Source organism: Mesoplodon densirostris, chromosome 14 (assembly GCF_025265405.1).
Source record: "Mesoplodon densirostris isolate mMesDen1 chromosome 14, mMesDen1 primary haplotype, whole genome shotgun sequence".
NCBI classification, from domain to species: domain Eukaryota; kingdom Metazoa; phylum Chordata; class Mammalia; order Artiodactyla; family Ziphiidae; genus Mesoplodon; species Mesoplodon densirostris.
In genome coordinates this window covers 74,725,657-75,014,014 of record NC_082674.1, presented here as the reverse complement: position 1 = coordinate 75,014,014, position 288,358 = coordinate 74,725,657, and the positions used below count along the sequence as shown (strand labels likewise).

Here is a 288,358-nt window from a genome sequence, read left to right as displayed (position 1 = left end):
CTGTGGCTTTGGCCACCCGAAGCCTCCTTGATGGGTCCCCAGTGGCTGGACCACAGGGACTTCTGCTCTCCGCGCCCTCCCTGGTGGGGCTGTTTGCACTCTGCTGACCCCCTGAGCCAGCCTCTGGTCCCTGGGAAGACACCAGGTGTGTGTATCGGGGTCAGTTCCGGTCGGGTAGCTGCGAGCTGCAGGTGGGGCCTGGGTGTCACCTTTATGGAAGTGCTGGTGACTTTCTCCCACACTGAGGAGCTTGGAGGCCGCATGCGTCTCACGGGACTCACTGCGACACAGCCGGGAGGGAAGCCTTGTGTGCAGGTCGGGGCCTGGCTGAGCCCACTAGCGCTCAGGGGGCTGCGGGGGTCCTTGGGGTGGCGTCCAGCATTACTTCCCGCGCCCGTTTCAACCTCTCTTCCCGGCTGTGTCTTCCCCACTCTCTCTCCCTCTCTGCTCCGTCTCTATTTCTCTGTGATAGTCTTAAGTCCCTTAAGAAGAAAGCGCCTTCTCCCCTCTGCCTCTTTCTGTGTCTCTCTCTGTCTCCTTGTCTCTGCCCCTATCTCTCTATCCACTGTTGTCTCTGTTGCCCCTTTTGACCCCATCCTTCGGCTTCTCAACCCTGAGGGTCTCTCCCCTCTCCTCCTCCCTGAGTTCTGTTTCTTCTGACCCCAGTGCCCCGAGAGGGAGAAGGAGGCTGCTGCCCCGGGAAGGGGCAGGGGACAGGCCAGGGCCAGGTGCCCAGCACAGCTGCCCCGTGGAGCATCAGACCCCAGTGCTGAGCTCCATTTTGGAAGGGTCTCTCTCACAGCCGTCTGGTCCTCATGGCCACCTGCTCCCCGTGGGCCACCTCTTCCCCTCTTGCCCTTTCTCATCACCAGACTCTGACCTCCTTCCTGTTTCTTTGTTTCTTCTGTGGGTGTCACCGCCCCCGCCCCAACCGCCAGTCCTCTGGCCCATGGCCCTGCTGCCTACATGCTGCAGCTGCTGGTTGTGCCTGTTGTTTGCCAGCCACGGCCTTCTTGATGCTAATTGAGCGCCAATCCTAGGCCACGTGCACCTCCGCAAAGGCTGTGTTATCTTTGGTCCTTATATTATTTTTGTCTGGGCAGGGGGTGCGCTTGGGGACTCGGAAGACAGCGCTTCGGGCGCCAGGGAGTGTCTGGCCTCTGTGTGGCTCTAGGGGTAGGTGTTCTTGGTCTTGTCAGTAGAAGTGGGTGAGGCTTGTTACCGGGGAGTCGGGCTTTGCCGTGGGGGTCTGACTGTCGTGGGTAAGCAGTTGCTGTAAAGATCTGGGGTAGCTGCGCTGGTACAAGGCTCTGGCTGCTGGGCCTGTGTGGGGTGTTCCATGCCCTGGTGCCATGTGTTGTTCCTGAGCTGGGCTGTTGGGGGGTCAGTGGTTATCCTTGGCTTGGGGAGTCTGACTGCTGGGGTGCCTTGTTCCCCACAGTTGACAGGCGAGGTGTGGGACACCTGCTGGGGAGTTCCAGCTGCTGACTTAGTGGTGAGTATGTGTTGCAGGTGGTCAGTGCTGACAGGCCTCGGGCAGTTGTGTGCAGGAGTCTGGGTGTCGTGTGGGGCGTGTCTTGGGGGTGTGGTTAGTGGAGATCAGCTCCCGGCCTCTTTCCTTCTTCCTGTGTCTTTTGTCCTCTGTCCACATCTCTCTGTTTCCATCTCGCTCTCTCCATCTGCACTTCTCACTTACACACACACGTGTTGAGCACTTACTGTATGTGTGTATCTGTTGTAGCAGGTCTCTGGGGGCTCTGGGCCCTGCTCACAGGGGAAGAGGTGGGACCCCCTCCCCAGAAGACTGGTCCTGGGGCTGGAATCGTTGGTTCAAATGGGTCAAAAGGGTTGGATGCTGTGTCAGAGGCCCCTTGATCAGGCTCCTTCCCTTGAACTGTAAGCCCCAGTCTGAGTGGGCTTGGAGAGGCCTTGGATTTCTGGGGTCAGGGGGGTCTGAGCCACAGACTTTCGGCAGGTGCAGGGATTTTCCCCTAGGGACAGAAGAGTTGTGGGCATCAGGAGAGAAAACAGGCATGCTGATACCTGGTGGGGAGAGTGTTCCAGGTGGCGGGAAGAGCTCGTGCAAAGGCCCTGAGGCACAACAAGGAGGCCAGTGCTGCTGGGCAGAGTGAGCAAGGGTCAGGCGGGTGGGGTGAGGCCAGAGTGTGCAGGGTTTTGGCTTCAGTCCAAGTGACGTGTGCACCTCTGGGTCTGGGCACACACAAGTCTCTGAGCACAGACTAGCCCAGGCTCCACACATGGCCCCTGTGTGAGGCCTGCTGTCCTGGTGCATGTACTATTGGTTGAGCCCTGGTGGGACTCATTCTAAGGCTTTCCTGTACCAGGAGCCTTTTCATAGTGAGAGTCACGGCCCCCGAGGGCTTCTGAGGAATGGACTGGGCTACCCAAAGCTGTGGGAACAGCCCCTGTGGCCCCACCCACCCCCAATCTCCCCCTGGGCAGCCTTCTGTATAAGAGGAGGGAACACAAGGCACTCGGAGTATCTCGGGGCAGAGGGCGCTGGACAAAGGCCTGGAAGGAGGACTGGCTTTGGTCTAGGCTCCCTGGGTATGAAGCACAGGGGCTGAGGGAAGCAGTTTCTGACATCTCCTTGCATAACTTCCTGTGATGAGCAGCTCATTACCTACCAAGGCAGCCCAGGCTGGTTCGTGAACTAGAATTCTTAGAATGTTCTTTCAAATGCTGACCACAACCTGGACCTCCACTGCTCTCTCCATGGTCCCAAGGCCACCCAGAACTCACGTCTTTCTCCACATATTTCACTCCTCCAATATTTATCATGTGCCTCGTCTGGAGATGTGTGTCATGGGTACACAGACCCCGAGTAATTGCTGTGGTGATGGTGGAAGGCCATGGGACCCTGGTGGTCCAGAAGTGGCTCCTGACCTAGATGAGAGAGGGTCAATCTGGTGGTCTTCCTCTCAGAAGTGACATCTAAGCTGAGTCCCCCGTAAGATGAGTGAGATTTGGCCATGGAAGAGGTGAGGAAAGAGTGTTCCAGGCCCAAGCAGCAGCACACGGTGGGGAGAGAATATCCTTTTGGAAACCAAAAGAGGTTTTGAGTGGCTGGAACACTGTGTTTGCGGGGTGCTGCTGAGGCCAGCAAAGGGATCACAGGAACCCCGGAGCAGTGACCCTGTGGGAGAAAAGTTGCCTTTTCTTTTGTATTTCCTGGTTGCTCTACAAGGACGCAGCTTATTCCCCCACCCTCCCATGGCTGCAGTCTTCCTAGCATGGGTTTTATAACTTTTTCCTCTACTTTAAAATTGAAGTGTAGTTGATGTACAATATTATACAAGTTACAGGTGTACAATATAGTGATTCACAATTTTTAAAGGTTATACTCCATTTATAAAATATTGGCTATATTCCCTGTGTTGTACAATATATCCTTGTAGGTTTTTCTTTGAATTATATTTATTTTTTTATACATCAGGTTCTTGTTAGTCATCAATTTTATACACATCAGTGTATACATATCAATTCCCATCTCTCAATTCTTCACACACCCCCGACCCCCCTGCTGCTTTCCCCCCTTGGTGTCCATATGTTTGTCCTCTACATCTGTGTCTCTATTTCTGCCCTGCAAACTGGTTCATCATTTCTCTAGGTTCCACATATATGCGTTAATATACGATATTTGTTTTCCGCTTTCTGACTCACTTCACTCTGTATGACAGTCTCTACATTCATCCACGTCTCAACAAATGACCCAATTTCGTTCCTTTTCATGGCTGAGTAATATTCCATTGTGTATATGTACCACATCTTCTTTATCCTTTCGTCTGTCAATGGGCATTTAGTTGCTTCCGTGACCTGGCTATTGTAACTAGTGCTGCAATGAACACTGGAGTGCATGTGTCTTTTTTGAATTATGGTTTTCTCTGGGTATAAGCCCAGCAGTGGGATTCCTGGGTCATATGGTAATTCTATTTTTAATTTTTTAAGGAACCTCCATACTGTTCTCCATAGTGGCTGTATCACTTTATATTCCCACCAACAGTGCAAGAGGGTTCCCTTTTCTCCACACCCTCTCCAGCATTTGTTGTTTGTAGATTTTCTGATGATGCCCATTCTAACTGGTGTGAGGTGATACCTCATTGTAGTTTTCATATGCATTTCTCTAATAATTAGCGATGTTGAGCAGCTTTTCATGTGCTTCTTGGCCATCTGTATGTCTTCTTTGGAGAAGTGTCTGTTTTGGTCTTCTGCCTGTTTTTGGATTGGGTTGTTTGTTTTTTAATATTGAGCTGCATGAGCTGTTTGTATATTTTGGAGATTAATCCTTTGTCCATTCATTTGTTTGCAAATATTTTCTCCCATTTTGAGGGTTATCTTTTTGTCTTGTTTATGGTTCCCTTTGCTGTGCAAAAGCTTTGAACTTTCCTTAGGTCCCATTTGTTTATTTTTGTTTTAATTTCCATTACTCTAGGAGGTGGATCAAAAAATCTTGCTGTGATTTATGTCAAACAGTGTTCTTCCTATGTTTTCCTCTAAGAGTTTTATAGTGTCCGGTTTTCCATTTAGGTCTCTAATCCATTTTGAGTTTATTTTTGTGTATGGTGTTAGGGAGTGTTCTGATTTCATTCTTTTACATGTAGCTGTCCAGTTTTCCCAGCACCACTTATTGAAGAGACTGTCTTTTCATCATTGTATATACTTGCCTCCTTTGTCATAGATTAGTTGACCATAGGTGCATGGGTTTATCTCTGGGCTTTATATCCTGTTCCATTGGTCTATATTTCTGTTTTTGTGCCAGCACCATATTGTTTTGATGACTGTAGCTTTGTAGTATTTTCTGAAGTCAGGGAGTGTGATTCCTCCAGCTCCGTTTTTTTCCCTCAAGACTGCTTTGGGTATTCAGGGTCTTTTGTGTCTCCATATATATATTAAGATTTTTTTTCTAGTTCCATAAAAAATGCCATTGGTAATTTGATAGGGGTTGCATTGAATCTGTAGATTGCTTTAGGTAGTATAGTCATTTTCACAATATTGATTCTTCCAATCCAAGAACATGGTATATCTCTCCATCCATTGGTATCATCTTTACTTTCTTTCATCAGTGTCTTAGAGTTTTCTGCATACAGGTCTTTTGTCTCCCTAGGTAGTTTTATTTCTAGGTATTTTATTCTTTTTGTTGCCATGGTAAATGGGAGTGTTTCCTTCATTTCTCTTTCATATTTTTCATCATTAGTGTGTAGGAATGCAAGAGTTTTCTGTGCATTAATTTTGTATCCTGCAACTTTACCAAATTCATTGATTAGCTCTAGTAGATTTCTGGTGGCATCTTTAGGATTTTCTACATATAGTATCATGCCATCTGCAAACAGTGACAGTTTTACTTCTTCTTTTCCAATTTGTATTCCTTTTATTTCTTTTTCTTTTCTGATTGCCGTGGTTAGGCTTTCCAGAATTATGTTGAATGGGAGTGGCGAGAGTGGCCATCCTTGTGTTGTTCCTGATCTTAGTGGAAATGCTTTCAGTTTTTCACCATTGAGAATGATGTTTGCTGTGGGTTTGTTGTATACGGCCTTTATTATGTTGAGGTCAGTTCCCTCTATGCCCACTTTCTGGAGAGTTTTTATCATAAATGGTGTTGAATTCTGTCAAAAGCTTTTTCTGCATCTATTGAGATGATCATATGGTTTTTCTTCTTCAGTTTGTTAATATGACATAATATGACATTCAATTTGTTAATATGACATATATCACATTGATTGATTTGCGTATATTGAAGAATTCTTGCATCCCTGGTATAAATCCCACTTGATCATTATGTGTGATCCTTTTAATGTGTTGTTGGATTGTGTTTGCTAGTATTTTGTTGAGGATTTTTGCCTCTATATTCATCAGGGATATTGGTCTGTTATTTTCTTTTCTTGTAGTATCTTTGTCTGGTTTTGGTATCAGAGTGATGGTGGCCTCATAGAATGATCCTGAGAGTGTTCCTTCCTCTGCAATTTTTTGGAAGAGTTTGAGAAGGATGGGTGTTAGCTCTTCTGTAAATGTTTGATAGAGTTCACCTGTGAAGCCATCTGGTCCTGGACTTTTGTTTGCTGGAAGATTTTTAATCACAGTTTGAATTTCATTACTTGTTATTGGTGTGTTCATATTTTCTATTTCTTCCTTCTTCAGTCTTGGAAGGTTACACCTTTTTAAGAATTTGTCCATTTCTTCCAGGTTGTCCATTTTATTGGCATAGAGTTTCTTGTAGTCGTCTCTTAGGATGCTTTGTATTTCTGCGATGTCTGTTGTAACTTCTCCTTTTTCATTTCTAATTTTATTGGTTTGAGTCCTCTCCCTCTTTTTCTTGATGAATCTGGCTAATGGTTTATCAATTTTGTTTATCTTCTCAAAGAACCAGCTTTTAGCTTTATTGATCTTTGCTATTGTTTTCTTTGTTTCTATTGCATTTATTTCTGCTCTGGTCTTTATGATTTCTTTCCTTCTGCTACCTTTGGGTTTTGTTTGTTCTTCCTTCTCCAGTTCCTTCAGGTGTATGGTTAGATTGTTTACTTCAGATTTTTCTTGTTTCTTGAGGTAGGCTTGTACAGGTATAAACTTCGCTCTTAGAACTGCTTTTGTTGTATCCCATAGGTTTTGGATAGCTTGTTTTCATTGTCATTTGTATTAAGGTGTTTTTTGATTTCCTCTTTGATTTCTTCAGTGATCTCTTGGTTATTTAGTAACGTATTGTTTAGCCTCCATGTGTTTGTGTTTTTTACATATTTTTCCCTGTAATTCATTTGTAATCTCATAGTGTTGTGGTCAGAAAAGCTGCTTGATATGATTTCAATTTTCTTAAATTTACTGAGGCTTGATTTGTGACCCAAGATGTGATCTATCCTGGAGAATGTTCTGTGTGCACTTGAGAATAAAGCGTAATCTGCTGTTTTTAGATGGAATGTCCTATAAATATCAGTTAAATCTATCTGGTCTGTTGTGTCATTTAAAGCTGCTGTTTCCTTATTTATTTTCATGTTGGGTCATTTGTCCATTGGCATAAGTGAGGTGTTGAAGTCCCCCACTATTATTGTGTTACTGTCAATTTCCTCTTTTATAGCTGTTAGCAGTTGCCTTATGTATGGAGGTGCTCCTATGTTGGGTGCATATATATTTTTAATTGTTCTATCTTCTTCTTGGATTACTTCCTTGATCATTATGTAGTGTCCTTCCTTGTCTCTTGTAACATTCTTTATTTTAAAGTCTATTTTATCTGATATGAGTATTGCTACTCCAGCTTTCTTTTGATTTCCATGTGCATGCAATATCTTTTTCCATCCCCTCATTTCAGTCTGTATGTGTCCCTAGGTCTGAAGTGGGTCTCTTGTAGAGAGCATATATACTGGGTCTTGTTTCTGTATCCATTCAGCAAGGCTGTGTCTTTTACATGGAGCATTTAATCCATTCCCGTTTAAGGTAATTATCGATATGTATGTTCCTATGACCATTTTCTTAATTGTTTTGGGTTTGTTTTTGTAGGTCCTTTTCTTCTCTTGTGTTTCCCACTTAGAGAAGTTCCTTTAGCCTTTGTTGTAGAGCTGTTTTGGTGGTGCTGAATTCTCTTAGCTTTTGCTTGTTCGTAAAGCTTTTGATTTCTTTGTAGTATCTGAATGAGATCCTTGCTGGGTAGAGTAATCATGGTTGTAGCTTCTTCCCTTTCATCACTTTCAGTATATCATGCCACTCCCTTCTGGCCTGTAGAGTTTCTGCTGAGAAATCAGCTGTTAACTTTATGGGAGTTCCCTTTTATGTTATTTGTCATTTTTTCCTTGCTGCTTTCAATAATTTTTCTTTGTCTTTAATTTTTGCCAACTTGAGTACTATGTGTCTCACCCTGTTTCTCCTTAGGTTTATCCTGCATGGGACTCTCTGTGCTTCCTGGACTTGGGTGGCTATTTCCTTTCCCATATTAGGGAGGTTTTCAACTATAATCTCTTCAAATATTTTTTCGGGTCCTTTCTCCCTCTCTTCTCCTTCTGGGACCCCTATAATGCGAATGTTGTTGCGTTTAATGTTGTGCCAGAGGTCTCAGGCTGTCTTCACTTCTTTTCATTCTTTTTTCTTTATTCTGTTCCGCAGCAGTGAATTCCACCATTCTGTCTTCCAGGTCCCTTCTCCGTTCTTCTGCCTCAGTTATTCTGATATTGATTCCTTCTAGTGTAGTTGTCTTTTCAGTTATTGTATTGTTCATCTCTGTTTGCTTGTTCTTTAATTCTTCTAGGTCTTTGTTAAACATTTCTTCCATCTTCTCGATCTCTGTGTCCATTCGTTTTCCGAAGTCCTGGATCATCTTCACTATCCTTATTCTGAATTCTTTTTCTGGAAAGTTGCCTATCTCCCTTTCATTTAATTGTTTTTCTAGGATTTTATCTTGTTCCGTCATCTGGTACATAGCCCTCTGCCTTTTCATCTTGTCTATGTTTCTGTGAATGTGGTTTTTGTTTCACTGGCTGCACAATTGTAGTTTTTCTTGCTTCTCCTGTCTGCCCTCTGGTGGATGAGGCCTCTAAGAGGCTTGTGCAAGCTTCCTGATGGGAGGGACTGGTGGTGGGTAGAGTTGGGTGTTGCTCTGGTGGGCAGAGCTCAGTAAAACTTTAATCTGCTTGACTGCTGAGTGGTGGGGCTGGGTTCCCTCCCTGTTGGTTGTTTGGCCTGAGGAATCCCAACACTGGAGCCTACCCGGGCTGTGTGGTGGGGCTCATGGCAGACTCCGGGAGGGCTCACGCCAAGGAATACTTCCCAGAACTTCCGCTGCCATTGTCCTTCTCCCTTGGTGAGCCACAGCCACCCCCCGCCTCTGCAGGAGACACTCCAACACTAGCAGGTAGGTCTGCTTGAGTCTTCTATGGGGTCACTGCTCCTTCCCCCTGGGTCCTGATGTGCACACTACTTTGTGTGTGCCCTCCAAGTGTGGAGTCTCTGTTTCCCCCAGTCCTGTTGAAGTCCTGCAATCAAATCCCGCTAGCCTTCAAAATCTGATTCTCTAGGAATTCCTCCTCCCGTTGCTGGACCCCCAGGTTGGGAAGCCTGACGTGGGGCTCAGAACCTTCACTCCAGTTGGAGGACTTCTGTGGTATGAGTGTTCGCCAGTCTGTGAGTCACCCACCCAGCAGTTATGGGATTTGATTTTACTGTGATTGCGCCCCTCCTACCATCTCCCTGTGGCTTCTCCTATGTCTTTGGATGTGGGGTATCTTTTTTGGTGAGTTCCAGTGTCTTCCTGCCGATGATTGTTCAGCAGTTAGTTGTGATTCTGGTGTTCTTGCAAGAGGGAGTCTGTATAGCTTATTTTATATATAGTATTTGTACCTCTTACTCCCACCCCCATCCTGCCCCTCCCCTCTCCCCTCTCCCCACTGGTAACCTCTAACTTGTTCTCTATATCTGTGAGTCTGCTTCTTTTTTCTTATATTCACTAGTTTGTTGTATTTTTTAATTTCCACATATAAATGACATTGTACACTATTTGTCTTTCTCTGCCTGACAGTTCACTTAGCATAATGCCCGCCAGGTCCATCCATGTTGCTGCAAATGGCAAGATTTCATTCTTTTTTTCTGTGACTTAATGGGATTCCATTGTGTGTGTATATGTATATATTCCATCTTCTTTATCCATTCATCTGTTGATGGATACTTAGGTTGATTCCATTCCATATCTTGGTAATTATAAATAATGCTGCTATGAACATTGGGGTACATTATCTTTTTGAAATGGTGTTTTTGTTTTTGTTTTTCAGATATATGCCCAGGAGTGGAATTGCTGGGTCATATGGTAGTTCTATTTTTAGTTTTCTGAGAAACCTCCATACTGTTCTCCATAGTGATGGCACCAATTTACATTTCATCAACCGTGTATGTGTTTGGAGAGTTTCGTTTCTGCACATCTTCACCAGTGTTTGTTATTTGTGTTCTTTTGATGATACCATTCTGACAGGTGTGAGGTGATATCTCATTGTGGTTTCGATTTGTATTTCCCTGATGATTAGCAACGTTGAGCAGATTTTCACGTGCCCATTGGCCATCTGTATTTCCTCTTTAGAAAAATATTTATTCAGCTCTTCTGCCCATTTTAAAATCAGGTTCTTTTTTTGATGTTGAGTTGTTTGAGCTATTTATATATGTTGGATATTAATCCCTTATTGGTCATAGAGTTTGCAAATATTGTCTTCCATTCAGTGGGTTGTCTTTTCTTTTTGTCAATGGTTTCCTTTGCTATGCAAAAGATTTTAAGCAAAACCGATAATGAGAACCTTGCAGCAGTGACCCTCCTGTGACACAAGTGGCCTTTTGTATTTCTGGTTGCTCTTCCAGGAAGCAACTTATCCCCTTCCCCACCACCCCCCACCCCTTCTTCTTCCCATGGCTGCATCCTTCCTAGCATGGGTTTTATAATTTTAAAACCTTTTCAAACTTCAGGTGGGGAAGATTATGTCTTATTGTGTAAATGAAGACAAATTAACATTTCTTTTGTAAGTGGCATGGTCAGACAATGCTTTCAGATATGCCTGTGAGTATTGTTAGGCCTCATACCCACCAGAAAATGTGCATCATCTCAGGAGCGAAAGAAAAGCTCCGTGCTCTGGCCAAGTGGGTGGGGAACTGATGTGGCCGTCTCCCTGCTCTCTTTTGATTCATATTTTTTTCTTCTTGTTTTATATCCCTTTGCAGTTTTAAATTTCCCTCTTTTGTGTGCAAAGACTAACGCATCCCACCCAAAGACTCACCCAATTCATGGCCTTTCCAGCCCTCGGTACCTTTATTCCCCCTGCATCTATGCTCAACCCTCCAACAGACTGACCCCACAATGCTCCACTGGTCCAGCACCCCAGCACCCTATCTGCGGACACCCACTGCTCCAGCATCTAAAACCTCAGTCTCCCACCAGCCAATACTCAAATAATCCTGCAACAGCCAGACAAGTCAGTACTGTTACCCAAACTATGATACCAATACTCAGGACATGCGATAATACTCCACTATATAATTCCTGTTTCCCATCAGCCAACATTCAACACCTAATTACCCATTCAGGCCAACACCAAAGCACCCAGATACTCAATGCCCACCACCTCTGTCTGCTCGAAGCCCGGTGCTTGAACACGCCAACTCCTAACACCATCAATATCTCCCCTTCCCATCACACAACAGGCAACCTGCACCCAAACAAGCTATTACCCTACACTAATCCTGCAATGCACGGGCATTCCAATACTTGATAACTTTCCTGCCCCAGCATCCATTATTCCACTGGCCAACACCTTTCGCACGGACGCACAAACACACAAGCACTCCAATAAATACACACCCTACTTATGATAAATGAATAAGAAATGATCAGCCCATCCCTTCTCCACCATGTATTAACTCAACCTCTATCAAGAAACAATACACCAACACCCCAATACCCAAAGAGGCTAGCATCTAACACCCCAATGCAGTACATGGATATTCCACACGCATCCCATTAATACCCTGACTCTCCACTAGCTACACCCATCCCCCACACAGCAGTGTTCCTCTCCTTGGCGGGCAGCATACTTGCATCCGTGTGAGCCCGCACCCAGCACCCAAATGCCCTGGCCAAATACACATGCTCAGTACATCAGCGTTCAACATCCCAGCTCCCCGTGGTCAACAGCTGTCACCCCTACACTCAGGGAGCACCCTTCCCTAAGTCTTGGCCAGTCAGCACTCAGTATATGGTTCCCCTCCATCCTGGATGTCAGCTCTTCAACTAGGCGATACGGCAACCCCGGAATTGCAGTCCTCTCACACAGGAGACCCCTCTATTACCCGATACCCGCCCCCCACCCCAGCCCCACTGCTTTCTGAGCCCCATGCATGTCCACCCACCAGCTGAAGTTGGGTTCCGGGGGTGTGGTCAGCAGTCTAGATCTCCCCGACCCCTCACAGGTGGGAGGACCGTCCAGAGTTCCTGACCATGGAGCTGCACATTCGCACCTACTACTACGGCTTGGCAAGCAAGGCCGCGGACCCTGCTGTGTGCGGAAAGGGGGCTGAGGCTGTGTGTGTCTCAGCTCCAGCCTGCCGGCCCCTACGCCCCAGCTTTTCCTCCTGTGTCCTCAGCTCCCTCCCAGGACCTCCGGTCTGGCTGGGCCAAGCTCAGTTTCTCTCCCCCACCTGCTGGGCTGTGAGAACTGGGACAGCTCAGGCCTCCGGTGCACACTGGTCAAGTATTCCCTGCCTGGTCACCTGGCCCCTCTGGCTGGGGTGGAGGCTGAGACCCAGGCAAGGTGGTCCTGGGCTGGAATCTACTGGGAGGCCCTGAGCTGAGGGGGCATTGCTTACAGCAAGGACCTCCTTCCTCTGGGCCCAGAAGGGCGGACTCTCAGAGTTCTCAGGTGGCAAGTCCCCAATCATTGGAATAAACGCATCTTCTCTCTCGTGTGAGATCCCTCATCTTTCCGGGGTGAGGGCGGGGGGACCAGGAAAGGGGCTGGGTCATCGGAAGGGGTCCACGAGAAGTGCCTGATGGTGCAACGCACACGGGCGTTCCAATATTTGATACAGCTTTTCTCATGTGGGCCTGGTGCCTGGCTTTCCCGCCCTTGTGCCCTGGGGACATCTTTACCAGCGTGAGGGGCTGCAGCAGGTGAGCGTGGGGACTTAGGGGCCGCGTGCCTGCTGGCCACTCAGCTCCTGGAGCCTCACGGCCGGCGTGAGACAGGTGCTGCCCGTGTTCGCGGCGTGTTTTCAGCCGCAGCCCGTGCATTTTACAGTCTCTTCAGGAGATTCTATCATTCGGGCCCTTCTCAGCTGCCTCCCCTTCCTCCCTGGGACCAGACAGTCTCAGCTGGGAATCCTTATCCCCTGATGCCCCGAGAGCCGGCTCAGTCCCGCTCAGGAGAAGACCCGGCTCCAAGCGTGTTCCGCGTCAGTGTCCCCACATGAAGAACTGGGGTGTTGGAGCACAGGTCGGGTGAAGTGGAGCCAGGCCCCTGCATTTCTTTTCCGGACTTGCTCCCCCGTGTTCGGCTGCAGTTGACCCCCATGCCCTGCAATGCCTCCTCCTCTGGGCCCGGCCCCGAAGAGCCGCGGGCTCCAGGGCGGCCATGCAACGCACTCAGCGCCAATGAGAGGCAAGGAGATTTTCTGCGGCTTCTGAGAAGGTAGATTTTCTTTCTTTTTGTTTGTGGAGCTCTAGAAAGCCTGGGGCTGTTCTGTGGCACTGTGGGGTGGGGTGTGGGGACTGGGGCTTGAGGCCCAGGCTGGTGACGCCCGAGAGGAGACCCCAGAACCTTGGTGATGTGAGTGCGTTGTCGAAACCAGGAAATTGACATTGGGGTTATTAACCTAGGTATGGACCTCGCTCTGATTTTACCGCTTACGGATTTTAATAGTTCATGTGTAGGTTTCATGTTAGCGTATTCTTTAATGAACTTTGTATTCTACCTGGAAAGTAGTTCAGAGAGCCCCCAGTTATAGAGTCAACTCCAGACACAAGAAGACTCTCAGCTCTGTGTTTGTTTGGAGACTAAAGCTGTAATGATTTGGAATTGTTTGAGGGTCTCCAAGCCCTGCCAGACGATATCTTCCTGCATTTAGATTCGAAACAGACAAGCAGAGCACAGCGATTGTAAAGATTAAGACACAAACTCAGTTCCTTCCATTTTGTCATTCTCTGCAGCCACTGGAAGATTCTGTGTTTAAAATGTAAAACAGTGAAGTTTGCAAGCCATGCTATATATTTTGAGTTGGTAAATGCACATATTAGTTCATAAGCTAACTGTATTACTGACTTTGAATAGCACCATTAAAATGCAAAAATTGTTTTTTAACTAATTGTTTTAAAACTAATGATCAAACCAAGAAAAATTACATCAATGGTACAATTTCGTGGCTTCCGAAATTGTGCTGTTTGCAGATATTTCAGTTTAATTAAATCCACGTGTTAGTTACTGGATAATTATTTACATTGTTACATAAAGTATTATGTCAGAAGGGAAATACATTTTCGGTGTCTGCATTTCTTTTGTGGTCATCATTATTATTTGTTTCATGTTATGATTATTGCTGAAGATAACGTTATTTTATGGGGAGGAGGTGTTAAATGTGATCCGTTCTGGGGGTCAAATACATTGAGAACGCTATGTGCTCGCAATAAATGACTGTTGAATGAACCAATGAAGGAGGGTGTAGTTCTCGATAGGTACCACCAGGTGGCAGTGTTCCCTAAGTCAAGACCGCTCAGCTGCTCCAACCTGGCTCTGGCCTCCTGCCCCACTTTGGCCATCTTCTGCCTGGAGCAGGACCCCAGGCTCTTCCCTGGTCTCACAGGCCCCTAGTCCCGTCCCCTGCAATCCGTTCCCTCCAGCACCGCTTGAAGGGTCTTTTCTACTAGCAGCTCTGACCAGTTCCCTCCATCCTCTTCCAGGGTTCCCCAAATATATTCATGCTGACTCTCACCTCTGGGCTTTTGCATCTACTGTTCCCTCTGCCTGGAATTATTTTCATCCCCATTTGACTAATGTCCACAAGGAAAACTTATCCTTAAAGTATGAGTAAGTTACTGGCGGAAGTTTCTTAATCTCTCTGTGCCTCAGTTTCTTTAGGTGGTTTGTCCAGAAAGAGAAGGTAAATCCAGGTCAAGGAGTTAGAAAACCTGCAGGGGAGTGTCCTGGGATGTAAAGAGAGAAAGGTCTCCCCTTCCTCCTGCCCTCCAAGGGTAGGGGGCTGTGGCTTTGGCCACCCGAAGCCTCCTTGATGGGTCCCCAGTGGCTGGACCACAGGGACTTCTGCTCTCCGCGCCCTCCCTGGTGGGGCTGTTTGCACTCTGCTGACCCCCTGAGCCAGCCTCTGGTCCCTGGGAAGACACCAGGTGTGTGTGTCGGGGGGTGAGTGCCGGCCGGGAAGCTACGAGCTGCAGGTGGGGCCTGGGTGTCACCTTTATGGAAGTGATGGTGACTTTCTCCCACACTGAGGAGCTTGGAGGCCGCATGCGTCTCACGGGACTCACTGCGACACAGCCGGGAGGGAAGCCTTGTGTGCAGGTCGGGGCCTGGCTGAGCCCAGTGGCCTTCAGGGGCCTGCGGGGGTCCTTGGGGTGGCGTCCAGCATTACTTCCCGCGCCCGTTTCAGCCTCTCTTCCCGGCTGTGTCTTCCCCACTCTCTCTCCCTCTCTGCTCCGTCTCTATTTCTCTGTGATAGTCTTAAGTCCCTTAAGAAGAAAGCGCCTTCTCCCCTCTGCCTCTTTCTGTGTCTCTCTCTGTCTCCTTGTCTCTGCCCCTATCTCTCTATCCACTGTTGTCTCTGTTGCCCCTTTTGACCCCATCCTTCGGCTTCTCAACCCTGAGGGTCTCTCCCCTCTCCTCCTCCCTGAGTTCTGTTTCTTCTGACCCCAGTGCCCCGAGAGGGAGAAGGAGGCTGCTGCCCCGGGAAGGGGCAGGGGACAGGCCAGGGCCAGGTGCCCAGCACAGCTGCCCCGTGGAGCATCAGACCCCAGTGCTGAGCTCCATTTTGGAAGGGTCTCTCTCACAGCCGTCTGGTCCTCATGGCCACCTGCTCCCCGTGGGCCACCTCTTCCCCTCTTGCCCTTTCTCATCACCAGACTCTGACCTCCTTCCTGTTTCTTTGTTTCTTCTGTGGGTGTCACCGCCCCCGCCCCAACCGCCAGTCCTCTGGCCCATGGCCCTGCTGCCTACATGCTGCAGCTGCTGGTTGTGCCTGTTGTTTGCCAGCCACGGCCTTCTTGATGCTAATTGAGCGCCAATCCTAGGCCACGTGCACCTCCGCAAAGGCTGTGTTATCTTTGGTCCTTATATTATTTTTGTCTGGGCAGGGGGTGCGCTTGGGGACTCGGAAGACAGCGCTTCGGGCGCCAGGGAGTGTCTGGCCTCTGTGTGGCTCTAGGGGTAGGTGTTCTTGGTCTTGTCGGTAGAGGTGGGTGGGGCTTGTTACCGGGGAGTCCGGCTTTGCCGTGGGGGTCTGACTGTCGTGGGTAAGCAGTTGCTGTAAAGATCTGGGGTAGCTGCGCTGGTACAAGGCTCTGGCTGCTGGGCCTGTGTGGGGTGTTCCATGCCCTGGTGCCATGTGTTGTTCCTGAGCTGGGCTGTTGAGGGGTCAGTGGTTGTCCTTGGCTTGGGGAGTCTGACTGCTGGGGTGCCTTGTTCCCCACAGTTGACAGCTGAGGTCTGGGACGGCTGCTGGGGAGTTTCAGCTGCTGACTTAGTGGTGAGTATGTGTTGCAGGTGGTCAGTGCTGACAGGCCTCGGGCAGTTGTCTGCTGGAGTCTGGGTGTTGTGGGGGGTGTGTCTTGGGGGTGTGGTTAGTGGAGATCAGCTGCCCGCATCTTTCCTTCTTCCTGTGTCTTTTGTCCTCTGTCCACATCTCTCTGTTTCCATCTCGCTCTCTCCATGTGCACTTCTCACTTCGACGCACACGTGTTGAGCACTTACTGTATGTGTATATCAGCTGTAGCAGGTCTCTGGGGGCTCTGGGCCCTGCTCACAGGGGAAGAGGTGGGACCCCCTCCCATGAAGACTGGCCCTGGGGCTGGAATCGTTGGTTCAAGTGGGGCAAAAGGGCTGGATGCTGTGTCAGGCCCCTTGATTAGGCTCCTTCCCTTGAACTGTAAGCCCCAGTCTGAGGGGGCTTGGACAGGCCTTGGATTTGTGGGGTCAGGGGGGTCTCAGCCACAGACTTTGGGCAGTTGCAGGGACTTTCCCCTAGGGACAGAAGAGTTGTGGGGATCAGGAGAGAAAACAGGCATGCTGATACCTGGTGGGGAGAGTGTTCCAGGTGGCGGGAAGAGCTCGTGCAAAGGCCCTGAGGCACAACAAGGAGGCCAGTGCAGCTGGGCAGGGTGAGCAAGGGTCAGGCGGGAGGGGTGGGGCCACAATGTACAGGGTTTTGGCTTCAGTCCAAGTGAGGTGTGCACCTCTGGGGCTGGGCACACACAAGGCTCTGAGCACAGACTAGCCCAGGCTCCACACATGGCCCCTGTGTGAGGCCTAGTGTCCTGGCGGTTGTAGTGTTTGTTGAGCCCAGGTGGGACTCATTCTAAGGCTTTCATGTACCAGGAGCCTTTTCAGAGTGAGAGTCACAGCCCCCGAGGGCTTCTGAGGAATGGACTGGGCTACCCATAGCTGTGGGAACAGCCCCTGTGGCCCCCCCTGCCACCCACCCAATCTCCCCTGGGCAGCCTAACGAGCAAGAGGAGGGAATACAATGCACAGGGAATAGCTTGGGGCAGAGGGCGCTAGACAAAGGCCTGGAAGGAGGACTGGCTTTGGCCTAGGCTCCCTGGGTATGAAACACAGGGGCTGAGGGAAGCAGCTTCTGACATCTCCTTCTGTAACTTCTCGTGATGAGCAGCTCATTACCTACCAAGGCAGCCCAGGGTGGTTCGTGAACTAGAATTCTTAGAATGTTCTTTCAAATGCTGACCATAACCTGGACCTCCACCCCTCTCTCCGTGGTCCCGAGGCCAGCCTGAACTCAACTCTTTCTCCACATATTTCACTCCTCCAATATTTATCACGTGCCTATTCTGGAGATGTGTGTCATGGGTACACAGACCCATAGTAAGTGCTGTGGTGACGGTGGAAGGCCTTGGGGCCCTTGTGGTCCAGAAGTGGCTCCTGACCTAGCTGAGAGGGGGTCGATCTGGTGATCTTCCTGTCGGAAGTAACGTCTAAGCTGAGTCCCCTGTAGGATGAGTGAGATTTGGCCATGGAAGAGGTGAGGAAAGAGTGTTCCAGGCACAAGCCGCAGCACATGGAGGGGAGAGAACATCCTTTTGGAAACCAGAAGAGGTTTTGAATGGCTGGAACACTGTGTTTGCGGGCTGCTGCTGAGGCCAGCAAATGGATCACAGGAACCCCGGAGCAGTGACCCTGTGGGAGAAAAGTGGCCTTTTTTTTTTTTGTATTTCCAGGTTGCTCTATAAGGAAGTAATTTATTCCCCCACCCTCCCATAGCTGCAGCCTTCCTAGCATGGCTTTTATAACTTTTTCCTCTTCTTTAAAATTGAAGTGTAGTTGATGTACCATATTATATAAGTTACAGGTGTACAATATAGTGATTCACAATTTTTAAAGGTTATACTCCATTGATAAAATATTAGCTATAGTCCCTGTGTTGTACAATATATCCTTGTAGCTTTTTTTTGAATTTTTGAATTTTTTTAATATTTTTTTTATGCAGCAGGTTCTTATTAGTCATCAATTTAATACACATCAGTGTATACATGTCAATCACAATTTCCCAATTCATCACACACACACACACACACACACACACACACACAGAGACCACCGCTTTCCCCCCTTGGTGTCCATACGTTGGTCCTCTATATCTGTGTCTCTATTTCTGCCCTGCAAACCGGTTCATCTGTACCATTTCTCTAGGTTCCACATATATGCGTTAATACACGATGTTTGTTTTTCTCTTTCTTACTTCACTCTGTATGACAGTCTCTACATTCATCCACGTCTCAACAAATGACCCAATTTCTTTCCTTTTTTATGGCTGAGTAATATTCCATTGTATATATGTACCACATCTTCTTTATCCATTTGTCTGTCAGTGGGCATTTAGGTTGTTTCCATGAGCTGGCTATTGTAAATAGTGCTGCAGTGAGCACTAGAGTGCATGTGTCTTTTTTGAATTATGTTTTTCTCTGGATATATGCCCAGCAGTGGGATTCCTGGGTCATATGGTAATTCTATTTTTAATTTTTTAAGGAACCTCCATACTGTTCTCCATAGTGGCTGTATCACTTTATATTCCCACCAACAGTGCAAGAGGGTTCCCTTTTCTCCACACCCTTTCCAGCATTTGTTGTTTGTAGATTTTCTGATGATGCCCATTCTAACTAGTGTGGGGTGATACCTCATTGTAGTTTTCATTTGCATTTCTCTAGTAATTAGTGATGTTGAGCAGCTTTTCATGTGCTTCTTGGCCATCTGTATGTCTTCTTTGGAGAAATGTCTATTTAGGTCTTCTGCCCATTTTTGGATTGGGTTGTTTGTTTTTTTTAATATTGAGCTGCATGAGCTGTTTATATATTTTGGAGAGTAATCCTTTGTCCGTTGATTTGTTTGCAAATATTTTCTCCCATTTTGAGGGTTGTCTTATCAACTTGTTTATGGTTTCCTTTCCTGTGCAAAAGCTTTGAAGTTTCATTAGGTCCCATTTGTTTACTTTTGTTTTAATTTCCATTACTCTAGGAGGTGGATCAAAACAATCTTGCTGTGATTTATGTCAAAGAGTTTTCTTCCTATATTTTCCTCTTTGGGTTTTATAGTGTCCGGTTTTACAGTTAGGTCTCTAATCCATTTTGAGTTTATTTTTGTGTATGGTCTTAGGGAGTGTTCTGATTTCATTCTTTTACCTGTAGCTAGCTGTCCAGTTTTCCCAGCACCACTTATTGAAGAGACTGTCTTTTTGCCATTGTATATCCTTGCATCCTTTGTTATACATTAGTTGACCATAGGTGAGTGGGTTTATCTCTAGGCTTTATATCCTGTTCCATTGGTCCATATTTCTGTTTTTGTGCCAGCACCATATTGTTTTGATTACTGTAGCTTTGTAGTATACTCTGAAGTCAGGGAGTGTGATTCCTCCAGCTCCGTTTTTTTCCCTCAAGTCTGCTTTGGCTATTCGGGGTCTTTTGTGTCTCCATACAAATATTAAGATTTTTTGTTCTAGTTCCATAAAAAATGCCATTGGTAATTTGATAGGGATTGCATTAAATATGTAGATTGCTTTGGGTAGTATAGTCATTTTCACAATATTGATTCTTCCAATCCAAGAACATGGTATTTCTCTCCATCCATTGGTATCATCTTTAATTTCTTTCATCAGTGTCTTATATATAGTTTGCTGCATACAGATCTTTTATCTCCCTAGGTAGATTTATTCCTAGGTTTTTAATTCTTTTTGCTGCCATGGTAAATGGAAGTGTTTCCTTCATTTCTCTTTCATATTTTTCATCATTAGTGTGTAGGAATGCAAGAGTTTTCTGTGCATTAATTTTGTATCCTGCAATTTTACCAAATTCATTGATTAGCTCTAGTAGTTTTCTGGTGGCATCTTTAGGATTTTCTATGTATAGTATCATGTCATCTGCAAACAGTGACAGTTTTACTTCTTCTTTTCCAATTTGTATTCCTTTTATTTCTTTTTCTTTTCTGATTGCCGTGGCTAGGCCTTCCAAAAATATGTTGAATGAGAGTGGTGAGAGTGGACATCCTTGTGTTGTTCCTGATCTTAGTGGAAATGTTTTCAGTTTTTCACCATTGAGAATGATGTTTGCTGTGGGTTTGTTGTATACGGCCTTTATTATGTTGAGGTAGGTTCCTTCTATGCCCATTTTCTGGAGAGTTTTTATCATAAATGGTGTTGAATTTTGTCAAAAGCTTTTTCTGCATCTATTGAGATGATCATATGGTTTTTCTTCTTCAGTTTGTTAATATGACATAATATGACATTCAATTTGTTAATATGACATATATCACATTGATTGATTTGCGTATATTGAAGAATTCTTGCATCCCTGGTATAAATCCCACTTGATCATTATGTGTGATCCTTTTAATGTGTTGTTGGATTGTGTTTGCTAGTATTTTGTTGAGGATTTTTGCCTCTATATTCATCAGGGATATTGGTCTGTTATTTTCTTTTCTTGTAGTATCTTTGTCTGGTTTTGGTATCAGAGTGATGGTGGCCTCATAGAATGAGCCTGAGAGTGTTCCTTCCTCTGCAATTTTTTGGAAGAGTTTGAGAAGGATGGGTGTTAGCTCTTCTGTAAATGTTTGATAGAGTTCACCTGTGAAGCCATCTGGTCCTGGACTTTTGTTTGCTGGAAGATTTTTAATCACAGTTTGAATTTCATTACTTGTTATTGGTGTGTTCATATTTTCTATTTCTTCCTGCTTCAGTCTTCACCTTTCTAAGAATTTGTCCATTTCTTCCAGGTTGTCCATTTTATTGGCATAGAGTTTCTTGTAGTATTTTCTTAGGATGCTTTGTATTTCTGTGGTGTCTGTTGTAACTTCTCCTTTTTCATTTCTAATTTTATTTATTTGAGTCCTCTCCCTCTTTTTCTTGATGAATCTGGTTAATGGTTTATCAATTTTGTTTATCTTCTCAAAGAACCAGCTTTTAGCTTTATTGATCTTTGCTATTGTTTTCTTTGTTTCTATTTCATTTATTTCTGCTCTGATCTTTATGATTTCTTTCCTTCTGCTACCTTTGGGTTTTGTTTGTTCTTCCTTCTCCAGTTCCTTCAGGTGTACGGTTAGATTGTTTATTTGAGATTTTTCTTGTTTCTTGAGGTAGGCTTTGATAGCTATAAACTTCGCTCTTAGAACTGCTTTTGTTGTATCCCATAGGTTTTGGATCGTCTTGTTTTCATTGGCATTTGTCTTAAGGTGTTTTTTGATTTCCTCTTTGATTTCTTCAGTGATCTCCTGGTTATTAAGTAACGTATTGTTTAGCCTCCATGTGTTTGTGTTTTTTACATATTTTTCCCTGTAATTCATTTGTAATCTCATAGTGTTGTGGTCAGAAAAGATGCTTGATATGATTTCAATTTTCTTAAATTTACTGAGGCTTGATTTGTGACCCAAGATGTGATCTATCCTGGAGAATGTTCTGTGTGCACTTGAGAATAAAGCGTAATCTGCTGTTTTTAGATGGAATGTCCTATAAATATCAGTTAAATCTATCTGGTCTGTTGTGTCATTTAAAGCTGCTGTTTCCTTATTTATTTTCATGTTGGGTCATTTGTCCATTGGCATAAGTGAGGTGTTGAAGTCCCCCACTATTATTGTGTTACTGTCAATTTCCTCTTTTATAGCTGTTAGCAGTTGCCTTATGTATGGGGTGCTCCTATGTTGGGTGCATATATATTTTTAATTGTTCTATCTTCTTCTTGGATTACTTCCTTGATCATTATGTAGTGTCCTTCCTTGTCTCTTGTAACATTCTTTATTTTAAAGTCTATTTTATCTGATATGAGTATTGCTACTCCAGCTTTCTTTTGATTTCCATGTGCATGCAATATCTTTTTCCATCCCCTCACTTTCAGTCTGTATGTGTCCCTAGGTCTGAAGTGGGTCTCTTGTAGAGAGCATATATACTGGGTCTTGTTTCTGTATCCATTCAGCAAGGCTGTGTCTTTTACATGGAGCATTTAATCCATTCCCGTTTAAGGTAATTATCGATATGTATGTTCCTATGACCATTTTCTTAATTGTTTTGGGTTTGTTTTTGTAGGTCCTTTTCTTCTCTTGTGTTTCCCACTTAGAGAAGTTCCTTTAGCCTTTGTTGTAGAGCTGTTTTGGTGGTGCTGAATTCTCTTAGCTTTTGCTTGTTCGTAAAGCTTTTGATTTCTTTGTAGTATCTGAATGAGATCCTTGCTGGGTAGAGTAATCATGGTTGTAGCTTCTTCCCTTTCATCACTTTCAGTATATCATGCCACTCCCTTCTGGCTTGTAGAGTTTTTGCTGAGAAATCAGCTGTTAACTTTATGGGAGTTCCCTTTTATGTTATTTGTCATTTTTCCCTTGCCGCTTTCAATAATTTTTCTTTGTCTTTAATTTTTGCCAACTTGAGTACTATGTGTCTCACCCTGTTTCTCCTTAGGTTTATCCTGCATGGGACTCTGTGCTTCCTGGACTTGGGTGGCTATTTCCTTTCCCATATTAGGGAGGTTTTCAACTATAGTCTCTTCACATATTTTTTCGGGTCCTTTCTCCCTCTCTTCTCTTTCTGGGACCCCTATAATGCGAATGTTGTTGCGTTTAAATGTTGTGCCAGAGGTCTCTTAGGCTGTCTTCACTTCTTTTCATTCTTTTTTCTTTATTCTGTTCCGCAGCAGTGAATTCCACCATTCTGTCTTCCAGGTCCCTTCTCTGTTCTTCTGCCTCAGTTATTCTGATATTGATTCCTTCTAGTGTAGTTGTCTTTTCAGTTATTGTATTGTTCATCTCTGTTTGCTTGTTCTTTAATTCTTCTAGGTCTTTGTTAAACATTTCTTCCATCTTCTCGATCTCTGTGTCCATTCGTTTTCCGAAGTCCTGGATCATCTTCACTATCCTTATTCTGAATTCTTTTTCTGGAAAGTTGCCTATCTCCCTTTCATTTAATTGTTTTTCTAGGATTTTATCTTGTTCCGTCATCTGGTACATAGCCCTCTGCCTTTTCATCTTGTCTATGTTTCTGTGAATGTGGTTTTTGTTTCACTGGCTGCACAATTGTAGTTTTTCTTGCTTCTCCTGTCTGCCCTCTGGTGGATGAGGCCTCTAAGAGGCTTGTGCAAGCTTCCTGATGGGAGGGACTGGTGGTGGGTAGAGTTGGGTGTTGCTCTGGTGGGCAGAGCTCAGTAAAACTTTAATCTGCTTGACTGCTGATTGGTGGGGCTGGGTTCCCTCCCTGTTGGTTGTTTGGCCTGAGGAATCCCAACACTGGAGCCTACCCGGGCTGTGTGGTGGGGCTCATGGCAGACTCCGGGAGGGCTCACGCCAAGGAATACTTCCCAGAACTTCCGCTGCCATTGTCCTTCTCCCTTGGTGAGCCACAGCCACCCCCCGCCTCTGCAGGAGACACTCCAACACTAGCAGGTAGGTCTGCTTGAGTCTTCTATGGGGTCACTGCTCCTTCCCCCTGGGTCCTGATGTGCACACTACTTTGTGTGTGCCCTCCAAGTGTGGAGTCTCTGTTTCCCCCAGTCCTGTTGAAGTCCTGCAATCAAATCCCGCTAGCCTTCAAAATCTGATTCTCTAGGAATTCCTCCTCCCGTTGCTGGACCCCCAGGTTGGGAAGCCTGACGTGGGGCTCAGAACCTTCACTCCAGTTGGAGGACTTCTGTGGTATGAGTGTTCGCCAGTCTGTGAGTCACCCACCCAGCAGTTATGGGATTTGATTTTACTGTGATTGCGCCCCTCCTACCATCTCCTTGTGGCTTCTCCTATGTCTTTGGATGTGGGGTATCTTTTTTGGTGAGTTCCAGTGTCTTCCTGCCGATGATTGTTCAGCAGTTAGTTGTGATTCTGGTGTTCTTACAAGAGGGAGTCTGTAGCTTATTTTATATATAGTATTTGTACCTCTTACTCCCCTCCCCCATCCTCCCCCTCCCCTTCCCCCTCCCCCCTTGTAACCTCTAGCTTGTTCTCTATATCTGTGAGTCTGCTTCCTTTTTGTTATATTCACTAGTTTGTTGTATTTTTTAGATTCAACATATAAGTGACATTGTACAGTATTTGTCTTTCTCTGACCGTTCACTTAGCATAATGCCTGCCAAGGCCATCCATGTTGCTGCAAGTGGCAAGATTTCATTCTTTTTTTCTGTGACTTAATGGTATTCCATTGTGTGTGTGTGTGTATATATATATATATATATATATATATATATATATATATATATCCCATCTTCTTTATCCATTCATCTGTTGATGGATACTTAGGTTGATTCCATTCCATATCTTGGTAATTATAAATAATGCTGCTATGAACATTGGGGTACATTATCTTTTTGAAATGGTGTTTTTGTTTTTGTTTTTCAGATATATACCCAGGAGAGGAATTGCTTTGTCATATGGTAGTTCTATTTTTAGTTTTCTGAGAAACCTCCATGCTGTTCTACATAGTGATGGCACCAATTTACATTTCATCAACCGTGTATGTGTAGGAGAGTTTCCCTTCTCCACATCTTCACCAATGTTTGTTATTTGTGTTCTTTTGATGATACCATTCTGACTGGTGTGAGGTGATATCTCATTGTGGTTTTGATTTGCATTTCCCTGATGATTAGCGATGTTGAGCAGATTTTCACGTGCCCATTGGCCATCTGTATTTCCTCTTTAGAAAAATATGTATTCAGCTCTTCTGCCGATTTTAAAATCAGGTTGTTTTTTTTGATGTTGAGTTGTTTGAACTATTTATATATGTTGGATATTAATCCCTTATTGGTCATAGAGTTTGCAAATATTGTCTTCCTTTCAGTAGGTTGTCTTTTCTTTTTGTCAATGGTTTTCTTTGCTATGCAAAAGTTTTTAAGCAAAACCGATAATGAGAACCTTGGAGCAGTGACCCTCCTGGGACACAATTGGTCTTTTGTATTTCTAGTTGCTCTTCCAGGAAGCAACTTATCCCCTTTCTTCCCCCCACCCCTTGTTCTTCCCATGGAGGCATCCTTCCCGGCATGGGCTTTTTAATTTAAAAAATCTTTTCAAATTTCAGGTGGGGAACATTATGTCTTATTTTGTAAATGAAGAGAAATTAACATTTCTTTTGTAAGTGGCAGGGTCAGACAATGTTTTCAGATATGCTTGTGAGTATTGTGAGGCCTCATACCACCAGAAAATGTGCATCATCTCAGGAGTGAAAGAAAAGCTCCGCGCTCTGGCCATGTGGGTGGGGAAATGATGTGGCCGTCTCCCTGCTCTCTTTAGATTCATATTTTTTTCTTCTCTTTTTATATCCCTTTGCAGTTTTAAATTTCTCTCTTCTGTGGGCGAAGACTAACTCATCCCACCCAAAGACTTACCCAATTCATGGCCTTTCCAGCCCTCGGTACCTTTATTCCCCCTGCATCTATGCTCAACCCTCCAACAGACTGACCCCACAATGCTCCACTGGTCCAGCACCCCAGCACCCTATCTGCGGACACCCACTGCTCCAGCATCTAAAACCTCAGTCTCCCACCAGCCAATACTCAAATGATCCTGCAACACTCAGACAAGTCAGTACTGTTACCCAAACTATGATACCAATACTCAGGGCATGCGATAATACTCCATTATATAATTCCTGTTTCCCATCTGCCAACATTCAACACCTAATTACCCATTCAGGCCAACACCAAAGCACCCAGATACTCAATGCCCACCACCTCTGTCTGCTCGAAGCCCGGTGCTTGAACACGCCAACTCCTAACACCATCAATATCTCCCCTTCCCATCACACAACAGGCAACCTGCACCCAAACAAGCTATTACCCTACACTAATCCTGGAATGCACGGGCATTCCAATACCTGATACCTTTCCTGCCCCAGCATCCATTATTCCACTGGCCAACACCTTTCACACGGACACCCAAACACTCAAGCACTCCAATAAAAACACACCCTGCTTATGATAAATGAATAAGAAATGATCAGCCCATCCCTTCTCCACCAGGTATCAACCTCTATCAGGAAACAATACACCAACACCCCAATACCCAAAGAGGCTAGCATCTAACACCCCAACGCAGTACATGGATATTCCACACGCATCCCATTAATACCCTGACTCTCCACTAGCTGAACCCATCCCCCACACGGCAGTGTTCCTCTCCTTCGCGGGCAGCATACTTGCATCCGTGTGAGCCCGCACCCAGCACCCAAATACCCTGGCCAAATACACATGCTCAGTACATCAGCGTTCAACATCCCAGCTCCCCGTGGTCAACAGCTGTCACCCCTACACTCAGGGAGCTCCCTTCCCTAAGTCTTGGCCAGTCAGCACTCAGTATATGGTTCCCCTCCATCCTGGATGTCAGCTCTTCAACTAGGCGATACGGCAACCCCGGAATTGCAGTCCTCTCACACCCAGGAGACCCCTCTAATACCCGATACCCGCCCCCCACCCCCCAGCCTCACAGCTTTCTGAGCCCCATGCATGTCCACCCACCAGCTGAAGTTGGGTTCTGGGGGTGTGGTCAGCAGTCTGGATCTCCCCGACCCCTCACAGGTGGGAGGACCGTCCAGACTTCCTGACCGTGGAGCAGCGCATGCGCACCTAGTACTACAGCTTGGCAAGCAAGGCCGCGGACCCTGCCGCGTGCGGAAAGTGGGCCGAGGCTGTGTGTGTCTGAGCTCCAGCCTGCCGGCCCCTACGCCTCAGCTTTTCCTCCTGTGTCCTCAGCTCAATCCCAGGACCTCCATTCTGGCTGAGCCCAGCTCAGTTTCTCTCCCCACTACCAGCTGGGCTGTGAGAACGGGGACAGCTCAGGCCTCCGGCCCACACTGGTCCAGTATTCCCTGCCCGGTCACCTGGCCCCTCTGGCTGGGGTAGGAGGCCGAGACCCAGGCATGGTGGTCCTGGGCTGGAATCTACTGGGAGGCCCTGAGCTGAGGTGGTGTTGCTTACAGCAAGGACCCTCCTTCCTCTGGGCCCAGCAGGGCGGACTCTCAGAGTTCTCAGGTGGCAATTCCCCAATCATTGGAATAGACGCATCTTCTCTCTCGTGTGAGATCCCTCATCTTTCCGGGGTTAGGGCGGGGGGACCAGGAAAGGGGCTGGGTCATCGGAAGGGGTCCATGAGAAGTGCCTGATGGTGCAACGCACACGGGTATTGCAATATTTGATACAGCTTTTCTCATGTGGGCCTGGGGGCTGGCTTTCCCGCCCTTGTGCCCTGGGGACATCTTTACCAGCGTGAGGGGCTGCAGCAGGTGAGCGTGGGGACTTAAGGGGCCGTGTGCCTGCTGGCCACTCAGCTCCCCGAGCCTCACGGATGGCGTGAGACAGGTGCTGCCCGTGTTCGCGGCGTGTTTTCATCACCTGCAGAGAGTGTAATACACGCTGATCCCGCCGCAGCCCGTGCATTTTACAGTCTCTTCAGGAGATTCTATCATTCGGGCCCTTCTCAGCTGCCTCCACTTCCTCCCTGGGACCAGACAGTCTCAGCTGGGAATCCTTATCACCTGATGCCCCGAGAGACCGCTCAGGAGAAGACCCGGCTCCAAGCGTGTTCCGCGTCAGTGTCCCCACATGAAGAACTGGGGTGTTGGAGCACAAGTCGGGTGAAGTGGAGCCAGGCCCCTGCATTTCTTTTCCGGACCTGCTCCCCCTTGCTCGGCTGCAGTTGGCCCCCATGCCCTGCAACGCCTCCTCCTCTTGGCCTGGCCCCGAAGAGCCGCGGGCTCCAGGGCGGCCATGCAACCCACTCAGCGCCAGGGACAGGCAAGGAGATTTTCTGCGGCTTCTGAGAAGGTAGATTTTCTTTCTTTTTGTTTGTGGAGCTCTAGAAAGCCTGGGGCTGTTCTGTGGCACTGTGGGGTGGGGTGTGGGGACGGGGGCTTGAGGCCCAGGCTGGTGACGCCCGAAAGGAGACCCCAGAACCTTGGTGATGTGAGTGCGTTGTCGAAATCAGGAAATTGACATTTCGGTTATTAGGTACAGACCTTGCTGTGATTTTACCGCTTTCGGAGTTTTAACAATTCATGTGTAAGTTTCATGTTAGCGTATTCTTCAATGAACTTTGTATTCTACCTGGAAAGTAGTTCAGAGAGCCCCTAGTAATAGAGTCAACTCCAGACACACGAAGACTCTCAGCTCTGTGTTTCTTTAGAGACTAAATCTGTAATGATTTGGAATTGTTTGAGGGTCTCCAAGCCCTGCCAGAAGATATCTTCCTGCATTTAGATTCGAAACAGATAAGCAGAGCACAGTGATGGTAAAGATTAAGACACAAACTCAGTTCCTTCCATTTTGTTATTCTCTGCAGCCACTTGAAGATTTTGTGTTTAAAATGTAAAACAGTGAAGTTTGCAAGCCATGCTATATATTTTGAGTTGGTAAATGCACATATTAGTTTATAAGCTAACTGTATTACTGACTTTGAATAGCACCATTAAAATGCAAAATTGTTTTTTAACTAATTGTTTTAAAACTAGTGAACAAAGCAAGAAAAATTACATCAATGGTACAATTTCGTGGCTTCCGAAATTGTACTGTTTTCAGATATTTCAGTTTTATTAAATCCACGTGTTACTTACTGGATAATTATTTATCTTGTTACATAAAGCATTATGTCAGAAGGGAAATACATTTTCGGTGTCTGCATTTCTTTTGTGGTCATCATTATTATTTGTTGCATGTTATGATTATTGCCAAAGATAACGTTATTTTATGGGGAGGAGGTGTTAAATGTGATCCGTTCTGTGGGTCAAATACATTGAGAACGCTATGTGCTCGCAATAAATGACTGTTGAATGAACCAATGAAGGAGGGTGTAGTTCTCCATAGGTACCACCTGGTGGCGGTGTTCCCTAAGTCAAGACCGCTCAGCTGCTCCAACCTGGCTCTGGCCTCCTGCCCCACTTTGGCCATCTTCTGCCTGGAGCAGGACCCCAGGCTCTTCCCCGGTCTCACAGGCCCCTAGTCCCGTCCCCTGCAATCCATTCCCTCCAGAACCGCTTGAAGGGTCTTTTCTACTAGCAGCTCTGACCAGTTCCCTCCATCCTCTTCCAGGGTTCCCCAAACATATTCATGCTGACTCTCACCTCTGGGCCTTTGCATCTACTGTTCCCTCTGCCTGGAATTATTTTCATCCCCATTTGACTAATCTCCACAAGGAAAACATATCCTTAAAGTATGAGTAAGTTACTGGGGGAAGTTTCTTAATCTCTCTGTGCCTCAGTTTCTTTAGGTGGTTTGTCCAGAAAGAGAAGGTAAATCCAGGTCAAGGAGTTAGAAAACCTGCAGGGGAGTGTCCTGGGATGTAAAGAGAGAAAGGCCTCCCCTTCCTCCTGCCCTCCAGGGGTAGGGGGCTGTGGCTTTGGCCACCCGAAGCCTCCTTGATGGGTCCCCAGTGGCTGGACCACAGGGACTTCTGCTCTCCGCGCCCTCCCTGGTGGGGCTGTTTGCACTCTGCTGACCCCCTGAGCCAGCCTCTGGTCCCTGGGAAGACACCAGGTGTGTGTGTCGGGGGGTGAGTGCCGGCCGGGAAGCTACGAGCTGCAGGTGTGGCCTGGGTGTCAACTTTATGGAATTGATGGTGACTTTCTCCCACACTGAGGAGCTTGGAGGCCGCATGCGTCTCACGGGACTCACTGCGACACAGCCGGGAGGGAAGGCTTGTGTGCACGTAGGGGACTGGCTGAGCCCAGTGGCCTTCAGGGGCCTGCGGGGGTCCTTGGGGTGGCGTCCAGCATTACTTGCCCCGCCTGTTTCAGCCTCTCTTCCCGGCTGTGTCTTCCCCACTCTCTCTCCCTCTCTGCTCCATCTCTATTTCTCTGTGATAGTCTTAAGTCCCTTAAGAAGAAAGCGCCTTCTCCCCTCTGCCTCCTTCTGTGTCTCTCTCTGTCTCCTTGTCTCTGCCCCTATCTCTCTATCCACTGTTGTCTCTGTGGCCCCTTTTGACCCCATCCTTCGGCTTCTCAACCCTGAGGGTCTCTCCCCTCTCCTGCTCCCTGGGCTCTGCTTCTTCTGACCCCAGTGCCCCGAGAGGGAGAAGGAGGCTGCTGCCCAGGGAAGGGGCAGGGGACAGGCCAGGGCCAGGTGCCCAGCACAGCTGCCCCGTGGAGCATCAGACCCCAGTGCTGAGCTCCATTTTGGAAGGGTCTCTCTCACAACCGTCTGGTCCTCATGGCCACCTGCTCCCCGTGGGCCACCTGTTCCCTTCTTGCCCTTTCTCATCACCAGACTCTGACCTCCTTCCTGTTTCTTTGTTTCTTCTGTGGGTGTCACCGCCCTCCCCCCACTCCCACCTGCCAGTCCTCTGGCCCATGGCCCGGCTGTCTACATGCTGCAGGTGCTGGTAGTGCCTGTTGTTCGCCAGCCACGGCCTTCTTGATGCTAATTGAGTGCCAGTCCTAGGCCACGTGCACCTCCGCAAAGGCTCTGTTATCTTTGGTCCTTATATTATTGTTGGCTGGGCAGGGGGTCCACTTGCGACCTCGGAAGACAGCGCTTCGGAGGCAAGGGAGTGTCCGACCACTGTGTGGCTCTAGGGGTAGGTGTTCTTGGGCTTGGCGGTAGAGGTGGGTGAGGCTTGTTACCAGGGAGTCCGGCTTTGCCGTGGGGGTCTGACTGTCGTGGGTAAGCAGTTGCTGTAAAGATCTGGGGTAGCTGCGCTGGTACAAGGCTCTGGCTGTTGGGCCTGTGTGGGGTATTCCATGCCCTGGTGCCGTGTGTTGTTCCTGAGCTGGGCTGTTGGTGGGTCAGTGGTTGTCCTTGGCTTGGGGAGTCTGACTGCTGGGGTGCCTTGTTCCCCACAGTTGACAGCTGAGGTCTGGGACGGCTGCTGGGGAGTTCCAGCTGCTGACTTAGTGGTGAGTATGTGTTGCAGGTGGTCACTGCTGACATACCTCGGGCAGTTGTGTGCTGGAGTCTGGGTGTCGTGTGGGGCGTGTCTTGGGAGTGTGGTTAGTGGAGATCCGCTCCCCGCATCTTTTCTTCTTCCTGTGTCTTTTGCTCTCTGTCCACATCTCTCTGTTTCCAACTTTCTCTCCATCTGCACTTCTCACTTCCACGCACACGTGTTGAGCACTTACTGTATGTGTATATCAGCTGTAGCAGGTCTCTGGGGGCTCTGGGCCCTGCTCACAGGGGAGCAGGTGGGACCCCCTCCCCTGAAGAGTGGCCCTGGGGCTGGAATCGTTGTTTCCAGTGGGACAAAAGGGCTGGATGCTGTGTCAGAGGCCCCTTGATCAGGCTCCTTCCCTTGAAATGTAAGCCCCAGTCTGAGGGGGCTTGGACAGGCCTTGGATTTGTGGGGTCTGGGGGGTCTCAGCTACAGAGTTTGGGCAGGTGCAGGGACATTACCCTAGGGACAGAAGAGTTGTGGGCATCAGGAGAGAAAACAGGCATGCTGTTACCTGGTGGGGAGAGTGTTCCAGGTGGCGGGAAGAGCTCGTGCAAAGGCCCTGAGGCACAACAAGGAGGCCAGTGCAGCTAGGCAGGGTGAGCAAGGGCCAGGCGGGAGGGGTGGGGCCAGAGTGTGCAGGGTTTTGGCTTCAGTCCAAGTGAGGTGTGCACCTCTGGGGCTGGGCACACACAAGGCTCTGAGCACAGACTAGCCCAGGCTCCACACATGGCCCCTGTGTGAGGCCTAGTGTCCTGGTGGATGTAGTGTTGGTTGAGCCCAGGTGAGACTCATTCTAAGGCTTTCCTGTACCAGGAGCCTTTTCCCAGTGACCGTCACGGCCCCCGAGTGCTTTTGAGGAATGGACTGGGCTACCCAAAGCTGTGGGAACAGCCCCTGTGGCCCCACCCACCCCCAATCTCCCCCTGGGCAGCCTTCCGTGCAAGAGGAGGGAACACAAGGCACTCGGAGTAGCTTGGGGCAGAGGGCACTGGACAAAGGCCTGGAAGGAGGACTGGCTTTGGCCTAGGCTCCCTGGGTGTGAAGCACAGGGGCTGATGGAAGCAGTTTCTGACATCTCCTTGCATAACTTCCTGTGATGAGCACCTCATTACCTACCAAGGCAGCCCAGGCTGGTTCGTGAACTAGAATTCTTAGAATGTTCTTTCAAATGCTGACCACAATCTGGACCTCCACTGCTCTCTCCATGGTCCCGAGGCCACCTGGAACTCACCTCTTTCTCCACATATTTCAGTCCTCCAATATTTATCATGTGCCTCGTCTGGAGATGTGTATCATGGGTACACAGACCCCGAGTAATGGCTGTGGTGATTGTGGAGGGCCATGGGGCCCTTGTGGTCCAGAAGTGGCTCCTGACCTAGCTGAGAGGGGGTCAATCTGGTGGTCTTCCTCTCAGAAGTAACATCTAAGTTGAGTCCCCCGTAGGATGAGTGAGATTTGGCCATGGAAGATGTGAGGAAAGAGTGTTCCAGGCACAAACATCAGCACATCGAGGGCAGAGAACATCCTTTTGGAAACCAGAAGAGGCTTTGAGTGGCTGGAACACTGTGTTTGCGGGGTGCTGCTGAGGCCAGCAAAGGGATCACAGGACCCCCGAAGCAGTGACCCTGTGGGAGACAAGTGGTCTTTTCTTTTGTATTTCCTGGTTGCTCTACAAGGAAGCAACTTATTCCCCCACCCTCCCAAGGCTGCAGCCTTCCTAGCATGGGTTTTATAACTTTTTCCTCTTCTTCAAAATTGAAGTGTAGGTGATGTACAATATTATACAAGTTACAGGTGTACAATATAGTGATTTACAATTTTTAAAAGTTATACTCCATTTATAAAATATTGGCTATATTCCCTGTGTTGTACAATATATCCTTGTAGGTTTTTCTTTGAATTTTTGAATTATATTTTATTTTTTTATACAGCAGGTTCTTATTAGTCATCAATTTTATACACATCAATGTATACACATCAATCCCAATCTCTCAATTCATCACACACCCCCTCCCCCCTGCCGCTTTCCCCCCTTGGTGTCCATACGTTTGTCCTCTACATCTGTGTTTCTATTTCTGCCCTGCAAACCGTTTCATATGTACCATTTCTCTAGGTTCCACATATATGGGTTAATACACGATGTTTGTTTTCCTCTTTCTGACTTACTTCACTCTGTATGACAGTCTCTACATTCATCCACGTCTCAACAAATGACCCAATTTCTTTCATTTTTATGGCTGAGTAATATTCCATTGTATATATGTACCACATCTTCTTTATCCTTTCGTCTGTCAATGGGCATTTAGGTTGCTTCCATGACCTGGCTATTGTAACTAGTGCTGCAATGAACACTGGAGTGCATGTGTCTTTTTTGAATTATGTTTTTTTCTGGGTATATGCCCAGCAGTGGGATTCCTGGGTCATATGGTAATTCTATTTTTAATTATTTAAGGAAGCTCCATACTGTTCTCCATAGTGGCTGTATCAGTTTACATTCCCACCAACAGTGCTAGAGGGTTTCCTTTTCTCCACACCGTCTCTAGCATTTGTTGTTTGTAGATTTTCTGATGATGCCCATTTTAGCTGGTGTGAGGTGATACCTCATTGTAGTTTGCATTTCTCTAATAATTAGTGACGTTGAGCAGCTTTTCATGTGCTTCTTGGCCATCTGTATGTCTTCTTTGGAGAAATGTCTATTTAGGTCTTCTGCCCATTTTTGGATTAGGTTGTTTGTTTTTTTAATATTGAGCTGCATGAGCTGTTTGTATATTTTGGAGATTAATCCTTTGTCAGTTGATTCGTTTGCAAATATTTTCTCCCATTTTGAGGGTTATCTTTTCATCTTGTTTATGGTTTCCTTTGCTGTGCAAAAGCTTTGAACTTTCATTAGCTCCCATTTGTTTATTTTTGTTTTAATTTCCATTACTCTAGGAGTTGGATCAAAAAAATCTTGCTGTGATTTATGTCAAAGAGTGTTCTTCCTATGTTTTCCTCTAAGAGTTTTATAGTGTACGGTTTTACATTTAGGTCTCTAATTCATTTTGAGTTTATTTTTGTGTATGGTGTTAGGGAGTGTTCTGATTTCATTCTTTTCCATGTACCTGTCCAGTTTTCCCAGCACCACTTATTGAAGAGACTGTCTTTTTGCCACTGTATATCCTTGCCTCCTTTGTCATAGATTAGTTGACCATAGGTGCATGTGTTTATCTCTGGGCTTTATATCCTGTTCCATTGGTCTATATTTCTGTTTTTGTGCCAGTACCATATTGTTTTGATTACTGTAGCTTTGTAGTATAGTCTGAAGTCAGGGAGTGTGATTCCTCCAGCTCCGTTTTTTTCCCTTAAGACTGCTGTGGCTATTCGGGGTCTTTTGTGTCTCCATAGAAATATTAAGATTTTTTGTTCTAGTTCCATAAAAAATGCCATTGATAATTTGATAGGGATTGCATTGAATCTGTAGATTGCTTTGGGTAGTATAGTTATTTTTACAATATTGATTCTTCCAATCCAAGCACATGGTATATCTCTCCATCTGTAGGTATCATCTTTAATTTCTTTCATCAGTGTCTTATAGTTTTCTGCATACAGGTCTTTTGTGTCCCTAGGTAGATTTATTCCTAGGTAACTTATTCTCTTTGTTGCCATGGTAAATGGGAGTGTTTCCTTGATTTCTCTTTCAGATGTTTCATCATTAGTGTGTAGGAATGCAAGAGTTTTCTGTGCATTAATTTTGTATCCTGCAACTTTACCAAATTCATTGATTAGCTCTAGTAGTTTTCTGGTAGCATCTTTAGAATTTTCTACGTATAGTATCATGTCATCTGCAAACAGTGACAGCTTTACTTCTTCTTTTCCCATTTGGATTCCTTTTATTTCTTTTCCTTTTCTGATTGCTGTGGCTAAAACTTCCAAAACTATGTTGAATAAGAGTGGTGAGAGTGGGCAACCTTGTCTTGTTCCTGATCTTAGTGGAAATGGTTTCAGTTTTTCACCATTGAGAATGATGTTTGCTGTGGGTTTGTCATATATGGCCTTTATTATGTTGAGGAAAGTTCCCTCTATGCCTACTTTCTGCAGGGTTTTTATCTAAAATTTTTTATGATTATTTTTTATTGTAGTATAGTTGATTTACAATGTTGTATTAATTTCTGCTGTACAGCAAAGTGACTCAGATATATCCATATATATATATTCTTTTCCATTATAGTTTATCATAGGATATTGAATACAGTTCCCCGTGCTATACAGTAGAACCTTGTTGTCCATCCATTCTATATGTAATAGTTTGCATTTACCAACCCCAAACTCTCAGTCCATCCCTCTGCACCCCTCCCTCCCTTTGGCAACCTCAAGTGTATTCTCTATGTCTGTGAGTCTGTTTCTGCTTCACAGATGGGTTCATTTGTGTCATATTTTAGATTCCACATATAAATGATATCATGTGGTATTTTTCTTTTGAAGAGGCAATTCTATTGGTTGCTTTTCTAGGCTTTACTTAACCAACTCCTCTTCAGACATTAAGATTCTGTTTAATTTAATTCAAGTTCCAGAGGAGAGGGCTGCTAACTCTCCACCTTGAAGAGAAACCTATTGTCTCACCCCACCCAGTCAAGGAATAGAAGCCCTCTCTCTCAACTAGAAAGGGGCTATGGAGTTCAGTCCTTACACCAGCCTTCCACTTCAGGGAGAGGTAAGAGAAACAAGAAAGAGAGAGGAAAACAGAACATCAATTCTCCTCAGAGAACCTAACTCCTGAGTCCAGCCTTGGTTCTAGTTCCCTCTCTATCATCAAAATCTGATGTGACCTTGTTAAATTCCTTCCCAGCTCTGGGTCCGTTTCCCCATCTATTGAGTTTTTAATTCTATCAATTATACTCTTTATATCTAACTCTGAGCTCTTTTATATCTGCCTGTTTCTGTTTCACAGTCTCCTGTTCTTGTTTTATGTCAGTTTTTCCTTCCTTTATCTCTTTGAGTGATTTAAATATATTTGATGTGAAGCCCTCTTTAGATTGTTCTTTTTCTCTGTTTCCTCAGATGTAAATTCTTCTAGTTGAGGAGTTTGTGGGAACTCCATGAAGTGGTTGTGAATCCATCATCACTTCTGGGTATTTCTCCCATGTGCACCTGGGCAGGACTATATAAGAGCATGTGTTCTTGACCTCATATATTAGGTGCTCCTGAGCTGGTCCCAGGCCCCCATGGGTGGGTGAGGGCCTCAACCCTTGTCATTGGGCACCTCTGCTATGGTTTCTTGTTCGTGTTAGTGTTTTCCTGTTATTTCTAAGTGTTTGGAGTGGAATGGGTAGTTTTCGGTGTGTACCTGGTTGGCTATTTTGAATGAAAGTTCAGTTGTATCATCTGTAAACATTTCACAGATGAGGAAATGGAAGCTCAGAGAGGTAGCCTGACTTGCTCAAGTACACACAGCTAGAAAAGAGAATTATAATCTGGTTAAGCCCTCTGCATCTGGCAGCCTGGGTACTAATCTCGGCTCTGATTCATTGCTGACTCTGTGTTCTTTAGACACTTTTTTTCCTCTGTGAGCTGAAGAGGCTGACCTCTACCCTTCATCATGCAGAACAAACTCAAAACTGTGTCCTTGGCAGAAGTGAAAAAAACTGACAAGGTTTAACCTGGTTTATTAGAAAAGGTGTGAGTTCTGGAGCCTGGTTTTATGACCTCAGGTAGGTCACTTAGCCTCTTGTAGTGTCAGTTTTCTCATGTATAAAATGGGGATAATAATCACACTTACCTTTCTGGGTGGTGATGAGTGTGAAATGAGAAAATGCATGAGTTTGGCACATAGTAGGTGCTTAATAAATATTCCTTCCTTCCTTCCATGGAGGAAAGCAGACTGGGGGTAGGGGAGTGGAGGACTGGGACAGATAATCCATCAAATCCCTCAGGGTTTTGGGAGCCAGAGCCAGAGAGGTTCTCCAAAGACAGAACAGAAAATATCAGGGAAGGTCCAGGGAAGGCAGATTTTAGCTCCATTTTAGGAAAATGATGAGAACTTACCCAATCTGGAAGGAGTTGATTTTAGTGGAAATGAGTTCCCCATCGCTCAAGGTGGGCAGAGAGTCCAGAAATAAACCCATACATCTATGGCCAATTGATTTTTTTAAATTGAAGTATGGTTGATTTACAATAGTGTGTTAGTTTCAGATGTATAGCAAAGTGATTTATTTATATATATGTGTGTGTGTATATATATGTATATATTTCTCTTCTTTTTATTCTTTCCCATTATAGGTTATTACAAGATATTGAATATAGTTCCTTATGCTATATAGTAAATCCTTGTTTGTCTATTTTATATATGGTAGTGTGTATCTGTTAATTCCATACTCCTAATTTATCCCTCCCCCCTTCCACTTTGGTAACCATAAGTTTGTTTTCTATGTCTGTGAGTCTGTTTCTGTTTTGTAAATAAGTTCATTTGTACTATTTTTTAGATTCCACATAGAAGTGATATCATATAATATTTGTCTCTGTATGATTTACTTCACTTACTATGACAATCTTTAGGTCCATCCATGTTGCTGCAAATGACATTATTTCACTTTTTCATGGCCGAGTAGTATTCCAGTGTGTGTGTTTTTATGTATGTGTGTGTGTGTATACACACCACATCTTCTTTATTCATTCATCTGTTGATGGACACTTAGGTTGCTTCCATGTCTTGGCTATTGTAAATAGTGCTGCTGTGAACATTGGGGTGCATGTATCTTTTTGAATTCAAGTTTTTGTCTTTTCTGGATATATGCCCAGGAGTGGGATTGCTGGATCATATGGTAACTCCAGTTTTAGTTCTCTAAGGAAACTCCATACTGTTTTCCATAGTGGCTGCACCAATTTACATTCCCACCAACAGTGTAGGGGGGTTCTCTTTTCTTCACACCCTCTCCAGCATTTATTATTTGTAGATTTTTTGATGATGGCCATCCTGATTGGTATGAGGTGATACCTCATTGTAGTTTCGATTTGCATTTCTCTAATAATTAGTGATGTTGAGCATCTTTTCATGTGCCTGTTGGCCATCTGTATGTCTTAGTTGGAGGAATGTCTGTCTTCTGCCCATTTTTTGACTGGGTTGTTTGTTTTTTTGATATTGAGTTGTATGGGATGTTTGTGTATTTTGGAAATTAAGCCCTTGTCAATTGTATCCTTGGCAAATATTTTCTTCCAGTCTCTAGGTTGTCTTTTCATGTTGTTTATGGTTTTCTTTGCTGTGCAAAAGCTTATGAGTTTGATTCAGGTGTCATTTATTTTTGCCTTTATTTCTTTTGCCTTGGTAGACTAACCTAAGAAAATATTGCTATGATCTATGTTAGAGAATATTTTGCCTATTATCTCTTCTAGGAGTTTTATGGTGTCCCACCTTTTATTTAAGTCTTTAAGCCATTTTGAGTTTATTTTTGTGTATGGTGTGAGGGAGTGTTCTAATTTCATTGATTTTTATGTCCAACTTTCCCAATACCAATTGCTGAAGAGACTGTCTTTTCTATATTGTATATTCTTGCCTCCTTTGTTGAAGATTAATTGACTATAGGGGTGTGGGTTTATTTCTAGGCTCTCTATTCTGTCCCATTGATCTATATGTCTGGTTTTTGTGCCAATACCACACTGTTTTGATTACTGTAGCTTTGTGGTATCATCTGTATGGACAATTGATTTTTGAAAAGGGTGCTAAGTGCATTTATTGGGAGAGAGAATAGTCTCTTCAACAAATGGTGCTGGGACAACTGGATAAACCATGCAGAAGAGTGAAGTAAGATCTTTACTTCACACCATATACAAAAATTAACTGAAAGTGGGCCAAACACCTAAATACAAGAGTTAAATCATAAAATTCTTAAGAGAAAACATAGGGGTAAATCTCCATGACCTTGGATTTGGTAGTGGATTCTTAGATACGATGCTAAAATTATAAGAACAAAAGAAAAATAAATAAACTGGTCTTCATCAGAATCAAGAAGTTTTGTGCATCAAAGGACATTATCATGAAAGTGGAAAAACAACCCACAGAATGGAAAGTAATATTTACAAATCATATATCTGATAAGGATTTAAAATCCAGAATATATAAAGAACATCTACAATTTGACAACAAAAAGACAATTAACCCACTTAAAAACTGGACAAAGGACTTGAATAGACTTTTCTCCAAGGAAGATATAAAAATAGCCACTCCAAAGAAGATATAAAAGTAGCCAGTAAATATGTGAAAAGATGCTCAACATCATTAGTCATAAGGGAGATGTAAATCAGAACCACAATGAGATACCATTTTATATCTACTAAAATGGCTAGAATAAAAACATTTAAAAATGAAAAACCAGAAAATAACAAGTGTTGGTGAGAATGTAGAAAAATTGGAACCCTCATATATTACTGGTGGGAATGTAAAATGGTGCAGTACTATGAAAAATTATTTGGTGGTTCCTCACAAAGCTAAACATAGAATTACCAAATGATCCATAAATTCCACTTCTGGGTATATATCATAAAGAATTGAAAGCAGGGACTCAAGCAGATACTTGTACACTAAAGTTCATAGCAGTATTATTCACAATAGCCAAGAGGTAGAAACAACCCAAATGTCTATCAACGGATGAATGGATAAACAATATGTAGTGTATACATATCATGGACTATTTCTTAGCCATATAAAGGAATGAAGTCTTGGTACATGCTACTACATGGATAAAGCATTATGCTAAGTGAAATAAGCCAGACACAAAAGAACAAATATTGTTTGATTCCACTTATGTGAAATATCTAGAATGGGCAAATTGAGAGAGATAGAAAGTAGATTAGATATCACCAGGGGTTCAGGGGAGTGGGGAACAGAAACTCTATGTAAGTCCAATGAGGATCAAGATAAAGCAGAATGTTTCCTGTTGGAGTACTTCTAATGACGTCTATCCTTGCCACAGTTGTGTTTATGAGACCTGTGTTGTTAGGTTTCAGTTTGAGCAAAGAAGTGAATAGAACATTCAGAGGAGGTTAAGGGCATGAGGGTGTTGTTGATGATGGACCAAAATGGAGGTGCCCTGGTAGCTGGAGCGAGGCAAAGTATGGGGTCAGATTAAGTCAGTGGCTTCCACATTTATTATTATTATTTTTTTACATCTTTATTGGAGTATTATTGCTTTACAATGGTGTGTTAGTTTCTGCTTTATAACAAAGTGAATCAGTTATACATATACATATGTTCCCATATCTCTTCCCTCTTGCGTCTCCCTGCCTCCCACCCTCCCTATCCCACCCCTCTAGGCGGTCACAAACCATGGAGTTGATCTCCCTGTGCTATGCGGCTGCTTCCCACTAGCTATCTATTTTATGTTTGGTAGTGTATATATGTCCATGCCACTCTCTCACTTTGTCACAGCTTACCCTTCCCCCTCCCCATATCCTCAAGTCCATTCTCTAGTAGGTCTGTGTCTTTATTCCCATCTTAGCCCTAGGTTCTTCATGACATTTTTTTTTCTTAGATTCCATATATATGTGTTAGCCTATGGTATTTGTCTTTCTCTTTCTGACTTACTTCACTCTGTATGACAGACTCTAGGTCCATCCACCTCACTACAAATAACTCAATTTCATTTCTTTTTATGGCTGAGTAATATTCCATTGTATATATGTGCCACATCTTCTTTATCCATTCATCCGATAATGGACACTTTGGTTGCTTCCATCTCCTGGCTATTGTAAATAGAGCTGCAATGAACATTTTGGTACATGACTCTTTTTGAATTATGATTTTCTCAGGGTATATGCCCAGTAGTGGGATTGCTGGGTCATATGGTAGTTCTGTTTGTAGTTTTTAAAGGAACTTCCATACTGTTCTCCATAGTGACTGTACCAATTCACATTCCCACCAGCAGTGCAAGAGTGTTCCTTTTCTCCACACCCTCTCCAGCATTTATTGTTTCTAGATTTTTTGATGATGGCCATTCTAACCGGTGTGAGATGATATCTCATTGTAATTTTGATTTCCATTTCTCTAATGATTAATGATGTTGAGCATTCTTTCATGTGTTTGTTGGCAATCTGTATATCTTCTGTGGAGAAATGTCTATTTAGGTCTTCTGCCCATTTTTGGATTGGGTTGTTTGTTTTTTTGTTATTGAGCTGCATGAGCTGCTTGTAAATTTTGGAGATTAATCCTTTGTCAGTTGCTTCACTTGCAAATATTTTCTCCCATTCTGAAGGTTATCTTTTGGTCTTGTTTATGGTTTCCTTTGCTGTGCAAAAGCTTTGAAGTTTAATTATGTCCCATTTGTTTATTTTTGTTTTTATTTCCATTTTTCTAGGAGGTGGGTCAAAAAGGATCTTGCTGTGATTTATGTCATAGAGTGTTCTGCCTATGTTTTCCTCTAAGAGTTTGATAGTTTCTGGCCTTACATTTAGGTCTTTAATCCATTTTGAGCTTATTTTTGTGTATGGTGTTGGGGATTGTTCTAATCTCATACTTTTACATGTACCTGTCCAGTTTTCCCAGCACCACTTATTGAAGAGGCTGTCCTTTCTCCACTGTACATTCCTGCCTCCTTTATCAAAGATAAGGTGACCATATGTGCATGGGTTTATCTCTGGGCTTTCTATCCTGTTCCACTGATCTATATTTCTGTTTTTGTGCTAGTACCATACTGTCTTTTTTTTTTGTTGTTGTTGTTTTTTTTGTGGTATGCGGGCCTCTCACTGTTGTGGCCTCCCCCGTTGCGGAGCACAGGCTCCGGACGCGCAGGCTCCGGACGCGCAGGCTCAGCGGCCATGGCTCACGGGCCCAGCCGCTCCGCGGCATATGGGATCCTCCCAGACCGGGGCACGAACCCGTATCCCCTGCATCGGCAGGCGGACTCTCAACCACTTGCGCCACCAGGGAGGCCCCCATACTGTCTTGATTACTGTAGCTTTGTAGTATAGTCTGAAGTCAGGGAGCCTGATTCCTCCAGCTCTGTTTTTCATTCTCAAGATTGCTTTGGCTATTTGGGGTCTTTTGTGTTTCCATACAAATTGTGAAATTTTTTTGTTCTAGTTCTGTGGAAAAATGACTTACACTATGCAATACAATTTTCAGCATGACTCAGTAAACACATATTTTATAAAAAGTCAGTGGTAAAGTAGGGGGACTGAAAAGGGTATTGAAGAATCAGAAGTTAGTGGCTTCTAGGAGATTCCTAGAAATCCTCAGTTTAAGATTTCCATAAGGAATGGATGTCCAATAGCCAGGAAAAAATGATGTATATTATTGATCTGGGAAACATGAATCTAAGGATCAGTACTTTCAAATCGAACTGTTCTGGTAGTTGTTAACAGTATCAGAGATCATGTGGAGGTGGGTGACTTTTAAATGTAGTTTATATCTGTTGAGATAAAGCTGGGGGTAGTATCTGAGTTCCTTGTAGTAACTAATCGTATCTGTTTATAATAAGGCAGGATCTAAGGTTGTGGATGAAATTTCCAAACCCTATTACTAATTAATAAGGAGATGGGGAGAAAGCAATACTAAGGAAATAATTCTTATGATGTTGATGATGGAACTTAAACTCAATACTGTCACGTCACAGAAGGTAATTTGCTGTTTTGGTAACGGTATTTGTAATTAACAACTAAAAACTCAGCCCACTTGGAAAGTTTAAAGCAGGTTTTATGTGATCAAAAAGAAGCTCGGGGGCTTCCCTGGTGACGCAGTGGTTGGGAGTCTGCCTGCCGATGCAGGGGGCACGGGTTCGTGTCCCGGTCCAGGAGGATCCTGCGTGCTGTGGAGTGGCTGGGCCTGTGGGCCATGGCTGCTGGGACCGCGCGTCCAGAGCCTGTGCTCCGCAGCGGGAGAGGCCACAACAGTGAGAGGCCTGCGTACCGCAAAAAAAAAAAAAAAAAAAAAAAGGCTCTTTTTGTTGTTGTTGTTTTTTAATATGTCATAGCTATTTCTTCTTCCTTTCCCTAATTTATTTACATTTGCTTTTCTTATTGTTTGGAATTCCCTGTGGTAAGGAGGTAAGTGGGATGCACTCAGAATACAAGCTGTGAATTATCTGGTCTTTCTTCTCCCTGGCCAAGGGCTGGTCTTCTGAACTGCAGGTGTGTTATTGTCTATGAAGCAGAAATATCAGGATCTTTTAAAATTAATGATTATACTGGATTGACCCCTTTGTGTCCATAGCACTCTAGGTTGTATGTGTCACACAGAAGGTATTCTGGGGTCTTATGGGTCTTAGTATTTCTTTCTCCCCAAAATAATAAGCTGGACTTCATTAAAATTAGAAAACTTCTGCTCTGTGAAAGACAATGTCAAGAGAATGAGAAGACAAGCCACAGGCTGGGAGAGATTATGTGTAAAAGACACATCTGATAAAGGCCTGTTATCTAAATTATACAAAGAATTTTAAAAATTCAACAATAAGAAAATGAACAACTGGATTAAAAAATGAGCCAAAGACCTTAACAGATACTTTATCAAAGAAGATATACAAATGGTATATATAGCATATGAAAAGATGCTCCACATAATATATCATCAGGGAAAAAATGCAAATTAAAACAACAATGAGGGACTTCCTTGGTGGTCCAGTGGTCCGCGCTTCCACTGCAGGGGGTATGGGTTTGATTCCTGGTTGTGGAACTGAGATCCTGCATGCCACACAGCATGGTCAAAAAATAAATAAAAATTTGAAAAAACAAAAAATTAAAATAAAATAAAAACAACAATGCGATACCACTACACACCTATCAGAATGACCAAAATCTGGAACACTGACAACACTAAATGCTGGTGAAGATGTGGAGCAACAGGAACACTCATTCATTGCTGGTGGGAATGCAAAATGGTACAATCACTTGGGAAGACAGTTTGGTGGTTTTGTACAAGACTAAACATACTCTTACCATACCATCCTGCAGTCACACTTCTTGGTATTTACCTATAAGAGTTGAAAACTTATGTCCATACAAAAACCTGCACATGGATGTTGATAGCAGCTTTATTCATAATTGCCAAAACTTGGAAGCAACCAATATGTCCTTCAGTAGGTGAATGGATAAACCGTGGTACATCCAGACATTGGAATATTATTCAGTGCTAAAAAGAAGTGAACTATCAAGACATGAAAAGACATTGAGGAGCTTTGGGAATTCCCTGGCAGTCCAGTGGTTAGGACTCTGTGCTTTCACTGCTGAGAGTTCGGGTTCAATCCTTGATCTGGGAACTAAGATCCTGCAAGCCGTGCAGCATGACCAAAAAAAAAAAAGCCATAGAGGAGCCTTAAATGTATATTATTAAGTGAAAGAAACCAATCTAAAATGGTTACATACTGTATGATTCCAACATCTGGAAAATGCAAAACTATGGAGAGTAAGAATTTTACCCAGGGGGTAGGGGATGGGGAGGGATGAATAGGTGGAGCACAGAAGATCTTTAGGGCAGTGAAAATACTCTTTGGTATTATAATGATGAATACATGTCATTATACATTTGTCCAAACTCATAGAATGTACAACAGCAAGAGTAAACCCTAATGTAAACTATGGACTTAGATTATGACGTCTCAATGCAAGTTTTAATTAATTAATTAATTAATTAATTAAGGTTATTTATTTATTTAGGCTGTATTAGGTCTTTGCTGCTGCATGCAGGCTTTCTCTAGTTGTGGTGGGCAGGGGCTACTCTTTGTTGTGATACACGGGCTTCTCATTGTCGTGGCTTCTCTTGTTGCAGAGCACGGGCTCTAGGTGCACAGGCTTCAGTAGTTGTGGCACGTGGGCTCAGTAGTTGTGGCACATGGGCTTAGTTGCTCTGCGGCATGTGGGATCTTCCTGGACCAGGGCTTGAACCCCTATTGCCTGCATTGGCAGGTGGAATCTTAACCACTGCACCACCAGGGAAGCCCTCAATGCAAGTTTATAAATTGTAACAAATGTACTACTTTGGTGGGGGATGTTGATAATGGGGGAGACTATGCATGTGTGGGCAGGGGTTATACAGAAAATCTCTATACCTTCCCCTTGATTTTGTTGTGAATCTAAAATTGCCCTAAAAATAAAATCTTAATAAACAAACAAACAAACCCTAGAGGCAACATCAAACTTAATGTTGAGAAACTGGATGCTTTCCCCCTAAGATGGGGAACAAGACAAGGAAGTCCTCTCTCATCTTTCATATTCCTGTTATACTGGAAGCCCTAATTAGTGTAACAAGACAAAGAAAGGAAATTTTAAAATATACATATTTTGTTTCTTCACAGACGACATGATTCCCTACGCAGAAAATCCCAAAGAATCAACCAAAAAACCACCCCCCATCCCCAACTCTTGGTACTAATAAGAAGGTATAGCAAATTTTCAGGATACAAGATTAATATACAAAAGTGAATTGATTTCCTATATAGCAGCAATAAACACTTGGAATTTGAAATTAAAAAACAATGTCACTTATAATAGCACACAAAATTTAAAATGTAATAAAATATGTATAATATCTATATGAGGAAAACTACAAAACTCTGATAGAATAAATCAAAGAAGATCTAAATAAATAGATATTCCTTGTTCATTGGAAGATATTCCTTGTTCATTGGAAGATGCAGTATTGTTAAGATGCCATATGTCTGTCAATTTATCTATATATCCAACACAATCCCAATCAAAACTCCAATAAGCTGTTTTGTAGCTATGATTCTAAAGTCTATGTGGAGGGCTTGCCTGGTGGTGCAGTGGTTAAGAATCTGCCTGCCAATGCAGGGGACACAGGTTCAAGCCCTGGTCCGGGAAGATCCCACATGCCACTGAGCAACTAAGCCCGTGAGCCACAACTACTGAGCCCACATGCCGCATCTACTGAAGCCCGCGTGCTCTAGAGCCCATGCTCCGCAACAAGAGAAGCTACCGCAATGAGAAGCCCACACACTGCAACGAGGACCCAACACAGCAAAAAATAATAAATAAATAAAAATAAATAAATTAAAAAGAATAAAATAAAGTCTATATGGAAGGGCAAAAGACCTAGAGTAATCAAAATAATACTGAATAAAAAGAACAAAGTTGGAGGACTCACAATACCCAGTTTTAAGACTAACTAGAAAGCTATAATAATTAAGACAGCATGGTGTTAAAAGAATAGGTGCATAAATTAATGGAACAGAATTGAGAGCTGAGAAGTAGATACACACAAATACAGGCAAATGATCTTTCACAAAGAAGCAAAGACTGACAATTCCATGGTGGGTAATGATGGTCTTTTCTTTTTTTTCTTCCAGTTTTATTGAGAAATATTTGACATATAGCACTATATAAGTTTAAGAGGTACACCATAATGAATTGACTTACATACATCATGATATAATTATCACAATAAGTTTGTTGAACATCCATCATCTCATAGATATACAATTAAAGAAATAGAAAAGAATTTTTTTCCTGTGACTAGAACTGTTAGGATTTACTCTTAACTTTCACAGATAACATACAGCAGTGTTAATTATATTTATCATGTTTTACATTACATCTGTAGTACTTACTTATCTTGAAACTGGAAGTTTGTACACTTTGACTGCTTTCATCCAATTTCCCTCCCCTACCCCAACCTCTGGTAAGTGTAAATCTGATCTCTTTTGCTATGAGTTTGTTTTTGAGGTATAATTAACCTACAATACTATGTTATTACAACATAGTGATTCAGTATTTCTGTACATTTCAAAATGATCACCATGATAAGTCTAGTTACCATTTGATACCATACTAAGATATTACATAGTTATTGCCTATTTCTTCTTTTGTTCTCATCACTTGTGATTTGATGAGTCTTTAATGTTATGTTTGGATTCCTTTCTCTTTTCTGTGTGTTTATCTATTATAGATTTTTGGTTTGAGGTTTATATATAGCAATCTACATATATATGGGACTTTTTTTTTTTTTTTTTTTTTTTGCAGTACGTCGGCCTCTCACTGTTGTGGCCTCTCCCGTTGCGGGGCACAGGCTCCGGATGCACAGGCTCAGCAGCCATGGCTCACGGACCCAGCCGCTCCGCGGCATGTGGGATCTTCCCGGACCAGGGCACGAACCCGTGTCCCCTGCATCGGCAGGTGGACCCTCAACCACTGCGCCACCAGGGAAGCCCTATATGGGATTATTTTAAGTTGATGACCTCTAAGTTCAAAAGCATTTTAACAACACTGCATTTTTAATCCCCCCTCCTGTTTACTATTTTTGACATCACATTTTACATCTTATTGTTTTGTGTGTCCCTTAAATACTTACTGTGGATATAGACGATTTTACTACTTTTGTCTTTTAACCTTCCTACTAGCATTCTGTGTGGTTGATTCACTGCCTTTATTGTATATTTGCCTTTGCCAATGAGATATTTTTCTTTCATACTTTTCATATTTCTTGTTGTGGCCTTTTCTTTTTCATTTAGAGAAGTTCCTTAACATTTCTTTTAAAGCTGGCTTGGTGGTGCTGAACTCTTTTAGCTTTAGCTTGTCTGTAAAACTTTTGATCTCTCCATCAAATCAGAATGAAAACCTTGCCAGGCAGAGTATTCTTGGTTGTAGGTTTTTCCCTTTCATGACTTTAAACCCTGCCACTCTCTTCTGGCCTGCAGGGTTTCTGCTGAAAAGTCAGTTGGTAGACTTATGGGAGTTCCCTTGTATGGAACTTGTTGCTTTTCCCTTGCTGATGTTAATATTCACCCTTTATTTTAAATTTTTACCATTTCAATTACTCTGTTTCTTGGTCCTCTTTGGGTTCATCCTTTCTGGGACTCTCTGTGCTTCCTGGAACTTGTTGCTTTTCCCTTGCTGATGTTAATATTCACCCTTTATTTTAAATTTTTACCATTTCAATTACTCTGTTTCTTGGTCCTCTTTGGGTTCATCCTTTCTGGGACTCTCTGTGCTTCCTGGACCTGGATGTCTGTTTCCTTTCCCAGGTTAGGGATGTTTGTATGATATCTTCAAATATATTCCCTGCCTTTCTTTCTTTCTTCTTCTTCTGGGACCCCTGTAATGCAAATGTTAGCATGCTTGACGTTGTCACAGAGGTCTCTTAAACTGTCCTCATTTCTTTTTTTTTTTTTTTTTTTTTTGCTGTACGTGGGCCTCTCACTGTTGTGGCCTCTCCCATTGCGGAGCACATTCTCCGGACGCGCAGGCTCAGCGGCCATGGTTCACGGGCCCAGCTGCTCCATGGCACGTGCGATCCTCCTGGACCGGGGCACAAACCCATGTCCCCTGCATCGGCAGGCGGACTCTCAACCACTGTGCCACCAGGGAAGCCTTCTTTTTTTTTTAAATTAAATTAAATTTTTTTATACAGCAGTTTCTTATTATCTGTTTTCTACACATTGGCGTATATATCTCAATCCCAATCTCCCAGCTCATTTCTTTTTATTATTATTTCTTTTTTCTGTTCAGCAGCAATGATTGCCACTACTCTTAACTTCCAGCTCACTGATCCGTTCCTTTGTATCATCTCATCTACTGTTGATTCCTTCTAGAGAATCTTTCATTTCTGTTATTTATTCTTTATCTCTGTTTGGCTCTTCTTTATATTTTCTAACTCTTTATTAAAAACTTCTAACTTCTCACTCTGTTCATCCAACCTTCTCTCAAGTTCTTCAACATTTTTATGATTATTACCTTGAACTCTGTATTGGATAGATTGCTTATTTCTACTTCACTTATTTCTTCTGGGGTTTTATCTTGTTCCTTTATTTGGAACATGTTTCTCTGTCACCTCATTTTGCCTAGGTTGCTGTTTTTATTTTTATGTATCTGGTAGGTTGGTTACATTTTCCAGCCTTGGAGAAGTGGGCTTTTGTAGGAGACATCCTATACCTCCCAGTGGTGCTTGCCCCTCTCTTCAGTAGAGCTATATGCTCTAGGGGTGCCCCCTATGGGGACCACATGAGTCCTTCTCTTGTGGCCAGCCGACAACTGTGGGTGGTCTGGTAGGCATGGCCAGCCCCCAGTCTGATTGGTTGCCAGGCCCTGCCTTGTGTGGAGGCCTCTGGTGGGCAGGGCCAGGTCACAAGGTGGCTGGTTGTGAAGCTTGAGGTGTCCAGCGGCTCGTGCCAGCCCAGTGGTGGGCAGAGCCAGGTTCTGGGGTGGGTGGTTGCAGGCCAGGAGTCCCGGATCTAGTGTCCACCTGCTGGTGAGTGGGCCAGTTCCTGACATGGCTGGCTGTGGCGTCAGATGTGTCCCAAAGCTGGTGTTGGCCCACTGGTGAGTGGGACTGAATCCTGGGGTGGCTAGCTGAGGGGGTCCATGGTGTCTCAGAGCAGGTGTCAGCTTGCTGGTAGACAGAACTAGGCCCTGGGGTCTCTGGCTGCAGAGACCCAATTTCGTTCCTTTTTATGGCTGAGTAATATTCCATTGTATATATGTACCACATCTTCTTTATCCATTCATCTATTATTGGACATTTAGGTTGTTTCCATGCCCTGGCTATTGTAAATAGTGCTGCACTGAACATTGGGGTACATGTGTCCTTTTGCATTATGGTATTCTCTGGGTATATGCACAGTAGTGGGATTGCTGGGTCATATGGTAGTTCTATTTTTAGTTTTTTGAGGAACCTCCATATTGTTCTCCATAGTGGCTGCACCAATTTACATTACCACCAACAGTTCAAGAGGGTTCCCATTTCTCCACACCCTCTCCAGCATTTATTGTTTGTACATTTTTTGATGATGGCCATTCTGACTGGTATGAGGTGATACCTCATTGTAGTTTTGATTTGCATTTCTCTAATAATTAGTGATGTTGAGCATCTTTTCATGTGCCTCTTGGCCATCTGTGTGTCTTCTTTGGAGAAATGTCTATTTAGGTCTTCTGCCTATTTTTTAATTGGGTTTTTTGGTTTTTTTGATATTGAGCTCCATGAGCTGTTGGTATATTTTGGAGCTTAATCCTTTGTCAGTTGCTTCATTTGCAAATATTTTCTCCCATTCCAAGGGTTGTCTTTTCGTCTTGTTTATGGTTTCCTTTGCTGTGCAAAAGCTTTGAAGTTTCATTAGGTCCCATTTCTTTTGTTTTGTTTTTATTTTCATTACTCTAGGAGGTGGGTCAAAAAAGATCTTGCTGTGGTTTCTGTCAAAGAGTATTTTTCCTATTTTTGCTTATAAGAGTTTTATAGTGTCCAGTCTTACATTTAGGTCTTTGATCCATTTGGAGTTAATTTTTGTGTATGGTGTTAGGGAGTGTTCTAATTTCATTCTTTTCCATGTAGCTGTCCAGTTTTCCCAGCACCACTTATTGAAGGGGCTGTCTTTTCTCCATTGTATGTTCTTGCCTCATTTGTCATAAATTAGGGGCCCATATGTGCATGGGTTTATCTCTGGGCATTCTATCCTGTACCACTGATCTATATTTCTGTTTTTGTGCCAGTACCATACTGTCTTGATTACTGTAGCTTTGTAGTATAGTGTCAAGTCAGGGAGCCTGATTCCTCCAGCTCCGTTTTTCTTTCTCAAGATTGCTTTGGCTATTCGGGGTTTTTTGTGTTTCCATACGAATAGTGAAATTTTTTGTTCTAGTTCTGTGAAAAATGCCATTGGTAGTTTGATAAGGATCGCATTGAATCTGTAGATTGCTTTGGGTAGTATAGTCATTTTCACAATATTGATTATTCCAATCCAAGAACATGGTATATTTCTCCATCTGTTTATGTCATCTTTGATTCCTTTCATCAATGTTTTATAGTTTTCTGAGTACAGGTCTTTTGCCTCCTTAGGGAGGTTTATTCCTAGGTATTTTATTCTTTTTGCAATGGCAAATGGGATTGTTTCCTTAAATTCTCCTTCTGATTTTTTGTTGTTAGTGTATAGGAATGCCAGAGATTTCTGTGCATTAATTTCGTATCATGCAACTTTTCCAAATTCATTGATTAGTTCTAGTAGTTTTCTAGTGGCAGCTTTAGTATTTTCTATCTATAGTATTGTCATCTACAAACAGTGACACTTTTACATCTTCTTTTCCAATTTGTATTCCTTTTATTTCTTTTTCTTTTCTGATTGCCGTGGCTAGGCCTTCCAAAACTATGTTGAATGAGAGTGGCGAGAGTGGGCATTCTTGTCTTGTTCCTGATCTTAGTGGAAATGCTTTCAGTTTTTCACCCTTGAGAATGATGTTTGCTATGGGGTTTGTCGTATATGGCCTTTATTATGTTGAGGTAGGTTCCCTCTATGCCCACTCTCTGGAGAGTTTTATCATAAATGGGTGTTGAATTTTGTCAAAAGCTTTTTCTGCATCTATTGAGATGATCTTATGGTTTTTATTCCTTAATTTGTTTATATGGTGTATCACATTGATTGATTTGCATATATTGAAGAATCTTTGCATTCCTGGGATAAATCCCACTTGATCATGGTGTATGATCCTTTTAATGTGCTGTTGTATTCTGTTTGCTAGTATTTTGTTCAGGATTTTTGCATCTATGTTCATCAGTGATATTGGTCTATAATTTTCTTATTTTGTGAAAACGATGTCTGGTTTTGGTATCAGGGTGATCATGGCTCCGTAGAATGAATTTGGGAGTGTTTCTCCCTCCACAATTTTTTGGAAGGGTTTGAGAAGGATTGGTGTTAGTTCTTCTCTAAATGTTTGATAGAATTCACCTGTGAAGCCATCTGGTCCTGGACTTTTGTTTGTTGGAAGATTTTTAATTACAGTTTCAATTTCATTACTTGTGGTGGGTCTGTTTATATTTTCTAATTCTTCCTGGTTCAGTCTTGGAAAATTGTACCTTCTTTCTTTTTAGAATTCTTTTACTTTTGTTTTATTCTATATTTTGACAGTTTCAATGTGCATTTTATAAAACATTGGCTATATTCCACATGTTGTATAATATATCCTTGTAGCTTATTTTATACGTAATAATTTGTACCTCTTAATCCCCTACCCCTATATAGCCTGTCCTCCCTTCCCTCTCCCAGTGGTAACCACTAGGTTGTTCTCTGTATCTGTGAGTCTGCTTCTTTTTTTGTTATATTCACTAATTGGTTGTATTTTTTAGATTCCACATATAAGTGATCATACATTATTTATCTTTCTTTTTCTGACATATTTCACTTAGTGTAATACCCTCCATGGCTATCTCTGTTGCTGCAAATGGCAAAATTTCATTCTATTTATGGCTTAGTGGTATTCCATTATATATATAAATCTCACATCTTTAAAAAAGAACCTAGACACACCTTACACCTTTCACAAAAATTAAGTCAAAATAGATGATAGACTTAAATGTAAGACACAAAGCTATAAAACTTCTAGAGGGAAACATAGAAAATCTAGATAACTTTGCATTTGATAAGGAGTTAAATTTTTTTATCATGGTAAAATGTAAATAACATAAGAATTATCATTTAAGCCATTTTAAAGTGTACAGTTCTGTGCCATTAAGCACATGCATATTGTTTTGTAACTATCACTACCACACATCTCCAGAACTTTTTCATCTTCCCACACTGAAACTCTGTACCCAAATAAACAGTAACTCTCCATTACTCCCTAACCCCAGCCTCTGGCATCATTATCGTACTTTGTCTCTATGAATTTGCCTGTTACAGATATTTCATATAATTGGAATAATATAATATCTTTCCTTCTGGTTTATTTCACTTAGCATTCTGTCTTCGGGCTTTATCCACGTTGTAACATATGTCAGAAGGTCCTTCCTTTTCAAGGCTGAATAATATTCCTTTGCATGTACAAACCACATTTTGCTTATCCATTCATCTGTTGATGGGCACTTAGATTGCTTCTACCTTCTGGTTGTTGTGATTAATGCTACAGTGAACATGGGTGCAAAACTATCTGTTTGAGTCTCTGCTTTCAGTTCTTTTGGGTGTATACCCAGAGTGGAGTGGTTGGATCATGTGCTGATTTTATGTTTAGTTTTGGAGGAACCACCAAATTGTTTTCCACAGCAGCCATACCACTTTACATCCCACTAGCAACACAAAAGTTCCCAATTTCTCCACATCCTTATTAACGCTTGCTATTTATCTTTTCTTTTCTTTTCCTTTATTTTTGTTTATCACAGCCATCCTAATGGATGCAAAGTTGTGTCTCCTTGTGGTTTTGATTTGCATTTCCCTAATGACTAAGATATTAAGGATCTTCTTATGTGCTTATTGGTCGTTTGCATATCTTCAGAGAAATGTTTATTGAAATATCTTGCCTATTTTAAAATCAGTTGTGTGTGTGTGTGTGTGTGTGTGTGTTGTTTTTGTTCCTGAGTTGTGGTAGTTTTTTGTATAATCTAGATATTAATCCCTGATTTGGAAATATATTCTTCTCCTCCATAGATTGCCTTTCACTCTGTTATTAGTGTCCTTTGATGTACAAAAGGGTTTTAATTTTTTTTTAAAGATTTATTATTTATTTATTTTATTTATTTTTGGCTGCGTAGGGTCTTAGTTGCGGCATGCGGGCTCTTTGTTGTGGTGCATGGGCTTCTCTCTAGTGGTGGTGTGTGGGTTTTCTCTTCTCTAGTTGTGGCATACAGGCTCCAGGGCGCGTGGGCTCTGTAGTTTTGGCACGCAGGCTCTCTAGTTGAGGTGCGTGAGCTTAGTAGTAGCTGTGGCCCGTGGGCTTGGTTGCTCTGCGGCATGTGGGATCTTAGTTCCCTGACCAGGGATTGAACCCGTGTCCCCTGCATTGTAAGGTGGATTCTTTACCACTGGACCACTAGGGAAGTCCCCAAAGGGTTTTAATTTTGATGAAGTCCATTTATCTTTTCTTTTATTGCCTTTACTTTTAGTATCATATTCCAAATATTATTACAGAATCCAGTGTCCTGAAGATTTTCCTCTTGGTTTTCTTCTAAGAGTTTTATAGTTTAATCTCTTATATTTAGGTTTTTGATCCATTTTTATTAATTTTTGTATATGGTATAAGATAAAGGCCCACCTTTATTCTTTTTTTCTTTTACTTTTTAAAAAAATAGATCTTTATTGGAGTATAATTGCTTCACAATACTGTGTTAGTTTCTATTGCACAACAAAGTGAATCAGCCATATGCATGCACATGTCACCATATCCCCTCTTGAGCCTCCCTCCCGTCCTCTCTATCCCACCCCTGTAGGTCATCACAAAGCACTGAGCTGATCACCCTGTGCTACACTGCTGCTTCCCACCAGCCAACTATTTTACATTCAGTAGTGTATATATGTCGATGCTACTCTCACTTCGTCCCAGCTTCGCCCTCCCACCCCATGTCCTCAAGTCCATTCTCTATGTCTACCTCTGTATTCCTGCCCTGCAACTAGGTTCATCAGTACCATTTTTTTTTTAAGATTCCATATATATGCGTTAGCATACGGTATTTGTTTTTCCCTTTCTGACTTACTTCACTCTGTATGACAGACTCTAGGTCCATCCACCTCACTACAAATAACTCAATTTCGTTTCTTTTTATGGCTGAGTAATATTCCATTGTATATATTGCCAATCTTCTTTATCCATTCATCTGTCGATGGACATTTAGGTTGGTTCCATGTCCTGGCTATTGTAAATTAGTGCTGCAATGAACACTGGGGTACATGTCTCTTTTTGAATTATGGTTTTCTCAGGGTATATGCCCAGTAGTGGGATTGCTGGGGCATATGATAATTCTATTTTTAGTTTTTTAAGGAACCTCCATTCTGTTCTCCATAGTGGCTGTATCAATTTACATTCCCACCAGCAGTGCAAGAGGGTTCCCTTTTCACCACAGCCTTTCCAGCATTTATTGTTTCTAGATTTTTTGATAATGGCCATTCTGACTGGTGTGAGGTGATACCTCATTGTAGTTTTGATTTGCATTTCTCTAACAATTAGTGATGTTGAGCATCTCTCCATGTGCCTTTTGGCCATCTGTATGTCTTCCTTGGTAAAATGTCTATTTAGGTCTTCTGCCAATTTTTTAACTGGATTGTTCTTTTGATATTGAGCTCCATGAGCAGTTTGTATATTTTGGAGATTAATCCTTTGTCTGTTGTTTCATTTGCAAATATTTTCTCCCATTCAGAGAGTTGTCTTGTTTATGGCTTCCTTTGCTGTGCAAAAGCTTTTAAGTTTAATTATGTCCTGTTTGTTTATTTTTGTTTTTATTTCTGTTACTCTAGGAGGTGGCTCAAAAAAGATCTTGCTGTGATTTATGTCAAAGTGTGTTTTTCCTATGTTTTCCTCTAAGAGTTTTATGCTGTCTGGTCTTACATTTAAGTCTTTAATCCATTTAGAGTTTATTTTTGTGCATGGTGTTAGATAGTGTTCTAATTTCATTCTTTTACATGTAGCTGTCCAGTTTTCCCAACACCACTTATTGAAGAGGCTGTCTTTTCTCCATTGTATGTTCTTGCCTCATTTGTCATAAATTAGGGGCCCATATGTGCATGGGTTTATCTCTGGGCATTCTGTCCTCTACCTCTGTTTTTGTGCCAGTACCATACTGTCTTGATTACTGTAGCTTTGTGGTATAGTTTGAAGTCAGGGAGCCTGATTCCTCCAACTCCGTTTTTCTTTCTCAGGATTGCTTTGGCTGTTCGGGGTCTTTTGTGTTTCCATACGCATTGAAAATTTTTTTGTTCAAATTCTGTGAAGAATGCCATTGGTAGTTTTATAGGGATTGCACTGAATGTATAGATTGCTTTGGGTAGTATAGTCATTTTCACAATATTGATTCTTCCAATCCAAGAACATGGTATATTTCTCCATCTGTTTATGTCATCTTTGATATCTTTCATCAGTGTTTTATAGTTTTCTGTGTACAAGTTTTTCGCCTCCTTAAGCAGGTTTATTCCTAGGTATTTTATTCTTTTTGTTGCAGTGGTAAATGGGAGGGTTTCCTTAATTTCTCCCGATTTTTCATTGTTGGTGTATTGGCATGCCAGAGATTTCTGTGCATTAATTCTGTATCATGCAACTTTACCAAATTCATTGATTAGTTCTAGTAGCTTTCTAATGTCAGCTTTAGCATTTTCTATGTGTAGTATCATGTTATTGGCAAATATTGACAGTTTTACTTCTTCTTTTCCAATTTGTATTCCTTTTATTTCTTTTTCTTCTCTGATTGCCGTGGCTAGGACTTCCAAAACTGTGTTGAATGAGAGTGGTGAGAGTGCATATCCTTGTCTTCTTCCTGATCTTAGTGGAAATGCTTTCAGTTTTTCACCATTGATTATGATGCTTGCTGTGGGTTTGTCATATATGGCCTTTAGTATGTTGAGGTAGGTTCCCTCTATGCCCATTTTCTGGAGAGTTTTTTCATAAATGGGTGTTGAATTTTGTCAAAAGCTTTTTCTGCATCTATTGAGATGATCATAAGGTTTTTATTCTTTGTTAATATGGTGTATCACATTGATTGATTTGCGTATATTGAAGAATCCTTGCATCCCTGGGATAAATCCCACTCGATCATGGTGTACGATCCTTTTAATATGCTGTTGCATTCTGTTTGCTAGTATTTTGTCCAGGATTTTTGCATCTATGTTCATCAGGGATATCGGTCTGTAATTTTCTTTTTTTGTGATATCTTTGTCTGGTTTTGGTATCAAGGTGATCGTGGCTTCATAGAATGAATTTGGGAGTGTTTATCCCTCTGCAATTTTTTGGAAGAATTTGAGAAGGATCAGTGTTAGCTCTTCTCTAAATGTTTGATGGAATTTGCCTGTGAAGCCATCTGGTACTGGACTTTTGTTTGTTGGAAGATTTTTAGTTAGAGTTTCAATTTCATTACTTGTGATCTGTTTTATATTTTCTAATAATTCCTGGTTCAGTCTTGGAAAATTGTACCTTTCCAAGAATGTGTCCATTTCTTCATGCTTGTCCATTTTATTGGTATATAGTTGTTTGTAGTAGTCTTTTATAATCCTTTGTATTTCTGCAGTTGTGGTTTCTCCTGTTTCATTTCTAATCTTATTGATTTTTGTCCTCTCCCATTTTTCCTTGATGAGTCTGGGTAAGGGTTTATCAATTTTGTTTATCTTCTCAAAGAACCAGCTTTTAGTTTTATTGATCTTTGCTATTATTTTCTTCATTTCTATTTCATTTATTTCTGCTCTGATCCTTATGATTTCTTTCCTTCTACTGACTTTGGGTTTTCTTTGTTCTCCTTTGTCAAGTTGTTTTAAGTGTAGGGTTCAATTCTTTATTTGAGATTTTTCTTTTTTCTTGAGGTGAGATTGAATTGTTAAAAAATTCCCTGAACTGCTTTTGCTGAGTCCCATAGGTTCTAGGACATCGTGTTTTCGTTGTCATTTGTTTCTATGTATTTTTAAATTTCTTCTTTAATTTCTGCAGTGATCTGTTGGTTATTTAGTAGTGCACTGTTAAGCCTCCATATATTTGTGTTTTTTACAGTTTTTTTCCTGTAATTGATTTCTAATCTCATAGCGTTGTGGTCAGAAAAGATGCTTGATATGGCTTTAATTTTCTTTAATTTTTTGAGGCTTGATTTGTGACCCATGATGTGATCTATCCTGGAGAATGTTCCATGTACATTTGAGGAGAAAGTGTATTCTGCCAGTTTTGGGTGGAATGTTCTATAAATATCAATTAGATCTATCTGGTCTATTGTGTCATTTAAAGCTTGTGTTTCCATATTTATTTTCTGTTTGGATGACCTGTCCATTGGTGTATGTGGGGTGTTAAAATCCCCTACTATTAATGTGTTACTGTCGATTTCTCCTTTCATGGTTGTTAGCATTTGACTTATGTATTGAGGTGCTCCTATGTTGGGTGCAAAAACATTTATAATTGTTATATCTTCATCTTGGATTGATCCCTTGATCATTATGTAGTGTCCCTCCTTATCTTTTGTAACAGCCTTTATTTTAAAGTCTATTTTATCTGATATGAGTATTGCTACTCCAGCTTTTTTTTGATTTCCATTTGCATGGAATATCTTTTTCTGTCCGTTCACTTTCAGTCTGTATGTGTCCCTAGGTCTGAAGTGGGTCTCTTGTAGGCAGCATATATATGGGTCTTGTTTTTGTATCCATTCAGCCAGTCTGTGTCTTTTGGTTGGGGCATTTAGTCCATTTACATTCAAGGTTATTATCAATATGTATGTTCCTATTACCATTTTCTTAATTGTTTTGGGTTTGTTTTTGTGGGTCTTTTTCTTCTCTTTGTTTCCTACTTAGAGAAGTTTCTTTATTATTTGTTGTGAAGCTGGTTTGATGGTGCTGAATTCTCTTAGCTTTTGCTTGCCTGAAAAGCTTTTGACTTCCATCGAATCTGAATGAGATCCCTGCTGGGTAGAGTAATCTTGGTTGTAGTTTTTTCTCTTTCATCACTTTAAATATATCCTGCCACTCCCTTCTGGCTTGTAGAGTTTCTGCTGAAAAATCAGCTGATAACCTTATGGAGATTCCTTTGTATGTTATTTTCTGTTTTTCCCTTGCTGCCTTAATATTTTTTATTTGAATTTAATTTTTGTTAGTTTGATTAATATGTGTCTCGGTGTCTTTTTCCTAGGGTTTATCCTGTATGGGACTCTCTGTGCTTCCTGGACTTGGGTGACTATTTCCTTTCCCATGTTATGGAAGTTTTCCACTATAATCTTTTCAAATATTTTCTCAGTCCCTTTTTTTTCTCTTCTTCTTCTGGGACCCCTATAATTCCAATGTTGGTGCATTTAATGTTGTCCCAGAGGTCTCTGAGACTGTCATCAATTCTTTTCATTCTTTTTTCTTTATTCTGTTCCTTGGCAGTTATTTCCACCATTTTGGCTTCCAGCTCACTTATTCATTCTTTTGCCTCAGTTATTCTGTTATTTATTCCTTCTAGTGTATTTTTCATTTCAGTTATTGTGTTGTTTATCTCTGTTTGTTTGTTCTTTAGTTCTTCTATGTCTTTGTTAAGCATTTCTTGTATTTTCTCAATTCGTGACTCCATTCTATTTCTGAGCTTCTGGATCACCTTTACTATCATTACTCTGAATTCTTTTTCAGGTAGATTGCTTATTTCCTCTTCATTTATTTGGTCTTGTAGGTGTTTACCTTGCTCCTTCATCTGTGACATACTGTTTTGCCATCTCTCTCTCTCTCTCTTTTTTTTTATGAGTGGGATTGTGTTCCTGTCTTACTGGTTGTTTGGCCTGAGGCTTCCAACACGGCAGTTTGTAGGCTATTGAGTAGAGCTGGGTCTTGGTACTGAGATGAGGAACTCCGTGTGACCTCACGCCGATGAATATTCCCTGGGGTCTGAAGTTCTCTGTTAGTCCAGTGGTTTGGACTTGGAGCTCCCACTGCAGGAGCTTTGGCCTGACCCTGGGCTCATGAACCAACATCCCACAAACTGCGTGGGGTGGCAAAAATAAAAAACAAAATACAAAAAACAGTAACAAAGTAAAAAAATAAAATTAGACTAGAAAAATAACAGATAATGTTAGAAAGAATATAAAAATAAAAATATAGATGAATCAATAACTGGACACTACATCAGTACCACAATAGTAAAAAAAAAAAAAAAAAAAGAGGAGGAGGGAAAAGAAAAAGAAAAAGGGAGAAAAGACCTTGGCTGTGGAGGGTGGAGCCTAAGCAGGGCAAGGTTTGGGTAGTGGGTGGGGCCAATGCTCAGGACCCACAGGGTTGGAAAAGGCACTGGGTGCTGTGGGAGCTTGGGGCTTAGGCTCAAGGAACAGAAGGGCCCCAGGCGTGCCCCCCACCCCTGGTCTCAGAAGGCTGTTCAGATGGGATCTCTGGCCTCCTCAGGAAGGAGGCAGATCCAGGCCTGATCAGGCCCCTGGTACAAGAGTGGATCAGAGCAGGAGGAATGAGTAGTGCCCCGGTGGTCTGCATTTTTTCATTCTCCCGGCTTTAGCTCTAGGACTCTGGGCCCTTGAGTTTTGTGGTCATCCCTGGGCAGAGGCTGAAGATATTATCAGATTTTTTTCTATGCATGTATTCTGTCTGGGCTTGTGTGTGTGCTTTTTAAAAATTTCTTCTATATACACAGCTGATTTCAAATGTCTTAATTTTCCAAAGAACCTCACTCCAACTTATTCTCAGAGCCTTAGATGCTCTATTTATTTTTCTATTATTATTGAGAAATATTATTACTTGTAATGTCTTTCCCCCAAGCAACTGCATGTATGCAGTTCCTCTGCAGTTTTCACATATCATGGCAGCCACTACTGTCTTCTGTGGCCTCTGCCAGTCTGAAATCCAAATTATGCCACCATTCCCTTTTTGAGCTCCAAGTCAGGTGAGATAGAAGCCAGTCTCTGTGTCAGTCTACAGATCAAAATGTTGCAAACAAGTTACTCTCTGCTCCTTCTGTCCTGAGGAATGGAACTGGGAACCAGGCCACTTCATTCTGATCATACTGTGCTATACTGGGTGGGATAAGGGTGAGTAAAAATGCTGTGAAATTTCCTACCATTCTGAATGTCTTTTTTTTCTTGATGGGGCATTTGCTTGGTTGCTGTAGATCTTTGACTGGTTTCCAGAGCTCATGTAAAGTTATTTTAGTCTGTCTATAGAGTTTTGTTTAATGTTCCCCTCAGGAAAAGTGGCCTGGAGCTTCACAGTCCACCATCACTCCTGGTGAAGAGTTTTTAGATACAACACAAAAAGCAGTCTATGGAGGAAAAAATTGATAAGTTAGACCTTCTTAAAATTAAAAGCTTCTTCTCTGAGAAAGACACTGTTAAGAGAATTGAGAGACAAGCTACAGCTCAGGAGAAAATACTTATAAAACACATATCTGATAAAGGACAGGTTTCCAAATTATACAAAGAGTTCTTAACAATAAGAAAACAAACAACCCAGTTTAAAAGTGGGCAAAATATCTGCTCCGACACCTCACCAAAGAATATGTCAAATAATCACAAGAAAAGATGTTCAGTATCATTTGTCATTAGGGAATTGCAAATTAAAATAACATTGAGATACTGCTAACAACTATTAGAATAGATAAAAGTCATAAAACTGACAATATCAATTGCTGGCAAGGGTGCAAAGTAGAAGGAACTCTTGTTCACTGCTATGGGAAAGCAAAATGGTACAGGCAATTTGGAAGACAATTTGGCAGTTTCTCGCCATGCAACCAAGCAAATTGTGCTCCTAGGTATTTACCCAAGTGACTTGAAAATCTATGTCCACAAAAATCTTTACATAAAGGTTTATAGCTTTATTCATAATCAACCCAAACTGGAAGCAATCAAGGTGTCCTTCAATAGGTGAAACTATAAACAAACTTTGGTCTATCTATACAATGGAATATTACTCAGAAATAAAAAGAAATGAGCTATCAGGCCATGAAAAGACATAGTTTAATCCTAAATGCATGTTCCTAACCAAAAGAAACCAGTGTGAAAAGGCTACATACTGTATTATTTGCATCATACGACATCCTGGAAAAGGGAAAACTATAGTTAAAAGATCAGTGGTTTGCAGGTGTTTGGGGGGAAGGTGGGAGGGTTGAATAAATGAAGCACAGAGCGTTTTTTTAGGGTGGTGAAAATATTCTGTATGATACTGTAATTGTGGATATGTGACACTATGTATTTGTCAGAACCTATAGAACTTTCCAGCACAAAGAATGAACCTTACTGAAATAGATAGCTAGTGGGAAGCAGCTGCATAGCACAGGGAGATCAGCTTGGTGCTTTGTGACCACCTAGAGGGGTGGATAGGGAGGGTGGGAGGGAGGCGCAAGAGGGATACGTATAGCTGATTCACTTTGTTATACAGCAGCAACTAACACAACAGTGTAAAACAATTATACTTCAATAAAGATGTTAAAAAATATATTAGAAAAAAAAAGAATGAAACTTACTGTACAAAAATTTAAAAAAAAATCATTTAGGAAGATCCCAGGATGGAATGAAAAATAGGACAAAACAATCTAGCTTTATTACAGATGTATGAAACAACCTCATTGAAGGGGAAAAGTTGCTGACCTAAATAACTTTGGAAATGAGTATAGTCTGTAAGACCAAAAGCAAAAGAAACTGTGTATCAGCACTCTACTCTAGTTGATAAAGTTGTTTCCCATATGAGTTCAGGTTAACAATTCTGATACTGTATACTGGAATTAAATAATTTAGTAAATGGATAGCAGATGGTGGGGTCCAGTTTTCTCATTGGTGGAGTGGGAGTTTACACATACACGAAGGGAGGAAGCTAGGATGTTCCATATCATGATTAATTAGAGACATTAGTATGACTCACGTTTAGCTTAACATAGATAGATAAATATAGAAATAATTATAGATATGTATATATACATGAGTTAGTATGCATATGTATATTTCCTTGCCTTGTCAGCTGAGAGGGCCTAGAAGCAATGATCCTCTGGTAGCAACAAGCATACCTCGCACTCAGATCTTGGTTTCCAATACCATTCTCCAATAAAAGGAACTGGGGTCCTTGGAGAAATCACTGATGAGGGCAGAAAATATATAAGATCAGACTGGAGACTATTGTAGTGCCAGAAAATAAGGAAGTGCTCAGACGACCCCTGCCAAAAAAAACCCACGCTGATGGTAGTGGGCAACAGGGCACAGAACCAGTGGAAAGAGTTCCCAGTGGCCAAAGCTGAAACATTTTTGCACAATAAAATGAAGTAATACTGGATTATAACCCAAAGCATAAAATAAAGTTCCATGAGTATATACTGATACAAATAAATAATTGAATAAATAAATAAATGAATAAATAAATAAATGGAAGAGACAGAACTCCCAGGCAGAAGAATTCCAAATAATTTATGTAGATATTCCATCATCAAAACTCCCACTTCCTAAGAATGAGCTGTAGATAGTGACTTCATTCCAAAGACTACAGCATGAAAACGAGGAATAAAAGAGTACAGATGGTTCCTGACATACAACGGTTTGACTTACGATTTTTCTACTTTATGATGGTGCAAAAATGATACATATTCAACAGAATCTGTACTTTGAATTTTGATTTTTTCCTGGCTAGCAATATTTGGTACAATATTCCTTCATGATGCTGCGCAGTGGCAGCGAGCCTCAGCTCCCAGTCAGCTGTGTGATCACAAGGGTAAACAACAGACACACTTAGAATCATTCTGTATCCAGACAACTACCCTGGTTTTCATTTTCAGCACAGTATTCAATAAATTACAGATCTCATTCAACACTTTATTGTAAAATAGGCTTTGTGTTAGGTGATTTTGCCCAACTGTACGCTAATGTAAGTTTTCTGAGTGTGTTTAATATAGGTTAGGCTAAGCTATGGTGTTCGGTAGGTGAGGTGTATCAAATGTATTTTCGACATGATATTTTCAACTCACGATCTGTTTATCAGGATGTTACCCCATCATAAGTCGAGGAAGATCTGTAACTTTTATAGTGGAGAAACCTGACAGACACTGCCTCAACCAGGATGAAGGTCAAGATCAACAGTGATAAGTGATCTTAATAGTATATACTCTTCATATAATGTAATGAAAATGGCAGTATACCTCTGTAGTGTTCCTCCCAGGAACACAGTCTAATCATGAGAAAAACATCAGAAGAATCCAAATTGAGGGACATTCTATAAAATGCCTGACCAGTATTCACAAAATTGTCTAGGTCATAAAAAACAAGGAAAGTCAGGGAACGTGTCACAGCCAAGAGAAACCTAAGGACACATGATGACTACATGTAATAATGGAATCCTGGATGGCATCCTGGAACACATAAAGGACACTGGGTAAAATCTAAGGAAATAAGAATGAAATATGGACTTTAGTTAATAATAATAATGTCTCAATATTGGTTCCTTAATTATAACAATAATTATAATTACCATACTAATGTAAGATATAAATGATGTAAGATATAAATACTGGGGTGTATGGCAACTCTCAGTACTATCTTTGCAATATCTGGAACAGGCACCATTTACTTATAATTTTTTTGGCCTCACCTCATTTGTTTTTCCCCAGCCTCCTCTGAGATAGGATGGTCCTGTATTCATGTTGGGAAACCAAGGCGAAGAGAGCAGTAGTGAGTGTGCCAAATGTTCACTGCAGAGCTGGGATTGAAATCCAGTCCAGACCAACTCCACAGTCCCTGTACCCACTGTATATTCCACTTCTCAATGCCCTTCAGCCAAAGACCACCAGGAGCATACTTGTAGTTGTACAATTTGAGCATATGCTTTGTTGATGAGGGAGAATACACACCATCGTGAACCTTGTTGTGTTCTAGCAATAGTGTGTGAAAAAGAACCTATTACAGGATTTGACCTCTGATTAGGTCATTGGAGGGTATGTCTATGATTTGGAGGTTTGTTGCAGATTCAGTGCTGTTAGAATGTTGTCAAATTAGGAATGAAAGTGGGGACCTTATTACCAACCTTACAGAAATAAAAAGGAATATAAGAGAATATTATGAATATCTGTATGTCAACAAATTAGATAACCTAGATGAAATGATAAATTCATAGAAACACATAAACTACCAAATTGACTCAAGAAGAAATAAACATTCTGAATAGACTTCTAACAAGTAAAGAGATTGAGTCAGTAATAAGACTTCCAACAAAGAAAAGCCCTGGTCCAACTAGCTTCACTGATGATTCAAAGAAAAACTAACACATTCTTTTTTAAAATATTAATTTATTTTTATTGGAGTATAGTTGCTTTACAATGTTGTGTTAGTTTCTACTGTACAGCAAAGTGAATCAGCTATACATATACATATATCCCTTCTTTTTTGGATTTCCTTTCCATTTAGGTCACCACAGAGCATTAAGTAGAGTTCCCTGTGCTATACAGTAGGTTCTCATTAGTAATCTATTTTATACATAGTATCAGTAGTGTATATATGTCAATCCCCATCTCCCAATTCATCCCACCCCCCACTTTTGTTCTCTATGTCTGTGTCTCTATTTCAGCTTTGCAAATAAGATCATCTATACCGTTTTTTTAGATTCCACATATATGCGTTAGTATATGATATTTGTTTTTCTCTTTCTGACTTACTTCACTCTGTATGACAGTCTCTAGGTCCATCCACATCTCTACAAATGACCCAATTTTGTTCCTTTTAATGGCCGAGTAATATTCCATTGTATATATGTACCACATCTTCTTTATCCATTCCTCTGTTGATGGACATTTAGGTTGCTTCAGTGTCCTGGCTATTGTAAGTAGTGCTACAGTGAACATTGGGGTGCATGTGTCTGTTTTTTTTTTAATTTAAAAAAAGTTTTAGTTTTTTAATTAAAAAAATTATTGTTGGCTGCTTTGGGTCTTCGTTGCTGCACGCAGGCTTTCTCTAGTTGCGGCGAGTGGGGGCTACTCTTCATTGTGATGCGTGGGCTTCTCATTGTGGTGGCTTCTCTTGTTGCAGAGCACGGGCTCTAGGTGCGTGGGCTTCAGTAGTTGTGGCACGTGGGCTCCATAGTTGTGGCTCACAGGCTCTAGAGCGCAAGCTCAGTAGTTGTGGCGCATGGGCTTAGTTGCTCCACAGCATGTGGGATTTTCCTGGACCTGGGCTCGAACCCGTGTCCCCTGCATTGGCAGGTGGATTCTTAACCACTGTGCCACCAGGGAATTCCCGTGCATGTGTCTTTTTGAATGAAGGTTTTCTCAGGGTATATGCCCAGCAGTGGGATTGCTGGGTCATATGGTAGTTCTATTTTTAGTTTTTAAAGGAACCTCCATACTCTTCTCCATAGTGGCAGTATCAATTTACATTCCCACCAACAGTGCAAGAGGTTTCCCTTTTCTCCACACCCTCTGCAGCATTTATTGTTTGTAGATTTTTTTGATGATGGCCATTCTGACTGGTGTGAGGTGATACCTCATTGTAGTTTTGATTTACATTTCTCTAATAGTGATGTTGAGCATCTTTTCGTGCCTCTTGGCCATCTGTATGTCATCTTTGGAGAAATGTCTCTTTAGGTCTTCTGGCCATTTTATGATTGGGGTGTTTGTTTTTTTGACATTGAGCTGCATGAACTGTTTGTTTGTATATTTTGGAGATTAATCCTGTCAGTTGCTTCGTTTGCAAATATTTTCTCCCATTCTGAGGGTTGTCTTTTTGTCTTGTTTATGGTTTCCTTTGCTGTGCAAAAGCTTTTAGGTTTAATTAGCTCCCATTTGTTAAAAACTAACACATTCTTTTAAAACTCTTTCAAAAAAGAGGAAAGAATACTTAACTCATTCTTTGAGACCACTATTACCCTGAAACCAAAGCCAAAGACATCACAAGAAAAGAAAACTGTAGACCAATATCCCTTACTAATATAGGTGCAAAAATCCTCAAAAAAAGCCACAAAAAACATAGCAAACCAATCCAGCAGTACATTAAAAGGATTATACATCATGACCAAGTGAGATATATTCCAGGGATGCAAGGTTGATTCAACATACAAAATCTATCAGTGTAATACACCACATCAACAGAATAAATAAAGAAATCCACATGATCATTTTAATAGATGAAAAGCATTTGACAAAAATCCAGCACCTTTCATGATACAAACATTCAACAAACTATGAGTAGAAAGGAACTTCCTCTGACAAAGAGCATCTATGAAAAATCCACAGTTCACATAATACTTAATGGTTTAAGACTGAAACCTGGGACTTCCCTGGTGGTCCAGTGGGTAAGACTCCATGCTCCCAATACAGGGGGCCCAGGTTTGATCCCGCCCCCTGCATGCCACAATGAAGATCCCATGTGCCGCAACTAAGACCCAGCGTAGCCTAAATAAATAAATAAATACTGAAAACTTTCCTCCTAATATCAGTATCAAGACAATGATGTATACTCTTGCCACTTTTATTCTACATTGGACAGGACTTACTAGCCAGATAAATTAGGCAAGAAAAAGAAATGAAAGTTTCCGAATTGGAAACACACACACACACACACACACAAATACACACACCTTTGAGAGAGAATAAACCAGTTCAGCAAACTTGCAGGATACAGATTAACACACAAAACTTTGTTGTATTTCTACACAATGACAATGAACAAGCCAAAAAGGAAATGAAGAAAATATTGGGTTGGTCAAGAGGTTTGTTTGTTTTTTTCCATAAGATGCCTCTAGGAGCACTTAGTTGTCTTCAACTTCATTTGAAACAATTTTTTTTTTAATGTTGAGCCTTCTTTTAATTAATTTATTTTTATTTTTGGCTGTGTTGGGTCTTCATTTCTGTGCAAGGGCTTTCTCTAGTTGTGGCAAGTGGGGGCCACTCTTCATCGCGGTGCGCAGGCCTCTCACTGTTGTGGCCTCTCTTGTTGCGGAGCACAGGCTCCAGACGTGCAGGCTCAGTAGTTGTGGCTCACGGGCCCAGTTGCTCCGCTGCATGTGGGATCTTCCCAGACCAGGGCTCGAACCCATACCCCTGCATTGGCAGGCAGATTCTCAACCACTGCGCCACCAGGGAAGCCCTCGAAACAATTTTGTTAGATTGTATGTGACAGCTGTCATAGCAATGTGCATTTAAAACAAGACTTATCAAAATTGGTGAATTTTTGTGTAGCTATTTTAATATTGAAGATGGAATAAAAACAACATTTTCAGCATATTATGCGTTATTATTTCAAGAAAGGTAAAAATGCAACTGAAACACAAAAAAAGATTTGTGCAGTGTATGGAGAAGGTGCTGTGACTGATTGAATGTGTCAAAAGTGGTTTGTGAAGTTTTGTGCTGGAGATTTCTCACTGGATGATGCTTCACAGTCGGGTAGACCAGTTGAAGTTGATAGCGATGACATCGAGACATTAATTGAAAACAATCAATATTATAACACGCAGGAGATAGCAGACATACTCAAAATATCCAAATCAAGCAGTGAAAATCATTTGCAACAGCTTGGTTATGTTAATCGCTTTGATGTTTGGGTTCCACAGAAGTTAAGTGAAAAAAACCTTCTTGACCGTATTTCTACATGTGCTTCTCTACTTAAACGTAATGAAAATATTCTGTTTTTGAAACAAATTGTGACGGGTGATGAAAAGTAGATACTGTACAATAATGTGGAATGGAAGAGATCGTGGGGCAAGTGAAATGAACCACCACCAACCACACCAAAGGCTGGTCTTCATCCAAAGAAAGTGATGTTGTGTATATGGTGAGGTTGGAAGGGACTCCTCTATTATGAGCTCCTTCTGGAAAACCACCACTCCCATTAGACCAACTGAAAGCAGCACTCGATGAAAAGTGTCCAGAATTAGTCAACAGAAAATGCATAATCTTCCATCAGGATAACGAAAGACCACACGTTTCTTTGATGACCAGGCAAAAACTGTTGCAGCTCGTCTGGGAAGTTCTGATTCTTCCGCCATATTCACCAGACATTGCACCTTTGTATTTCCATTTATTTCGGTCTTTACAGAATTCTCTTAATGGAAAAAATTTCAGTTCCCTGGAAGACTGTAAAAGGCACCTGGAACAGTTCTTTGCTCAAAAAGATAAAAAGTTTTGGGAAGATGGAATTATGAAGTTGCCTGAAAAATGGCAGAAGGTAGTAGAACAAAAGGGTGAATATGTTGTTCATTAAAGTTCTTGGTGAAAATGAAAAATGTGTCTTTTATTTTTATGTAAAAACCGAAGGCACTTTTTGGCCCACCCAAAATTATCCTATGCACATAACCCGAATGTGTCTGCAATTACTGTACCCAGTATAACTGTGTTAATTATGACTTACAACAGTAATCAACTTGTCCTTTTTTCTTTAGACATGAGACTTCTAGACAGAAGTATAAAAACTCAAATATCTTATGAGTACTCATATTACTTTAAAGTTTTGACATGGCAAAAATATATTATCATCCAAAATCATTTGCATATTTTGTTACTCAGCTGATATTTTAAGAAATAAGGGTAAATTAAAATTCTTTCTCTATCAGTTTTTTCTTTTCAAAAACTGTAACAAATATTTAAAGATTAATTTAGGTCTAAGGTTTTAAAGTTAACAATCTGCACATTAAAATTTTATTAACATTTTCTTCATGAATTGAGGTAATATAAATACTATTTATAAAGGTATAAAATTTATATTTTTATATATGTTGTATTTAAATAAAATAATGGATATCTTTTTTTTTTTTTTTTTTGCGGTACGCGGGCCTCTCACTGTTGTGGCCTCTCCCGTTGCGGAGCACAGGCTCCGGACGCGCAGGCTCAACGGCCATGGCTCACGGGCCCAGCCGCTCCGCGGCATATGGGATCCTCCCAGACCGGGGCACGAACCCGTATCCCCTGCATCGGCAGGCGGACTCTCAACCACTGCGCCACCAGGGAGGCCCAATGGATATCTTTTAAAGCTATATATATAGCTTTTAGATTCAGCCTTGGCCTAGTACAAAGCAAACTATTGTGCTAACCAGTTTTTTCACTGTAAATTGTTAGGCTGAATCCCGTCAAAGCTTCAGGTTTGGTTGGTATGTTGCCTCTCAAATACCTGCCCTAAGAGTTATCTGGAAAACCCAGGTAACAGCAGAAACCTGTTTGTATTTTTTTCCCTTTTCCAGGTGTATGGTGTTTCTTAAGCCTGCAGATGAGGGTCCCGTGGGGTGAAAGTAGGAAGGTGTTTGGGAGTTTCAGGTGATTCTTCCAAAGGAGCAAGTTTAGGATCTCTGAGATACTCTTGACTGAGGTAAAGTCTGCCAACAAAATCTTTTATTTTGTAAATGAGGGTTTATATGAAACTCAGCTGTTCAGTGGCTTTGTCACCTTATGAACTCTGCTTTGGTGTACAAAGAAAATCCCAAGCCTTAAACATGTCTCGATTTTGCAACTGCACACAGGAGCCCCTGCTAGTGAGACTGTACAAGGCCCAGGTCTGCCATGAGGCCGACGCGCCGGAGCTCGGAGTGGACAGGAAGCTGGTGTCCCAAGTCTCAGGCAGAGCATAGGCTGGGAAAGCAATGGGGCTGGTTCTGCTGAGCTTTGCTGCAAAGCAGAGAAAAGGTCAGACTTAAAATCTCTCTGTACGATGCTTCAACTAAACCACTCTGAGCTGGACGGGTGGATTTCTTCATCGTGTAATTGACCTCAAACGGAACATTTATGTCTGGCATCTCTGGTTACCCAGCAAAGACTGGCTTTAGAGATTGGAAAAAGGAGGATGAGTAAAGGCAGCTGGAGCAGGCAACACTTTCTGAGAGATTAAACCAAACTGCCCATGGAACTTGCCTGGTATCTGTATGGTCTCTACAAGCACCACTTGGAGGAGCTGTGGGAGTTTTGAAATTGGAAAAGGGTCAACATGCTTCTTTTCAGATGTGTGAACTTTTTTCTATCAAGGGCCTTTTTTTAAATATAAATTTATTTATTTTTCGCTGCATTGGGTCTTTGTTGCTGTGCGCAGGCTTTCTGTAGTTGCGGCGAGCGGGGGCTACTCTTTGTTGCAGTGCGCGGGCTTCTCATTGCGGTGGCTTCTCTTGTGGAGCACGGGCTCTAGGCGCGCGGGCTTCAGTAGCTGTGGCACGTGGGCTCAGTAGCTGTGGCTCATGGGCTCTAGAGTGCAGGCTCAGTAGTTGTGGCGCACGGGCTTAGTTGCTCCGCGGCATGTGGGATCTTCCTGGACCAGGGTTCGGACCCGTGTCCCCTGCATTGGCAGGTGGATTCTTAACCACTGCGCCACCAGGGAAGTCCCTATCAAGGGCCCTTAGGGAATACTATCGAAATAATCAGAATTTAATTAGACCACAGTGCTTCTAGCCACGGTAAGTCCAACTCCACAGGATAAGGCAATGACAGAATGGCTTACTTTGGTGTGAGAGAATCTAAATACATGCACCTTGTGTGTAAAAAAAAAAAAAAAAAAAAGACACAACAATTCAAGGCTTTTGAAAAAAGCATCATTTATTTCAAAGTACAACACAAAGTTGTATTTTTAAGAAATACACATTCAATCTTGTATCTCAAGACTTGGCTATGTGCATTTCAGTTTATCTTTAAAATAAATTCAGGTGTACAAATGTTACAGACCTCAAGTACAAACAGCACAGAAAACGCGTATGGTCTCAACCGAATGTTTTCACATTCATTCACTGTTCTTAAAGTTGACTTACATTTCTGTAATCTGCTTTTAAACTGAGACAGCCTTATTTTAAAAAAATACTCTATTTTTCAGCACAAAGTCCTCATACATTTTTAAAATTAGATCTTGGCGCATAATATTGTGAAATTATTAAAAACCAAACTTGGTAATTTAATAAAATTGTCACATGCCAGGACTTCTGAATCAACTCAAGTTATTTCCTTAGCTGTAATGTCAAATTTGTGTTCATACAGATAAATAAAGAATGGAAGAAGACAAGTGGTGGAAACTTGATAACAGTTAAGGTTTTCAGATGTACAGGTCTTATTAGAGTTTGTGGCTGAGTCCAGACTTTTCTCTAAAAGCACAACAGCAAATCTCGTATTATTATAATTGCAAGAAAGATCTGAAAGAAGCGAGTGGTACAAGCCTGCCCTGCTGGAGTCTGTTTTGCAAAGATGAGGGTCGCGAGTGGGAAGCTCCAGCGTTAAGAAAGAGCCTTAAAAAGATGTCTCGAAAATGGGCATATCATGATCTAGACGAGGGGCCCTCACTTTTTTCTTTTTCTTTTTGCCTAATTTCAATTCTCATGAGGGAAGTGCGAATTAGACCAGGGGTCGGAGCTCCTCCTTCCGATGGTGGGGCTCCATATCCGCCACGGGTTGTAGGTCTGGCCCAGGTCATCGGCAGGGCTGGCGGCGGAGGGTGTGTGAGGAGCGGAGGGGCTTTCGGGGCCCATGAGGCCGATGCTTGGCAGCGCGTTGGCAGGGCTGGTGAACGGGAGGGTGCTATGCAGGCTGCTGGACCAGATCGAGCTGCTGAATGGAGTGGAGGACCACAGGCTGCTGGTGTTGCCGAGGATCGGCTGACGAAACAAAACACACAACAGGGAGCGTCAGGCTCGAGGGAGGCAGGCAGGTGGTAAAGTGGCGACGGTTACGCTAAGAATGGGCTAGACCGCATGGTTCTTTCATTTTAGTTATTTTAAAACAAATGTTTTATACATGAAGCCACCTCAGAGTCTGGGCGGACGGTTCTGATGTTTTAAAGATAGGGCGGCAAGCCACAGCCGGGGGGCCGAGTCCAGCCGCCCGCTTCTGCGGCTGAAGTCGGCGGACGTGGCCTCACCGGTGTGCTTAGGGCCGCCCTGCCACCTGTGCACCCAGGGCGGAGCTGGACAGGCTGCACCAGAAATAACGGCCTGCAAAGTCTCAACAGGTACCGACCCCGTTTTTTTTTTTTCTCCTTAACATCTTTATTGGAGTATAATTGCTTTACAATGGTGTGTTAGTTTCTGCTTTATAACTAAGTGAATCAGTTATACATATACATATGTTCCCATATCTCTTCCCTCTTGCGTCTCCCTCCCTCCCACCCTCCCTATCCCACACCTCTAGGTGGTCACAAAGCACTGAGCTGATCTCCCTGTGCTATGTGGCTGCTTCCCACTAGCCATCCATTTTACAGTTGGTAGTGTATATATGTCCATGCCACTCTCTCACTTCGTCCCAGCTTCCCCCTACCCCTCCCCATGACTGACCCCGTTTTAAAGAATGGTTAAGATGACTGTAAAACTGAGAACAGAATGATTACAAGTGAAGACAAACTTTGGAATCTATGAAGCTAAAATATCTACCATTAAACCGTGCACATCTAATTAATTTAGTTTTCCTGAGGATGAAGAAGTAACCACAGTGGGGTCATATTTGTCCGTCACAATTTTGTAAAAGCCGAAACCAGTAATCATTTTCCTTGGTAAGAACACTATTTTGGAGCATGATCTTTGCAGAACAGTTTAGCTGAGAAGCAAACAGATGCACTCTAGAAAAGCTCAAGCCGAGACACGGGTGCTTCTCGGGATCAGGCATATGCCGAGCGAGCTCTGGCACCGTCTGACTCTGGAGGTGGTGGGACCTGAGACGGGCGACCAGCCACCCCGCGGTCTCACTCAGTCGGGAGAGGCTGAAGTGAGAGGATTCAGACGTTAACCCCCGGCTGTCAGCTGTTCCTCCTGTAACTAACTTCCTGACCGTCACGGCTCTGAAGAGTGAAGGTCACTTTGGCAGAAATGAAGACACAGCAGCAGAGATGGTGAAAGCGCTAACCCACGCCTTCCGAGCTGCTGTTTGTCATTTATACCTGTCAGCACCACCCAAGGGACAGTGACAGCAGTGATGACGTTGTGAGCGGGCGGGGCCCAAGCCCAGTACTCACTGTGGCCGTGTGGGTCGGGGAACCGGAACTGGCTGGCCAAGAAGGGCTGGGCTCGGTCGCTGGAGAGTCCCAGAGGTATGAGGGGCCACTGCTCAGCTCGTTCCAGCTCCTCTGTGAGGCCTGATTGCACGATCGCGATAACCCGAGCTTGCTGAAAACTTCTGGAGGTGAGGAAGCAAAGGCAAGTCCGTGCTGGATCTGGCCGTGCTCCCTCCGGCAGGTGGGGCGTCCGCTCAGGGGTCTGCATCCCACCGCTGCTCACCTGGAGCCATCCCACCCCCTCCGTCAGCTCCCACCACATTCGGGGAAAACAGGATGCGGGGGGCTCTTCTCCAGACCCCAGCACGTGGTCTGAAGACCTCACCCACACCTATCACTGGACGGTCAAGTGCAAACATCACGATCACAGCTAATGTGAAATTCACACGGTTGCCCCTAATTCTGGACAGCAGAAACATAAAGAGCCCCAGCATGGCCAGGAGTCACATCTCAGACGCAGAAGCCTTTCTTGCAGCTCTTAAGTCAGTTCTGCGCAACACGAGCCAGCTGGGACCCGCAGAGCATCGAGCAGACCACCGCACCTACGGGCTGGGGTGCCGAGCGGACAGGGGACCCTTCTGAGGGCCTCTCACTGGGCCTCCTCGCACCTGGGCGGCTGTGCCAGACCCCATCCAGGAGAGCACGGACAGACCCACTTCCCTGGAGTCGGCCCATCTGCTGCCGCCTGACCGCACTGATACAGGGAAACGCATCCTTTAAACGTGTCCACTAAGTGACCGCCGTGTGTTCCTCCACACGTGAAAGTGGACCCTATCCTCCCTCCGTCCTTGTCCACAGGCTCATTAGTCACGGGTCTAGTGTTAAACACTCACCACCAGTTAGGTTAAAAGAGTTTCCAAAGGCCGAGAACGAATTGAGGGGTGTGAAGTCAGGGCTGCTGGGGTTGCTGACAGGACTCCACAAACCCGAGCTGAACGTTGTAAGAGGAAAATGCAACACACAAAAATGTGATGGTTAGTGGAGCAGGTCCATCAGGTGCGGCTTCAGCTGGGGGCTCACGTATTACAGGCAGAAGTGGGGACTGGAAACGCCTTCCATAACACAAAGGAGGGGGGCACGGAGGAGTTCAGAGCCCAGGCTACCCTGTCGCGAGCTGACGGCCTGGCTCAGAGCAAGTGTCATGCAGAGAAAAGAGGCGTTTCTTCCTCGTTTCCCTTTTGGTAACGGAAGATTTATTAAAAAATGATTTCAAATCTAGGATTAATTTCCTTTTAGTGTCAAGCAGGTAAAACTGGGACTCTACTGACAGTTATAATCTTATTGTCATCGTTATTTATCTGGGAAAATGAACCGAGGCAGTCGCTGCATGCCACCAGGCCACTGTGATTGCTCTGGGTCAAAGAAGTGGCCTGTCCAATAATTTACAATAAACTGCCTAGAATTTGTTCCGTGTCCATCCTCTCGAGTGCGTTTTTGTTCTTCTAGTTCTAATGATCGGATCACATCCTTTTCACAACAACCATGATAACGGATTTCAGAAGAGACTCAGAAGGTGGAACACACGTCTGTCTCCCTCTCCGCTGGGGCGGAACATGTCGCGGCCCCTCCTCCCGTCAGGGAGCCAGGTGGGAGCACCCCTCAGGGCTCTGCCCCACCCAACAGAGAGGCTCCTGACCGCCTCCGACAAACACCTGCTTGTCGCCTAGGGGCAAACGCCTCGAAGCACACATACGATACAAGATGCTAAATTGGCCTGGGAAACCCTCCTGCCTTCCCCTGTTAACAAGGGCCAAACGCACCTGTCTGAGCCATCGCTGTCCACGGGAGTGTGTGACACGCCAAGGCTGCTGGAAAAGTCTGTTTTGCTTGAAGAAACCTTAGCAAAGCCGTTCCCACCTGAAACAAGGGGCTCCGAATCAATCAAAGCAGCCAGGCCGCAGGGACCTCCACCAGGCCCGAGTCCCAGAGGTGCCTGGTCTCCCAGTGCCAAGCCGCTCACCTGGGCTCTTGTCGTACCCGGCCGTGACTGCAGCAAAAGTGGGGTTGCCGTTCTTGCCCGGGAGCGAGGCTGCTTTTGTCAGTTTGTGTTTGCTTCCATTTGACTGCTTTGTTTTAGAGTCGCTTGAGGGAAGAAGCAAGGAGAGAACAGCTCAGTCCTCGTGGGCAATGCCCCGCCCCCAAGGGGGCCCCCCGGGGCACGTGTCCCAGGGCCTTCGAGGGAGCCGGGGACAGCCTTGGGCAGCCCACAGGGCCTGGCCAGCCCTCAGGAAATGCTCTGCGGCCTGAGGCTGTGTAGCCTGGGGGGATGGGTTGGGAGGGGGAAGGAATGTGGGAGAAAGGTAAAATTCCAGGTGTGGGAGAGAGGCAGGGGCCCGGAAAGGAGGCAGCCCCGTCCTGGAGGGAATGCCGGGCAGCGGGACGGAGTGGAGCGTGTGGGCAGCCTCTGTGTGAGGGCCCGGGCGGCCAGTGCCCACCAGGCCCGGGGCCTCCCGCCTCTTCCCACACGGGCAGGGTGGCCGTGGGCCGGGCCGGGCGCTGCTGCGTGTGTGGGAACAGGCGGCCCCTGCTCGAGTGTCATCACCATTGGGGTCACTGTCACTGCCTGGCAGGAGCCCTCCTCCAGGTCCCGCCCTTACGCTGCTACGCTCACCCACCACAGGTCAGAGGGAACGACCCGCAGACCCATTTCCTTGCCCACAGCGCAGCTGCTGTGGGTCTTCAGTCCTCGCTGAGTATGCTCCTGGCCTAGAGCATGACCCTGGTGCCCCTCGGGCACGGGTGACCAGTGGGAAGGCGGCGCCGTGGGGAGGGCGCTGAGCCCGCCGAGGGAAGAGGCGAGAAGGGATGGCCGTCTGCGGCCACTGAGGATTCCCAACTACGGGGAGCAGCACCGGGTTAGCGCGGCACAGGCGGGGGCCGCGGGCCTACCTGCTGGGGCTGCCGTTGACGATGCTGCTGTAGCTGCCCCTGGACGTGAACGGGCAGGGCGCGGCGGGTGGTGACGGGGAGCTGGGCGGCGGCGAGGTCTGGCGTTGTTTTAGGAAGACGTCTGCGTTGAGGGTTTGCAGAGATAGTTTATAAAGGCTATCGGTAGCTGGAAGTTAAAAACAAAGGGTCTCAATGTGATACTTGGATTTTTACCCTTCAGTTTCGGTTACTTCTGGTGTTCTAGCTGGTGCTATGCAGGACTCAACTGCTTCTAACAAGAAAAATCTACAGCTGTCATACGTGTTCTGTTTAAAGAAAAAAAGGGAAGTCGTGTCTCTCTCTGCCTTCTGGGCCTTTCCGGGAATCACCGATGTGACCCACCTCCTGGCTGCGTTCTGCAGGCCCTGCTAGAGGGCGCGGTCCTCTCCCTCCCACACCTCAGGCTGGGAGGAGGCCTCTCCACGCCCCTCAGGGACGGGCAGGTGGAGTCTCTGCCGGGACCTGAAAGCCTCTGCGCTTCCACACAGGTCTGAACTGCGCAGGCGCGGGGCCCAGGAGAACACCCCCAGCTCCTCCAGGATGACCCCCGCACTCCGTGGGCCCGCCTGGTGCGGTGCCACTCCCGGTCCCTGTTTTACAAGGATAGGAACTCCTACTATATTCCTACTGCCCTTTAAGGCACAGCTGTTTTAAAAATTTAAAACAGAAAAACTTTCAGTGTCACAAAATAATACTGATTCTGCACTCACCGAATGGAAACATACAACTTGTATACGAAAAAGGTAACACTTTGCACATCTATGGTGCGCACCTGGGTGCTGCTCCAGCTACTGTGATGCGAAGTGTGAGGAAGGGGCCCGGCCTCTACGAGCTCGGCCTCTGGGGCCCCCAGACTGCACGGCTGCCCACTCTCCCGTTACCCTGGCCAACACCCGGCCGGTCGTCCCCCTTGTTTCTCCTCCCTGCCCAGCAGGCTTTGCCCAGCTTGGGGCCTATTCCCCTGGCCCCCTCCTGGCGGGCCTCTCGAGCCTTTACAGTGAGGACGGTCTGCACTGCTCTCCCTCCGTGGGAGGGCCCGTCCCCCTCACTTCCAGAACCCAAGCCGGCTCTGCATGGTGGTTCCCCTGCCCAGACCATTCCCTCCAGCACCGGGTGCTTCTCCCAACAGCCCGGGGGCTGGGGCCTGAGTGAGGCTACGCGCGTTCCGCGCTGTGTCAAGGCCCCGGCCCGCCCAGCACCGCCAAACAAAGCACCCTTCTCTTCGAAGGCGGAGTTGTCTCATCTCTGGCGCCACTGTGCACCCGCCCCGGTGACTCTCCCTGCCCCTCCCTCCGTGGTCCTGGCACCTATCCACGACCCATGTCCACCTGCCCCGCTCTCACCCGTGCTCACATGGAGAACCCCTTCTTCACCTGCTCCGGGGTGTGCTGGCCTGATGCCCACACCCTCTTCCCTGCAGGATACCCCTCGGGCTTGTGTCGGTGCTGATGCCGGCACGGCTTGCGTTTACTTAACTGGGCCCCAGACAACCCCATGAAACTGGCTCCCTGGGCACATGGTATTTACTCCCTACACTGGAATGCAGCTTCCTCTGTGCAGGAACCACCCCAATCCCAGGGTATAAGCCGAGGACCAATGTCCAGCTGAAACCTCAGAGGGGACCCAAGGACTCCAAAGCATCAGCCTGGACACCGGGACAACCCAGAGACTTGTTCAACACTAACTTAAATGACCAGGGATTTTGGAATATATCTCTCTTCTCAGGCAAAAAAACAGTACTATAAGGCACCAGAAAGTTTCACAGCAATTACAGGGCTGCAGGTTCTAACCCATCTGGAGCATCTCTTTCCAGTATGTATTTACAAAGGTGCGTGTTTACCGTACACCTCACCCGAGTTTCCGAGTTCCTCGCCCTCATTCAACTCACCACCCCCTCTGCTCTAAGCATCCTTCGCCTCAAACCTGGTGCGTGACCCTCGTCTCCCTTTGGCACAAATGGGCCAAACGGAGGCCGTGCTGACACCTCGCTGTGGGTGGACAAATCAGCCCCAAGGGACTGGCCCCCAAGCCCTGCTGCCAGGCCCTCACTGTGCTGGTCCCTGTCATCTAGAGGGCGAGGAGCGCCACCCTCTTCTAGGAGACGGTGCTACTTTCACAATTTCCTGCAGGCCTGACCGGAGGAACGAGGTCAAGGGGCTAGTGAGAGAACCAACATGGGTTCATGGAAAAGATGTGGGTAAACTGGGAATAAACTGCATTTTTACAAAAAGCAGTTACACTGTAAATGTACAAGAAACTAGTCAGGTGAGGGGCTGCTGAGGTGACGCTTTCAGGAGGCGGTACTTTGGATGATTCAGTGCTCTGCGCAGACCTTTCCATGGCCTACACTTGGCACTGGGGTGCTGGCTGACCAGCCCTCTGAATCGTCTGCTGATTTCTCTGGTATAAATACTCCCACCACGGCCGATTAAGCTACGACAGTTTAACGACTAGCAGACTATATAACAGCAGCTTTTGCTGGCTGCTACGAGCCGGCTCCGGCAGACTAGACGCTGGGTCTCCTTCTAAAGCAATACGTGCCCCGGCCATCCCCGCCGCGGTTCTCCGGCCCAGAGCTGGGTGGGCTGTGGGTGTGGAGAGCCCGTGGTCTCCAGGTCACCATACTTACAGCTGCCGGGCTTGTGAACGGGCACGGAATCCCACTCTGGCGGTGGAGAGTCTTTTTCACCTTCTGAGCTACTGGTGTTGCCTAGTTCTTGATTATTTGGGAGGAATTTTGCTAGGGCAGGTGGCCTGTGATCCATTAACTTATTTGCACCTGTACAGAATTCAGAAAAGAAGGCTGTTATGGAGGATAATGCCTTTCTTTCGGGCCAATTTCAAAGGACCCATTCTCTTCTAGTGAGAACCCAACCGTAGCCGTCCTATGACTGGTAACTGCTGACCGATTACTGCCAACTCACAACTACTAACACAACGGATCATGAGGGCATCTGATGAAAAATGAAAATACCTTTTGTTTTCTGGGAATTTCGTGGTTTGGATCCATTTGTCAATGTAGTTGGAAGAGGAATCTTGGTCGGGAGATTTCGACGCTGTTTACTTTCCAAAGGGGTGGTGTATGGCAGCTCTAAAGAACTGAAAGACAATCAAAGGTGGAACATTCAAAACGTCGCCCTTTGTTTCAGAGCAGAGAGGAGAAGCCAATGATCCCGCTACAATTTCAACACCTTCTTTTACTCATTTGGCCTCCTGAGGCATTATCAACCCACAGTCCTGAGGGCTGGCCGCGTTCCAAGCACCTCCAGTATTGTTCAGGAGACTCGCACTTGCAGGTTTATCCTCTGCTATTCTGAGTGTGGACAAGGAACGGAGGTCCATTGTTTAATAGTATGTAATGCGTGGGAACACCTGCGTCAGATAAGGTGTATGACGCTGTTGGCACAGACTAGCCATTTAGGAGGTACTAAGTGCGGTCATCCTGCTGGTGAGTGAGTCTCACCCAGCAGCCAGACTGCCTGTGGGACTCCGGAATATGGAGATTCTGAAGGGTCTCAGGCTTAGAAATGCCAAAGGTTCTGCTACTCAAAACCTTGAACGCATTTTTCTCACAGACACTGTGTACTGACCAGGGCTAAGTTCCTGGGTGACCTACAAAACCCCAAGAGCCCATGGCAGAATAGCAGGACTGCTTTATTTGCCTAAGGTGTAGGTTGAGTGGGGGAGATGAATATTCTTCTTTATTCTTGAACTCAGGGTTCATCTTAGGCAAAAACTTAAATATTATTTTTATTAATCTATTTAGAGTATATTTCTTCTAAAATATTTAGAGGTAAGCTTAACATAATAAACATATATAAAGAGGACAATGAATTGGCTCTGACCTTCCTGTCAGCAAGGCAGCTGGGCTATTTTGAGTTTCCACAGCCTGATGAAGAAAACATTAAAATGTGCCGAGATAAGCAATCTCTAGGAGAAATGAACTTGGGGAGATGGCTCTCATAAAGTAGCCTGGTGAACAATGGAAATGCATGGACCCTAAAAACCTTTTTTACAAAGCTGCTTCTGTGCTGCCCACCAAGATCAAGTCGCAGGCTTGGGAGACCTCTGACAGGAGGTGGGCTGACACAGTCCAGGAAAAGGATGTCTTCCCGGGCAACAGTGGGACACAGCTAACAGAACCCAGTGGCCCGATGAGAATTCTTCCAAAAACCATCCCGCGTCTCCACCGGGCTCCTGGTGATGGCTGCAAAGCTGTCGGTTTAAGGCTGAGCCAATAGCTTGCTTTTCATCGAAAATCTTACAAAGTTCACCAGTCGACACAGATGTTCTTAAAACGGGTACGTGTCTGGCATTTTCCACTGTAGCGCACGTCCTGCCCCAGCCCTCAGGCGTGTGACTCCCACGTGCCGTGCTGCCCCCAGCCCCAGCCTTCAGGTTCCTCCTGCTGCCCCTCCGAGTTCGCACTCCCTGGGGGGCAGCCAATTTCTGCTGGGCTTGGGGCCAGGCACAGACCACGCTGGTCCACACCAGAGTGCAAAGGTCAGTACGGGTCAGGCTTTCTAGATCCAACGGCACCACCAGCACCGCCCCCCCCCGCCCCCCACAAAGGTGGTAAGTACGTGAAGCATGACTTCATAAACAGATAAATTTTTTTTTTTTAAATGTAGCTTTTTTTTTTAACATCTTTACTGGAGTATAATTGCTTTACAGTGGTGTGTTAGTTTCTGCTTTATAACAAGGTGAATCAGTTATACATGTACATATGCTCCCATATCCCTTCCCTCCTGCGTCTCCCTCCCTCCCACCCTCCCCATCCCACCCCTCTAGGTGGTCACAAAGCACCGGAGCTGATCTCCCTGTGCTATGCAGCTGCTTCCCACTAGCTATCTGTTTTACGTTTGGTGGTGTATGTATGTCCGTGCCACTCCCTCACTTTGTCACAGCTTACACTTCCTCCTCCCCATATCCTCAAGTCCATTCTCTAGTAGGTCTGTTAAACAGATAAATTTTAACAGAGGCTCTTTACAAACATTTTATAAGGTAGGAGGTCAAAGGTCACTTTCATTCTTTTGTTTCTTTATATTTCATAATTTTTCTATAATAAAGGGTTAGTATATTTGGAATTAGTGTAAGAGCCAGCCAAAAATTCGAAGGGTTCGGTTAACCCACATAAGTAGAATTTTAGGTGGGATAACAAACTGACATGAAAAAATCCACCGTGTACGGGCAAGACTATTAATGCTGCAGTTTTAGAAATCGTCTGCCCTTCTACTTCTGACTGACAGGGTTATTTAAAAACGCCACCTTTTAGGGCCTCCCTGGTGGCGCAGTGGTTAAGAGTCCGCCTGCCGATGCAGGGGATACGGGTTCGTGCCCTGGTCTGGGAGGATCCCATATGCCGCGGAGCGGCTGGGCCCGTGAGCCATGGCCGCTGCGCCTGCGCATCCGGAGCCTGTGCTCCGCAACGGGAGAGGCCACAACAGTGAGAGGCCCGCATACCGCAAAAAGAAAAAAAAAAAAAAAAACTCCACCTTTAAAAAAACAAAGGCTCCCCTGACAGAGACACCCAGACCTCTGGTAGTGGTGGTGGAGGAACTGGGTGGGTGTGAACTCTTTGTAAGCAAGTGGTTTATAAGTGTGGGGCTGGGGACCGTCTATACAAAGCTTCACTCTGCACCACTGTGGAGTTAGTTGGTTTTTAAGAAAAAAGGTGCCAGACAACGACTTTACTTCTGCTGACTCATACTTTCCTAAGTTAAACCAGATCATCTCCACCAAGAAGCCTTTTTTTTTTTTTTTGCAGTACGCGGGCCTCTCACTGTTGTGGCCTCTCCCGTTGCGGAGCACAGGCTCCGGACGCGCAGGCTCAGCGGCCATGGCTCACGGGCCCAGCTGCTCCGTGGCATGTGGGATCCTCCTGGACCGGGGCATGAACCCATGTCCCCTGCATCGGCAGGCGGACTCTCAACCACTGCGCCACCAGGGAAGCCCCAAGAAGCCTTTTTTAAGGCTTCTGAATAAAATGGATAATGGCCAACTTAATTTAGGTGGTTCCTTGGAAGAGAGAAGAACAGAAAGCTAGCTGGGATGCTGACGCACGCTCCTAAGTTTCCCGCTGCTTGTGTCATACTCGGTCCCTGCCCCCGTCTGGGGGAAGAGGGGAGGCAGAGAGCTGAGGGCAAGGTGAGGGCTTTCCCAGTGCTGAGGGCCTGGAGGCCGGTGTGTGCACTGTGGCACCCACGGCCCTGAGCCGAGTGCACTGTTCAAGCAGAGTCTGACAGAGGGTACAATGATTCTATAACACAGTTTGCTTATTTTAGATTATTACACTTAAGTTATGTAAACATACGTTGATAAACAGAAAACAAAAGAATCAATGGATAGCTGGTATCCTGAACCAGGGGGCCCTGCGCCTTTCCTGGTCTCCTGAAGTCCTTTTAGTGTCCGACATGTCTCATCCCCTGGCATCTCTGACCTAAAATGCAGTCTTCGGGAGGTCTACAGACCCTCTTCTACAGCGTATAAGCTGGAAAAAAGGGGGAGACCAGATCTCTGCCCTGTAACCCTCTGCCCCACACTCACTCCTAGTGGTTTTTTTGAAGCCAACTCTTGGGAGTTCGGGAGGATGGGGCTACACAGGCAAAGACCACGCAGGAGCCACGCCTCTGGCTTTACTACCACTTACGTACTGGAAAATGAATTCTTCAGCATTTAAGGATTTGGGTCTTCTGGCCTGGAGGTGATATGATATAATGTTCCAACAATACTGATAACATTTAAAGACTAATTTTTGATAAAGCGAATGTGAGCTAAACCCACAGATTTTACTATTAGAACATCAGCTTTTTGGCTAACTGATATATAAATGCTTTTTCCCCACCAGGTAAATCTTCCAAAAGAAAGTCATAATATATGCCTTATTAATGTCTTTTTTAAAAGTGTGCACCTATTTCCTTCAGATATGTGGAATCACATATAACGCGCTGAGAGCACTTCTTAGGTGACAGGAACGTCAGGTGTCACTGGGGCGGGACCAGCACAGGACAGCGCAGTGCATTTACTGTCACAACCGAGTGGAGACAGCAAATGGCTCTATTCAGAGGCCACCTTTCTGGTTATTAAAAAAAGGTCTTGGGCTTCCCTGGTGGCGCAGTGGTTGAGAGTCCGCCTGCCGATGCAGGGGACACGGGTTCGTGCCCCGGTCCAGGAAGATCCCACATGTCGCGGAGCGGCTGGGCCCGTGAGCCATGGCTGCTGAGCCTGTGCACCTGAAGCCTGTGCTCCGCAACGGGAGAGGCCACAGCAGTGAGAGGCCCGCGTACCGCAAAAAAAAAAAAAAAAAAAATTCTTGAACTCTGAATTTGACTGATGTACTAAAAGATTCTGACTCAAAACTTTTATCCCTGAATTTAGAAAAACACAAAACAAGATCAGTGAGTTTAAAGAGATTAGATACAGGAGATGAGAAGACCAGGGTTGATATAGATTTCTCCAGTTACAAAAGACAATTTAGAGCACGTTTCTTAAACTGTCTTCTGGTAATGATTTCTCTGTTAACTATACATCAAAAGGACACGAGTTAACCACTCTAACTGCCTCCTAACGGGGGCTGGAGAGCGGGCCGCTCTGGCTTTGGGTTTACCAGCAAACTCAACATCCCTGCAAAGTCAGGGGCCTCAAGCGGAGTGGTTTACAAACTTTCCAAGTCAAATCTGCTAATGGCCAACTTATTTCATAAAAAAATCAGAATATGACAAATCAATAGAAGAGGGATGAGAGGATTAACATGTACGTATGATCGGTCTTAAAAATACTGACCTCAGGCATCAAGGAGAATAAACAGGGCAGGTTTGGTGACAGCCGCCTATGAAATGGTTTCATTAAGATAATTCTTAGAAGTTGGGTTTTAAAATTTATGATTATAAGAATGATAGCATGACTGTCCAGTCTCACAAAATCTCAGCATATGTAGAAACTAGGGTTTTTCATAATTTGGATTTTTGGCCTCAGTTACTTTAAAACATCTGATCAGTCAACTAAGCCTGAAAAAGGTCTAGAAGAATACTCCCTCGCCACTAGACGAGGGTTAATTCCTGTCCTGGGGTGCCAGAACATTAGCAGCAAAGTACCTCAGGCTGATGCCTCTCAGGGGAGACTCAATTGTATCAGCCATTTACTCCACTTGACATTGCTTCTAACTGGGTCAGATCGTTCTCAACGAATCGTGGGGTGAGGTCACTTAAACTGACATTTTGCACACAAGGGTAACTTTTAGGTATAAATACTCTGTTATTAATCACTGCCGTATCCTGTGTTATTTCATAAGTTCAGGGACAAGGTTAAATTTTACTGCAGTAATCACTAATTTCTTATTAGCTTCTGGTTCTACAAAACAGACGGCCCCTGTCGACTTAAGCTGTATAATCTAGGGACAGAGTCTAGCTTATTGATGTTTTTGCAGAGCTCAAGTTTTATTCCTAGAATCAGAGTAAGAACAGACCCGCAAAGCTAAGGGCAATTCTAATGATAAATGTCTTCCTTTATCAATTTATACCTAATTCCCTCAACTTCCTGGGTCGATGCCCACTTACCACACAAGAAGGCAAATACTGGCTTCCACGCAGATGGCCATTTTATATGGTGAGCTAGAAAGGGCATTATTAACCACGCTCAAACTAGGATTAGTTTACTAGACAGACCCAAAGTTTAGTAAAAGTACGAAGTAAACTTGGTAACGAATAACCCAATAGTTCAACTCATTCCCTGACCTGGGGAAACATTCTGCAGGTCGCCCTCCCTGTGAGGCCCACAGGACCTGCCCCACGGGAACTGGACGGAAACTACTTCATGGTAGAACTGTCTGGTAGTCACATCTGCCCTGAGCACTGTTTTTTTTTAAGGTTAAGAATAAGTTCTCCCAAGTTTTACAGCACAGAATTCTAGATCCCAATGGCAGCTCTGGGTTAGTGAGCAGACTCAGGGCTCTAGCTGAGAGAAGTTATGCTCGTACCTGCGGCTAAAGCACCAAGGCCATCTCTGTGCAGAAGTGAAACGGCTCTCTGCCTGGGAACAGATCACCAACATACATTTTCCTCCTCCATTTTCACAAGTAGCTTTAACCCTGCCTTTTATACTTCTGACATCAGAAGCATGTGGCTGTCCCTCACCAGCAACAGCGAACGCTGGGCATTAGAAAAAACCCCAGAGGAATGTCATGAGGTATGCAGCTTCTGTTGCAAAAAACCCCCTAAAAACCAACCAAGCAAACGAAAACATTACCTGGTTCTCACCAGTAACTTCTTTTACATACCTCATTTCTCTGAACTCATTTTTCTTACCTGGGTTTCACATCTGTTGGGATTTCTTTCTTAACATTGAAGAGTTTTTTGCTTTTCTGTTTCCCTTGAGACATTTCATTTTCATGTTTTTCAGGCATGGCTTGTTTTCCCTTTTGCTTTTCTGTATCCTGTAAAAAAAAAAATGGACACAACTGCTGAGAAGGATTAACAAAAATGCCTGCTATATTATAGTCCTGTCTGAAGGCAGAGACACAAAACCAAACATGTAGTAGATACACACATCACATGTATAAAAATGATAAGCTCCTTTCTTCAAATCTCTCTTTATTGTGGGTCTGTCAATTTTTCAGTCTTTGATTTACTATAAATTATCTTTTGGTGAGTATGAGTATTAACTCATGTCACTTTAACTTATACTCATATCCTGACTGGGGTGGGTGCTGACAGTGGTAGCAACAGACTGGTAGCTTCTTGTTTTTAAGCACTGGGGAGCAAAACCTTGCCTTTTGTACAAGAAAAGTTAAGTCAGGACTACAATACAGTTACACACGACTGGCGATGTGGCCTGAGAAGGCCACAGCGCAGCTGCACCACAGAGCACTGCTGCCCCTGGGTCCTCGACCAGGTGAGCATGGAGACCATACCGTGCGTTTCAGAGTAAGGTGATGCTGCTGCAACACCCAGGCGTGAGCCCGGGGGGGCTTGTCTCTAAACAGGGCAGGTATCGGTTTAGGCACTGGTGACCCCGCCCAGGAGCCGCCTGTGGAGCGGGCGTGCACTGCTCATGCGCAGAAGGACCACACACAGCACAGATGGGAAATGAAGAAAACAGAAACGTGGTTCTGTGTTCAGGGTGCATAGGGCCAATCGGGGGAAGACATACCGGGCCGAAGGGCAGAGCTGTGGGTATGGGGGGAGCTCCCAACACTGGGCAGATGAGCGTCCACCCGACAGCATCCGGCTGCACGGTTCTGGCAGCCTGGATTTTAACAGGTCACACGACCGATCTATTTAACTGCAGAGAAAGGGTAAAACAGCCTCCTGCCCATACACCTTTTGAGACTATTCTGAGTCATGCGGTAAGTATTTCCGGAACACCCGACTCGTCAAGAACTCTGTAGACTGTGAGCCCCTACAGGACAAGAACCTGGTTCTTTTGTCCATGGCTGCTTCTCAAGCACCCAGCACTCAGGTACTCAACATGTATTTGCTGAATGCATGGGTGGAATAGGGTTGGAAAAGACACACATCCAAGAGAAAATGACCTCCCAAGATTGAAATCCAGTTGGGAAGAAAATGCACAAAACTGGCAAACAGATCAGTCACAAAGAGACAAGAGCACACGAACTCTACACAAGAGTGCTGAGGGGGAGGCGTACAGACTGCTCAGCCGGAGAAGGGTTAACAGGCACGGGGGCCGCCAGTCCTGGGCTGCATCTGTAAGGAAGCAAATGACAGGGCAGGAGATGGGACAACCAGGAGAAAACCAACAGCAGAGAAGGGAGAATGATGCCAGTGGGTGCACAGAGGGGGTCCGCTGGAGAGGGGCCACTGAGGAGTGGTTAGGAAAATGCCGGAAAGGCAGAAAGGAAGTGGGGCAAAGCTGTGGAGCAAGTCTGTGCTGAGAACGCTTTCCAAACGCTTATTCATATCAGAGACGGCTGGGACCCCACTCGAGGATCAGTAGCTGGCATTCTGCTCCTCTGTAGTCATCTGTCACAGAGGAGGTACGGGACACAACGCCAGCCCCATCCCTGACATTTAGCCCAGAGCACCCGCCAAACGCCAGGGATGCACAGGGGAGGGCGGCTGGCCAGAAAGTGTCACGTGTACATTTTATTTTAAAAATTAATATATGTGGACGACACTGCTGGATATCTTTAAGAAATGATTTCTTAAGCCACTAGATTACGACTGATAAAGAATTCTGCTCTACAATATTAAAGGCTCTATTTGGATCATTTAAATTTGAAATACAGTTACTTAGAAACAGAAATGCCAGAACAGAAGTACAGCCTCACTTTTCTGCATACCACTTATAACTCACACTCCCTGACACAGTCACAACAGTAACATTACCCTCCATTTATCTCATGGCCACGGTGTCTGGACATTTTGCAGTGTTACCCCTGATGCTCGAGCCCCCCCACCCCCGGGAGCGGAGGATGAGGAGTGAGGCGGCCTCCCGGTGTGCTGAGGTGCGCTGGGTGGGTGCCCGGCGCCGGAGGCCATAGTCCCTGCTCTACCTGCTACCGGGGCCCACTGTAGCAGCGGTGATCCGACAGGACACGGCCAGTATAATCCATCAAAGTGACAGAATTCCTCCTCATCTTCTTTTGATACTTAAAATCTGAAACAATTTGCATGAGCCAGGGTTGTTACTATTCCAGATGGTCCCTAACTTTCAAGCTGTGTTTCCAATTTCTAACTATTTCACCTTATTAGCAGGCTTCCTAATTTGCTCCCCGGGGGAAGTGAAGACATTCACGCCCAGTGCTGTGGAGCTTCCGCAGGGGAGTGACTGCCCGGGCGTGTCTGTGCACTCTTAAGCACTAGCCCTCAGAATGTGTGCGTGTGTTGAACACAGCAAGTTCACTGTGTGTGAACCCTGCTCTACGGGCCGTCCTACCTCCTTGAGGAGCGGGTCTGTGTCTGGGTTGGAGGTCTCTGTGGTGGTGGAGGAGCTGTCGTCGTCGGCCAAGGAGTCCTTCAGCTCGTCTTCCTGGGCCTTTCCCTTTCCCTTCTTCTCCTTTTCCTCTTGCTTTTTAGGTGGTTTTACCTTGCGCTGAAGAGGCTTTCCTTTCCCTGGGGATGACAACCAATGTAAAATGACACTTGATTTTTAAACAGCTTGGAAAACAAAGCCATTAAAACTTTTTTTGAAGAGACTGAACTCTGATTAATAACTGTTTCTTTCTCTACTTCAGTTCTTCTCTAAAGCTTTTGAAATCATGTTTGACTTTTTGATTAGAATATTTTAAAAAATCAGCTTTCTTGAGGCGTGAGTTATATACAATAAGATCCACCCATTTTAAGTGTACAGTTCCATGAGCTTTGGCAAACCCACTAGTTGTGACAAATCTGTACGTCTCTCAGAAGACAGCTGACCCTTGAACTGCAGGGGGTTAATTGGTGTATAACTTATAGTGGGCCCCTCTGTACCCGCAGGTTCAACCAACCAGGGACCGTGTAGTACTGCAGTCTCTACTGCTGAAAAAAAAAAAATCCATGTATAAGTGGACCCGTGCAGGTCGAACCCTTGTTGTTCAAGGGTTACCTGTACTTTTTTATATCCCGGAGGGTGATGTAGCTTTGAAAAGTCACAGATGTGAAAACTAGAGATCCTTTCAAATCTTTCTGGAGATGGGAGCCTGAAGGTGACACGGGATGAGCTGCATGTATGTCACCTGCAGGGTGCTGAGAACCCCGGTAGCTGGGTCCAAATCCCGGTTCTTCCCTAACTAGCGGCGTGACCTTGGCCTCTCATCTGCAGACTGGGGGAGACAACCTCACAGTGTTGTGATGAGGAATTACATGAAGCCCTTAGGACAGTGCCAGGCATATAAGTACCAGCTAATGTTATACATGAACAGAGGGTAAAACAGAACTATGAAAGCCTATTATTTTATTTTAATATTTTCAACCTTAGCATTTTATATTTTTTATTATTATTATTATTTTTGGCCACGTGGCATGTGGGATCTTAGCTCCCCTACCACGTATCGAACCCACGTCCCCTGCATTGGAAGCACAGAGTCTTAACCACTAGACTGCCAGGGAAGTCCTATTATTTTAAAAGATGTGGATGTTCCCAAGACAGATGAGAAAACAACCCTCGACACATCTGAGTGCCTGCCGTTTCCCAGGCAGTGCTGGGTGTCCTGGGGAACACAGCGGTGAACACCAATAACATAACGCCAAGAGCCCTCTCGTCCGCGGCAGAAGGGAAGGCGCCTGTCCTGCTCTGGTCCTGAGAGCCCTCGGATTTCTCAGAGTCTGAGTGTCCAGCAGTTCATGCTGAAAGCACTTCAAATTTTCCCGCATGGCCGACATTAACCCCCGTGCAATGCATTTCTCACCGGAAATTATACCTTTTTTTTTATCATGATCAGGTTCATTATCTGTATAAATAATCTGTATTCACAATAACCTGAAACCTCCTTAATAAATAGAAAAGATCTGGAAGTGATTTAAAAAAAAAAAACTGGACTCAAATTTTGAAGCCACAGATGTACAAATAAAGGAGAAAAGGAAACAGCAAACCAGTAGTTAGTTAAAAAATTATTTCATGAAAGAGTAGTTTACACTTTTACCTCCAAATCCCTATCTTTTACTGACTTCTTAATACGTCTGTCCCCAGCACCTTATAGAATGTGATTTTGGCAACAGCCCAACTGTCAGTGCGGGTGACCTCTAGCACCTCTCATTCTACAAGACCTCTCGGTTCCACTGGACTCTTTGGATTATCCCCCTCCCTGTCCCTGCTGGACCCCAACATCATCACCCTCTTCCGGTACTGTGATTCTTCTGACACCTGGCTTCATCTTTGCTGGTGTTCCCTGGAAATCTGCCCTTGGAACTTCTTCCCTTTCCTTTCATATTCTCCTTTGGGGCTGAGCTTTAATTAATTTGACATAAGCAATTCAAATCTAAAACGTCCCAAACTGAGTTAAACATTCTAGAAACATCTCTTGGGTTCTCAGTCTAAAATAATGGTTCTTGCACTTTAGAACAACCTAGGAAGCTTCTAACGAACACTGCTCAGGGCTCCACCCCGCAAGATTCTGATTAAGTGGTTCTCGGTGGGACCTGGGCGTGGGTATATTTTGAACAAGCTACTCTGGTGGCTCCACTATGCAGCCAGGCTGAGGATCACTGCTCTACAGTACCAGCATCAGTCCAATCACCCAGGCTAGTGGCTACCTCACTGTCATGTAGGATTTCTGCTGCTGCTTCTATTCCCAAGTTCAAAAGTTGGTGGGAGAGGAGAGAGTGCTCCTTCCCTAAAGAAAGGACTAATGATCTGAGTGGATCAGATGGACAGGCCCACATGTACCCGTAAGCAGTCCCTGCTCCCTGCGAGGCCGCACGCTCGGGGGTGGCGTCTGTCTCCCTCTTGCCACTGGCAAGCTTGTTCCCATGGGTCTCTACTCTTCCTCAGGGCCCCCAGTTCTTAAAGTGTTTTCCCAGACCAGCAGAATCAGCATCACCTGGGAACGTGTTGGAAATGCAAATTCTCAGACCCCTCTCTAGGTGTACTGAACCAACCCCGGGGGGTGGACCTGGCAATCGGTGTCAACAAGCCCTCTTGGGGACTGGAATGCAGGGCTGATCTGAGAATCCTTGGCTTGGGCTGTAAATTCCACACAGATTTATGAGACCTGAGCTGGGCACTGCAGGCACAGGATCGGCTGCCTTGTTTCCGGTTTCTCGTGACCTCCCGTGGGAGTCTCAGGAGGAAAGGTACCCGAAGTACAGAGTAGAATTTGGGCAATTCCGAGCCACCTGGATGAGATGGTCCACACAGCCCAATTCCACCGTCACGTAGCCACTCAAGTGGACTCCACCTCTAAAACCTCTAATTCCTTTCTTACCTCACTGCCCCTTCCTCAGCTCAGGGCTTGCCTGTGCCTGGCCTACTGTAACGGACTCATCTTCCTGTTGTCTCTTCGTATACCTTCCACCCTGCCGACAGCATTACTTTCCTTTTGAAACACTTCTTAAATACAAAAACTTGATTCTCTCTGTTTTCTACAGGATGACGTTCAAACTCCTTTACAGTCTGGACCCATCTATCTCTCCAGGTCTGCTCTAGCCTTGTCCCGAGCCCTTCCTTAGCCCTTGGCCCATCGTGGAACATTCAGTTTCCAGAGGCCAAGCTACCAGTTCACACCCCCGTGCTGCTGCTGGGCACAGAAGCAGGAGTAGGAACCTGGGAAGTGGGAATAGGAATTCTGAGGGAGACTGCCCTCTCAAAGACAAATTAACTCAATACACAGTGGAGGAGACTGGAGGTCTCCTAGCCTTATGGGAACCATGACTTAACTGATGCGTGATCAGTAACAGAAAATTAACCCATCCAAGTAAAGACGGTACAAGCTGAAGGGAGAAGCAGCTTAGTAAACTCAGAGTATGTTTCCAGCAGTGACCAAAGGAGAAGTATACCCGAAAGGAACGAAAGGTTCCTCAGGCTTCACACCGCTGCCTGGATAAACTGTCCCCGAGGCCACTCACCCTATGTCTACCCCCTCCAGCATCGGCGAGCAGACTCCTGGCTGAGGCTGCTAGCTGACCTACTGCGGTCAGCGCTCACCCCTAGGCTCCATTCCTTGTACAGTCTTAGCACCTGAAGGGCAGAGACTAGGCCGCAAGGAGCTCTCCATCCCCAGTGCCTTACATGGCTCAGCACGCAGCAAGCGCTCAGCCAGTGCCTGCTGAGCCGCAGACGTGAGTTTCGTGCCTTTCTGAACAGTGAAATACACCAGCAGTGTGACCTGCTCTGAGACTTGCTGCCCCAAGTCCAGAAGCTTCTCCATCTCAATCCTTCAGGACACCTTACCCAGGTTTCAATCCAGAATCACGCTTCACTCCATTTACCTAACATTCTTGAAGTGACAAAATTATCAGACTGGAGAAATGATTAAACCTCCAGGGTTTCGGCTGGGGGGAGGGGGGGGGAGTGGGAGGGAAGCGGGTGTGGCTAGAAAAGGGCCCATAAGGGATCCCTGTGTCTTGACGGCATCAACATCAGTATCCTGGTTGTGACGCTGTACTGCAGTTTTGCAACATGTTATTGGGGGAACTTGGGTAAAAGGTACAAGGGATCTCTCCGCATTATTATTTGCAACTGCATGTGAATCTATAATTACCTCAAAAGTAAAAAAAAAAAAAAAAAAGTGTATGTCTCACTGAAATTTAAAAACAAAAAGTCCCCAAGAGGTCACATGTGACCAAGTCATGGCATGTTCATGGCGTGGGTACTAATCCTTGCTAAGTACATTAATCCTTCAGAACACATCAAGTGTTGTTTACTTCTAAGAAGCTAAACACATTTTTTTCTTTTGCAAATAACAGGTCCATTTGGCCTGAAAGCCACCCTTCCGAACTCTATTCCAACTTTTTTCTCAACATGCCAAGGACTGGATCTCTCATTCTAACCTTTTGTCCGTCTGTGAAAAACGGGAGATTTACAAATGTCTACCTCACAACTGACCACTGGTCCACCCTATTCCACTCACTGAAACAAACAAAAGGAACATAGTTCACGGAAGTGGACAATGATCTTCTGACCAATTCTTATAACACAGACACTCTAGGCATAATTACCTGAAATGACAGGCTGCATTAATTACAAATCCCCTCTTCTTAGACACTTAGTTTCCAATTTTCACTATTATAAAACATGAGGTATGTAAGATCATCTCCTGATGTTAAATTTCCAGATATGAGCTTACTGGTTTTCAAAGGACGCACGTGCATTATTTTATTTTTATGGCTTTTGACATACTTTAGAAAACTGGCTGCTTTCTGCAATCCATGAATACACAAACTTCTTTTTAACATAGCTACCACTGAAAAATTTTTTTCTGTATATAATCTATGGCTCCTAGGCTACTGATACTTCTAGAGATACATAATTTGAATGCCCAAATTAGAGAAAGTGAGGAAAGTCATTTGACAGGTTAAATTCTAATCATCAACAATGAACTAGAAATCAGAAGATAAGCCTGCTAAGGATATGACAATGACCATGAGAGGCTGGCCAGTGCTCTTATGTGACAAGCTCTCTTGCCCTGGTCTTCATGTCCTGACTCCAGGGGGCAAGAAGAGGCCTGGTGTCCCTGTGCATCCTTCCCCCCAAGAAGGGTTGGCCATGGCTGGCTGGAAAAGTAAACCTGGGGTGCCTTCCGAAGCCCTAACCATCTATCTCAAGCTGCCATCCCCAAACACACAAGTTCTGTTACGAAGTTTCAGACCTGGAAGGGAAGCAGGAGGTCCTGCATGGACTCTCTGCATAAGCTTCTTCTCCACCTAAGTTCCATCATGGGCAGGAAGGTGGTGGAGAGGTTATGGATGCCTAACTGGCGACTGTGAGAAGTGGTACTTTATTGCTCCTGTGTGTGTGCTTCTGGGGTAGGAGGCCTGAGAGTAAACAAGAGGTGCAAGTTAGAAAGTGGGCCCCAAAACCCACCTCACACTGCTGACAGGTGACAAGCACTCATCCAGACTCAGTGGGCGAGTATGAAACCCTGCCACCCAACTCGGACAGGGGCTACTTTCTGCAGCTACTGCATCTTGGTGAGATGACAGGGTCAGCTCTCCTCAAAATGAGGTATCCGGTTGGTGGATGCTCTTAAAAATGGTCAGAATGAAATAGTTCTTCATTACTTTAAGGCCTAATTAAGTATATATTTCCTAACAGTTGAGAGGATTCAAAACTCTTTATTGACAAAAACCATTTGTCCCCACCTGCAGGACCCCTGGGAACTAACCTCAGTGGGTACAAGAACACAAGGCAGGCTGCTAAGTGTTTGCGACCGAGCACCACACCACCTGCTGCTGACGGGTCCGGCATCTTCACCTATCAGTGATGCTCTGACCTTTATGAGATAATCCAACCACAAATGACTGTATATACACCCACAGGCCCCACAGATGCTGTGCGTGTGGGTGAGGCTGAGCGTACATCTAGGAGGCATGATGAGGTGGGGAGTTAAGATTCAACGTTACATGGCCAATATAAAGCATCTGTGTGAAGAATATTCCCATTCTCTCTGCAACAAAGACACAACGCCCAGTCTATCACCCAGTGTCCTCAGATTCCTCAGCAGGTCTTCAATGCCAGCAAAGTCTGGTTTTTCAGATGAACTCTCCTGCCTCCTTTTCCTGCAGGAGAACTATATAATGATGCTTCCCTTTGGACTCAGCCGCCAGGAAATTTGCAGCTCAATTTAACCCTGAATGGTAACAATGAACTTTATTCTAGGTTTTTGTTGAGATAGCACCATAATTAAAAACAAACAGATAAAACATCGAAAACTACTTTCTGTCTTTGATTCACTGTTTTACATGTGCTTTAATCCTTTAAACCACCACTAATCATTTTAAAAGTAGGCAAACTATGAATTATCAATTTAAAAAAAATATGCCCTACTCATTTACTTTTTTGTCTTCACTAAGAAGCAAATAAAGGAATTTGTAATCACTAGTTTGGGGCAAGCTGCTTTGGTTGTCTCTCTCCAACTTTACATCGTTTCATTTAATGCCCACCCAAAAGAATTACTTCAAGACAATTTCAATTACTAGCAAATGGCTTCTCTGAACATGTGCAGTGCCCGGCAGCTGTGGACCTAAGCCAAGCAGTGACAGTTACAGCTGACTGAAGGCTCGGAAGAATCTCTAGCGGATCATCCATTCTGACAGGAATCTGTCTTTCTCCTCATCTTCTGCCTGTTTAAAAGGTCTAAGTGAGGCCAATAAACAGTACAGACCAACATATGATTTATTTGGGTCAGTACTGGTCATGTAAGTTTACTTCTCCCTACTTGTTCTGAAGTGATACCTCAATATGACTATGATAACCTAAAACATACCAAAAGGTCCCTATGAAGGAACTCTTCAGGAGTCCTTTAAGCTAAAGTAAATATTGTTTTCAAAAATCAGTAGCAATTACCGTCTTATTTTGTCATATTAAGTTCTGTGCTTAGATAGTGAAGATACTGGTTTAGCCCACTAGAAGGTAGAAAAGAATTTTTATTAAGTGAAAAAAATTTACATCTATCCCAGGAAAGGAATTACCTATGAATTTGCGGGCAGACCCATATTCTCTTTTGTTCTAGTTTTCCTTGTATCCTTAGAAGGCTGTACATACCTTTTGAAGCACTAAGCAGAACTAATAAGGTACACGGGACTGAGACAAAAAGGCTGCACAGCCAAAAACTTATGCAGCATACAGAGTTCAATTATTTAGGGTTTTCATAAAAGTATTATGTTCGATTAGATTTTGGATTTCTTTATTCTAGAAATAAAATATCATGGATATTCTAGGGCAAACTTAATACAACTCAATGCTGGGAAAGGATAGCTTCTGTCTTCCCATTTAGGCATTTCTCTCCACTATGTTTAAGGGCAACTCCCAGCTGCCCAAAAACCCACTAGATGGACATTACATGAAATTCCTAAAAATCTTATATGTTCTGGTATAATGTTGTAAGTCATATTTCTAGTTATTACTTTAAAATGTATATCTAAGAAATAACTAAATTTCCTTGTCAATTGCATTATTATGAACTTTCATCAAATCTTTAACTGTGGTCATTTTTAAGTCTTTTGTCATTTACAGACAGTTCTGGGTGTACTCTGATGCTTTTGCAAAAATGTTCCTATAAAAGGGTTTCATCTTCAAGGAATTCATGGAAAAGACTCTGACAAGTACAGGTTTCTGGTAACTGACTATACTGCTGAACTGAATGAATAAACATTTTCAGAACTCTAATGGAAAACTGATGAATTCATAAAAGTGCTAACAAAAGATCAAGATGAAAAAAAATTAATTACATGGGACTGAGTGAACTGATGAGGAAGATTATAATTTTTGTGACTTTCTGTTTGAATAAAACAAAAACAAACAACCTACTAGATGAGCCCAGCCCCAAACCACCCCCCCAAAACATTCATTGGTTACATTCCCCTAGTGAGTGGGGTTGTAATGGCTCAACACGTTACCCCAGTCTCCTGCGGATACTGTTAAATAGAGAATCTGACTCGGCAGTCTGGGTTGGGGCCCAAGATTTGACATTTCTAAAAGCTCTCAAGTTACATCACTATTGCTAATCCCTGGACTTCAACTCTGGGCAGCAAGGCCTCAAAACACTTACCCAATACCCTCTCTTCCAGGGCGGGGTGGGGATGGCTCCTCTATGTAGGGGCAGCCACCGTACATACTCCCTGTCCCGGTGGCAAGCTGACCCCAGAGGGCCTGCTTCCCCAGGGCCGACACTAGCCCTTCTCTCTGCTCACTCTCGTCCAGCGTCTCTGCCTTTGTTGGGCGAATCAGGTTCCCTTCACTCCAAGTGCTAACTACCTTGGCCTGTGGGGCTGTACACAGTAATAGGGGAGAGAGCAGAAAGCTCATCAGCCAAGCCCCGGGCTCCACCAGTACTTAGCAGCTGCCCTGCTTTGCAGTGAGGAGTGTTTACAGTGGATTTTAGTTTCAGCTCTAAATCCAGTCTGTCTGTTCCCTTGGCGGGCGGCCCAGAGGCAGGAGGGGTGACCCATCAGATCTGCACCCCTAGGACCCTCTACACACACTCTGCCCAGCCTCGACAGTGGAGCCTGCACACCCCCCAGCGTTCACTGAGGAGCCTGGCAGTGACTCATGGACACCTTGGACTCTCAAGCTCCCATCATCCAGGCCCAGGCCTGGCCTGGTGTAGGTCGGGATGACAATCTCTTATCAGTCACTCTGAAATCCCAAAAGCTTTCAAAGCTTTTTCTCCCCAACTCATTTAGAAGCAAAACCTCTTTTGGTGCCCAACTGAACTGAACTGACATGAAGCTGCTTTTACGGTCTCATTAATCTCATGGCACATCATCGTATACCTTTCTGAAAACCTGAATTCCAACACAGGTGGCTCTCGAGTGTTGTAAAAAGGACGGTGGACCTCTAGGTCTGCGGCCTCGCTGGTGCTGACGGGCTTTACTTCCGTTACACCCCCATACCTCACTTCCAGGCTGCACCTGAGGGCTTGTTACTGCCTGGAACTGCTTTTACTCCCAAACCCTAAACCCTCACGCCTCCTTTTCACACCTTGGTCTCCTCTCATCCCCTTGTTTCCATCATCCCTGTAACTTGACTTGTCCATTCTCCCTGTCGGTGGGGCTCCTTCTGTGTTAACGTCCTGCTAATTCCGCACAGCGTGGCACGCCCATTGTTCTCCTGCCAACACCCCACGACGTTCTCAGCCCCGGTCTCTCTGCTGTCCCTGCCCTGCAGGGCGCCAACCCCCCCGTGTTCACTCTTCACCCGTGGGCTGCACAGTCAATGGAGAAGAGCGGCACAAGCGTGAGGGAGGCCACAGTGACCCTCAGCTGGGTCCCCGATGTTGCCAGAGGGACTGCTCTGCAAATCCAATTCCCATGTCTTGTGGACTCCCAGCCTACAGAAATCTCAGCTGTTTGAGGTCTGATTATTCCAGACTTCCTCTACCTTCTGTTTCCACCCTACCGCTTCCCCTTCGGCCTCAGAAGCTACCAATCCCTCTGCATCCACACGCCTGTGGAACACGTGCCCTTGCACACTCTGCGGAGCTGGGTCCCACCCACCCACCCACCTCCCTGGGCCGCACCAATTACCTACTCAAATGCGGCTCCTCCTTGTGGAGGACGTGGTGTCGTGCAGCTGCGAGCGGAGGGTTCGGGTCGGGCCTGGGCTTGGCTCCTGTGTCTGCCTGACGTGACCCTGCTTAGACTGGGCTTTCCCCCTGCAAACAGGGTCAGCACAACGCCCATCACCAGGTGCCCGAGGCACTTGCGGTCGTGTCTGGAAGGTCAGGAAGCGCTGACGACAGTGCTGCTCTCAGCCCTACCTCCCTTCCTGTCCTTGGCCCACAGATATTTTCAAGCAACATGTTCTCCTATTTTTTTTCTTCATTAAAAATACTACTGCAAGATATACGCTTTTTTTTTTTTTTTTTTTTTTTTGGTTAAAAATCAAAGAACATGGAAACTACAGATTAAAGCGTAACCTCCACCCCTCACTCACTGGCCCCTCACACGCACACCAAGAAGCGGCCACTGGTAACGGTCTGGTGTGCCAGGTGTGCTCTCCAAGCCACAGTTACCTGGCTTCTAGGCTCACTTCACAGAGACTATTCTTGCCCAGGTCCTCCAGGCTCTGTGGAGCTCGGTTCTACCTCTGCTCTGGCCTTGCTGGGACATGCCAACCGCACCTGCTACCTGCTTCCTGCCACACTGTCTGCTGGCCTTGTCCTCGGGATTCTGTCCTCAGCTCTCTGCTTATCCCATTCCTCACCCTCAAGACCGAGTTCCAAGCAGACATTCCCGCTGGGATGTGCCACAGCCAACTGCAGCCCAGCAGCCTAGTGATGGCAGCGCCATTTCCTGCTCTAAAAATCACAGCAGTGCCTACCCCCACCATGTAAGTAGAAGCTATTCTCTCCACTTTAAAGGTAACAAATGGAGGCTCAGAGAAGTAATTTTCTCCAAATCACACAGTTAGTAAGTGGCAGAGCCAGGATTTGATCTGGGTCTGCCTGAAGGTAGAGCCTGGCCTTGTGAGCCCACACCACTCGGCTTCTCCCCACCTGAGATAAAGCTGCCCCTCAGACTGCCAACGGCAGAAACGAGGGTGGCGGCAGATCCCACTGTTTCTGCAGTGAATGCAGACACTGAAAATGGCTGCACCAGGCTCAGTGCGTTCTCAGGTTTTAACCCTCAATCCAGCAATGGCCCCTGTCCAGTCCCCAGGACTCGCGTGTCACAGGAGGAGAAGCCACAGAAGTACAGAATCTAATGACTGTCCAGCTGTAGGGGCCCTGCTCAGGCAACCATGAACAGAGGGCATTTCTGGGTCCCATCTCCCGGGAGGAAAAGTGACTGCTGGGATGACTAGAGAAGTGACTGGATGGCCTGCAAGCCATCTACCCAGAGAGGGCAAGAGCAGGGAGACCCCGTTCATATGAAGAAGGGTCTTTCTGAACAGTCTCCAAAAGCCAGGCGTCACTGAAGCTCATTACAAGGAAGATTTCTTTGAGCTACTGGGGAGGGCAGGGGAGAGAACAGGGTGCTTCTGAAAAGAGAGGGTTCATATTTAATGTAAACACGAGACTATTTTAACAGGGGCACTGGGGTAAGCTTTAGAGAGATGATAAAGGTTCCACCTGGCTAAGAGCCTATGGTTTTATCATCTATCACTATTTTGCAACCCCAAGATCAACGCCCAACTTTTTTTTTTTTTTTTTTTTGCGGTACGCGGGCCTCTCACTGCTGTGGCCTCTCCCGTCGCGGAGCACAGGCTCCAGACGCGCAGGCCCAGCGGCCACGGCTCACGGGCCCAGCCACCCCGCGGCACGCGGGATCTTCCCCTACCAGGGCACGAACCCGCGTCCCCTGCATCGGCAGGCGGACTCTCAACCACTGCACCACCACGGAAGCCCGAAACTCAGTCTTTTAAAAGAACTTTAAAAGTTGGGCGTTGGGGGCTTCCCTGGTGGCGCAGTGGTTGAGAGTCCGCCTGCCGATGCAGGGGACGCGGGTTCGTGCCCTGGTAGGGGAAGATCCCGCGTGCCGCGGGGTGGCTGGGCCCGTGAGGCCGTGGCCGCTGGGCCTGCGCGTCCGGAGCCTGTGCTCCGCGACGGGAGAGGCCACAGCAGTGAGAGGCCCGCGTACCGCAAAAAAAAAAAAAAAAAAAAAAAAAAAAGACTGAGTTTCTACATGTATGTTATACTTCAATAAAACCACTTATTGAAGAAGAAGAAAAAAAAATAACTAAGATCTGGCTCTTTCCTTCTTCCCACACAGCAGCAGTGGGAAGGCTACCAAGTAGGGTGGCTGCTCATGTGAAGCTGGTAATCACTGCCTCCTTGTGGGCTCAAGAATCACTAATAACGTGGTACCCACGCTCCATCATTACACAGCTTTTAGTAGGTCGACTCTCGGACCACTGTGAACAATAAAAAACATTTTTAAATTTTAAACTTTATGTTCTAGATGAATGGCCCTGAAAAGAAAAACGGGCCTATGGTGGTGTTAGAGGACTATCTTAGACACAAGCAACAAGGTGCTCACTTTGATTGCCAGAGCCTCTCTTTGTGGTAAGAAAGGATAATATATGTTTATTTTATTCATGCTCTCGATAGGAGAAAAACACATTATGTAGCTTGATCTAATTTATAAAAGGAACTTTAAGCATTCATTTAATATTACTATAAAAATTACCCTAAAATATGTAAGCTCTATTAATAATGAGATAAGGACTTCCGGGTAAGATGGCGGAAGAGTAAGACGCGGAGATCACCTTCCTCCCCATGGATACACCAGAAATACAGCTACACGTGGAACAACTCCTACAGAACACCTACTGAACGCTGGCAGAAGACCCCAGACCTCCCAAAAGGCAAGAAACCCCCCCACATACCTGGGTAGGGCAAAGCAGAGAGATCCCCACACAGAGGGTCGGTGCCGAGCGGCACTCACCAGCCCGAGAGGCTTGTCTGCTCGCCCGCCGGGGCGCGCAGCACTGGAAGCTGAGGCTCGGGCTTCAGTCAGAGCGCAGGGAGAGGACTGGGGCTGGCGGCGAGAACTCAGCCTGAAGGGGGCTAATGTGCCACAGCTAGCCGGGAGGGAGTCCGGGAAAACTCTGGAGCTGCCGAAGAGGCAAGAGACTTTTTCTTCCCTCTTGGTTTCCTGGTGCGCGAGGAGAGGGGATTAAGAGCGCTGCTTAAAGGGGCTCCACAGACGGGCGCGAGTCGCGACTGAAAGCGCGGACCCCAGAGACGGGCGTGGGACGCTGGGGCTGCTGCTGCCGCCGCCAAGAAGCCTGTGTGCGGGCGCAGGTCACTGCCCACACCGCCCTTCCGGGAGCCTGTGCAGCCCGCCACTGCCGGGGTCCCGGGATCCAGGGGCGGCTTCCCTGGGAGAACGCACGGCGCGCCTCGGGCTGGTGCAACGTCACGCCGACCTCTGCCGCTGCAGGCTCGCCCCGCACTCCGTGCCCCTCCCTCCCGCCCGGCCTGAGTGAGCCAGAGTCCCCGAAGAGGCTGCTCCTTTAACCCTGTCCTGTCTGAGCGAAGGACAGACGCCCTCCGGTGACCTACACGCAGAGGCGGGGCCAAATCCAAAGCTGAGACCCAGGAGCTGTGAGAACAAAGAAGAGAAAGGGAAACCTCTCCCAGCAGCCTCAGAAGCAGCGGATTAAAGCTCCACAATCAACTTGATGTACCCTGCATCTGTGGAATACATGAATAGACAACACATCATCCCAAATTGAGGAGCCCGGAGTCAGTGCTGTGCCTCTGAGGTGGGAGAGCCAACTTCAGGACACTGGTCCACAAGAGACCTCCCAGCTCCACATAATATCAAACGGCGAAAATCTTCCAGAGATCTCCATCTCAACACCAGCACCCAGCTTCACTCAACGACCAGCAAGCTACAGTGCTGGACACCCTAAGCCAAACAACTAGCAAGACAGGAACACAACGCCGCCCATTAGCAGAGAGGTGGCCTAAAATCATAAAAAGTCCGCAGACACCCCAAAACACACCACCAGACGTGGACCTGCCCACCAGAAAGACAAGATCCAGCCTCATCCACCAGAACACAGGCACTAGTCCCCTCCACCAGGAAGCCTACACAACCCACTAAACCAACCTTAGCCACTGGGGACAGACACCAAAAACAACGGGAACTACGAACCTGCAGCCTGCAAAAAGGAGACCACAAACACAGTAACATAAGCAAAATGAGAAGACAGAAAAACACACAGCAGGAGAAAGAGCAAGATAAAAACCCACCAGATCTAACAAATGAAGAGGTAATAGGCAGTCTACCTGAAAAAGAATTCAGAATAATGATGGCAAAGATGATCCAAGATTCTATTTCCCAGATCCAAAATCTTGGAAATAGAATAGACAAAATGCAAGAAACAGTTAACAAGGACCTAGAAGAACTAAAGATGAATCAAGCATCGATTAAAAACACAATACATGAAATAAAAAATACTCTAGATGGGATCAATAGCAGAATAACTGAGGCAGAAGAACGGATAAGTGAGGTGGAAGATAAAATAGTGGAAATAACTGCTGCAGAGCAAAATAAAGAAAAAAGAATGAAAAGAACAGAGGACAGTCTCAGAGACCTCTGGGACAACATTAAACACACCAACGTTTGAATTATAGGGGTTCCAGAAGAAGAAGAGAAAAAGAAAGGGACTGAGAAAATATTTGAAGACATTATAGTTGAAAACTTCCCTAATATGGGAAAGGAAATAGTTAATCAAGTCCAGGAGGCACAGAGAGTCCCATACAGAATAAATCCAAGGAGAAATACGCCAAGACACATATTAATCAAACTGTCAAAAATTAAACACAAAGAAATCATATTAAAAGCAGCAAGGCAAAAACAACAAATAACACACAAGGGAATCCCCATCAGGATAACAGCTGATCTCTCAGCAGAAACTCTACAAGCCAGAAGGGAGTGGCAGGACATAATTAAAGTGATGAAGGAGAAAAACCTGCAACCAAGATTACTCTACCCAGCAAGGATCTCATTCAGATTTGATGGAGAAATTAAAACATTTACAGACAAGCAAAAGCTGAGAGAGTTCAGCACCACCAAACCAGCTTTACAACAAATGCTAAAGGAACTTCTCTAGGCAAGAAACACGACAGAAGTAAAAGACCTACAATAACGAACCCAAAACAATTAAGAAAATGGGAACAGGAACATACATATCGATAATTACCTTAAATGTAAATGGACTAAATGCTCCCACCAAAAGATACAGACTGGCTGAATGGATACAAAAACAAGACCCATATATATGCTGTCTACAAGAGACCCACTTCAGACCTAGAGACACATACAGACTGAAAGTAAGGGGATGGAAAAAGATATTCCATGCAAATGGAAACCAAAAGAAAGCTGGAGTAGCAATTCTCATATCAGACAAAATAGACTTTAAAATAAAGACTACTAGAAGAGACAAAGAAGGACACTACATAATGATAAAGGGATCAATCCAAGAAGAAGATATAACAATTGTAAATATTTATGCACCAAACATAGGAGCACCTCAATACATAAGGCAAATACTAACAGCCATAAAAGGAGAAATCGACAGTAACACAATCATAGTAGGGGACTTTAACACCCCACTTTCACCAATGGACAGATCCTCCAAAATGAAAATAAATAAGGAAACACAAGCTTTAAATGATACATTAAACAAGATGGACTTAATTGATATTTATAGGACATTCCATCCAAAAACAACAGAATACACATTTTTCTCAAGTGCTCATGGAACATTCTCCAGGATAGATCATATCTTGGGTCACAAATCAAGCCTTGGTAAATTTAAGAAAATTGAAATTGTATCAAGTATCTTTTCCGACCACAATGCTATGAGACTAGATATCAATTACAGGAAAAGAGCTGTAAAAAATACAAACACATGGAGGCTAAACAATACACTACTTAATAACGAAGTGATCACTGAAGAAATCAAAGAAGAAATTACAAAATACCTAGAAACAAATGACAATGGAGACACGACAACCCAAAACCTATGGGATGCAGCAAAAGCAGTTCTAAGAGGGAAGTTTATAGCAATACAATCCCACATTAAGAAACAGGAAACATCTCGAATAAACAACCTAACCTTGCACCTAAAGCAATTAGAGAAAGAAGAACAAAAACATCCCAAAGTTAGCAGAAGGAAAGAAATCATAAAAATCAGATCAGAAATAAATGAAAAAGAAATGAAGGAAACGATAGCAAAGATCAATAAAACTAAAAGCTGGTTCTTTGAGAAGATAAACAAAATTGATAAACCATTAGCCAGACTCATCAAGAAAAAAAGGGAGAAGACTCAAATCAATAGAATTAGAAATGAAAAAGGAGAAGTAACAACTGACACTGCAGAAATACAAAAGATCATGAGAGATTACTATAAGCAACTCTATGCCAATAAAATGGACAACCTGGAAGAAATGGACAAATTCTTAGAAATGCACAACCTGCCAAGACTGAATCAGGAAGAAATAGAAAATATGAACAGACCAATCACAAGCACTGAAATTGAAACTGTGATAAAAAAATCTTCCAACAAACAAAAGCCCAGGACCAGATGGCTTCACAGGCGAATTCTATCAAGCATTTAGAGAAGAGCTAACACCTATCCTTCTGAAACTCTTCCAAAATATAGCAGAGGGAGGAGCACTCCCAAACTCATTCTACGAGGCCACCATCCCCTTGATACCAAAACCAGACAAGGATGTCACAAAGAAAGGAAACTACAGGCCAATATCACTGATGAACATAGATGCAAAAATCCTCAACAAAATACTAGCAAACAGAATCCAACAGCACATTAAAAGGATCATACACCATGATCAAGTGGGGTTTATTCCAGGAATGCAAGGATTCTTCAATCTACGCAAATCAATCAACGTGATACACCATATTAACAAATTGAAGGAGAAAAACCATATGATCATCTCAATAGATGCAGAGAAAGCTTTCGACAAAATTCAACACCCATTTATGATAAAAACCCTGCAGAAAGTAGGCATAGAGGGAACTTTCCTCAACATAATAAAGGCCATATATGACAAACCCACAGCCAGCATCGTCCTCAATGGTGAAAAACTGAAACCATTTCCACTAAGATCAGGAACAAGACAAGGTTGCCCACTCTCACCACTCTTATTCAACCTAGTTTTGGAAGTTTTAGCCACAGCAATCAGAGAAGAAAAGGAAATAAAAGGAATCCAAATGGGAAAAGAAGAAGTAAAGCTGTCACTGTTTGCAGATGACATGATACTATACACAGAGAATCCTAAAGATGCTACCAGAAAACTACTAGAGTTAATCAATGAATTTGGTAAAGTTGCAGGATACAAAATTAATGCACAGAAATCTCTGGCATTCCTATACACTAATGATGAAAAATCTGAAAGTGAAATCAAGGAAACACTCCCATTTACCATTGCAACAAAAAGAATAAAATATCTAGGAATAAATCTACCTAAGGAGACAAAAGACCTGTATGCAGAATATTATAAGACACTGATGAAAGAAATTAAAGATGATACAAATAGATGGAGAGATGTACCATGTTCTTGGATTGGAAGAATCAACATTGTGAAAATGACTCTACTACCCAAAGCAATCTACAGATTCAATGCAATCCCTATCAAACTACCACTGGCATTTTTCACAGAACTAGAACAAAAAATTTCACAATTTGTATGGAAACACAAAAGACCCCGAATAGCCAAAGCAATCTTGAGGACGAAAAATGGAGCTGGAGGAATCAGGCTCCCTGACTTCAGACTATACTACAAAGCTACAGTAATCAAGACAGTATGGTACTGGCACAAAAACAGAAAGATAGATCAATGGAACAGGATAGAAAGCCCAGAGTTAAACCCACGGACATATGGTCACCTTATCTTTGATAAAGGAGGCAGGAATGTACAGTGGAGAAAGGACAGTCTCTTCAATAAGTGGTGCTGGGAAAACTGGATAAGGACATGTAAAAGTATGAGATTAGATCACTCCCTAACACCATACACAAAAATAAGCTCAAAATGGATTAAAGACCTAAATGTAAGGCCAGACACTATCAAACTCTTAGAGGAAAACATAGGCAGAACACTCTATGACATAAATCACAGCAAGATCCTTTTTGACCCACCTCCTAGAGAAATGGAAATAAAGACAAAAATAAACACATGGGACCTAATGAAACTTCAAAGCTTTTGCACAGCAAAGGAAACCATAAACAAGACCAAAAGACAACCCTCAGAATGGGAGAAAATATTTGCAAATGAAGCAACTGACAAAGGATTAATCTCCAAAATTTATAAGCAGCTCATGCAGCTCAATAACAAAAAAACAAACAACCCAATCCAAAAATGGGCAGAAGACCTAAATAGACATTTCTCCACAGAAGATATACAGATTGCCAACAAACACATGAAAGGATGCTCAACATCTTTACTCATTAAAGAAATGCAAATCAAAACTACAATGAGGGCCTCCCTGGTGGCGCAAGTGGTTGAGAGTCCGCCTGCCGATGCAGGGGATACGGGTTCGTGCCCCGGTCTGGGAGGATCCCATATGCCGCGGAGCGGCTGGGCCCGTGAGCCATGGCCGCTGAGCCTGCGCGTCCGGAGCCTGCGCGTCCGGAGCCTGTGCTCCGCAACGGGGGAGGCCACAACAGTGAGAGGCCCGCATACCGCAAAAAAAAAAAAAAAAAAAAAACTACAATGAGATATCATCTCACACCAGTCAGAATGGCCATCATCAAAAAATCTAGAAACAATAAATGCTGGAGAGGGTGTGGAGAAAAGGGAACACTCTTGCACTGCTGGTGGGAATGTGAATTAGTACAGCCGCTATGGAGAACGGTATGGAGGTTCCTTAAAAAACTACAAATAGAACTACCATATGACCCAGCAATCCCACTACTGGGCATATACCCTGAGAAAACCATAATTCAAAAAGAGACATGTACCAAAATGTTCATAGCAGCCCTATTTACAATAGCCCGGAGACGGAAACAACCTAAGTGTCCATCATCGGATGAATGGATAAAGAAGATGTGGCACATATATACAATGGAATATTACTCAGCCATAAAAAGAAATGAAATTGAGCTATTTGTAATGAGGTGGATAGACCTAGAGTCTGTCATACAGAGTGAAGTAAGTCAGAAAGAGAAAGACAAATACTGTATGCTGACACATATATATGGAATTTAAGAAAAAAAAATGTCATGAAGAACCTAGGGGTAAAACAGGAATAAAGACACAGACCTACTTGAGAATGGACTTGGGGATATGGGGAGGGGGAATGGTAAGCTGTGACAAAGTGAACGAGCGGCATGGACATATATACACTACCAAACGTAAGGTAGATAGCTAGTGGGAAGCAGCCGCATAGCACAGGGAGATCAGCTCGGTGCTTTGTGACCGCCTGGAGGGGTGGGATAGGGAGGGTGGGAGGGAGACGCAAAAGGGAGGGGATATGGAAACATATGTATATGTATAACTGATTAAATTTGTTATAAAACAAATTTTCAGGCCAAAAAAAAAATAAAAAAATAATAATGAGATAACAACAAAAAAAGATTTCTGTGGAAGAAGTTAAATATTATTGAAGACTTTCTACTGTTTTACGAATTCAAATGCAAGTAATTCTAAGAAGACCATATAGAACTAGTCTTCGTATCACTGGAACTAAGAAATTCTGTAAAAGAAAACTCCCGGATTCTGGGGCATCAGGTTTCTTCTGGCCTCTCAGGGCTGCCAGGTTCCCTATTCCCTGTGCAAACCAAAGGCAAAAACTCCTTGGTACCTCAGTGAGGGAGGGACTTAAATAAGCTTAGAGTAATGTATTAGCATGGCTGCCACAGGAGAGAGAGGAAGATGCAAAAAAGTTCAGGTCGTAAAGGGAATAAACTGAAATATAGCCAGAGGCCATTCACTGTTTTTCACATTTTGATTCTGGAAGTTACAAATCAGCCCGCCTATGTATGTGTGGTGCGTAGACTTCGAAGAAGGGAGCCCCACGTTATGCTCTCGTGGACCTCTCTCTCCTGGAGTGTGGCTGGACCACACTCCTAATGAGAACACTGCAGAAGTGATGGGGGGTCACTTCCAAGAGTAGGTCACAGAAGACCACGACTTCTGTCCTGCCAGCCTGCTCTCTCTCTTGCCTTCCTACCTGCTTGCTCTGGTAAAGCCAACAATGGCGTTGAGCTGCGCTATGCAGAGGTGGCTGGCCACGGTCAGGAAGGAACCCAGACCCTCAGTCCACCAGGCCGTGAAGAACTGAATCCTGCCGTCAACCACCTGAGTGAACTTGGAAGCAGATCCACCTTCAGCTGAACCTTACAAAGGCTTCAGCCCTGGCCAACACCCTGACTGCCGTCTTGTGAGATCCAGAGAAGCTGGCTAAGCTGCACCCAGATGCCTGACCCCCAGAAACCGTGAGATAGTAAATGGTGGGGTTTTAAGCCACTAGGTTTTGGGGTAACTGTTACTGAGAAATGGATAACTAATACAGCATGAAGAGCTCTAAAGCAGGGGTCAGCAAACTTTTTCTGGAAAGGGCTAGACAGTAAATATTTTCTGGTTTGTGGACCTTACAGCCTCTGTTGCAGCTGCTCAGCTCTGCTACTGCTGCAGCACAAAAGCAGCCATGGGCCGTGTGTGAACGAATGAGCACGGCTGGGTCCTGATAAAACTTTATTTACAAAAACAGGTGATGACTTGGCCCACGGGTTGTAGTTTGCCAACCCCTGCCCTAAAGCACAGGTTGTGCAGAAGTCCTATTTTTGAGTTAAAAGGCAGATGATCTCTGTTCTCTTAAAATTATTTTAACAATTAAAAAAAAAAAGCTCAACCTGCCACAGTAACACAGTAATCACACACAGTTGAAAAGGAAAACAGTAGATGTCCAATAAATTCCTGAATTTGGCAAGTAATCTAAGAAATACAAATATCTTTCACGACAAATGGATACCTCTATTTGCATCTTGATATGGAAAAGCTCAAGTCCAAGAGCAGAGATGAACTTGAGCCAGAAGAACACCTACTAACTTAGCTGCTCATCACAACGACGATCACAGTAGCCCCTTAAACACGTGCTGGCTCTCCCCTCACGTGTCACGCTTTCCTGGCCGTGAGAACCCATGATTACCTTTGCTTTTCGACAGTGGTGAAGGCGGCTGCTCTGCAAACACTTCCAGGGGTGGGGAGTCGTGGTGGTCGAAGTCTTTGTCCATGGCTTCGATGAGACTGGTGATGTCCGAGTCCTCTGAGCTGTGCCGTGTGCTGCTGGGGTGCTCTGGGTGGGAAGGGTGCGCGAGGGGTGCGGGGGACAGTCTCTCGGGCTGTGGCTCCTGGTGTTGAGGCACTGGCGGTGGTGCTGGCGAGTGCTGCTCCAGCGGGCTGTGGGCGTGGTGCTGGCTGCCGTGCTGGCTCTGTTTTGCCCCCTTGGACTTCCTGCCCGCTGTGTGACCCTGGGCCACGGCATGTGAATCTAAGGCCAGGGCGCTGGCTTTGCTCGCCGACTGGGCGTTAGTCCTGCTAGAGGTACTTGCGCTGCTTCTGGCTCTGACGTTTTCCACGTCAGCTGAGTTTCTGTTGCCGTGGCTGCTGTGTGGGTGGACTGGTGGGCCACACTGCTTATGACTCCCTGCGCTGGGTCGGGACGCCGAACCGCCTGGTCCACAGAACCCCCTACTGTGACTGGGGTCACAGCTGAGTGTGTTCAAGCTGAAAAAAGGACCAACTGCAGATCAGTAATAGCAACCTACAAGATCTAAGATTAAAAACATCACTTCACCAGTAGAGCCACCATAAATATGAACTACCCGAAGGAAAAAACAGCAAGGAATAGGATACTTTCCACAACTGGACTGGGTCTGTTCCAACTGACAGTTTAGGAATTGAGGTATTGATACAACTGAGAATATTTTAGCCCTTATCAATATAATAAACACATGGCATTTGCTATGAGTTCTTAGTAACAGAGTACTATACGCAGGGTATTGAAGATTGTTCCCCCTGAGCAAAGATGAAAAGAAGAAACTTATTTTTTCTTTTAGTTACATCGGCCAAATCTATATATTTGGAGAATTTATTTCCGGCAGGTGAACGTACTTTCCTTCAGATGAAATACCAACGATTCTCCTGAGATCAAATGGTCTTCCCACATCAAAGGGCGGGTTCGAGGCCTCAAAGGATAGTCGCCTTCGAAATGGCTCCCAAATTCCTTGAGCTTCTAAATAGGCTGTTCCAATTACCAAAAGAAACAGTGCACTGCAGGGGTACAGAAGTTGGAGAATCGGGGTTCATTTGTGAGTGCAAGAGTAACAAAACGTGACATTAAAGGCAAGTTTCTTGGTAAAGTACAATATGATATAAAAAACAAAATGCCTGGGACGTGACAAAAAAGCATTATGGATGAAAGTTTGCACACTGACTTTTCTAGAATGCCAACGTACACAGAGGCTCGTACGGAGGAAATAATTATTTGTATCAGAACTGACACTGGAGGGTAGCTTTTCTTTTACCAAGAAGAAGGAGCTCTTATCTTTTCTTTTAGTTCTAACTCTCTAGGCCAACTCTTTTCCCTTAAAGGATGTGCAGGGTAACTATGTAAGTTAATTCAGAGGTGAGTATATCTCATTCTTAAAAAAACATAAAGAGGGCCTCCCTGGTGGCGCAAGTGGTTGAGAGTCCGCCTGCCGATGCAGGGGATGCGGGTTCGTGCCCCGGTCTGGGAGGATCCCACATGTCGCGGAGCAGCTGGGCCCGTGAGCCATGGCCGCTGAGCCTGCGCGTCCGGAGCCTGCGCGTCCGGAGCCTGTGCTCCGCAACGGGGGAGGCCACAGCAGTGAGAGGCCCGCATACCGAAAAAAAAAAAAAAAAACATAAAGAAATATGCTGAAAAAAAGATGAGGATGGTGAGGGTTTAAAAAATATTTCTCATCAGTTTTATGTTGCTTAGGTATGACTCAGGAGGAATAAACTATTATGTTGAGTACATTACAAATGCCCAAATCGAGGAACTACCTGGTAAATTATGCATGTTTTTTTCCTTTAAGAAATTAACCTGTACTTAATTTGTATAACAAATTTCAAAGGTAGAAAAGACTCTGGTTTATCGTATATGCCACCCAAGAAGGGTTCAGTTCTGACTGCTCCCACTGGTGTATGTAGGCTTGACGAGAGAGGTCTGCCTGCTTTGTTCGTTGGTGAATCCCCGGCACTCAGAACAGTGAATGGCACGTAGTGGGCCCATGATAAACAGTGTCAAGTGATGCCTAAATACTAATCTCGAAAGAAGACACAAGTACCTCATTATTCCTGAGATGATGATGTACAGAGCCAGCTCCCAGTTGGGTCTGGGCAGGGCTTCTGCACAGGTTGCTAACATATGGTAAGGAAGGGATGCATTCAATACAAATACGAATTCAGAGCCACTGGTTGTTATAAACTTCAGTTCACGAATGACTCTAGAAGCTGTGAAATCAGGAGTAAACCTAAAACGGAATGATGGCAGTGAGACTAAAGTTTTTAAAAATACACGGCGAACAGTTTAAACATAATGCCTTTGAGACCGAACACAGAATTTTAGAGTCTGATACTTTTATTCAACTTTCTCATTTTAGGATGGACAAAGTATTGCCCTATGGGGTGAATAACCAAAACAATTATATTCTGTAGATAACTGGAGAAGTTACATAAAAAGAGAACAATCATCAGCTTCCCTTGATTATTAACTAGGAAAGTAGTCTCTGAGCTTCCTTCCCTTCCCTCCTCCTTCCTCCTTTAGTTAATCCACACTCTTCTCCTACGATGCATTCCCACTGCCTTTGTGTGTGTGTGTGTGTGTAGAGAACCACCCTAGCCCTACTGATGTGCATCTCCTGCAGCACCGCTTTCTGCCCTAATTATATTATTTTTATTTTGTTAACTGTACGCTCTGCAAGCACACGATCTGCACGTTGAGGAAAGGTGTCTTATCCCTCACTGTACCTTCAGGTGCCAAGTGTTATGGCTTACATGGAGTAACGCAGTTACTTATAAAGTAAGTGTCCACTGAAGGTCATGAAATTATCACTCCACTAAGGGGACAGAAGTTACATTTTACTATATAAACTTTATAACATAACAAGTTATCAATTGTTAAAATATGCTGCAACTATTGCCGATGTAGGCATTAAAACTGTCTTCTGACCAAAATATCACACATTTGTATACACTGCACAACACAGAAAAACTGCATGTGTGTAACACAGGTGTCTGCTCTGCTGCTGAGACTGAATTCATAGTCAGTTTCCTACACAATCTTGAAAATAATTTTGAAACTGGTTTCTAAGACTATCCGATCCACTTTGGAGTTCCACAATTTTGAAAACAAAGATATGAAGAAATAACCAAAGATTAAGTGAAGAAAAAAATCAAATGAATATATTTGTGGATAAAGACCTTTTTCTGTGAGTATGAAAACAATTTCAGTATAAAGTTTGAACAACTCCAGTATAAAAAGTTAATGAGAAGTTAGTGATTCGTTATCTTATGAGAAAATACTTACAAAATGATTATGTCTTTAGAGGCATTGGCACTTAGTGCAAATTCTTGACAATTGACAACTTTAAAGCCATATCCCTCACATGAGTACCCACTGACTTCAATGGTTTCTATGTGAATTTGAAGTTGTCCTGTATTCTCTACTTTAAATGTTCTTTTCAATGTGAAATTTGGTTCTCTTAGTTTCAAACCTAAAGGAAAAAAATGAGGAGTGAGTATAAATCTTGCTGTCCTGTGCTCCAGGTCCAAGTAATGATAATACCTTCTTCATGAATGTATCCCAGAGATTATGAACGAGCTCCTCAGGGCAAAGAGATCAGCCATTACCCAGATTTCATCAGGAAGTACTCTACTTTGTTAAGTCATTTTAGATGGCTGAAGTTTAATTTTGCAGTAAGTCCCCTACATACGAACGAGTTTAGTTCCAAGAGTGCGTTCGTGAGTCCAATTTGTTCGTAAGTCCAACAAAGTTAGCCTAGGTACCTAACCAACACAACTGGCTATATAGTACTATACTGTAATAGGTTTATAATACGTTTCACACAAATAATACATAAAAAACAAACAAACACAAGAAATAAAACATTTTTAATCTTACAGTACAGTACCTTGAAAAGTACAGTAGTACAGTAAACAGCTGGCATACAGGGGCTGGCTGCAGTACTCGCTACATCACCGCTGCTTTTACGGTTGCTTCTGGACATCCTGGGCTTGAAATAAAGGTACTGTACTACTGTGCTCTATACAGTACTGTAAAGTACACAAAAGTACAATCACTTGTAGAGGATGCACGCACGTGACAATGTGCGCCAGACACGTGAACTAACTTACGGGATTGGACATGCAAACGCATGTTTGCATCTTTGAAAGTCTGCAACTCGAAGGTTCATATGTACGGGACTTATTGTGCTTTATTTTTCACATTCAGAGTAAACCATCTAAGGCATGCAATGAATACTGACACTTCAAATTTTTTAAGGTCCAAACCAAACAACTCTGAAAGCAAGTCAGGGTGTTTTCTTAAAATCTTAAGTATCCATCATTAATATACACATGTGTACATGTAGAAATACCGTTCTTGTTTTTGGAATTATTTACTGTTGACAACAAACGCTGAAATTTGTGCCCTTGGATATGACAGGAATACTCACTGTCTGTACAGTCTTTTAATAATGCTTCTGTGATTTTAAAGCGCAAGGAGCTCCCTGGACCTGGAAGCTTGCCTGCCACCCTCAAGTTCTCAGTTGTTCCTTGTCCTTGGACCATCACAGCATCCATCACAGTCAGGTTATTTCTACGTAAGAACAAGAACCACAGATTTTCCTCCCATTAAATTTGCACAATCTTTTGATCTATAATTTTTACTGTTACTTTATAAACCATGTAAAAATTAATACACTAAATTTAATGGTGAAACATTTACACTTGGAAAATTTTTAAATGTTTACACAAAGAGGAGCAAGAGGTTTTCACTCTGAAGAGTCACACGTGGTACAGGAAGACAGTATTCAGGTCTTTTAGCTAAAAATATAATCACAACGGTATGTTTCATGAGGCGTGGTATGTGTGTGTGTATTTTGGGAAAAATGAATACCCTATTTCATAAATAAATTAATGCAAATATTAATATTGAAACGAATCAAGAAAGGGCTCTATGCAAGTACTAAAAGTCAATCCACACTTAAATCACAGAACATACCTGATTATGATTAGGGAAGAAACAGTTCTATTGTGAATTGGAGTAAACTTTACTTTGACAGATTTCTTTTCTCCAGGTTTTAAAATTAGGTTTAAAATTAAATGTCGGGAGAGGCCCTCTGTAAATCCTGTTGAACTCTGCAGTGGATGAGCCTTGAATCATTGGGTAAACAAACAGGAGTCATTAGTATATTCTCTGGAAAATTTTTTTTCCCTTTACCCCATCCACAGCCCAGTATTAGTTTCTCGAATTGATCAACTATATAAACAATTTTATCCCTGATGATTTAGAGGCTGGATGGCTGGCAAGCAGAGCTGGGCAACTAATGATGACACTTTATAGTCTGCATTAAGTCCCAGAAAGGGCTTTGTTCCCCAGGTCACCGAAGTCTTCATGTTTGTACTAAGCACTTGTTTTTGTGTACAGATCTTTTTATTTTTAACTTTAAAAGTTTTGAAACATGACACAAAAACAGAAAAGGACACAAACCTAAGAGATGAGTAGCTCAGTGTTTTAGCACAAAGCAAACAGCTGTGTACTGAACACCCAGCACCCCGAAGTCCCACCAGTGCTGTCCCCACTTTCAGTCACTCTTTTTCTGCCCCTCCCCTCAGACAGATACCAGCTGGAGCATCCTAAGGTTGCATCATTTTTTTTTTTTTTTTTTAATCTTTTTGCGGTATGCGGGCCTCTCACTGTCGTGGCCTCTCCCGTTGCGGAGCACAGGCTCCGGACGCGCAGGCCCAGCGGCCATGGCTCACGGGCCCAGCCGCTCCGCGGCATATGGGATCCTCCCAGATCGGGGCACGAACCCGTATCCCCTGCATCGGCAGGCGGACTCTCAACCACTGCGCCACCAGGGAGGCCCGGTTGCATCATTTTATTTGTAAAAATATTTCCAATTCATATCAATCTATCTGTGAATTTTATTTTGAAAGCTAAGCCCATAATTACTATTTCATAAACACTTGATGATTTAAAGTTCAAGTAATAGCTTAATTCAATAATCAAAATATGACTTCCCAACAGTTATAGATAAAATTAAAAAACATTTATTATTTTTAAAAAAATGATAGTTCACATATAAAGCTACACTGTTCTGATTTCAAGTATCATTAATCTTAAACTTTTTGGGGGGAAGGGTTGGTAATACTTGGGTATAAATGTCCATGGCTCTACATGGCTCTGCTAACTTGTGAAAGGAGAGTGCATTTTGTATGATTTTTCTACTATATCCAGATCTATCTACTTCAACAGCATGATTCTACAAACATAACTTCATAGTCAACAGACTTTGTGAAGCACACTACTTTTAAATTCTCACTTCTGAGGCAAATATTTTTTCCTACATCGAAAATTCTTCTCTGTCCATGTCTACTAGGACAACAATGTTTCGATTGCTCCAAAATGGTTGGTAAATAGGTTCCCTTTTAAGTGAACTATTCTGAGTAATTGATGAACACATTATACATTATACATATTTTCACCAAACAACTAATTTAAACTCTGATGACTTGGAAAATACTTTAGGATGTTGTAATGCCTCTGGGATATCACTAAGGCCCTCAATAATTCTCAATAATTGTTGTAGTGGTGGTTCTTAAAAAGGGATTCATGGACCCCTGGGGATCTCAGAGGTCTTTTCAGGTGTCAAAACTATTTTCAGAACACCGACAGACGTTCTTTGCCTTTTTCACTGTGTTGACCTTTGCAGTGCTGGTCAGCAAAAGCAATGGTGGGTAAAACTGCTGACCCTTTAGCTAGAAGCAAGGCAGTGGCATCAAACTTCCCTAGTAGCCACTGTCTTCCTCACTGCCATGCACTTGCAGTTAAAAAAAAAAAAAAAAAACCAAAACTGTTACTGATTAAACAGTAATAAATATTAATCTTATTAAATCTCAACCCTTGAGCACATGCCTTTTTTGTTGTTTTTGGATCACTGTGTTTTCATTGTCATTTGTCTCTAGGTATTTTTTGATTTCCTCTTCGATTTCTTCAGTGATCTCTTGGTTATTCAGTAACATATTGTTTAGCCTCCATGTGTTTGTGTTTTTTACATTTTTTTCCTGTAATTTATTTCTAATCTCATAGCGTCGTGGTCAGAAAAGATGCTTGATATGATTTCAGTTTTCTTAAATTTACTGAGGCTTGATTTATGACAAGATGTGATCTATCCTGGAGAATGTTCTGTGCGCACTTGAGAAGAAAGTGTAATCTGCTGTTTTTGGATGGAATGTCCTATAAATATCCATTGAATCTATCTGGTCTGTTGTGTCATTTAAAGCTGCTGTTTCCTTATTTATTTTCATTTTGGATCATCTGCCCATTGGTGTAAGTGAGGTGTTAAAGTCCCCCACTATTTTTGTGTTACTGTCGATTTCCTCTTTTATAGCTGTTAGCAGTTGCCTTATGTATTGAGGTGCTCCTATGTTGGGTGCATATATATTTATAATTGTTATATCTTTTTCTTGGATTGCTTCCTTGATCATTATGTAGTGTCCTTCCTTGTCTCTTGTAACCTTCTTTATTTTAAAGTCTATTTTATCTGATATGAGTACTGCTACTCCAGCTTTCTTTTGATTTCCATTTGCATGGAATATCTTTTTCCATCCCCTCACTTTCAGTCTGTATGTGTCCCTAGGTCTGAAGTGGGTCTCCTGTAGATAGCATATATATGGGTCTTGTTTCTGTATCCATTCAGCAAGGCTGTGTCTTTTACATGGAGCATTTAATCCATTCCCGTTTAAGGTAATTATCGATATGTATGTTCCTATGACCATTTTCTTAATTGTTTTGGGTTTGTTTTTGTAGGTCCTTTTCTTCTCTTGTGTTTCCCACTTAGAGAAGTTCCTTTAGCCTTTGTTGTAGAGCTGGTTTGGTGGTGCTGAATTCTCTTAGCTTTTGCTTGTCTGTAAAGCTTTTGATTTCTTCGAGGAATCTGAATGAGATCCCTGCTGGGTAGAGCAATCTTGGTTGTAGGTTCCTCCCTTTCATCACTTTAAGTATATCATGCCACTCCCTTCTGGCTTGTAGAGGTTCTGCTGAGAAATCAGCTGTTAACCTTATGGGAGTTCCCTTGTATGTTATTTGTCATTTTTCCCTTGTTGCTTTTAATAATTATTCTTTGTCCTTAATTTTTGTCAATTTAATTACTTTGTGTCTCGGCATGTGTCTCCTTGGGTTTATCCTGCCTGGGACTCTCTGCACTTCCTGGACTTGGGTGGTTATTTCCTTTCCCATGTTAGGGATGTTTTCAACTATAATCTCTTCAAATATTTTCTCAGGTCCTCTCTCTCTTCTCCTTCTGGGACTCCTATAATGTGAATGTTGGTGCGTTTAATGTTGTCCCAGAGGTCTCTCAGGCTGTCTTCATTTCTTTTCATTCTTTTTTCTTTATTCTGTTCTGCAGCAGTGAAATCCACCATTCTATCTTCGAGGTCACTTATCCATTCTTCTGCCTCAGTTATTCTGCTACTGATTCCTTCTAGTGTATTTTTCATTTCACTTATATTGTTCATCTCTGTTTGTTTGTTCTTTAATTCTTCTAGGTGTTTGTTCTTTAATTCTTCTGGGTCTTTGTTAAACATTTCTTGCATCTTCTCAATCTTTGCCTCCATTCTTTTTCCAAGGTCCTGGATCATCTTCACTACCATTATTCTGAATTCTTTTTCTGGAAGGTTGCCTATCTCCACTTCATTTAGTTGTTTTTCTGGGGTTTTATCTTGTTCCTTCATCTGGTACATAGTCCTCTGCCTTTTCATTTTGCCTGTCTTTCTGTGAATGTGGTTTTCATTCCACAGGCTGCAGAACTGTAGTTCTTCTTGTTTCTGCTGTCTGCTCTCTGGAGGGTGAGGCTATTTACTGAGCACGTGCCTTTTCAATACCATGTGATAAAGTGGAGTACACATGCAGCACCCCTTGCAGCATGCTGGACCATGCTGTCTGGAAGAGCTATCGTTTCAGATGCCAACTGAACTAGTTCCTGCCTCCACAACACCATTTATATTTGAAAAGACGATTGACAGTGAATATATGGTTATTCAGACTGGAGTAGTTAGTAGACATTTTTATGAAAATGAAGTGCATCTGTTCCTTTAAGGGAAACAACTGAAGCATTCGTTGTCAATGGTAAAATTTGGGTGTTTGAGCAAAATTTAGAGTTTTGGTCCTGTGAGCTTTAGAGCCAATAGTTAAAGAACTCCCTGATGAGATTAGTGGTTGTAAGAATGAATATGATTTTCTGGATACCGCAGAGTGAATTGTGTCAACATTTGGAAGCTCTTCATATCTTAGTGAACCAATATTTTCCAAATGACTGATGCATGGTGTTATGATAACTAAAAAGGCAATTAAGACTCTCCTTTTTGCAACTACATGAATGTGTCAGGTCAGGTCAGATATTTATCATATACTTCATCAAAAACAATGTATCATAAGAGACCGAATGCAGAAGCAGACAGGAGAATCTATCTGTTTAATAAGTCAGAGAGCCATTGAAGAGCTCTGTAAAAATGTAAAACAATCTACTCTTCTTGCAAAATGGTTCTTAAAAAAAAATATATATATTTTTCATTTTTATATTGTCTATGTCAAATAGAATGGGCTTATTATTTTATTATTATTTTAAATGAATTAAATTAATATTTTAATGATCTCTCAGTTTTAATTTCTAATATGGTAAATACTGATAGATGCAAACCACATAAACAAAGAACCTCTTTGGAGTCCTTAATAATTTTTAAAAATTGAGATAAAGTAGAAATCCTTAATTATTTTTCAGACTGTAAAGGAACCCTGAGACCAAATATTCTGAGATCCACAGTTTTATAGCACTGTAGAGAACTGTGATGGTATTTATCCTAAGCTCACCCTAAGACCTCCTCCAGCATTTCTTATTTAGAATAAATTCCTGAGGTCTAGAGTATTCTTATTCATCTTCCTATCTCTCACAGTACCTACACCTTGTAGGTACCACTAAAGATTTGGTAAGATAAAAAAAGGTAAATACTAGGTCATTTACTTCTTATGAGTATTTCCTCTCTTATAAAAGCAGAGTGAAAGGAATTTCTGGTTACTGAGCTTCCTAGGTATTTGCAGTCTAGATAGCCTTGAACTTATTATGTTGGCACTTTATGGATGGAAAAAGCAAAGCAAAAAAGATTCCAAGGGCTTCCCTGGTGGCGCAGTGGTTGAGAATCTGCCTGCCAATGCAGGGGACACGGGTTCGAGCCCTGGTCTGGGAAGATCCCACATGCCGTGGAGCAACTGGGCCCGTGAGCTACAATTACTGAGCCTGCGCGTCTGGAGCCTGTGCTCCACAAGAAGAGAGGCCGCGATAGTGAGAGGCCCGTGCACCGCGATGAAGAGTGGCCCCGCTTGCCACAACTAGAGAAAGCCCTCGCACAGAAACGAAGAACCAACACAGCCATAAATAAATAAATAAATAAATAAATAAAAATAATTTTAAAAAAAAAGAACTGAATTTGTTAAAAAAAAAAAAAAAAGATTCCAAGAGAAGGGCATGGACTAGAATATGAGACTGTCTAAATTTCCGTCTAGTATTCTACCTATTACTCAGCAGAAAATAAAAATACAACATTGAAAATTACTTTCTCTTTTTAAAAAAATTACTTTCTTATATAAGATTTACTTAAAAATAGACATAAAAACAATTCCATAAAGGTTTGGCTAATTTATGCCTTATACATTAAAACACAAAGCTATGGGAAAGGACACAAATCCTTCAAGAACTACAAAACACCTAGTTGGACAGGTTAATTAGTGATTCCTAACAGTAATGACCATGTGTCACGAAAGTATGGGCAAGGGTTCTGGACTCTGAGAGAACTAGATTTGAATTTGGCCCTGCCAGTTATCACAGGTAGGAACTTGGGCAAGTTACTTCCTCTCTCTGAGCTTTGTTTTTCCACCACCAACAGAACAAGGGAAATACTTATTCTTAGGGTGGTTAGTAATAGCTCAGCCTAGCTACTGTAATGATTACATGAAATTATAAATGTGAATGCACCTGGCATAATGCTGATACATAGTAGGTGCTCATGAAATACTGAAAACCTTCGTATTGCCTTTTCTTTCCCACCTGGTGAGCCACAGATTGACTCACCCAGTCAACATTCATTGAGGGCTTCCTATGTCCCAAGCAACCCATCTAAGGGCTTCCATATTGGTCTGTTTAACCTGTTCAAAAACTTTGTAATATACAAATTATTAACTTCACTTACAAGTGAAGAAGTTGAAGTTTGGAAAGGTTTATTTACTTGGTCGAGGTGACCAAGTTAGTAGGTACAAAGCCATGGTTATTCTAGGAGCCAACCCCCCCTTATTCCAAATGGGAAGCAGCAAAGCCACAGCATGGCAGGAAGGCATCCCGTGGCTACTTGACAGGCTGGGACCGTGCTCAGCAAAAGAGCTCAGCAAAAGGAGAGAAAGGAGGTGGTCGTTTACTGTTTTCACTCAAAGTAATTCAGATGATGGAGGATTAACTAGATTCCTACTCTCATTCACTCAACACCATTCATATTATAAATGTGGGAAGGAAACCATATAAGTAGAAGACAAGCCCTCAAGGAGCTTACACCCAGAACTGGGAAACAAGGTACCTACCATATGTCAAAAAGAAAACAAAAAACACCGTTAACATGCTTGCAAACAAAGATTCAGGGAGAGCCAGAGAGCCGAATCAGTGCACGCTCCACAGCCATCAGGGCTGGTGTGAACAGGCTGTTTAAGGCTGGATGAGAGTGGCTGGGAAGGGCATCGAGGCCAAGAGACTTGGGCCAGTTTGCAGGTGGCTTTAGTTCCAAGTGCTAATTTCCTGACTGACACAGATCCTACACATTAAGTTCTTATATAATCATGAGTGGTTAGTGGCTGCTCAGCCTGGCCCGTATGATAGAGAATATTTGGTCCTAGAACAAACCAGTTTGTGTATACATTTATTAGTTTAAAAATACTTGTTGAGTTATAACTATGCTCATACTGCGCTAAGTATGAACACAGCTAGCTGTGGGTCTGGCCTTCATGGAGCTTACAATTTTATTAGAAAGTATCCAAAATAAAAATTTAAATGGCCAAGCTCAATATTTTGAGGCTAAATAAAAAAAAAAAAACATTATCTATCAGTATATACCTTATCTACATAATCTCAGAGGTTCTGGCAACCATTATTATGAACCTTAATGAGCTTATTGTTTAATGCCCACAAACAGGACCTTCTATCCAGGGTGCCTCATGGCAATCTAAATCCCACCCATTCTTCTGGGGCTTTCTGCCTCTAAAGTAATTACTAGCCGTTCTGACTTCTTCAGTAACTGGCCCTTCAACCAATTTAAGGATGGTCAATATTTTTCTTTCACATTTGCATTGATCATATCATAGAATTACTTCTTTGGAATAGTATGAAGTTTGAATACTTACACTGTTTCTGAAGACTTGGAATTCTAGTGTTCTTAAATCTATCTTTGCCACCTTACTTAAGTTAAACCTGAAATAAAAAAACATACACATATTTCTTTGTAAACAGCATCATAATTAAAGGGGTTATAAATACTAAGGTTGTGCTTATCTTTGGGCAGATTTTGAGATCAATGTTATCAGATTAACAGCCTTCAAAAAATAGCTACAACTTACAGTTAATATTTTGTTCACTTTTTAAAACTAAAATATTTGAAAGGCTCCACCACTTGCTTCCTCTTTATAAGATTTTAGGAAGTAGTTCTATATTATTTTTTTCTTGTCTTAAACTGGGAGCTTTTCTAGATGCTTAATATAATATCCATCTCTCTCCCCAGAACCTTCTCTCAACTTCAATTACAGATGCAGAATTTCTCTAAGCCCAATCTATTACTGTATGAGCTGAAATAGTTTTAAATGTGTAAAATAATAATTCATTGCTAATATGAAAACATTCTGATAATCTACCAGCAATGCCTACCTTGATATTAACTTATCTACAAAGACGGAAGGGTTGGAATATAAGGCCAGAGGAATAAACTGAATGTAGACAGGAGCATCTGCAGGATTTTCTAATGTAATCTCTTCTTCCTTAAACAAAGTAAAGACACAGTAAGTGAAAGACTGCCACCGTTAAAAGAGCCAGGACATGCAGGCAACCTAAGTGTCCACTGACAGATGAATGGATAAGGAAGATGTGGCACGTATATACAATGGAATATTACTCAGCCATAAAAAGAAACAAAATTGAGTAATTTGTAGTGAGGTGGATGGACCTAGAGTCTGTCATACAGAGTGAAGTAAGTCAGAAAGAGAAAAACAAATACCGTATGCTAACACATATATATATGGAATCTAAAAAAAAAAAATGGTTCTGATGAACCTACGGGCAGGACAGGAATAAAGACGCAGATGTAGAGAATGGACTTGAGGACACAGGGAGGGTGGGGGGGTGGAGGGTAAGCTGGGACGAAGTGAGAGAGTGGCATGGACATATATACACTACCAAATGTAAAATAGATAGCTAGTGGGAAGCAGCCACATAGCACAGGGAGATCAGCTCAGTGCTTTGTGAACACCTAGAGGGGTGGGATAGGGAGGGTGGGAGGGAGACGCAAGAGGGAGGGGATATGGGGATATATGTATACGTATAGCTGATTCACTTTGTTATACAGCAGAAACTAACACAACATTGGAAAGTAATTATACTCCAATAAAGATGTTAAAAAAAAAAAAAAACGAGCAGATACTTCATAACCCTATTACAGATTTCCCAGAACTGATGTCACTCTGAATACTTACTGAAGAGCAGTTTGTATTAGTAAGGGGAAACCTCATGTGACGGGGTGAGCTGAGGACGGACGGCCAGGAGAGCTCGGCAGTGATTTTTGACAGTATGTTTTTTTGAAGGTCTGTGTTTACTTCAAATATAGCGCTCAATCTAGAAAAACAATTTGTAAGTCACTGTAACAAAATGAAATATTTGAGTTTTCTGAATACAGGAAATTCTATTAGGCTTGTGTACTTGAGAAATTTTATTTGCTCTAATATTTAACTATGCTTTTCATAGAGACATGTATGAAGATGTCTCTATTTTGGCACAAAGAGCTGCCAAAGTATCACTGGTCACCTGTACAGTATTGTTTTCGTACTGAATACAAAAGGGAAAAGGCAGGGATATTCAGATAACATGATGTTATGGGGATCCTAAAGGATCTTGCATGTTTAGTGGAAAGATCCAGACACCAACAGCAGGCAAATATTTTCAGTAGAACTAATAAGAAGGCAGTGCACTGCTTGGCATATGGCTTTTTCCCCACTTGAGATAAAAAAACAAAACAAAATCCTGATACACAATGAAGATATCAGTTACCCCTTCAGGTAACACATATGAGGATTCTGTCCAGATATATATAGTTAAGAGCAATTTTCAGGGCCTCATTTGACTATTTCCCTACTTACGAGTATTTATAAGCCAGCTGTTAAGAACTCAGAGCACATTCCCTAAGGAAACAATATTATAAATGGGGCTAAAGTGCCTGGGCACAAACACTGAAGCCTGTTTTATCCTATAAGACTACTGAATTATGACACCCTAATATTGGTGAGAATACCGGTTTTGTATGACGAGTAACGAATTCTCTGTAACATGCACGCTGAGAAAGTAAGACAAAGGCAGGGGCAGGGAAAATGCCACATTCACTGTGCAACTGGGACACAGTGGCAAAGGGCAGGCAGGGAGCCTGGGTCTTTAGGAGTGAAACACTAGGCTCACAGAGAGGAGAGCAGGGGTTTCAGGGGGCGGGGCGTGAAGAGGTTCCTTGGCAGATGAACCTAGGGCAGCACTGCAAGTTATTTATTCATAATTAGATGTTAAACTGTGGAGGCGACTTGTACCTTACGGTGTCTGCTACGGAACTGTAGAGGACCAAGGAGTGTCTGAATTAGTGTTCTCCTAGTGAGTTCATTAGAAGCAGTCTCTACTAATCTAATTTAAACCATTTTAAAGTTAAAATTTAACTCTCTTTTGCCTTATGAGAACTTTTCACAGCAGATAGTTCAAATAGAAACCTGCAGATTTAATCATTCATGGCTTGAAAATCTTACAGTACTATAAATTGGAAGATCTTGATGATACTGACAAATACATTTCAAATCAGCCAGTGGAGAAGAACAGTTTTCATCAGTTTGCTAGTCAAATTCTCTTCTGAAGTACACAGAAAGATCAAATTTCTATACTGCCACATAAGTGTCTTTGCTTTTGAATCTAGATGTGGTACTGATTTGTCGCTGGGACATTTTCTACCTGCCACAGACATAAGGTGGCGCCCAAGTGAACGGGCCATGCACCCCTAACAGCTCAGCTCTGGAAAGGGAGGAAGCAGTTCTTTTCAGGAGGAGCAGAGACACTCCTCCTCCTGTGAGGTTAAACCTACAAAGTGTTTTCCTAGCCTTTAACAGAGGTCAGTGGTAGGTAGAAACTTTCTTTCTTATGCAAATGGATGTGTCTAAGGTAAACAATGAAGTTATCCTACACAAGGACAACTTCATCGAGTTTCTTTGACTTTAAGGAAGCATCTAGAACGTTGGAAAAAAGACAAAAATGGTAGTGTGCATACTTCGGAGAAACATACAATTACAATGGCAATTCAAGATGCCTCATTATAATTTCCTGAAGATCAGGCATATTTTCTTACCTACAGAGAAATAAAATAACCTAATATAAGAATAACTTTAGAAAGTCATGTTTCATACTGGTAAAGATAGCTCAAATACTTAAATGAAGCAAAACCACTTACTTATGGCCTGAATTTTCCTTTAGTCCCATCCATCCTTTGAACAGGCTTTGATGCAAATCCCAGTCAGCATCCCAAGCGTCTTCCTGCATGGCTATACCAGGCTGTACTTTGGGTTCAGCTAAACCAAGGAGACAAATGGTATGACATACTCAGCCCTTCAAATGATTTCTATAGCATCAAGAGATAGGGATGGGCCTTAAAAGTGGCCGTCTTTTTTTTTATTAAAGAGTATTCTGGGGAGGGAGTGAAGCACATGAGAGAGATCGGCAAGATAACTTACATTTGGACAGAAAAGGCAAGCCAACGTAGCAATGATCCCCACACTGCAGTCCAGGATCAAAATAAACGTTTGCAATCTAGAAAGAGGCACAGGAGAACCATGAATCCCAAATCCACAGAAGGTCACAATAACAAAGTACTAATGGATGGGAATTTTTGCAAGTACAACATTTTCAAACCTTTGATTTTTTCCCTGGCTCCAAATCCTCCTTATTGCCCCGTAATCGTCTGTAGTAAAATCGTGCATCTTCTGACAAAGAGCGTATTTGCTGGATCCTTACCTTCTGTGAGAAGGAATTCATAATATTTAAACTCTGATGAACTAGTTTCCCCTGAAGGAAGAAAACAAACAAACTCATCTGTAAATGGTAGATTTTCTACAGAACACACACTTTAGAGCTGACAGACATATTTCTAGGAAACCAAAGTTCAAAGGACATTTAGAATTTTCAAAAGTTGATAAACTTTACATTTGTAACCAGAGCCCCTCCTCCCAATATATGTATTTTGTTGTTTTTATGGCCTATTACAGATAAATTGGCAGGACAAATCTCTGCAATCTCGTAAAAATGAATTAAAGTAAAAATGTTCACATACTAACAAAGGTACAGAGCTAGCTTTGAATAAAGGAAGCAGTCACTGTCAGTTTGTTAAGAAAGGTTTGATTATACGAAGGCCCGGGGTGCCTTAAAAGTATCCAAATTCAGGATGAAATAACTGAACTCCAAAATCCAAAGCTATTTTCTTTATAAAAGAAAAATACTATTTGTGCCAAAGAGAAATTAGACATTTTTTAAAAACACAGGTTATCAAGCATCATATTAAAACAGCATACAGATTAAATCATTAAATTACGAATGATTGCTCTTATCAGCTACATGCTTCTCTCTATGACAGGGTACCAGATTTTAAATAAAAAATTACATGATTCAAATAATCATCAGTAAGAATCATATTATAATATTTTACTTTCTTTTGTTTGAATACAGAACCAGAATCCTATAACCTGATTCCTAGCCATTTGAAGAACTCTCTAAAATGACCAGACCTGCTGGTCTAATATTTGGTATTGAAAGACAAAGAAGTCAGGACTTCCCTGGTGGTCCAGCAGTTAGGACTCCCGCTCCCGGTGCAGGGAGCCTGGGTTTGATCTCTGATCAGGGAACTAAATCCCACATTCCACAACTAAAAGATCCCACGTGCTGCAACTAAGACCTGGCACAGCTGAATAAATAAACGTTAAAAAAAAAAAAAAAAGACAAAGAAGTTAAGAAAATGAACAGTAAAAGGAGTTGAATGATGGTGCAGTTAAGACTAACACTCAACATTTACAGTCTAACCAGAGTAGAAAGATGTTAGAGGGTGGGGACGCTGCTGTGAGGATAAGCACATAAGAGAAGAAAGCAGAAGCCTATGCTGAGTCCTGGCTTGGCCTCCAACCAGTTGTGTCTTCCCGGCAGTTACCTGGTCTTCATGCACCTGTAATAACTACTATTCTTGTGTCCACGTCTTGTCTCTCAGGGGAATGGTGGGGATCAAAAGAGGTAACAGATACAGAAGTTCATTTTATAATGGTATTCAAATATGAAGTATTAAACTGTGAGTTATTTGAAATGTTCATTCTGAAGTATGAAGTTTTCATCACTTGGCTCTAGTAGTCTCCATCTGATAAGAGATTTTACAGAATTTCATGACTGTTATGGGCTGAATGTCTGTGTGCCCCCCCACACTCACATGTTGAAATCCTAACCCCCCAGTGTGATGGTATCAGGAGGCAGGGCCTTCGGGAGGTGATCAGGTCATGAGGGTAGAGCCCTCATGAACGGGATTAGTGCCCTTAAAAGAGACACAAGAGCTTGCCCTCCCTGTCTGCTCTTTTGGCTGTGCGAGGATACAATGAGAAGATGCCCATCGGCAAACCGAGGAAGTAGGCCCTCACCAGACACCAGATCTGCTGGTGCCTTGATGATGGACTTCCCAGCCTCCAGAACCATGAGAAATAAATGTCTGTTGTTTAAGCCACCCAATCTATGGTAATTTGTTACAGCAGCCCAATTAAGACCAATTATCAAGTTAATTTGTAATTCCAAGCAAATATCTGATCCTATAAGCCATCTGAAGATACCTGAAAGCTTAATCTGAAGTACTGCAAAACCAACACCTTGTTTTTATAGATGCCTTCTCATTTACTCTGTCCATGAGCCTTTCACATTGTCATCTACTGAATTATTCCCTTCCAGGATTTATGCAGGGATCAAGGAGATCATGGATTGAAAAGGAAATTGAAGGTTCTTTTGGATAAATAATGAAGTCAAGAGTTCTGTATAGTCGTACAAAGTGGAATGATAAGAAGACAAAGATTTAATTAAGACCCAAACTTAGGGGTGCTGAACCTATTAATTCAAATTTATATTTGAAGCTAATTTATATTTAAGGAGCTAAATTTTGAATTTAGGTTTTATCGTATATAGCATTAAGAATCTGCAATGTACTGTTTCTCTTAACCTGTCAGGTCTCCTACCACAGCTGAGAGACACTTCCATCTGCTCCAAGGCGTCCTGAATCGACTACACTATCTTCCTGCAAAAGGTGGCCTCCTGGTTTCCCCGTTTCTTTCCTCCCTGTTCTCCAGGCTCAAACTCTGTGTCATATTCTGGAGTCCTCTATCTACCTACCTACCCATACCTGTTTCCATTAGTATGACCTCCTCAAGAAATTCAAGTACAGTTCAAACGGTTCATCTGAAATGTCTCTTGCCTATGTTCTCTTTTTCATTATTTTGCTCCTTCATCCACCCATTATCTACTAGATATCTGCTACTTGGGGTATAAGATCCCTCATCTCTTTCCCACCGGATCTCAGAGTCTTGTTGGGGAGACCAACACATAAGGCAACTTTGGCAGCACAATGTGAGGCTTGCTGCAAGAGAAGTAATCTCAAATTGTTTCAGAAGCACACATGAAATAACAAGTACTGTCTAGTGAAGAAATCTTCAGAGAGGAAATGACAATGGAATTGGATCTTGAAAGACATGCAGGAGTTCTTGAAGGTAGGAGAGGAGGAAGGGCAGCCAAGGCAGGTGAGCAGCAAAGGTGTGGAGGTATGAAAGCGATCTACTGCCTCTGCCAACGCCCTAAGCTCAAACCTCCCTTTGACTCTTTCCTTGTGGACCCTGGCCAGAGTCTCTGGGTTGGCTTCCAGGCACACTAGTGCTACTCCCAGACGTGTCCTACATTTACTTCTGCCAGAGAGCTAGTCTTGAAAGCTTAACTCTGACAATGTCCAGCCTCTGCTCAAAAACTTTAGATTTTCATGGACTTAAGTGCATTGCATTTTTTTCATGCTATCACTCCAAGGTACCATTCCATCTTCTCTCTTGAAACTTCCCTGCATTCCTGTAAAACTGGACGACTCACCACTGCCTAAAGCCATCTCAGACTTTGCTGCCTGTGTCTCTATTCAGGTTGTTCCCTGGGCCCTGAATGCCATTCTTGCTACCCCTTGTCTCTCCCTGCCAGGAGAAATTCCAAGCCAATTCACATGGCACCTTCATCAATTAGATACGTATTTTCTCCACAGCATGTTATTTTTCACCTTTTAGGGCAATTTCTACATCCTGCTCTACGTCTATGAATCATGGGCCCATTTCTCATTCTAGACTGAAAACTTTTTGAGAGAAGGGACTATTTCTTATTCTTCGTAATGTCTCCTAAAGAAGTTGGTTCAATGTCTTACCTTAAAATAAGTGATTAATAAAGAGTAACTGACTTTATTGTTGAATTCTAGGAACATAAAGGCAAAGAGAAAAAAAATTAGCAAGAAGAAGGCTACAAATGAACTGTCTTACTGGAAAAGAAGGTGGAAGAACCATATGCTTTGGGAAGCAAGTCAGAGAACCCACTGCGATCACAGCTTTCACGGGAATTGTTAGGATCTGTGGAGGGAAGAAGCAAACCACAGAGAAATGAGTGTTTCAGTCGGCGATTGACACTGACAGTTGTTGCAGGGGGACAGTTATTTTGGGGGATTAAAAGAACCAATCTTGGGATGTATATTAGCATTAACCAACTGATAAGCAAAATTAAAATCACCCATGGATACTGTTTAATCTATCCATGTGCTTCATAAAATGCACTGAAATACAATAAATTTCCATGTACTTCTCAATGATTCGATGAAAACATGGTAAACAAGACCAAACAATAGGGAAGGAATGAAGAACAGATTTTTCATAATATAGGTTACTTTGTAGATTATTAATTTAAAAAGTAAAGTTCAATTATTCTCCTAAAACAATGAATGAAAAATCCAGCATTTTCTAAAGTTACATAGCTCTCTACTTTTTGTACTCAGCAATAAATTAACATCAAGCTAATTTGAAAAAATGAGTTGAACGTTCCAGATTTTGAATCTCAACTCGTATACTCTTAGTTGCAATTCACAAAGATACTGATGCTTTGCTAAGATATGAAGTGTACTTAATCCTATCAAAAGTGATAAACGTGGATTCCTTATTTTTGGAGGTAGTTTGACATACTCCCAACATATCATTTATTATTAAATGACCAATTCTGTTTATTCTGAATTAGTTTTCTTTCATGCGGGGGTTGTATGTACTGAACAGATAGGAGAACAAGGGTAGCAACTTGCTGACTTTAGCAGTGCTCGACGTCCCAAAGAGCTCTGAAATAATAAATCAAAATATTTAGGTGTGGCAGAAATATGCCTCTTCAAAGCCTCATTGAATGCAACATGTCAAACCCCACAAAAAGCCTTTAAAAAGTTCACTGATTTTCACTTGGTTCCTTGACTTAGAATGACATGTAAATATGATTGTGAGAACTCAAATTAAGATGGGATTTCTTGACTCTATCTTCCTTTTTGGAAATGTTACACAGGAAGATATTTATGACCTCAGAAAAGAGAGAGACCTGTCTCAGGAATTTCAGTCAGGGTCTGTGCAATGCTACAACTATTTGTAAGCAGGCTTCTAACAGCAATTCTAAATGTGCCAAATGCATTTTTCTGAAGTTGTTTTTAGTCCAAAGATTTCGGTTTTATCAGAAAACTATGAGCTAATGAACACCAATATTCTGTAAACTATTCTCAAAAGCTCAGTTTTTAAGGCATGAAAGTGGTAAACTGTAACTTTCTGAGTAAACTTAGTTCTCTGTTTCTATAAAAACAAAAAAAGACTGAATTATTCAGAAAGACCCCATTGACATGAATCCCTATAAATTAAGTCCTTACCTCATAGTCTGTTGTGATCTGTATGGCCCCATCATGAATCCCTTCCAGTTTTTTTGCAGTAAGTTTGACTCTGAACACTGCAAAATATCCTGAAGCTAATATTACCTGTATGTAGGAGAAATGAAATCATTCATCAGCCTTGCTGGCTGAAGTTTTCTATTAAAATGGAAAAGAAAGCTACAGTGATAAACTGACTTCAAAATCGTAACCTGTACCAGTGTAACACTGAATTACCATATCATCACATACAAATATCTCAAAATAATGCCCATCCCTGGATGTTTATCTACTATACTTATTCCATGGGCCACTGAGAAAACTGGTTCCCTGAGGAACAGCTGACTTCTCAGCTGCAAAGCTGGGGAGGGGTGTGGCCCTCACACCCCAACCGTGTACATGCAGGGTCAAAGCGGGTGAGAGCTGCAGCAGAGGGACACAGCCTTCCACTCACCCTTTGGCCGCATTTGGGCACAAGTATTAATACATACAAAGTTGGTTATGCTTCAAGTTCTGAATTTAACTCTGTCATGTTTTAATAACCACGTCTTCAGATCCACTGAGATTGGATCATATGGCAACATCAAAAATCATGGCAAGAAGGAAAAGTTAAGCAATAAAAATGTGAAAGAAAGGAGAATGTGGATCTTGTTTTCTCAGGCTATTTGCTGATGTTTCTGGCACTTAACCTTTTCAATCATGATACTTCCAAAAAACATGAAAGTCAATTTGTGAAGTTGTACTTTAGTTTGTAGTAGTTATATTTTACCCAGAGTTCACATTTACCTCAAAATAACAAATGTTGATATGCCAAACATACTCACTTTCCCCCTTTTATAAGCATTTCTGTGTTGGTTTTGTGCAATTCTAACGTTTTCATCATGACTCTAACCAGCCAAATAAGAGCATGTGTCTCAAGAGCGCAGAGAGCTGTTGGCAATGTGTGTTTCATAAGGAACAGGATCCTTATTTAGTTCATAGGTCTGGCTTTTTGGAAAACAGGTGGAAAGCAGTTGAAAGTTTAGGCATTACAAACTTAAAAAAACACATATTGTGGAGTTGCTATTTTGAAGCTGGCAACTCACGACAACTTCCTCTTTTAAGTAAGCGTTCATCACAGTGATCTCATCTTTCTGCCCCTTGTTTTTGTTTATACAGTTTTATATAAAACCTAATTCTAAAACCCTAAAGTTTCAAGCAGGCTTCATGTTACTGAGTGGACCTCTCATATTTAAGTAGTAAGTGTTAACACATGTTATTTAGTACGAGGAAATGATCCAGAGTCCTAAAATTATTAATTTATAATGTCTTATAAAAAACAGTATAATTCAACCATCTCAGATTAGATATACATACAATTTTACTGTAACTTCATTACTGAAATGAACACATTAATGGCTGGTCTCATTATTATCCTTTTCCAGCACTCTATTCGTATTAAAAATAAAACCTCAGCTGGGGTGACAAATATTACTTCTCATGGGCATATCCTTTTTTGTTTTAAAAGGAGGCTTTATTTATGAATCAAGTTTAAAACATTATAAATTATTAAAATGCAAACACCCATACATCGACCACAATATCTGATTATGTAGCTTGAATGCCACACAACTGCAATTAGAATACACATTATTTAGTACTATTTCCCACTTTTTCAGAAATCCTTTTCCAAATTTCTACATACAATCGTATTTATAGCTTTTTATTTGCTTTAATATTCAGTCATACAATCATGACTTTATGCATTTGGCTGTTTCCAGTTATCTGGAATTATTAATAATGCTATCACAAACATCTGCATTCTCACAGCTTTTGGCTCTTTAAATTACTTCCATGGGAAAAATTCCCAGGGGTGGTATATATTGCCAGATTGTCCTCCAAAAAACCTATTTTGGGGGATGTTTAAATGTTTAAGTCAATTTTTATGACCTATGGCATTCCATGGAAGCATATTTGTCAATAACCTCTGTGCATAAGGACATTTGCTTTTCCTTTTGTAAAACTGCCACGAGAAGTTCTATGCTAACCTACAGATGACATATGTTCTGCTCCTTCGAAGTCATACAAGGTGATTCTACTAATTCTGTTCTGAGTAGGTATAAACTCCAAGTTCTCTTTTCAGTAGTGGTCAGGGCTTAGACTGCTATATTCATTTACTCTTGTTTCATGCTCTTTTATGACCAACTGTACATAAGATAGAGTAAAAGTATATAGGGAGATCCACACAGAGGTCCACCAAACGATGTTTGCCTCACTGATACTCTCTTCTAATCAGTACAGAGAATTGACCAGAAATATTACTGTATAACTGAAAACACCTTCTATCAATGTGCAGGGCTCTCTCTTCTGCCTAGTGAATTCAGTGAACACAGGATTAGTTTACTACCCATGGGAATTTCTCCTGTAAGGACACTTGTGTTACAACTTAACTCCTTTGCGTCTCAAGGGCTCTCTCACCATGAAAGGAAGCGGTTTCAGTAGACTACCTATAAGGTCCTTTCAACATCAAATAGCCAGTGCTATTGTAACTCTCATAAAATTATTACGATGACTAGTCTTCTATTTGAGGTTTACTATCTAAGTGTAAGGAAACAATAAAAAAGTTAACTTACCGATGACTGGTCTGATAAAGAGGATTTTTCTAACTCTGGAAGGCTTGAGATTATTGTAGTTCTATTGCCTCTTTCAGTAGCTACGAGTTCTATTGATAAACCATCTCCAATGATATGCCAACTTTTTATAGCCAACTTAAAAAAGAGAAAGATATGAAAGTGATTATTGCGGCACTAGCATAAAATCCTTAAATGTGACTTAGAATAAAAACAAATTTTTTTTACCTCAATTGGGTTGCTGTTTATAATTGCAAATAAAATATTACTTGCTTCTGTAGCACTCAGTATACCAAAATCTATGAAACGTTCTTCTATTTTGGGGGGTAATACAAAGTACTGGAAAGATATAAAAGAACTAGATTAAATGTAAAGTCACACTTATGTAAGAGAATGTTATCAAGAAAAAGTAACTGTACTAAGATATACTAAGGTTCCTATATTTTATGTAAATATACACATACATAATATATAATTAAGAACTTTGGACAATGGAAATATTTTGATTACTCAGAAATGAAAACACTCATGGCCTCTACTGAATTGCTAGTTCTCCTCTGAAGGCACATAAAAGCAGCAGGAAACTAAAGTGCTAGGTTAGGTTAAGTGGAGCCCTGGAGAATTAGGCAAAAAGTCCTCAGTCTCAGCAAACATCACACATTCATGAAAGCAGCTACAAACCAGTAATCATTTAAGCAAAAGAAATGCAGAAGGAGTGGTATAATAGTGACGGTCCCTTCAGCTCTAAAATTCTTATTGATGCTAGCTTTTTGGAGAACTACATGTCTCTGTTTTCACTTTCTTTTTTTCTTTTATATCTTTCCTATCAGTTTTCTTTCTTAACCAACTTCTTTCATTGATAATTTTAGGCACAGCTTTGTTTGGATTTTTTTACCTGGCTTATTTTCTGTACTAGAAAGACCTTTATTTCCTTTCCTGCCGTATTTAGGTGACGATTCCAGCTGTGTCTTTCCCATCTACTCCCTCTTTCTTATCTGGTTCTCTTCTTCATTCTTGCACTTCCTGGTTTTGGTCATCTCTTCCCTACAGAGTTTTCTTTTCACCCGCCCTGTAGTATTTCTTCCCTGCTTATTATCTTTCTTCCACTTAGCCTGTTTTTAGCTTCCCCATGACTATGACAGTTTAAAAGCAAAACCAAGAGAAAGTGGAACGTGGAAAAGATCTAAGCAGAGGCGTAACTAGAAGAGTCAACTGCATCGTGAGGAGACATGGCCGCTGGGAGGGTGAAAATCTTGTAAGTACCGACAAGGGAGGAATTAGGACAACTTGTAAAGCACAGAAATAGCAAAATTTAAGTGTGTGCAACACAACTGCCTGATAGTAGTTGAAAACACAAAAGACGTGTAGGGAGTTTAAATTTTAAAGGTAGATAGCATACTTACATCTAAAAAACCCGTGTATACCCGCACAGGTAAATGAAACTTAGAGGCATTGGTAATAAGTAAAATATTGTTATCTATGTGCATGGATGATGTGGATGGCATAAAAAACAGAGTAAAAATGTATCCTGATCCATTTGGAAGAATTAAGACTGGTTTGCTGAAGTTGTGAACCTAGGAAATGATGGGAGAGAAAAAACAATGTGTCAGCATCATTTGCTTGGCAGATCAGTAAACTTAAAAGTATAAGGGTTCCCAGACATACTTTAAACATTGTTTTGGCTTCTTCTGGTAGCAACACATCATGAATGAGGATCGCAAAACTGAAAGTGTTAGTGAGGTAAACTGGCCTTTCCACGGGATCAGCAGGACTGTCTCGGATGTGAAATAGTGTTGCAGAGTGATCAAATCCCAAATAACTATTTGAAAAAAACAAAAACAAAATAAATTATTTTTGTTTCCACGTGTTAATTTAAAATCCAAGTTCTTTTGCTGTGAGTAATAATTTACGTTCAGCATTAGGACTGTTATTAAAGAATTAAGACTATAAACATTTTAGTGGTTGACCACATGGAGTCCCTGCCATGCTGGACATTAAACTATTATTGGTTAAAGTATAATTAGAAAATGAACTACATATATTATTGCCCATTTATAAAAAGCTGTAATTCTAGAACAGTGTTTTAACGAGTCTATAAAGGAATATAAATGATTTTGTTTCAAGTGACAACATTCTTTAATAACAAGCCAGAGCCACTTGCATGTTACAAAAAGAATTACAGAAAGGAAATGGTTCAAATGGTTTAAAAATCACAGATTCATTTTTCTCTTGTATTATGGAATCATTAAGACTTCATTTAAGCCCAAATCATATCATCCCATTTACCTCTTTCTTCTAAAAAAGTAAAAAAAATAAACAAAATACAGGAGATTTTTCTCCTTTATAGTTGAAGTTGTTCTTCTCAACACGAATTCCGTGGAGTTTATATGAATTTGGCTACTCTTTTGCTAAGATCAATGAATTTACTGATTAATAAAAAGTTAATTTACTGATTAATACAAAGTTATAAAGTTTATTTTAAAGAAAAACTCACCCATCTAAAACCTCTGCTTGATATGGTATTTCAAGTTTAGAATAACTCTTTTCCTTTGCTTTAACAGTTATTTTCCCAGAAAACTGAGATGGTTTTTTTGCCTTTGATGCTGAAAGGAAACATAAAACATAATCTGTCACCTTTTGCTACCAAAGAGTTTATACAGAGGAGGATGAGAGTGACTTTGCATGTGGACTGACAAAATCTTAAGAAGCTGAGCTTTCAAACTGGCACAAAGAATACTTTTACAACATTTTAATTGAAATATCACATTTTTCATACAAAAATGGAAAGATATTTAAATTTTCCTGTAATGGGATAAACAGGTAAGGAATTAGCAAGTGAACACAATTCAGGAGGAAAAGCGCTATATCTGAGCTACTTCTCTACAGCCATAAGCTTTGGCTTTACCTACAGCAGGGTTTCTCAACCTTGGCACTACGAACATTTTAGGCCAGGTAAACTCGCTGTTGGGTGGCAGAGTGGCTGTCCCTGTGCTCTGCGGGATGTCGGGCGGTGCACAGGACGGCCTCTTGCTAGACATCAGCTGTGACAACCAGAAGTGTCTGTAGACATTGCCAAACATCCCCTGGGAGGCAAAACTGCCCAGCCCCCCAAACTGAGAACTGCTGGTTTACAGCTGGATTAAGAAATAACATTCCTTGTGTGGCCAGAGTCTTGCTATAAATACCAATAAAGTAGCCTGGTGCAAAAAAATGTCAAGAGTTATGAGCTCTGACTTTTTGTATTAGCCAACCCTAACCTATAGTGTAAGAGGAGGCATATACCCTCCCTGCCATCATATTGTCCTCACAGATGAAGTAAAACCTTTAAGTTTTGTAGCACTTCTGAATTATTCCATCTGGAATTACAGAAAAGAGTCAGTTGGATCCAATCTGTGTACCCATTAGATGTTCTTTCCAAAGCAAATAAAGAAGCTGTGTATCTTTATCCCCTTTAAGTACTTCAGGAACACTTCCACTTATGAGAAGAATTTATATGTAAGTTCTGCAAATGTTTGTTATCCAACTTTAGCACAAAAAAAGAATAACAAAAAAATTGGTATGACACCTAGTATGCGGCTCTGTACAGACGGTGCAGATTCAGATTTTTGAAACTCCCATTAAACCTCGTTTCTTTCTGCTTACTGTAGAGCCGTTTCTGGATACTTTAAATTTTTTTTTCTTTTGCTATTTATTCTGACATAAGGCTGATAACAAGGGCCATAATTTAGGCATTTCATAGTATCTTATCAAGTTATATTTTAGCAATGAAGTGGTCAAAACCTCAAGAAAATTCAGTTAAAAATCATAGGGCCTCCCTGGTGGCGCAGTGGTTGAGAGTCCGCCTGCCGATGCAGGGGATGCGGGTTCGTGCCCCGGTCTGGGAGGATCCCATATGCCGCGGAGCGGCTGGGCCCGTGAGCCATGGCCGCTGGGCCTGCGCGTCCGGAGCCTGTGCTCCGCGGCGGGGGAGGCCACAGCAGTGAGAGGCCCGCATACCGCAAAAAGAAAAAAAAAAAAAAATTAAAAAATCATAAAGAATCATGACTTGATGAGACATGCTTGCTTGGTAAGTGAACACTGTGGAATTAATATTCATGGCACATTCTGAAATTTTTAATTTTTAATTAATTAATTAATTAATTTTTTTGGCCATGCCTCTCTCTCGGCTTGCAGGATCTTAGTTCCCCTAACAGGGACTGAACCCAGGTGAGTGGACCGCCAGGGAGTTCCCCTGAAAATTTTAAAAGTTAAGTAAAACAAGCATTTCTTGATTGATTTTCACAGCAATCTTAAGGGTAATACCATTTGTACTGGAATCCGGGGTGGTGATGGGAGAGGTGGGAGGTGAAAGGTGGAGGGATTTTCCCACAATAATAAAAACCACTTTTAAGAAATGTAGCACCTGCTTTAAAAGATGCTTTCCCTTGTCTCTGTGTTAAATTTTAAATCATTTCTTTAAGAAACACTTATTTTGGAGTCTGTGATCTCAGAACCACCATTCCTGACTTTCATTTATCTCAGTGGAAATAGTCACTGTATTGTCAATACAGGAGCTGGAAAAGAAGAATGGGGGGAAGTACACAGCACAGCTGCCCCAGTGTATACCCCCCACTCCATGGATTTATCAGAAGGGTAGGTCCTACATGTGGTTCTTGGGGTCAGAAATTATTACTGGTTTCTCTGTTTCTCCGTAAGGGAAGACAATGTACCTACTGATACTGACACTGATACTGGTGGTCATGGCTGGTATCTTAGCAACACAGAAGACAATTTATCACACATTTGGAAATATCTGTGCTATCAAGCCTTCTACAATACTGATTATTTCCTGACAGCTGGACTATGGAAGTACGTCATGTATTTAATCTTAACTTCTTTGGGAGTTTTCTCTGAGCTCACAGGATGAACACTGTGCTGGCAGCCAACTGTGCAGTTGCTCCAGATTCTCCCCAGACTCTCCATGTGCATGGAGTGAGCACAGATGCTCTCACAAACACTGTGCCACACTCAGTAGGTCACTCAGTGACCAAATATTCTCTTCTGATGAGGAGCTTAGTTGTAAAATGTGGACTATGAGCAAAGATGGCTTTATCATGAGGCCAAAGCTTAAGCTTCAGGGCTCCTCACTTGCCCGTGCCCTTATGAGAAAAGTCCCACTTGGAGTTTCAGCTTTCATTAAATTTAAATTACATATACAGTTAGACAGCCATTACGTCACTACTCAAAAAATTTTATGACAGCAAATTCAGTACATGTTCTAGTAAAGTGGGCAAAACTGAATAAAAACATGCTATTAAGATATGTTAAAGTCTGGGTTAATATTTCAAATGTCAAAATACACAATATACATGTTTGAAATAATTGTTATCTAATTTGACAATTCTATCATGAAGGCAGTTAGTTTAGGTAGGACAGTCTGCCTTGTTAACAAAAGCCAATATATGGAAATGTTACAGAAAATACTTTATTTCTGCTCTTAAATTCAAACATGCTTCTGAAATTCAAATATTCACTTAATTAAAAAAATTAATGACTTCATAATTAAGGCAAAGCATAATAGGTATGTATGTGAAAGAGCCCAGATAACAAAAATTTAATTCCAATCCTAATGTATTTGCTAATATTAATTTAGGTTTATGAAGTTATAATATTTTCTTTCGTGAAACAATCAAATAAGAGTTGGTGATGATTTACAAGAAAAACCAACCTAACCAGTACTATAAAATCTGACTGTAAAATGGTCTGGGTTTCTATATTAAGATGTCAACATAGATGCCTTCTAATTTATCAAAATAAGAGCACTCTATCAGAGAGAAAAAGTTGAATACTTACCATCAAAGCTGATACTTGCAACCTTGGTATATTTACTTTCTGAAGCTTTTAATGTAATTGGTTTAAAGTGTACCGTTATAGCGTCATTTTGTGGTGTAGGTCGAACACTCTGCAAAGAGAAAAATTTACATAGCATTATTTTAGTCTAGTCGTTCAGTTTATAGTGAAAAGTAAAGCAGAATCAAAACTTGAAAAGTTTAACTTTATGTGGTCCCTTTAAATAGAGTTGGCTAAGCTGTTAAGACCTCAAATTAACTTCATTAGACTATTTTTATGAAATAAAACGATGACCAGAAGGAAAATGATAAAGCGACTGTAAGAAGTACAATGGGTATGAATACATAAAATAGAAGAAAAGGTATTTATTTGCTAAATGAATGCCTAATTTATGTATAAGAGAAGGGGACATGAGGACTTATGACAGGGTCTGCACTCCCAGCTGTGGGGTGAACCGTGAGGAGGCGGATGGCAGGGACGCGCAACCTGGAAGAGGTCAGAACGCTTTCAACTTAACAAAGTAAGAGCTTTCTGTTCAAACAACTAAACCTAAAACAACAACAACAACGAAACAGTAAAAGCTTGCACTTTTTGAGCAAGCTTAAAAAATAAATACTATTTAAGTGCAGTTACTTTTTTAATATGATAATCCGCACTGACACAAAGCATTTTTCATGGGAAGGGCCCTTAAAGATACCAACTTCCTTCCCTGTTTTACAGATGAAGGACACCTTGCAATATTGAGTGATGTTTCAACAGCTTGGCATCCAGAGACAGAACTGGAAACCAGCTGTCCTGACTCGGTCCAGGGCCCTTCACCTGGCATCCTACTGCCCAAACATATACTAATGAAAATCATGGTATCGAACACAAGTCTTGATCAAAAATCTTCTTTTAGAATGCAATTTGAATATTACTTTGATTTCAGAACACTTCTGGGATTTCTGCTGAATTTTCAGGGGCTTTATAAACTTGTCAAAGCGAGATGTTTCCAGTAGAAAGGAACACTCATCAGGCAATCCCGCTAACATGGGCACAATCAGATCCCCATAAGCCACCAGGTTCTTCCCCCAGCTTCCCACCCACCTTTTCTGCTCATTTATATAGGTGGAATCTGCCTATAGAGAATAAGGACAGTCCTTTGAAGGCACAAGAAGCACCTCAGAAGAGTGTGAGGAAAAGCAGTCTCTTGCATTGTGTTTCAATCATAGGAAACAAAGGTGGTTACATACAGAGTGATGACAGACACTGCTTTTTAGTCCCAGTCAGCAGGGCGCCTCCCTTCCCACTGCTGTTAGTCCTCAGCTGTTCGGGTGTCTTTACTAGGCCTGGGATGATAGCCCTGCAGTCTCCTGTGCTAGAAATCTTAATTGCCTTAGCTCTTGGCCTCAGGCTTTCCCAGCATTTTAACTCTTTTTCTTTCTTCTTCTTTGAGAACTCCTCATTTGCTTTTTTTTTTTTTTTTTTTTTTTGCGGTACGCAGGCCTCTCACTGTTGTGGCCTCTCCCGTTGCGGAGCACAGGTTCCAGACGCGCAGGCTCAGCGGCCATGGCTCACGGGCCCAGCCGCTCTGCGGCATGTGGGATCTTCCCAGACCGGGGCACAAACCCGTGTCCCCTGCATCAGCAGGCGGACTCTCAACCACTGCGCCACCAGGGAAGCCCCTCATTTGCTTTTGAATCTCTAATGGAGCTGGGAGTTGACTGGTTCATATCAATATATTTACTATCAATAAGCTTCCTGTTATTAGCAATCATTTAAAGTATGAATCTCTTCATTCCTTGAAGGGTATGTATGTATGTATATATGTATACGTGTGTGTGTGTGTGTGTGTGTGTGTATTTTTAACAGTAAAACAAAGCGGTTTGACTTTAAGATAAACTACAAACTGGACAAAAGGTTCATTTGGTTTCATCACACTACACTAAAAACTTTTTCCGAAGGAAAGGAAAGCATTATAGAAGTACATGTGAGACCCAGAGTGATGAGTTTACAACAGAAGGATACTAACTATTTAACCAGCAGTGTGAGTCTGAGTAAGCTGCCCATTTACTCTAGGCCTTATTTCTCCCACCCATAAAATCCTAGGGGTTGGATTAGATTTTTTTCTAAGTTTCCACCTATCTGAAAAATTTTGTGATTCTATTAATTTTGCTGTCTTTTTGGTGGGGGGCTGCACCACACAGCACGTGGGATCTTAGTTCCTTAACCAGGAACCCAGATTGAACCCGGGCCCCCTGCAGTGGAAGTGCAGCGTCTTAACCACTGGACCACCAGGGAAGTCCCTAATTATGCTGGGTTTTTTTTTGAATTAGCCATATTTATCCTGAGGTCAGGATTTGTTAGAGAGATGACCGTATAAAGCCTTACAGTTTACAGAGGACACATACGGTTCCTAATTCTTTCACTTGCTCTATTGATTATGATACAGCAGCAAGGGAACCTTGACCATTTTCAAACACACTTAAAGAATGTAAGTGGTGGTTCATCAGTAACAAGCACAACCCCATGCCAGAAACAGCTAAGCAATGGTATCTATTACCATAGATAGTCACAGTAAGTAGTAAGAACTAAGAATAAATATTTGATGAAAAAAATGTTTTTCTCACATGAAACACACTTTAGGATTTTTCTTACCGGAGGAAAACTTTACATTCAGTATTATTACCTTAAAACATGTCACACTAACTGTAAAATAATATTCAACTGACTCCTGTTTTATACAAATGGTCTAAATTAAATTGTTCACCTGTTACCATTAAAAGAAAAAAAATCCCCCAATCAGTTAAAACCTGTTTTCCAAGGAAACAAAAACAAAGAGAGACAAACAAGCAAAACACTTAAATAGTTGGCTCATTCTGATGGTTTTAAATGAAAAATAATAAATAATCATTAACTTGTAATAAGCATATTTATACTAACAATATATTTTAGTACCAGTCACTAACTGTTGCTTACTTAAAGATAATCAAGAAGTGGAAAAAATATGGCAAGATTCCCAGGAAAGGCAGTTTGCACAGGTTCAAAGTATACTGGGTTAGCCAAAAAGTTTGTTCCGGAAAAGCCCGAACGAACTTTTTGGCCAACCCAATAGTTCCAGCCTTTCTCACGACATTCATACCCAACTAATGCTCCGTAACTCTCAAGTGAAACTCAAGGCTCAGGACATTCTGAAACTACTCAACTACTTTGAGCAAGCAAGAAAAATAACCTTTCAGTATATAGGGATTGTATTTTTAACAGTAGGTGCACAAATGAGCTAAGGTTCAGGTCAAGTTGACATTGGTAAAATTAATTAAGTACAGCTATGATTCTTATTCACTAATTAGCAAGGAAACTTCATACAAAGGTGCCTTAAGACATCTCAGGCAAACTTATTCCATCATTTATATAGTATTAATGCTTTGTAAATATTGAGGAAAACCATATTCTCAAAGCTGCATTATAGACAATGTCAGGAAGGCTTGGACCTGGGCATCTTGTCCACTGACAGGTGAGGAACTTATATTTGGAGCTGCTTCCTTTAGTGGTCTTATATCTTGAAAGATGAAGAGACTGAATTCCCTGAAGGGGAATTTTTAAAAACTCTCTGGGTTTTAGCATTGTTGAGCTCATCCTAAAATTCTATATATTTGTGAAATGGAGGGAGGGAGGGACCCTTAAAAAAATGTACCAGTCTCTAGGTCTGGCATATTATGGAGAAAAATACAGGAAAAGCCTTGGGAAGCTCTCTTAAAACTCAGTTTCCATGGTAGATGGGCTCATCCCCTGGCTGATAAGGCGAGGAGTCCAAGCTACCATCATTTCTCAAGTGGACCATGCAACAGATTTTTAACCTTCTGCAGTTCATTCTCCACAAGCAGCTACACTGACTTTTTACAATGCATAAATCAAATGACATCACTCTCTTGCTTACAATTCTGTAATTTCCCATTGCACTTATAATAAAATCTAAACCCCTCCCAGGGCCCCAGGAAGCCCTGCTTGACTCTCCAGCCTTCACCTTTTCCATTCAAACCAGCCCCCCAACCTTGCTTCCCTTGACATCAAAGCTATTCCTTTGCACTTGCTGATCCCTTTGATGGGAACACTTGGCCACCAGCTTTTCTTATGGGCGCCTACCTCTCACTCTTGAGTTATGACTGCAAACGTCAGCTCTTCAGAGACAACTCTATCTAAACCAACTCCCTCCCCGACTTACATGCCATTCTGTTTATTTCTCAATTTACAATTATGCTGCATACCTGTTTGTCTGTCTCCCAGCTAAAAAATGAGCTCAGTAAGGACAAAGACCTTGGTTGTCTGATTCCCTTCTGTATTCTCAGTACTTAGCACAGAAGCTAGCATATAGTTGATGCTTATTAAATATTTACTGAATGAGTGAATGAAGGGATGAATGAGGAAATGAGATAAAACTACCAAAACACTGGCAGAGCATAGGCTTCGGATGTTAGAAGAAAATACATACATAGGTAGATACAAATGTAGATCTAAACACATATACATAAATCAATAGGTTAATAGGAATATTGAACATAAAATGATATATTCATAAAGACTTGATTAATAAGTATCATTATATTCCTAATATACTTTCATGTAACTTGTACATTTTACAGTCGCATTAAGTCACTTAAAAATAAAAAGGTCTGGGCTTCCCTGGTGGCGCAGTGGTTGAGAATGTGCCTGCCAATGCAGGCGACACGGGTTCAAGCCCTGGTCTGGGAGGATCCCACCTGCCGCGGAGCAACTGGGCCCGTGAGCCACAATTACTGAGCCTGCGCGTCTGGAGCCTGTGCTTCACAACAAGAGAGGCCACGATAGTGAGAGGCTCGTGCACCACGACGAAGAGTGGCCCCTGCTTGCCACAACTACAGAAAGCCCTCGCACAGAAACGAAGACCCAACACAGCCACAAATAAATAAGTAAATAAATAAATAAATAATAGATAGATAGATAGATAGATAGATAAATAAAAAGGTCTGACTCATTTTCCCTATTTGGAAAACAAGGACCTGTGTACGTTACAAGAGAGCTGTATCAAACAAGGTAATCTGTGTAAAGAACCTAGATATGTGTAACCCACGGTAAGAACAAAAATGTTCACTTACAATGTATCCTAAAACTCCTTAATAAAAGAGAAAAGGAGGAACATGGGCCTATTTATATTTAATTACCTATCAAATGAATTACATTTTTTCATTCACATTCTTAGAATTGCTAATTTCATTTTTCTAGAAAATGTTTATTGAAAAAGACATTTGTTTGAGTCCATTTATTGTATGTATAAAGTTAGACCAGAATGCTTGGGCTAAGTAAATGCACTTTCCCATCAAATCTCTAAGCCCTCACATTTGGAGAAGTGACTTCAAGGCCTGAAGTCTGCCCAAAAAGCATGAGAGTTCCTCCTCTGTACAAGGCATCCCACAGACAGAAGAAACCAGTAAGAGACAAACAGCGTGCAGAACACATAAAAAGTAAAAATTATCTGACATCTCAAACTGAGGCAATGGCAAGTGATCCACCAATAGGCAGCGTCTGCCCTACAGGCAAATGTGCTGCTGAATCCCAGGACGTACAGCCAGACGGTGTGCTTCAGGAGTTTTCCTTCGTGGAGGTTAGTGCCCGGAGCATGCGGGCAGGAAAGGGCTGGGAAGAGAGTTGTGTGCACATCATCATGTATGCAGTAACTGTGCTTCATGCTGCCAACTGGGCTCAAGAACAAATCCAGGACCAAGAAGTTCAAAGAACATAAAGAGGTTGTAGCCAAAGCAAGCTGGACAAATCTAGCAGAAGGAATCACGCTCCATTACAGAGGAAAGTCTGATATAGTAAACTAGAAAATTTAAACAAAATGAATCACAATTCTGAGTACAAAGTGAGATTTTAAAATGATGTAACAGAGCAGTGATTCTTAGGCCTTTGCATTTCACTGGTAAAATCTAAAATGTGTGTGTGTGTGTGTGTGTGTTGTGTGTGTGGAAGTCTAACAGAGGTTTTCTAACTTTTTATTTTGCAAATGTGAGGATGTTGGTGGCAGGGAAGGAGAAATTCCTACTATCTACTACCTTTATTCATAAAACAAAGGGTATTTTGGTATCAAACCAAAGAAAAAGAAATAAAAGGAAATTAACAAAACCAAAAGTTGGTCCTTTGAAAGGGTCAACAAAATTGACAAACCTTTAGCTAGACTGACCAAAATTTTTTTTTTTTTTTGCCGTACGTGGGCCTCTCACTGTTGTGGCCTCTCCCGTTGTGGAGCACAGGCTCCGGCCACACAGGCTCAGCGGCCATGGCTCGTGGGCCCAGCCGCTCCGTGGCATGTGGGATCTTCCCGGACCGGGGCACGAACCTGCATCCCCTGCATCGGCAGGTGGACTCTCAACCACTGTGCCACCAGGGAAGCCTCCCCCCCAATTGTTTTAATATAGAGAAGACTCTAATTGCTAAAATCAACAATTAAAGATGGGCCATTACTACCTACCTCACAGGAAAAAAAAGAAGTATTATAAGGGAATACTGTGAACAATGGTATGCCCACAAATTAGACAACTCAGATGAAATGAAACAATTCCTAGGAAGACATACGTTACTGAAACTGGTTCAAGAAGAAAAAGAAAATCTGAACAGGCCTGTAGCAAGTAACGAGATTGAATTAATAATTTTAAAATTTCCCACAAAGAAAAATCCAGGCCCAGATGACTTTATTGGTGAATTCTACCAAATATTTAAAGAAGAATTAACACCAATCCTTCAAAAACTCTCCCTAAAAACAGAAGAGGAAAGAACAATTGCCCACTTATTCTATTAAAAAAACAAAAACAACCCTCCCCCAACTATCTACTACCTTTAATAATAAAACAACAAACATTTTAATGTCAAAGAAACAACGACATTATCTCAGAATAGTCCTTATCCAGAAAGGGTGTTTACAACTTTATGTTAATTATGTTAACATATACACACTCATATTTTAATAAATATTTATACTGCTCTTATTTTGCTCATTTTTCTATAGACTTGTGAAAATTTCAATACAGATTAAAGAGGCAAAAACAATCACTAACCCCTCAATATAGCAGTAACAGTCAGCATTATGTGGTTTTTTTTTTTTAAAGAAAAATACAGTATCAGAGTGGCTAGGTCAAAGGAGCTGTTCCTTGTCATCTGTGGAAGGGTCCCAGGCCCTTGAAGACTTCACCGAGGAGCAGGGGCATGAACCCCAACAGACTCAGTTACCTGCAGAGCAGGTCCCTCTCAGTCGGCCTAACACTGGAGTGCTAGGAACCTCAGGTTGGGGTAGTTTCAGCTCCACTGCAGATTGGGGGAAGTTCTTTACCATAGGGGTCCCCAACCCCCGGGCCACAGACCAGAAGCAGTCTGCAGCCTGTTAGGAACTGGGTCGCACAGCAGGAGATGAGCAGTGCGCAAGCGAAGCTTCATCTGCTGCTCCCCGTTGCTCGCATTACGCCCGAGCTATCCCCCACCATCCCCCCACACCCACCCTGGTCCGTGGAAAAACTGTCTTCCACAAAACCGGTCCCTGGGGCCAAAAAGTTTGGGGACCGCTGCTTTACCAGACTCCATTCCCCTAACCCACCCCCAATTCTCCTACCTAGCAGGAAGAAATACTAGGTCATACGGCAGGACACTGCTCAGACATGACTCTACTAGTGAGCAAGGTCTACCCAGATTTTGCTTTAGCTCACAGCCTCACCTCCTGGTGAGGTTCCCAAGTTACAAAGAGAATAAGGGAAGAGGAAAGCAGTGTATTTTTATTATAACCTGTGCTGAGGTCAGAACACCTAAATTCAGAGAACTCTGATAAAATGAAATAGATCAGATGGGCTTTGAGACTTCACAGACTGTTGCCCATCCCTGCCCAAACCCAGAGTTTACCACCAACTGGTGGAATAGAGACCAAAGAGAAGAGAGTATACAAACCCCAAGTGATGGGAGAGATGGTCATCCCAGGTAACTACATTTTAATGCACAGTGACCTTGCTCACCATCTCATGACACTCCACTTCCACTACAAGGCATCAAAGTCACCTGTTCTGCGAGTATGTGTGAGGGGGAGAGAGGACTCTAGTTTACAGTGTGCTGTCAAGGGTAACTATGGCAGCTACGGGTTAGAAGGGGTACCAGAGACAAATGTTAACAGCACTCAACCACTACCTACCATATTTCTTTGCTTCCTTATTTCTCTTTCCAATTCATCTGAATCTTTTCTTCTCTCTTTTTACTTAATCGTACCTTAAGTCTAACAACCCGTTTTTCTTTGCATATGGCACGCAGATCCTAGGATTTATCAGACTCTACAGGCCTAAACAGGAACCTCATGAACTTTGGTTCACACTTAGCTTGGAGAAGATTGTCCACATGCCCTTCTCATCCTGAAAATCTGGTGATTAGAGAGGCAGAACAGGTTTCTTGTATCACGCTTTGAACCAAAGTGTCACCAGGTCACCACAAAAAAGAATTCCTTTAGAGCAAGAGTTTAATCATTTTAAACTTTGTCATAAGTTTAAAAACAAAGAATATATAAATTAGGGGAAAAAAAGTAAAAACTTACTGTTATTGGTACATCTTTTGTTCCTGAATTTAATAAATGAAGATTTAAAACTTTTGGTAGATCTGTTAAAATTGAGGAAAAGAAAATATTTCTTAAAATGGTATGCTTTATAGCAAGTTAGAATCTTTCTCTTCTTAGATATCAGACGGAATGTATTTTAGAATGTGAGCTAGAATAACGATCACATTTATAAAAAGACTGTGACAATCACATTCCTAGACAAGAATTGCCTTACTCTTAAGGACAGTGAGTACTATAGGAACTGCCCCCTCCTAAACAATCGGACCAAAAAACAAAACAAAACAAAAATTTTCAATGAAATTGATGTTATTATCACTATCTTTTAGTTTTCCAGCAAAGCATAATGAAGCAATTCAGTAAAGTACAATATAAAATTATTATATTAAAACCAAATCTAATTTTCAAAAATGGGTCTTCAATCCTAAACGACCAAATTTTTAATTACATATGGCCCACAGGAATCCCATATTACAGGTACTCTTACTTTTCTCTTAATAAATCCTTTTTTGGTTATTTTCAATTTTAGAATTTGAATTCTTTCTCTGACCATTGGGGACCAATTTCTAACATTACGTTATTATAATGCAATTGAATAATCCATATCTAAACAAAAATCCAGAAGTCAATCTTTCTACTTCCTTTATTTTACTATTAAAAGAAAAGATTCAGCATAACTAAACAGGTGAGAAACTGGATTAAGAAACTAAGAAACTACTTGATACCTCAATCTTCCATTTAGAAGCCTTAAGTTACCCATGACATTGCTTTCCCATCTTGTAAGCAGTGGTATCCCTCAGAGGAATGGGGTATAAATCACTAAGGGCTCTGAGTTCCCAAAAGCAGATCATGTAACCCATTGAGAAGTAACTTTCAAAGCTGAATTAATTACAAAGGAATTAAAGTAGAGCCATTCAGCAATGAATACAGGGATTTTTTAAGAGACCTATAAAGACACTCTTTTTTTACCTTGTGTTCGCAGTGTACCAAAATCTAACATTTCAGCTGAGGAATAAATTCCAGGAGCTTGGAAAAAAGAAAAATAAACAATTATATTTCACTTCGCCAGAGTAGGATGTACTGAAACCAAAACAAACTTGCAGCTCCTTTAGTCATCCACTCACCTGTGGTAACTTCCACCTCAACTGGAAGAATGATAAACTCTGTGCTGTCTGAAGCATTAGTCTTTATTCTTATGAAAGCTGTGTGATTATCTGCTTCTCTAGATGAAAAACTGGCTCTCATCACTCCCTTGGTTTCATAAGGAGGAATTTCCTGACAAGTTAACAGACCATAATGTAGCAAAACCACTATAGTTTACTGAATAAGATGACATCACCTAAAAGATGCATTATTATTTTATATACTTACGAAGAAAAAAAATATTGCCAATTAAACAAATATATTCATTCCACTGATTATAACACACAGTCCAATTTTGGAGGATGTTAAATGATAAAAACACACATATCTTAAAACTAATGAAGTGTGGTGTGTAAAACTGAGCAAAATGAAAGAAATAAAACTATATGAAAACAAACTGTCAGCGGCAAAATCATCATTAAGAGGTAGAGTTAATCTATAAAAATCAATTATTATATGATGTATTGCTGGTGCTTGGGTATATAATTCAGTCCTGAAATTCTCTAAACAACAGAGACATCACCATCAGAGGGAAACTGCTTTTCCAGACGTTTACAGGATTCTCTTTTTTTTAAACAGATCTTTATTGGAATATAACTGCTTCACAATACTGTGTTAGTTTCTGTTGTACAACAAAGTGAATCAGCCATATGCGTACATATACCCCCACATTCCCTCCCTCTTGAGCCTCCCTCCTATCCTCCCTATCCTACCTCTCTAGGTCATTGCAAAAAGGATTCTTTTTTTAAATAATTTATCTATTATTTTTTTAAACAAAATTCTTTTAATTGATGGACTTCCTGATACATCTCTGTAATACTTTTTTCCCTACACTTTTTAGCGGCATACTGTCTCTTCACATGCAATAGTTTCAGAATATACTTTTTTTAAGCTAAATAATGTTTTATTTATTTATTTATTTATTTATTTAAACATCTTTATTGGAGTATAATTGCTTTACAATGGTGTGTTAGTTTCTGCTGTATAACAAAGTGATTCAGCTATACATGTACATATATACCCATATCTCCTCCCTCGTGCGTCTCCCTCCCACCCTCCCTATCCCACCCCTCTAGGTGGTCACAAAGCACTGAGCTGATCTCCCTGTGCTATGCGGCTGCTTCCCACTAGCTATCTGTTTTACATTTGGTAGTGTATATATGTCCATGCCACTCTCTCACTTCGTCCCAGCTTACCTGTCCCTCTCCCTGTATCCTCAAGTCCATTCTCTGCGTCTGCATCTTTATTCCTGTCCTGCCCCTAGGTTCTTCAGAACCAGTTTTTTTTTTTTAGATTCCATATATTTGTTTTTATCTTTCTGACATACTTCACTCTGTATGACAGACTCTAGGTCCACCCACCTCATTACAAATAACTCAATTTCATTTCTTTTTATGGCTGAGTAATATTCCATTGTATATATGTGCCACATCTTCTTTATCCATTCATCTGTCAATGGACACTTAGGCTGCTTCCATGTCCTGGCTATTGTAAATAGAGCTGCAGTGAACATTGTGGTACATGACTCTTTTTGAATTATGGTTTTCTCAGGGTATATGCCCAGGAGTGGGATTGCTAGGTCTGTATGGTAGTTCTATTTTTAGTTTTTTAAGGGACCTCCATACTGTTCTCCATAGTGGCTGTATCAATTTACATTCCCACCAACAGTGCAAGAGGGTTCCCTTTTCTCCACACCCTCTCCAGCATTTATTGTTTGTAGATTTTTTGATGATGGCCATTCTGACTGGTGTGAGGTGATACCTCATTGTAGTTTTGATTTGCATTTCTCTAATGATAAGCGATGTTGAGCATCCTTTCATGTGTTTGCTGGCCATCTGTATATCTTCTTTGGAGAAATGTCTATTTAGGTCTTCTGCCCATTTAGGATTCTCTTTAAATGCTAACCAAGAGAGCGTAGACTCTGCTCTCCTTTCATTTAAAACCTAACAAAACAAAGCTTCCCAAGCAAATCCACAGTTCACCAACTGCGTTCAGTAAGGCTCTGAGCATGTAAGATAACATAACTTTTTAGGCTCACAAAAAGAGAACACTTACATATACACTAGAAGGAAGACTCATTGGGAAAAAAAATTTGTCTTTGAGGTATAATTCTTTTCCTGGTTTTTGAATTATCTGGCTCCCTTGGGACCACCAGAGTTTTTCTGCACACACCTTTTGGCCTATTTTAAGAAATCCTCATGGTTTAGAATTTACTGGTCTTCACTTGCCTCTACTCTCTTAACTTTTTAGTCTCAAAGTAGGAAAGAGGTGACAGGAACCCTCCTGGGGCCACTAGAGATAGACCATCCACTTCCCCATCTTTAGGAGCTGGGGTTTTCTCATGTATACTGAAATGGGCGGGAGGTGAGGTCAAGGCCAATTGACTTTTTCTCACTCTAGATTTGTAGGAGTAAGTCACTATATCTTTTCTCGTAGCTGCTAGGAGTATTAAAACAATCTGCCATGTCTGCTACCCTTCATTACAGTTCTTAACTAACTAGAAATCTGAATTTTTTAATGTTTATTTATTAGAATCCGGTTATATTTCATAGTAAATTCTTAGTTCTTCTATCTAGAATTGTAATACAAATTTAATTGCTTATAGTTAATTCTATGAAGCACTGTTTTATACACTATTTCTCCCCAAGGCTTTTCAAACAATATCATAATTTCAAGGTAAATCATTTTTGTGAAAGGATATAAAAAGACCATCCATTACATATTTCTACCTGCTAGAGTGTTTCTACATCTTAGAAGTTAACCTAGTCACTGACAAATTGGTTTCTAAATGTTCAAGTCAATATCCTAAAAACATCCCCTCCATGTCCCTTCCCTGGCTGAGACTGGTCAGATGACAGAATCTAGAGGCTGTGTGTGTTTAACAGAGCAATTAACAAAGAAACTTTGATGTTCGGAACCTATTCATAATGGTCAGGTCTGTGTGTCTTCAATTACGAATGAGCAGCGATTTTAGTGACCTCGGTACAAGAACTGCATTTTCTATGACTTTCCCTTCTTTGATTAAAGCTGGGTAGGCAACCTTAAAAAAAATAAGGCAGGAACCTTTGTAAATAAGGTAGTTACTATGTATTCATTAATCTGTTAATATTTGCTAGTATTCTCCAAGAAAAAGTGGTTCTCTAACCATGGACACAGAGTACTGTCAAATATTAAATAGCATTAAACGTGGCTATAGACCGCCTAAAACTTTAAAGTTTCTAAGTCATCAGGAGGGCCTGACTATGTTCCCTCTGCAAATGGCATCTCCTCCAATAGTAAGTATGCATGTTCAATGCTTTACCTTAAAAAATGTAGCAGGTCCTTCTCACGGTTTTTTTTTTTCCTTCTTCTTCAATATTAGTGTAAAGCATATTATAAATGATTAGATTCAGAGACAACTTTACTAATATTATTCTGAGGAAGAACAGTTAAAACCTCTTTCTTTCCACACAGTGGGTTAGAGCTGACACCAATTTTTGTTCACTGCTCTTTCCAAAAATTACTATTCTATTTCTCTGTGTCTCTCCAATTTTCAAGTATATTTGATATAAATTTATTTATCTTTTAAAATTAATTTTTACTGGAGTATAGTTGCTTTACAATGTTGTGTTAGTTTGATATAAATTTAATATTAAGACAATAATTACAGAGAAGTCACCCGTATTTCTTCGGGTGATGAGGAGTTAAGTATTTTCTGGTGTATTTAAGAGAATAACTGGTCTCACGTGAGCTCACAAGGGAGAAGAACACGTCAGCACTCACCCACAGTTTCCTGGTGCCTCCCTGCTGACCTGTCGGAAGTTCGAGGTGAAGATCTCCTCCACTAGAGTACATTTCTACAACCTGTGACAAAGGAGCACATGATGGTTAAGTCAAAATCATGTTTTCAATGCAAGTGATTGGCTGTCCTACAGAAACGTTTGACACCCTAATTGTTCATCAGAAACAAATTAAAGACGTTTACAGATATAAATGTAGGATAAGTGTGCTGCCACATCACCGGAGGCAGTGCTCATATGGGTAAGCAATGGTGGTGTATTTAATTAAAACAAGGTAACTTTGAAATACTGAACTCGGAAATAGTGTAGCTGTTTCAGAGACCGGATTTTAGGAAATCCAACCGTAGGACATTTATTTCTATTTTTTCCTAAGGAAACAGTTTATGGAAAGTATCATATTTTAGAAATACAAATTTTACAGTTCTTATAGTAACACAAATGCTTCTTTATTCACACATTTATAACAAGATCTAGCAGCAGATCTAATAACTACTGTAATTGTGACACAGTGAAGAGCACATCATTCTTCAGCATATGCAACAATATCAGCGCAGTTTGAAAATATCTGAAGTCTTCTGTAGCAAAATCACAGCTACTATTAATATATCTCTGTGGCTTGTACCTACACCCATGATTTTTTCTTTTAAATATTTATTTATTTATTTGGCCATGCCGGGTCTTAGTTGCAGCAGGTGGGATCTTTGTTGCAGCATGCGGGATCTAGTTCCCTGACCAGGGATCAAACTCGGGCCCTCTGCATTGGGAGTGCAGAGTCTTAACCACTGGACCACCAGAGAAGTCCCAACCCATGATTTTTTTTTTTTTTTTTTTTTTGCTGTACGCGGGCCTCTCACTGCTGTGGCCTCTCCCGTTGCGGAGCACAGGCTCCGGACACACAGGCTCCGCGGCCATGGCTCGCGGGCCCAGCCGCTCCGCGGCACGTGGGATCTTCCGGGATCGGGGCACGAACCCGTGTCCCCTGCATCGGCAGGCGGACTCTCAACCACTGCGCCACCAGGGAAGCCCCCAACTCATGATTTTTTAAAACTGTTTACTGAGGTATAATTCATGTACAATAAACTATACATTTTAAAAAAATTATTTATTTGTCTATCTATCTTTGACTGTATTGGGTCTTTGTTGCTGCGTACAGGCTTTCTCTAGTTGCAGCGAGCAGGGGCTACTCTTCCTTGTGGTGCACGGGCTTCTCATTGCGGTGGCTTCTCTTGTTGCAGAGCACGGGCTCTAGGTGCGCAGGCTTCAGTAGTTGCGGCACGTGGGCTCTGCAGTTGTGGCTTGCGGGCTCCAGAGCACAAGCACCGTAGTTGTGGCGCACGGGCTTAGTTGCTCCACAGCATGTGGGATCTTCCCAGACCAGGGCTCGAACCTGTGTCCCCTGCATTAGCAGGCAAGTTCTTAACCACTGCGCCACCAGGGAAGCCCTAAGCTATACATTTTTAAAGTGTACAACTTAATGAATTCTGACATGTATACAGGCATGAAGCTACCACTACAATTACAATATTAAATAAACCCTTTACCTCCCAGAGTTTCCTCATGACCTTTGCAATCCACCTGTCGCCCTCTGCCCTCTCCCATCCCCAGGCAACCACTGAGCTGCTCTTGGCCACTCTAGATTAGTTTGTAGTGTCTAGAGCTTTATATAAGTGGAATCATACAGTATGTACTCTTGTGTCTGGCTACTTTTATTCAGTGTAATTATCTTGAGATCCACCATGTTGTTTTATGTACTAATAGTTCATTTCTTTTTGATTTTATGGATATGCCACAATTTTTGACCCATTTACTTGTTGATGGACATTTGGGGTGTTTCCAGTTTTTGGTCACTACAGATGTTTGGTCACAATGCTGTTACGAACACCACGTTGTATAAGTCTTTGGGTTTTCACGTGCTTTCCCTTCTCTTGGGTAAATACCAAGGAATAGAAGGGTCATGTGGCAGGAGACTTTTCTTTAAAGGCAGGTAACCCTATCTCTTAAAAATAAAGAATATATTTAATTAAATGCAAATCTGGGGTGAAGTATGAGAATGGGTAGAAAACCTTTACTTGTTTTATCACAAAAGTCCTCTAGGAGTACACACAAAAAGGATAAAACAGGAAAAACAGCAATACTTTAGCATATGCTTAAAGGTTTTTGTTTTTGTTTTTTTGTGTGTTGTCATTACAGTGATGCATTTAGCAAAGACTAATGAGCTAGGATTTTCTCTGAGTACTATCACTTGCCTTCCAATTTAGTAGTGTTCCCCACAGTACTGTGTTAACAGTAACAGCACCTTAACTGAGGGGGTGACTGCAGAACTTTTTCTAAAGACCAGAAAACATCATGTATTAGTTCATTTAATCTTCCAAGGTATTAAGGAGACAAGCCTAACAATGTTTGGAAACGTAAGATTAAAAGGTACTGATAACAGGAAAGGGAATAAGGAAATGAGGACAGATAGAGGCTGAACTATAAGATCAAAGGACAGATTACATTAAAACTAGGACAACACACTCCTGATTTTTAGTCCAGTGCTCGTTATCCTAATTTAATAAAGTTTAGAGAAAAAAAGGAAGCCATCAATATGTACAAAATATAATTTATGTAAAAAGATTCCCATGAAGAATGTTAACTTTTGTGTGCCCACATATCTGCACACAAGCACACAGAAAAAGGCCTGATGGGACACACGGAGATCACATGAAGGGTATCGCCGAGGAAGGGTTCAGGGCTGGAGCTGTGCTAATATAACAGTCACCAGCTACACGTGGTTATTTAAATTGAAATTAATCGAAATAAAATAAAACTGAATGTTCAGTTCTTCAGCCACCCCAGCCACAAGTTCAAGTGCTCAACAGCCACCTGTGGCTGGTGGCTACTGTACTGGACAGAGCAGACACTGAACTTTTCCATCAGCACAGAGAGTTCTGCTGGACAGCAGTGGACCGGAAGGTAGCAAGTTCAAAGGGATTTTTGCCTCACACACGTTTGAATTGTTAACATTCTTTTTTCAATGAGAACATACTTGTGTGTTTGTGTTGTATAATGAACAAATCAGATGTAATTTCTTGCTTTACAATACTATCTTAAATTTAAGGACAAGACTCATGACACATATTATAGGACTCTCAGGTTAAGAGTGCCTTCCACACAACCTTCCAGTTATAAAGGCAATTAAGTCACAGGAATGTGACAGACATGATAGTGACTATAGTTAAACTATGCTGTATACCTGCAACTGATATAATGTTATATGTCAGTTATACCTCAATTAAAAAAGCGCCCAGGGCTTCCCTGGTGGCGCAGTGGTTGAGAGTCCGCCTGCCGATGCAGGGGACACGGGTTCGTGCCCCGGTCTGGGAAGATCCCACATGCCGCGGAGCGGCTGGGCCCGTGAGCCATGGCCACTGAGCCTGCACATCCGGAGCCTGCGCTCCGCAACGGGAGAGGCCACAACAGTGAGAGGCCCGCGTACCACAAAAAAAAAAAAAAAAAAAAAAAAAAAAAAGCGCCCATCAGGTAGGGACTTGGATTTTCCCTTTAAAAAAAAAAAAGCACTCCAGATAAAAAATCTACTGCTTCTAAGAGGTTAACTTTGGCTTCCCATTTGCTCTCCTGTGCGCTGATGAAAAGTTCATTGTGGTAAATCTGGAATTGAGATGTTATATAACTGAAAAAGACTAGATGAACAAAAGAAAAAAATCGCTATTGAATTCAGAGATAATTTTTCTAGATTATAGCTTGATGACTCCAAAGGCTGAGGAGCAAAGGCACAGACTGTAAGGCTACTAAACTGTAGATTAGCCAACATCTGCTGAGTCTGTAACCTCCATCCTTCCAAGCAGGAAGCGAGACCCTCAGTCCGTGGTGTGGCAACCACAGAGAGGGTGCATCCCTGGGTGCTTTGTGACACTGCTGCTACAGAAGAGTGTGGCAACTCATGCGGCAGGCTCTGAGAGAACGAGAGGACAGTTTTTATGTCTTGGACTGAAGACAGTCAAGAAAAAAAAAGTAGCAAGAATTTATGACGTTTCTGTATAGATCTGTAATAAAAGTTAGCCAGACCGGGGAAAATTCACCATTATCCAAAGTAGCAAGAGGATATAAACGACAGACTGATGATGGAGAGGAAATACTTTTCACTTGTAAAAGCAGGAGACAAGAGTGTTTTCCTCTTTTATGATCAAGATATCCAGCTACAAGTAATCAAAATTTGGGTGGAGTATTTTTATTCATAGCTATCCTCACCCAGTGTCAGCCAAGTTTGGGGGTGAAACCTTTCTTGCTACTTTAGAATATAATTCCTAAGCATTTCATAATCCCAGCTCTGAATATCTTGTCTTGTTCTTTCTTGTTTTCACCTTCACTGTTTATGAGCCCTACTACCAGGGGGTTCTAGGATGGCAAAAACCATTTTGGTTGCCAAAGCGCTGCGGCTTACCACAATGCATGGTATTTTCCCTCCACCTGCCATTTTCAAGCCACCACTACGTTCTGCAGTATGGGGGTCCTAAAGAACTCTACAGGCCCTGGGTGTGGACATTAAGGACTGTTCTGGAAAGCATCCACATCTCCTTCCAACGCAGACAACAAAACTAGAAGCTACAGTGGCAGCAAATATCACACGGCTGGAAGTCACTGGGGGCATAGGGTGGGGATTTTAATTTTAGGAAATATTTGAAGGAGCGACGCCAGTCACGCCCACTGTCTTAGAGACAAGGGACGAGTGAGGAGGGATTTCAAATGTGAAAATAATTACTACTGAGACACCGGGTAAGGGCTTCCCTGGTGGCGCAGTGGTTGAGAGTCCGCCTGCCGATGCAGGGGACACGGGTTCGTGCCCCGGTCCGGGAGGATCCCACGTGCCGCGGAGCGGCTGGGCCCGTGGGCCATGGCCGTTGAGCCTGCGCGTCCGGAGCCTGTGCTCCGCAACGGGAGAGGCCACAACAGTGAGATGCCTGCGTACTGCAAAAAGAAAAAAAAAAAAAAACAAAAAACAAAAAACACCGGGTAAGATATGGAGCTGGATTTTTTAAAATAAAAAAATAAGTTGGCTTTTCATCAATGGTTCTATATTACCTTTTCCTTGGATTTTAATTTCCAGGCTGCCATCACCAAAAACTTATTATTATTAGAAATAAATACGAATAGTGGTTTTAAAAATTTATACTGGGCCAGAAGGAGCTGAAGGCAAGAAAAGCAGTGGCCTTGTATAGATGAAAACTCTTCTTAAATTATATGTACAGGTGCTTAAAACTAACACCAGAGAAACCATAGTCATTTTAAAAATGGTTCCAAAAATTCGATAACTGGACTGATATAACCCCAAATTCAGACTACAAGCTGCAATAAAAGAATATCTCTTTAGTACTATTATTCAGTACCACGTTACTTTAAATAGTCCTGAAAACTATAACAAACTGAGATTTCATGCTAAGCATTAATTTCCACTAAAGTTAAACACATTCAAAATCACCACCATAAACTCACCTGTAAAGGCTCACTGTGAGGATTGTGTATGTTTATTATAGGTGAGAAACTGCTATTCACAGGGACTCTGGCCCCAAGGAACGGCCTCAATCGGTATGGATTTGGAACTCCAATACCAAATACCTGATTCCAAGGAGGAAAAAAAATGCAATTTTAGTTGCTTTTAGAGTTATATAACATTTTTATAGTTATAACTGATTGATCTAGGGAAAACGGGTGAGGTTAACTTATGGAAAAAATCTTAACTCCCTTTAAAAGGAACACATATGTAGTTTCTATACTTGTTTGGCTACCTATTTGATATACATAAAATTCTTGATATACATCAAGAATATATATATATTCTTTTATATATATATATATAAATGCACATATATATACATTTGGAATGATTTCTACATTAGAAATGAAAATGATAGTAGTCCTTCACGAGGTCATGAGATAGACAAAAGGAGGAAACAGGGAATTAAAAGATTTCCCTGTTCCAACCATCGGAAGATGGATGTAGGGCCCAGACAATCTCTTAAATACCAAGCACAGTCCCAGGTCATTCCTCCATAGGAATGTGGGCTGACCAAACAGGGTGAGCCAGTCATTCAAATGACAAATATTCATTAAGTGCCTATGACGTGCTAGGTACAACCACAGGCACTGCTGAACAATTCGACAGTGAACGAGACAGATAATGTGCCTGCTCTTATGAAACGCACATCCTAGTAGTAGGGACAGCCTAGATAACAATAAAAAGTTTTAGAAAAATGGGTAATGTGATACAGAGTAACTGGTTGGAGTGAGGGTGGGAATATTCTTTAAGAGAGGGTGGATGGGGAAATGACGTGAACTGACGTCACCTGATAGATGAGAACAAGCCAACAGTGAAAGTGTATTCCGCACGGGGAAGTACACAGGCAAAGGGCAGGAGGCAGGAAAGGGTGTGGCTTGTTTGAAGACAAAGAATAAGATGAGAACCATGGTCAAATGGGATGAGGTGGGAGAGCTACACGGGAGTCAGATCCTTAGAGCCTTGTTGGCCTTGGTCAGAATCTTTCACTTTGCTCTGAGAGCAATGGGAAAACATAAGGATCTACGTGAGGAGCTGACTGGATCTGATTTATGCTCAGAGAAGATCACTCTGGCTACAGAGTGAACAATGCACTGTAGGAGGGGCTGTGGAGGAGAGGAAGGGCAGTCAGGAGGCTCCTGTGTCGTCGTCCAGGGAGAGGTGGGGATGGCCTGGGAGGGAGCAATGGGGGTGAAGAGGAGAGAGGGAGACAGACTCGAGGTACATTTAAGAGAAAGACATGGTGAAAGACTAGATGCGAAGAGGTGAAGACACCTGGCACTGAGGCTCACCGTGAGAACCACCTGATCCTGACCCTCAGGTCACCCGTGGGTCACAAACACCTAGGTCAGTTGGGGGCACCACTGTAGGGCACAGGCCTTCCTATTCTCATGGTGGTCTTTTCATTTACTCAACAAGTGTATGCCAAGTGTTCTGTACAGCATGTCAAAGTTATTCATCTGTACTGGCTTCAAAAGTATATACTGCCTACCAAACGACCAGTAAAGACTTGTTCACCATAAATAAGCATAAGATATGATTCTTGACTAAAATGGAATGTTTACTCTGACACTAATTTCCAAAATACATGAAGTGTCCTGGGTAGTGGAGAAGAAATGTTCAAAAACAAAGGCATAAAAACTCTAAAGTAAGACACTAGCCAAGTAAGGATTTAAACAATTGAGTTCCATGGGCAATACAGATCAGTGCTTAAGAGGATGGTCTTTGTAGTTATAAAGACATGGGTTTGAATCCCTGCTCAGTAACTTACTAGTAGCATAATTATTTAACCTTTCTCAACTTCACCTTACTCATCTAAAAAAGTGAGAATAACAGTATCTGTAATGCAGGCAGAAGTGCATGTAAAGTGTGTAGCACAGTGTCAAATAAGTAATTATTCTTAGTCATCTTGATATATAAAAATCTTGATTCACAAAACATTCACTTTCTTTAATAACCCAAACAATGAGTGCACATAGAAAAGTTTATCAAAATTTTTAAACAATTACCAAAGAAAAGCAGGCACATAAGTTTTGATCCTGAAACTATTGTCACTTCGTAAGCGTGCAAAAAGTAAAAAAAAAAAAAAAAAAAAAAAAATCTAGTCACTGTGAAAATATTTTTACCTGTTCTTTTGCCAACCAATCTTATAGTAACACTTTAGCTGTAGCTTTAAGAGCATTTGTTCACAGTGTGATGTGAACAGGGATATTCACAAACACAGCTGTAAGTATAAAAATGCTCAGTATTATGTAACAACCTAAATGGGAAAAGAATTTGAAAGAGAATAGATACACGTATATGTATAACTGAGCCACTTTGCTGTACACCTGAAACTATTACAACACTGTTAATCAACTATAATATAAAATTAAAAGCTTAAAAAAAATTCTCTGAATCTAAACTCTTACACTTTCCCTTATCCCCTGAATTTTTGAAAAGAGTTCCCAAAAGGTTGTCATATGACAGGTTGAAGATGATAACTGTATTTTATAAATAAATTTTTCATTCTGATTCTTACCTGGTAAGTGAATACCCCATGATTAGATGTATTAATAAATAAAGTATTTTCTACATTTCCTACTACTCTTGCAAGAAAAACTACATCAAATGATGTATTTCCTCCTGGAAGAATTTTCTGAAAAAGAAAAGCAATAAATAAAGTTAAATTAGTAACCAAAAAATCAGATCATGGTGACCACAATTAGATAGCTAAAGTTCTTGGGACGTCCCTGTGGTCCAGTGGTTAAGAATCCTCCTGCCAATGCAGGGGATGTGGGTTCAATCCCTGGTCGGGGAACTAAGATCCCACATGCTGCAGGGCAACTAAGCCCGCGTACCGCAACTACTGGGCCTGTGTGCTCTAGAGCCTGTGTGCCACAACTAGAGAGAAGCCCACGTGCTGCAACAAAGAGCCTGTGTGCCTCAACGAAAGATCCTGCATGCTGCAACTAAGCCCCAACGCAGCCAACAACAACAACAAAAAGACAGCTAAAGTCTTCTAAAACATCTTAGATCATTTGCATAAACTAGCCTTTTCCTCCCAAAGGTTTAAGTTTTAAATTAGCCAAACTATTTTGCAATGGGAAAAAAAAGATGTCTTCATATTGGACGTCACACATCTTTGTCAGTCATGATTCTAAAACCCTGTACAACAGATGGTTCCCTTGAATTCTGTTCATTCAACAATAACTAGGCTGGAATGAAGTACCTAATTACAGGCTCTTCCAACATCAGACGATCAAGGAGGAGCTGAGCTGAAGCTGAGCTTCTTATACAGATGTTCTACTCTACTATGGAGCAGCCACTTGTACTATTCAAATAAACAAATAAGCCCAGCCTCAACCCCTTGACCTCTGTTGTCCATTCACACACGGCACAAAATGTGCCAGCAACTTACATTAAAAAAGAAGGGAGTGGTGATAATACATGCAGGAACTTCTTCCTGTTACCTTGTGCAGAGACTGAGAATGTCACTGGTGGTTAGCAAATTAAAATTTTATTACAACAAAACAAAAGGGCTGCTTCACGAAGTTTGAGAGACTGCAAATGCAGTTCTGCCTGCAATGAAGCCTTAAAATGCATTTTAATATGTAAAGTCATTAACTTCTCTCATTCTGCCTCTGTGGCTAGAACTCTAAAATGCTCCCCAAATTATAGCTTAAAATATATGGCACTCAGATGTCTGTCTTTACCTTTGGATGTAGAAAGCTGGGAATTTCTCCTGCATTATCAAAAACAAAAAGGATAATCTGCAAAATCGTAACTTTTCTTGAACACATCACAGTTTGTGTATCAACTAGCCCTAATTTTAAGGAAAGACAAGCACCTTTGAGAAGAGATGGAATGTGAGTACTGGCTCACCCATGACAGAGAATGGGAAGAAGATGAGGCTAACGTACAAGACAGTAAAATGAATTCAGCTAAAAATTTTTACACACTGCTAAATGCCGAGTGTGGGCTACAGAACTCTGGTGCCTAGAATCCCTAGAAGCTATAGATGCTAGATGGAGGTCACACTTGAGCCAAAAAATCAGTAATAGGATACTGGTAAACAACACACTTCTAAATAACCCACTGGTCAAATAAGTAGTCACAAAGGAAATGATAAATTATTCTGAATCAATTGGAAATGAAAACACAACATATCAAAATTTAAAGCAATACTCTTTTTTTAAATTGATCTTTATTGGAGTTTAATTGCTTCACAATACTGTGTTAGTTTCTGCTGTACAACAAAGGAATCAGCCATATGCATACATATATACCCATATCTCCTCCGTCTTGAGCCTCCCTCCCACCCTCCCTATCCCACCTCTCTAGGTCATCGCAAAGCATGGAGCTGATCTCCCTAGGCTATGCTGCTGTAAATCAATACTTGGAAGGAAAATTACAGTATTACACACTTATCTTGAAAAGAAATGTCTCAAATCAATAATCTATGTTTCCACCTTGAGAAACTAGAAAAAGAGTAAATTAAACCCAAAATAAGGAAAAGGAAGAATATTAGACAAGAGCTTAAAATAATGAAATAGAAAATGGAAAAATAGTGAAAAATCAGTAAAACCAAAACGGTCCATAAAACTGATAAAACCCTACACAAAATGACCAAAAGTAAAAAGGAGGAAGATGAAAATATAAGAAACTGAAATGTGGACATCATAATACAACCTTTACACATACAAAGGATGATAAAGGAATATTACAAACAACTCTATGCCCATAAATTTAATAGCTAAAAGAAATAGACATTCTTTGAGAAACAATCTGCTAAAGCCCATTTGAAACAAAATTGCCAGAACAGTCTTACAACCATTAAAAAAAAATTAATTTGTAGTCAAAAAACCTTCCCACAAGGAAAAGCCCAAGCCCAGAAGGTTTCACTGGTAGAATGGTAGAGTTCTATACCAACCATTAAATAACACCTATCTACATAAACTTTCAGCATACAGAAGAGAACACTTCCCACTTCATTTCATGACTCTAATATTACCTTTATACCAAGACCAGACAAAGATTTGACAAGAAAAGAAAACTACAAGCCAACATCCCTCATGAATGTAGACATGCAATCATTTACAAAGTATTGGCAAACTGAATCCAGCCAACATATAAAAAAGATAACACATCATGATCAAGTGGTTTTTATCATGACAATGAAATTCTAGCTCAACATTAAAAAATCAAACCAATGTAATCGATATTATCAACATACTAAAGAAGAAAAATCCTTTCAGTAGGTGCATAAAATAATTTGACAAAATTCAGCATCCATTCATGATGAAAAATCTCAGTAAACTAGGTCAATAGAAGAGAACTTCCTCAACCATATAAAGATCATCTACAAAAGACCTAGAGATACCAGATTTAATGGTCAATGACTGAATGCTACCCTCCCCCACCCCCAATGTGGAACAAGGCAAGGATGTCTTCTCTCATGACGGCTATTCAACATTGTATTGGAAGTACTTGCCAGTACAATGAGACAAGAAAAATAAATAGAAAGCATATACATTAGAAAGGAAGAAAGGTCTGTTTTTATTCACAGACAACATGGCTGCCTATATAAAAATTCCCAAAAATAAACTTCAAAAATGCTCATAAGAGCTAATAAGAGTTTAATGAAGTTGCAGGAATCAAGGTCAATATATAATAATCAATTGTATTTCCCTATCTTAGCAATAAACACTGGAATTCTAATTTTTAAAAAAGTATCATTTACAATAACACGCACACACAAAAATATAAATCTAATAATGTGCAAGTTCTGTGAGCAGAAAATGACAAAGCATTGCTTAAAGTAATAAAAGAAGACTTAAAAAAAATGGAGAGATGTACTGTGTTCATGGATCAGAAGATAATATTGTTCAGATGTTAATTCTCCCCCAATTGATTTATGTATCCACCGTAACTGCAATAAAAATTTCAGCCTAAGGAGAAACTAAATACAATGTGAAATAAGATCCTAGAACAGAAAAAGTACATTGATAGAAAACTGTTAAAATTCATATAAGTTTTTAGTTAACAGTACTTTACCAATGTTAATTTCCTGGTTTTGATAATTATACTATGATTATACAATATAAGAAGTTAGCATTAGTAGAAACTGGGTGAGGAATACAAGATTATCTGTACTTAGTTATCTATATGTTTAAGATTAATTCAAAAAAATGTTAAAAAAATCTTAGCAAGGGGTTTTTAAAAAGAAAGTGACAAGCTGATTCTAAAATTCAGATGTCAAGAAAAGGGAATAAGAAAAGCAAAACCATTTTAAAAAAGGAAAACTAATGGGAAGTCCAAAAAAACAGACCCACATATTCAATGTCAACTGACTTTGACAAAATGCAGCAGTATTTCAATGAGAAAGGATAGTCTTTTTAACCAACAGTACAGTAACGACTGCATATACATATGCAAAACAAAACAAAATCTCACACCATAAACAAACATTAACTCAAAAAGGATCACAGACCTAAATGTAAAATCTGAAACTATTAAACTTCTGGAATAAAAATTGGAGAAAATCTTTGTGACTGCAGTTTAGGCAAACAGTTCTTAGCTACAAGTCCAAAAGCATAACCCATAAAAGAAAAATTTGATAAGCTGGACTTCGTGGAAATTAAAAACTTCTGTTCTTTGAAAGATTTTATGAAGAGGATGAAAAGACGTGCTACAGACTAGAAGAAAAGATCTGCAAATCACATATATGATAAGGAAGCTTGTTGTACTCCTTGGAATTATTTAGTGAAGTTTTAAAAGAAATAAGTTGATTTGCAGCATTACATTTAGTAGTTATGTGCTTCTTTGAGAATGCCAGATGTGGCTGTCTTCAGTCTATTACATGGACAAACATACATTAGTACAAAGATTTCTTTGAAAACAGATTTCAGTATTTGTTGAAAGCTGTTAAAAGCATTATATCCTGGGAGAAAAAAGAGCCTGGATACGAGTACAGGTTCTCTTTGATAGTTCCCAATATCCAATCAACTTTTTATAACTTAAAGACTGGAATACTTTAAGAAGATGCTGAGATACACAGAACAAATCTTTTCTCTTTTTTTTTTTAATAACAGGTAAAATCTACTTACAAATGACAATTAACAATGTAACAAAAGCAGTGATGAAACAGAACAATAAACTCAGGCTCAGGAATGTAATCTTCCCATAAGAATTCATCAGATTTGCTACAATTCATCCTTTTGTTCCCTCTGGTACAACAAACTTCCTAAATAAAATAAATTTAGTTTGATTTAAAAAAAAAAGAAAACAGTAGGAAAAAGTAATGAAGACGACACAAGGTGTGCTAACTTTAGTTTTAAATTATCTGCAGCAAAGTCTCACATATTTGTACCATAGATCAGAGTCCCTGGCCTTCTGCTCCCTTGGTGATCTCACCCGGGTCCATGGATTCACATCTTTACTTCTATTTCGAGTCTAGTCCTTTCCCTCATACACCAGACTTCCATTGCCTGCTTGGCACCCCCAGCTGGACGTCTAGGAGACATGCCGAATCTAACACGTCCAAAACTGAACTACCGACCACACTCCCGAAACCTACTCCACCCTCAGCTTTTTCCATCTCAGCTGATGGCAACTCTGTCTTCCTAGTTGCTCAGGACAAAAACTCTGGAGTCCATCTTGACTATTCTCTTTCTCTCAATCCCACTTCAGAAAATCCTATTCCTATCTTGAAAATATATCCCAAATGCAGCTTTCTTCACTTCTTCACTCTGCTCAGAGTAATCCTGCCCTGAAGTCCTGCAACAGCCAAGGTAACTAGGGTCCCCGATTCTCCCCTTACCCTTCTTCAGTCTATTTTTGATCAACAGTGATCCCTAGAAAACATAAGCTATCATGCATTCATTCCTCTGCTCGAAATCTGTGCTGGCCTCCCATTACAATCAGGCTAAGAGCCCAAATCCTTATCACAGCTTCTAAGACCCTTCACAGTCTGTCCCTTGCCACCCCCCCCCTTTACTTCTCCTCTCACCCTTGCTCACTCTGGTCTAGCTACACTGTCCTCTTTGCACACCAGTCATGTTTCCACACTGGAGATCTTACTGCCTGAACCCTCTGTCTGGAATGTTCTTCTTCCACATATTCCATTTCCCTCCCTACATCTTCTCCCTTACCTCCGTCAAGTCTGTTCAAGTGTCACCCTCTGAAGGAAGCCTACTCTGACCATCTTATTTAAAACTGGAGGAGTGACGTCAGCATCACGGTGGTGTAAGACATTCCTCCTTTTTGCCCTCCTTTTAAAACAACAGGTTAGATATCCATCGACAAACAGAAGTGCCTCTGTGGGACTTGTGGAATCCAGCACCATACGCCTGAGGGTCTGGGAGCTGTCTTGCGCGCCTGTGCATCTGGAAACAGGCGGACAGACTTCTGTACCGGCCGTGGGACAAATGAACCTGCCCCAAACCCTCTCACTGCAGCTGGGAAAAAACCTGGAGAGTGCTGACCTGGGCAGATACTGAAGGACAAGAGATAATTTGCAGAAGTCTACCTTTCCCAAGGAGATATTCCAGCATGCCATTGGAGGGGGAAAAAAAAAGTCTGGTTGCAGTGGAGATAGTAAGAGGAATTTTCCCAGGGCCAACTCCCCCACCCATGCTAAGGCAACACTGCACGGGATGGTGACCTCTCCCGGGTGGGGGTGAGGGGGTGGGGGGTAGGAGAGCACCCTGAGCGAGTGAGTGCCCAGCTCCTCCAGCTGTGCAGGACGTGGCTGGGAATCCTGTTTCTCTCCACTAGCACCCAGAGTACTGAGGTGGGACTTCCATAATTGGGGGAGGTAGGAGATCAGGAAAGAGGCAGATAAAAACATCAAAGGGCATTAAAGGTAGGCAGTTCCTGCTGACGGTGCTCAGGACTTCAGCAGGAAGTTCATCCAGGAGTCTCTGGAGTATCTCACTGGAGGATCTCCCCACTAGGTCTGCAGGGCCCCCCAATGCCCCAAGAGCTAACTCTGCAGACGGCTCCTTGTGTGCACTCCCAAGGGAGCAACAGCAAGTCCAGTACATGGACTGCAATCAGAAAAACATACCAGGATGTGTGGGCAAGGGAGAAAGCACAAACTTGAGCTATAGCACCACCACCTTCTGAAAAACCCTAGACACATAACAGCACCAATGAACAGTACACCCCATTTGAAGGCAACTAGTAAAGATTTAAGGAGGTGACTGCTACTTCAAATGTAAAAGCAACACAAAATTGTAAGAAATGTGAAAAATCAAAGAAAAATGTCATCACCAAAAGAACAGTAATTCAACAACTGAGCTCAAAGTTACAGAATTTTGTGGTCTAGGTGATAAAAGATTCAAAATAGCTGTTTTGAAGAAATTCAACAAGCTACAAGAAAACTCAGAAAGATAATCCAACAAAATCTCAAAAACATACATGATCAGGCTTCCGTGGTGGCACAGTGGTTAAGAATCCACCTGCCAATGCAGGGGACATGGGTTTAAGCCCTGGTCTAGGAAGATCCCACATGCCGTGGAGCAACTAAGCCTGTGCACCACAACTACTGAGCCTGTGCTCTAGAGCCCATGAGCCACAACTAATAAGCCCACGTGCCACAACTACTGAAGCCTGCGCACCTAGAGCCCATGCTCCGCAATGAGAAGCCACCGCAATGAGAAGCCCGCGCACGGCAACGAAGAGTAGCCCCTGCTCGCCGCAACTAGAGAAAGCCCACACGTAGCAATGAAGACCCAACACAGCCAAAAACAAATAAATAAAATAAGTAAATTTAAAAAAATACATGATCAAAATGAGATATTTACCAAGGAGAAAGAAATCACAAAAAAGAACCAAACAAATTCTAGAGCTAAAGATTTCAATGAATGAAACGAAAAATGCAATGGAGAACATCTGCAGTAGGTTAGATAAAATGGAAAACAGAATAAGTGAGCTAGAGGGCAGGAATTTTGAAATAACACAGCACAGAACAAAGGAAAAAAGAATGAAAAAGAGTGAAGAAAGCCTATGTGATCTATGGAGTTCCATCAAAAAATATTAGAATAATCAGAGCTCCAGAAGAGAAGGGAAAGGGGGCAGAAAATTTATTTAAAGAAATAATAGGGCTTCCATGGTGGCGCAGTGGTTGAGAGTCCGCCTGCTGATGCAGGGGACACGGGTTCGTGCCCCAATCCCGGAGGATCCCACGTGCCGCGGAGCGGCTGGGCCCGCGAGCCATGGCCGCGGAGCCTGTGTGTCCGGAGCCTGTGCTCCGCAACGGGAGAGGCCACAGCAGTGAGAGGCCCGCGTACAGCAAAAAAAAAAAAAAAAAAAAAAAAAAAAAAAGAAATAATAGCTGAGCACTTCCCAAACCTGGGGAGAGACTTGGACATCCAAGTTCACGAAGCTAACAGATTACCCTATTATCTAAAGCAGAAAGCCTTTCACCAAGATGTATTATAATGAATGTGTCAAAAATCAAAGATAAAGAGAGAATCCTAAAAGCAGTCAGAGAAAAAAAGATTGTAACCTACAAAGAAAACACATTAGGCAATCAGCAATTTCTCAGCAGAGACCCTACTAGCAAGGAGACAGTGGAATGACAAATCAAAGTGTTGAAAAAAACCTGCCAGCCAAAAATACTCTATTCAGCAAAGTTATACTTCAGATATGAAGGAGAAATACTTTCCCAGACAAACAAAAACTGAGGGATTTCATCACCCCTACACCTGCCTTGCAAGAAATGCTGAAAAGATTTTTCTTCAAGCTGAAATCAAAAGATGCTAATCAGCAACATGAAAACATACAAAAGTATACAACACTCTAGTAAAGGTAAATGTACAATCAGACACAGAAAACTTAGTTCTGTAATAGGATGGTGTGTTAAGCACTTACCTACAGTATAAAGTTTAAGGAGAAGATTATTAAAAATAATTACAGTGAGTATATTTTGTTAAGGAATACACAATATAAAAAGAGGTAAATAATGACACCAAAACACATTAAAGGGAGGGAGTAAAAGGGTAAAACTTTTGCATGACATCAAAATTAAGTTGCTATCAATGTAAAATGGACCATTTTATCTAAAGCTATTTTATGTAAGCCTCATGGTACCAAAAAGCAAAAACCTAGAGTAGATTCCCAGAAGGTAAAGAAAGGGGAAACAGAATATAACACCGTGGAAAATCACCAATTTACAAAGGCAGGTGTTAACAGAGGGGAAAGGAAACAATGGAAATATAAAACAAACAGAAAACCATTAATGAGATGGCATTGGGAAGTCCTTACATGTCAATAATTACTGTAATGTAAATGGACTGAATTCACCAATCAAAGGCACAGAGAGGCTGGATGGATAAAAAAACAAGACCCAACTATATGTTGCCTCCAAGACTCACTTCAGATTTAATGAAACACATGGGCTCAAAGTGAGGGGATAGAAAAAGAAATTCAGGACTTCCCTGTTGGCACAGTGGTTAAGAATCCGCCTGCCAATGCAGGGGACACGGGTTTGAGCCCTGGTCCAGGAAGATCCCACATGCTGTGGAGCAACTAAGCCCGTGTGCCACAACTACTGAGCCTAAGCTCTAGAGCTCGCAAGCCACAACTACTGAGCCCACATGCCACAACTATTGAAGCCCATGTGCCTAGAGCCCATGCTCTGCAACAAGAGAAGTCACCACTGCAATGAGGAGCCCGTGCACGGCAACAAAGAGCAGCTCCCGCTCACCAAAACTAGAGAAAGCCTGCGCACGGCAATGAAGACCCAACACAGCCAAAAAAATAAATAAATAAAGAAGAAAAAAAAGAAATTCAATGCAAGTGGAAACCAAAGGAAAATGGGGTTAGCTATACTTATATTAGACAAAACAGACTTTAAGTAAAAAATGGTAACAAGAGACAAAAAGGTCATTACATTATAATAAACAGGTCAATTCATCAAGAACATGTAATAATTATAAATATATATGCACTAACATTGGAGAACCTAAATATATTAACAAATATCAACAGGTTTGAAGGGGAAATAGACAAGAATACAATAATAGTAGGGGACTTTGATATCCCACTTTCAGCAATGGATAGATCATCCAGACAGAACATCAACAAGGAAACACTGGACTTGAACCATACATTAGACCAAATGGACCTAACAGACATTTATAGGTCATTCCATCCTATAGCAGCAAATACATATTCTTCTCAAGTGCACAAATTCTTAGAGAAGAATAAGTTTGACGTCATATCAAGTATTTTTTTCAGACCACACTGGTATTAAACTAGAAATCAACAAGAAGAAAGCTGGAAAATCTATAATTATGTGGAAATTAAACAACATTCTCTTGAACAACCAATGGGTCAAAGAAGAAATCAAAAGAGAAATAAAAAAATAACACTGAACAAATGAAAAGGGAAACAAAACATACCAAAATCTATGGAATGATGCAAAAGCATTCTGAAAAGGATAAACTTAGTTTATAGTAATAAATGCATATTTTAAGAAAACAGAAGGATCTCAAATAAACATTCTAACTTCACACCTCAAGGAACTAGAAAAAGAACAAATTAAGCCCAAAGTTTGCAGGACAGAAATAGGAAATAAAATGTAAGAGGCCAGAAAAACAATAGAAAAAAAAATCAACAAAACTAAGAGCCAGTTTTTCAAAAAGATAAACAAAATTGACAGATCAAGAACCACACTAACCAAGAAAAAAGAAGACTCCAAGAAAATCAGAAATGAAAGAGGAGACATACTACAGAAATACATAGGATCATAAAATACCAGTATGAGCAATTCTATGCCAACAAGCTGGATAACCTAGAAGAAATGGATTAATTCCTAGAAACACACAACCTACCAAGACTGAATCAGGAAGAAATAGAAAATCTCGATAGATCAATAATGTGTTAGGAGATTGACTCAGTAATCAAAAACCTCCCAAAATAGAAAACTCCAGGACCAGATGGCTTCACTTGTGAGTTCTATCAAATACTTAAGGAAGAATTAATGTCAGTCTTTCTCAAACTCTTCCAAAAAGTAAGAGAAGGGAACACTTCCAAACTCATTTTATGAGGTCAGCATTACCTTGATACCAAAGCCAGACAAGGACACTACAAGAAAACTATAAACAATATCCCCGATGAATACAGATGCAAAAGTTCTCAAAAACTATTAGCAAAGTGAATTTAGCAACACAATAAAAAAGCATTTGACAAAATACAGCATCTTTTCATGATAAAAACCCTCAACTGATTGGGTATAGATGGAGCACACCTCAACATAATAAAGACCATATACAAACACACAAAGCTAACATCACACTCAATGATAAAAATCTGAAAGCTTTCCTTTAAAATCAGAAACAAGACAAGGGTGCCCACTCTCACCACTCTTATTCAACATAGTACTGGAAGGTCTAAGTTAAAGCAATTAAGGCAAGACAAAGAAATAAAAGGCATCAGAAGTGGAAAGGAAAAGCTGTCATTATTTGCAGGTGATATGATCTTATATATAGAAAATCCTGAAGAGTTAACCAAAAAACTGTTGGAACTAATCAAAAAATTCTGTAAACTTATAGGATATAAAATCAACACACAGAAACCAGTTGTGTTGCTACACACTAACAATGAAACATCTGAAAAAAAAAATTCTACTCACAAGAGCATCAAAAACAATAAAATACTTAGTAATAAATTTATCCAAGGAGGAGAAAGATCCTGTATAATGAAAACTGTTATGACCCTGATAAAAGAAGTTGAAGAAGACAAATGGAAAGATATCCTTTATTCACGGCTCAGAAGAATTATATTTTTAAAGTATCCATACTAAGCAAACCCATCTACAGGTTCAATGCAATCTTATCAAAATCCCAGTGGCATTTTTAACACAGATAAAACAAACCTAAAATTTGTATAGAAACACAAAACAATCATAAGAACAACAAAACTGCAGGCAGCAAACTTCCTGCTTTCGAAACATACTATAAAGCTACAGAAATTAAAACGGTATGGTTCTGGCATAAAAATAAAACATGTAGACCAGTGGAACAAATAGACAGCCTAGAAATAAACCTCTGCATATATGGTTATCTAATATTTGACATGGGAGCCAAGAACACTCAATAAGGAAAGGCTGTCCTGCTATATCATTGCTACTGCTATATCACATTTGTTCAATTCCCATTAACATGTATGGATATCAGAAATAGAACAAAATATGTCCAGGTCTCTACATATAATTAAAAAATAATCATTAATATTTATTAATGACTTTCAACCTATGTGAAGAGATTGTTTACTATATTAAGCATACTAAAATAAATGGGTAAAAACATTTTCATTTTAGCCACTGATTGAAACAAAGTTTATCCTAATTAATCTTCAGTTTACCTGAAAAGGTAATCAAAAGGCTCTACAGAATCAAGGAAAAAATACTTTTTGTTTGCTCACCAATGTCTATAAGGCACCCATTTCCACAATTCTATGGTAATTAAAATTTGACTATTATAGAGTATTAAAAAAATCTGTATTTTTTGTCACAAGCCATACATTACATATTTTATGGCCAATATGCAGTATAGCCATGAAGATGAATAGGCCTAAACTGCAGTCTTAATATTATGTAATTTTAATTATAATTAATTAGACAATTATAGTCAACAGATAATTATAAACCACAATTATTAGGAGTTATATATAGAAAAACAAATTGTCACACAACCACATTCCTTTTATTACCCTTGTTCTTGATTTCCAGGTGATCTTAAAATCAAAACCTTAGTAAGGGGTATTATTTGTATGCGTGTATGTGTTAAAATACAGTTATGTAACACTTAGCCTTTTAAATAATAACTATTCTATTTTGTATTTCCTACTGGTTAGTTAATGTAGAGATGATACTGGTAAATAATCAACAACTTAAGTGACTTACAGGAAATGTTTTACTCTCAAAGAAATATGATCTGACCAGGAATTCTAAAGATGACAAGGCAATTAGAGTTAGGATAAACATACAGAAAGGTTTTGCTCTCTTGGACATGAGAAACTCTTTTCATTTTTCCCCAAAGGCTCTTATGATAGGCATAAAATTAAGTGGAGGGGAAATAAGGTTATTTCTTCTCCCAAGAGTTAATTCCATCTCTCCTCTCCACTTCTTGAGCTTCTGGAGTCAGTATCTTACTGTAGGGAATAAAAATGAAAAGCAAGAAGAAGAATAAGAAAAAAAAAAAAACTTAAGGTAGCATAGATTTTGGCTATCTCTTTTAAAGCTAAATCTAGAGTACCTAAATGTAGATTTTGATAGGTATAGATTATTTTACTGTTTAATTCTATCTCCTGATACTGGAAAACACAGACTGGCTTTTAACTTTTCTTCGACTATATACACATTGAGATTATCTTTTTTTTTTTTCCTTAACACCTTTATTGGAGTATAATTGCTTTACAATGGTGTGTCAGTTTCTGCTTTATAACAAAGTGCATCAGCTATACATGTACGTATATCCCCATATCTCCTCCCTCTTGCGTCTCCCCCCCACCCTCCCTATCCCACCTCTCTAAGTGGTCACAAAGCACAGAGATGATCTCCCTGTGCTATGTGGCTGCTTCCCACTAGCTATCTATTTTACATTTGGTAGTGTATATAAGTCCATGCCACTCTCTCACTTCACCCCAGCTTACCCCTTCCCCTCCCCATGTCCTCAAGTCCATTCTCTACATCTGCGTCTTTATTCCTCTCCTGCCCATAGGTTCTTCAGAACCATTTTTTTTTAGATTCCATATACATGTGTTAGCATACGGTATTTGTTTTTATCTTTCTGACATACTTCACTCTGTATGACAGACTCTAGGTCCACCCACCTCACTACAAATAACTCAATTTCTTTTCTTTTTATGGCTGAGTAATATTCCATTGTATATATGTGCCACATCTTCTTTATCCATTCATCTGTCAGTGGACACTTAGGTTGCTTCCACGTCCTAGTATTGTAAATAGTGCTGCAGTGAACATTGTGGTACATGATTCTTTTTGAATTATGGTTTTCTCAGGGTATAGGCCCAGTAGTGGGATTGCTGGGTCGTATGGTAGTTCTATTTTTAGTTTTTTGAGTAAGCTCCATACTGTTCTCCATAGTGGCTGTATCAATTTACATTCCCACCAACAGTGAAAGAGGGTTCCCTTTTCTCCACACCCTCTTCAGCATTTACTCTTTGTAGATTTTTTGATGATGGCCATTCTGACTGGTGTGAGGTGATACCTCATTGTAGTTTTGATTTGCATTTCTCTAATAATTAGTGATCTTGAGCATCCTTTCGTGTGTTTATTGGCAAACTATATATCTTCTTTGGAGAAATGTCTATTTAGGTCTTCTGCCCATTTTTGGATTGGGCTGTTTGTTTTTTGATATTGAGCTGCATGAGCTGCTTGTATATTCTGGAGATTAATCCTTTGTCAGTTGCTTCGTTTGCAAATATTTTCTCCCATTCTGAGGGTTGTCATTTGGTCTTGTTTATGGTTTCCTTTGCTGTGCAAAAGCTTTTAAGCTTCATTAGGTCCCATTTGCTTATTTTGTTTTTATTTCCATTTCCCTAGGAGTGGGTCAAAAAGGATCTTGCTGTGATTTATGTCATAGAGTGTTCTGCCTATGTTTTCCTCTAAGAGTTTGATGGTGTCTGGCCTTCCATTTAGGTCTTTAATCCATTTTGAGTTTATTTTTGTGTATGGTGTTAGGGAGTGTTCTAATTTTTCATGTAGCTGTCCAGTTTTCCCAGCACCACTTACTGAAGAGACTGTCTTTTCTCCACTGTATACTGTTGCATCCTTTATCAAAGATAAGGTGACCATATGTGCGTGGGTTTATCTCTGGGCTTTCTATCCTGTTCCATTGATCTATCTTTCTGTTTTTGTACCTGTACCATACTGTCTTGATTACTGTAGCTCTGTAGTATAGCCTGAAGTCAGGGAGCCTGATTCCTCCAGCTCCGTGTTTCTTTCTCAAGATTGCTTTGGCTATTCAGGGTCTTTTGTGTTTCTATACAAATTGTGAAATTTTTTGTTCTAGTTCTGTGAAAAATGCCATTGGTAGTTTGATAGGGATTGCATTGAATCTGTAGATTGCTTTGGGTAGTATAGTCATTTTCAGAATGTTGATTCTTCCAATCCAGGAACATGGTATATCTCTCCATCTGTTTGTATCATCTTCGATTTCTTTCATCAGTGTCTTATAGTTTTCTGCATACAGGTCTTTTGTCTCCCTAGGTCAACTTATTCCTAGGTATTTTATTCTTTTTGTTGCCATGGTAAATGGGAGTGTTTCCTTCATTTCTCTTTCAGATTTTTCATCATGAGTGTATAGGAATGCCAGAGATTTCTGTGCGTTAATTTTATATCCTGCTACTTTATCAAATTCATTGATTAGCTCTAGTAGTTTTCTGGTAGCATCTTTAGGATTCTCTATGCATACTATCATGTCATTTGCAAACAGTGACAGTTTTACTTCTTCTTTTCCAATTTGGATTCCTTTTATTTCTTTTTCTTCTCTGACTGTGGTGGCTAAAACTTCCAAGACTACGTTGAATAACAGTGGTGATAATGGGCAACCTTGTCTTGGTCCTGATCTTAGTGGAAATGGTTTCAGTTTTTCACCATTGAGAATGATGTTGGCTGTGGGTTTGTCATATATGGCCTTTATTATGTTGAGGAAAGTTCCCTCTATGCCTACTTTCTGGAAGGTTTTTTTCATAAATGGGTGTTGAATTTTGTTGGAAGCTTTTTCTGCATCTATTGAGATGATCATATGGTTTTTCTCTTTCTATTTGTTAATATGGTGTATCACACTGATTGATTTGCATACATGGAAGAATCCTTGCATTCCTGGGGTAAACTCCACTTGATCATCGTGTATAATCCTTTTAACGTGTTGCTGGATTCTGTTTACCTGTATTCTGTTGTGGATATTTTCATCTATGTTCATCAGTGATACTGGCCTGTAATTTTCTTTTTTCTGTGACATCTCTGTCTGGTTTAGGTATCAGGGTGATGGTGGCCTCACAGAATGAGTCTGGGAGTGTTCCTCCCTCTGCTATATTTTGGAAGAGCTTGAGAAGAATAGGTGTTAGCTCTTCTCTAAATGTTTGATAGAATTCCCCTTGAAGCCATCTGGTCTTGGGCTTTTATTTGTTGGAAGATTTTTAGTCACTGTTTCAATTTCAGTGCTTGTGATTGGTCTGTCTGTATTTTCTATTTCTTCCTGGTTCAGTCTCAGAAGGTTGGGCTTTTCTAAGAATTTGTCCATTTCTTCCAGGTTGTCCATTTTATTGGCATATAGTTGCTTGTAGTAATCTCTCACTATCCTTTGTATTTCTGCAGTGTCAGTTGTTACTTCTTTTTCATTTCTAATTCTATTGAGTCTTTTCATTTCTAATTCTATTGTCTTTTCCCTTTTTTTCTTGATGAGCCTGGTTAATGGTTTATCAATTTTGTTTATCTTCTCAAAGAACCATCTTTTAGTTTTGTTTGTTTGTTTGTTTTGCGGTATGTGGGCCTCTCATTGTTGTGGCCTCTCCCGTTGTGGAGCACAGGCTCCAGACGCGCAGGCTCAGCGGCCATGGCTCACGGGCCCAGCTGCTCCGTGGCATGTGGGATCTTTCCGGACCGGGGCTCTAACCTGTGTCCCCTGCATCGGCAGGCAGACTCTCAACCACTGCGCCACCACGGAAGCCCCATCTTTTAGTTTTATTGATCTTTGCTATTGTTTCCTTCATTTCTTTTGATTTTATTTCTGACCTGATCTTTATGATTTCTTTCCTTCTGTTAACTTTGTGGTTTTTTGTTCTTCTGTCTCTAATTGCTTTAGGTGTAAGGTTAGGTTGTTTATTTGAGATGTTTCTTGTTTCTTGAGGTAGGATTGTATTACTCTAAACTTCCCTCTTAGAACTGTTTTTACTGCATCCCATAGGTTTTGGGCCTTCATGTTTTCATTGTCATTTGTTACTAGGTATGTTTTGATTTCCTCTTTGATTTCTTCAGTGGTCTCTTGGTTATTTAGTAATGTATTGTTTAGCCTCCATGTGTTTGTATTTTTTACAGATTTTTTTCCTGTAATTGATGACTAGTCTCATAGCATTGTGGTCGGAAAAGATACTTGATACGATTTCAATTTTCTTAAATTTACTGAGGCTTGATTTGTGACCTAAGATATGATCTATACTGGAGAATGTTCCGTGAGCACTTGAGAAGAAAGTGTATTCTGTTTTTGGATGGAACGTCCTATAAATATCAATTAAGTCCATCTTGTTTAATGTATCATTTAAAGCTTGTGTTTCCTTATTTTCATTTTGGATGATCTGTCCATTGGTGAAAGTGGGGTGTTAAAGTCCCCTACTATGATTGTGTTACTGTCGATTTCCCCTTTTATGGCTATTAACATTTGCCTTATGTATTGAGGTGCTCCATGTTGGGCGCATAAATATTTACAATTGTTATATCTTCTTCTTGGATTGATCCCTTGATCGAGATTATCGTTTGAAGAATTTTTCAGAAAGACTTCTCTTTGCATAAGATTCATTTGTAGAAATAAGTCCCTGGGAAAGCCTAGGTCAGAAATGTCAAATTGGTGTCCTTTGGTCCACACTATCTGTCTTTCTAAAGTCAAATTCATTTTTAATTTGAAAAATCAGTAGATATTATCTTATAAAAATTCCTATTTCTGACTCTTCTTGGAAAATCAGAAGAACTGTGCATGAGCTTACATGCCCATGTGGCCACCAGTGGCTGGAGCCGAGTGGGGGCTGTTGCCTTTGGATGGGACATGTGCTCTTCCAGGTCACCCCCCATTCCACTTCGTCTGCATCATCTACCTCGCTAGCCCCTGTAAGAATCTATTTGTGGGCTTCCCTGGTGGTGAAGTGGTTGAGAGTCTGCCTGACGATGCAGGGGACATGGGTTCGTGCCCCAGTCCGGGAAGATCCCGCATGCCACGGAGCCACTGGGCCCGTGAGCCATGGCCGCTGAGCCTGTGCCTCCGGACCCTGTGCTCCGCAATGGGAGAGGCCACAGTGGTGAGAGGCCTGCGTACCGCAAAAAAAAAAAAGAAGGATCTATTTGTAACTCTGCTATTTATTTGGTCTTCTTTGTATTGTGATAGGAACATGATAAAAGTAAAAACCCTGGTCTCTAACAAGGGTGAAGCTTGATGTTTAGAAACAACAAAACATTGCTTGAATTAGCAAAGTAAGTTAACAAGGTAAAAATAAAATCTGTAGTGTAGTTGTGAACTACTTTTTTTTTTTTTTTTTTCTTTTTGCGGTATGCGGGCCTCTCACTGTTGTGGCCTCTCCCGTTGCGGAGCACAGGCTCCGGATGCGCAGGCCCAGCGGCCATGGCTCACGGGCCCAGCTGCTCCGCGGCATATGGGATCCTCCCAGATCGGGGCACGAACCCGTATCCCCTGCATCGGCAGGCGGACTCTCAACCACTGCGCCACCAGGGAGGCCCTTTTACTACTTTTAAACTGTTTCCATTGCACTTCACTATTTTGCCTTTTAACCCAACGTGTCTCTACACTTTGGCAATGCCTGAAAGTTGGATGACTCCACTTACACCTAAGTGTGTCTCCATACATGGATTGTAACGTATATGACCCATGCTGTAGCTTAATATGATACAAATCCGTGGGGAGGCCAACAGCACACCTAGACCCTCACCTTGGTTCTTGTCCCTAACTGCATGGCCACAGGCAAAGCCCTCTGGGGTTCAGCTCTTCATTCATATAATGAGGGTACTGGACTAGGTCTCTCTTAGACTGGGATTTGACTGTTTGAGACCATGAGCACATTTATAAAAATTGTGGAAATATCTTTTAGGTAAAACAAGTAATAACTCAAGGGAAACTTGTTTTAGAAAATATTTTAGAAAACGGATGCCTTCCAAGAGTACAACAAGAAAATTAAAACTTTATCATCAAAATATGCTGACTTATCCATTCCTTGTTTACAAAATAGTTTAAAATTTTAAAAAAGCCAAACTTATATGCCATTATTTACCCTAGAAGTTGCTACTTAATGACAACGTACGATGAAGCCAGGATTTTAGAAAGGAGAAATGTAAAAATCGAAATAACTGATATAAATTTATATGCTAAAAATTAGTTATTTAGTCATGTCTCTTCAAAGGTGTCAGTGAAAACCCTTGGAAGATGAAATCAGGCTCCATTCATTTACTTCCCTCTGACATTTGCTATTTGGCTAATTATTTTGGAAGCCTATATATTAAAGCTTAATGCATTCTCTCAAATCCAAAATTTATTAAGATCTTTCTTTTTGCCAGATAAAAGTTTTTTTATGGTAACAAGTTTGCATACTATCTACAAAAATGATTATAAGTAAAATTTTATAGGACACCTGTGTAGGAAGAACCCTAAACAGGCTCTCAAATTTCCTGCCCTAATTTCTGTGACTGTGACTATGAAGGATACCACACCTGTGATCTGCACTACTTGATAAAAGGGATTTTGCAGATGTAGTGAGATTATTAGTCAGCTGACTCTGAGTTAATCAGAAAGGAGACTACCCAGGGGATGCTGACCCAATGACATGATTAAAGCAGAGTTTTCTCCACTGGTGGTAGGAGAGGAGGTCAGATTTCTAAAGCGTGAGGGAGATGTGATGCACCAGTGCCAGCTTCAAGATGGTAACAAGGAGTGTGGGTACCTCAGGGAACTGAGAGAGGTCTCTGGCTGACAGCCAGCAATGAAACGGGGACCTCAGTTCTACAACCACAAGGAACTGAATTCTGCTGACAACTTGAATGAGTCTGGGAGTGGATTTCCCCTGAGTCTCCAGTCAAGGACTCAGCCCAGCTGACATCTTAGTTACAGCCTTAAGATACTCAGAGCAAAGGACCCACTGGACTTGTGACTTACAGAACCATGTGCTAATAAGTGGGTGTTTGTGGTGACTTATTACACAGCAATAGAAAACTAACACAATGCTGAGGAATTACCTATTATTAGGAAGGACAAGAAAACCAACTGAATGTATGAATGTTACATTTTTCAGAGTGCTTAAGTTTCAAAGTTGATTTGTTAGGCTGTTTCATGTTGAGAAAAACAATGTGTGTTGAAAAGTAGAAGTGATAATTCTCAGGGAATGGGGCAAACTAAAGTCCAGAATAAATGTGAAACATTCAAACTAGATTTTAATTACAGCAAAGTAAAATTATACACTAAAAACCCTAGACATTTCAACTTCAAACTCAAGAGAAATCAAATACGGCAGAGATGCTTACCCTATTTTGAAAAAATGATGCATGAAAATGTGATGTTGTAGCAGATATTGATACTAAAGTAATAGTTTCTTCAGAACTAGGATTATGTAAGTAAACTTTTTCCATTTTTGGCATTCCAACTGGTCTGTAAAAACAAAAAGAAAACTGTTACAAATACTTCAAAGACAATTTCTAGTTTTAGAGTTAACCTCTAGTTGTTAAAAAATTAAACATCAAAATTATTTAGACAAATACCTACCTAAATGTATGAAATTATATATTAAATTAGTTTATATCTAAAATTACACATAAAATGTATGCATTAGCTATTCAGCAAATAAAATTATTGAGTGCCAACTGTATGTCACACACTGAGCCAGGTACTGGGATGTAAGGAGGCAAGTGTCCACCCAGATGAAGCTTGCAATCTAGTGAGGAAGCAGGCAGGGAACAAAATGGTCAGATCCCTTAATTACTTTCTGTAATACCACCTATCGCCTGCTTCTCTACTAATTCTGAATCTTATCCTCCTCTCCCCAAATTCCACTGATAGATGCTCTTCAATTTAGAAGAAGTTTAGTGGCAACGTTATGTGAGCAGATCTGCCTTATGAGTTAGGGGCTGTTGTTATACTCATTTTATAGATGAGGACACCAAGGCACAGAAAGCTTAATTAACTTGCCTAAAGTCATACTTGGAACCTCACTCTGAATCCAGGCCATCTGGCTCTAGTCCCTGCTCTAACCCTCTCAAAGGAACAGTATAAAGCACACACTCGAGGTCTGATATCCACAGATTCATTTTAATGTTCCCCATGGCATCCACATTACAGTTTGTCTGAAAAGTGAAACCTCCTCAGTATGTAGTCCATTAAGTACTTACGTTGCTAATCATATTTGCACAGGCTTCCTAGCTTGACAGCTTAAGAGAATTCTGCAAATAAATTACTTTTTTTCAGAGTTCTCTCTAGTTATTTAATTGGTGCCTGTCTTTTTTTTTTTTTTTTGCGGTACGCGGGCCTCTCACTGTTGTGGCCTCTCCCGTTGTGGAGCACAGGCTCCGGACGCGCAGGCTCAGCAGCCATGGCTCACGGGCCCAGCCGCTCCACGGCATGTGGGACCCTCCCGGACCGGGGCACGAACCTGTGTCCCCTGCATCGGCAGGCGAACTCTCAACCACTGCGCCACCAGGGAAGCCCTAAATCTGCAATTTAAAACTTCCCCACAAATAAAACTCCAGTCCATAAGGACTTGACTGGCAAAGTCTACCAAATATTTAAAGGGACTATTCTACCAAACACTTTGCGGAAAAGAGAGATGCTGATACAAAATGGGGAAAGATGAGAAAGGACTCTGTGAGGCTGGATTTGAATTGGGAAAATATGAATTGGACTTACCAGTATGGGCCATGATTTATGCATGTATACATATCAATATATACATACATAATGCATATGTATATATACATGTATATATTCCTCCAGAGAGCAGTCCACATGAGCACAGAAGCAATGACATATAGGGGCAATGAGCACATTCAGTGCCCAGATCTGGGTTTCTAAATGTCATTTCCCACTGAAGAAACCAGGACTTCTTTAGTTTTGGCTAATTCCAGGTCTTGGACAAAGCAAACATAAGGAAGTCTAGAACGTTTGTTGTATCAGAAAGCAAAGAATTGTTCAAAGATAATAGGACATACCAAAAAAAGAAAAAGGAATCAGCTTAAACAGGCTCCCACTGGCAAAATCTGTAAAACTTGGAGCAAAAAGAACAGTGAAAGTAAAGGGTTATAACACACTGATTAAAAAACAAAACCCATGAGCCTATAGCAGAGATCAACAACTTTTTTCTCTAATGGGCCAGACAGTAAATATTTTAGGCTTTACAGACCATGCAATCTCTGTCACAACTACCCAGTCTGCCACTGTTGTGCAAAAAGCAGGCATAGACAAACGTAAATGAATGGGTATGGTTATGTTCCAGTAAAACTTTATATATAAAAACAGGCGTCAAGGGCCATAATTTGCTAACCCTTGGTCTATAGTGATGATCAAAGAAAAGAGGGGAATACTTCTTTACAGAAGAATCTTGATTCCTAAATGAAAAAAACAATGATAGAATTTGAAGGGGAAAAAAGGAATCACCATTTTGCAACTATCGATGTAATGACTGATTCAGGTAAGAGTCTATGGGTAGTGATGAGGTAAACTATTAGATGAAAGATTGATGGAGAACAGGATAGCAACCCTACAGATTATTTATTAATTACAAAGAGGAAAAGCCATCTTTACAATTTACAGGATCTGGCAGATAGTACACCAATGAGTGCTCAAACTCAGCATCAACAATAATTAGAAATATGGACATTACATTACCCTGATATAATGTAATACAACATTATCTATGTAATGTTCTTGACAAAAATGTTTAGCCTGAAATCTAATCATTAGGATATAATCAGGCAAATCCAGTTTGTAGGCTATTCTATAAGTCAACTGACCTGGACTACAAAAATTTCAATCTTATGAATAAAAAAAAGAAAAAAGGTAGGAAACAGTTCTAGATTAAAGACACCTACCAACCAAATGTAATGTGTCATCCTTAATTTAAACCTGGTTAGAGGATGGAAGACTATATTGCTTTTGGCAATTAGGGAAATTTGAATGTAAACTATATATTAGATAATGTTACTGTATCAATATTAGATTCTTTGGGTGTGATAATGGAATTGTGGCTACATAGGACCAGTCCCTTAGGATTCACACACTGAAGAACTCAGGGGTAAAATATGATGTGTACATTTACTTTCGGGAAAAAAAGTGGAGTTTGTGTGTGTGTAGAAAGAAAAAGAGACAGAAAAGGTTAACTCTTGGTGAATCTGGATAAAGGTTATGTAGGTGTTCACCATATTGTTCTTCCAACTTCTCTGTACTTTAAAATTTTTCAGAAGTTGGGGAAAATATTAAGACTTTCTGTTCAACAAAATACCAGATGGGAAAATTTAACAGACACATGACAAGCTGGGAAAAGATATCTGCAGTGTCTAAATATCTTTTAGACTTTAAGGTTATTTTTAGACTATAAGAGGAATTTCTAATTACTAAGAACCCCAAAAGAAAAATGGTCAAAGGATATGAACCGGCAATTTATAGGAAGAGGAAACACAAAAGGCCAATAAGCATATAGAGATGGATATTCGAACTTACTAGTGATCAGAGAAATGCAAAATTAACAAGGCATCATGTTATCCCTATTTAACTAGCAAAATTAGAAAGTTGGCTAATGTTAAGTGCGAATACAGGGGACATGGCAATACAGGAATGCTTGTGGACTGCTCGGAGGAGTACAGAGAGGAAGAGCCATTCACAAGAGCAATCAGGCCATACCTAGATACGTGAAGTGTACTCACACTCTGTAACCTATGCATTCCACTTTGCGCTTATAATTCCAAAGAAATTCTCATGACGGTCCGTAAGTGACCCTGTAAGAGGATTTCACTGCAGGGCTGTCTGTAGTGGTAAGGCAGGAAAGGCAATATGTGTAGCCATCAAAGGGGGAGTTAACGGTAGAGTAAGTACTCACTATTTTACTCCTGTGGTTAGAAATAAGAGAGCAGAGAAATAATCTAACAAAAACAGACCTTTAAAAAGGTAAGAAATAGAATGAGCTATGCAGCCACTATGGAAAACAGTATGGAAGTTCCTCAAAAAATTAAAAACAGAACTACCTTATGATCCAGAAACCCCCTCTTCTTCCCACATCTGAAGGAAATGAAAACAGGGGATCAAAGAGATACATGGCACTCTCAGGTTTACCGCAGCACTGTTCACAATGGTCAAGATATGGAAACAACTTAAGTGTCCATCGATGGATGAATGCATAAGGAAGCTGTGGTGTATATATACACGATGGAACATTATTCAGCCATGAGAAAAAAGGAAACCCTGCCATTTGTAACAACACGGATGGACTTCAGGGCATTATGCTATGTGAAGTAAGTCAGAGAAAGACAAATCTGTATGATATCACTTATATGTGGAATCTAAAAAAGCCGAACTCATAGAAACAAAGACTAGAATGGTATTTACCAGGGACTAGGGGGTGGGGGTAAAGGAGAGATGTCAGTCCAAGAGCACACATTTCCAGTTAGAAGATGAATAAGTTCTGGTGATCTAATGTACCACATCGTGATTACAGTTAATAATACTGTACTATACGCTTGAAAGTTGCTAAGATCTTAAATGTTCTCACCACAAAAAAGAAATGGTAATTATGTGATGTGATGCAGGTGTTAGCTAATGCCATGGTGGTAATCATTCTGCAGTGTAAGTCAAATCAACGTGCTATATACCTTAAACTTACAATGTTATTTATCAGTTATATCTCAAAGTTGGAAAAAAAACTGAATGAGCTATATCACAATATTATTTATACATTAAAATATAATTACATACATTAAAATTATGTAAGAATAATTTATAACCGGGTGGCAGATACAAAACTATACTTATGTCTTATTCATTTCTATCTGTATATTATATTTCATAAAAAAGAAAAAAGGTGAAAATAATGTGGTAAAGTAATGAAAATACTCTGGAAAGTAACATTGCCCTATAATTGTTAAGCATCATCATATAAAAGTGAAATAAAGCATTCAGAGTCTTTTATTTTTCCTTTTGCTTTAGAGTGACCACATCAGTCCAGATGGCTTTGCTATGTGGGTTGTTTACTTGAGGTCAATGAATCAAAAGGTATTTGCCGAGGACCTCCATTTGAGCCACCACTGTAACAATGCTACCTTATCTTTACAGGTGCTTCTTATATAGCCATCAATGCTGAATCCTGTTTAGTCAGACAGTAAGCCCCATATGTTGTGATATGATCCCTCAATAATTCAATTTGAAAAGTACTTTAACAAATTTTATCTAAACAGAATATTAGAGAACTTAGGGTGGAAGTGTTATAATTAAACATTATGATAAATGAACTCAAAGCTCATTTTATTGTCCAAGCAGAAGTTTTAGTCTGTTTCCTTAGAGGTTTGCCTAACTTCCTTATTAGGACTTCTTTTGGGGGTAAAACCCTCAAAGTCTAAAGTTGGGCAGAATTACATGCACTCAACCTGACTTTTAACACAGTCACATTATTTCACTGGATTCTCATATTCTGTATCACCTAAATCAACATCAAATGTAACTCAGCACCACTTATTCATTTCTTCTGCAGCTTCATCTACAGTTGACTCTTGAGTTGTTTTAAACATTCTGTCTTTTCTAGAATGGGATAACAATACCTTCTTTCCATACTACCCAAAAAAGTCACGTTCCTATGCATAAGGTCCACAAACTATATAAATAAGAACTCTTCACTGTCTTTTGTAAACATTTAACACATTTTTAAGGTTTTGAAAATGGGTTGTGCTGCTTTTTATCTTACACACCATCTGAGAATTTCTTTATAATGCTGACATGAAGTTTTGTTGTTGCTGAGGTTCAATGTCTTCTGGTGCCTATAAAGCTTAAACCAAGACATATTCCCCTTCTGAGAGCCCATCACTGCAGATACCACCAGCTCTTGCCAGAAGCGGGAAGGCTGTAGAGAAGATGAACTCCCTTAAAGCCTCTCAGCAGAGAGCAGGTGATTCTGCGGCATTAGCGGTCACGAAGAGGCTGCACCCACAGACCGCCCTTGAGAGGCAGGACCCCACAGACGAGTTTCCTGCTTTGCAGGGAAGCAAAAACCTGGTCCAGAACTGCTCCGTGGCTTACAGCCCCGCCATCACGAGGCTCAAAATCTTTCTGTGGCTTACAGTTCAGCCATGAGGAAAAAACCCAAAGGTGAACCAAGGCTTGGGCCCTGAGGAGGGGACAGGGGGCATCCAGAGGCAGGTCTGCGACAACGCGTTTAGGGTCAGGAGGCAAGAAGCTGAGTGCCCTCGGGAGCCCCCAGTGCGTGGACTTCCTCCTGCTCAGATAGAGACTTTCTCAGGAGCTAGACCTCTTGACCACCAGGCTCATCGATCTCAGGTAGGGTCACGGGACCCTAAAATAATTAGGGAAGTAGGTACAGATCCAGCTGGGACTTCAAACTATGGCCATGATGCTGCAGGAAGAAGCTTTACAAAGACAATATGGAAGATAAAACTCTTCTTCCTCAAGCTTTATACACATATAAGTAGAGTAACAGTACACAGAAATAAAAATGTCCTCCTTCCACCCTGTAAGTTCACCGATTATGTGCTTTTCTCAACAAACATGCTCTTTTACAATTCAAATGTCCCAGAGGCTAGCTGGCAACCAGTGTTTCTCCTCCCTATGAATTTGTTCTTAATGTTTTTCCTCCACTGACCTCAGAGCAATCGATCTCAGTTTAGATAAAGAAGACAGGGTATAAGACAGACAGGTACTCTGGGGGATCCTTGAAGAAGACAGGACTGAAGATGGCCTGCTACAGGAGAGGGCTCTGGGGTAAGGAAACAAGCCTGGAGGTTCTAGGAGCCTGGAAGCAGGGGTGGATCAGAAAGCTTGGTTTGCAGTACTGCTGAGGCTGGCCTCATCCTTTCTTTTAGGGATCAAAGAGGAAAGACCCTAAGCCACACCCTCCGGAAATGAACCCTTGGAGAAGGGTCATCTACTTACGTTGCTGAGAGAAGTCTGGAGTAACAAGAACTGAGGGAAGGCGTCAGGCAGGCTATTCCAGTCACTCATGCACACACAGAGCAGGCTTCCTGCAGTTCCAGGTGGTCCAGACCATGGAAGCAGAGGGAGGTCTCCTTGGATGGACCAGCTTACAGACCTCATACAAACAGCTTCCCCTGCCTCTCCCTCTCCTCAGTTCCCTTGACAAAGTGGAAGACTGAGGAGAAAAGTCACACTGAACCATGGAAAACTATGCTCATGTACTAATACAAATTTACTTGTAAATAAATAAGCAGTGCATCAGTGTTCTTTGCTGCCTAACAAAGTACCACAAACCGAGAGGGTTAAAGCAATGCCCATTTATCATCTCTCAGTTCTGTACGGTAGAAGTCCAGGCACAGCATGACTGGGGTATCTGCTCAGGGTCTCACAATCATGGCTCAAAGTCCCCTTCTAAGCTCATGCAGGTTGCTGGCAACGTTTAGGTTGCTCTCAGCCTCTTGCCATATGGCCCCTGCCCTTTCCAAAACCAACACAAAGAAACTCCCTTGCATCAAATACCCCTCATGCTTCAAATCTCCGACATTTCTGTCTCTGTTTGCCACAGCCAGATGTAGAGGGTTCCTGTGATTAGGTCAGGTGCCCAGATTACCTCCCAAATCAACTGATTTGGGACCTTAATTACATTTTCAAAATTCTCTGAAAATTCTACAGCAACATCTAGATTAGCATTTGATTGAATACAATTGGGAGAAGGTGAATGTGCACCTTAGGGGCCAGGAATCTGGGGGCCATCTTAGAATCCTGCCTGTCATAAGCATCATGTGTGACTGCTTGGCTAGACAGGTAAGATTTAAAAATAAGACAAAGATTTTCAAATGCCTGCTAGTGCTGGTCCAGTTTGTTTCCATTATCAGCTGCTCCAAAGACAGAAGGAGGGCCAAGGGGGTTAGTGTGAATTATTTATGGACAAACCAAGCTGAGATATACAGCTGTTCTCTGTGCTGTCAAGAGCAGAGCTTCTGACTAACTGTCCATATTTTACAAGAGTCTGAGGCTCAAAAGAATTAGGAAGAAGCACTCATGAATTAGAGACTAGCTTGGAAAGTAAGCTGCGATTTTGTGGTCAATGGCAATTTTTCTAGCCACAGAAAGATGACAATGCAGTGCCACGAAACAGCTGAAGAAATGGCTGAGTAGCTGCCCTCAGGCAAACTTTGTGAATGGCAGTGACACAGCAGTCTATTAAACACAACTTCTGGCAGGAATTTGGGCCAAATCAATATGCACTACTTTGACCACTCGATTACCACAAAATCTGACCATCGTCTCAAACACATTTTAGACTGAGGGCTGAGCTGGAGTGTTGGTTGAACAGTTAGAAATTGGAAAGCTAAAAAGCACCAAACATCCCTTTAGAAAAGAGGGCCTACTTGATTTTCTTGGAATACCAAAAAGTGATTAGGGAGAAATGCCTCTCATCAACTGAACTTGACAATAAACACCTCCATTTTTAGCAAGTTTATTCAATTTCCACTTTTTAAAAAGCCATTAAGTCTCTGTTTTAAACTTCTAGATTTGAAATCAAGATTTTCTGCACTTAATAATTATATAAACCAAAGAACTCAGTAAAACAAGTTCCCACCCAAAGAATCTTTTAAATTTGCAATAAATGTTTGAAAAAAGGAGTTGTTATGGCAACAGAAAAATATTTAACAGCACTGGCATAAATAACTGCGGGGGGTGAGTAAAGCAGGGGGTGGGGGGAAGGTGGTGGTCAGGCCCAACATTGCTCCAGGCTGACTGCTACAGAGAGAGGGTGGGCGGAAGGGGGGGAAAGAAAAGAAGGGCAGAGGGAGAGGGAGGGAGAGGGAAGGGGCAAAAAAGTAGAATCAAAGAATAAATTTAAACAAAATGGATGTAAACAGAGAAAGCCTATTTTTCAAGAAAGTTAATTTGATCAAACATCAAAGACATTCTAGAGGGCGGTAGGGACGGCCAGGGTAGTGAGAGGAGTCAGGCCACGGCGGTTTAGAAAGCAGCCAGGGAACTAGAGCTGCATCCTTGCTAAAGGACAGGAAACTGTCTTGGAGACCCTGGTTGGCAACTGAATGCAACCTGGAGTGATAAATTTCATCCGACTCAAAAGTTCTTCCAGTTACTGCAAAGGGTGTTTTAAAATTAAGAATGGCTTCTGGTTTAGCAAAAATGACCACAAGCAGTAGAAGTAGTTCGCAGAAAACGTAAGGCAAAACTTCAGTGCATAAGTCAAGGTACAGTGAGCAATGATTTCTGATTACTTACAATTTCTGGAAAAAAATATTATGAAGTGTGTTCTGTTAAGGCTACTTCTCAAGTCCTAAGATTACTGCTAGACATATGAAGCTAATGAAACATTTACAGCATGGGCATTAATTAAATCAGTACATTGCTGGATCAAGAAGAAAAGGTATAGCAAATGTTTAATGAAATGCTGCAAAAACGCTTGAAAATGCAAAACGAATTTTACTGTAGCAGAAGAAATCAGCAGGTAATCTTGCTGAACTTAAAGACAACGTACGGCATGTGGTAAGTGTGAAAGCCAGATACGTAAAGATAAATAGTGCGTGTATTTATCACGTAAAGATAAATAGTGCGTATTTATCTTGATAGTCGGGTCTAGTAGGGAAGCAGACGTCAAAAGAAACAATTAGAGCAATAACCAGCACTGACAGAAGTTAGTAGAGGATGTCAGGTGTGATGAAGAACCCAATTCCAGTTTTGATGTCTCACTGCTGACAGTTTTCAAGCCCCACAATGTCCCTTCACCTCGTGCCCCACATCTGGGCAAGCCCACAGGGAAGCCTGCACACTCTCTCTCCAGTCTACTAAGAAGTTCAGACCATGCAAGCAAGCCTGCCCAGCCTCACCCCCTAAGCATAAGAGCCAAGCCAGTTTCCTTTCTCTGCTCTCTCAAGCCATTTTTCAGACCTTGGGAGCCCTCCCTGCTCTCCCCAGAAAGCTTCATTATGTGAGGATAACAAATCTTTTCAGCCCTTCGTGGCGTGTGAATCAGTCTTGACACCTAAATCAAATTTTGGGTGTGGATCCATCCCAGCTCTGTGGAGTGAACACCACACCATGGAAGCAGGGAGGAAGGCAGTTTCTACCTCTGCTAGGGAGGCTGGGGAAGGCGTGCTTTACAGAGGACTGAAGGTCATCGGGGGTTCAACGGGCCAGGGAGGTTGTAACGGGCTTCAGCTGGAGTTCCTGCCCACTGCACGACTTTCCTTTCTCTGGGTGAAACCCTGATAATTACAGAGACACCCCCTGGAAGACACGTCCACTACCAAACACCGTCCTTATCTGAGTGGTGAGGGAGCCACCTCACCTAAGCGAGGCTAATGACTGTACTACTCTGAGATTTTTCCAACTAAAGTAAAAGACGCTATTATTCCCCGAGGGAGGGAGGCTAGAGAATGCGGGTCTGAAGAACAGTCAGTAGATTTGCTCTCATCATCGTAGGGAAAAGACATGGGCAGTGGGAGAGAAGAAGCCAACAGCAAGTGGGGCAGAGATCAGAGATGGGGAGGGGGGGGCGGGGAAGAAAGGCCTAGTGGTGCTGGATAACGTGCATCCTGTCGCTCCCAGGTCCCACTGCAACTCTGAACTTTCTGCAAGTATATTACAGTCCTTGGAATTCCTTCTAGTATATCCTTATTTTTGCTCAACTCCTTTCAGTTAGATTTCTATCACTTAGAACCAAACAACGACAGTACTGACCAAAACAGAGGGATTACGGCACTCTGTAATTACTGTTAACCTTCTCACAATACCAGTAATGGCACTGTACTTATGCAGAATGTAGGCATGAAATGTCATTATGTGTGCTACAAATGATTTTAAAAAATCAACAAAAATATGAATATGGCAAAATTTTTTTAATTACTGAATTTAGTTTAAGAATATATTCACTATCTGTTCTATTTTTCTGTATGACTGCATGAAACCTTCCATGAAAAATTCTTTTTGGAGAGGAGTCTCTTAAAGTATGTATAACATGCCTGGAGCTTTCAAAGAGAGTTTGGCCATCACCTGAGCTAAGAGACTCCCAACAACAGCTGGATGTGAGATTGCCGTGCTTCCTTGGGATCCTCCCCAAGTGCCTGCCCGTGGACATCAATATTCAGGTCCTGCCCTTGAGGCTCCAGCCTGCTCGCAATTTTCCCTTCCTGAGTGCCTGCCCCTGTACACTTTGGGCTTGCTTAACCAGCTCCCACAATTATATAAGCCAATTCCTTATAAAAACTCCACACATAAACATATACGGACACACACACACACAACACAAATCTGACTGGATCTGTTCCTCTGATTGAACCCTAATACATGTGTTCACATCTCCTCCCAACTCTTACTTCTATAGATCCACTTCTACCTTTATGAGATAAAAACAAACTCTGTTCAGTGCTCTCAGGCTGGACACAGAAAAGTTTAAATTAAGGGTAAATTTTTCTTCCTTTTGCTTCTGCTCTTTTGCAGCAGCATATAAATTTGCTGCTTTGGGGAACAGTCCAGTCTAACTCCGCTATCCCTTTTCTGTGCTGTAACCAAGAGCTCACACTCTGCTTCAAACAATTTTCTTCATCGTATAACCCAACCCTCGTCTGTCCTGGAGTGCATCTGTGTGTTCGCACAACTTCAGCACATCATCCTCTCCAGTCATAGATTAATTCATTGATTTCTATCAGTGCTCCTTGTACATGACACCTAGTTACTCTCTAGCCTAAATATTAACTAAAAATGTTTTACATTCTGCATATCCTTTCACCTCTTAATTCCATTTTTTTGGACTCTCCTGAGGAACTAGTCATGGTTGTGCTTAAAGCATTAGTTTCAGCACTGATTATAAGAACAAAGAGTTTAAAACAATAAATGAATTTTAAAAATATATCCATACAATTTGCTGTTCTTTGATACCACAAAATAATGTAACAGAAAATTCTATGGAATAAAAAAATGCACAGTGTATATGTTTAGAAAGCAGGTTAGGGACTTCCCTGGTGGTGCATGGTTAAGAATCCACCTGCCAGGAATAAAGACGCAAATGTAGAGAATGGACTTGAGGACATGGGGAGGGGGAAGGGTATGCTGGGACGAAGTGAGAGAGTGGCATGGACATATATACACTACCAAACGTAAAACAGACAGCTAGTGGGAAGCAGCCGCATAGCACAGGGAGATCAGCTCAGCGCTTTGTGACCACCTAGAGGGGTGGGATAGGGAGGGTGGGAGGGAGAGGCAAAAGGGAGGGGATATGGGGTATATGTATACATATAGCTGATTCACTTTGTTATACAGCAGAAACTAACACACATTGTAAAGCAATTATACTCCAAGAAAGATGTTTTAAAAAAAAAAAAAAAGAATCTACCTGCCAATGCAGGGGACATGGGTTCAATCCCTGGTCTGGGAAGATCCCACATGTCTTGGAGCAACTAAGTCCATGCGCCGCAACTACTTAGCCTGTCCTCTAGAGCCTGTGAGCCACAACTACTGAGCTTGCGCTCTAGAGCCCGCGAGCCACAACTACTGAGCCCACGTGCCACAACTACTGAAGCCTGCGTGCCTAGAGCCTGTGCTCCGCAACAAGAGAAGCCACCGCAATGAGAAGCCCACACACCACAACGAAGAGTAGCCCCCACTCACCACAACTAGAGAAAGCCCGTGGGCAGCAACGAAGACCCAATGCAGCCAATAATTTATTTATTTATTTATTATTTTTTTTTTTTAAAAAGAAAGCAGGTTATAAAATAGTTTATGGTCAGAAAATACTGTTATATTTTTGTAACTCAATAAATAAATACAGATACACAGAAAAAGGACTTGAAGGATAGACGTTCAATGTTTATGTTTCCAGGTGGTTGGATTACTGGTAAATTTTGACTTCTTTCTCTTGATAAGCATTTTCTAAGTTTACCACAGTGAGCATGTACTGCTAGCATACTGGGCAAAACCCCAGTAAATTCTGTGGTGATTTAATAACCTGTGGCCTAGAACAGGAATTCTTTACTAGCCCTTAAGGATCCAGATATGGACTTTGATGGGGATGGCTATAAAACCCTTGAACCTATGTGCAAAATGTTATTTGTATGTGCAAACTGTGTGTGTGTGCATTTGCGGAAAGGAAGGAAGAGGTTCTGACAGCTTTCATCTGTTCTTAAAGAAAACCATGATCCAAAAAAGGTTAAAACTACCAGTCCAGAATTTTGCTTGCCCTTATCTCAATTTCTCCTATTTGGGGGTGGGGCATTCATTATGTAAAGCATTGAGGGGCAGATAATTTGGAATAGGAATTACCAATTTCGATTCAGATATTTTGCACACCTGAAAATTTCTTTATCTCAGGAGATGCATGAAATTTTCAAAACTCCCTTAAAGAAAAAAATGAGGTGAAAAACGTTGGATATAACTTTTGAAACAATCTCTCTAAAGCTTTTCAAAGTAAGAATACTCATTATGTTAGACTTAAAGTTTTGCTACTGTACCCTGATATCCTCTGTCCCCAGGCTCATGGTGTCATCATAAACATGGCCCATGCCATAGTCCTAGATTGGAGTTCATCAGAGAGATAGAACTCATCATTATTTTAAAAATAATGAACCTTCTTGCTAAAGATCAAAATGCATGCCATGTTTCATTAAATATCTTGGCATTTGACAGAAGGAGACTATGAGTGATATATTACTGTGACTGGATTAAGAACTCTGTTTCTGCCATCTCAACATCGTATCTAAACCTTTTTATAGGACAGAAACAATAGTGATGTATTTCCTACCTGAACATTATGGTCTTTAAACCTAACACCCACAAGTCAATTTTACTATTTATATAACGACTACTTGCAAATACTGATTCCATCTACAGGTCCAAAAGGAAGCACACAAACTTCTCTCTGCAGCCCCACCCCAAAAATCCATGATCTCTGTAAACACCTGAAAAGATGGAGTTGTTATCAGATAGCTCTTCTTATGCTGACTACTCTACCATGGTTTTGTACAAGTATAACTGATATATTTGATTATTCTAGGTTTGAGATTGTAAAGAAATTATTACAGAATTAATTAAAGAATGTTAAAGAATGCAAGGCTGCCTACTGTGGTACACGTAAAAACGAAATGAAAACTTGACATTAACATCTTAGTGTAGAAGAACAGTTTCAGGTACCTGGTTTCAAATAAAAAGATTAATACACTTCCAAATTTAAAAATACCCTGAAATATTTAAACAGAAATTATTTAAATTTAATGTCTTCACTAGTAGAAAACGGTTAACTACAACTTTGACAACGTTAAAAAAATTAGTTTTCATTTATTGAATCAGAATAGACCTGCATACAGCTCCCCCTACCAATTCCCTTTTAAATTCTTTTCTTCTAATAAATGCTGGAGAGGGTGTGGAGAAAAGGAAACCCTCCTACACTGTTGGTGGGAATGTAAATTGGTACAGCCACTATGGAGGTTCCCTAAAAAACTAAAAATAGAGCTAACATATGATCCAGCAATCCCACTCCTGGGCATATATCCAGAGAAAACCATAATTCGAAAAGATACATGTACCCCAATGTTCACTGCAGCACTATTTACAATAGCCAGGACATGGAAGCAACCTAAATATCCATCGACAGAGGTATGGATAAAGACGATGTGGTACATATATATGATAGAATATTACTCAGCCATAAAAAAGAATGAAATAATGCCATTTGAGCAACATGGATGGATCCAGAGATTGTCATACGGAGTGAAGTCAGACAAAGACAAATATCATATGATATTGCTTATATGTGGGATCTAAAAAAATGGTACAAATGAACTTATTCATAAAACAGAAACAGAGTCACAGATGTAGAAAACAAACTTATGGTCACCGGGGCGGTAAAGGAGTGGGAGGGATATATTGGAAGATTGGGATTGACATATATACACCACTATATATAAAATAGATAACTAATAAGGACCTACTGTATAGCACAGGGAACTCTACTCAATATTTTGTAAAGACCTATATGGGAAAAGAGTCTAAAAAAGAGTGGATATATGTATATGCATAACTGATTCACTTTGCTATACACCTGAAACTAACACAACATTGTAAATTAACTTTACTCCAATAAAAAATATTTTTAAAAAAGAACAAAAAAAATTTTTTAAAAAATCTTTTCTTCTGCTAACTTACCAGAGTGGCATTACTCTAGTAGTTATATCATTTAAGATGTTCTCTTTACCTACCTGCTAAATTGGGTTAGAACCAAATATGGGTGAAGACTTGTCTTCCCCTCAGTGTACCTGAGATGTGCAAAACCTGAGACCCAGAGGCAGAAGGTAAGCAGAACTATGGTTTGAGGAAGTACTCTGTGGTTGGACCTTGTCTTCCTGTAGGATCTGCTTTTATTTGGCCTCCTGGGTTGGTGATAATATTATTTATTTGATGATGTATAAAAGTTTGTACTTTAAAAGCATATACATCAAACAAACTGATATATTCTTCTACATCCACAAGGAAAAATGTTAAATAATAAAAATGGAAATGAAGTGCTGATCAGAAAGGTAACCCTAAGTTTAATGCTGCTTCTGAAGATAAGATCCTCTGAACCAGAGACTCCAAAATGTAGATATTTTTCAAACTTCAAAATTTAATATTATATGTTAGATTCATAATAGATACTTACTTCCCATTTTCAAACTGTATTCAACATTATTTACTTTCCTGATGACTAAAACATGTAACTTTCTCATACAAGATAACACAGGCAAAAGGCAAGACAAATGCATGCATAAAATACATATAATATTGCTATGGTCTGAAATTTTTAAACTTACTGTTCATGGAAATCCAGCATTGGTGGCTCAAATCGTATAGGTCTGCAATTACCCCGGTACAGAGATATACTGTAAGTAAAAAGAAAACAGCCTAAGAAGCAATTCTTCAACATATGTGTTTCCCCAAACCAAAGTCAGACACTTGAGTTTTGTCATGATAAAGTTTAAGAAAAGTGGAGTCTTATATTAGAAATATGTGTTACTTTTTTATTAGAGGCAATCAATAAATGTTTGTTTTTAAAATGGGGGAAAAAAGGAGTGTTTTTCCTATTCAAAGGTATGCAAAAACAGAAACTGCTCAAATAGACTGCCGAAATTTATTTAGTTGATATAATTGATAACAATATACCTTAATATGTTCATTTGGATTTTTTTTTTTTTTTTTTTTGCCACACCACGTGGCTTAAGGGATCTCATTTCCTCAACCAGGGATTTAACCTGGGGCACCGCAGTGAAAGCACCAAGTCCTAACCACTGGACTGCCAGGGAACTGTCTCATTTTGATTTTTAATACATGTACAATGAACAATAAATAATTACTTGTACTTGGAAGGAAATTTATAGAGACAAAAACTCATGATCCCATTGTAACTAGAGTGTCAAAGAATTAAACAAAAGTCAGTTTGGGGATAAAAATTTCCAAGAACTGAAATATCTTTTTAATCTGAGAGTTTGGAACATACTGATCTATGATGTCTTGGCCTAAATATTTGAGTATCATTTCTAACTATTCCCCCTTGATACTAGAACTTCTCACTAAAACAGATTCCTGAATAAGCAAACCTCCTAGACATCACCATGACCTAACATTGATGCAAAGTATAAATAACCTTGGAGAGGAGGTCCACATACCTAAAGTCATCTGTTTACATACTGAGAGAGGGAGAAAGTCATTCAGACACTAAAGTTTGTAAACAGTAGATTATCTTTCTGTTGTATTTTAAGAAATGATGTAAGAGCAAAACCCATTTTGTGAGACTACTTTATTTCCATCATCTCTGCAATTCAAAAGAGCACAAGCTTCACATGATATAGTAACTTCATTCAGGAAATACAATAGAAATAGACAAGGACATACAGAAAATGTGGAAGATCTAGATTTAACTCAATTCAATAAAGATTAAATAGTCTGAGCAGTGGAATAATTGAGCTTAAAAAAATAAGGTTTAAAAGTGTTTTTAGCCTTACCAATTAAGAGTATTACTCTGTGCTGCTTGACAATCCTTCTACATATGTTGAACATTAAAGATGACAAACACGAGAAGGAAAAGACCAAATGTAAGATTATACTTTACTAAAGCACAAAACTAAAGACACTGGGACAACGAAGGCACAATTCCTCACAAGACAGCTGCCACATGTAGCCAGAGGTACAGAATCTACTCCCTCTTGATTTCTGCCCTTCTTAGACATACTATAACGAGGATACTCTTCAGCTCCTTTAAAACAATAGATACTGATCAGTTCATCAGTTTTAACAGTGTGAAACTCAAACTTACATAAAATCTCCATCCAAACAAGAAAAAAAAAGTGTAATGCATAAAGTAAATGTGTCTAAGTCAGTAATTCACATATATATAAACAATGATTGTGTTAGATGCTAGAGATACAAAGGAGATTAAGATACAGTTTTTTTTCTCTCACAGAACTGAGAGTCTAATCCCCCAATTTCAAGTGGAAATGTTTAAAGTGGCCAGGCAAGGGAATAAAGTGAAGTGCACACCCCATTCACTCAACACAAATATACTGAATGTCAGGGGCTGTCTAGTGGCTGGGGCCATGAGAACAAAGAGCCTGTTCTCATGGCACTAACATGCCAATGGGGAAAACAAAAGTAGAACACATCACGTGATGACGTCCAACATATAAAGACAAATCAAACACAGCAGGAACATAGAAGGTCTCTCTGAGGAGGGACACTGGGGCTGAGGCCTGACTGGTAGCAATCTGGAGGAAGAAAGCAGGAATGTCCTTGGCATGATGAGGAACCAGGAGGCTGGAGTGGCCAGAGTGCAGGAAGGAGGGGGAGGAGACCGGAGCTGAGACCAGAGCGGTACAGAGGCCAGGTCTCCTCGCAGAAGTCTGGATTTTATCCTAAGTGTAACAATAAGCCTCTACAGTGTTTTGAGCAAGGAAGTAACATGATCTAACACATTTGAAAGGTCAAATCTGGCTGCTGTATGAAGAAGAGACTGCAAGAGCCCAAGAGTGAAGCAGGAAAGCCCTGCAGTTGTCCAGAGAGGAGGGGACAGCCACTGTGGCCCAGGACGACTGCAAGGGAGGGTGGTGAGAAGTGGCTCTTTTCTGAATATTTCTGGAAGCTAGAGACATCAGGCTGATGGATTGATTTTGGAGTGTAAGAGAAAGAAGAGAGGCATCAAGATGACTTAACTCTAAGATTTTGGCCTGAGAAACTAGATACGTAGTCATGACATGGAAGAGTGGGTTGGAAGTGGGGAAGGGTAGTTGGGTAGGGACTCAAGAGTATTGTTTTAGACATTTAAACTTGAGATGTCTTATCTAGATGGAGATGTCAAGTAGGCAGATAGATATACATGGTTATTGCTTTGTATTAAAAAGTTACTGATTTGGGGGTACTGATCTTAAACCCAGGCATTTTGGTGAGTTAATTCTAACAGTCTGTCTATAGATTCTCTTAGATTTCCCCCTGCCATTATATGTGTTGCTAAAATGATCACTATCTTGGATTGTCTCTGCAGACAGATCACCTGCAAGTAACAATTCTGTTTCTTCCTTTTAAATCCTTAGACCTTGTTTTCCTTTTTCATGGCTTATGTGGGCTAAGACCTCCCATAAAATGTTCCAAAGAAGTGGTGTCCAGCAATTGTTATCGTGACATTTACAGGATGCTCACAGAATATGAGATAGAGGGGACAATACATAACAGATAATTTCCTCATAAATAAACGCATATTTTCAAAACAACAGCAGATCTATATCTAAGGACCAATTTAATATTTGAGTGGGTACAACACAAATTGTCATAGGTATAATCTTATTTTAACACAACCAAAAACTCAATAACATAGCTATCACATACCTACAACTGATTTAAATGGCTGCTACTGTTTATTTAGAATGGCCATGACACTGTTTAGTGCTTTATTAACAGAAAGCAAATGTCTACAAATCCATAACGTTGAAAAATAAACTGGGGAAGAAGCAATATGAAAAATGGTGCCCTTTGTCAATTTCAAAGACAGAATCTTAGACATTATAAAATAACATGATTTTATGTTTTCAGCAGTGATTGTATTTTTTCTGAAACTTTCAATACAATATTTTATTTTCACTAAAACATTAACTGTTTATTTGGGGAGAAGGAGATGAATAAGGACTATTCTGACTTCAAGCGAGGGAGCAGCTGGAGAGATACATGAAATCTGTGTTGCTTGGTGAACTGTTAGGTCGAAATTAAGCACACAAGACCTTCCCAAATGAAGCATACAAGACATTCTTGGAGCTTTGGGAATTTGTTTAAACTGTGAAATTTAAAATATTTTCCTAGGGGCAATTACTACCTAAACAAAAGGTTCTCTTTGGCCCAATATTTCATAACGAATGATTTCTGGTCTACCTACATCTTAATCATCTATAGGATGCTTATAGAAATGCAGATTCCAGGGCCCCGCATCTCTCGATTCTGATTCCTTACATCTAGTATGGAGCCCAGAAACTGGCACTTTTATGTACACTCTCACATTTGGGAACGACTCTTTTGTAGCTTGATCCACAATAAGCATTGCAAGCAGAAATAAGAGGGGAATAAAAGCACTTTAACAAGTAAAACTTTTTTAAAAAGTCACCAACAGTTTAAAATGGTCCCCAATATGACTTTTCTTAGAGACAGCTATATAGTGACTTAAGAGAAAAGATACAGATTACTCCAATATCAATATTTTTCAATAAATACATTTTAGCTTAAATTTTCATTTCCCTAAGGACTAATGATGTTGAACATCTTTTCATTTGTTTACTGTCCAATCAAATATCTTCTTTTGCAAAGTGTCTGTTCAAAGTATTTTAACTGGGATGTCTGTCTTAATTTTGAGTTGTAAGAGTTCTTTATATATTCCAGATACCTGTCCTCTGTCAAATGTATGTACTGTGAATATTTTCTCCCTGTCCCTCCTTTTCCTATTATCAATGATGTCTTTTGGGGAGTGACATCATCAAGATGGTGACATAGGTCATTCTTGACTTCAGTCCCCCTCACAAGAAGACCAACCAACAAACTACCCATAGATGAGATACCATTGTGAATCCCAAAACACAGGGGTGAGGCTCAAGAACATCCTTGGACCACAGAGAGCAGGAAAAAAGAAGAAGAAGAAAAAAAAAGAACTGTATTAGAAAGGTAAGAGAAATGGTTATACTCTGGTCATATCACCTCTCTACCAGACTGGTACAGTGCTGCACTGAGAGGGCCCCCTAGCACCTACAGTTTCTCAAATGGGAAAGAGAGATCCCACGGTGGGCATCTAGCTCCCCAGTGTTGTGGGGAGGTAAGTGGACATCTAGAGTTATGAGGCCCAAAGAACCCCACACAGGTTGAACTTGAAAAGGCCTACAATGAGACACATTATGATTAAACTGTCAAAGTCAAAGACAAAGAGAGAATTCTGAAAGCAGCAAAAGTGACACATCACATACAAGGAATACCCCACTCCCCACCCCATAAGACTACATTAGTCCCCCCTCATCCATGGTTTCACTTTCTGTAGTTTCAGTTACATGCGGTCAACCATGGTCTGAAAATATTAAATGAAAAATTCCTGAAATAAAAAATACATAAGTTTTAAACTGCACACCCTTCTGAGTAGCATGATGAAACTTCATGCTGTCCTGCTCTGCCCTGCCCGAGACATGAATCATCCCTTTGTCCATTGTACCCTTGCTGTATATGTGACCCACTGCCAGTATAGGAAAAAACAGAGTATATATAGTGTTTGGTACTATCAGTAATAGTGTAGTGTTTGGAATGTATAACCCGCAGATAAGAAGGAGGTACCGTACAGGTGGATTGCTCAACAGAAATTCTGTAGGCAAAGAGAGAGTTGGATGACATTCAAACTACTGAAAGAAAATAACTGTCAAATAACAATACTATACCCAGCAAAGCTGTCATTCAGAAATCAAGGAGAGAGAAAGACTTCACTGAACAAACAAAAGTTGAGGGGGTTCATCATAGCCACTTCCGACTTACAAGAAATACTAAAGGGTGTTCTTCAAGCAGAAAAAAAGGATGCTAACTGACATCAAAAAAACATATGAATATATGTGTAAAACTCACTGGTAATGGTAAATATACAGTCAAACTCAGATTCTCTAATATTGTGATGATAGTACATAATTCACTTACCACTCTAGTTTAAAAGTTAAAAAACAAACATATTAAAAATAAATTACAGGTAAGCTGTGACAAAGTGAAAGAGCGGCATGGACATATATACACTACCAAACGTAAGGTAGATAGCTAGTGGGAAGCAGCCGCATAGCACAGGGAGATCAGCTCGGTGCTTTGTGACCGCCTGGAGGGGTGGGATAGGGAGGGTGGGAGGGAGACGCAAAAGGGAGGGGATATGGAAACATATGTATATGTATAACTGATTAAATTTGTTATAAAGCAAAAAAAAAAAAAGCGGAAAAAAAAAAGACCCAACACAGCCAAAAATAAATAAATAAATAATTTTAAAAAATAAATAAAAAATAAATTACAAAAATTTGCTATTGAATGGACGATTTAAAAAATGTGTAAATTTTAACACAATGAATTAAAATGTGAGGGGAAGGACTTCCCTGGTGGTTCAGTGGTTAAGACTCTGTGCTCCCAATGCAGGAAGCATGGGTTTGATCCCTGGTTGGGGAACTAAGATCCCACATGCTCCATGGCACAGCTAAAAAATAAAATAAAATTTAAAAAATAAATAAAATGTGAGGGTGAGAAGTAAAAGCTTGGATCAAGAATTGCTTTACTTGTTAGAGTGAAAGTCATTAATGGACCAATTGACAAAATTAAAATAAGGTCTGTAGATTAAGTAGTATATGTAGGTATTAATTTCCTGATTTTACTGTGGCTTGTAAAATAATGTCTATATTTATAGAAGTTTTTAGGGGTAAAATAAAAGAGCATCATGTCTACAAGTGATTCTCAAAAAATTCAAAAAAATAATTACATATACGTATATACCTATATACAGAAAGATAGGGAAGAGAGAGAGAAGAAGGGAAGATGAGGTGGAGAGGGAGATTATGAATGATCAAGCAGATGTGGTAAAATGTTAAATGCGGAATCAATCTAGGTCAAGATATACATGGGATATATATGGGAATTCTTTGTAATCTTTTTGCATCTATCCTCTAAAGTTATTTCAAAACAAATGATAAAAAAATTAGATATAAATTGAAAAATATAGTACATTTCTTGTAGACAATATATGCTTAGATCTTTCCTTAATATAGTCTGACAACTGGTGTTGAAACCATTCACAGTTATTATAATATTTGATATGGTTGGGTTCAAGTCTACCATCAAAATTACTAGTCTTCAAGATTTATGCAAAGTAGTACTGATTTTTGCATATATGTCACTTCATGTGTGGCTAAAAGCTCAGAGCTAGAAAATAAATCTAAGTATAAACCCAAATGGAATCTTAAAAAACAACTTAAGAACATTCCCTTTAACTTTTTCACAAAATTTAAAACAGATATTAGACAAACTGCAATTGTGAGCAGACTTTATCTGCCATTAAGGTATTAGCAAGTGCTGGCTCTAACTATAATCTTCTAGATGCTTATGGTTAACTGCAGGCAACCAAAATGGTTGTACTTAATAAAAAGCAAACTATACAGTCAATTAAAGAACCTCAACCACCTTAATTTGAAAAGTACTCCGTAGCCCAGTATTTTTGGCTTATATCCTGGAGATACCAGGAAACTTAAAGATCAGAAGACTCTGGTTCTTCTTGTGGACACTGTGTATACACATACACACACAGATATACACATGTATCCTTCTTACCTAACTGTATACACCAACATTTCCAGCTCTTATAACAACATAATATAATAACAACAACACTGCTCCCAATATCAAACCTTTGCACTAGCTGTTCCTCTGTCTGAAATGCTCTGCCCTAAGACTTTCACCAGGTAAGCTGAAACATCATTTCAGAGAGGCCTTCGTTATGGTCAAATCTAAAGAAGCAATGGAGTCTTGTCGATCCCAGACCTTTCTCTAGCTGGTATTTTGTTCATTTATTTGGTGGCTTATTGTCTGTTTTCCCCATTAGCACACAGGTTTTACCAGGGCAGGAGTCTTGACTATCTGGCCCAGCCAGCACTGTGGTAGTTTTAAAATGTGTTCACAAATTCTCTGATCTGCATCTCTTCAAGAGGTGGGGGGCTTAATTCTGCTCTCCTTGGGGGTAACTTGCCATGAATAAAATATGGTAAAAGTGACTGAGTGACTCAATTACAAAAGACACTGTGGCTTCCTCCTTGTGCTCCCTCTTGGATCTCCTGCTCTAGGGTCTCCAGCTGCTGTGACACGGGAACATTCAAGCAGCCCTACGGAGAGTTCCACATGGCAAAGAACTAAGGTCTCCTGCCAACAGCCAGTAAGGAACTGAGGCCTTCTGCTAATGGTATGTGAGTGAGCCATCTTGGAGAGGACCCACCGGGCCCAGGCCTTTAGATGACTGCAGCTTCGGTTGATGTCTTGGCTGAAATCTCACGAGAGACCCTGAGCCACAAATACTTAGCAGAGTTATTCCCAAATTTCTCACTCACAGAAACAGAAAAATAATAAATGTCTGCTGTTTTAAGCTTCTGGGTTTGGAGGTAATTTATTACACAGCAATAGATAACAAACACAATGACTGAATCACTAGTTCTTAGAACAATGCCTGGTGTATGTAAAGATTCCAGTAAATATTTGCTGAATGACTGAACAAATAAATTAACAAACACCCACAACTTATGTAACATTTTAATGTTTGCAAACTACTGTTACCCAAATAAATCTCTCATTTGGTCCTTACAGCAACCTTATATAATGCATAACCTTATATCACATATTAAGATACATCAGGCCGAGAAATGATCTTCCCCAGTATGCAAATGAAAGTCATGCTCAGAGCAGTTAAATAGTTTTTCTCCAGGCTACACATCTGGTGAACACAGAACTCAGGTCTCTTTAATTCCTAATCTCCCACCATAGGGCTCTACAACCCTAGGAAAAGACATTCATAAAAGGTGGCTTCACATCCCAAAATATTAAATCATTACTGGTACTCATTATAACATTTTGGTGTTCAACTAAAATAAACACTGATGGAACACTATGTGCACATTATCCACCATTATATTATGTAGCTGGCATCTTTTTAAACAAAATTTATCATGTAATTGATAACTGTATTAAAACAAATTAGAAAGGGTGAACCAGAAGGTAGGAGAGAAATATAAAAAAGAGTATCTTGGAAAATTCTTTCATAGTTTTACTTCCCATGATCCTGAGGTCGTGAAAGCAGCAGCTCTTCTCTTTGCAGAATGTCCTGGAAGCCCTTGGGGCTGAAGCAGATAGTAACCATTGTGGTGGAGACGGAGCAAATGGTAGCCAGAGACTAGCTTCACCACCATTAGCTACAGAATCATTTTGTAACTAAGCTTTTCATGATATAAATTTCCCTGGAGCAGGTTAAGTTTCACTTACAGAATGAGAGTTTTCACTCAGGAAATCATGTATAGGCAATACAAGAAAGGATGGGGCTGAATCTCTTGGCTTACTAGAAAAGTCACAGGGCAGCAAATGGACTATACAACTGGGGAGTACAAGTCAGAAACTGGTGCAGAAATGACTACAGGAGTTCAAAAGCCACAAAGTGTCCATCTCAGCAATCTCTAATGCTCAGCAGAAACGGGGGTACCCCCAAGGAGAAGCTGGTAGAGGCAGCCAGTAGTGGAGACCAGGAGCTGCAGTCAGAGGCTAACTTCACCTCAGCTGTGCCTTAGGCCTTGTGGACTGTTTTGATGATGAAAGTGAGACACCATGTGAGGCACACCCGTGTGTCTCAGGTACCTGATCCCCTACAACTAAGCCCCGAGGCTTCTATCATTGGATTATAATATACTCTTCAAGTGAGCTGCCTTCTTTCAGAAAGCAGATTGCCTTTGTCATGTCATCAACACATATGCTTTATAACCTCATCAGAAGCTGTGTCTCTACTGTCCTTCAAGACATCTCAAGGCAGGGAGTGTATCCACAGCCCCAGCACAGAGCGGACTGTGCAGTAAGCTCCATCACGACTACCTTCCTTCATGTGCCTCCACTGGCTCCCCTATGCCTCTTTCAAAGCATTTCCCCTCTAATTCTTAACTAACTCTATATTGCTCTTCTGGCTAAAGAGAGAAAATACAGTGAACACCGAAGGATTCCATATTTGATATAAGAATATCAAAGGGAATGCAACTCGGGGCTGGTGATCAGAAGATAATGAATTCTACCCGAAACCCTGCCAGTCTAACCTTGTTAGCACATCCCTTGGTTCTAAGAATCTCAGAGTCCTCATGTGTCAAACAAGGGGGGGTCAACAAGACAACCAGTTAGGGTCTCCTGTAATTAGAATCATCTCTCCTTATACGGTAACCTCCTCTGCCAGGGGCCTGCAGGTAGACCCTTGATGACAACTGAGGGCAGCACTGCTCAGCCCATAAAAAGCAGGGAGGACCACGGGAGAGGTCACTGGGAGCTATAAAGCCGAAACTCTTCCAAAGCAAGGGGAGTTTCAGCTACAAGTAAACCCCTTTGCATGTGATGCAGAAGGAATGCTACACAATGCATGACATGCAAATTCAGATTTAAACTCGGTCTTCCATACACAATACTTGAAATACATGATATAATGCGATTTACTATTTGTTTTCCCTCCTCACCAAAAAAAGTATGGGGAAAACGGAGAACAGGAATCCCCCAGAAAGACCTAAAAGTATGTCAGTATCTTACTAAATACATAAAATTTTATATATTAAGAAATATATATATACCTATTACTGCCTTACCTTTTCTGTTGGTATGAACTGAGTCCAAGTGTTGTCTCAGTCTGTGAAGGAAGAAAACACTGGTGAAAACACAGAAACCAAATCTTTATACTACAGACATACAGAATATCCAACATATTTGATTACAGTTTCAACTTTGACCTTATACTTACTTTCAGGTTAAACCTGTTCCCTAAATCATATGAAATGATTGGTCACACCATATAATTCAAATGAGAGAATAATTTGGATTAAATTTTAAACACACATGGAAGTAATGCAAAGTAATAGGATTGATTTTTAGAAGCTTGCCAAACCAATACAGCCTATGAGAAGAGTCCTCTTTCCAATTACTTTGTGAGGCTACACGTGGCTCTCACTGTTCACTCCTTCCCAACTGTGTGCAGGTGCTGGTCTACTATGGTTCCTGCCACCATGGAGCTTGAGGCATGGGGCGGGGTAGGGGTAGGGGGAGTCAGTTATTTAAAAACTAAATAAATGTGTTTATACATTGAATAAAGGACTTTGGAAAAATTGGAAAGATGTTATGAAAGAGAATAAATAGGTGACATGCTTAAATATGTCATGAGGGAAGCCCTGTCTGAAGAGATAACATTTATGCTGAAACCTAAAGGATAAAGAAGAGCTGTGTTTGGAGGTGGGATTTTGTGGTGGTGGAGAAAACAGCACGTGCAAAGGTCCTAGTACAGGAAAGAGCCTGGATGCTCAAGAAACAGACGGCAGGTCTATTTGGCTGGAGTTTAGAGAGAAGGGGGAGAGAAGCAGAAATGGGGTTGGAGGTGAGGCAGTGCCCTGTTATGTTGTGCCCTGGTAAGAAGCCATGCTAAGAAGTCTGGACTGTGTTGTACTCTAAATGCAGTACAAGGGGACTGAAGTTGTAGGAGAGAAACAGAGACACAGACATGGTCTAGACGATTTAAGTGTTAAAGACATTATTTTGGCTGTAGTGTAGGATATGGATTAGAAGATCCAGCAATCACACTTCTAGGTTTATACCCCAAAGAACTGAATGCAGAGAGCAGGGACTCAACAGTTATTTAGATATCCATGTTCACAGCAGCATTATTCACAATTGCAAAGCATGGAAGCTACGCAAGTGCCTACTGATGAATAAATGAAGAAACAAAATGCGGTGTATACATACAAAAGAATATTATTCAGCCTTGAAAAGGAAGGAAATTCTGACATATGCTACAACATGGATGAACCATGAAAACTAAGTCTACACTTAGACTAAATGAAACAAGCCAGTCACAAAAGGACAAAAACTATATGATTCCATTTACATGAGGTACTTAGACAAATTCATAGAGACAGACAGTAGAATGCTGGTTGCCAGGGGCTGCAGTAGGGGGAATGGGGAACTGTTGTTTAATGGGCACACAGTTTCAGTTTGGGATGAAAATAAAAGGTCTGGAGCTAGATGGTGGTGATGCAGAAACAAATGCGAAGGTACTTAATGCCACTGAAATGTACACTTAAAAATGGTTAAAATTGTAATTTTATGTTATGCATATTTTACTACAATAGAAAAAAAAGGTATAGCAATCAAGACAGTGTGGCACCAGTATAAAGACAGACAAAACAGATCAACAGAACTGGAGAAAACTCAGAAACGAACTCACACATTTATAGTCAACTTGATTTTCAACAAAGGCACCAATGTAATTCAGTAGAGAAACATGTATCTTTTCAACAAATGGTGCTGGAACAACTGGACAAAGCTTGGGGGAAAATGAACCCTTACCCTTGTATCACACCATGCACTCAAATTAATTTTAGATAAATCATAGTTGTAAGCATAAAAACTAAAATTATAAAGCTTCGACAAAAAAATAGATTATATTTGCAACATTCAAACAGACAAAGATTTCATGAACAGGACAAAAAAAACACTAGTCATAAAAGAAAAAACTGATGTATTGGACTTCAACCAATTTTTAAAAATACACTCACCAAAAGACATTGCTATGAAAATGAGAAGGCAAACCACATACTGAGAGAAAATATTTGCAAATCACCTATTTGATGAAGGACTTGTATCTTGAACATATGAAGAACTTATGAATCTGAATAATAAGAAAACCACCCAGTTTTTAAAAATGAGCAATTCTACAAATGTCAGTTAAGCACATGAGAAGATGCTCAGCACCAGTTATCAAGGGAAAGTAAATTTAAACTTCAACGATACACTACAACCTACAATAATGTCCAAAATGGAAAAGACTGACGATACTAAGGGTTGGCAAGGATATGCAGTAACTGGAACTTTCATACACTGCTGGTGGGAATGTAAAACAGAATCCCCATTTTAGAAGAAGCTTGGCAATTTCTTACAAGTTAAACTTAAAACACCCACCATATGACCACTCTGAGATATTTGCCCAAGGGAAACAAAAGCATAAGTCCATACATACAAAGACTTATACATGAATGTTTATGGAAGCTTTATTTGTAATAGGTCAGTGCTGGAACAACCCAAATTTCCATCAACAGATGAAGTGACACATGAATTGTGGTATGGGATAGAACAGTAGAATACTACTCAGCAATAAAAAGAGAGTAAACTCAAAGACTAGGAACCTTTCTTTTTCTCTGTTAAGTATTTCTTTATTATTTTAGAAAAAATATTTTTAAAAGAACAGAAAATAATATTAGAATGGGGAAAAAGGAGTAAACTACTGATACATGCAACAACATTGATAACTCTTAAAATATCATGCTGAGTCAAATTCCCAAAAAGTACATTCTATATGATTCCATTTATATAACATAATTTAAGGTATAAACTGATGGTGTCAGAAAGCAAATCAGTGGTTGCCTAGAGATGGAGAGTGAGGGTAGAGGGATTACCAAGGGTCACAAGTAAACTTTTGGGGGCCATGGATACATATATTTATTATCTTGATTGCAGTAATGCTTTCACAGGTGTATAATATGTCGAACTTTTCAAATCGTACACTTTAAACATGGACAGTTTACTGTGTGTCACTTTTACTTCAATAAAAAGTACAACCTAAGAATTCTAGGACATGCTAAACTGTGGTCCCCATCTGGAGCTGACAGAAAGGAGACTCAGGAAGTGTAGCACCCATGTATACTTTCCGGAGGGGGAAAAAATATCTTCATGAAGACAATCTGGCCAAGATGATTACTCATGAAGAATTGCAAATGAGGAAGCTGTCTTGTGAAAGATAAGCAGATACAGTAAAGAAACTGTGGAAATAAGGTTAGAAAAGCAGAAAGTAAATGTTGTTTTTGAAGTATAAGCTACAAAATAGAAAAGTCATTTAACTATAATAAGAATAAAAATCTCAGCACAACCCTAAATATTGAGAGAAAAGGAAAGATCACAATAGACACTATTTTGTTTCTGAAGTAATTTGAGAAATGAAGGTTTAAACATATCTTAAATACATATCTGAAACTTAAGCCCCGAAATTGAGAGAAAACAAAAAGGAAAGCATAAAAATTAGGTAGAATAGATTAAACACATATATAGCATGATTAAATGACATAAACTCATCTATTAAGAAAGACAAAAGGATCATGTTGAAAAAACAAAGCCCAACTATAGACTGTAAATACCTAACACAAAATGATTCAAAAATGTTGAAAGCCGAAGAATGAGCAAAAAATAAACAAGGTAAATGCCTCCTCCCACCCCACCCCCCAGAAAAGAAGAGAAAAATCAAGCAAAAAAAGGGTTACATTAGTAACAATGAAAAGATCTGCTATTTAAGTATTTTATAACTGAACAGCAAAAAGAAAGAAACTGGGGAAAAGAATACTGTGATTGAAATATAAGCAAAGAAAAGGAGGCAAATCACTTAAAGAAAAATAAATGGCTAGTAATCATATGAAAAAAGATGGTCAGCTCACCAAACTATGAAGCAATCCCTAGAAGAGGCTGAGATTTCCTATTTCACCATCTGATTAGTAGAAACCTTTGAACTCTATGCTCAGAGATAAGGGTCTGTCAGGAGTACTCAGGGCCCTAGAAAATGCCTGTGCCATGTATTTCTGTATTTCTATCAAATATAAGACATACCTACAATATTTCAAAGTAAACTTCACTGAATCACAGATACTTAAAGTTGGTAACGCTTGACATATTGCAAATGATCTTTTCACTGTGCATCTACAAAGATAAGCACAATTCCCACCCACAAGTCAGACTCCATTCTTCTGTTGCATTTAAGGGCTCCAGTCTCAGCCTAGCTCACTGCTAGGCTCCACATTCCAGACCAGTCTGAGCACAGCCTCTCTCAGAGAGCACCCCAAAGGGATATAAAGGAGGAAAACGAACTATTGTTCCACTCAAATGGAAAAGACTGCAAAAATAAGCATGGGATATATTCTCAAACAGTATTAAATTCTCTTGTCACAAAAATAATATATAAGTTTATCCCTATAACCTAGTGGTTCCAATTGGGGGCAATTTTGTCCTCCGGGGCATTTGGCAATGTCTAGAGACATTTTTGATGGTTGCAACTGAAAGGGCTACTGGCATCTAGAGGGTAGAGGCCAGGGATGCTGCTAAACACCCTACAACACATAAAACAATCTTCTTTCCTCATCTCCCAGCAAGGAATTACCTGGTCGAAAATATAAATATCGCCAAGACTGAAAACCCTACTGTAACCTGAATTTTATAAAGACATATCAGTCATTTAGTTTTCATTTGTAATAACATCTCCTTACATTATAATTCAAAGTGCGTAACTGCCACAACTCTCTCTATCTCTAGTGGGCCTCGCAGTTCTTAATACACTGGAAACACTCAAATTACATTTACCAGTCCAGGATCAAACAGTGTATGTCAGAATTCAAATCTTGTGCTCTTATCTGTAATTATTACACACTTATGACGACATATCCTTTTTTTTTTTTTTTTTTTTGGCTTTGTGGCTTGCGGGATATTAGTTTCCCAACCAGGGATTGAACCCATGCCCTCAGGAGTGAAAGTGTGGAGCCCTAACCACTGAACTGCCAGGGACTTCCCGACATACCCTTGATAAGACTGTATATGCCTAAAACTGACTTCTTTTAGCTTACACAAGCTGAAGTTGGCCATTCATTTCCTTTTATGTATATTTTACATTATTTTCTTAGTGGTTACCCTTATAAATTATAATATAAATTATAATTTATATCTTAAATCTACAACAAACTTGTTTGAATTCCTACCAGCTCAGCTTCAATAGTATACTTAATTCTGTCATTTTTCTATTTGTTTTCTACATGCCTTATACTGTTTTATTCCCTCATTTCCTATAGTCCTGTCATCTTTTGGTTTAGTTGATTTTTTGGTAGTGAAATGTTTAAATTCATTTTGTGTATTTCCTATATTATTTTCTTTGTGGTTACCATGGGGATTAATCTAACATCCTAAAGTTATAACACTCTAATTTGAATTTTTATCAGATTTAACTCAATCACACTCAATGTGTACTTCTTTACAGCTCCATCCCTACTTCTTTTGGTTGATAATGTCACAGAATTTCTTCTTTTTGTACCCAAAAACAAACTAATAATTCTTTTAAGTACATTAGTCTTTAAATTATATAGAAAACAAAATGTGGAGTTACAAACCAAAGTGACAATAATCCTTGCTTTTAGACTATTTTTTTAATGTATTAGTCTCAAATCTTGTAGAAAACAAAAAGTGGAGTTTCAAACCATTGTTACAATAATACCAAGTTTTAAACTGCCCATGTATTTACTTTTACTGTGATCTTTATTTCTTCATATGGCTTTACGTTATTGTCTAGTGTTCTCTCATTTTTACCTGCAGGACTCCCTTCAGCATTTCTTGCAAGGCAGGTCTAATGGTAAAGAGCTTCCTCAGCTTTTGTTTATCTGGGAATGTCTTAATTTCTCCCTCACTTTTGAAGAACAGTTCTGTCAGTTATAGGATTCTTGGTTGATAGTTTTTTCCTTCTAATACTTTGAATATATGGGTCCACTGCCTTCTGGTCTCCAAAGTTTGTGATGAGAAATCTCTTAATAACTTATCAAGGATCCTTTTTATGTGATGAGTCCCGTTGCTCTTGTTGCTTTCAAGATTTTCTTTGCCTTTTTAAGGTCTGATTTAACATGTCCCAGTATGAGTCTCTGAGTTCATCTTACTTGGAGTTCACTGAGCTTCTTGGATGCTTATATTCATGTCTTTCATTAATTTGTGATATTTTCAGGCATTATTTCTTCAAGTATTCTGTCTCTTTCTCTTTTTACCTTTCAGGACTCCCACAATGCATATGTTGGTTCACCTGATGGTCTTAGGCTCTACTGACTTTTCTTTAATCTTTCTGTTCCTCAGCATCGAGAATTTTTCACTTCAGTTATTGTATTTCCAGCTCAATTTTCTTTTTAATTTCTTTTTTCCCCAGCTTCACTGAGGTATAGTTGGAAAATAAAAATTGTTTATATTTAAGGTATACAATGTGATGTTTTGATATACATATACATTGTGAAATGATCACCTCATATACTTTTTTCTTGGTGAGAGCAATTAACTACTATCTTAGCAAATTTCAAGTATACAATACAGTATTATAACTACAGTCATGTTGTACACTAAATCTCTAGAAGTTATTCATCTTGCAAAACTGAAATATTGTACAAAAACTGAAATGAAAAATTCATTAGAACGATTCAAAGGCAGATTTGAGCAGGCAAAAGAAAGAATTATCAAACTTGAAGATAAGACAGTGGAAATTCTCGATTCTGAGGAACAAAAGGATGAAAGATTAAAGAAAAGTCAGTACTCCTCTTATCAGCAAAATCTGACTGCTCTCAGTTTGTGCCCTTCTAGGGGTACTTCTGCTTCTTGGATGGATTCTGAATTTCTCTTCAAAGTATTCTGGTACCAATATTTACTTTTATGTCAGTGTTTCTGTACAAGAATGAGAGCTAGGGCTGCCTACTCTGCCATCTTGATGACATCACCCATCAAGGTTTTCTATCTTTTTATTGATATTTCCATTTTATTCATACATTGTTTTCTTGATTTTCTTCACATCTTCCTTTAGTTCTTTGAGCATCCTTAAGGTGACTGTTTTAAAGTAGAGCTACTTCAAATTTGTATAGTAGAACTGCCATCAGCTCTTTTTCAGATAGTTTCTGTTGATTAATTTTTTCATTTGAATGAGCCATACTTTGTTTCTTTTTGTACACTGTGATTTTTTGTCTAAAACTGGATATTTGAATTTAATAATGTAGTAACTCTGGGTGTCAGATTCTCCTCCTTTTCCAGAGTTTGCTATCTGTTTGCTTCTGTTTATTGTTTTTGGTTTTATGATGTAGGCTATGTCTGTGCCAAAGATAAGCCTGAGGTGTAAACTTAAGGTCTTCTCAGGTGTTTTATGAACCTGGGTTTCTCCCTGAACATTCAAAGTGATTTTCTAATTTCCCCCATATATGCAGTGGCTTTTGAAGGTTGTCAGCCCTTTAAATCTTCTGGTTCACTTCAGGGTGAGGAACTTTTAACCATGGGGGAGTTGCAACAATAATGGCCGCCTGCCTCTCTGTCTAAACCTCTGCGATCAAAAGCAGCAATCAGGGTATGGATCCCCAATATTTGGAGGACAGAATCCTTTTCTGCCCACAGGCTTCTGCAAGCTGTGTGCAAGCTGTTTGATGAACATGCAGAGCTGCTTGCCACAGGGCAGGGGGTGAGGGTGGGTAACTGCTTCTAGGCTAAGAGCTGAAATGGACCATATTTTACTTTAATTTACCTCAAGCCTTCCGCTTGAAGCTATAAGCCTTCAAAAGACTCCAGAGTCCCAATATAGTTATACTATTTTTGTTATTGGTGTGAGGTCAAAGTTTTATTTCTCCCATATAGATATTCACTTGTCCTAGCATCCTTTATTGACTGTTCCCCAGTATTTGCTTTCCCCAATATTCTTCAGCGACACTTTATTCATAAATCAAGTATCCATATATGTGTGAGTCTGGCTAGACTCTGTTGCCTTTTCTGATCTATAGAAGTGGTAAAATTCATACGGCTCAACATAAACATAGAAATGCAGTTGTTTTTTATGTATCAACTGTTATCCTGCTAAATTGCTTATTGAATCTAGTAACTTATCTGTAGATGCTTTGGATGACCTCCATAAACTATCATAATCTGAGGTGCATAACATTTTTTTCTTCCTTTCCAATCCTTTTAGTTTTTAATTCTTTTTCTTGTCTTTATTTATTTTTTAAATTTATTTATTTATTTATTTATTTATGGCTGCGTTGGGTCTTCGTTGCTGTGTGCGGGCTCCCTCCAGCTGCGGTGAGCAGGGGCCACTCTTTGTTGCGATGCACAGGCTTCTCATCGTGGTGGCTTCTCTTGTTGCAGAGCACAGGCTCTAGGTGCGTGAGTTTCAGTAGTTGTTCTTGTCTTACTTTATTGGCTACAACTAGCATGATGTTGAATATAAGTGGTATTTAGTGGGCATCTTTGTTTGATCCATTCTTCATCTCAGAGATAAAACGTACAGCATTTCACTGTTAAGTATGTTGTTTACCATAGTTTTTTCCACACTCCTCCTCCTTAATAGATATCCTTTATTATATGTGTCAGCTGGAGTTCTCAGCAAGATCCTGAGGCAGAATCCTCAGTGTCTGCTCACCTTAAGAACTGATTCAGCTTCCTACGTTCTATATACCAAATCTTAGTAGCCTTGCCAAGCAGGAATTACAATGGTCAAAATACCAACTAAAGAAAACATGGGCTAAGAGGATTGCTACGATTTCTAATCATATCCTAACATTACTAGTGATAACGCATGGAATGCACTGGAAAGAAATGCACATGCATCATACTGTGGAAAGAGCTCTGGAACCAGGAAGCTGAGTACTTACTGGATGCTGGATTCTCACTCTAGCAACTGAATATTCTATGAGCCTCGTTTTCCTTTTCTTTAAAAATAAAATAGGAAATCAAGTCCAAACTTTCTAGCAAATTTTTAATGTTCTTACAATTTTTACTGACTTACCATCAATTAATTTTTAGGACTTAAAAAAATCACCATGAGCCAAGCCACATGAATGTAACATAAATTCCACAATCTGGGAACGAATGCTCTCAAGCAAAATTCTAATTTTAAATAATGTAAAACAAGGTTGTTGCTTTGACTCTCTTCCTGCTTTAGCTTTAATTTAATTTGGAGAAACCCAATAAATATTCTGCCACAGAAATGCTACATTAACATACTTCTCTTCTAATCACAAGAAACCAGGAGCTGTTTAAGAAATAGCTGAACTTATTGGCAAATTATCGCCAGAAAGAATGACATTATGTCAAAATTAAAACAGTTGTTCCTAGGAAACATTCTTCAACATTAAAATGAATGATTTTTATAAATTTCTATTCAGAGGGGTCTTATGTTCTGTTACTTGCAGATATATAATCCACTATATACAGCATCTCAACATTAGGCATTCTGCAGGAGGCTTAGTGAGGTTTCACTGTGGCTGAGGTAACCAGTGGTAATACCTGCCCTTAACACTCCAGTCTAAAATTACCTTAGCTATAAAACTCTGAGGCCTCCCCCAAGCTCTGGTCCAAGCATTTCAGCAGATCCAAAGAGGATGAGCAAATGACATCCCAGCTGACGAGCTCTTCCACACCCAAGTCCTTTTAGACGTGAATTGACAGCCTCCCCCAGCAAAAACACGTCAAGCTTCAGAATTTTCAAAATGGATTATCAACTTGCAACCTAGATGTCTAGTTCCTGAAGGACATAATAAATCCTTTTTCAGTCAGTAAAGGATAACTACACTCAGAGAATTTTTTAGAAATTCAGTCCTGAGTTGCCTGCTCTCTAGATCCTGCAAATCACCAAAAGGGAGATGTTTAAAACAGTGATTTCTATAGGTTCTCCAAGTTCTCATCTTGCAACAGATTAAAGAACTAGAATAAGAGACTAAGATCATTTTCTAGCAAGGTGGCTTTACAAAACTAGAGATCATTATATATCTTCAGTTGTTATTCACTTTTAAAATATAAAAAGCCATACAAAGACTTTCTGCAAGTACCACGCAGCCACTGCCTGCTGCGTTTCTCAACATCTCTTATGTAAAAGTAGAATAATAAATTTATTTAAAAATTTAGAAACAGGGAAAAAGTTTTCATCCGAAACATTTATTTGCTTCATTGTCAGAGAAAAAGAACCTTACAACCCATCACTTTTTTCCTTGCTTACTTTGTTTGGCTTAGTGTCTGAAATCTAAATTTATGCTAAAACGCAAATCTTATTCCAAGTCCCTAGCAGAATTATTTCTCTATTGCCTTGATCTAACTTTAATTTTCACTTTCCTGCCTTTATTATAAGCTATAGGAGAACTATTTAAGTCATATTTAGTTATAAGTAAGTAAACAAATACATCATAGGCAGCATCATGTAATAAAGAGACTAACAATCACACCTGGAGTGAGAAGACCAGAATTCTAATACCCATGCCATTACTGCAAAGTCAGGGGATCGTGGGCAGCTTTCTTAATCTAAACCTTGGTTTCCCCTGAATATAACATGAATAAAAAAATTATCAGCCATGTTATCAAATAACATGGTATTTAAAAACACATGTTATTATTACAAAGGTGGTGAGTACTGTAAGACAGGCATAGAATATGAAAAAAGTTTGGAAGGAGAAAATCAGCCACAAAAATCAGGGTTGGTTAAGATGGCTTTTACTGTCTCTTTCAGCTCTGAAATTCTAGAACTGCTTTTTAGCTGAGAAGACTAAAATAGGCTTCACGGTGATATGTGAGCTACGTCTGAAAGGCAGAATAGGATTTTTATCAGATTACACCTTCTAATTTTATGTATAATATATATATAAAGACATGGCTTAGAATGGCTAGTGGAAGGATGATATAGATGTAAATCTGCAGAACTTATATCCTCTGGAGAAGTTCTCTTCCAGATAAATATTTTGAGGTCCAACATCCGAATTCAGCGTTTCACTCACTGGCTCCATACTAATAGAGCTTACCACCAATTCCACTGCTCCTGATCTGACTCTCCCCACCTAACCTCTCAACATCCCCCAGAAATATTTTATTTAAAAGGTAATCCATACAGCTAAGGAGGTATTTATTATTACCAATGACTCTACTGCCCTGTCTGCATATGAAGCTCATAAAATATATTTCATATGAACCAGTTACGGTTTAAAAGAAAAATAATAATCAGATGTTATTCAAGGCTTCTTGACACTGAGATAATTCTTCAAGCTTAAAATAAAATTACCTGTAGAAGCCCTCCATCATCAAAACGCAGTACTTCTATTATGCTCTCCGACTGAATAAATGCTGTGAAGGAAACAAAACATATTATCACTTAATGGGAACATAAATTTCATTTAAATAAAATCTTTTAAAGTTAATTACTACAACTTAATATTTTGAAAATATACTGCTTGATGGTGATGGCTGAAGAGAAAAATCTGACTCGTTCTTCAGGATTTTAGTAACTATGAAACCAAAACAATACAACCCAATTGAAAGTATTTTTAACAACCTACAGGCTATGTAAGCCACTCACAAAATATTTACTCCTGCTATACTGCCAGAAAGCACAAAACAGTAAAATTCAACTAGATGCAGCTGATTATTTTCACTGATAGATTAACTGAAAATAACATAAACACATAGGAAACATCACTAGAGGATTTTATTTCCCCCCAAAATGGTAAGCTGAAGTTCTATATCATTTGCTCATTTGTAGTGATGACAGGACCTGGGATCAATGGTCAAAACTCACTTGGTGGGGGAGTGGGCAAGGAGAATGGCAAAAGGAGATTATTCCATTCCAAGAAACTGAGTACAATGCAAAGACAGGGTATTTAAAAAGCTAACGTACGTTTGCCATACAATCCAGCAATTGTGCTCCTAAATATTTACCCAACTGATTTGGAAATTTATGCCCACACAAAAATCTGCAAGCATTTCCTTATAGCAGCTTTTTTTTTCATAATGATCAAAAACTGGACACAATCAAGATGTCCTTCAATAGCTGAATAAAGAGACAAAAGTAGATTAACCATACAGTGGAATATTAGTGATAAAAAGTAAAAGAAAGGGCTACATGCTCTATGATTTCAAGTATATGCCATTCTGGAAAAGGCAATACTATAGAGATGGTAAAAAGATCAGTGGTTGCTAGGGGTTTGGAGAGAGAAAGGAAGGGTGGAATAAGTAAAGCATGGGGAATTTTTCAAAGCAGTGAAACTCTTCTGTATGATACTGTAATGGTAGATGCAATTAACTCTATGCATTTGTCAAAAGCAGAACTTCACAGCACAAAGCGTGAACCTATTGTATACAATTTAAAAAAAATCGTTTAGGAGATCAGGAATCCCAAGATAGACTACAGAATATGACAAAACAATTTAACTACATAGCAAAGGTATGAAACCATCTCCCTGAAGTAGGGTGGAGGGGGGAAAGGTGCTGACCTAAGTAATTTGGAAATGAGTGGAATCTGTAAGACTAAAGGCAACAGAAACTGTACATAAGCACTATCTCTAGTTAATAAAGTTATTTTCCACAGGGGTTTGGGTTAACCATCCTGACGCTGCTATACATGTACACTGGAATTGAAAAACTAAATATATGGATGGTGGATGGTGAGAGATTTCTCACTGTCAGAATAAGAGTTTACACAAAAACAAGGGAAGGAGGCTAGAACAATCTATGTGGTAATGGATTAGAGTTGGCAACATCAGTACAAACTCATGTTGAGCTTAATAGAGATACAGATGGTTGCATATAAAAATATTTACAGATGTGCATGTACACAGGTTAGTATACACACATGGATTACAAGCCAGTAGCAAAAAGCACATCTAGCACCTAGATCTTGGGTTCTACTACCATTCCCCAATAAAAGGAACTGGGGCTTCTTGGAGAAATGGCTGAATCTAGGACTGGGGCAGGAAATACACAAGATGAAATGGGAGCAACTTGTGCCAGAAAGTGCTTAAAAAAAAAAAAAAAAAAAGGCTTACATTGATGGGAATATGTCAAACAGATGTAAGAGTTAACAGTAAGTGTTCCCAAATGGCCAAAGCTGGAACAACTTGGGCAATAACGTAAGTCAAGCAGTACTGGATTAAAACCCGAAGTATCAAATAAATATCTGAGTCCATACTGGTATAAATAAATGAATGAATAAATAAACATGGGGGAGAAGAGACAAAACTTTCAGGCAGAAGAATTCTAAACAATTTATATAGAAACTCTTCCACTTAGAAGGTGGAACATAGCTCCCCATTCCTTAAGCATGGGATGCATATAGTGACTCCTAAAGAAAACAGTATGGAAAAGAGGAAAAAAAGAGTAACTTTACAATGGAGAAACCTGACCAACGTTACCTCAGTCAGATGATCAAGGTCAATATCCACAGGGAAAGGTCATGTGGACAGTACCCTTGATAGGTCATAACAAAAATGGCACTTTATCTCTGTGGTCTTCCTCCCCAAATCACATAACTCCAGACTCATCATGAGAAAAACATCAGACAAATCCCAACTGAGGGACATTCTACAAGACACCTGACCAGTACATGCCTGAAAACTGTCAAGGTCATCAAGAACCAGAAAAGTTTGAGAAACTGTCACAGACCAGAGAAGTCTAAGGAGACATGACTACTAAATGTAATATGCTATTTTGGATGGGATTCTAAAAAAGAAAAAGGAAATCAGGTAAAAACTAAGGAAACCTGAATAAAATATAAACTGTACTTAATAATAATATACTAATACTGGTTCATTAATTGCAAAAAAGTACCATATTAATGTGAGATGTTAATAATTGGGCAAACTGGGAGGGGGATATAATATGGGAACTCTGTACTATATTTAGAATTTTTATATAAATCTGAAACTGTTCTAAAATGAAAAGCTTATTTTTTAAAATGCATGAAACCATGGTGCTTCACTTGGCTTAACATGACCCTCACTGGCTCCTTTTTGTTGGTCTTTGGGTAGTCCACGAAGAAGCCTACTGTCTAATCCCATGTACCTGGCTTTTTCAGTATGACCAAAGCTGAAAGTCACGCAGCAGATGAGATGCCAGCTAATGAGATCACTTCACCTACTAGCATGGTGTCTTTCCTGCCTGCTGAGCATCGATTTCCTCTTATTCTCTTAATCACACCCTGATTTTATTTTGGGAAAGCCCTGTCCTCCATTTCTTGTGTTTCTCTTCAACCACAGCTCCAACTTGCTCTACCCTGCTCATTCCCCACCAGTTCTTCGTATATACAGAACATTCAGTAACACTGAGTGCGTGAATGAAATCCCACCTTTCTGCTCAGGTGTAAGTACTGGTATTTGCACACATTGATACAAACGAACTCTTTCTGGTTACCTCTAGTCTTAGCTTGTAGCTGCCTTTCAAAAGTGAGATCAGAGCTAATGGCTCCAACGGAATTACTGACATAGAGTACATGTGGAGTACACAAAAATGTCTCCAAATAAAGTGATAAACCATTAAGAAAAAAGAACTGTGAATGTAAAAGGCTCTGCCCAGCTCACCCATCCCATTTCTCATCCCCTCCCCCACCCTTTTAACATAAAGTGAAATTTTAGATGATCCAGAAAACCGTTTTGTTATACTCCTGTTGAATACAGATTTACTGATGTAAGAACACAATGAACAAGAATTAACTGAACAGTCAGATGCTCACAATGTACAAAAAGTCTAGCTCCTAGTTAGACGCTTTCCATCTAGTTAGCAGAGAAAACAGACCAAAAAAAGTAACAGAAATATGCTATATCTGGTGCCTGCAAATCGAGTTATGATATAATGACCATCACGTAAGTTCCCACCATCAAGCTAGATCAGACCTTTATCTAACTGATGAGAACTTTACTAAAGAAAGAAAAGCAGTAATATAATTTGGGTGTATTGTATTTTTAATTAGGAGCTTTAAAAAAAACCCAAAAACATGATTACCTTAGTTGAAAAAAATTAAGAGCGGCAGCTATTTTATAAAGTCCTGAAAGGGAAATATTGTGCTATACGTCAACAGCTTTCCTTAAAATATGTAGAAATGAATAGGATTCAACTCTGGCATAAAACAAATTAGAGTATTTTGCTTTAAATGATCAATCATAGTAACTTCAAATTATATGCCTAGAAAAACAGAATATGTACTTAATCATTTAATGTGTCAACAGTTATTAAGCTATACATTACAAAAAGTAACAAAAGCAGGTCAAGTTCACACATCTCCATATCTCTAGATTTGAAACCACAACTGACAGCTACTTCCTCTCCCAAGAATTTTTGTCCCTTATTTTACACTCTAAAGGAATCCCAAACTGTCTCAATGTTCCCCAGTTAAAGCAGCAATCTGATGTATCAGAAATAAGAATACCATCTAATAATTATCAATCACTGTGTTATTAAACTTCAAACTAATCCTATGACATAGACTTTATGGATTCCATTTGAAGATAAGCAGGCACGGCGAGGTTAGGCTCGAAGTCACTCAGCAAGAAAGTGGCTAGAGAGGGGCCATAAATTTCAGCAATGGGACCCCAGAACCTATGCTTCTAAACCCATCACTATTTACTTTCAAAGTAAAGTGACACTAATGCTCACAACCACCAGGACCTTTAAGCAAAAACCTAATTTTAAAAGTCAGCCATGTATTTCCAATAACAAGGGAGGAAAGGAGGACTTATAAACACAAGAGGTTTCAGTTCTGGCTTTTATGATTCTATGGGCATTTACTCTGTGCAGCTGGGCTCGGTAAGACCTACTTTAAGCGCCTCATATTCACCCACATCACCATGATGTCTGAGAGTAACAAAGACATTTATTTTCAGCGGAAAAATCTCACTGTGTCAGTTATTTATCACTTACTTTCAAAACAGAAGATCAGAAATTGAGTTTACTTCCCTATCTCATTTAAATGACATTTAAATGTCATTTAAAAGAATGACATTTATAAGAATGACATTTATAAGACAAAAATATCTTCACTTTAAGGGCAAATCTTTCTCTACTATAATTAGGGTTTTTTTTCTTTTAGGTAGAGATTCTTTTTTCTGAACACTGCAAATGATGACTAGATACAATGCTTGTTTTCAGACATCTTTTATAATAATTCATGAAAACAATGAATGTTGTAAATAGTTAGTAGGAATACATGTCATTTGGGCGTGTGTATGGGGGCGCAGGGGTGTGTACTGGGCATCAGGATCCTAGGCTGTCACCATCAAGTCTTTACTTTCTGGCCTTCTCAGTCTCCTCACATGAGGGGAGGAGGCTGGACTAGTGAAATCCATGATTTTTTTAAAAATCAAGAGAAGAAAGAGGCACACAGGCAGGACTTGAAAGGACTCCCAAATCCTGCGTCAAACAGCCACCCTGCCTGGAACCTCTTCTCGTGGTTGGTGTCTCCCCCTTCAAGTCTCAGCCTCAAGAGTACCCTCAGAGGGGACCCCCAGTGACTGCTCCAAGCCACTCCCTGTCCCCTCTATCCATGCCCTATTTTAACTCTTATCACAACCTGTAAACAGTTTCTGGTTTGCTTGTCATCTAGCACAGAGTCTGGAAAATGGAAGAAAATAAATATTGGTTAAAATAATGGCATTACTATCTCAGAATTAATTATTGTTAATGATATTAATGTCTCTTTTATAGTTACACTTGTTCAGGATTTTATTTCAACAAAAGGCTCAGTAACAAATATTTTTAAACATTCTGGACTAGGTTTGTATGGGTCCCTTCTATCCATAAAGATACTTTATGACTGGAACCTTGTTTCTTTCCTCATTAATTTTCTTATCTGAAAGAAGTAATATACACCTACTTTGTTATCTTCTTCCCACATTAAAAGTGCAAAGGAATTCATAAGTCAAATTCCAATTTTATCAAGACCACTCAGTATTACCAACTTCCTAAAGAAAGGCTGTGTCCATGTTGTTTACTAAAACTCAAAATATAGTTTTACATGACTCAGATGTGTTGGACATACATCACACATCTAAAATGGTGAGTCACAAATGTTTTTCAAAATTAATGTTATAACTTATGATAAAATACCATAATTTTTATTTTATCCTAAAGTGCTTAATTTATATAAAAACATCAGCAAACTTGTTACAAAATGAATGGCTGAGAACCACCAATTACTCTAAACAAGCAACAGAAAATCACTAATACACTGAAGCTCACCCTACTGTGCTCCCTCATCCCTAGCACAAGCCAAGGTCAGTGGGAGCACCGGAGGCACCACACAAAACAAGCAGACCAAGGACTTCCCTGAAGGTCCAGTGGTTAAGTATCTGCACTTCCACTGCACGGGGTGTGGATTCAATCCCTGGTCGGGGAACTAAGATCCCGCATGCCACGCAATGTGGCCAAAACAAACAAACAAAACAAGCAGACCAAAATCCACCACCAGGGCTCTGAAAATTAAGCTGTTTATTGGAACCATAGCCCACAACAGGATCTGTATGATAAACTGTCTCTCAACAGATGAATGGAGCAATAAAATGTGGTGTATAAATAAATACAGCAGAATATTATTCAGCCATAAAAAGGAATGAAGTTCTGACACATGCTACAACACGCATGGACCTTGTAAACATGTTGAGTGAAATAAGTCAGACAACAAAGGACTAATATTGTGATTCCACTTACATGAAATGTCTAGAATAGGTAAATTCAGTGAGTCAGAAAGTAGGTTAGAGGTTACAAGGCACTAGAGCGAGGGGGAGTGGGACTTACTGCTTAATGATTACTGAGACTCTGGGGTGATGAAAAAGTTTTGGAAATAGATGATGATGGTGGCACATCACTGTGAATGTAATTAATGCTACTCACAGGCCTAGCCGCTCGGTGGCATGTGGGATCTTCCCGGACCGGGGCATGAACCCGTGGTCCCCTGCATCGGCAGGCAGACTCTCAACCACTGTGCCACCAGGGAAGCCCAGTGGTAAACTTTATGTTACATACATATGCTACTGAATTTTTTTCAAAAAAAAAAATCACACAGACTATTTAAAAAACTACAGAATATATCTCATTAACTTAGACCCAAAAAAATGTGCAAAAAAAATTTTAATAGGGCTTCCCTGGTGGCGCAGTGGTTGAGAGTCCGCCTGCCGATGCAGGGGACACGGGTTCATGCCCCAGTCTGGGAAGATCCCACATGCCGCAGAGCGGCTGGGCCCGTGAGCTATGGCTGCTGAGCCTGCGCGTCCGGAGCCTGTGCTCAGCAACAGGAGAGGCCACAACAGTGTGAGGCCCCTGTACCGCAAAAAAAAAAAAAAAAAAAAAAAAAAAAAGTTTAATATATTGAATCCAGCAATGTATAAAAAATTACACACCATGACCAAGTGGGATTTATTCAAGTTGTGCAAGACTGGTTCAAAATTTAAATATCAATCAATATAATTCACCACTATCAACAGGCTGCAGAAGAGAAATTACTTGGTCATATAAATGGAATCAGAAAAGGTATTTAACAAAAGCCAACACCCAGTCATGGTAAAAACTCTCACAAAATAGGAGAAAAGAAGAGGAAACTAAACCCAAAACAAGTAGAAAAACGGAAATAATGTTAGAGTGGACACCAATAAAATTGAGAATAACAAAAAACAGAGAAATCAGTGAAACAAAAACTTGGTTCTTTGAAAAGATTAACAAAAATGACAAATCTTTAGTTAGGCTGACCAAGAAAAAACCCATAAATGAAACAGGGAACATTACTATTGACTTAGAAATAAAAAGGACCTACCAAGCTTATAGAAATAAAGGGATGATAAGAGAATAACTAGGAACAACTGTACACCAACAAATTAGATGAATGGACAAATACCTAGAAAAACACAAATAACTGAAATTAGCTCAAGAATAAATCTGAATGGACCTATAACAAGAGACTGAAATAGTAATCAAAAATCTTCCTACCAAGAAAAGCCTAGGGATAGATGGTTTCACTGGTGAATTCTACGAAACGTTTAAAGAAGAATTAACACCAATGCTTCACAAACTTTTCCAAAATAAAACAGAGGAGAAAACACTCCCCAACTTATTCTATGAGGCTTATTCTATGATACCAGGATCAGATAAAGTTATCACAAGAAAGGAACCTACAGCTCAATATCCCTTATGCATATGGATATCAAATCCTCAACAAAATAAAAAATACACATCCAGCAACATATAAAGAGGCTTAAACACCATGACCAAGTGTAAGACTAATATACTTTTTACACTACAAAGCTTCAGTGAAACAAATGAAAGATCTAAAGAAATGGAAAGACATAGGTTGGAATACTTAACAATGTAAAATAAAGATTGTAATACTCCCCAAATTGATCTTAGATTCAATGCAATCATTATCAAAATCCCACCTTGTTTTTTTTCCAAATTGATCTTAAAACACTTAAGAAAATGCGAGAAACCTGTAATAGCCAAAACAATCTTGACAAAAAAGAACTCAGTAGGGGACTCACACTTCCTGATTTCAAAATTTATTACAAAGCTACACTAATCAAGACAGCATGGTACTAGGAATAAAGATAAATGTGTAGATCAATAGGACAGAATTGAGAATCCAGAAAGAAACCCTCACATTTATGATCAATTCTTTTATGGAAGAAAGAAGAAAGGATAGTCTTTTCAACAAGTAGTGTTGGGCAACTGGATATCTGCATCCAAAAGAATGAAGCTGGACCCTAATCCACACTGTATGTAAAAATTAACTCAAAAATGGAGAAAAGACTTTGGTGTAAAAGCTAAAGCTATAAAACTCTTAGACGATAACATGGGTAAATCTTTATAACCTTGGATTAGGCAATGTTTCTAAGCTAGGAAAGCTAAGCGAGCAAAGAAAAACACATAAATTGGACTTCATCAGAATTAAAATTCCTGTGCTTCAAAGGGCACTATCAAGAAAGTGAAAAGATGACCCAGAGAATAGAAGATTCTTGCAAATTATTTATCTGTTAAGGGTTAGGTACATAGAATATATAGAACTCATCTCCCCAAAAGACAAATATTCCAATTTAAAAAATGGACAAGGGATCTGAATAAACATTTCTCTAAAAGAAGAGAATACAAATAACCAATAAACACATGAAATGATGCTCAAAATCAGTCCTCAGGGAAATACAAATTGAAACCAAAACAAGATACCACTTCACACATACTAGGATGGCAATAATCAAAATGACAAATAATGAGTATTGGTGAGGATGTGGAGAAACTGGAAAGCCATAAGTTGCTGGTGGGAGTAGAAAATGGAGTAGCCATGGGGCTTCCCTGGTGGCGCAGTGGTTGGGAGTCCGCCTGCCGATGCAGGGGACACGGGTTCGTGCCCCGGTCCGGGAGGATCCCACGTGCCGCGGAGCGGCTGGGCCCATGAGCCATGGCCGCTGAGCCTGCGCGTCCGGAGCCTGTGCTCCGCAACGGGAGAGGCCACAACAGTGAGAGACCCGCGTACCGCAAAAAAAAAAAAAAAAAAAAAAAAAAAATGGAGTAGCCACTTTGGAAAACAGTTTGGCAGTTATTCAAAAAGGTAAATATAGAGTTACCAAAGACATAGCAATTCTACTCATATATATAAACAAGAGAACTGAAAACCTGAGTACAAAAACTTCTACATAAATATCATAGCAGCTCTATTCATAACAGCCAAAAAGTAGAAACAACCCAAGTGTCCACTGACTGATGAATGATAAACAAAATGTGATGAATCCATATGATGGAATATTTCTCAGCCACAAAAAAAAGAATGAATTACTGAGACATGCTACAACACGGATGAACCTTGAAAAATAATGCTAAGTGAACTAAGCCAGATACTAAAGACTCATATTTTATGATTCTATTTATATGAAATGTTCAGATTGGAAAATCCACAGAAATAAAAGTAGATTAACAGTTGCTAGGGGCTGGGAGGAAATGGGATGTGACTCTAATATGTATGAGGTTTCTTTTGGGGGTGCTGAAAATATTTTGTAATTAGATTGTGAACATACTAAAATGTGAACACACTAAAAGAACCACTCAACTGCACACTTTAAAAGGGTGAATTTGTGATATGGGAATTATATCTCAGTATTTTAAAATTCAACAAAAACAAAAAGATATTGCATGATTTTGTGTTCTATTCCCTAAATTTTTTCTTAAAAGGTTGCCTGGGGGCCTCCCTGGTGGCGCAGTGGTTGAGAGTCCGCCTGCCGATGCAGGGGATACGGGTTCGTGCCCCGGTCTGGGAGGATCCCATATGCCGCGGAGCGGCTGGGCCCGTGAGCCATGGCCGCTGGGCCTGCGCGTCCGGAGCCTGTGCTCCGCAACGGGAGAGGCCACAACAGTGAGAGGCCCGCATACCGCAAAAAGAAAAAAAAAAAAAAAAAAAAAAGGTTGCCTGTATGGCATGTTAAATACTATGGAGCCATGGGACAAAAGGTGATACCTACTCCAGAAGAGCTTTAAGCTTCACAGTTGTTTCATGTATAGAAATTCACTCTTTAGTGTGCACATGTGTGTGGGAGGAGAGAATACAGAGCAGTTGCTAAAGCAAATGGGGTAAATTGTCAACAAGAGGTGAAGCTGGGTGAAGGTATGTGTTTTTTATTTTGTTTTGATTCTTAGAAATTTCCTGAAAGTTTGAAAATATTCCAAATAAAAAGTTTACCAAAAAATAAAATCATTTACACAAGACTTACAAAAATTTGAATGTTTAAACACACTCAGTCTTTAAAAAGACCACATACTGAGCTATAGTAAATCTCCTTACCTAATTATGCCAAGTTGGAAATACTGGTTGTAGAGGTGTTTAGTATCCCACCTGCTGTCACAGATTAACTGTGACAAAAATGATAAACTGCTGAAGTGTCTATGACTACAGTGGTATTATAGCCATCTTAAAACTGTCAGTTAAAATGATATGCCAATTCAATTATTGTGCAGGGATTTTACCTTGTATGTCCAATATACAATCATATATTATGAGATGTATGGTGTACATATGTAATATCTGCACTGCATATATGTATACAATACGTAACATCATATTCTAAATATTAGGTAAGAATCATCCATATCTTATTAATGTAGTTTTTATCCCACATGCTCAAAGAAGTGACCAATATAAGCAATTAGAAAATGAACAGCAAATTAAACCTAAAATAAAGGAAATGTAAACTGACAAAATAGCAGAAAATAGGGAAAAATCAAAGAAATCAAAAGCTTTTTGTTTGAGAAGATGAATAAAGTTGATAAATTTCTAGCCAGACCTGTCAGTAAAGTGAAGTCACATATTAGAAACGTAAGAAATGAGAGACTGGACACGACTACACTTCCTATAGACATAAGTCCAGTAAAGGAATATCATTAAAAATTCTGTCAGTATAGTCAACAATTCAGATTATGATATGGATAAATTCCTTCAAAGACTCAAAATGCCAAATATCAGTCCAAAAAAAAAGTTAACTTGAATAGCCCTATATATATATTAAAGAAGTTATTTCATAGCTAAAAGTCTTACAAAGAAAACTGTAGGCCCACCCCCCATAGATTGATGAATTTTCCCAAACATTTAAGGAAGAAAAAAAAAACCAATTCAACACAAACTCTCTCAGAACATAGAAGAGGAAAAACTTCCCAACTCATTTTATGAAGCCAGCATTACTCTGATACCAATAACAAAGACATTAAAAGAAAAGAGAAACTACAGACCAACATTCTTCATTATTATAGATGCAGAAATTCTCATTAAAATTTCAGCTAATATAACCCATTAATGTATAAAAAGGATAAATACATCATCATCATATAGGGTTTATCCAAGAAATGCAATATTTGTTTAACATTCAAAAAAAAGCAACCCAACATATAAAACTAAAAACACAAACAAAAAAATCTCCACCAAACATTAAAAACAACAACAAAATAATCATCATCATCATCATCATCATCATCTGAAAAGATGCAGGAAAAGCATTTGACAAAACTCATCATCCCTCCATGACAAAAAGATCTTGGGAAAGTAAGCACAAAAGGAACTTCCTTAAAAGCCATTTACAAAAGACACAGCTTAACATCATACTAAATGGTGAAGGACAAAATACTTTCCCTCTAAGATCGGAACAAAGTAAGGGATATTTCCTCTTACTACTATTCAACATCATATCTGAAGTCCCGATACAAGAAGGCAAGAAACAGAGGTAAAAGCATACAGATTGGAAAAGAGAAAATAAAATTGTCTTTACACACAGATACCATCCACTTCAATGTAGAAAATCCTAAGAAATCTACAAAAATTGTAGCAGAATAAGCAAGATTAGCAAAGTGGCAGCATGCAAGGGCAATATAAAAAATCAAATGTATTTCTAATATTGGCAAGGAACAAATGGAAACAAAAATTAAAAACCATTTACAATAGCATCAAAACATATGATATCCTAAGGGATATATCTGACAAAACACGGCTGGGAGAAATTAAAGAACACCTAAATAAATAGGAAGATATACCGTGTTTGTGAATCAAAAGACTCAATATTGTTAAGAGAGCAATTCTCCTCAAACTGATCTAGACATTCAATGCAATTCTAATCAAAATCTCAGTAGGCTTTTTTGTAGGAATTTACAAGATGATTCTAAAACGTATATGAAAAGCAAAGGACCCAAAATAGTAAAAATAATTTTAAAAAACATAAACATTGGAAAAACCTAACGTTGCCTGAATTTAAGACTTAAAATAAAGCCACAGTAATCAAGTCAGCATAGTATTGACACAAAAACAATATATAATGGAATAGAATAGATACTCCAGATATAGACTCCCACATATATGGCCAATAGATTATGACGAAGGTACCAAGGCAATTCAATCAGGGGAAAAACGATCTTTTCAATATGTAATGCTGGTACAACTGGTCAGTCATGTGGGAAAGGAGAGAGAGAAAAAAAAGAAAGAACGTAGATGCCTCAGCACTTACAAAAATCAACTTGAAATTACTGACATAACTTAATGTAAGAGCTAAAACTCCTAGACATCAACATAGGAGAAAGATAGTGACCCTGGGTTTGGCAAAGATTTCTTACATAGGATACAAAAAATAAAAAAAAGAAAAAAGAAAAAATGAACTATTAAAAAAAAAAGGTAAGTTGAGTTTGATTAAAATTTTTGAAAACTTTTACTCTTTAAAAGATACTGGTACAGAAGTAAAAACACAGGGAAGTCCCTCCCCCCAAAAAAAGAAAGTGATAAAGAGGGCTTGGAATTTCATAAAGGAAACAAGAATAAAGAAAATGATTAAAAAAAACAGGGGTAAACATAATAGACTATTCTTCCTCATGAGTTTCTTAAATCATACTTGATGGCTGAAACAAAATTATAATGACATCAGTTGAGCACAATGTATGGAGAAGAAATACTTCAGGAAATTATATTTTTAAAAGTGGTAAGGGCCATGGAATCTCAATGAAATCAAGGTTTTAACACTGTAGTCAAAGCTGTAAAACACTGATATCAGGAGGCTATGTTGTTATATATATACTGTGATGTATAAAGCAACCACTTAAGAAATACACAAAGCAATATAAACTAAACAATATGAATCCTAAAAAACGTTGAAGTAACTCACAGAAAGATAAGAAAAATGAGATACAGAAACAAGAAAAAGAAGAAACAAACAGAAAACAAATAATATAATGGAGAATTAAGCTCTAACATATCAATAATCACTTTCAATGTAAATGGTTTAAACACATCATTTAAAAGGCAGAAACTGCAGAATGATTAAAATGATTATCCAACCATATACTTCAAACACAACATAAATAGATTTTATATTATTAAAGGGTTAGAAAAAGATTTATCATGCTAACTTTTTTTTTAAGGTAGAGCTATGTATTAGATATAGTAGACTTCAGAGCAGGAACAGAGTATCATTTTATCATTAGATAAAAGAATCAACTTACCAAGAAGTAATACTGTTCCCAAATGTGTATGTACCAAACAACATAGTTGCAAAATAATGAAACAAAAACTGGTAAAGCTAAAAGGAAAAGTAAACAAATCCTGTATTTGGGGACTTCAACATCCCACTGTCAGCAACTGGTAAAACTAAAAGAGACATAAGATATAAAAGAATACACATCTAAGTAAAATGTTGGGTTACCCAAGAAGTTCATTTGGGTTTTTCCATAAGATGTTATAGAAAAACACGAATGAACTTTTCGGTCGACCCAATATTTGAAAACCTGAACACCACCAACCAATAGGATCTAACTGACATTTATAGAACACTCTACCTACATCAACAAAATACATATTCCTTTTAAGCTACCCTGGACAATTCCTCAAGATAGACTACATCCTGGGTCATAAAAGAAACCTCAACAACTTAAAAAACACGGAAATCAGACTACATTCTCTAATCACAATGGAATCAGATTAGAAATCAGTAACAGAAACACAAAATAAAAACATCCAAACACTTCTTTATTAAACAGTACACTTCTAAACAAATCATGGGCCAAGAAAGAAAGGAATTTTAAAAACACATAGAGGGCTTCCCTGGTGGTGCAGTGGTTGAGAGCCTGCGCGTCCGGAGCCTGTGCTCCGCAACGGGAGAGGCCACAACAGTGAGAGGCCCGCGTACAGCAAAAAAAAAAAAAAAAAAAAAACACACATAGAAATGAATAAAAATAAAAATGTAATAGGTCAAAAACCGTTCTAAGAGGAAATTTTTATGGCACTAAAATGCTCACATTAGAAAAGAGGAAAAGGTCTCAAATTAATAATCTGTGTTCCCACTTCAAGAAACTAGGAAAAGCAGAACAAATAAACTCAAAACAAATAAAAGGAAGGAAATACTAAAAATAAAAGCATAAGTCAATGAAATTGAAAATAGGTAAGTAACAGAAAAATGAATTAAACAAAAGTCAAGCAAAAATCAACAAAACTGACAAGCCTCTAGGCAAGACTGAAACAAAGAGAAGACACAAGTCATCAACACCAGGAATGAAGCAGGGGACGGCACTGTAATTGCTGCAGCCGCTAAAAGATTAGTAAGAGGATACTATGAACTTTATGCTCATAAATTCAACAACTTAGAAGAAAATGGACCAACTTCTCAAAACCCACATGCTACCAAAACTCAACCAAGATGAACTAGAAGGCCCACATACACCTACAGCCACTAAAGACACTGAATTTGGCAACAGATTCCCCAGAAAAAGAAATCCTCAGGCACAGATGGCTTTACTGGAGAATTTTATCAAACACTGAAAGAAGAGTGAGCAGCAGTTTTACATAATTTATTCCAAAAAAATAGAAGTGGGAATACTTCCCAACTCATTTTATAAGGCTAGTATTACCCTGATATGAAAGCCAGACAAAAATACAGACAATTTTTTTTTTAACCACAGGCCAGTATCCCTCATTAATTTAGACAGAAAAACTCTCAAATACTAGCAATCTGAGTCTAGACATATGTAAAAATAACAATATATCATGACTGAATGGGATTTATTCACATATGCAAGACATTTGAAAATCAATCAATGGAATCCACCATACCAAGAGATAAATAAGAAAATCACATGATCAAAACAATTGATGCAGGAAAAGCATGTGACAAAATCCAACACCCATTCATGATACAAATTCTCAGCAAACTAGGAACAGAATGGAACTTCCTCCACTTGATAAAGAGCATCCACAAAAATCTATGACTAACTTCAATACTTAATGGTGAAAGAATGAATGGTTTCCCCCTAAGACTGGGGAAAAGGTGAGGATATTGCTTTCGCGAATCTTTTTCAGCACAGTACTAGAAATCATAGCTACTGAAATAAGAAGAATCAGTAAAACGCATACAGATCAGGAAGGAAGAATAAAACTGTCCCTATTTGCAGATGACACGATGTTTTATGTACAAAACCCAAAGGAATCTACAAAAAAAAAAAAAGAAAAAGAAAAACCACCAAATTCCTAGAATAAGTGAGTTCAGCATGGTAGCAGGATATAAGATCAACACACAAAAATCAATTACATTTGAAGAAGCTCTTCCCTTCTCTAGGGCAATTTATAGCTTGGCAATACCTAGAGATACCAAACTGGGGGGAAGGGACCACGAGCCAGGTGAGGGCAAGAGCAGAACCTGGCTCCGCCACAGGAGCAAGTCCATTCTCTGGCTCCACAGGTGAAAGGCTTTCAAAATGCAAAGAAGTACTTCCCTTTCTCACTCACTGACCTTGTTTAATGGGCTCTGAAATGAAAAATCCTAGCAGTTTGTGTAAACTTCATCAATATCTGCAAATGAGAACACTCCTAATTGGGCTCTTTATTTTACTAAGATGACTATCATGGCATCTCAGGTAAGAAAATAAATAGCTATCTCAATTCCCCAAACCCACTTTGAACTACAGTTTCATTAACATTGGTTTGCAAAGGTAACTGCAGCAAGAATTCCATTAACAGTAACACATTTTTTCAAGTTTTAATTAAATCTCTCCTATTTATGTAATGTTTAAAATTAATCCTCATTCTAAGTATAGGGGAAAAGACGATAACCTTAATATAAACTAGTCCTTTTAATGACAAATACTTGTGTATTCTCCAAAATTGTAAGTTTATATAAATACATAACTTCCATTTTCTAAAATCTTCCTTAAATCTTATTTTAGAATAGTTTCCTAGTTGGAGAAAGGAGATAATAGGTGTTAATTTAAAATCAATTTTAAGTATTTGATGAAGAAGAAAAAAAGGAAGGAGAAGGAGAGGAGAAGAAAAAGAAGAATCGATTACCTCGCAAATATTGTTTTCCAATAAATATCTTTGTCGTAAGACGATTATTATAATACCCACCTAATAGAGATCTTTATTCCAAAAATACTCCTAGCACACTCTCTAGATTCCAGTGACTTAAAACCGCATGTTTTTAATAGTTGCATCCAATAGCTGCATGTAGAAACAAGTACACTTATTTTAGAAGAAATTAGTAAGTAGAAGAGGAATTCAGATTAGCAATCTCTGTTGCACACTCTGATCCTATCAAAATTTTAGCCAGTTTCTCTTCCTGTCTATGATAGCACATCCTATCCAGCAATCATTCTCTCTCAGTGGGCAGAATCCCAGACAATATGGTGTTAGATGTTTGTAACCCAAAGTTCCCTGAGGGAGACTGCTGGCTAACATAAGACTAGGGTTTTACATGCATGTTGTGATTAACTTTAGAATTAACAGCATTTCTATTTGCGAATATTAAGATGACTCTACTTACATACCAGGTGCAGATATACTCTAGTTTTTGCAGGACTAAGATCTTTATTCTCTCTCCTATTCTTATGTTCTCCCCAAACTCTGGGAGTGGGGCTGAAGACCACTGCCTGGTCCTACTAGGTTGACATATCATTCATTCCCTTCTGTTGCAGAAAGTGGATATCATCTCTTTGCCCTGAATGATCAGGTCAACTGTCCTTTCCCTCTCTCTATCCCATTTCTCAGATACTTTTTAATCTAGAATCTTTATGTCTCATGCTACTGAGATTTAACTCATCCCCTGGTGGTATGGTATTCTTTAAAAAGTATTTGCTATATGCAGAACTGCTTTCATCTATTTTGTTTAGTGTTTTCCTTCCTTATTCTTTGCTTTAAAAAAGCCCCACTTCTGTTAAATTTTTCTTCACATTTTTGCTCTGAGATCTCACTGTCATCATTTTCTTTCTTCTTTTTTCAATGGATTCATCTATTTACTGCTTTTATGTTCTTTTTGCCATCTATTTTAGGCTACAGGATCAGAGCAGAAACTCAATTGGATTGGGGCACTGAGGAGAAAAGTGTATTTTATAGCAAGAGTGGGAATTAGAGATTTTAGAAACTAGAGATTTATTAAGTTCACACTTGGCCAAGGTTTTCCGTAGACCACAGAAAGAATTCGTGAAAGAGAGACCAAGAAAATCCTCCATGTTGGTGGAAAGCTGGATTTTTAAACTGGACACCCACAGTGTTAAAAACAACCTAGAGTTGAGAGAAGGAAAAAAGAAAATGAATACGGATGGAGTCAAGTCTCTGGGGCAAAGAGTAAGAGCCCCATAATTAATTTAACTACAATACTTACAATTTCCAAAGAAAAGGAAATAAAGAGCTAGCAGTATTGAATGTGGCTTTGCAAAAGCCTGTTCTTAAACTTATGGCTAAGAACATATTGGAAATGAAAAGGAGGACAGTGACTCAAAAAGTAATACTGTGTCAGGCTGTTGAAGTTGGCAAAGAAAATATTATTTAGGTGAATCTATCTCAAGTAGTTTGAGCTAATGTTAGCCATAGGTCTTAGAAAACAAATTATATATTTTTTCAAAGACAGTACTCTATCACACAAGGAATATACCATGGTAAAACAAATTTGCTAATAAAGCAAGAGAAACATTAAATTTTATATTAATTCCCGTTAAGATCAGAGGGAGGAGTTCTATTTAACTGAACGTATAGAGAATTATAATTCAACTGTTTCAAGTTATGTGAAAAAAGTGTATCCAGAGAGATTAATTCACTTACCAAAAGCCACAGAGATAGTTAAGGTGGGGTGAGGTGGGTGAGGGGAAATATTCTGTGTTTTCAACAAGCTAAAGTGTTTTAGTAACATTTTATGGGAGAGAACCATGGCAGACATTCAAGACCTCTACTTCAAAATTTGATTCTGGAATGGCCCTTAATATTCTGATAGAGGGCAGGAAAGACACAGATAGGTCTGATTCATTCTATGACACTCCTAGGAAGGGTTTTTGCAGAATGGATTATATGGGTTTGCTTCAAAAATACATATGCATCCTGGTCCACTTGTCCCTAATTCACCTAATACTAAATTAAGTGTCAGAAATTGGTAGGCTCTTGAAAAAAAGAAGTTCATTTATTAGGTACTGAACCAAAAGGAAAGATAAGAAGGACACAAGGTTCTCTATCTCTAGCTCCAGCCTAAATGGTGTCATGAACCTGGGTGTGCTTCCCTTTTGGGTATTTAAGACTTCTGTCAGAGGTGACAGTGGCCTGAATGGCTGATCTCTTGGTCTGTGAGCATGTTTCCACTCCAGGTAGTTGCAGCCTACTGTGGATGCAATGATAACGACATCTCCTAGACCACAGTTGTCCTTTATGTGTCCCTATGTTTTCTATCTTAAGCAAGGAAAGAGGAACAAGTTTGGATATCAGTAAGTCAATGGGACATAAATAGTAAACATTTTTGAGAAAACTGGGACACAGAAATATTAAGTAACTTCTCCGACATCAAACAGCTTCACTTTTCACATCTCAACCCCTCAAGACTTGACAACCTTAAGAGAAATTTAAGATATATTCAAAATAACTGTGACTATTTCAAGGACTCCAATCTACTCCTACTCTAGTAGGCTCCAGAAATTAACTTGAAGGATTTATAAGAATAGCTTAAATAACATTTATTAATATAATTGTCTCATCATCACCAAGGGAAATGCATGAAATGAGAACAGGGCTATTTTGCCAGCCACTCCCCTTAATGAGGTTACTGAGTTTTAGCTGTAGGTTTTTAGAACTCTTAGAAATTCTCATTATGAAATAATATGAATGGTTTAAAGATAATAAAGCCACCAGTATACCCACCATCCAGCCTCAGAAATTAAATATTAAAACTTAACTTTTGCCATCACTCATTTGCTCTCCCCCATCTGTGTTCCTTCCTACCCACACCACCAAGGTAACCACTAGCCTCTATTTTGTGTTTACCATTACCTTGCTATGCTTTATAGTTTTAACACATATATATGTATCTCTAAAAAATATCATTTTAAGTTTTTCCTGTTTTTGAAGCTTTTATAAATAGCATCATGCTATAATATTTATTTCTCCAACTCACGGTCTTTATTTTAAGGGTATGTTTTGAGATTTATCCATGCAGCTGAAGTTTATTCACTATAATATACATTATATTCAAGTATATGAATTTATCACTGTTTTTACCCACTCTTCTGCCCATAGACATATGCATTGTTTTTGATTATGTGCTGTTACATACAGTACTACCATGATCATTCTCATACATGTCTTTCGTTCTGTGTGTGCATGAGTTTCTCTTGGGGATACACCGAGGTAAAAAATGGATCCAAGTTTTGTAGGTCTGAAGTTTTTACAATATAGGGACCTTATTTTAAAGAACAGTCCCAAATTAGGAATGGAAGTGTATATTTACTTGGAATGAGAAAATAATTCACCAACTTTAATGATAAAATTTTAATAATTGTTTTTAATTTGGTGGGTATCAATGAGGTATCTTTGTTTTTAATGTGGATCTTTCTGATTATGAAGAAATCTGTGAATAATATATGTTTATTGGCTGTTCATGTTTCCTTTCCTGTGAAATGCTTTGTCACAAATCTTCTGTTCATATTTATTTTTGGTCTTGTGATTCACTGAAGTTAGCTATACCTTCTGCAGATACTTTCTCTCAGCTTGTGGTTTGTGCTTTCATTCTTTTTTCTTTTCATGAAGAGAAATGCTTAATCTTAGTGCAGTCCGATCCTGTCGTTCTTTTATTTTATATTCCCTATATTAATAAAATTAATAAAATTTAACCTTTAATTTTTGACTCCTTAATCTACCTAAAATTCATTTTTGTGTATGCTTTGAGACAGAACTTACTTCCATTTTTTTCCTACACTGATGACCAGGCATCCCAGCACAGTGACTGAGAGAGCCTGTTCCTTCCCTCACAACCTGCACTGCTACCTCCGTCTATATCACTTTCTCACATACCCACGTGTCTGTTTCTGAAAATCTCCATTCTGGTCTACAGCCAGACCATCCGGGATGCGCCTGAATGGAGATTTCGTATCTGAAATCTCCATTCTGTTCCTCTGGCCTGTTTCTATCCCTGCATCCACAGTATGCTGTCTTAATTATATTAACTTTGTAATAGATCTTGATATCTGAAAGAGCGTTCCCCACTCCTCCTCCTCCACTGCTTCTTCCTTCTTATACTCCCCCAAATTCTTGACTCTTCATCTTTAGCGTGCTCAGATATAATTTAGAATCCCCTTGTAAATTTCCAGCAAAAAAAGTCTGTCAGTATTATTGATGACATTTATTGCATTTTTTACTTATATGGGGGAAAACGGGCATCATTACGACTTTGATTCTGTCAAAAGCACTGCACATTTTTTCCCCAGATTTAAGTACCAGTTTTTAATTTAACTTGCTTAGGTAAATTCTACCATTTAAAAACTTACATTTCCGCATAAAAACGAAATTTAATTTTGTAGTAATCCTGCTAAACTACCAAATTAATAATGATAATTTGCATATTATTTAGGTCTTCTCTGGAGACAAACATAGTCAAAAAATAATGACTTTTAGTTTTCCCAACAGCTATCATTTCCATTTTTTTCCACTTAAATACCTTCATTATTTTCACTTTAAGAAAAATGCTTTTAAATGTATTACCAGTGGGCCTCCCTGGTGGCGCAGTGGTTGGGAGTCCGCCTGCCGGTGCAGGGGACACGGGTTCGTGCCCCGATCCCGGAGGATCCCACATGCCGCGGAGCGGCTGGGCCCGCGAGCCATGGCCGCGGGGCCTATGTGTCCGGAGCCTGTGCTCCGCAACGGGAGAGGCCACAGCAGTGAGAGGCCCGCATACAGCAAAAAAAAAAAAAAAAAAATGTATTACCAGTAAGTAAACTGTTTACTGTAGAGTTTTTGACAAAGTCCTTTATTAGGGGCAAGGAAGTTCTTGTCTATTTCTGGTTTACTTTTTAAATCATGGATGGATGCTGAATTTTGTCTAGATTTTTGTTTGTTTGTTTGCATCTACTGAGAGGGCAATTTTCTCTTAATTTGTTAATGTGGTGACATATTAATATGTATTTTAATACTGAATTTAGCCTTGTACTTTTGATATAAATTAACTCTAATATAAGATACTTTTTAAAAATAAATTGCTGGATTTGATTTGATATTCTATTAATATTTTGCATCCCTATTATTGACTAAGATTGGACTATAATTTTCCTTTTGAGCTATACTTGCTGGCTTTGACATCAAGGTTACTGTAGTTATCAAATAAAGTGTATTCAGTCTGTGTTCTTTTTTTGTTTAACACAACTTTTCACATCATTCCCTTAAGAAGAGCCTGTTTTATGTCCTGTATATGAAATCTCTGCTTACTCCAAAGTTATTAAGACAGTTTCCTATGTTTTCATCTAAAAGCTTTTCTTGTTACTTTTAACATTTAAATAGGTAATCCATCTGGAATTGATTTTTATGCATGGTGTTAGGTTGGGGGTCAAGATTCATTTTTTTTCCATGTGGATAGTTAGGTGATTTAATGCACTATTTTTACTATTATTTTAGTGATTACCTTATAGAATAGCCATCCTTTACTTACTACAATCTAATACACATTATTACGTTTACCACTTTCTAAATAATACTTAAAGTTAGGAACTCTTATTAAAGCCATTTAATCCCATGCCACCATTAGCATAATTCTGGCACTTCCTTTTAATTATTCAAATGTTTTAAATCTACATTATTGTCATTAGTTTTGTATAATATTCATTTATTTTTACCCACAAACTTTTGTTGTTCTTCTTCATTGCTTCTTGCATTTCTGTTTTTATCTGGCTTCGTTTTCCTTTAGCCTGAAAAACATCTTATAACATTTGTTGTGTACGAGTTGGCTATTCACAAATTATCTGAGCTTTAGTTTGTTTGAAAATGTCTTTAATTTCATCTTAATTTTTGAAGGATATTTTCACCGAACACAGAACTGTAGACTGATAATATGTGTTTTTCCCCAGGACTTGAGAAACTTCATCCCATTATCTTCTAATTTGCATTGGTTTTCATGACAAATGAGTGACAGTTCTTTTCTTTGTTAGCCTAAATAAAAGGTGCTTATTTTCTCTGACTGCTTTTAGGATTTCTATTTATCATTTGTTTTCACCAATTTCAATATGATTTGTTGCGATGCAATTTTCCTTGTGTTTATCTTGCTTAGGGTCATTAAACTACTTTAATCTGTGGATTTATAATTTTGATCAAATTAGGAAATATTCTGACCATTAATTTTTAAAATATTTCTTCTCATTCTAACCACCTTTTCTTTTTTCTAGGGTTCCACTTTTACATATGCTACACTGCATAACATTGTTCCACAGGCATCCAAAACTCAGAGTTTCCCCTGCTTTTACTGTTTGCTTCTGTATTGATAGTTTTATTGCTATGTCCTTACATACACTGTTCTTCTTTCTCAGTATCTCATCTGTTATTTAGCCTAGCAATTTTTATTGCAAAGACTGTGCTTTCAGCTTCACAATGTTCAGTTGTCTTATATCTTCTGTTTCTCCCTCTAAGTCTATATTTACCTTTAAACAGTTGAATTTATAACAGCGTTTTTGAAATCTTTATTAATTTTATCAACTATTATTTCTGGGGCTTTTTTTTTTTTCCTATTGATTGCTCTTTACCTGACTATGTGTCAAAATCTCCTGCTTCTATCTAGTTTTTTTTTTTTAATTGGATACAGGACACTGTTGAATATCACATTGTCAAATGTCTGAATATTGCTGTCTTCCTTTAAAGTGTGTTGAACTTGATTTTGGCATACAGATTAATTTCCCTCAATCAATTTACTCATTTTGAAGGTTATCTTTATCTATAACCCAAGGTCTGACTGCCTATTTTAAAACTTTACTGGAACCTCTAAAACAAACAAACAAAAAACATTTCTACATACTAACAATGATCACATGGAAACTAAAATTAAAAACACCATTTACAATCAATCCAAAAGAACACAATACATAGGTAAATACTTAAGAAGATATGTATATGATCTGTATGCTAAAAATTACAAAATGCTAATTAAAAAATAAAACCTAAATAAATGAACTTATATACTGTATTTGTGGGTCAGAGTACTCAACACAGTAAAAATGTCAATTCTCCCAAAATTAATATACAGATTTAATGCAATTTCTATCAATATCTCAGCAAGAGATATTTTATAGACATAGATAAGCTTATTATATAATTTACATAGAAGGCACACTCCCTAAAATAGTTAAAAGAATCCTGAGCAATAATAAAGTGTAAGAAATTACTCTACCCAATATTAAGGCTTCCTATATCGCTAGAACCCTCAAAGCAATGTGATACTGGCAGAGGGATATATATACACAGAGATAAAAGGGACAGAACGGAACCAGACCCAAACAAATATGCCCAACTGATTCTGACAAAGGTGCAGAAAGCAATTCATGGGAAGAAGGAGACACAGGTGCAGAAAGCAATTCAAGGGAAGAAGGAGAGCCTTTTCAACAAAGAGCAACTGGACACTCATAAGCAAAAAAACGCCAAATATTCTAGTACCTTAGAACCACTTCATTCTTGCTTGTGCTGAGTAGAAATGTGAAACAGTTACAAAGTCCCATCAGATAACCTGGTGATTATATAGATGACACTTTTTAAATTCCATTATTTGTTTTAACTCATGTGGTACTGATCTCTTATACCTTGATCAAACAATTTACGGGTGCAATTTAAAATTGCAAGTTTCGTTCAAGGAACTCTTATAAGTAACAGTTAAGTTGTACTCCATAAGTGGTAAACAAAAAAAACGCTTAAAAGCTGGAAAATTTTCTCGGGTGTAGAAGTAATTGGGGGTGAAAACAGATAAGTGATGTCAAATTGAGAATTTTAATTAGAAGTAAAGAGTTAGAGAATATTTCTCTCCTTTCTTCAGTAAGTCGTAAAAACTAGATTTCTTTTTTACTATTAAACATGACTTTTGTAAATGTATGGTTCAATAATTTTATTCACTGTTAGTCTTTAATAGCTTATTTGCCACCTCTGATTTAAATTTTAAGTTTAAAAAACTGGCCAACAGCATTAATTTTAAAATGAAACTGGATATGTAAATAAATGTGAAACTTTTTACAAGGAGTAAAAATTAAAAGACACCAATTTGGCAGGTTCCAAAAAAAACCTATTGTACCCAAGTATTAAATGTTTTACTTAAATATAAATTTTAGCATTACTATGAATTTTTATTTCTTATTTTTATTTATTCATATATGTTTTACTTTTCATTACATGAATATAAAAATGTCATTATACATATCTTTCCTCTCTAGAAACCAAGCACAAATCTTAATTTACTTCTACTCTGCCCTGGTTTGCTTCAAAGCTCTAGGGATACCATTTTTGGTGTTAACTACTGGCTATAAACAGAAGACTAACTCAGAGGATGGGGAGGGGCAAGGTTACTTTATGATCTCATTGTGGGGTGAGTCAATTACAGACCTAAACTTAAAAAAAAGAAACAAGTTAACCTTCAAAATTAGGGGAAAAATCTGTTGAAGTTGTTAAAACTTGTATTCCAGAAGAACATACATTTTCTGTTTTGAAAATGTACTGGAAAGTTCCCTCCCTGTTCGCAAGGCCACCAAGTATGTTGACAAACAAATGAGGAAGAAAATTTCAAAACTGGGTCTCCAAAATACAATTAGCTAATGCCACAGTAGGTACTCTGACAATTTATTTTTAAAAAGAGAGAGAACTTTTTTTTTTTTTTTTTTTTTTTGGTGGTACGTGGGCCTCTCACTGTTGTGGCCTCTCCCATTGCGGAGCACAGGCTCTGGACGTGCAGGCTCAGCGGCCATGGCTCACGGGCCCAGCCGCTCCGCGGCACGTGGGATCCTCCCGGACAGGGGAACCAACCCGTGTCCCCTGCACCGGCAGGCGGACTCCCAACCACTGCGCCACCAGGGAAGCCCAAGAGAGAGAACTTTTAAAAGGAAGCTACTACACACAGGCACCGTGCTAGGGATAGGGCTAGATACTGCCCTGTCCTCAAGGAGCTCATAGACTAAGAGGGGATACAAGTAAACCAAGAACTAGGGGCACCAAATTCAGCCACAAGGGTTTGCAGATGTCTCCAAATAGTGGTTTCATGTGAAGAACAAGTGAGAGTCAGACAGGTGAGCGAGGAGGTTAAGGTAGGGCCTTCCTACCAGAGAGCACCACAGGGCAGAGGCACTGGAGGTGTAAGAAATTATGGTACTCTCAGAAGATAACAGTTATTTTCATAGGCCTGGAATTAAGGGAGCATCGGAAGGAATCAGAGAAGAGCCTGGAAAGGGAAGCCGAGGCTGAGCCATACCCCCATGCGAAGCCCTAGAAGTTGTGTGCTGTTCTTCCCATTTATCTAGTAATTGCCTAAGGTCACACAGCAAGTAAATGGCAAGGTCAAGATGAGAGCTCAGGTCTTCCTGTGTGCAAAGTTCAAGTCCAGGCTGCCTCTCAACAATCTTCCATACTTAGAGGGAGTCTCTCAATAAGACCGGCTTCTTCCACAGTGAACTAGTACAATAGCTAACCTTTAAACTAATGACTGAAACAGCAATTCTCAACGTGGCATCCTTGGATCTCTGCACCAGGTCATCTCAATACTCAGTAAAATGGAGATTCTGGGCCTACTTCTACAGAAGCACATTCTCTGGGATTTTGCATTTTACAGTAATACACAGATGCTTTGCAGGATGGTGACTGAAATGTCTGTTCCAATGAGCCAGGTGATGACCAGCTTTGAGCAGAGTATGAAGAAAGGAAAAGGCTCAGTTCCAGCTTCAGACACAAAGGACTTGAGATAACAATGGAATAGGCGCATGGAAATGCTGTTGCAAGCAGTCCGAAAACAGTGTTTGAACTTGCGGAAAGAGGTCACAACCAGAGACGCCCACGATGGTATGAAAACTGAGGCTGTAAGATGTAAAAAGCCACCAGGGAAGAACTGAACTGAAGCCTACAGTTTAATACACGGCAGAACGTCCCTCAGGCAGCGGAGGCACTACTGACGGTGACGGTGTCTGAGACGAGGAACAGGATAAGCCACCAGACTGGGCCAGCTGGAAGCCACGGCTAAGTCCTGAGACAGGTTTCTCAGTGGCAGGGCAGAAGCCAGGCCGTAAAGTGGCTGCCTCAGAGGGTCAAGAGAAGAGTGGAAGGGCTAGCCTTGAAGAAACATGTAGGTAAAGAGACACAAAGGGAGGTGAGGAGAAGGGAGAGGTAAGAGGAGGAGCTGATGCTGGAGGGCCTGTCTTCAGTGAGCTAAGACTCAAGGTCAACGTGCAGGTGGGCTGCAGAGCCAACTGCTCGAGGCTCCTGGTGAAGGCTGAGGCCTTCATTCTCAAACAGGAAAACATGTTTTGCCATTTTTTTTTTTTTTTTACTGTAGAAAACTTTAACCTCCAGAAAAACTGAAAGAATAATATTTTGTCAGATTTGTTTTAGCACATTCTCCCCCCTCCTCTCCATCTCTGTATACATTGACTTTTCTTCCCCCAAAACCATTTAAAAGTAGGCTACAGATATCACAACATTTCCCAGTAAATACTTCAGCATGTATCCTCTAAGAATAAGGACATTCTTCAATGTAAGCACAATTCTATTATCACACACAGGTAGTTTGATATTGATACATAATATTTTAAAATATGTAGTCTGCATTTATGATTCCTCAACTGTCCACCCAAAAGTGTCCTATTTTTTTGCAGTCCAGAATCCAGTCAAGGTTCATGCATTACAATTGGCTGTAATGTTTCTTTAGTCTCCTTTAAATTAGAAGTCTCCTCAAATTTTTTTGTCTTTCATGACATATTTCTGAAGAATAAAGAATAGTCCTACAGAATGTCCCACAATCTTGATTTGCTTTACTGTTTCCTTATAATTAGATTCATATAAAACATTTTTGGCAAGAATAATGCATAGATGACATCATATATCCCATCATCAAGCAGATATGCCAGTCTGACATTACTGGTGATGCTAAATTGGATCACTTAGTTAATGTAGAATCCACCAGCTCTTCCCGTAATAAAGATGTCTTTCTCCCTTGGTAATTAATAAGTAATCCATAGGGAGAACACTGAGATAGTGTGCATGTACCCAACAACCTTTCACCAGTGATCTTAGCATCCACTGATGATTCCTGCCTGAATCAATTATCACACTTGTGGTTGTAAAATGATGCTTTGCTAATTCAACCATTCCTTATAACTTTCCTACACGGCACCCTTTGGTAATGCCATTTTGAATTCCTTCCACCCTTTTCATTTCTGAATATCACTATGGGATCATGGATTTTCCCCCCAATAATTGATTACTGTTATTATTCCTTTTTTGATGCTCAAAATGTTCCAAATTTGGCCAATTAGTGTCCCTTCAAGTCAGCTCTTGTGTCCTTCTGATATGTTCCCATTAGTTCTTGAGTAGTTCTTTGCTCTATGTCACAGTAAAATGTTTCAGCAGGATCGCCTTGTAGTTTTCCTGTCTGAGCTCTGGATGGTTTCCCAAAACAGCATGAAAGATTTAAGACCAATTCTATACAAATATTTCAACATATAGAAGAAAATACCTCCCAATTAATTTTATGAGGCCAACATTATCCTGGCACCAGAAACAGACAAAAAATACTGTAAGAAAACTAAAATCCATATCCCCTAACAATGTTTTACTAAATTGAGTCCAGCAATATATAAAAAAATGAATAACATATAATGACCAAACGAGGTTAATACCAAGAATGCAAAGTTGGTTTAACATTTTTAAAAAATGTATTACACTGTACTAACATAATAAGAAAAAAAAAAGAAAAGGAAAAACTATATAACCATCTCAACAGATAAGGAAAAAGCATTTGGCAAAGTTCACCAATTCATGATGAAAACTGAGTGAACTAAGAATAGAAAGGAACATCTTCAACCTGACTATGAACATCTGTGAAAAACCTACAACTAATATCATACTTAATGGTGAAAGACTAAATGCTTTCCCCCTAAAATAGAGAACAAGGCAAGGATGTCCATTCTTGCCACTTTTATTCTCTCTATAAACACACACACACACACCCCGAATATTAAAGAACTTGCAAAAGTTAAAAAGACAAACAACTCAAAAAGATTTGACTAGAAACATTATAAAAGAGATATATAAATAGCCTAGAACCACAGGAAAAGGTGTCCCATATCATTAGCCATTAGGCAAAAGAAAATTAAAACCATAATGAAATACGACCACACATCCACTAAAATGACTGAGGACACCAAGTAGGCAAGGATGTACAGCAAGAACAAATGGAGCTCACGTTTGGCTGGTGATGGTGTGGCAGTTTCTTATAAAGGTAAACATAATCGTACCGTATACTCATCAATACCACTCCTAGGTTTTTACTTACAAGAAATGATATTATTTGTTCATAAAAAAGACTTTTACTTGAATGTTCACAAAAGCTTTAATTACAATAAACCAAAACTTGAAATGTCCAACAGGTGAATAAACTGTACTATATCCATGTAATGGATCACTACTCAGCAATAAAGAGACACAAACTGCCATAGAGGCCACATGAATGAATCTTAAAAGCATTATGCAAACGGAAACAAGTCAAGCACAAAAGACTGCACACAGTATGAGTCCATTTATTTTAAAGTCTAGAAAAGGCAAAACTATAGTGACAGAAAGCAGATCAGTGGTTGCCTGGAGCCAGGATATGAAGATGGCACTGACTGCAAAGAGTCACAAGGGAACTTTTTGAGATGATGAAAATGTCCTATATTATGACTGTGTATGTCTGTGAAACTAATTAAGTGTACACTTTTATAACTGTGAATTTTATTGTATTCAAATTATACTTCAATGCAGCTCGTTAAACATAAAAAAAGGAAAGCTGGCACAAGTTCAATAAAGTTCACTCACCTTACAGGGCTGTTTTAGGTACGTATTACTACAGCTATATACGCTCTAAATAAATACTCCTAGGGCATGCAGCTTCACCTAGTATCTGTCTTTTCTTAATCTCCTCTGTGTTAAGGGGAGAGAAAAGGAGTTGTGAGGCTTCTCAATGGCTTTTTTTTTTTTTTAAGGTCCTAGGAAGTAGTCAGCTTTCAAAAGTTTTAAGATTGCTAGAACAATATGATTTTCACTTCGAAAACTGTTTGTACTACATCATGTATTACAAAGCTTTTCTTCTAAGCAAATGTACTGTGGTAAATTTCTATTAAAAGTGCAAGATATTAAAGCAAAGGAAACTACAAACAAGATGAAAAGACAACCCTCAGAATGGGAGAAAATATTTGCAAACGAATCAATGGACAAAGGATTAATCTCCAAAATATATAAACAGCTCATGCAGCTCAATATTAAAAAAACAAACAACCCAATCAAAATATGGGCAGAAGACCTAAATAGACATTTCTCCAAAGAAGATACACAGATGGCCAAGAAGCACATGAAAAGCTGCTCAACTACAAAAACCTGCTCTCTAATTATTAGAGAAATGCAGATGAAAACTACAATGAGCTATCACCCCACACCAGTCAGAACGGGCATCATCAGAAAATCTATAAACAACAAATGCTGGAGAGGGTGTGGAGAAAAGGGAACCCTCTTGCACTGTTGGTGGGAACATAAATTGATACAGCCACTATGGAGAACAGTATGGAGGTTCCTTAAAAAACTAAAAATAGAATTACCATATGACCCAGCAATCCCACTACTGGGCGTATACCCAGAGAAAACCATAATTCAGAAAGATTCATGCCCCCCAATGTTTCAGTGCAGCACTATTTACAATAGTCAGGTCATGGAAGCAACCTAAATGCCAATCAACAGACAAGTGGATAAAGAAGATGTGGTACATATATATATAATGGAATATTACTCAGCCATAAAAAGGAAAGAAATTGGGTCATTTGTAGAGACGTGGATGGATCTAGAGACTGTCATACAGAGTGAAGTAAGTCAGAAAGAGAAAAACAAATATCGTATATTAACTCATATATGTGGAACCTAGAAAAATGGTACAGATGAACCTGTTTGCAGGGCAGAAATAGAGACAGAGATGTAGAGAACAAACGTAAGGACACCAAGGGGGGAAAGAGGTGGGGGGGGATGGTGGTGGGATGAATTGGGAGATTGCGATTGACATATATACACTAATATGTATAAAAGGGATAACTAATAAGAACCTGCTGTATAAAAAAATAAAATTTAATTTAATAAAAAAGAATCTTACATCCAGGAATAAAAAAATTAAGGTGAAAAAAAGACCAAAAAAAAGTGCAAGATATTTGGATATGGAATTAATATTTGAAAGAATAAGTTATCTTTTCATATATAAACACTTTCATCAGTCCAGTTTTCTGACCCACAGACTTACACAGAAGTGACACAGGGTAGTAATGTTCTACAATACTCCAACTACTTCCGAGAAAACTGACAAACCAAGCGCTCACATTCCTGACCGTTCTGCCAATAGGATGGTAGCAATCCCTAAACACCCATTACCACATATAGCTGCAGTCAAAGGTCTCCTTTTCTTTCTCAATCAGAACTCCTCTGTCCTCAGACAAAAGAAAATAAAGGAGACCACCATCTACAAGTTCAAAAGTACTGCTGTTAAATTTAGGAAATTGGGAGAATTGTTACGGCACTGTTTTTACACTGGGTTTTTTCATGACTGATCTTTGACTCTCTATTTCCTTGCAATTCTGCTCATGTCACTTCCTATTACTGAAATTGGTATGCAAGTCACATACCTCCCCCTTTAGAATAAATTCAGTTCCACTGCATATAAAGCCCAGGGGAATACAGTTAAGGAAGAAGTCAATATTTACCAACATTTCCTTAAAACAGTCAAATAAATGTTGCCGAGCAAAGCAAAAGTCACATGTAACTAAGAATAGAGCTTGTTAAATACATACTTAAGAAATAATGTCCTTGACTAAATCAATCCTTTTGCAGTCAGATTGTTTTTCCTTATACACCTTCACTTCCAGACAGAAAAACACTGCAAGATAAAAATAACCAGAGTAGGGGCTTCCCTGGTGGCTCAGTGGTTGAGAATCTGCCTGCTAATGCAGGGACCACGGGTTCGAGCCCTGGTCTGGGAGGACCCCACATGCTGCGGAGCAACTAGGCCCGTGAGCCACAACTACTGAGCCTGCGCGTCTGGAGCCTGTGCTCCGCAACAAGAGAGGCCGCAATAGTGAGAGGCCCGCGCACCGCGATGAAGAGTGGCCCCCGCTTGCCACAACTAGAGAAAGCCCTTGCACGGAAACGAAGACCCAACAGAGCAAAAATAAATAAATTAATTAATAAACTCCTACCCCCAACATCTTAAAATAAATAGTAATAATAACCAGAGTAAAATGTCTAGCAACATCTACTGAATGCCTTGTACATACTGAGCACAGAGCTAGACAATCTGCATGCATTATTCTTATTTAATCCCTGCAAATCCTGGTAAGGAAGATATTAATCTCTAAAATAGGGAGGCATTATCAAATGGTAAAATTAAATGTATACTATTAACTACTATCAGGAAAGTTTGGGAAAACACTGACTCATGGTCTTGAAACCCCAGTTTCCTCATCTATAAAATATGCATTTACATTTCCTATTTAAACAGGCACTACTGTGTACAGTATCTGGCACATAATAGCCACCACTTACTAAGCACCAACTATCAGGGCCATTTGTAGGGCCATTCAGCTAAGCACCTAGTGGAAACCAGTTAGAATGAATCTGAATGGTGTGACAAGCCCTATGACTGGGCACCAACTCATCTTATCTCACAAACAGCACAGACTGTTTAAATAGTCTCTAGTGTAATGAAAATTACTGCTTCTGTAAATCTGAAGAAACTCTCCAATGAATTTAGATTGTAACTTGGCTACCTCTGAAAGCTCGCTTCTATCCTTCTTTAGTCTGCTCATGGAGAAATGATTTAAATATAATTCTGAAATTCACATAAAGGTAGAAAAGGAGGCATTAGCCAAGTTTCCTGGTGTGGCTCTTTTAACTAGATCTAAAAATCTAATTGGGCAGAGAAAGAATAGTAATGTAAGGAAAATTCTGTAAAGGGCGAGAGAGCAGAACCTAAAGAAAAAAAAATTTTTAAGTGAAACTAGAAACTAAATAAAAACTTTACAAGCAAGATTATCAACTTTAACTTTTAATTTAACCTGTCATCATTAAGTTGACAGGGGTATATTTTTCTTCCCTTGTCATAAAAGAAAATTCTATCATGGATATCTAGTAGGTCAAACTATCTGATTACTAGAGCTGACGCATATACTGAACATGTAAACCTCAGAGGAAGCTGACTGGTTCTCTGCTCAATGCAACATTAATTCAGCAGATGTTAAACCCGCATAGTGTCTGGCATCCAACTCAGATGAAGTCCTTCTGGGGTGGTTAATAAGGTCTGGAAGGGACAATTTTACTTAAACTACTTGATATTTTCCTTTGAAAGAGAAAACACTTTTCTAATTTTCTCATTTCTTCCACTTTTAAAATCTAATTATTTGAGTGTCCTGATCTTAAAAAGTACTTTGGCAAAGAGTACGCTAAAAATGAAAAGTATAAGCTACCTGAGGATAGGAATCACCTCTTATGCATCTCCGAGGCCTCAATGACCAAGCCAGCGCCTGACACACTTCTTGGCCCTCAATAAATGTTTGCTGAGCTGAATACATGGAATATCTTCAGACCAAGGAGTCAGTCTGGTCCAACCGAACATAATTGCAATCTGGCTCTCTTGGGATTACACGAGTCATACAGATTGGTCCATGATATGAATGTGTGACATCAACAAGAGCCAGCACTCATCCAGCACTTACTGCCTGCCAAGATGACCCAATGTGTCCTCACACTAGCCCTAGAAGGGAGGTATACTCCAACCATCTCCATTAAAGCAGACGAGGAAGCCGAAGCATGAGGGCTGGAAGACCCTCTCAAGGTCACAGTCACGGCAGTACTCCCAAGTCAACTGTACGTCTAGTCTCTACATGAGACAGGCAGCCAGGCTCCTCAGGCAAGATGACAAGACTGATCACGTACCAGGAAGACAAGAACTTGCTGTGACCAGACCTCTCCCAGGAGTGTTCACAGGTTTGAATTCAGCCACACCTGCCCACCACTTGAAACAAAACAACTAAGGGGCACACTTGTTAGACAGGCGGCAAGACGAGCTGAATGGAACTACAGAGCGGTGTTCTGACTCGCTGTAAGCCTGGATTACGTCCACCAGACCAAACAGCCTTTACTGGTAATATTCTCTCCACTATATACGGCTGAACAACACAGGCTTTTTTATACAGTCCACCCAAACCCCTCCGCTTGCACACACAACCTTGATACACTATAATTATTTGTTTATGCCTGTCTCTCTAACAAGAAATTCTTGGAAGTGAATGATCATGTCTTACTCCTAAACACATTCTCAGAGCCCAGCGGTAGGCTCGCTGATCACTGGTTGCATGAAAGATGCACACTGACAGGGAATGGGAAGTACAGCTGAAATGGGACAGTGTGGAAATGTGTTCACACGTGTGACAACAGGAAGGCAGGCTTGAAAAGGTTCCACCTATTTACTTTTCCTTGGTACAAACGAACTGGCAGAAAGGAAAAGGGAATAAAAATTCAAAGTATAAAGACCACACGGAAATAAGGAATTTTAATAGGTAATGAACAAATTACCTATCATTAAAGATTGTATACTCGCTAATCTAAAGCTTACAGTGGGGAATTTCTCAAGAGGGTCGATACTGGCGGAGGGAAGGTGATGGTAGACAGATTTATCAAGCACCCTCAAACCAAAAGTTTAATCTCCTCAACCTCTCCATAAAGTGCCTTTATTCCCATTTAATCTAAGAGAAAACAGGGTAAGTAACCTGACCAAAGTCATAGGGCCAGTAAGTACTAGAGCTTCACTGCTTTTCTTTTGATGAAACCATGCTGTCTTCCCACATGACACATCCTGTTGGGATGTCTTATATCATTTTTTAGGGTTTTTCTTTTTTTAAGTTGGGAGGAAGGGAGGAGGAAAGAGAAATATAAAACTCCCTCTTTGAGACACATCGTAACAAAGCTACAGTGTCAAGCCTAAGACCCCAATATGAGTTACTTATTCTAAGCACAAGGTCAGTTCAAAATATGTTTATTTATGGACCCCAAAAGCTTTATTCAAAGCCCAGCATCTTGCTTATAAGGAAGAAACGGTCCCAGTAAGAGACGTGTAAACTGGATCACAGTGAACGTCTTTCCTCACAGTTCCCAGCCGAGGTCCTCTGTGCCCCCACCTCACGTGTACACCTGGAGAGCCCTGCCCGAAGTAACTGGCCTATCCTGATAAGCACCTGTGACCTGTAACGTGAGTATCTGTCTGCAGTCCTGCTCACCTCACCACGCTGGAGGCTCCTGCAGGGCCAGAACTGCATCTTTATCTTTCTAGACCCAGCCTAGGACACGGCACCCACTGCGTCAAAATTAATGAATTAATTTGCCAGTGTTCAGCCTAGTCTGGTGGCCAAATAAGAACTGAGATATGACTTCTAGGTAAGGGCAATGTTTTAAAAAAAAAAAAAGAAAGAAAAGAAACCAATGCGGTGTTTTAACGTTTTAAGCATTAACATTTTAAGAAATCAACATGAAGTTCTGAGGTGAACACAGAGATGGTCATGAACCAGCCTTCAGTGTGTGATTCAATTTCCAACTGAGTCAAGATGTACTGAGCACGTGCTGTGTTCGTGCACAATGCAGATAACAGTGGGCACTCCTATCTCCCTGCAACCAGGCCTCTGAGAACGAGTTCCACCCCAGAAAGGAGACGTTCAGACCAAAACATAAATCAGAAAGTCTGCCAAGCAGTGCTGGTGTGTGCTTGTAGGGGAAGCCTGCACAAAGCAAGAGTGACTCCCAACGGCTTCCACTCGCCTTTGTGTGCTGAAGACAGAGAGCTGTCATCAGGGGGAGGGGACCCTTCCCCAGCTCACCTCCCAAGCCAGTTTCAAAGGCACAGCCTTCCCACCAGAACAAAAAGGAAATGACAACACTTATGTTGGTGAATTAGCTGACCTAACTCAATCAAGTGTAATCTGTTGATGTGTTATGACCACTGAGTATGTATAAATTAAGACTTTTATTTGCAATTGTACAAAGGCTCTGAAGAAAAATCACCCTGTACATCTTAAGACCAGCCCCCTGGAGGTGGCGTGGTGGGGAGGTTAGACAGACAATGTTGCTTTATTACTAGTTTCTTCCAGGCCCCAGGCCGAGCTCACCTTGTTTAGGTCTTTCTGCCACCCATCCAACTCTTTCCACAGACCTCCCTCCACAAGCCTGTTACTTCTTTCTTCCCCTAACTCTGTCTGCAGACACCCAAATGCCTAGCTTACATTTTTGAAAACATCTCCTTTTCAAAATCTAATGAATGACACTTTCAGGCCTTCTCTGATATTTCTGAATGTATCTTTCTGCATAGATATTCCAAAGTCTTGGAGTACCCAGTCTGCAATGATTCAGAAACATATCTACATACCCATCTGGTGAAAATTACTCATATACCACTGTATACAACCTGCTCAAATTTTTTAAAAAAGGGAAAAAAAGAAACTGATGTAGTAAGAATCTACAGGAATAGACCCATAAAACTGAAAACCAAACCCTTTCTCCCGCAAGTAGCTGGTGGCCATCGTGTGCCTTCACTTCCAAAGCAGTCTGTCGTGCAACAGTGGACTGCCTGGTGTTACCGTAAGGGATGGAGAATTGTCCACTTCTCTTAATTTTACTCAGCGCCTTTCATAACTTGTCCAATGCTAAGTTGTGCAGGAACGCGGGAGGGTCCAGGTTAGTCCACCGTTGCAAACCAAGACCCTGGCAACATTCCATTCCTTTCTCCTTCTTGACTGAGAACTACTTTAATAGCGCTGCTGTAGCCAGTTAAAAAATACTTCCAGGGGCTTCCCTGGTGGCGCAGTGATTGAAAGTCCGCCTACCGATGCAGGGGACACGGTTTCGTGCCCCGGTCTGGGAGGATCCCACATGCCGCGGAGCGGCTGGGCCCGTGAGCCATGGCCGCTGAGCCTGCGCGTCCGGAGCCTGTGCTCCGCAACGGGAGAGGCCACAGCAGCGAGAGGCCCGCGTACCACAAAAAAAAAAAAAGTACTTCCAGGAATGGACAGCTGTGAGCAAGAAGTAGGAAACACGAAATATCTTCCAGGAATATTCACTTAGGAAAAATTGTTTTCAGCATGGAATGGCATGCAAAATTTGCATATATCATTCAAATAAAACTCGACACCTTAAAGAAATGGCTACCTCTCTGGGGTGTGTCCTTGGGCTTCCCTTGTCCTTGCGCTTTCCTTGCTCAGTAAGGGGCAAGAGGGAATTAAGAACTGATCCAAGAGACAAAAGCTCCAGGCACAGTTTCTTTACCTGGGGGGGAGTGGTGGGAAGATGAAAATAAGAGACGCAGGCTGGAGGAAACAGCCTAGAAAAAGAAGAAAAACTTTAAGAAGGGAGGAAGTCTTCTCTGTAAAGATATCAAAAACTAACATTTGAGTACCTACGTAAAGTGCCTAACACCTCTATTAAGCGTGTGTGCTCCAATTTTATAGATGAGAAAAGTCCACAATTAAATAATTTGTCCCCAGGACACAAACAGCTAGTAAATGATAAACTAATATGTGAAGAAAAGTCATCCATCTGCAAAGCCTTCACCTTGTCTATTTACCAGGCACGAGACCCGAGGCAGAACCCAGCCAGGTGGAAGAACAGATGTTCAGCCAGTTGAGGCTGTTATACATGATAAAAAGCAACAACACAAGAAGTTAACTGTGATAAGAGTGTGTGGGGGTAGGAGGTGGGGACAGAGATACTATTATATGATTTTAAGAGAAAAAAATATTGAAATATAAGGTAGGTTGACACCTGCCTAAAATTACATTTGTGGCAATACATCACACACTTCAGAAGTTTTTACAGATTGCCAGATACGACGAGCTGAAAAGTTCTCAATTCACAAGTTGAGCAAGTAAACCACCAAAATTAATATATGAATTGTACGTGAAATTAAAATAAACTACCTCTAAATATTATGTATGGTAGACAAGCTACACACAACACATTTTTTAAAATGTAGGTTTACAGACTTTCACTGTTTCTAATACTTTTTTTTTAATGTGTGTAGGTTAAGAAGAAAATCCTTAGTAGATCATTTTTCTTCACCATAAAAAGAAAGAAAAACGTGCGCAGCAGATGAGGATGCTGAAAGTCATCTACCTCTGGCAGGCAAAATGATGTTCCCCCACCCACTAGATGTCAATGTCCTAATCTCAGGAACCTGTGAATATGTTAGGTCATAAAGCAAAAGGGAATTAAGGTTGCAGATGGAATTAAGATTGCAATCAGCTGACTTTAAGACAATAAGGTTATTCTGGATTATCTGGTGGGCCCAATATCCGTAAAGTGTAAGAGGGAAGCAGAAAAGAGAGGACCAGAGAGACGGCAGCATAAGAAGGACTTGGCTGAAGCCAAGGCATGTGGCAGCCTCTCGAGAAGCTTGAAAAGTCAAGCTAACAGTTTCTCCCCTTGAGCCTCCATAAAGGACACGGCCCTACCAACACCCTAATTTTAGCCTGTGGTATCCATTTCAGACTTCTGATCTCCAGAACTGTAGGATAATTAATTAGTGTTCTTTTAAGCCACCAAGCTTGTGGTTATTTCTTACAGCAGCAATAGGATGCTAATACGCTATCTGATCTGAAATCACCAAAACTTTTGCTGTAGCAACAGGTTTGGGAATAACACCTAAAAATAACAATGTTGGCTATACTGGAGAATAATAACTGATATAGATGTCTAGACTTCTACCTCTGGGCATGAAGGAGTAACAGGGACCATACCCTCCCACCTGAAACAACCAAAGACTCAGACAAAATACATGAAATGATCGTTTTCAGACCCTAAATATCAGTCAATGAAGAAAACAATCTCTAAGAGATGGGAAACAAACAAGGCAAGCCCTATAACTGGCTCACTGCCTTGAGTTACTAGGCCACAGGGAGGGGAAACTGGGATAGAGTCTGGTGGACTCTCTGAGTTGATGAGACAGCTGAGAGTCCAGGGAAACCAAGGCAGTGAGAGTTCATAGGACGGAATATTATAAAGGAGAGAGCCGCACAGAGAACTACAGAGGGTCACCGTACTCAGCAAAGTACTGATCAGTCCCTAAAGTGGGAAAGAACTACCCAAAAGGATTAGAGGGAACAGTGCTGGGCACTCACAGAACCAGTTACAGTGCCTGTTCCCACCAGGCTTTTGGATAGAGGACTCAGGAAGGTCTTGCCTCAGCTGTGGAAAATAACTGATCCGAGCCTGAGCCCTGCTCCTGCCCCACCTAACAAATCTTAAAAGCAAGACCCAAAAAAGATCAAACTGTTTCCAATTAACTGCATCTGAGAACAAAGCTCAAGAGTATTTTTCGGAAGCCAAAACAACAGCACCCAACAAAGTAAAATCTGAAATGTCTGGCATCCAATTAAAGATCATCAAGCACACAAAGAGGTAAGAAAACATGAACTACTATGAGAATAATCAATTGAAACCTACCTAGAACTGGCACAGATGTTAGAATCAGCTAACAAAACAATTTAAAAAGTATTATAAATGTGTTCCATATGTTAAGTTAGTAAGTAGAGAAATAAAAGATATAAAAAAGACTGAAATCACACTTTTAGAGATGAAAACTATTGATACAATGTATGAGATGAAAAATACACTGGATGGGATTAATGGCAGATTAGACATTGCAAAAGAAAAGACTGATGAACTTGAAGGCATAGCAATAACAACCAAAACGAAACACAACGAAAAATGCAAAAACTAAGTAGTACAGTGAGCTGTGGGAACAACTTCAAGCTGCCTAATACATGAATACCCGGAGTACCCAAATTGGGTTTGAGGAGAGGAGGATAGGAAAAACAGTCAAAGAAATAATAGCTGAAAGTTTCCCAAACTTAATGAAAACTATAAATCCATAGATCAAGAAATTCAACAAACATGAAACATGAAAAAAAACTACACCAAGAGACATCAAATCAAATTGCTCAAAACAAGTGACAAAAATGAAATCTTAAATTTATCAAAAGAGATATATTACATACAGAGGAACAAAGATAAAGATGACATCAAATTTCTCGTGGGAAACGAAAGGAAGAAGAAAGTGAAGGTAGACACTTCACATATGAAATAAACATATCAACCTATAATTCTATACACAGCAAAAATACCTTTTGAAAATAAAAGCAAAATAAAGACATTTTCAGACATATAAAAGATGAAAGAAATCATTATTAGCAGATACACACTTCAAGAAATGTTAAAGGAAATCTTTCAAGAAGAAAATGATACCAGGCAGGAATATACAAAAGAATGAAAATCACTAGAAATGGTAACTATAAGTAATTATATAAACTAAATGTAAATATATATAAACATACACAAATAAATAAATGTATATACATGTATATTCACACACATATGTATGCAAATCTCTTGGAAATTTTTTAAAAATCATTGACAGTTTAAACAAAAGGACAGTTTAAACAAAAATCATAACAATGTATTGTTAGAACTCAATAACAAAAAGATCCCTGGTAAATCCCCAAAGGCCTCAAAATCAAAGATCTCAGTTTCCACCTTAAAAAACTAGAAGTAATGAAGTAAAAAGAAGAAAGGAGATAATAAAAATCTTAGTAGAAATAGAAAGACAGAGAGAGATTAATAGGGAGAAAAAAAACCCTGAAATCTGTTTGCCAGAAGAATATTAAAATTAATAAACCTTTAGCCAGATCAAGAAAAATTACAAAAGACACAAGTTATAAATATCAGGAATGAGAGAAGTGTCACTACTACAGATTCTACAAATATTCAAGAAATAGAACACTATGTATAACTTTTTCAATAAATCTAATGACTTAAATGAAGTAGACAAATTCTTTGAAAGATTTTAATTACCAAAACTCACTCAGAAAAAGACAGATAACCTAAACAGCCCTGTATCTTAAAAGCTGAGATTATAACTAAAAAAAAAAAAAAACCCACAAAAAAATTCCCAGCCCAGATGGTTTCAATTGTAATTCTTCGATTGGTAACCACATATTTTGGGGAAAACAACACCAATTCCATGCTGACTCTTTCAAAAAACTAAAAAGGAAAAAATACCTCTTAACTATTTCTATGAGGCCAGTATTTCTCTATTACCAAAAGCAAAGACATTACAAGAAAACAGAATACTATCTCTCATGACTACAGTTATAAAAATTCTATTATAAAGAAAACAGTGACAGATTTGGCCAATACATTTTTAAATAATAATAAGTAGAAAAGTAAAACATAAAAATGCAAATGGAAACTTGGAAAAATATGAAATCCTTAATTAAGTGTTCATTTAAGTCAAAAAGGAAAAATATGAAATCCTTAATTAAGTGTTCATTTAAGTCAAAAAGAAAAATTTAAACACCAACAGAAAGATTGACAAAGATGTGATCAAACAACACAAAAGAAATACAAATAGCCAGCAAATGTGTAAAAGAGTTCAGTCTTACCAGCAATTTTTTTTTAATGTGCCAAGCACTGTGCTAAGGGCTTGACACCCACAACCTTGGTAAATCTCTGCAATAACTCCATGAGAGAGGTGCTATTATTACCCCTACTCTATGGATACTGAACCTGAGACAGACAGTGGTTAATGCTACTTACCTACAATCACATCTCCAGAAAGCAGGAGATGGCCAGAGCCCAGACCCACACTCTGAATCACTATTTCTACTTCTCAACTTCCTACCTCTTGTGGACTTCTCTCTCATTAACTTAGATAACTCATGGGGTGAGTTTGGTATGTTCCTCCTACCCCATCTCCTTGCCATGCACAGTGGAATGGTGGTTCCCAGAATTCCTTCCTTGTTGATGCACACTTTGACTTAGGTCCATAAATAGAACACTGCCTTGCGTCACCCAGAATTTCTCAAGGTTATGTGATCTTAGTACCCCAGCTGGAGCTCTAACCCTCCTCTCTCTGAACTTGGGATACATCTTACACCTAAGTGCATCCCTCAACCTGGTATGAAACCATGCCTAAGAAACACTAGCAATTTTTAAAAATCAATTAAACAAAGGGATGTCTTTTATTGCCAAGTGAGCAAGGACTTAAAAGAAGGATAACAGCCAATGTGGGAAAGCGGGCACCCTCACACAGTATTGTTGAAACATATGAATTGATAGTTTTCTTCAAAGGCAATTTTGGCAGTATCTATTTTTTAAATGGGGGGTAGAGGGGAGAAAAATGGGGGAGAAGAAAGAGAGATGATGACTGATGTTGGTTCTTTCTACCTGATAGATTACAGAAAGTTTTCTCAATTTACTCATCCATATTTTATGTTTCATTTGTACAACCAACGTGAATTTTTTGTGTGAAGTTAAGAAGTTTTCTCAAACTGACCTCTAAGTTGTATGCACAAGAAAAATTATTATATACTACACTGTCTCATTTTATTGGAAATTAAAATCCTTTATTATACTCTCTCAAACAAGCAACCCCCAGCAGTACTGACAGCCACAGAGGAACTGTAGCCAAGAACAAAGAGATTTAGAAGAAGGAAGAAGGACTGTGGCCCCACACAACATTAATGTGAGGATTAAAAGGGGTAAGGCATGCAAAGCCATCAGCACTGTGCTTGACACAAAGAAAGAACTTGATAAACATTAGCAATCATCATCAAGTCATTCTAGGCATTACCAATTATAGGCAATAACTGCTTACATAATATATTCCTGAAATGGTACAATATCAAACTTGTATAAATATTATCATTTCATAAATACTTTTTCTTCATTCTGGTTCATCTTTATGACCATCTTTATGGTTTACTGCTTCTCCTACCAAGACAGAATTCAATGTGTTGAACTCCTTAAAATGTTAGGTCCAGGAAGAATATGACCTAGTCCCTAACCTTCAGAAGCTCAAGATCCTATACAAGTATAAATAAACCCAGATGCAGCTGGGAAGAAACTGACAATATTCAGAAATTATTTTCCATTTACAAGAATCTCTAGGATTCCAATAAAATTAGATCTAATTGCCAGCCTGCTCCCTTCTTACTTTCCTCTCTTGTCAACACTATTCTCAGTAACCTATTTTCGAGTCCAGCCATAACCCAAGAGAAGCCCCCAGTACAGTGAGGTAAACTTCTAAATATGAAATAACTCCCTTACTTGTGAAACATAACTACTGCTGAACTAGCCCCGAAAAGAGACATTACCTCTTGATAGTGCTAACCACTATTCCATTATCCATTTGCAAATCAAGAAGCAATACTTCACATGAGCCCCTGTCACAAATTCATGGAAGCACTTTTTAAAAGTGATCCAGGGCCTCCCTGGTGGCGCAGTGGTTGAGAGTCCGCCTGCCGATGCAGGGGATACGGGTTCGTGCCCCGGTCTGGGAGGATCCCATATGCCGCGGAGCGGCTGGGCCCGTGAGCCATGGCCGCTGGGCCTGCGCATCCGGAGCCTGTGCTCCGCAACGGGAGAGGCCACAACAGTGAGAGGCCCGCATACCGCAAAAAGAAAAAATAAATAAATAAATAAAATAAATAAATAAAAGTGATCCAGTTCGAAAAGCATACCACCCTCTCTTAGACACCAAGTAAAACTTTAGAATGACAAATTTGAACCTTATTTCAAAGCTCTTTATAAGTACAGTTAAGTCTTAGAAAGCATCTTTGTACCAGAAACAATTTCCTAGGAAAATCTTCTGCTTCCAATTTACTCATTCCCCTCCAAATAAAATCTAAGTAGGGCCTGTGCCATACCATGAATGCAAACGCTAATTAATTTGTACCAGTACAGTTGGCTTAGGCTATATCTCAAATTTACTGCTGAGATAGGTTTTTATTAGCACATGTTTTGATTCAAATGTATACTATAACTACACAGGAAAAAAAATAGTTCTTAAGAACCAAAGTTAGACTGTCACATCATTTTATAATCAAAACTGATTAAGAAAATAGTCACAAATTGTTAGAACTTAAGAGGCTTAAAATACATTTCATTTTATAGGCAAGTAATCTAAGGAACTACCTTAAGCTTGCAGAATTTTTTGTTTCAAAAGCAGACCATGTTTCTTTTATCAAAAACTAGTTCACAACCCTTAGTCATACAATGCAGGTGTGATTTACAATAGCATCAAAAAAGAATAAAACGGGCTTCCCTGGTGGCGCAGTGGTTGAGAGTCTGCCTGCCGATGCAGGGGAAACGGGTTCGTGCCCCGGTCTGGGAGGATCCCACATGCTGCGGAGCGGCTGGGCCCGTGAGCCATGGCCGCTGAGCCTGTGAGTCCGGAGCCTGTGCTCCACAACGGGAGAGGCCACAACAGTGAGAGGCCCACATACCGCAAAAAAAAAAAAAAAAAAAAAAAAAAAGAATAAAACATCTAGGAATAAATCTAATAACCAAGGAGGTGAAAGACTTGTACACTGAAAGCTACAAAACACTGCTGAAATAAAATGAATAGGACACACATAAGTGGAAACATCCCATGTTCATGGAACGCAAGATGTAATATTATTAAGATATCAATATTACCCAAAACAATCTACAGGTTCAATGCAAAACCTATCAAAACCACAATAGCATTTTTTTGCATATATAGAAAAATCCATCCTAAAATCCATATGGACCCTGAGAAAACCATAATTCAAAAAGAGTCATGTACCACTATGTTCACTGCAGCTCTATTTACAATAGCCAGGACATGGGAACAACCTAAGTGTCCATCAACAGATGAATGGATAAAGAAGATGGGGCACATATATACAATGGAATATTACTCAGCCATAAAAAGAAACGAAATTGAGTTATTTGTAGTGAGGTGGATGGACCTAGAGTCTGTCATACAGAGTGAAGTAAGTCAGAAAGAGAAAAACAAATACTGTATGCTAACACATATATATATAAAATCTAAAAAAAAAAAAAAGGTTCTGAAGAACCTAGGGGCAGGACAGGAATAAAGATGCAGATGTAGAGAATGGACTTGAGGACACAGGGAGGGGGAGGGGTAAGCTGGGACAAAGTGAGAGAGTGGCATGGACATATATACACTACCAAATGTAAAACAGATAGCTAGTGGGAAGCAGCCGCATAGCACAGGGAGATCAGCTCAGTGCTCTGTGACCACCTAGACGGGTGGGATAGGGAGGGTGGGAGGGAGATGCAAGAGGGAGGAGATACGGCGATATAGGTATATGTATAGCTGATTCACTGTGTTATAAAGCAGAAACTAACCATTGTAAAGCAATTATACTCCAATAAAGAGGTTAAAAAAAATCCATATGGAATATCAAGGGAACCCAACAGCCAATCTTTAAAGAAAAGAACAAAAGTTGAGGTCTCACACTTCCTGATTTCAAAACAAATAACAAAGCTAGAGTAATCAAAACAGTGTGGTACTAGTATAAAGAGAGATTAATAGACCAATGGAATAGAATAGAGAGCCCAGCAATAAACTCCCATGTACATGGTCACATGATCTTTATACAAGGGTTCCAAGACAACTGAATGGGGAAAGGACGGGTTCTTCAACATATGGTGCTGGGAAAACTGGACATCCACATGCAAAAGAATGAATTTGGACCCTTATCTTACATCATATACAAAAAGTAACTCATAATGAATATCAAAGTGTAAGACCCCAAATACTTAAACTCCTAGAAGAAAATACTACAGGGAAAGGCTTCATGACGTTGGATTTGGCAATGTTTTCCTGGATATGACGTTAAGAGCACAGGCAACAAAAGCACAAATAGACAACATCAGACTTAAAAACTTCTGTGCATCAAAGAATACAATCCTAAAAGGCAATCTACAAAATGGGAGAAAACATTTGCAAATCATCTATCTGATAAGGGGTTAATATCCAGAATATATAAAGAACTACTACAACTCAACAACAAAAATAACCCAATTAAAAAATGGGCAAAGGACTTGAATAAATATTTCTCCAAAAAAGCTATACAAATGGCCAATAAGCATATGAAAAGATGCTCGGGACTTCCCTGATGGCGCAGTGGTTGGGAGTCTGCCTGCCAATGCAGGGGACATGGGTTCAAGCCCTGGTCCAGGAGGATCCCACATGCTGTGGAGCAACTAAACCCATGCGCTGCAACTACTGAGCCTGTGCTCTAGGGCCCATGAGCCACAACTACTGAGCCCACGTGCCACAACTACTGAAGCCCACGTGCCTAGAGCCCATGCTCTGCAACAAGAGAAGCCACTGCAATGAGAAGCCCATGCACTGCAAGGAAGAGTAGCCCCTGCTCGTCGCAACTAGAGAAAGCCCTCGCGCAGCAATGAAGACCCAACACAGCCAAAAATAATTAAATAAAATAAGTCTTAAAAAAAAAAAAAAGACAAGATGCTCAATATCACTAATTATTACTGAAATGCAAATCAAAACCACAATGAGATATCGCCTCACATCTATTAGGATGGCCACTATTTTAAAAAAAAAGAAAGAAGTGTTGGCGAGGGTGTGAAGAAACTAAATCTTTGTGCACTGTTGGTGGAACTGTAAAATGGTGCAGCTGCAATGGAAAACAGTATGGCAGTTGCTCAACAAATTAAAAATAGAACTACTATATGATCTAGCAATCCCACTTCTGGGTATATACCTAAAAGAATTAAAAGCAAGATCTCAAAGAGACATTTGCCCACCCATGTTCACAGAAGTATTATTCTCAATAGCCAAGAAGTGGAAGCAACCCAAATGTCCATTGGACAATGGATAAACAAATGGACAAACAAAACGGAAAAATGATATATATATGTGTATATATATATAATTATATAAATGTATATATCATTTTATAAATATATATTATATATATTTTGTAAATATATATCATATATATAATCATATACATATGACATATATATACACAACAGATTATTCAGCCTTAAAAAGGAAAGACGCTCCATCACATGCTACGACATGATGAACCTTGAGGACGATATGCTAAGTGAACTAAGCCAGTCACAAAAAGTTAAATCCTGCATGATTCCACTGATATAATGTATCTAAAGGAATCAAATTCACAAAAAACAGAAAGTAGAATAGTGGCTTCCAGAGGCTGGGTGGAAGAGAAAAATGGGGAGTTGCTGTTTAATGGGTAGAGAGTATCAGTTTTGCAAGATGAAGAAGTTCTGGAGACCCATTGCCCAACAATGTGAATATACTTGACATTACTGAACTATACACTTAAAAATGGTGAAGATGCAGGGACTTCCTGGCTGTCCAGTGGTTAAGACTCCACGCTCCCAATGCAGGGGGCACGGGTTCGATCACTGGTTGGGGAACTAGGATCCTACATGCCATGCAGCCAAAAAAAAGGTTAAGATGGTAAATTTTATGTGTTTTGTTTTTTACCACAATTATATATAGAAATAAATAAATAAATAAAATGGGTCTGATGCTCTATCATGACAGACCATGTCAAGGATCTTCTTAGACCTTAGACATTTTTCAGACCTTTGCCCTAAGTGCTATATTCAACAAAATGAATCAAGAGTTATAGTTTTCTAAAAATCTTTCTAAAGCAATCACAAAGGAATGAAAGAAAAACTGATCTACTATGGATGATAATGACCGCCTAATCCAAAAACACCTTCATAAGAATGAACAAAGCACCAGAAATGAACTTCTGGAGCTCCTAGACTTCCCACAGAAGTCTGAAAGAGATTTCACCACTGTCAAAAGCTGATGCCACTACAAACCTTTGGACTTTCTCCATTTCCTCTGAAGACAGGGCCAGTTTCTGAGACTGTTCCACGTCTACACTAACTTGTCGCACCAATCTAGAACTAAGAAGTACATGAATTCACAGAATGCAGTGTAATTTTAACCTAAGCAATATACAGGTACCTAAATCATCAAGAGCTAAGAGTCGAGTCAATGGCTTCTAATACCAAATACCTGTTCCATAGATCATCCATTCATGAGTTTCCTTGGTTTCCTTTTAAGAATGTACACGATCCAGATGGCCTGTGATCATTTTAATGGTTAAGAAGTTAATAGAAAGTGATATAGATGTTTACGGTTGTTTAAAAAAAAAAATTCACCTCACTTGAATACTTAACACATTGGTTTTGCATGAACTGGCAGGACTGTTCTTTATCCAGCTGCTATACAACAGAATCTACTAACTTAAGTACTCATTCAGGATTAAGCAGCTTGACTCTAGGGAGAGATGGCTTGCAAGGGAATCCTAGCTCAACTACCTACCAGCTCTGTTACCTTGGGACTATTACTTAATTTCTCTGTGCTTGCTTCATGATCCATAAATTGGGGTTTTATGAGGATGTGAAATATTAAAATCTAAAAGTAACAAAAGTGATGGTTTAGATAAGTATATGTTACTCATTTTAGTTACAAGAGAAAGCAACATGTAGGGAAGAAAAAAGTAGTGTTGCCCTATGTCTTACTGTAGCAGAATTGCTAACACCTGCATCCAAGTTCAGAGTTTTACCTGTACTCTGGACTCTCAATCTAGGTTTCAGATATGAGAAGGGGAGGATAAGGTCATTCTAGGCAACCTCTGTTTAAAATTGAACGCCTGTTATGGATTAATACATACTGCAGATGTTGATAGAGGTTCTGCCCCACAGAAATTCCAGTCTAGGTGAAGAATGACACCCGTAAAACAGTTTAAGGGGCTAAACAAGGCAGTATATGATTAAGTGTCAAAATGAATGACAGCTGAGTAACAAAGACAATGCAAATTCAGAGAGGCGACTGCAGGACTTCAGAGACGTGGAGAGAGTTGGGAAGTGGGGGCCTAGGGCAGTGCCCCGGGCAGGAGGCCGGAGGCGGTGGGAGAGCTGCCCAAGAAAGTTAACAGGCACTGATGCCACTCGGTAAAAGGTCAAAATCGAGACCAACGTGGCAGAGAGAATAATCATGGCATTAATAAAAACTGGGAAACCAGAGGTAGCGCCAGAGAATTCTGCTCTGGACATGTGCAGCGTGTGCTGGTGGCCAGATGTGCATGAGAAGGAAGACAGCCAACGCGCAGCTGCAGAGCAGTGACTGACAACAGGGCAGGATGATAACCGAGAAGTACGAAGTCACAGAAACGAAGGAAGCAAAGTTCCAAGAAGCAGCTATCAACAGTGCCTGATGCTGCTTACAGCAGATAAGGAAAAATTCAGCCAGAGAAAAAAGGCCTCTCAGTCTGACAAGGCCAATCAGAAAGCTCAAGCTACATGCAGATGAAGGAGAATTTCTAAAAGCTCAAGCACCAACCATGATTTCACTTTCCCCCAAGAGTAGTTTTGCTTATTACTACTCTGGATGATAACAAATTAGATGATTTCACACCTACTCCCAAAAGCTGATTTTTTTGGCAGGTGTCTATGGGGATGGCTGCAAGGATTACAAAGAGAAGCAAAACTGTCCTTAGCAAGAGAAAGAGAGAACACACTTTTTCCAACTAGAGGATTCCAATGATCCAGGCGGTAGCAAACAGCTTTTCCTAAAAGCAAGCAACGAAAGTTCTTTAGTGAAGCACTATGAATGAATATTCTACTTACTAGGCCCTAAATTAAAAAGTAATCACTCTACCCCCATGCAAGGATTAAAACATTTCACTCTTAAGAAAATCACTCTTAAAAAACATTTCTACATTATGAAGTAATAATTTGATTAGAAGAAAGTAAATACCGCTCCTGATCAATTCTACCATCCTAAGACAAAAAACCTAATCAAATTAGGTTTTTATCTCTTTTCTTCTGGCCTTTATTCCTAAGCACTTTGTTCATATGCTTTGGAGAGAGAACACTTTTGTACCCTCCTTCTGCACTTCTGTCACAAATACAGCTTTAATTTGTGAACGAAACTAAAGTATCTGGTAGACAAATTTAAAAGTCCTAAGAAAGACTGTCAAACTTTGCCCTGCCATAAATCGCCAATTAATGATAAAACATGTGACACAAATATAAACCGTCACAGACTAAAACAATCACATTCCTGAAAATTTATCCAACTTTATATTTACTAGATGCATAAAATGTAGCTCTTCATTTATAATAAATTAAAAGACAACCATGCCCTCCAAAAACAGATTTCACAACGAAACTATATTATACATGATCTATGATGCTTTTTTTAAAAAGCTCTTATTTGCTTGTAATAATGAATGGGCTGATTTACAAATAAAAATACCACTAAAAGTTATACGTTTAAGATGTACACACATATCTTCACTATATATATTTTAATATATTTTCACTACACACACACACCCCTATTTTCATTCTTCTTAATATCTAGATCTTAGCTTCAAGAAAAATCTTGACACCAATCCAGAATAAGCAAGTTAGTTGTAGTAATTACAGTAACTTCTACCTCTGGCAACTCTTTCCGAGGTCCTTACAAACTGTAGAGCAGAGTCAAAACATCTTCAAAGGTCCCTTTTCTCTGGACTAGTGAAACACACCCCCATAGATCAGTGAAGACAAATGTTAAGATACAGGAGTGTTAAGACATACAGGATGTTAAGACAAAGAATGGCTCACGCTTCTGACTTAAAATTAACAACATCTAGTCCAAACATGAAAAACTGCAGTAGGTAATCTAGCTATTTCTGCTGCTTTCCTTCCGAAGACAATGAGTTTTATTTTGTTTTGAAGATTTTCTAGTGAGATTCTGCTGCAATAGAAATATACTAAAACACAAAATGCCCAGAGAAACATCATTAAAATTGCAGGTAAGACTTAACTTTGAAAAATTATGCTGGTTTATACTGCCAAAATAAACACAAAAAGTCCTCAGGATGTAAATGGACAAAGTGAACTCAGCTACCTTCAGAAATCTGCCCAGATTTTCTGGGAAAAAAAAACCCAACAGCATCCTTTGCGGGGTGAATGGTGCCAAATTTGCGGTATCACATTCATGTAAGAAAATCAATCTCACTACTACTCAAACAAAAACTACCAGAATCTGATCAGCAAGGAGGCTGAAAGCACTGGCCACTTTTGGAGCTACCTTCATGGAATATTTGATTAGAGCCAGATCCATTTAAGATGGACAGAGTCCTGTGTTCTATATTAGTATAATTACCATCAATACCTTGAATAGCTAATTTCTCCATCCAAATTGTTCATCCAGACAAAACATGGGCTACAAAAGGTGTCTGATTCTGCCAGGACCTCTGGCTGATTCGACCACATCTTTTCATCCTTGTACACCTTGGCACGTATTCTCCTCCCCTAACCCTTACATTTATGGGTATTAGAAGAGGTGTACTAAAACTTATAAACCACACAAAAGGGAAATTAGCAAATATAACCTAGGCTGACATTTCTCAAACATGGGATTTGTTTACTTAACTATACACTGAGAATTAGCACATAAAATGGTTGTTGGAAAAATAAGCAGCAGGATGACAATACAAACTTAATGTTTTACTAGACTCAATCATTTTATTTCCCTGTGCTAATGACGCATGAATGTAATCACTCACTCAAACAAATGTTAAATGCCTACTGTGTGCCTGGCACTGTGCAAGGTAAGCAAAGGCAGAGAAAAAGCAGGACACAATACCTGCCAAGGACTACTTTACACTCAAGGAGACATTACCTTATTGTACAATTTCAGACTTATTGGACACCAACTACATGCCAGGCTATGCTGGGCACCATGGCCACACAAGAACCACCTGCAGATCTGTAACCAAAGATGGACTATGACAACCCCAGGCCTGACTAGTCCTAAAGCAGCAATATTTTATTCAGGAAATAATCTTGCCTCTGTCAATTAATCCTTTCTACAGATGGCAATTCTCTGAATAACTTCCACCTATGTTAACCCAGACTAAGGTTGCTTAGAGTTAAGTGAGAGAATGTACTGTTTTGAGCAAAAAAATAAACAGTAAACTGAAACACATTGCACTTTAACATTAATTTGGTGTGCTCTGCTGTTGCCCTCAGTAACAATAAAAAGCAAATGACTTCAGTCGTAAAGTAGAACATCAACCCTAAAGTCATTGTGGCAAGAAACTATTTTCTTTGCAGTGGCAGTTTAGTGTGAAACAGAGGCTAAACTAACAAGTTTTGCTTAGCTTTTTAAAAACCATTCACTTTTAGTGATTTCTTCATGAAGGCTCTGTGGTCACTCATTTCCCCAGGCTCAAAAACACGTAGTAATGACAAAATTACAGATCTGGTCTTCTAGGTTACAAAATGATTTTTTAACCCTGTAAAAGTACCGGTATTACAGTCATACAATACTAACGAGAGTTTTAAAAATAGGGGTCAGCCCTTAACTGTAAATTATAGATAAAGGTTTGCAAACTAGAAACTTGACATTGGTTTTTAAAGTCTTTCACATTAAAGACAATGACACCCAATTAAGTATCTTAAAACATGTAAAAAATATAAACAGACTTTCAATAGCTTAATAGAGAGCTAGGCAGAATTGTACGAGAGAATTGTTAGCTAAACAATCATCAATATTGCAAAGCGATACTGAAAAAGGAAGCTGAAGAAACAAGATTCCTCCCCCCAAAATGTTTGAACAAATGCAAAATAATATTCGGTAAGCTGTCTTGAAGCCTTTCCACCAGTCTCGCTATTTTTACATTTTAAAGTGAGCTCTGTTCGCACGCCGCTATTAAAACCGCAACCAAAAAAAAAGTGTCCTCAAATTTGCCTATTAACAGCAATCAAGTCTAAAAATATGCCCCTCCTACCTAGTGAGCCAAGTGGCAATAATACATGAGAACTCAGGAAGTTTTGAAACGGCAGTGACAGGAGACAAGAGGGAAGACGAGGGGAAGGAATCACGGAGAACGAGAGCAACTCCGTGCGGCCAACGCCGCGAGTTGGCATCCGAATCACAAGTTCCCGGCTCGGGACGGGACTCGACCAAGCAACTTCGCGCCGGACCGAGCCCCGCGCTCGGCCTCCCTCCGAGCCCAGAGCCGCGGCCGTTCCTCCCCGGCCGCAGCCCGGCAGCGGCCTCAGCGAGGGCGCGGTGACAGCCGCGGGGCCGGGCCCGGGAGATGCCGGCCGGCTGACACCCACCTTCCTTCTCGGCCCGCGCCGCGGCCACGACGAGGGTCATCACCAGGTGCAGCGCTCCCAGGAAGCCGGCGGCCGCGCTCCGCGGGCCCCCGCCGCGGCTGGCCGCGGGCTCCAGACCGGCCCCGGGGTACGTGGAGGCGGCGGCGGCTCCTGCTGCTCCTCCTCCGGCCCGCTTCCCCATCCCTGCCGGCCGCGGGCCGCCGCGCTCGAGATCCGGCGCGGTCCTTCTCGGCTAGGCGGCGGCGGCGCGGGAGCCGTGGTCCGGGCTCTGGCCGCGGCGCCGGGGGCGAGAGCGGTTCCGGGCCCAGGGCTCGGACTCCGGGCGTGGGTCTGGGTCCGTGCGTGCGTGTGAGCGAGAGTGTCAGTCACGGCCTCGGCCTCTGCATCGCTTACGGAGAGTCGAAGCGGAGAGGCCGCGGGTCAAGCACAGCGGTCGGCCATACTGGAAACGGGCACGGGCCGCGGGCTCTGGGCGCTGGCCTGCGAGGGGCGGGGCGCGGCCCTGGGCACCGCCCCCGCCGTGTCGTCACCTGGGCTGCCCGCCCGTCGGTGGACGCCCCGGGGTCCGTGGGTCGGAACTCCTCGTCCCGCCCTCGGAGGCCCACGGCTTCAGTGGCCAGGCGGGACGAGGGCAGCACACCCCCAACCTGTCACCGCTGGCCCGCCGAGAGGAGGAGGAGGGAGGCAGGCCAGGGCCCAGCCGCCAGGACTTATGATGGCGGCTCAGGCTTCGCGGAGGCAGTGACGGCGATCACGTGCGGACGGGGAGGCCTGGCTGCGCAGCCGCTTTGGTACGGGGGCGGGGCCGGGGAGGGGCTGCGGGGCGCTGGGGCAGGCTGGGACGCTACTGTGAGCAGGGTACAAACCTCTGCATCCCTGGTACTGCAATGCGAGAGCCTTCCAGAGGACTGAGTGCGCATCCAGACCTTGAGGCCCAGCGCGGAAAATCCATTCCAGTGACTCCTCCTAGCCGCACCTCCGCCACTCAGCCGCTTCGAGAATACCCATGGCCTGATTGAGTTCCTGGTGGCGCTGCCTTGGGGACGCGGACCTGCTCTATTCATCTTTGTATCCTTCAAGACACAGCACCCAGGAACGCTTAATGGACTCCTCCTGCCTTGGATTGTGCCCACTTTGCTGCGGGAAAGCCCTTTGGGGTGTGTGTGTGTGTGTGTGTGTGTGTGTGTGTGTGTGTGTGTGTGTGTGTAAAGCAGCAGTGTCCCTGGAGGCAGAGGGCAGACTGTTCTTCAGAACAGCGTCCAGTGTTCATGCTGGCTTTCTCCGTCTTGGAGTAATTCTTAAGACATTTTATTCACATATTTCCTTCAAGGCTCAACACAAATGCGGTCTCTTTTAGTCTCTTTCAGGAAGCCACCTCATGCCTCTTAGATGCCCTTTTCATCTTAGGTCAAGGTTCTTCATGGGCGTGGCTGTTCGCTACAAACTCCCTCTTTAATCAATTAGTAACTTCCCCTAATTCCTAATTTAGTAACTATCTTAGTAACTTCCCCCAACTACAGAGCCGTTTGCTTATGCTTAGTAGGATTTGTTGAGTGAATCCTCGTATGAAGGCCAAGTCCACCCCTAATACGTCTTGGAACAAACTACATGGGAAAATAAAATTTCAGGAAGACTTAAAAAAGAAACTCAAAGTGCTACCCTATGCAGTAGTCTTCTTTGTCACGCAAGCACTTTATATTTTAATAGCCTTACCTGATTTTTGAAAAGCACTTTTACTTTTCTGAATATTAGAGTCAGAATTTAATCGAATTTTGTTCTCGATAGAATTAAATAGGCATAATTAGTATTATCTCTAAGTTGGCTTTTCCATGTTTGTATCTGGAAGGCTTTTAACTCACCGAAGAAATCAAGCCCAAGGATAAGTAACTGAGTGCCTTAGCTGGGTCAAAACTTACCTTCAAGGTGCAGCACAAGGACTCAGCAGCCCTTCACCAGCTACCAGGTTCAGGGCAGACAAGTCTCTTCAACCATGAAACGCTCAGGTTCTCTTACACAGGAATCGACCACATCCTCTGATTAGCCTGAGGCTCAAGAGCCCCATGGGAACTAAGCATATGGCTATAATTGGAGCCTAGACATATACAGACCTGTTTGATCAGAGGCTGATTCCCCATGAAGCTAATGAAGCGTAAGCTTTAGGGCCCCTCTCCTGCACAAGTTTCTTCCAAGGCCCTGCATCTAATTGTGTGCTTATAAGCTTGTATTCTTGTTCTTTAAGGCCCCCATCCCCAATAGCTGTGTAAGCATAAAGGGCCCACCATACCTGAACCCCCCCTGTGTCTGATGGATGTTGGGAGTCACAGGGGTGATGATGGCAGTTTGTTCCCAGGAAAGGGCAACGAGACTGCTGGGAGAATAATAATAAAAGAAGAACTTACTGGACAGCTTGGTAAACTGTGTTGGAGAGCACCTGGAGTTGAACAGCCATCACCCCATCATCCCCTCTCCCCCAACAGCCATGTACCTTGGGAAGGAGAGAACTACGTTAAAACTGAAGGAACTGGGAGTTCCCTGGCAGTCCAGTGGTTAAGACTCCGAGCTTCCACTGCCGGGGCCCGGGTTCGATCCCTGGTCGGGGAACTAAGATTTCGCAAGCTGCACGGTGTGGCCAAAAAAAAGAAAAAAAAAAAAAAAGCAAAGGAATTATCACCAAGGACCCTTCTGAAGTTCCAATTAGCAGCAGACACCCCTCTAATCCCCTATGGGGAATTAGAGACACCTGGGCATTTGGCAGGCTATTTCACTGGCAGAATCAGCGAAAAGCAGCTAAACCTGTGGTTCTCACAGTGTCCTCCCCAGACCAGCAGCATCAGCATCACCTGGGAACTTATCAGACATGCACATTAGCAGACCACATCCCGGACATGTGGAATCAGAACCTCTGGGTTGAGGTCCTGAGTCTGTCTTTTAACAAGCCACTGGGTGATTCTGATACATGCTCAAGTTTAAAGACTATTGCACTAAGTTGGAACATGCCAGGAACTACAAACAGTTGGGACTCCTCACCTTCTAGTCAACTTTGTTCTCTACCCAGATTAGTGAACTATCGGAAGCAGAGTTAAAAGGGACTCAGGTGAACTCAGGCTTAAATCCCAGCCCTGCCTTTATTAGCTACATGATGCTAGGCAAACTACTCAACTATTCTGGCCTCAGTTTCCTTATCTGTAAAATGATATCTAATAAATTGGGGGAAATTAGAACACCATATGAGGCACAGTGAAAGTTCCAATGATCATTGATTTATACTCCCACTTCATTCCACAAAATATTTGAGGAGGTTTACAAGAATACTTTCATTGTAATAATAATATATATGAATTAAAATTTGGGACCTGGGGCTTCCGTGGTGGCGCAGTGGTTGAGAGTCCGCCTGCCGATGCAGGGGACGTGGGTTCGTGCCCTGGTCCGGGAAGATCCCACATGCCGTGGAGCGGCTGGGCCCGTGAGCCATGGCTGCTGGGCCTGCACGTCCGGAGCCTGTGCTCCGCAACAGGAGAGGCCACAGCAGTGAGAGGCCCGCGTACCGCAAAAAAAAAAAAAAAAAAAAAAAAAAATTTGGACCTGGAGGGGAAAATACTGTTGGAGTCCCCAGGGCTCCGTCTCCCTGGCTCACGGGTTGACTGCACATGGGCTCCTGGCATTGGACGCCATCTATACTCATTTTCAAGTCCCAACTTTATGTCACCAGCCAGACCTCACTGTCCCTGTTACTGCATCTATTTGACATCTTAAACTCACATGAACTCCTAATCTGTTCCCCAAACCGTTTCCACCCACAGCTTTTCCTGTCTCCAGGGCAACTCCAACCATCAGTTGCTGCGTCTCATCACCTCCATGGTATACTCTGGGATGAGCCCGATCATCTTCTGCCTGGATTTCTGCAAGAACTTCCTAACAGGTTTCTCTGTGCCCAACTGTAAAAGGAAAATTTTCCACTTACAGCCGTTGCCTAGGGGATATCAAAATGGGATGCTATGTTATACCGCAACTGGTTCAAACCAACTGAAACTGATAAAGGACTGTGAACTTTGAGTAACCCCTAGGCCAGACCCTTATTAGACCTAACTGAAGACTTGTTTCTGCCCATTGAACAAAGTTCCCTGTTTGATCCAGCACTGTTCCTTCCTGTGAGGGTGCTGGTTTTCAATCTGAGATTAGCATCACCCCCGTGAACCCCCTTTCCTCTTTCTAGCACTTAAAAAACCCTGACTTTTCCCAATTCATGAATTAGTGAACCTTTTCACTGATGTGTTTCCTTGCCTGACAAGTACATAAACTCAGCTCTGATTTTATTTTTTTAAGTTCTGGTGGTATTTGCTTTCTTTTTTGACATAAATTTGCATGTTTATAGTCTATTGTCCACACATCAGCAGAATGACAATTTAAAGCCTAAGATACCTCCGGCCCTCCTGCAGTGGCTCCCATCTCAGGGTAAAAACCAAAGCTCTTCTGCTGGCCCACGTGGCTCTACACAGTCTGGCCCCCCATGAACTTTGACTTCCATTTCTACTGCACTCCCCTGGGGTCAGTTAATTTCAGCTGAACTCACCTCCATTGTGTTCCTCAAACATACCAGGGATGCTTCTTCTCCAGGGCCTGTGTCCCAGCTCTTCCCTCTGTCTGAAGTGCTTTCTCCTCCCCCAGTTCCCTGCTTGGCTCACTTTCTCACCTCCTTTCAGTCTTAGCTCTGTCATCACCTTCTTAGTGAAGCATACTCTGATCACCATTGTTAATACTGCAGTTTAATACTATATCCAACCCCAAGTCCCAATCCTCCTCACCCTGTGCTCATTTTTTCTTTTTCCATACAATTTATCACTTTCTATAATACTATTTCATTTACTTATTCATTATGTGTTGTCTTGATCTGTCTTTCACCTCCATCTGTTTTGTTCACTGATGTATCCCAAGCTTCTGGAATATATTAGGCTCTCAGTAAGACTTCTGGAATGACTGATGTATGGATGGATGAATGAATAATACCAAAAGGTAAAGATCGGTAGGACATAGTCCTTTCCCTCAAGGGAACTTAAGGTCTTAGTGGATAAGATAGATAGGTACAAAATGTAATAGGAGGGAGAGAACCAAAGGAGAGATGAGGAGGAGAATTAAATGAAGACAACTCTGGGTTCCACCAATATCTTTATTTATCCAGCCTTTGCAACTTCTTCTACTGTTTTTTCTTTGTTTTCAGTTCTCTTTCATCTAGTTCAGAGTATGAATAAAGCCCACAGCAATAAGGGAATAAGAAGAAATGTAGCGTACTGACAATCTTCTTTAATATACAGAGTAATCCGCTCATTTTGTCTGCTGTGTGCCTTATTCCTTCGTAGGTTTTCCATGGCATTATTCTTAAAAAGAAAAAAACCCAATTCATGAAGCCCCAGGTTTAAGTCTGTTCAATTATTAGGTAAATTGCTGTAGCCTAGGGTAAGGCAAATAAACCCCAGACAGGTTCATGCTGCAGGATGAGGATAGTAGCTTGGAAGATGGTGGGTTGAGCCCACTATTTATGTGGATTTCATCCTATTGGAAGCTTTTTACTCAGATATTCCAAGAAAACTAGATGCCTTTGCAATTTACTTGAACCAAGGCCTCATCGATGACTGTAACTGCTACCATATTTACAGCTCTACTAATAAGCATTTTGCATTAAATGCTAGAATTAACTATGGTTTTGTTCAGCATTTTCCTTCCGAGCTGACTGACACATTTTACAAGCCTATATTCGTCTTTCTAGCATTCTCAAAAAACCTTTCCATGGCAAACAGCCTAGTCTGAATTAAACCAAAATTTCAGCCTGCCATTTCAAAGTCCCAACAGACTCCAGTACCTAACTGTTTCTCTCCTAGAATTACTATTAATCCTATAACTTTTTGAGCTGTTTCATGTGGTTTGGTGGTCTTTCCATTCAAAGGAGGAAAATAATATTCTTGAGGACAGAGGGTACCTCCAGTATTTTCCCCACTCCTCTCACCTCCTGTACCATTGTCCTCTCTCATACTCAATAAGAACTTTGATATGGAATTTTAGGCTGCCCTGACTTTCTGAACTTTCCTAAACACCATTATTAAAGAAACCTATTTCAGTAATCATTCACCTGTACTTAAGATATTATGGTCGGATGTTAATTAGCAGCCTTGGAAAGCCGCTGGGAGGCGGGGGGAATGACATTGAACAATGTATTGACAGACTTTGGTGTTCCTACCTCTCCCTATTATTTAATCTAACAGTAAAGATTTCAGGAATATTCAGTTAAGATGAGGACCAGTATATTTAAGATGCTCAGATGGAGACCAGAAATGATGAAAAACAAAATTAAAACATTAATGTATGACAGTAAAATAATAACATTAGCTGAGATGAAGATGCAGGAGAGACACAATTCTCTCTGCCAAGTCTAGTGTGAGTTCCCTAAATGGAGAACCAAGAATTGGCCATTATGTGTGGAGCTGGTAATGGCGGTCTGAGAGCAGATATCATAGCTGTAACACACACACACACACACACACACACATGCACACACGCCTAAGCAGTGTTTTCCATAAAGTGAATTCTACCTTCTCTAAACATCATTACTTTAATTTCCAATATTTTAACCACAAGTTAAACTTGGTCTTGTAAGTCTGGTATTGTAAAACCATACAACGTGGCTGGCAAAATGTCTTTATGACCATGAATTAACAAGTCTGAATTATTCTGAAAAGAAAAGTGTCAGCAAAGAAATAGTCTGTGTCAGAGAAAGACAAATATCATATGATATCACTTATATGTGGAATCTAAAAAAAATGATACAAAAGAACTTATATACAAAACAGAAATAGACTTACAGACAGAAAACAAACTTATGGTTACCAAAGGAGAAGGGGGGAGGGATAAATTAGGAGTTTGGAATTAACATATACACACTACCATATATAAAATAGATAACCAACAAGGACCTACTGAATAGCACAGGGAACTATACTCAATATTTTGTAATAACCTATAAGGGAAAAGAACCTGAAAAAGTAGATATATATGTATGTATAACTGAATCACTTTGCTGTACACCTGAAACTAACACAACATTGTAAATCAACTATACTTCAATAAAAAAGAAAAGAATTTACAAAAAAAAGGAAGGAAGGAAGAAAGAAAGAAAGAGAAAGAAAGGAAAAGAAAGAAAGAAAGAAAAAGAAAGAAGGAAAGAAAAAGAAAAAAGGAAAGAAAGTCTGTGCAAGCTCTCCGGGGGAATATTTGTGTTTCAGAGTTAGTCTATATTACGGTTAGCATCTGAATTCTATCATAAAGATTTGACGCTTTGAATCCCTTTGATAGTACACAGGCCAGGGAATATTAATAGCAGAGTCCTTGATCTTCATAAAGTATGTGATCTGTCAGATGATGGAAAATATGATCGCAAATAAAAGAACAATTCCTTTTGTTGGAGAAAATATTATTCTCTTTTTGACGATGTGGTTTTACTAGTTGTGAATAGCCTTACACCAAAAAATCCACAGGAGTTTAGAACAAGAAATGGACCTTAAACCTTTAGTTGAGGATGGCTTTGGAAGTACCCCCTCCACGTGCAGCTATTGTTGGGCAATTATGCAGCCTCTCTAAATATGTTTCCAGTTTTGTGTTTTTAAAAATGGTACAAAAAATTAACTACTGAAAGCTAGTTGTAAGGATTTATTTATTTAATTAATTAATTTGATTATTTTATTATTTAATTATTATTTAATTATTTAATTTAATTATTAATTTATTTAATTAATTTATTTAATTAAGTTCCACGGAACTATCTAGCCCGGGTAAGATGCCCAGTAGTGTCACTTTTGTAATAATGATTATCCTTACAGAACAGGAAACTGAGGCCCAGAAATGAAGGGAGCTGTCCAAGGTAACGGAAGGGCAGAGACATGACGCTCCAGGCCAGGGTTTCATCTTTTGTTTCAACTTCAGGTCCATTTAATATTTTATACATCTAAGGTGGTCTATTTGTCAGGGTGCTCTTTTCATTACTGTATTCCTCGTATAATAATGTCAAAGCCCGAAGAATTAAGATTCCACTGCTCTACCTAAACGACAGCACAGATCAATTCAGTAAAAATCATAAGAGGTGAATCCAATGATCCCTCAAGAGGGTTCTCACTAAAAGGTTATTAGCCATAGCTTGACCTTCCCTGAAATCACCTGCTCAAGCCTACACACTTGGCATGAGTCAAGGAAGGCCAGGTTATGCCTCAATAACATACGACCTCAAACTCTCAGTGACTTCAAACAACAAATTTGTTTCTCTCATCCGCTACCTGTTCCTCCAGGACCCCAGGTGATGGAGTAACCTGAGTCACTCACCATAGCGCCGTGAAAAGAATGCTTCAGAGGGGCTCTTAATGGAAATTAAATGATCTGATGAGAACTGACATTTCATCATTTCCACTCACAACTTTCGGTAAGAACAAGTCATGTGGCCACACCTCACTTTAAGGGACTGACGAACTGTAACCTCTCCTGTGGCTGCAAGGAGAGAGGGTGGGACAATTTAATAGCCCTAATGACAACTTCAGGCTTTAACCTTTTTCTCTTTCCTTCTTGGAAAATAAGAAGCAGCAGCCTGAAAAAAGATGATGGAAACTGGTTTCAGTTTCTCATGGTTTATCACATTGTAAAGAACAACTTAAACTTTTTATCATTTATGCTTTTTTTTTTTTTTTTTTGCGTTATGCGGGCCTCTCACTGTTGTGGCCTCTCCCGTTGTGGAGCACAGGCTCCGGACGCGCAGGCCCAGCGGCCATGGCTCACGGGCCCAGCCGCTCCACGGCATGTGGGATCTTCCCAGACTGGGGCACGAACCCGTGTCCCCTGCATTGGCAGGCGGACTCTCAAACACTGCGCCACCAGGGAAGCCCTCATTTATGCATTTTTTTGTTTTGTTTCCTGGTTTAATATATTTTATTGTGAATATTATCACCAATGAATGCTTTTAAAAGCAGTTGGGAGGATTCCAATGTTAATTTTTAGAGTTTGTACATTAAAAAGGCAATAACAGGGACTATTGGAATACTGGTTGGATTTTTTATGAAGAATTTTTAATTATCTTAGATGTGATAATGGTTATTGATTTTTTAAAATGAGAATTTATCTTTTAGCCATACATCCTGAAATATTTATGAATGAAATTATATGACGGAATTTGCTTCAAAATAATCTACAGGGTAAATGGCTGCAGTGGGTAGGGTTATAGAGGAAAGATTAGTCATGAATTGATCAGTTGCAGCTGGGTGATTGGTGCAGGGGTTCATTATGCCAGTCTCTCTACTTTTAGGTATGCTTGGAATTTTCTGTTTTTTAAAAAAATCAATAATAGGCTTTCAGCTGCTTCAGCCCCAGATCTAGCTTCTCTCTATGGCTACGAAGGCATCCTAGACCATCACTTGTGCCAGTGGGGCCTGACCAGAGAGATCAAGTCATCAAGCCCTGGGTCATATTTCATTCAAAGAATTCTTGCACTTGCCAAATATTTGAAACAACCAAACTTAACCCAGGGTGGCAGCAGATAATGCCCATGCCTTGAAACATCTGGTGGGACCACAGAACCACTTCCTCTTGCCTGCTGGGGAGGCCGAAGTGCTCAGAGCCTCCTGAGGCCACAGTTGCTGGCACAGTCCAACACCTAAGACTTGAGTCCAACCCTGAGCCAAACTCCTCTTCTTAGGTTACTCTGTGACCCTGGCAGGACACCAAAGTTCCTTTGGTCATTAACAGGGTGCACAGAGACCTGTGATCTCTTTGAGGTGTACAGAAAGGTGTAGGGCCTGAGCCTGGGCCACACAAAGACCCAGGGTAGGACACAAGGGCTACTATGAATGTTCCTCTGCCCCCTAAGAGCCCTGGTCTTCAGGTCAGATCTTCTCCCCTGAGCCAGTCCACTCTCAGCTTCAGCCACTGCCAATGTATTCTGACAGAAGCACTACGTGTGAGCATCACCAGGGTGATACCTGGCATATAACCCATCCTCCCTCTATGAGCACTGCTCCCTTGCCCACAGGGGTGGACCTCTGGTCATGGGTTTTATCCTCCATGATCTTGTTTCCCTGCCACAGTTGATTGGCTATGAACTCCTATCCCAGGCTGGTCCAATCAGATTCTCTTGAAATTTATGACAAAGAAATATGGACATGGAGGATGAATTCTGAGTTATGTAAATGACAGAGCTTACATAGGACCATCGACAAACTCCTGCTGCAGAGTCCCCATAGCTGCCTTGAGCCTCACTCTCCTGAGGACTGGTTGCTTAGCATTTCCAGAGGCCATGAGAGAGACAACCCAGTACCACCAAATATGTATATATTTACACATGTATCTATATGTATGTACATGTATTTTTTTACGTATGTCTCCATAGGTATACATATTGAGATCTCTTTCTGTTTTGAGTGCCTTGAAGAGTCTGTGGGATGCCTCCAGGATGATCTCCAATGATCTCCACATTCTGTTATTCACAGCTTTCTGTACCCCCCACCCCTGAGTATGGGCAGAGTCTAACATCACTTCTAATAAACAGAATGTGGCAAACGTGATATGACTTTACTTAAAGATTAGGTTACAAAAGTCTCTCTCTGTCCCCTCAGGGGGACGAAAGCTGCCATGTTTTGAATAGCTCTGTGGATAGGCCCCCTAGTCAAGGCTCTAGCCCAGAGCCAGCAAAGACCTGAGGCAGCCAACAGCCACATGAGTGAGCTTGGAAGATAACTGGGAGCCTTGAGATGACTGTGAATACAGGCCAGACTGACCCTTTGATGACAGACTTGTGAGAAACCTGAGCCAGAAGCATCCAGATGAGCCATACCCATATTCCTGATAACAAACGCATGTTGTTTTGAGCAGCTAAGTTGGGGCTAATTTGTTACACAGCAATAGATACCTGATACAAGGGGTTGTGAATATTAAAAAGAAAAAGAAAATCTTAAAAACTGATGAAAATGAAAGGAGAACTAGACTAATCCAAAGTTACCAAGCTGATTTTCATATTCCTCTATCAGTATTTAATAGAAAAAGTAAATAGAAATCATAAGAACAGAGATTTACACAACACTTTCCACCAACTTGACCTAATCAATGTTTCTGGAACACTCCACCTAAGAAGAACAGAACACACAATCTTTCCAAGTGCTTATGAGTTTATCAAGATACACCATCTCCTGGGCCATAAAACAGTCCTCGATAAGTTCATCAGGACTGAAATCATACAGAGTATGTTCTTTCACCACCATAGAATTAAAATAAAAATCAATAATAGAAAGATATCAGGAATATGAAAACCCCAACATGTTTGGAAATTAAACACTTTAATTAATGCATGCATCAAACTGGAAATCTTAGAATATATTTCTAACTAAAGGATAATGAAAACCCAACATATCAAAATCTGTGGGATGAAGTTTATGTATCACTTAGAAGGAGGATAACTTTAAATGCTTACACTAAAAAAGAAGAAAAGTTTCAAATCAATGATGTAGGCTTCTGCCTTAAGAAGCTATAAAAACAGAAAATCAAGCTCATAAAAATAGAAAGAAGTAAATAATAAAGATAGGAATGAAAATTAATGAAATAGAAAGCAGGCAAACAATAGAGAAAAATCAATTAATCTCAAAATTGGTTGTTTGAAAAGATCATTCTTTAGATTCCACATATCAGTGATATACGATATTTGTCCTTCTCTGTCTGACTTACTTCACTTAGTATGACAATCTGTAGGTCCATCCAGTATAGCACAGGGAACTCTACTCAATACTCTGTAATGACCTATATGGGAAAAGAATCTAAAAAAGAGTGGCTATATGTATAACTGATTCACTTTGCTATACAACAGAAAGTAACACAACATTGTAAATCAACTATACTCCAATAAAAATTTTTTAAAAAGAAGAAAAGATCATTCTCCTGGCTGCCTACTTTCCTCGCTTTCATCTTGGATTCTCATCTTGACTCTCAGACGTGATTTTCAGCTCTGACTGCATGAAGAAGACTCCAGCTTCTATTCCCTGCATCCACTCTAGTCAGTTTATTAAGAGGTATTAGAAAGATCACAGTGTCCTTAGTAGAGCTAAAGGGACATATTGGGCTGAACTTTTACGGACATTGTCCACAATCTGTTCACAGAACCAACTTGGTCAGGAAGGTCCATCCCCAGAACCTGCCTCTGCCTCTGCCCAGCACACAGGCAATGTGGGTGCCCTAGGTCCTGCCCCTTTCCTCTTGGAGTTGGCTTCCAAGCGGTGTCTCACAAGTCAAATATCTGTACTCCAGTGGAAAGGGAGGCTGGAAAAGTTAAGATCTGGCTTCTACAGTTGAAGGTAAATTCACAATCTGGGAAATCATCAAAATATGGAGAAGATGTTTACAGGATTTTGGATAGACTCCCGCTTGCCAGTTCTTCTCCTCTGAGTATGTTCTCTTGTATAACTAGCTCCACCATTCCTCCGTCATTCCCACAAAGCAGGGGAATGCTGCTTTCCTGACATTTCCTCCCACACATGGCATGCTTGGCCAGGGTATCCTTCCTGCATTAATTCAATATATGTTCATTGAGTCCCTACTACATGCCAGGCACTGTGACAGCAAATCAGTAGTCTTTGACCTTGCAGACCCTACCAGGGTTCATTAGGACACTTCCATTGAAGGTAAAATAAATTGACTCAGGCCAGATTAGCCAGAAAGGCAGACACTATTATAAGAAAAATGGAGTGTCTCATAGACCTCCAAGTTGGAGCTACGGCTGGGTTTCAGAAAGGGAGTTGGAAGAGGAATGTCTCAGAGGACATTTTCCCTCTATGTGCCTCTCCTGTGCTTCACTCCTACCCTTGAAGATGTGTGTTCTGTTATGCCCCATGGCATAAAACATGTTGGGCTGCAGTGTCTGTTCAAAACACAGAACAGACAACACCAGAATTTCAGACTGTCAATTCTCAGGAAGGAGAAGCAGGACCCATTAGATGTGTTTGGGTGGGTGCAGGGGTGGATGGGAAAGGTGGGGGAGTATTTCGGGATAGTCAAGGTTACCAGGGGCTCTTCCACTCCTGGTAAGAGGGGCAGTAAGAGGATCACTGTGAGCTGAGTTGATACCTTAAATATTATACTAATTTTCTAGGTTGCACAAGTAGGAATCTGGTAGTGTTTGGACTTACTGCTGGAGACTACAAAATAAGTGACGTTCACCCGGATTTGGGTTCTGCGTAACTTAACAGAAAAATCTAGAATCAAATATGAACGCTAAAAAGCAGCAAGTTAACTTAGCTGCACGTCACATCTTTGCAAAATTTGTCCTTTCCTGTGCTCTGAGACACCACTGCACCTGTCAAAGCTATTGTCATTGTCACCTGGCACCTGACTCCTGGGAGATGGGCCATGCAGCAGCCAAAGGCCCAAGGGCATGAGAGAATGCTCGAGGAAAATGTTTCTCATTGATTAAAAAAAATAATGATAATGATATACCTTAGGCTGGGAAATCCATAATTTTTTAAAGTTACAATTAAAATATTCTTTATATTTTTTCTCGACTAGTCCATTCCTACCATAGAAAGAGGGAAGGGTCAGGCAGAGGAGGTGAAGGAGAAATAGGCTTTCCAGAGCCTCACTGGCTGGGTTCTTGCATGGGTGGGATGGTCCCTGGGTCACCGCACTTTGCGGCAGAGAGAGGATTCTTGGCCCCGCTCAGCTCTTGCCCCGAGTTCTGAGGTCAGGTTCGCCCTTTTCTTACTCTCCAGTTCTCCAAGGCTCTGAGCTCTGATGTGTCCTGGGAAATTTCCTCTCCAGCTTCTCAGGCCTGGGTTTGTGGTTCCCAGACACAGTCTTGCAGACCACCCCCCGCCCCACCGCCCGTGGTCCCTGCAGAGCCGGCCCACCACTATCCAGACAGCAGCCAGGTCATCATCCTGGGATAAACCAATCTGTTCTTCAAATGCACGTTTTCAAAAATCCATTTTTCCACAATTAAGCATAACATTTTGTGTAGATTATTAAAAACAAATAAATGTGAAAAAAATTAAATGTGATGCAGTATCCTCCAGTGCCTATTTTGTAAATTTCAGATAAATCAAAACAACAAAGGTAAACAAAAGGGAATTATTCCTATGGGTTTGGAGCGAAGCTCTTAGGACGTAGAGCAAAGATACTTCTTTCTTCCTAAAGCTTCCGAGTGCACAGCGCATGCAAGCAGTATGCGGGGGAGTTCAAGCTGTGTTGCTGGACACTGGGAATCATCTTAAAGCTGTTTTGCCTCTTGATTACTTTTCTATCTATAGAAGTTTGTATTTTAATGGGAAATTGTGGAAGGAATACAATATTTTAGAGTCTGGTTTTTTTTTTTCCCTCCTACATTGAATTGGGATGTTTTATGTGGATTATGTCATGAGAAAGTAAGGACTTAATTAAAATAATAAATGTAAACCTATTTTAAATTAGATTTATTCTTCTTGTCCATTAAGGATATAAACAGAGGGCTTCCCTGGTGGCGCAGTGGTTGAGCGTCCGCCTGCCGATGCAGGGGACACGGGTTCGTGCCCTGGTCCGGGAAGATCCCACATGCCGCGGAGTGGCTGGGCCCATGAGCCATGGCCGCTGAGCCTGCGCATACGGAGCCTGTGCTCCGCAATGGGAGAGGCCACAACAGTGAGAGGCCCGCGTACCGCAAAAAAAAATTAAAAAAGATTATATTGTTTAATTAAAGAATCCCTTGACACATAAAACATCTGCAACCACTGGCCCTACATCATCGTTAAGGCTTAGGCTCAGGGCTCAGAATGCCTGAATTGTTTGTTTGTTTGTTTCTAACTTAGTTTTTGATATAATCGTATTCACATGTGGTTGTAAGAAATAAAACCAGGAGAAATTCTGTGTACCCTTCACCCCGTTTCTCCCAATGGTAACATCTTGCAGGAATATATACTGTCAAAGGTAAGAAATTAACATTGGAACAATCCATAGAGCCTATTCAGATTTCACCAATTTTAATGCATTCATTTATTTATTTGTGTGTGTGTTTAGTTCCATCCAGCTTTATCACATGTAGATTCATGTAACCACCATCTCAATCAAGATACAGGGCTGTTCCATCACCACGAGGATCTCTAGTTACTCTTAGCTAGTCACCTCCCTCACTTGCAATTGAGAGCCTATACTATCCATTTCCCTATGGAAGCTTGGAAAATGTGGGACCATGAACTTCTCAACCTTAACATTTCCAAATCAATACTGCATAAGGGAAAACACTATTCGGAAATGCCAATTGGATAGTTTTAGGTTTTTAGGTTTTGTCACAATCTTATTCTTTTGCTGAGTAATTTTACATATGTTTTAGGGAACATTGTTCCCTAAATGGAAGCCCATTTCTGCTGCTACAGTTTTTATTTTTGGTCAGTTTCTCTTTCATCAGTGAAGCCATGCATCTGGGTGGCGTTTACCGGTCTTTTAGAAGTCATTTGATTTAGCCTTAGATTGTGACAGGGCTCTGGGTATACTGTCAAGAGAACAGTTCCCCTACTGTGCCAGTTGGCTGGTTATCATGTGTATAAAGCATTTTTATAAGTTCCCAGAACTCTCTGCTTAAATGTCAGCTCAACAGAGAGGCCTCCCTGACCACCTCTAAAATAGCATCTGTCTCCTGTCTCTCTTCATTCCTTTACCCTACTATATTTATCTTCAGAGCACTTGTCACCACCTGACACATTATATATTTATTTGTTTACTCTCTGTCTCTCACCTTCAGGATGCAATCTTCAGGAGAGAAGGAGCTTGTCTATTCCCTGCTATATTTCTGTTACCTAAAGTGGTCTCTAACACATGGCATTTTTAGAATGACTGAATGAAATGAAGGAGAGAATAAATGAATTCTCCTGCTATTAGTGAAGGGAGGAAGGGGGGCGGGCAATTTATACCCAGAGAAATGGGAGGAGAGATGGTGACTTGAAAAGGAAGGACTCGGGCTGTGTTAGTTATCTACACTCCAGCCACAGAGCAGAGGAGAAAGGTTCCCAACATGAAGGCAGAGATAACAGTAACGAAGGTAATGACAATAGCAAGTCTGTGGCAGGGGTGGATTGCAGTTCACAAACCTGAGTGTGCAAGAAAAACAACTTTACTTTCTATAACTCAGGCCAGTTCTGATTTTGAGGCTTGATTTTCGCATGATGGAGGCACTTAGCAGCAGTAGAATTACTGTCCTGCTGCACCTTTGCCAGTAGTGGGAGGTCTATATTCCCTGCGGTGGGGTGGAGGGTTGACTTCATCCACAGATGGCTGCTCCTGCCTGTCTGCATGGACTGGAGGGACTGGGGCCCATCACTGTTCTGCATCACTGTTCTGAGCCTGTCCCACCAGGATTTCTCATTCATCTGCTTTCTGACTCACCCACTGGGTTCTGTTACAAGAAGGTGATTTCCCTACAACTATGTTCTGCTTTTTAACCATGCCTGTAATTTCTGTTTTCAATTCCATGGCAAGTTTCAGTTCTTTATTCTCATCCCCCGTATGAGAACTTTCCTCTGATTCTCAGGCCTAAAGGTTTGGTAGTAAAATGAGGTAGTTTTGCTTGGAGACTCTTACACTGCCTTTGTTCCTATGAATGTTATAGACATTTCCTAATTAAGATATCTCATTTATTGCAGTAGGATTCTCCCTAAATCAAGTACTTAATTTCATTTAAATCATGGGAATGTATTATAGCCATATAGACTAATGAGACATTAGTACTTGGTTTTCTTTTATTATAAGTGAATTATTCATCTGAATAAAGTATCTCTTGAGAAAAAAAGAAAATCCCAATTTATATGCGATTGTAGCCAAAATTTTGTGAGGGAAATTTTAGTGCTATTATTAGACAGGTTTTACTTTAAGCAAATGGGGGGTATTAATATAAAATGTTAGAAATTAAAAGAATCTAAGCCAGTAACCAGCAGTGTATGTCAGAATCATCTGTAGAGCATTCCTAAAATACATAGGCCTGGTCCTACCCTCAAATACCCTGATTTGGAGGGTGGATCATGTGGTCTGAACATGTATGTATCCTTGACTGCAAGCTGAGTCTAATCCAGCCCCTCATTCATTTTACTGATGAAGAAACTGAAGCTTCAGAAAAACAAAGTGGTTTATCCAACCTCACTCATGCAAAAGAGGCAGTTCATCAAGTATATTCCAACAGGCTATGACTCTATGGCCAGAGATAAAGCTTTTCTGGGTGATGATATTTAAAACTCATTACAAAACTCAACTTTCATTATCACCTTGTAATTCTGTAAGTAAAAATGAAGAAATTCTTAGTTTCTGTTGGAACCGACCCTCCAATATTCAGGCTAGCATTTCTCAAAGGTCATACTTAACGTTTTGCCAGAGTTGTCTAGAAAGAAAACGTCTTGCAGTCCCACCCAAGGTGGGGCTGAGTTGGCAACAGGGGTAAGAGATGAGCAGTGGACACAACCATGGTTAGAAGAGGGTTGAGAGTAGGGGACCAGCAACTCTGTCATAGACGTTTGAACCGAAAAGGACACGACTCAGAAAGGCACTTGCCACATCCTGATGGCCCACTGGCTGAGTTCCTTGAGGACATGGATAGAGAAAGAGGCCTGCCAACACCAGGCTCATCTATGCCATTGATGTCACTCTTTGAATGGTTTAAAACAGGAAACTTCCTTTGACCCTGTTGCCCCTTTCCAAGCAGTTACTTTGTAACATCCCCTTTACTGTCAATTTTCTCAAAAGAATAGTGCAAATTCGACAACTTAATTTCCTCAACACCTATTAGTCATCCCATTGGGTCTCATCCCACTATCTCTTTCTGCAAAATAACACTGTTCATTCATTCATCTGATTAATATTTATAAAGTGCTGAATTCGTGCCAGACAGTGACCTAGGCTCAAGGTGAGTATAAAAGACAGTCCTTAGAATGGATAAAGAAGATGTGGTATATATATACAATGGAATACTACTCAGCCATAAAAAAGAATGAAATAATGCCATTTGCAGCAACATGGATGGACCTAGAGGTTATCATACTAAGTGAAGAAAGTCAGAAAGAGAAAGACAAATACCATGTGATGTCACTTATATGTGGAATCTAAAATAATGACACAAATGAACTTATCAACAAGACAGAAACAGACTCATATACATAGGGAACAGACTTGTGGTTGCCAAGGGGGAGGGGGGTGGAGAGGGATGGATTGGGAGTTTGGGGTTAGCAGATGCAAACCATTATATATAGAAGGGATAAACCACAAGGTCCTACTGTATAGCACAGGGAGCTATATTGAATATCCTGTGATAAACTATAATGGAAAAGAATATGAAAAGGAATGCATATGTATAACTGAACCACCTTGCTGTACAGTAGAAATTAACACAACACTGTAGTTCAGCTATACTTCAATAAAAAATAAATTTAAAAAAAAGACAGTCCTTATCTCATAGAGTTTACTTTCTGACGGGGAGCACAACTAATCACACAGCTACTTACTCGGTGCAAGCAAGGAAAAGTAGAGAGCATCAGGAGAGATTATAATAGGGACCTAATTTAGATTGGAGGGGGAGGTGATGAGCAAGGAAGGCCTCTTTAAGCAAGTGGAAGTTAATCTGACACCTCAAGCAGTAGTGGGAAGTGGCTTACAAAGAGTGAGGAAAAGGTGTTCCAGGCAGAGGAAGAAGAGTCAAGGACCCAAGGCAGG

At 40.8% G+C, this 288,358-nt stretch overlaps 1 protein-coding gene across 2 annotated transcripts; it reads right to left on the bottom strand.

Annotated features, from left to right (window-relative positions):
* Window positions 1-70,835: 70,835 nt before the first annotated feature.
* On the bottom strand, window positions 70,836-270,123 carry TMEM131 (transmembrane protein 131). 2 transcript variants are annotated; one of them, XM_060116828.1, is made up of 41 exons: window positions 269,636-270,123; window positions 216,896-216,957; window positions 205,644-205,684; window positions 195,561-195,629; window positions 180,084-180,207; window positions 160,356-160,472; window positions 157,774-157,896; window positions 152,264-152,344; window positions 148,483-148,633; window positions 148,328-148,384; window positions 147,341-147,402; window positions 138,769-138,877; window positions 135,431-135,539; window positions 134,602-134,755; window positions 134,340-134,510; window positions 133,165-133,275; window positions 132,940-133,074; window positions 130,331-130,435; window positions 128,928-129,014; window positions 125,260-125,412; window positions 125,082-125,157; window positions 124,802-124,919; window positions 122,805-122,943; window positions 121,984-122,093; window positions 121,467-121,533; window positions 114,030-114,181; window positions 113,482-113,624; window positions 112,335-112,521; window positions 111,094-111,279; window positions 109,895-110,053; window positions 108,930-109,507; window positions 88,105-88,280; window positions 85,515-85,642; window positions 79,187-79,311; window positions 78,842-78,991; window positions 76,174-76,339; window positions 75,245-75,366; window positions 75,045-75,141; window positions 74,118-74,215; window positions 73,246-73,406; window positions 70,836-71,896 (listed from the first exon to the last, which is right to left on the bottom strand). In XM_060116828.1, exons 1-41 carry the CDS (start codon window positions 269,814-269,816, stop codon window positions 71,612-71,614), a joined length of 5,625 nt encoding a protein of 1,874 aa, XP_059972811.1. In that variant the 5' UTR covers window positions 269,817-270,123; the 3' UTR covers window positions 70,836-71,611. The 2 variants fall into 2 exon arrangements, with proteins under 2 accessions (XP_059972811.1, XP_059972812.1); XM_060116829.1 differs by having other exon boundaries at window positions 73,246-73,403.
* Between the last annotated feature and the right edge of the window lie 18,235 nt (window positions 270,124-288,358).

What these genes read in the sequence shown, in the direction of transcription:
- TMEM131 (XM_060116828.1), bottom strand. Translation starts at nt 269,816, where the DNA reads ATGGGGAAGCGGGCCGGAGGAGGAGCAGCAGGAGCCGCCGCCGCCTCC. An exon ending in CCAACAGATGTGAAACCCAG is followed by an intron (nt 79,312 to 85,514) that starts GTAAGAAAAATG and finishes ATTGTCTTTCAG; the next exon opens with TTCTTTAGAGCTGCCATACA. An exon ending in GTCAACGGCAGCCCCAGCAG is followed by an intron (nt 75,367 to 76,173) that starts GTAGGCCCGCGG and finishes TCTTCCCTCAAG; the next exon opens with CGACTCTAAAACAAAGCAGT.